Raw genomic sequence first — 235,411 nt, 5'->3', positions numbered from 1 at the left:
AAGAATACGGGGCCATTGATTTAAGTGGGGCATTGTCAGCTTTGTTATAAAAACTTGCGTTTGAAGCCGAAGGGCCATCTACTTACTAGAGCACTCGGACTCTTTATATGGAGATGGGTGGGATCTCACTTCATGGTACTTCGTTGGTAAGCTCTTCGGGCATGTCTCAATGACAGGTCAGATGATGTTTTAAGACGCACATTCTGGTTAATGAGAGCCTCCTATATTTATGTGCATTATTACATGATACATTGTGTTTAGAGATGAGCAAGCGTACTCGCTAAGGGCAAATACTCGAGCGAGTACTCTGATGAGAGAGACAGAGAGCGATCTTTCCCCCCCATCCCCCCGCCTGCACCCGAATCTTTTGCGACGACGGGGCAGGTACTCGCAAAAGGCAATACTCGCTCATCTCTAATTGTGTTCTTTGTATAGAGCACAGTGGGTTTCATGTATCAGGTTAACTCAAAGAACAAGTGGCAGATTTGTTGATCTCAACTAGAAAAATGGTTGAACTAGAGACAATTGTGATACGAGGGCAGGATTTTCTGGGTCTTCCATGTTTATTTTCTATGGAAAGATCCTTTTTTATGCTATTATAATGCACGTTTTTATTCCATTTGCCAAACTTTATGAAACAAATATTAGTTTGTCTTGCAATCTGCAGAGCAAATGTACTACTAATGAATAGAGCGAAGGTGCCAATGGCCTACTGATACATCAACAAGACGGAATGGTACATAGTCTTAAAGCGCCACTGGTAGCGTGTTTGTTGATTATACTGTTACAGGACTGGTTTAATGTGAATTAGTCATTTTGTATTTCTGCCTTTATCATGAATATTCATAAATGAAAGTCATATCACAAACCAAATCAAATCCATATGTGATGTGGCCTTTATTTTAAAGCATTGTCAAGTCTCTGTTTTGAAAAAAATGCGTTTGTAGGTTATTGAAAGCATGAACCCGCCATATTCTTCTCCAGACTCACTTTCTGCCTTGTTTCTTACAATCCCGAACAGCTTTGGGTATGCGTCTGGAAAAATTGATTTATTGCACACTGCATGTGCTTGCATTGTGTGAGGCATGAGAATCTGATTCTACTTCATAACATTGAGGAATCCATCTTCTTGAGATGTAACATACCCCAACTGTGAGCTGTTGACGACAAAGGACAGATCCCACCGTCAAGGATCAGTTGTTATAATTGGGGATTTCTAGCTCATTAATATTGCTGCAGAGAAAATGTTGCATTATGTAGCACCCATAGAAGTTATTCTTTCCAGACACTGCACTGATGCTAATAAGTGGAGGCCCTCTCTATAGTGTCCATACATCCTAATAACTTCTTCTTCAGCTTCTCATCTTCCTCTTCTGTCAAGAGGTCCCTAGACTGTAGAGTAGTGTTTGTTATTCCCAGGAGATGCTGCTGTAAGGGCAGTGCTGATAACAGTACTTCTTCAGTTGTTGAAGGAAGAGCAGTTTCATATATCAGTTATAATGCAGAACTATGTTTGATTAGAAAATGCAACTTAGCTTTTAGTTAACCCATTGCACCATGGTCAGTTCTTTCTGCTTCCTCCACTAACCATAGCAGCAGCGGGAATCAGGCAATCGGTGGGGATGCAAGAGTCAAGTCCCTACCAATCATCTGTTGATGACCTGTTAATAGTAAATTTAAAAATTTATCAGAATACTCCTTTAAGTCCTCAGATATCTTTTTCACCTTAAATATATAAAAAAGGAAGACTATGAATGGATAGAATGCCTGAGTTCAGACTTCTAATAAAGAAGTCTAAATTTTGCTTTATTAAGTAAAAAATAATAGAAAGCTTAAAATAGTCATGTATTCAACCTGCTCAAAAGCGAATGTCCACACTTAAATGCCTTTTCTAACCAAATGCCGTAGGTTCAAAATACTGGGCTAATTAATTTCATAACTCCAGTTTTCCAATAAACGGCTTCAAATCCTCCACACAGACAGGTCCACCTGATAAAACTCTGGCTTCAAAGACCCCACTAGAGGAAAAGTATTGTATACTGTGTCACAGAGTTAACATATTATGTTAGGCTGAAAAAGGACATGCGTACATCTAGTTCTGCCTATTAGGCCTCCTTCACACGGGCGACACCGCATCGCATCACGATATAGCTGCCATTTTCTCGCAGCAATACCGCGATTTTGTAGCGCTACAAAGTCGCATGTGACACTACAAAATCACACGACTTTGTAGCATCTGCCACTGTCAAAGTTGCATCACATCGCATGCAAACCACGTTTTCGTGCGATGCGATGCAACAGAGAGGAAGGCTCCATAGCGAAACATGGGCTACAAAACCTAGCGTGTCGCGGGCATATCGCCGGACCTGCGAGGTTTGTGTGTTGTTTTGTAGCATGCTACAAAACATCTCGTGTGAAGGAACCCATAGGAAACCATGGGCTTCTCATACATGCGATTTGTAGCATCATAGCAATGCTATAAAATCGTGCGACTTTGTCGCCCGTGTGAAGGAGGCCTTAATCCTCATTTGCCACTTTTTTTCCCCAATTCATCCGGATCCATTTTGCAACTGCATTCTGTCCTCTCGTGTTAATAATTTTGCATCTGCCAATATTGATATTTTATGCTGCAATCCTTCTGCGAAGTCATTATTATATTAAAAAGAATAGGGCCCATTTCTGACCCCTGTTGTAGCCCACTAGGAATAGTGACCCAATCAGAGTGTGTACTATTTATAACCACCCTCCATTTTCTGTCATTGAACCAATTGCTAAAGGTCCATTTACACACTGATGATCGCTCAAAATTCATCAGAAAGTGACAGTTTTGAGCGATCATTTTGCATTAGTAGCTAACTAGCTTCATTTGCACGTATTTAGAGAAAAGTGGGTGGTCTGTTCTCTAAATACACCACTATTATTCTCCAACAGGACAACTGCTGAAAGAATGTTATCAGCGCTGCCCGCGGAGAACTCATCCTGCGGTCCCTCTTATCAGGGACCATGGATTTTAAGCTGAGCTAAACTCAGCGATGGACAAAAAGTGCACAGTGGGCACACATTTACAAGCAATGATTATTGCTCAAAAGTCATCTTTTGAGCGATAATCGTTGTGTGTCAAAGAACCTTTCCCCTCTTACACACATTCTCATTTTACATAATCTTTTATGCGGCACGGTATGAAATGCTTTGAAAAAGTCAAGATTTTCAAGCTCCAATGAGTCTCCTCACTCTGGACTAGAATTTACTTCCTTGTCGAAACTAATCAGATTGGTTTGACAGGAGTGACCCCTTATAAACCCACGCTGATACAGGAGTGACCCCTTATAAACCCACGCTGATATGGAGTTAAACAGCTATTTTCCTTGATGTACTCCAGGATAGGATCTTTTAGAAACCCTTCAAATTTTTTACTCACATTAGAAATTAGACTTAGCAACCTGTAGTTTCCAGGCTCACTTTGACCCTTTTTTGAATATTGGCACCACATTGGCTATGCACCACTCCAGTGGAACAGACCCCGTCACTAGAGAGTCCTTAAATCTATGAAACCATGGCCTATTTATCACCTTACTTAATTCCTTTAGAACCTGGGGGTATATGCTATCAAGACCTGTCAATTTGTCCATTTTAATATTTGTAAGGTGGTTCTGCACTCCTTCCTGGGTTAAACTGGTGACATTTAGGGAAAGTTTACTTTATAACTCTGCATCTCATCTACTATTTCATTTTGCTCTGTGAATATACTGGAGGAAAAACAAAACTATTTAATAGATTTGCTTTCTCCTCATCACCCTACAATTTTCCTACATTATTTATTAAAGGGCCAACACTTTCAGGATCCATCTTTTTACTATTTATATAAATTGAAGAACAGTTTAGGGTTAGTTTTACTCTCTTTGGCAATGAGTGTCTCCGTTTATGTTGCCTTTATCTGCTTTTTGCACAGTTTATTTATTTTTTCTTATAGGTTTTTGGTGCTTCTTTGCTGCCTTCTTGTTTTCATAGTTTAAATGCTTTTTGTTTATTGCCCTCTTTACATAGTTATTGTTTTTCTCCTATTCCTAATTCCTTTATTCCTGTAAGGTATGAACTGCTCACTGTATATATTTAAGATGTTTTTAAACTTTTCCCATTTGTTTGTCGTACTCTTATTTTTAAGAACATTGTCCCGGTCAATAAGGTTAAGGGCATCATTAAGCCGATAAAACTGCTTTCTAGACTAAAGTTGAGTATTTTTGTAGCTCTTCTTATTGAAAGACAAAGTGGAAATTTATTATATATTATGGTCACTATTTCTCAGTCGCTCCCCAACCTGCACCTTTGTTATTCTCTCAGCTCTGTTGGTTAATAATAAGTCCAAAATGGCCCTCTCTAGTTGTGTACTTTACAAGTTGGGTAATGTAATTATCTTTAGTTTTCGGCAGAAATTTGTTACCTTTATGAGATCTGCAGATGTCAGCTTCCCAGTTTATATCCAGATAGTTAAAGTCTTTTATAACAATTATCTTATTGTGATTTGCCGCATCATCTATCTGTCTCAGTAATACATTTTCAGTGACTTGTTATATTTGGTGGCATACAGAAAACCCCTATGAGGATTTTATTTTTCGCTCCATCTAAACAGACTGTAACCCTATAAGTTCACCACCCAGTCACAACTTTCATCTAACGAGGTCTCAGTAATTCCCACTATGTCATAGTTTTCCTTAGACATTATTACCTCCAATTCATCAACCTTATTAGTCAGACTTGGTCACTATCAGTTTAGAAAGTTTTGGTAATTACAAAAAAAATTAATTTAATCCCTGATAACTAACCTCCATCACCGCTCCACCCGCATTTTCATTACTTAATCCCAGGTCACTTTCTATACTGTCTTCCTCTCCGTCTCTGCTGTTGTCCTCTTCCTAATCCCTAGTTTAAACATGTCTCCAAATTTCTATCCATCTTCTCCCCCAGCACACATGCACTCTCCCCATTGAGATGCAGCCCATCCGTATGGTCGAATCTGAATAGAAAAGTCAGACGAGTTCTCTAGGAACCCAAATCCCCCCTTACTACACCAACTCTTGAGCCACTTATTTACCTCCCTAATTTCCTTCTGCATTTCTAGTGTGGCAAGTAGTACAGGTAGCATTTCAGAAAATACTACTTTGGCAGTCCTTGCCTTAAGCTTACATCCAAGTTCCCTGAAATAGTTTTTATACAAACAAAAGAAAAAAACTTTTTCCGGCTGCGCTTCAATGCAGACCCTCAAAGGTATACAGGGAATGAGCTTCTAGAAACACTTGTTAATTAGTAAGCCAAGTTTTATTCCCAAAGGACATACATCAAAATAAAAATGGGTTCAAAATATGGATAAGCAACGCGTTTCTGCGTCAACTGATGCCTTTGTCAAGCATATAACACTCCTACCCAATAACATATATATATATATACTTATAAAACATACCTTAATCATAAAACTCGATGCGGTGCATCTGGTTCCCTCCCTGCACCACGCTGGACACACACACGAGGTTAGCGTCCAGCGTGGTGCAGGGAGGGAACCAGATGCACCGCATCGAGTTTTATGATTAAGGTATGTTTTATAAGTGTATATATATGTTATTGGGTAGGAGTGTTATATGCTTGACAAAGGCATCAGTTGACGCAGAAACGCGTTGCTTATCCATATTTTGAACCCATTTTTATTTTGATGTATGTCCTTTGGGAATAAAACTTGGCTTACTATTAACAAGTGTTTCTAGAAGCTCATTCCCTGTATACCTTTGAGGGTCTGCATTGAAGCGCAGCCGGAAAAAGTTTTTTTCTTTTGTTTGTATATTGCATCATCCCCATTTTTTGGAAGAATCTTGGGGCTCTTTTAGCTGCTGCTCTCCAAAAAGACATGGATGTGTAGCTATCAGATGCACATATATATATATGTTTTTTTGGATAATACGGAAGGTCCCTCACTAAAGAAACTCCTTAAAGGCTAACTTGGACTCCAGGTGTAGGCGGGACACAAAAACTTTTGTTGCTCCGCCTAACACCCGGTAAGTAGTATTACCAAAATTATCTACTATTTTCACCCATGAGCATGGCGCTCTCCCTAACTTGTGTTTCTGAAATAGTTTTTAAGGACCTTCCACCTAGCTCTAACTTTGTCATTGGTGCCAATGTGTACCATGACTGCTGGGTCCTCACCCGCCCCTCCCAGCAATCTGTCAACCTGATTTACGATGTGTCAGGCTTGAGCACCAACACACTGTCAGACAATCCTAATCTTTGGGGCAGATTGCGCTGTCTGTCCTCTTAATAATCAAGTCTTCCACTAACAGTACCTGTCTAGCCTGTGGTCCTATTCCCCTTCTAACTGGAGCAGTCATCCCCTTGGCGATCAGAGGCCATGCTGTGCTGCAGCAGTGCTAATCCTGTAATGGCATTTCTCTCATCTGCCAAATTTGAAACTTGTTGGGCTGTGCCAGTTCAAGACTAGCTTTCCTGGATCTCATCCCTCTAGCTCTCCTGTCACCCAGCTAGCTTCCTTATCCTGCACTCCATCATCCCACCATCCATCCCAACATCTGCCCCAGCGAGTGTCTGCTTAATGAGCAGTAAAGTCCTTTCCATATTGCCAATGGATCTCAGTGTTGCAAGCTGCACATTTAGATCCAGGATCTGGGCTTCCAAATGAACAACATGCTTACATGTTCATACAACAGTATGCACCATTGAACGGCTATTCAAGGACTGCATACATGGCACAAGATGTACACTGCATGTCATTGTCAATCATGGAGCATATTTTAAATGGGGATCGTACAAAAAAAAAATGAAATAAAATAAATGCAAAAATTAAAAAACGACAAACAGTAAATAAATACAAATGACTTCCAAAGCCCCTGAATCCCAAGTCACTAATTTCAAGTCACACCTGATCGGGTAACCCCACACTAAATCGCCTTTGCAAAGCAATGGAAACTGAAACCCACAAGCAGATGTGTTTTTAAATGTAACAAGATTTAACAATTAATACCCCAATATCCCCCTCAGCACTTTGTATTTAACCTCTAGGGGAAAAAAACCAATATAGTTACAATCTATAAGCTAATAGATAACTATAACCTGATATAGATTAGGGAAAGATGTACTCATTAATTCCACTAATCTCAAGTCACATACTTAAACAGCACACTTTTAGAAAACAGCACACTTAGAATGCACACTCGCTCAAGTTTGTTTTATATGGCTGTTATCTGTAACACTCCTGCTCCTTTTGGAAAGCCACCACTAGAGGAAAGTTATTGTGTGGCTCAGTGTATACATGTATGCTCTTCTCCCTTGTGGTATTTCAGTTGACTATCATTTTCCAATAAATAGTACATTCTAATTCTTGCCCTTGGGATTAGTTAGGAGGCTGAGCAATTTAAATATCAGGTACTACATGAGGCACCAATAAATTATTCCTAGTTATGTCCACAGATGAAATATATGCAAATAGGTTACATTTTGTACCCATCTTATACTGAACATTAATGCAAACTAATTGTTCACAGTGAAAAAAAAACAGACTGAAAAGATATAAGCACTCTTTACCAAAACCAGCTTCTTTATAATCAGGTTTACGACCATGCACAAATCTTCACTTTTTATATCATTGTGTATACAGTATGTTACTCTACTATAGTTTTATATGGTGTAAGTCACATTTTGTACAAAAAAGTCAAGTTGACACGGTTGTATAATTTCTAAGACTGAATACAGGTCACCTAAGTCTATTACTTTCATTTACTAATCGAAATGTATCTGCAAACATTTTTTGACGTAGGAGATGCCCTAGATCATTTCAGGGCCTGTCTTCACACCAAGTACTGGGGTAGGGGAAGGGACTTGTTATCTATAAAGCGCCAACTTATTCCGCAGCACTTTCGGGTAAAGCTGGGTACTCATTTTACCGACCTCGGAAGGATGGAAGGCTGAGTCAACCTTGAGCCGGCTACCTGAACCATGTGGAGATTGAACCCGCAACCTTCAGGTCATGAGTGAGAGCTTAGGACTGCATTTCTGCTGCTTTAAGACTCTGCGCCCTTGATGTTGAGGGGCTGATGACATTAACAAAATAGTAATCTTTAGTCGCGTAGCGCCAGTTTATGTCGCAGCACAAAATCCCCAAATCACCATTCACCTAATTGTTGATGCATATACAAGCCATTTCAGTTAGATGAGGATTTATACAGCAAGCCACATTTTTCAAAAACTAACACTGTATAAAAACTGTAGCTTAGAGCAACCATTGATAATTTCTCCAGAGCAGTTTAAAAACGGCGCACTGTGGTGGTTGCTGTTCTATTTTCAAGCCGGTGACATTATTCATTGAGATCAGCTTTGTCCCATTCAAGTGAATAGAGATAAAACAAACAGCGCTCCATAGTGCAAATCTGTGGCGCTAAATATGGGAGAGAAAAGAAATAATGGTACCAGATTGCTGAAAGGGAAATGGGGTGCGTTCAGCTAGCAACAGCCTTATCAAACCGGATAGACAAAGCTTCTGTATTAATGTATAGAAGAAGGAAACAAGGGCAATGGCGCGCTAGGACGGAGAAGTCAGGCAGAACACCTTGCGGGTATTGCGTTTCAGCATCGAACTGGCGCCCTTATTTGGGCTTTATGGCTCAATTCCTTCATTCTAGCACGCCATTGCCCTTGTTTCCTTCTTTTATAAATTCAAATAAATGGGACTAAGCTGCAATACCAGGCACAGCCGCTATGAAATGTACAGCAGTGTGCTTGGCATGCAGTGAAGTGGCAGCAGTGCTCATTAGAGCATCATGGCTACTTCAGACAGCTGATCGAGGGGACTGATATTGAAGACCTATGCTAAGGATACGTCAGCACTATTAAACCTTTCCAATCCACTGTCTGACGTCTAAAGACATTCTGATTGAAGGCTTTACAGCTTCTGATGTCAGTAAACGTCCGGCAGGGTTTTTTTTTTTACTGTATATTACTGGCCGCTCAGTTGTCGGGGGGCCTCTCCAGCATCCCCAATACTGCAGTACTGACTTTAGCCAGAAGGTGGCCTATTGTATAATGGCAAAAAGAGAAAAACCCCTAGGAAACCCTGAATCCAAAATTGGATTGCAGAGGGTTAAAGTTCCAAAAAAGCCTTTAATGTGTACTATAGGACATTGATGTTTTCTAGTAGTTGACCTTTAATTGTTGTAGCCAGAGTAGATTGTGGGAGTTCCTGTCCCTCAAGAAACAAACAGTACTCGCTTCCATTTACAGGAAGGTTTATACATGTGGCTAGTACATTGGGGTTATTACATACATCTGTGGTCTAACAACACTGTTTCTGATACTCTCTTTAGGCTATGACTTTATAGCACCATAGTCCGTTATACACTGTTACTGGATACAATGTGGCAAGCATAATGAGATAATTAACAATAAAAGCATGAAGTACAGTGAGATACCTGCAAGACATGTGCAAAATCAGTGTTACACTTGACAACTCATTAAAGTGCTTTAGGACCTCATTTCTATGCAAATGAAGCACTCTCTAATGTGAGGGCTACATTGGTGACTTTTTATGAAAACGTGGTGGGTTTTTACTCAACTTAGAACTGTTGGGTTGACCCAATATGACAGGGCAATGTTGCTACAAGAAGGTTCATGCAGCCATTACATAGAGAGTAAGGCGATAAGCTTGATAAATACCTCAGATGTCTGTCAATGCCAGATTTGGTAGCCTGTTGTAATTTGCTCTCTTGTCAATAATTTTGCAAAACTCTACTAAGGTGATTGAAAAATAAATAAAAGTTTAATCTTATTCTATTGTGTCTTGGACTCTCCTGAAAGGTTTAGTATACCAGTCTGGTTTAGGCATGCTGTACCTGTATGTTGTTCCCTTAGGCCTCATGCCAATGGCCGGGTCGGATTCTGCCTGTGAAATCGCAGCGGAATCAGAGCCGGCGCCCCCAGAGACCCTATACAGGGGAAGGATGGCGGGCAGGATGGCTTCCATTGACTACAATGGAAGCTGTCTGTGCAATTTTCTACACAGATTAGAACATGCTGCGATATTCCCCCACGAGTGGAAAATTGCAGCCGATTTCCACTCATGGGCAGGGGAAAATCTTTTATCATAGCATGTCTATGGACGGACATTGATGCAGAATTCACGGCGGGTGTCTGGCCGCGAATTCAGCAGCGATAATCTGTCCGTGGGCGTTGGGCCTTAGGTATGGGTAGAAACCAGATTTATACATGCAGAGAAGTAAAAAACAAAACACTGACTGGAGTTGGAAGACCCTGAGAATAAATAGGGCTGCAGCACTGCTCCAGTCAAGTGAATGGGGCTGACTGGGGGTATGGTACCTGAACAGCAGGAAGCAGCATGGCGCAAACCCTCCACCACCAAAAAAAAAACTGACAGGACGCTGAATTAGTACGCCAGAACCTTCATTCTTAAAGCGAAATGAGGTCCCTGAGTTCAGGCCCCCATCATATCGATATGCTATCACTTTATGAGATGGAAATAAAGGTAAATGCTATTTGTAGAAAACTGTCGAGTGAATGTAGAAGGTCACAGTTAAAGGGGTTGTACTGGATTAGAAAATGAAAATGAGTCTCACTGGTGGTAATTCAATTTCCTGAGTTCAGCATGGTAGAATCACTTGGAAGCTGATCCTTGACCTCTGTAGGTGGATTAAAAGAGAGAGATTTTAAAAAATACCCTGCCACCAGTGTTTTCCCAGTAACTATATTGGTATAAGTCTATTTCTTTTACTGGCCATTAAGATCATCACATGCTAAACAAGATAGCCAAGTTATTAGAGACTTATCTAGGAGCACTTTGGACACCCTTTGCCCTTCAAAACTGCTGCAATTCATTGCGGCTTCTACCCACAGGTATCAGAGGACCCAGGCTGTGCCAACAAGACATTACTCCCATTGTTACGCCACTCACACCAGCCTGAACCGTTAACTTCTGAGAGAAAGGTTCATCAATTCATTCTGCTGGCCCCAGATTTGGACTCTCATATAAGCATAGTGCAATAGAATTTTGGATTCCTCTGATTAGACAATGTTTTTACACCTTTTTCCTACTGGAGTCTGACCAGAGGTTGGAGCTCTAGGAAGGTAATTTACATATTCTCTGTGCATTCTGGGAAGAATGAAAAATCACTGTGAGCTGGAAGATTGCTGGGATTAGCCGGGTCTAGCGGCTTGCAGGTCATCACCAGACTGCTCGCCTAACAGTGCATGACGTTGTACACTTAGCATCATCTTATAGGTTATATATCTCTACTACAATTCTTGACTTTTAGAAGTGGACATCAACAGTATTATTGTATCTCGACACCATCGGAAGCTAAGGGTTTGACAGGGGAACACCCGTCACACCCCTAGCTTCCGATTGGCTACCTTCATGTAGGTCCTATTAGAAGCGTGTGGATTTCTTTTTGCTTGGCCTGGAGGGTTAGGCTTAGAGATTCGTGTTCGGCTTACTTTATTAGCAGTCAATGGTTTCATGTTACAGCATTACAAGCTAAGGCTAACAAGAAACCTAATCCCTAACCCTAACCCTCCAGGTTAGGCAAATATGAATGCACACTGTGGCCAGGGAACATACACCCCGGTGGCACTGCTGGCAAACTGCTCCACTGATTAAATCGCAGTGATCAGGTTATCCTTGGATTTTGGATAACAAGGGGAGGAAGACCTGGAAAATGCAGACCTCAAGGTTGGATTTCAGAAAGTCAGATTTTAAAGGACTCAGAAAGAGGGTAGGAAGGATCAAATGGCGGGATGTTCTTGAGGACAGAAATGTCCAAGGAGGTGGGGAAATATTGCAAAATGAGATTCTCAAAGCATAATCGTTAACAATCCCTGAAAGAAAGAAGCCAAATACGCACAATCTGATAAACTGCAGGGCAGGCTCAATAACCATATGCCCTAGTAGCATGCAGAAAGCCAGATTGCAATATGGAAAAGCATAATGTTCATGTGCAGACTAATCCAGATTGGGGTAGGGGTGACTGCTGACATAGTCTGCACATATGAACCAATACCAAGGATGCCAGCCATGGATCAGTGCAACCCCTACTGGTAAAGCAGTGGATTGCCCTGTATCACCACAGTGTGCCACACTGGCATGACATCCTGGGCTCCCCCAGAATCTATTGCACACTGCATGCAAAAAAGGAAAAAAAAAAAAAACACTCATAAATGTGGGTGTTAGTTCGCATTTTGGCCAAAACACGTAAGCCGACAGGCCGTGGCAAGGCCGCCACGTGTATGACAGAACATACACTATCTCACTAATAACTAAATTAAATCACAGAGGTGAGAGAAAAAATGGACAAAGACATAACTCACAGAAAAAGAGGCCAAATACGCACCACCGTTTTCTGCATGCTACCAGGGTACCGTATATAATAGAGTATAAGCCGACCAAAGTATATGCTGAGTCAATAAGTTTTACCACAAAAAAACTAGTAAAACTTATTGATTCAATATGAGCCTAGCTATACTCGAGTATATGCTAGGTTAAAAAAACAAAACACAATACATACCTCCCAGCCGACGTCTGTGGCCCTGGCGCAATGGTCTCCCCAGCGGTGCGGCAAGCTGTTTGAGAATTCACAGCCGACACTCGATAAACCAATCACAGCCAGTCAGTGATATCATTCACTGAATGGCTGTGAATGATCAAGCACCAGCGGTGATTGGCTGGCGCTCAATCCAATCACAGCGCTTACTTACACAGCGATGACAGCAGGGGAATTCAAAGCCAAGCAGGGAGAATTCTCAAGCAGCTTGCCGCATCGCCGGGGACACCGCCTGGGAGATGAGTATTGCGTGGTTTTTTTTTTAACCTCACTTGAGTATAAGCCGAGGGGGGCTTTTTCAGCATTAAAAAAAATGTGCTGAAAAACTCGGCTTATACTCGAGTATATACGGTATATGGTAATTGAGCCTGCCCTGCAGTTTATCAGGTGGCGCGTATTTGGCCTTTTTTCTGCAAGTTATGTCTTTGTACAATTTTTCTCTCACTTCTGTGATTTCAAATCCTAAAAGAAGGAAGAATCGGAAGCATTTAAAGAGACCAGGATGGATGAACTCAGAACTTGAACACACGTTAAAAAGGAAAAAAAAAATGTTTATTCAATGGAAAGAGGGGAAAATCTATTTAAAGAATATAATGCAGTCTGCAAAAATTGTAGGGCAAGTGTCAGAAGAGCTAAAAATTAATTGAGTCTTGCAACAGAGGCTAAAAGCAATAGAAAAGGATTTTTTTTGGGGGGGGGAGGGTATGTTAAAAGCAAAAGAAAAGTCAAAGATTCTATAGAACATTTACAGGATGAAAATGGTGAAATGGTTAAGAATGATGTTGGGAAGGCCAGACTTTTAAATTCCTATTCTGTATCAATTTTCCCTCAGAAAGTAGATGTAACATCAACTGATCTTCCCTGTGCTATTAGGGGAATAAAAGAATGCAGGCTATCTATAAGCCGAGAGATGGTGAGGGAACACTTAGCTAACTTAAATGAATTCAAGTCTCAAGGTCCAGATGAATTACATCCTAGGATACTAAAGGAAGCAGCACAGGTAATTGCTGAACCACTCGCCATAATCTTTGAAAATTCCTGGAAAACAGGAGAAGTCCTGGAAGATTGGAAACGGGCAAATATTGTCCTCATCTTCACATGAAAACACCTCACATCCACAAGGCTTTCATGGATGGCGAGAGCAATATTGGACCATAAATCACAGCCAGATATCGCCCACGCCAATGTGAATTAGCCCTAAGGGTGATCAATGAGTGTAACAGGTTGCCACAGTAGGTGGTGAATTCTCCTTCATTGAAAGTCTTCAAACAGAGGTTGGACAGACATCTGTCTGGGATGATTTAGTGAATCCTGCACTGAGCAGGGGGTTGGACCCAATGACCCTGGAGGTCCCTTCCAACTCTACCATTCTAGGATTCTGTTTCTCTTTGACAGCAATGGCACTTAAACTAGTTTGCCTGCTTTTATAGCCTGTTTGTGCTAAGGAATGATCAGCTATATGTGCAGGCATATTACTTAGAGGGCCTGCCAAAGCAAAAACAATTACGATCTTGGCATCTTTTTGTAAGAGCCGAGATTGCAGCACCTGGCGTCTGTCACAGGACAGTGAGGCGAGTCTTAACATTATTGGGCAGATAATGGCTACAGACAAAAGGCACCTATACAAGATCCAGTTGCCGCATCATCTCAATGAGGGCGATCCCGATTGCAGCGTTAAATTTGCAGAATGGATGTCACAGCAATTGCAATGGGACACACATTTCACAGAGACTGTAGTGTTCAATGACGAAGCAAACTTGTGAACAAGGAAGTGAACAAACAAAAACTTTGCTACTGGGTCCAACACAAACCCCTACTGGACAGATCTCAAAAAGGTGTCATGCGGTGTGTGGGGGACGAAGATAGTGGGCCCATTCTTCATTGACAGTAACCTTACTGCTGCCAAGTATCTGCAATTATGTGACAAGGTCTTTCTGTCATTGTGCAACATTCTCAGTGTTCTTCCAGCATGATGGAGACCCCCTCCCCCATGTACGGACAACAGACAGGGTTCAAATCCCCTTTCTTTTTACTATTTTAGGATACAAATCCCCAACACACAGAAGGGCTACAAGATCCCCAGGACATTCATATATTCCACGTTTGATGTTGTGCAACTGATCCTTTGCTGCAAATGCGCAGTTGCGGGCCTTTAAGCAGGATAAAAACTAGAGATACTCGAGCGAGTATTGTCTTTTTCGAGTACCTGCCCGCTCGTGAGAAAAGATTCGGGTGCCGGCGGGGGTGAGTGGTGTGTTGCGGGAGTGAGCAGGAGGGAGCGGGGGGTAAAGAGAGATATCCTCCGTTCCTCCCCGCCGCGCCCCCCCCCCCCCGAATCTTTTTTCACGAGTGGACAGGTACTCACTAAGGACAATACTCGCTCAGCTCTAATAAAAACTTAAAGCGAGCATGGGGTCTCAGCGCCACACACACAGAGAAAGAATTACCTGTGGCTGAACATTTCTCTAGTCACGGACACAACATAGAACACAAGCAAGTTACCATATTAAAACGCAATTTCAAATCTCTACGTCCCAGAAGAATTTGGGAGTACCAATTTTTTACTACCTTTAACACACACCAGAACGGCAGTGAATATCAGATGGGGCTCTCTACAACAGTGGAGAATATGAAAAATCTGTAGGAGAGATAACATGCTGGTGACCCCCTAACACAAATTTAGAGACCAGGAAACTTTCACATCCCTAATCAGTGGACTATTTACTCCTCTACCCATCGTGTACAGGTATTATTTTAAGCGCAAATTAATCACTCCTTGTTTGTGCGTTTTCATTCTGCTATGGCATTAAAGTGCAAATTAAATTACACCAGGTCTGTGCCTGTTCATATGTATGTATAAATCCATGTTTCTTCAGATCTACTTCACACGCCTCAGGAAGAACCCTGCGTAGGTTCGAAAGCTCGCGATAACATTGTGTATTTTTGTTAGCCATCAAAAGGCATCATATCTACAAGATTACTTGGTATCTCTTATTGAGAACAATCACATCTAATATGCAATACATCATCACAGTGAAGAAAGCCCTAGTTAGTCCAAGTATTTGAGTAGTTTTATCTCAAGCACGCCTGATGCAACTAATGAAGCTCTTGATTTCTTTCATCAGGTGTGCTTGAGACAACACATGATTTGCAAATGTGTGCTTATGATGGATTCTATTATTGGGTTGAGCAACAGACTGCAGTAGTCATTAAAAATGGCATTGACAGGCAAACACGTGGATCCGCCTTGTCACACACCAATTTCGCATTGGTCAGCACCTAGGGAATCCCGGTTTTCAGGCTTGACCCCTCCAACTGGGGCCTTGTCACAATGACTGTATGAGACCAATTGCTTGGGTAGCCACCCTAGGGTGTGGATACCTAATATAGCAGATGCCAACGGGTCACTGGTGGAGTCCAAAACAGGAAGATTTACTGTTAATTTACTAATGTAGCAGAACCATCTGGATTAAAACACTGCAAAGTGTGCAGAGTTCATGTCAGGCATTGTGTGTTGAATTTGGAGAAACCGCTTGTTAGATTTTTTTTTTTTTTGCGAACTGCTTAAATAGCTCAACACAACTAATATAACAAGAACAAGTTTATAAACTTTGTAAATTAGGTTTGATTGCATCTGTATGTTTATTTAAGCACTACTGCAGAGTAAATGGCCTGATTTATGGCTTTCATCTCCACACAGCTCTCAGATTTCTTGATCTAGGTTTGTATCAAGGGTGAACTTCCAAGGCTGAAATCTGTACTCCCAAGTATTTTATGTTTCAGACCCATTTCCAAATCTTGTTGTAGAGAGTCCAAAATTTGTTGCAGAACTTGTTTTGTTTGGTCTGGTGAACTCTCTCCATATAAACAGCAAAATGTTTTCCTGAAATTCTAGTTAAAAGGGTTTTCCTGTCACAAATACTACTGATGACCTACCTTGAGGATAGGTCATCAATAATTGAGCGACTGGGGTCTGCTGCTTGGGAATTCGACCGATCAACTGAGCAGATGCATGCTGTCACAGTACCACTATACACAGGGGTCAGAGCAGAAGCTCCTCAGGCAGCGGATGACACCTGCAATTACAATGGTGCTGACATTATGTGCTCGCTCATTTGATCGTCCGGGTTCCCAAGCGGTGGACCTGGGTCAATCAACTATTGATGACCTGAGGATAGGTTATCAGTAGTACTTATGCCTGGAAAACCCCTTTAATAAATTGCCAGTGTCACTTGTCATTCCTACTTGCCTCAGAGTACTGATCACCTTATAAAATAGGGTTTTATTTTTTTTTCTTTTTAAAAGTGACCTCTCAGGATCCAAGCAGAGAACTGAAATTTTTAAGGAGACTATTAATGATGGAGGCCATATCTATAAGGAAGGAACTAATAAATCTTCCAAGCTCAGATTTTTCAGAAGAGTGAATGCACTCCCTTCTTTGCTCAATATGAAACAATTAGAAGTGTGTTGATCACTGCTGGATCTTTTGTAGGACCATCAGGAATAGGGATGGGTGAGAGCAGATCTACTCTTCACTTCTGAGATAGGGCATCTATGTATAACGGGTTCTCTCTGGGATTCAGAGCATAAAAAGCTGCAGTTTTGGTATTTTCTCTAGATGAAAACAGATTGACTTGGAGAGTTCTCCCAACGATGAAAAAGGTCAGCATAGACTTCTGGGTTTATTGACCATTCCCTTGAATCTGGGTTTCGCATGCTTAGAAATTCTGCAACAGCAAATACGAGTTGGGGGCAGCCACTTACCCATTATGTAATATCAGGGAGGCATCTGATTGGCGTCAAATGTATTTATCAGCAGGACGACCCCAAACATACATTCATGGTCATTACGAGCCATCTTCAGTGTAAAGAAGAACAGAGTCCTAAAGTGATGATATGGCCCCCACAGAGCCCTGATTGCCACATAGAGTGTGTGGGATTACATGAAAAGACAGAAGGATCTGAAAAACCCTACATCCACAGATCTGTGGTTAGTTCTCCAAGATGTTTGGAACAACCTCCTTGCAGAGTTACTTCAAAAACTGTGTAGAAGTGTACCTAGAATTGTGGCAATTTTGAAGGCAAAGGGCAGTCACACCAAATATTAATTTGATTTAGAGTTCTATTTTGTTCATTCACTTTGCATTCTGTTAATTGACAAAAATAAACTAGTAACACTTCCATTTTTAAAGCATTTTTAGGGCTCCTGTTGATGGACGGACTCCATCTCCAGACTCTGCAGCAAATCCAGCCCCATAGCATGCAATGTAAAAACGCAATTTCCTGCGCACAAGCGGAAATAGATTGCGATTTTCCGATCGCAGAGAAATCATTGTATGCCGCGATTGTGTGGGGGCTACGCACAGACAGCTTCCATTGAAGTCAATGGAAGCCCTCCGTCCCACGGTCATTCTGCAATCATCATTCGGCGTGGCGTCCTCTGTACTGCGCATGCGTACCAGAGCGCAGGCAGATACATCCGCAGCACAGAGAAGAGATGCCGAACAGGTACGCAAGGGTCACCGGCCGGGCACCAGGTTGAACTCCGCTGCAGGAAACCTGCATGCGAGGTTCGACCCGCCCGTGGACAGGAGCCCTTACTTTGCAGCATATTTTCCACACTGGCCTAAAACTTTTGCAAAGTACTGTGTTAAAAATCCAACTTCGAATTAAAGTAAAGCACAGAGTCAGGATTTCAAGGCATTTTTATTGTCCTCTCAGAAGAACTGCAGCTGCCGCTGTGGAGAAATGTACAGGGAGGTAAAAGAGAACAGGGAACAAATCCATCATGGGATAGAGTTCAGAACATCCACAATCAATGTAGGCTGGAGTCACCACAAGGCAAGGGTAGGCCAGCCTTCAGCACTCTAGCTCTTTTGGGCTTGCTGGAGTGCCGAAGGAATTGTCAAAAGGTACGTGCACCTTGCAGGCAATGAGTAGAGCACTGCAGGCTTCACCTCAAGGCCAGCCAGCTAAAAGGACATAAAAATGGAGTAAAATAAACATTGTCACGAATGTTTACATAGCACACCACACGGTGCCTACAGACTCTACGCCTACAAAATAAATGCCTTAAATAAAACTATTACAGATGAGCTATAACTCTGCAGCTTTAACAAAATAGTCATCAATGCAGAAACTCCAAGCATGACTAACAGGATGCTAAAATGGACATCATTACAGTCAATGTACATATAAATATACCTCTCCTCCAGTGTCAAATCTTCCAGTCTGTAGTAAGAACGCCTCTCGCTTGTTAATAAATATAGTACAAGTATTTACAACAAATAGGACTTTCGCTTTTGTAAATGAGAACCTGATAAGAAATGCTGTAACTAACATACTCCGGGGTATCAGCCTGTAACTCCCACCTGCTCGCCCTCGGTGCGAGTTATAGGATGGATGACCCTTATCGAACGGACAAGAGTAACATATTTCCAAGAGATATCTGTAATATTGCTACAGTCCAAAAGAAAAAAAACTCATCTGTGGCAAACACTTTACAAGTACCAATTAAAAAAGTTAATTACTGTACATACATATTTTTCCAGCCCCCAAAAAGGAAAAATATATATAAAAAAGGTGATTAGCCATTTGGCAGCTGGTTCAGACCAGTACAGACTTCATTTGTACCAATACAGGTATCATACTTGCCACCATATTGCTATAACGTATCTGTATACTACGGAGTGTAAGCTAGTAGACGACTCGCTATGCTGAAGAAGCCAGCACAGAAAGCAACTGTCTTTTGATGTTCTTTTTTGCCAAAGGCAATAGATCCCCATTTTATGTATTTTCTACAACATCTTTCTATCCACTAAGTCAGCAGGGAAGAAAAACGGGTGTGAAGAATCTATTAGCTTTAACATATGAAGGGACAGAATGACACGTTTGGTCTGGGAAGACTTCATTTGGCACTGAGAAAGAAATAAAAGTGCAGTGGTTCTCCAGCTAGTTACTTCTGTTTCTAACAGAGAATGACTGGTTACTAGTACCCTCGTTACACATGAAAATACCTGAAGCTCCAATATCTCAGCAGAGGCCCTACTCTTCTCAAGTAGGTCTTCCGCGTGAAGACATCGTTCATTGTCATTTTGGCGACAGCTAAATCAGATTATGATTCGTAAAATATGAACATGAATGCAGACACAATGGAGTAAAGAAAACAATTACCCAACAAGCCTACTATATTAGTAGAAGTTTGGGATATGTACTAGTTTCTGTGAGGTAACAGTTATAGCTTTACCCTCATGGGCTTCTCTTGCAGGTCGAACATTTTGATCTCCAGCAGAGTCCATGCAATAATGTTTAATTACAAACCGACAAATTAATAAAGGCAATTGTTGCTTTTTTTATCCAGTGCAAACAAAAGGCTGCATCGGTTGTGTTGATGCAGAAGGTTGTGTGCTATTCTGCGGAATCCGAGCTTACTCAAGCCGTTTACTGAAAAGAAGGAAAACAAACAAACAAACAAACTTGGTCATTCATGAACACAAAAGCAAATGAAAATTAAATCTGATTAAAAAAGGCACGAGAGTCAGATCTCATTTATTGTTCTCTCTGTGGGGCGGAATTCAGAAGTCCCAGAAGACAAGTAAAAGGACTGAGTCTTCCGTTTTAAGCGGGCTCTCTTGTTTGCAAGCGTCAAGCTTCGGCGGCTGGAGCTAATGATATCAGAGATAAACTTTTTGCAGTCCACACAAACTTCCATGGTGCTCCAGTCCTCCATGAGCTCTTTTGGAAACTGAAGCTCGTCATCTGATTTGTCAACAGACTTTGACTTGGAGGGCAACCTATAATGCAAAAATAGTTGTAGTTACTGCATTGTGACTAATGAATACTAGTCTACGGATCAACAATACGCGTATCAATGGGTAACCGTACATTCATTGCTGACAGGTTTTTCATTAATTTCATGATAAAAGTTAAAGGCACCGTCTATCAAAGATAGCCTCATTTCAAATGCCCCGCTAACAGTGAGGGGATTCACACTCCCACCTCTCGACAAGTTGTGATCTGCATGCAGCTTGCTGAAAAACAATAAACAGGTCTGCAAGGAGGACTCCTCATTACAGATGTCATCATGTTTAAAAATGAGCCTTACATTGTATTCTGACGTGTTCTGCTGAGTTTGACAATTACACACAAGTATTGACAGCACGCTGGAAGTAATGACATGCCAGGCTCCTTTGTGTCTATTTTAACATCTTGATATTAGCACAGCAAAGGAAAGCACAGAACAGCACAGCATTTGGCGTCTATGGGCTGACTTGCTAAGATGCGATACCAGACACAGACAATAGGCAGGATGCCCAAATCATTGTATAGTGCTCATCTAAGCACAAGTTCTTGTACAACTACAGAATGTTACATCTATTGTCCAACTGCTTACTTGGGTAAAGAACGCAGGGAGCGGTGATGACTGGTGGAAGGCTTGTCAGGCCTCAGGAAGCTGTCCCCTCTCTGCAAGGCTGTAGGTCCCAGAGAGAAGATAGGGAGTGTAGAATATGGCTTAGAAGGTAATCTCATCTGTGATAACAAGCGATAAATTCACATGTAAGTACTGATTGTTGGAAACATTTTAAACAAACACATTCTTTCATATTCATACATATACATATATACATACACACTCACACGCAGCGGGACCCGACCAGCGCCCCTGCAGGGACCAGTGCTGGTCTCACCTGCTCCCGCGGTTCTGCTTCTGTGATGTGCACAGAAGTAGAACATGCCGCGATTTGTTTTCCGCATGTGATTTCACACGGACAAATCGCGTCCGTCTGCCTAGGATTGCGTTTTCTAATGCAATCCTATGGCAGCTTCCACGAGCGGAAATTCTGCAGGAAATCCTGCTGCGGAATTTTCGCCCGTGTGCCAAACACACACACAATTAAAAATTGATCACCTAGAAGAAGGTTGTCATTTTGCTGCAAAAACCCGGCATGCAGTTACATCTCAGGCATATATGTAAATGATTTGAGTTGTGGTGTGATTAGATGAACGGTCTTGCCACCTGAAGCCCTAAAAGCGCTTCCATCCTTGGCCTATAAAAAGGCTCTCAGAGGTTACTTGTGTGTAGTGACCTCTTTTTGCACTTGTGTAGAGTTATTGACCACTAGACGTCTCTACGACACAATCAAAGATTTGGCCAGTTAGAGTTTGAGAGGGATCGCATTATTGGAATGCAAGAAGCTGGATGGTCGTATCAACAAATTGCCTGTCACCTAGACCGTTCTGTTAGGAGGTGTTAGGACCAGTGGATGTGTGAGGGCATGCACACATGGTGACCGGGCTCAGGACGCCCTCGACAGACCACCAGTAGAGAGGATTGTCTGATCTAACAAGTGTGAGCAGCTGCATCTGTTTCGTTGTCCGCCATCCAGAGACAAGTGGCACCATCGGTACAGGCCCGTGTCTGTCAGAGCCATTTCCAGGCACTTGACTGAAGGACATTTGGACCACGGTTGTCTTAAACGACAAAACGGGTTTAGTATGGGTACTGATGGCCATGTTTGTGTCTGGAGATCTAGGGGTGAGCGCCTCAATTCTGCCTTCGCTGTGGTGTGACACACTGCCCCACTGCTGGTGTGATGGCCTGAGGGGTCATCGCATACAACAGTCGGTCACCCCCAGTAGTGGTATGAGGGACAATGACAGCTCAGAGATATGTTTAGGACATCCTGCAGCCACATGTGTTCCTCTCATTGCAGGGCTTCGAAGAAGCATTTTCTAGCCGGATAATACTCGACCGCACACAGCAAGGGGGGGGGGGGGGGGGGGGGTCACAGGAAGCCCCGACAACACTGTCACACTTCTATGGCCTGGCCGGTCGCCAGATTTATCACCAATAGAACATGTATGGGACCATCTGGAATGCCAACATTGACATTCTACAAGTTTTCACAATGTAGAAAGTCAGTTACAGCAAATGTGGACCGATATGCGCAAGATACTGTACAGAACTCGTATGCCTTCATGTCCGCCCGTATCACAAGGGTTCAAGTTTTCGCAATAAATTATCCTTTTGCTCAGATATTGTAATTGCTTATTGTAAACACATATCAACGTTAGAATCACACATAGAAAGTTTCATTTGATTTTGACAATGAGCGTATATGTGCGTACACACACACACACACACACACACAATAATGGTCCTCCGTATACAACCACAATGGATCTGGATATACTAATATGAAAACAGGATGCTAATACTTTTTCAGTCTGCCTGAAGTCTGGGACCCGTGGACATAACTGCATATTAAGTTTGCTAACCTTTACTTCCTGCTGCTACGTGGGTCTTTCTTCAATTTTATGAAGAGCACACTCAATCCACATGAGTTCAGGTCACTTCACCATTAACAAATATTGCATTGCTTTGTCTTAAGACACTCTTGGGTTACTACCACAGTATGTTTGTTTTAGGTCAATATCCATCTATACTGTAAAGCACCGTTTTATCAGTTCTGCAGCAGCTGACTGAGTTGAAAGTTTCTCTCTACAAATTGCAGAATTCATCCAGCTCCATCAATCTGCATCACATCATCAATAAACACCAGTAACCCAGTTCCATCGGTAAAACAAAAGTAGCGGGCATATGCAGAAAACTTAACTTTTATTGAAGTCGCTTAAAGTACCACCATCATTTAGACAATTCAAAGGAGGTGCATCTAACAGATATCGTAACCACATAGCATTGGTCTGTACCATTTGCCATAATGAAGAGCTGCCACAATGAAGAGCTGCCACAATGAAGAGCTGCCACAATGAAGAGCTGCCACAAACTACCAAATGCAAATTCAACTCCAGATCCTTATACTCCTCAATTTGCCATACAATAACAAGCCAACAGACCGCACTGGACCACGAAACTGCGCATCACTTAATTCTCCAATCACTTCTGACCTATAAAAATGGAGGGACTATGTAAATAAATGAATTATTAAACCCCTTAAAGACTTGACATTTTTGTTTTTTTTCACCATCACCACCTTTCCAGATCCATAAGGTTTTGTTTTTATTTTTCCACCAACACAACCGTACGAGGGCTTCTTTTCTGCAGTGCAAGTTGTATTTTTAATGGCACCATTTCATTTACCATAATAGTATTGCACAGCTTTAAAACATTTTTTTTAAAAAAGCAATTGCGCCATTGATTTTTTTGGTTTAGTCTTTACAGCCTGCAATGTGTGGTTAAAAAAAAAAGGATGTGTTAACTTTTATTCTGTGGGTCAGTGCGATTACGGCAATACCAATTGTAGCTTTTTTTGTTTTCCCACGACAAGATAGAAACCCTGCTTTAAAAAAAGAGGTAAATCAAAATTGCTTGTTGTCGCCATATTTTTTGGCATCAAAGGCAAGGGATTTTTTTTTGGCAGAGTAAGCAGCGATTTTTATTGGCATTTTTTTGGTATATACGACTGATCACTTTTTGGTGCGGGCGTGGATGACAGAAGTGCTCAAAAACAGCAATTCTGGCATTTGAGTACTTGTTTTTTTTTTTACTGATGTTGGATAATGCAATATTTTACGAGTTTGAACTTTTATGGCCTCACTTTGTGTACAATGGATGATGTACAGCTATGTCATAGGCTATGAAGGAGGGAGTGCAGTTTTTGGTTAAACCCCTTGAATTAAAGCTAAAAGACTAGACTTCAGCCACACATTGAGGACTTTGCTTCACTCTCATTGTGTTGGTGTACAGAGACTAATTTAAGAAGATTGTGTCACTGTCCAAATGCCTATGGATCCAACTATACCGTATATATAAGTTACTATCTACTCACAAACTTACCTTTTTACAACACTGAGAACATACAGGCCTGTAAAACACAAAATAAACGGGAGTTTAATTCTATTGACCTGACGAATCCCACCCTCCCATCACGTCAAGGCTCTAGTAACGATGTCCCCTCTAACCCGGGCTCCTTTATGAAAACACAGCACAAACTAACAACAAAGCTCTATATGAGGTATAGCTTGCATAGAACATTTTTATGCACCTATTTAAGACATCCCAGTATTGTAAGATATGAGCATAACTAAATATACATAAATCAGAAAAGGCAAAAACTATAATGTATACATACCTTTTACAGAACTGACAAGTGTACGACCACGTAAATAGGGAAAACCGCTTTGTTCGACAACATAAACAAAGCTAGGAAATAAAGGGAGAGAAAAAAAAGTTAAAAAGTGATGAAAAGGCAAAATTAAAAAAAAAAAATTCTTACCAGAGACTTGGCTAAAAGAAATGGGAAAGGCAGTTCAGGACCTTGAATTTTTGAAGGCAAGAAGAGCATTTCAAATGACCTCAGACCCCCAATGGACAATGCAACTAAAATGGGTTCAAGCAGCCAACCATGGAGAAAAGACCAGGTAATTCTGACCTGTAGGTGGCGACCTGAGTATAATTAAAGACCAGCACTGATGGACATCCGCTTTAATATATATCTGCAGGCTGTATTTCACATCAACAATAAGTCTTGTAATTTTTAACTTAAGACATTCCATAAACAACTTGTGATCTACACCATTGGTGGATGCCAAGAGCCAGATGGAAAGATGTGCCGCGGCTCTACTGAACACACAGGAGTTCTGTTTTCTCAGGCCAGTTACTATGTTGGCTGGTTTGTAGTAAACAATTAATTAGATATGCCCTGTGCGAAATGTTAATGAATACCCCAGTGAGTCAGAAGTATAAATATTTTAGTGCAACATTACAGCAAACAGTAAAGACACAACGCTAGGTAACATGTTAGGTTTATCAAAGTCTTACTCTCATAAAAGCGACTTTGAAGTATTCTGCACTATCTATATATATAAAATTGAATGTATGTGTCTGTCTGTTTGTCCTTTATGCATTACTACACCATTCATCCGATCGCCATGAAACTTTGGGAAGTTGTTGAGTACACTCCTGGGAAGATTATAGGCATATTACAACTATCCTACGATAAGTGGCGCGCATGCGTGCGTCGTCGACAGTTACGCCCCCCCCCCCCCCCCACGTAGATCATTCGATTTCCATCATTGCCACTAATTCTCTCACTTCCCGACGTCGTAGAAACTTGAAATTTGGCACGAGCATTGATTGGGTCATAAATAGGAAAAGTTAATGGGTCCAAACTCGATTATTCAATTCTATGCACAAAAGAATTAGCGTCCAAATTTTACGTACGGAATCTAATTCTCTCACTTTCTGATGTCACCTATATATATAAAAATGAATGTCTGTCTGTCCTTTATGCATTACTACACCATTCATCCAATCACCATGAAACTTTGGGAAGTTGCTGAGTACACTCCTGGGAAGATTACTGGTAGAGATGAGCGAGTATACTCGGTAAAGGCAATTGCTCGAGCGAGCATTGCCTTCATCGAGTACCTGCCCGCTCGAGACAAAAGGTTCGGGTGTCGGCGCGGGGGAACGGTGAGAAGCGGCTGTCAGCAGGAGGGAGCGGGGGTGGAAGAGAGAGATCTCCCCTCCGTTCCGCCCCGCTCTCCCCCGCAGCTCCCTGCCCGCCACCGGCACCCGAACCTTTCATCTCGAGCGGGCAGGTACTCGCTAAAGGCAATGCTCGCTCGAGCAATTGCCTTTAACGAGTATACTCACTCATCTTTAATTACTGGCATAGTAAATCTATCCTACGATATGTGGCGCGCGTTCGAGCATCGTCGACAGTTATGCCCCCCAGACAAAGATCGTTCAATTTCCATCTCAAGCACAAAAGCAAAAGGCATTACGAGCAACGGGATGAGTGTTCAACTACAAAATGATGCATCCGCCGAACGTTTCGCAAGACAATTGCTGGATATTGAGAATGCTGAGGTAACATGAAAGCTGCGCTGTGATTGGTTGCTATTTCTTATACTGCTGAGGTAACATGAAAGTTGTGCTGTGATTGGTTGCTACTTCTTATACTACTGAGGTTACATGAAAGCTGTGCTGTGATTGCTTGCTATATATAATACTGCTGAGGTAACATGAATGCTGCGCTGTGATTGGTTGCTATTTTTTATATTGCTGGGGCAGAATAAAGGTTGCGCTGTGATTGGTTGTTATTTTTCTTACTGCTGAGGTAACATGAAAGCTGTGCTGTGATTGGTTGTTATATATTATACCACTGAGGTAACATGAAAGCTGCGCTGCGATTGGTTGTTATATATTATACCACTGAGGTAACATGAAAGCTGCGCTGCGATTGGTTGTTATATATTATACCACTGAGGCAACATGAAAGCTGCGCTGTGATTGGTTGCTATTTCTTATACTGCTGAGGCAACATGAAAGCTGTGCTGTGATTGGTTGCTATTTCTTATACTGCTGAGGCAACATGAAAGCTGTGCTGTGATTGGTTGCTATTTCTTATACTGCTGAGGCAACATGAAAGCTGTGCTGTGATTGGTTGCTATTTCTTATACTGCTGAGGCAACATGAAAGCTGTGCTGTGATTGGTTGCTATTTCTTATACTGCTGAGGCAACATGAAAGCTGTGCTGTGATTGGTTGCTATTTCTTATACTGCTGAGGCAACATGAAAGCTGTGCTGTGATTGGTTGCTATTTCTTATACTGCTGAGGCAACATGAAAGCTGTGCTGTGATTGGTTGCTATTTCTTATACTGCTGAGGCAACATGAAAGCTGTGCTGTGATTGGTTGCTATTTCTTATACTGCTGAGGCAACATGAAAGCTGTGCTGTGATTGGTTGCTATTTCTTATACTGCTGAGGCAACATGAAAGCTGTGCTGTGATTGGTTGCTATTTCTTATACTGCTGAGGCAACATAAAAGCTGTGCTGTGATTGGTTGCTATTTCTTATACTGCTGAGGCAACATGAAAGCTGTGCTGTGATTGGATGCTATTTCTTATACTGCTGAGGCAACATGAAAGCTGTGCTGTGATTGGTTGCTATTTCTTATACTGCTGAGGCAACATGAAAGCTGTGCTGTGATTGGTTGCTATTTCTTATACTGCTGAGGCAACATGAAAGCTGTGCTGTGATTGGTTGCTATTTCTTATACTGCTGAGGCAACATGAAAGCTGTGCTGTGATTGGTTGCTATTTCTTATACTGCTGAGGCAACATGAAAGCTGTGCTGTGATTGGTTGCTATTTCTTATACTGCTGAGGCAACATAAAAGCTGTGCTGTGATTGGTTGCTATTTCTTATACTGCTGAGGCAACATGAAAGCTGTGCTGTGATTGGATGCTATTTCTTATACTGCTGAGGCAACATGAAAGTTGTGCTGTGATTGGTTGCTATTTCTTATACTGCTGAGGCAACATGAAAGTTGTGCTGTGATTGGTTGCTATATATTATACCGCTAAGGTAAAATGAATGCTGCGCTGTGATTGGTTGCTATTTTTTATATTGCTGAGGCAGAATAAAAGTTGCGCTATGATTGGTTGTTATTTCTCTTACTGCTGAGGTAACATGAAAGCTGCGCTGTGATTGGGTGTTATATATTATAAAGCTGAGGTAACATGTAAGCTGCGCTGCAATTGGTTGTTAGAGATGAGCGAGCACCAAAATGCTCGAGTGCTCGTTACTCGAGTCGAACTTTCAGTGATGCTCGAGAGTTCGTTTCGAGTAACGAACCCCATTGAAGTCAATGGGCGACTCGAACATTTTTGTACATGACTGGTGCTCCGCTAAGGTTTTCATTTGTGAAAATCTTAGCAAATCACCAAAGTCATGTAAAAAACACAGAAATGGATGGGGCAGGCGAGGAGCAACATGCAGGGCTGCATTTCGGGCTCCGAGGTCTCAGTATTAAGCCACAATAGTGGCAAGAGTGAGACCCCCCCCCCCCCGCACTGTCAGCATAACGATCGTTCTCCTCTGCCACAGCTGTATATATTTATTTTTTAAATTGGTGTCCCCTATGGCAAAATATAATTAACTTTTCCATACTCTTCTCTTAGGTCCCCACAGCTCCAGCACTGCATCTCCGGTCTACTCTGTTTACAGGCTGCAGTCAGCCTATATATGTGACGTCACAGGCTGCTGCAGCCAATCACAGAGCGCAATGTTTGAGTGCTGAAGTCTGTGACTGGCTATTGCAGTCTGTGATGATCTGTTCATAGACTGCCTGTGCAGTCTGGCCCATAAATAGACCCAAAGCAGAGTATGGAGGTGCGGCAATGGACATGTGGGGACCTGGAAGGTCTGGGTATTGGATGTTTGCGTTTTCCATAAGGAAAAAAAAAAAGTAACAATTCTGATGACCTATTTAAAGGCCTTTCTGCCCTTTTTGTACGGATGACCGATCCTCTGGATAGGTCATCAGTAGTTGATGGATTTGGCTCCTCTACACAAGACCCCAGTCCATCAACTGATTGTCCAGCCAGCTGTCAGCATAGCGAGACAGAAGTCATCATTGGTCAACACAAGAAGCGTTGCTCTTCCACGTCTTGCTTCTCTCATTGTCAAGACATCACATCCAGTCCTGACCAGAAGAAAAGTGAGAAAGTGAATAGCAGCACAGTACGACCATTTCCTCCTCTGACCAGTGATGATGAATGGCTCCGCAGACTCATGTCAATCAACTGATGAACTATCCAAAGATAAATTACCAGTTAAAAAAAAAAAAGCCCAGACAACCCCTTCAAGTCACTGCAAGTCTGCTAGTATACATAATACAATGAGTCTAAATGAGACAATAGAAATTGGATCTTTTTGTCATTATTCTGCAAACTTTTGGTATCTCAACACGATAATCTATGTAGAGTTCTTACATATTTACTAACATATACAGCCATTTCCCTCAAGTTACTTCTACTGGACTGCAGTCACCCTCATGAGAAAGGTCTGGGAGGTCCAAAATGAGAACTGTACACTTTAACTCCTCGTTAAAAACATAAAAGGGATTAGACACTCTAAATATACCATTTACAAAATGTGTGTTAAACATGAACCCCTTAACGACCAGCCCATAGTGTTTTTACGTCCTCCCGAAGTGGGCTTTATTCTCTGAGGACGCAAAAACATGTGTCCTGCAGAGAATAAAGACCCTCGGGCTATGGACGTGACAGCTCCATGCTGTCGGTGTCCGCAGGTAGCCGACAGCATGGAGCTGTCATCCGGGGCTGCGGGGACCGCCCTCCCCGGCATTACGATCGGCGCTATCCAATCGATAGCGCCGATCGCAAAAAAGTAAATAAAAGTTTGAAAAAAGTTTAAGATTCAGCTGCCCTGATGGATTGGATCCATCAGGGCAGCTGAAATTACTCACCGAGGTCCGCCGCACTGCTCCCTCTCCTGGTCCTCCGGGTCCCGAAGCCGGCGTTCTGCGTATGCGCGCCAGGCGGAATTACGTCAGCCGCATGCGCAGAAGGCCTGGTGGCCCGGGAATTTTAGTATCTCCTGGCTCCCGGCTCCTGTAGGTAGCCGGGAGGCAGGAGATGTCATCGGGGACCGCGATCGCCGTTATCCAATGGATAACGGCGATCGCGGAAAAGTGGAGAAAAAAGTAAAAAAAAGAAAAGCTTCACCTCCTCTCATGGATCGGATCCATGAGGGAAGGTGAAAATACTCACCCCCCTTCCTCCGTGTCCTCCGGCCGGTGTCGGGACCATCCGCTGGCTTCTGCGCATGCGCCGATGTGGCGCGCATGCGCAGAAGGCCGGCGAGCCCGGCAAATTCAAAATCTCCCTGCACCTGGCTGTCACAGATAGCCGAGTGCAGGGAGATATGACTGGGGACCGCTGTATGCGGTTTCCAGTCATATGATCACTGTTATCCATCGTAAAAAAAAAAGTTAAAAGTTAAAGTTTCATCTCCCCTTACGGATCGTATCCGTAAGAGGTAATGAAATTACGTACCCAAGGTCCTGGATTTGTTCCCTGGTGGGATGTTGATCCGTGGACCTTACCCCAGCTTCTGCACATGCGCCCGTCAGCATGATGGCGGACGCATGCACAAAAGTGAAAGATTGCCCAAGAAATTTAAAATCTCCCTGCTGCTGGCTACCAAAGGTAGCCAAGAGCCTGGAGACGTGACCAGTAACCGCATACCGCGGCTACCCGTGACGTGATCGCCGTTATCCAATGCATAATGGCGATCACGTAAAAGTTCTTTAAAAAGTGGCAGTTTCATCTCCCCTCACCGATGTGATCGGTGAGGGGAGGGTAGATGAAACATCTTCTCGGAGGCTTCCGCATTTAAATCCAGATGCTATTATCCTCCATGGACCCTTCCGGCTGCTGCGCATGCGCCCGCCGGCAAAATGCCGGACACATTCGCAGGAGCCGGGGAGCCCAGGAAATTTTAAATCTCCTTGCTGCCAGTGACCATCGGCCGCAGAATGCTTGGAGCAGTGACTGGTGGCCTCGCTGAGCGGTCCCCGGTCACGTGATAAATTAGCAATATAACATTAGGCCGGTCACGCATGACCGGAGAGGAATTATGGGTTCTGCATGCGCTTGATCAGCGGTAATCTACAGATCAATCGCATGCATTGGATTACACAATTCCCCCCAATTAGTGGATCGGAATTACGGAATCCACTCGCAGAAAACAGAACAAGGCATGTTATATTTTACCGCGGATATCCGCGACCTAGAGCCTATTGTGCTCTATGACCGCGGATATACTCGCAGCCCATATGCAAACACATTGTGTACGGGCTGCGGGTACCCGGGTCATCTCTAAGCGACGGCGCGGGAAATATAGACAAAAAACGGTGTACTGCGCATGACCGCCTGTGTGAGTAGGCAGTTATGGGCAGTACATTACGTGCCTGTACACAGGGTCACAGCTGGGATCCGCTGCGGGCCTCCGTAAGCGGATTCTGCATACGGCCGTGTGAGCCCGACGTTATTCAGACCGCTACCTGTAATCCGTAATTTACAAGAAGCCCCGGGAACGCTCACCTTCATGCAGTTCCAGGAGCAGCTTGTTGAGCGCCTTCTATGTGAGACTGCAGCACCTCAGCAAGATTACAAAAGCCTCACAGCGCCACTTTTTACACCCCATCCCCGCCGCTGAGGTCACGAAATACCCAAAAAAAAGCGAGAGGGGGGGGGGGATGCCCGGTTTTCTTGCCCCATGTGCCCATCCCAACCAGCCTCCGTAATTACCCCTGTCTTCGGACATAAAACGCAGTTTATATTATTACTTTTATCTAATATTTAGGGAATGCCAAAAAATGTGGATGGCGGGGGGGAGGGGGGTTGGGGAGATTATTTTTAGGAAGTCAATTCTTTTTCAGTATAAGTGGGCAATGGGGCCTAGAATTTATTCAGTTGTACCCTGAAATCCAGCGGGCATTCCCTCCATTATGGGCCTAGCCGTGTGTCCTGTAAGAAGATTAGGGCCACAATGGGTATGTTTCTGAACACGGGACAAACGGGGGTATCCATTTTGGGGTGAACGTCTTCATTCCTATGTACACTGTACAAAAAAAACAGTTTTTAAATTGACACAATTGCCAAAAAAATGAAAATCGTAATTTTTTTCCTTCTGCTTTGCTTAGATTCATTCAAATACTGTGGGGTCAAAATACGCAGTACACCCCTAGATGAATTTGTTAAGGGGTCTAGTTTTCAAAATGGGGTCATTTGTGGGGGTTCTATATCGTTTGGGCTGATCAATGGCTCTACAAGTGGGCAATGGGGCCTGGAATTTATTCCGTTGTACCCTGAAATCCAACGGGTGCTCCTTCCATTATAGGCCTAGCCATGTGTCCTTTAAGTAGATTAGGGCCACAATGGGTATGTTTTTAAACACGGGACAAACGGGGGTATCCATTTTGGGGTGAACGTTTTCATTCCTATGTACACCGTACAAAAAAACCTGTTTTTAAATTGACACAATTGCCAAAAAAATGAAAATCATAATTTTTTCCTTCTGCTTGGCTTAGATTCATTCAAAAACTATGAAGTCAAAAAAGTCATTGTACCCCTAGATAAATTTGTTAAGGGGTCTACTTTTCAAAATGGGGTCACTTGTGGGGGTTCTACATCGTTTTGGTCACTCAATGGCTCTACAAGTGGGCAATGGGGACTAAATCTCCTTCAAGCAAAATTTCTGTTCCGAAAGCCACCGGTTGCTCCTTTCATTTTGGGCCCCATTGTGCATCCAGACGTAAGATTAGGGCCACAATGGGTATGTCTCTGAGCACGGGACAAACAGGGGTATCCATTTTGGGGTGCAAGTCTTCATTCATATATGTGCGGTACAAAAAAAACTGCTTTTGAAATGACAATTACCGAAAAAATGAAAATCGTAATTTTTTTCCTTCGGCTTGGCTTAGATTCATTCAAAAACTGTGGGGTCAAAAAAGTCATCGTACCCCTAGATAAATTCGTTAAGGGGTCTACTTTTGAAAATGGGGTCACTTGTGGGCGTTCTCCATCGTTTTGGTCACTCAATGGTTCTACAAGTGTGCAATAGGGCCTAAATCTCCTTCAAGCAAAATTTCTGTTCCGAAAGCCACCGGTTGCTCCTTTCATTTTGAACCCCATTGTGCATCCAGATGTAAGATTAGGGCCAGAATGGGTATGTTTCTGAGCACGGGACAAACAGGGGTATCCATTTTGGGGTGCAAATCCTCATTTTCATGTGTACTATTAAAAAAAGTCCTGTCATTAAAATGACATATTTGCAAAAATATGAAATTTTTGTTTTTCTCTTCTAAATTGCATTGACTCCTAAAAAAAAACCTGTGGGGTTAAAATACTCATGACACCCCTCAGTGAATACGTTAAAGGGTGTAGTTTTTAAAATGGGGTCACTTGTGGGGGTATCTATCATTTTGACTCCTATGAGCCTTTCCAATCTTGGTTTGGTGTAGGAAAACAAAGTGTTCCTCAAAATGCTGAAAAGTAATGTTAAATTTGTACGTCTCCTAAATGGTTAAAAAAACCGAAAGTTTTTCCAATATGCACCCAAAATAAACGGATGGAAATATATATCTTAGCAAAAATTTCTATATTATGTTTGCACATATTCGAGATATTGCAGTTGGAAATGTGAAAAAATGACGATTTTTTCAAAATTTTCCCAATTTTGGCGCTTTTAATAAATAAACACAAATTCTATCGGTCTTTTTTTTCCGCATAAATGAAGTACAACATGTGGCGAAAAAAAATGTCAGAATCGCTTGGATATGCAAAACCTCTCTCGTGTTTTTCCATGTTAAAGTGACACATGTCAGATTTGCAAAATTTGGCCTGGTCATTAAGGCGCAAACAGGCTTGGTCACTAAGGGGTTAATATAAGTAACTTACTAATGAAGTCAACCGTTTCCCATTTTATCCTCCCTAACCCAACAATAGACTGCTCCGCCCATAGTATGGCTGCAGATGAAGTGACATGTGACGAAAGACTTCTGCCCTCAACCAACAGTTAAATTCATACTGCTAGTTTCCTGACTGTGCAATGACAGAGAAATGTAGCACATGTGCAACGGGCTTCATCGATAGTAGCAAGCAAACTTTTCTTGTCATAAATCCCTCAATCTCTGACTCTATAATAGAGTGGCACACTGGCAAGGGAAGGAGGGCATGAACTGGATGGTCTGTCTTCACAAATACCAGAAATGACACAGAACTTCTAAAAATACGTTCTAAGTGAATTGCCCAGAATTAAAAGGTTTGTGTTAGAAAAAAATAGCAGTTTTCTTCCCCCCAAAAAAAGTGCCAGACCATTCTATGGGTTGTATCTGGTATTGCAGCTCATCTCCATTGACATGAATGAGGATGAGCTGCAATACCACAAACACACGGACAGGTGTGGCGCTGTTGTTGAAACCTGTATAATCTCTTTTCATAGAGTGGTCAATCCTTTTAACGCGGGTAAGATCATCCTTCTGTCAATCACCATAATTTTTTATTGAACGTGCTGGCAACAGAGCCATTATGTAATACTACAGACAATTAGATAGTTCTATTAAAGGGGCATCCGGTTATCAGATGTTTCTTTTAAGTATAGCTACAGATGTGTTAAAACAACAAAAGCAGAAATGGAATCCTGGGATACAGACCCTGGTTTTAAGCGGGCATGGGAGCTGCAATATCCACTGGGAATTGGTAGGAGGCATGCCTGTTTACACATAAGCTGTCCTTTGCATGCGCCGCCCAAGAAAAAAGTTAACGATCTTGTCGAGGTGGTATAGATACCTGGCTCGTTTGCACCTTTTTATCCCGTTCAGTGTCAGACCGTTGTTGGCACTGTGGGACTGACAGGGGCACAATGATCCACGTATGGTGGAGCTGTGACCGGGTGAAACCCTTACGGGACAAGGTGTTATCAATATACAATTTGATGAGCAGGTAGACCATCCATAATACCCCACATATAGCGCTACTCTCTATCCTGCCAGGTTCGATAGGAGGTCAGAAAAGGGGACTGCTTAGATTTTGTCTGGCAGCTGTGAAAGTGGTGATCCCCCGACCCATACGCCGTCCATGAGTGCATGGCAGCAGGAAATGGCACAACTATGCTGCATGGAAGAACTCTTTGCTGAACGTAATAGGGAGACGGAGACATTTTTAATAATATGGCAGCCTTGGTTGGACTTTGTGTCCTCCGTGGAGTTCGAGACCCTGTATTCATAAACTTCCATGAACTTTGATAGCTACAAGGAGAGGGAAGCTAATACTGGGACCATTTATAAGTCTGTAAACATGTCGGACTGACCTTGGGATGCTTATACTTGTCGTCCCCCTCACCCTTCCGCCCAGCAACCCTTTTGCACCATCCCTTCCAACCCTTACCCAATTGTCTATCTTACTTTTCGTTATTTCATTCAATTAATATTTTATTTTTTCTCCAATCTGAAGCTATGGTTCTTTATAGGTTATTCCTCTCTCATTTTCCTATTTTCATCTCTGGTCGCTGTATTCTTGGTACCAGAGGGTTGGGATCTCTGTGATGGGATACTTTATACGTCCCCTTTTTTTTTTGTCTCTCTCATTCGTTTTGGTGCTTAGACCAACACAAGTTACCAATGAAGATAAGCCTGCGCTGACATGGTTAATTCTTATGAGACCATTTGATGTGCCAGAGACAAACCATGAGATAAGATAGGCAAAGGAAATTTTATTTTTGCGCAAATCTCGTCCACTTTGCTGGCTAATCCCGGGATTACGAGCAGTGTGCGGAAGACCTAAATCAGCTGTTAATGTGACAATATTGACATAACATTCTGAAAATCTGTCTTACCTTTCCTTTCTTTAGAGCATTGTAGACATCTTTATATTGCTGATACTTCTCCAGCTCGGCCTTCACCAGTACTTGCCGTATGTGCATTACTTCCTCTACGGTAAGAGCCAGGCATTCTACAGGATAGCAAAACTCCTCCTGAAATTGAACACCTTGGATTAAGAAGATGTACGCAACCGTGGCTAAAATGATAAATTCCATCAACCAAACACCTCTGTTAGTAGTAGGAAGATATAGAAGTGTACTGCCTGGATACACCTGGGTGTAATAGAAAAGGTACATGTAAAAAGTATGAAGTGAAATGGAACAGGACAATGTCCTACTGGCTGTAGCTCCTCTGCAACACAACAGAAGACAACAAGGTCGTTTTCCTCTTAATCTATCAATATCATCAATTTGTCTGAAATAAGTCATTACGTAATGAAGTGGGCAGAGTCGTTAGAGGGGAGTGTTAGTAATTACAGATGGAGACTCTTATGCTGTGGTGTGTGAGCAATGGCTGCCTACCATTATACCTTGGAATCATTTTCCAATCTAAGCCGCTTTGGTGATATCTTTAGTAACAAAAGCTTTTGTGTCCCTTCTAAACACCACAATGCACATCAAACCCACCACAGAATAAAACGTATCTCTTGCATGCAGACAAAATCATCATTCAGCGTCTATATTAAAGGCAGAATGTCAGTCAAGGGTTATTGTTGGGCTCTTCTAAGAAGCATTTGTCACTTATGACAAAAAAATAACAGTAAATCTAGATTAAAGAGTTCTGTCAAGTCCCCATTACACCTCCGATGGAGACAGTTACTGATCTCTTCCTTATTCCCAAAGAGTAAATCTGGCCCACTATGTGGTGATATTACCCCTCCCATATCACAGCATAAATAGGCAGATATGATATTCGGGAGCCAGGAAAAGCTTGGTGATAAGCCTTACGCTTTTAAGTGGTCGCGAAAAACAAGGACAAAAATTTACTGTATATTTTTGGTGCAAAGAGCTTTTCTTAAAGCCCATTTTATTTAATAATTCACAAAATATACATCTACTATTCTGCCTTTAAAATCAGACAATTGTATTTCATAAGTAACACCAGGAAAACATTAGCATTTACAATATTATTTAGTTCCAAAAAATTCCTCGTTTTTGGCCTCTAAGTATTAGTAATTAACTCTTACTGGCTGGAAATGTGGTGTGAACAACCTTAAACATGTCAACCAGCACCGTAGGAGTTAACAAGTAGAGAAATATCACCATGTTATCCTATACAGAACAAACATATATAAAAAACAAAAAACACCCCAACCAAGACATATGCCTTTGGGTATGGAGTTTAACCTGCTTTTAGGCAAAACCAGCTTTTTAAGGTGGTACACATGGGCAAAGTCATGTGGGTTATGTAAAATACTTGCAAATATTCTACAAAACTTTAATAACTACTATATATTTGTTTCACAGTTGAATGGAAAAACTAATTTCTTAAGATCTTGGCATGAAAATTCAATACGAAAGGGAAATAAATTAAAAATAGCAAATAGACGGATCAGCAAAACAAACAAAAAAAACAAAAAACGTTTCCTTGCTCCCTCTTGAAAGTATGCCTTAAACGTGAGGATTTGAGGGTGCTGAATCCGAATCTGGAAGCAGAACTGTTTTATCATGCTCCGTTTTTGAGAGATAGAGGGACTTCATGAAAAAAATCTCAGCCAACAAGTCAAATTTACATAAATTTGCTCTTTCCATTAAATGCTTTCAGAAAAACACTTTTTTCGTGTTACATAAAATGATATTCTTATATTCTCCAGCAATAGCCTCTAGCTAAAGGATCCAATAGAGGCTGCAAGCATCTTCTCATTTCATTAAAACTTTGATTAAAAAGTTGTTTTGTTTTTAAATGCTTTACTTGGCACGATTTTAATTTCCAATAAACCAAATTACAGCTTAAAACCTGCTCTATTTTAAAATCTTCCAGAAAAAAAAAAATTAAAAAAAAAGAATTTCTATTAAAATGTTATAGTTCAAAACATCATCACTTAAATAAACGGACATCACACTTAATAACTTTTGAAAATATGATTATTTGATAAAAATTCACAAAGTAAGAACCTCATTATTACTTTCAAAACCTATTAAGAAGGCGGCTCACAAACATTTTTTTGGGTATCTTACATGGAAACAGAGTTTTCAGAATTTTAAATATTACTGAAAAATGTTATTTCTCAAAAACTGTGGGTGCAGGAGGAATTTAGAGCCAAGATTTGTATTCGGCACCTCAAAATGTAGAAGCAAATTACATTTTTGTTGACGGGAGGATTTTGATTCGGATCAGTGTTATTAATATTAGTTACATGAGCTGAAAATTATATTCTAAGCCACTGTTTTCCTAAAGACAAAATGATTTAAAACACTGAGGACTATTTAGGATGGTCATACACATTAGACCTAAATGGCCTGAACCTGCCAATTTGACTCTTCCCCTAAAGCAGAGATCAGGGACATAAGCATCGGGCAGTTGCATTTCAACTCCCGGCTCCTTTCTTTCTCAGGAAACCTGTTGCTGGCAGGGCTTTCTCCCCTCTCCCCGCATAGCTGAGTTGGCCATGTGTGAATACGGGGGTTCTGGACGACATCTAATGTGTATGGCTGACAAACAGGAACCTCTGAATGCACTGATGCGCCATTTGTTCGGACATATCGGATGTCATTAAATACGTGACTTTCACATAAATTAATCATGTGGAAACATCCTAAAAAAAAAAGAAAAGAATCCTCATGCTTTTCCTAAACCTCCGACATGTCAGTGAATATTGGAAAGTGTTGTGATGTAGGGACATGTCCATCCATCTAAGGGTAATTTTACACGGCCGATAGTCGCCTGAGCAATTGTGGGCACCAGTCGTCCCGCACCGACATGGAACTCAAGAGGGCGAGGGAGCAAGAAATCGCTTACATGTCAGAGTTACTTAATTTTAGCTCACCTAAAAACCAAGCCTACTGTCGGCCCGTTTAAACAGGCAGTCCATCTATGAACTGCCTGTTTACCATGGAAACGGTCAGCCAGAAGACATTTCCGGAAGAGCAGAGGAAGCTTTGACATTCACCCCCAATAATAGTTTTATATATGGTACATTATTGTACAAATGTCATTCAATTGAAAACATTTAGTATGTTAGAGCAGTGAAATTTTTTGCATCCACTTGTGATAAAATGCTAATGTTTATCTGAAATGACAAAGACAAGACAAGAACAAGTAAGGACAGGGTCAAACTTTATGCATCATCACTTTCTACTGCATCTTTTTTAGCCATTTACACCTGAATGGGGTAGGGTCAGGTCACAATCCTGTGAGTATACTTTGCAGGCTCATAAAATATGCATGGTGATGTTGCTTTATCAGTTTGCTGTCCTTCTGAACAGGATTTCTAATTTCTCAGTGTAATGATTGAAAACAAGAAAAAATAAATAAATAAATAAATAAATAAAAAAAATCACATTTAGATTTATTCCCACTGCAAAATCATTAGGACGGGGGGTGCAGATGCTGCATCGAGTCAGGCAACACAACTCAAGTACAGCTCCTACGCAGGAGGAAGAGATCAATACAGATCCAAACTGAAGATGAAAGAGGCAAACCTGGGGGGCTCTCCACCTGCTGGCATAAGCTCTCTCAAACAGATAAAACATAGCCCCTGCTGCCCCAAAAATGGCGGCTTCAAAAGGATGAGAGCCCAACAAAGAAGCTGTGTGAATGGTGGAAAATGGTCGAAAAGCCATCCTTGGAAAGAAACTGCTTATCCTAGGAACCTGAATAATAAATAGGGAGGAGAGTGAAGGACACATTCCTGAATTACTTCTCGAGCTTGAGTTCATCCATCCTGGTATGTGAACAGAATCAACATTGCAAACACTAGAATAGAAGTGTGCGGTACATCTCCAAGACATCATGCTTCCACATATTATGCCCGGTTCACAAATATGTCCTGGCGTATATAAATGTATAGCCCAGATGTTGCCCTTCGAATTCCCACCTTCAAGCTAAAAAAGCAAATGCATGTCCATGTTTAATTTCATCAGCTACTTTGTTGATATTACACTTAATGTCATGCCATAACCACAACTAAATAGATTATATGTAAAATAATCCCAGAAGAAGAGAAGCTAACAAGGCCCTCATTTACCGTTAAGAGGTTGTTGGCTGCTAACATAGGCTGAAAAGAGACAATTGTCCATCGAGTTCAGCCTGTTTCCACCCCCACTATGTTGATCCAGAGAAAGGCCCAAAAAAAACAAAAAAAAAAACAAACTACGAGGCAGACGCCAATTTGCCTCATTTGGTGGAAAAAACTATTTCCCGGCTCCATAATGGCAGTCAGAATAATACCTGGATCAACAATACCTGGATCCAAGACCCGGATGCATAGTGCCTGGCCCACCAGAGAGTCATCTGCTTCCCTGGCCTTCACTGCACAACTGATATCTCATATAGCGGCAATAAGCTAATATACATATACACTGTGTCACTAGAGGGCAGCAAGGTATTTCACATCTAGTAAACAGAAAGGTTAGCATGCTTTTGCTACAGATCCTCCCATTGAAGTTCTAACATTAATCTATAGAGAACATATGTATGCAATATACTGTACTTTAAGTTAGAAGCGGGAATCTATAACAAATGCTTAGTCTACATGTTCATTTTTTGTCATTTAATTGCTGCTAAATGACATTGGAAAGGATTAAGGTTTAAGTCCAGGTTTCAATAACTTATTTATAAAGCTCTTTATGTGCAACTGTATCAAAAGCTTTACTGAAATCCGGATAGGCGATATCCACGGCACCACCTTCATCCACCACTCTTGTGACAGTCAAAGAAATCCATGAGATTAGTTTAACATGATCTGCCTTCAGTAAAGCCGTGCTGTTTAGGGCCCAACAGGCCCTTAACAGCACGCTGAAATATCCTCTTTTTCAGGAGAATCTCCATTAGGTTAACAGATATGTCAAACTAACTGGCCTTCAGTTCCCAGCTTCTTCTCTACTGTCCTTCTTATGGATGAGTACAACTTTGGCCATTCTCCACTCATCAGGAACACTGCCTGTTAGAAGGGACTGGTGAACAAATCAGTCAGAGGAACAGCAATCGCAGACTGGAATTCCTAAAGAACACAGGGGTGGATGCCATGTGGACCCATCGCCTTATTCAACTTTAGTTTATCTACCAGGCCCAGTCATATGATCATTCTGTAAAGCAGCTTCAGAAAGTGCTGACCAAAAAGTAGTTATTCAAATGGTCAGCAACAGCCAAAGCTCCTTTAAAATAGTAATTAACCCAATTTTTCCGTTAATTATACAGATTTTTTGCTCATTAATATACCTGAAAAAGGTTTTAGCCACCCCCTTAATATATTTGGCTATTTCTACTCTTTTTGCGGTTTAGCTGCATTGATATGTTTTGCCTCCTTCTGTCTCATTTCATACTATTCTCTGTTAGCTACACTTTATTTGTTTAAATCTTTTAGGCAGACTTCCTTTCTTTTACTATACTGTTTTCTATAGTCACCCAGAATGTGTTTTTTTTTTTTTTTTTTACACTTTTGTGAGTTCGACAAACTTTAATTGACTTTTTAATGGTATCCACTAGGCATACACTCCTGTTTCATTCCACCCTGTTAATTCATTTTTAAAACTCACCCATATCCTTGGAGCTAGTCTTCCTAAAATCTAATACTTTGGTTGTAGTAAGGGATTACTCAAAGTCTGTTCTTATGTCAAGCCATAAACAATGGTAGCCTCTGGAAAGCAAGTTCTCTTCCATCTTAACTTCACAACACTAGATCCCCATTTGTAAATGCTAATTCTAGAATGTTATCTCTTCCGGTTGATGACCTAACAAGCTGTTTTAGAGATGCATCTTTAAGTGCCTCTATCAAATTCATGCTCCTGCTTATAGGTGCACTAGGGATATTCCAAACACCATTAGGCATGTTGAAGTCAGCCATTATTACAATATCTCCCTTTAATGCCATTTAAGCAATTTCCTCAGGCAACTGGGTTATTATAATCCTTTAGTTTGCCCCTGAGGCTTATAAAACAAAAATTCTAATCACAGCTCCCTCTTTAGTTTCAATACCAACACAAAGTTTCTAGCTCTTTGTATTTTAAATCACCGTTCATTTAAGACTATCCTTGACATAAATAGCTACTCCACTGCACCTTCTTTCTATTCTGTCCTTCCTGTACAACATGTACCCAGGTACAGCCATTTCTCAGTCATTACAATCCTTAAACCATATCTGTGTTATGGCAAGCAGACCTAAAATATCAAGGACACATGTCCTCTTCATAAATTACTAGTCTGACTTGAGGATAGGACCATAATAGCTTAAAATTGGAAACCCCTTTAAAATATAGAACACACAAAATAATTCCTCCTTTATACTTCTCCCACTAATACCCTCCTTAAACTCCTCCCCTTTTTTGCTCCCATATTGCATCATACTGCAATTAAAGTTGAGAAATTCAGTAAATAGAGTTGGTCTCTAGGTCTCCCATATCAGCCATTCCCCTTCTACACGAACTTCTACCTGGCTATAAGACAACCACAGCAAGAGCACCTCCCCTTTCTAGTAGAACAGATTATCGGGCTCCGTCCCTCTGGCTAATTCCCACCCCTTCAGTTATTTGCCTGTAGAACATGAAATGAAAAAACAAGCAGAAAATGTAACATTGTTCTCTGCAGGATTTCTACAAGATCGATTAATTTACGAAGGCTGGTGACACACAAACGTATTCTGACCCCATTAATACAAGGGTATATGGGGCTAAGATGGCAAGCAGGCCTAGACGTGTGTCTCTAAGAGGATATGACAAACAGAACAGGAAAACAGACATGGGAGACTAATAGCCAGCTATCTAGTTTACATATCTTTATAAAGAGGGCGATTTCCTCAACAACATCTCAATAGAAGAAAACCTAGGGGGTACAGGGGTGGGGAAGAGAAAATCTTTAAAAACCTGTGTAAACCAGAAAACAATGAAGAGATTACAAAAGGAGTCTTCAATAGCCAAGGTAGTCAGAAGAATATAAAGTCTGCCTACCAACGATCTGGAGCTTTGCCGAGCTGGAGGAAGAAAATGGCGCACATTGGTAGGAGTCTCTTTCTCTATCGAGTGGCGCCTCTGTGGAGTTTGCCGTCTCTCAGGCTGAGGTGTAGAAGAGATGGGTAAGAATCTTGGAGGTGCTAAAGATGCAATAAAAAGGGGCATGTTAAGTAGGTTGATACTGACCAGTTATTTTAGAAGAAGTCGCTAACATTCTTATATTGAGCTTGCACAGTAGTGAAATCAATTAATCCTAGATGTCGGCGGAATTTTGTTTTTCTTTTATTTTTCTTCAGTAAAAAAGTTGCCTTTAGTCACTCACTTTTCTTCCTGGAAGCAGTTCCTGGAGATACATCTTCAGGCTGGGAAGTGGACACACTACTGCTGCTTGAAGACTTCTGCACTGTATCCTCCTGAGAGGAAAAATGGCAAATCATCAATAGCTGGAAGGATAATGGGAAGCTGAAAGACCGTACTCAAAACAGCAGTATGAGGGTACGTCTACAACACGTAGTGGAACCGCTGCCGAACCTCCACAGCGGAAAATGTGTGGCAAAATACGGACACTATTGGTGAGGGGTTTGGTGTAGATCCACAGCAGTCTTTGCCCCTTATATTGAAAGGGTGAAACCAGCTAGGGATCTGTTCCATAACAGATTTTGATGCAGAATTTGTTCCGAAAATGATGCAGATTTTCTGCTGTGAAAGCATTTACGCCATCTGTTAACATACCCTCAAGGTATGCTCAGACGGCAAATTCTTCAAAAACACCTCAATATGATCAGCTTTATGCTATGGCTTTTGCTGTGGATCCACACGAGGAGTGTGCACTGCCCATGAGCAAAATCCGTGTGCGGAATTCCCAACGCAGAAAATCGGGATTCTGCATCAAGTGACGTGTTACTTCTTGATGCGAAAACTCATGGAAACGCCGTTTTCCATGTCAGAATTCCGTACGTGGATTTTACCCATTGACATAACAAATTTCACATCCAGATTGCGCCAGAAACCGTGGCAAAATGCCATGGATTTTGACAGTTTGAGGCAGAATTCGCCATGGAAAATTACTTAACGAACTCTGCCGTGTAAACATACCCTCTTTTAACACTGTGTTCACACACTACCAATTTGCTGCAGATTTTGGTGCAAATCTGCAAAAGATTCGACAATTGAGAGGCTGAAATCTGTTGCAGATCTGCCCCAAAATCTGCGGCAAATCTGTAAGAGTGAACAACGTGGAATCCAACACACCCAAAAAACAGCTCTCAAGGTGTCATTTATTTTATATATATCATAATAATTTAATAAAAACAAATTAAGGAATATAAACTCATACCACTAGGCAAAGAAATAATCACAAACAAGCCAGTGCTGTGCATATCTTAGAGGCGCAGCATCTCTGCCGTGAGGGCCCCGTGGCATTTTTTTGCAATTACTTCTTTAACTTGCGAAGTAGGTGTCTTAATTATGTATATATGTTTTAATAAAAATTCAAACAAAAAATAAAATAAATTTGATAGCAAATTGTCGTTTTATGCTAAATCATCAATAGCTGCTTAAAAGGTGCGCATTTTTGCTCACAGCAGAATATACAACACACTGCAGTCTCAGACGTATTATTATTAGCATTTGACCTTAGTCCTGAGCGTATTGCCTGGCACAGACTCATGCCCATCATGTAGCATGGCTGTATGGACTGTAGCTATGGCCGCTATACAGCCTGACCTAGTAAATAGAAAATTAATAAAACACTAATCTCCTTTTAGCTAATCTATAATCCTGTTGCACGCCTCGCACACCAGCAAACCAAGCATTTATGGAAAGGAAATCTTTCCGATTAATCAAGCGTAATCATCGGGAAGAGTTAATCTGCCAGCACATGTATGACAAGTCCTTGCCTTCAAACATATAGTGTAAAGCGGGGACATGTAAAGAAAAGCTTCACCTCGGAGATACTGAACATCGTATTTAGATGTAACATAATCAGTAACTCCGAAAATCTATAAAATAGATACAAAATGTTATTTATAACTGGCCTAAAGCTTTGAGAACATTAGTGATTTGGGTAATAAATCAATACAGCAGCACCTGTATACTACTGAAGACTGCTGCCAGATAGCCAAGACGGATTTACTGCCACTAACCTGTTCTACATTATCATCTGCCACTGCTTGTAAAAGGCAGCACTTCTACTTCCTTTGCCATAAACCAGCTGCTCTGCAGATTATACCAGACACACCAATTTTTTTTACATCCAATAGCTGAGAAAGGGGGGTTGTTAAACTTTTAATATCTTTTAAGTTTACTTTTAAAAAAAGTTAATTGTTTTAGTCCCCATAGGGAGCTTGAATTAAAGAGTGTCAGTTCATATGTATAATATACTGCAATACTTCTGTATTCCAGTCCATTCTACTTTTGCAGGTATTCTATTAAGCTCTTCCACAAGCAGGGCTTAAAAGAAGGAAAACCACAAGAGGCCTAGAGGCCTTCACAAAACTCCAGGCAGCCATGGTAACCAAATGGCATGCCATGATCACGTTGTGGGGCCAGTTTAAGAGACAGAGGAAGCGCCCTCTCACTGGCCATTTAAATACCAATGACTATAAATGCCACAACAGTGTATAAGTCACAAAACTTCATACCATTGTGTCTACAGCTGCTATGCAGAGCTACATGTCTATGGGCTACGTCTAGAGAATGGCGAGCCTACTCGGCCACTCCCCTTTCTCGCCTGAGCGCCACGATTTTCGAGTACTTCCGTACTCGGGTAAAAAGATTCGGGGGGTGCCGTGGGTGAGTGGGGGGTTGCAGCAGGGAGTGGGAGAGGGCTCCCCCCCTGTTCCCCGCTGCTACCCCCCGCTCCGCCACGACTCCCCCGGCCCCCTGAATCTTTTCACTCGAGTACAGAAGTACTCAAAAATCGCGGTGCTCAATCGAGTAATTACTCGAAACGAGTATATTCGCTCATCTCTAGCTACGTCAGAAATGGTCTATTGAAGCAAATACAAGAATTGCACTGTTGGGGGAAAGAACACACACACACCCACCCACACCTATTTAGGACCTAATGAATGGTCGTACCGAATCTCAGGTTTGTTACACACCAGGAAGTTAAAGAATTAGTTGCGAGTCAGTCAACCTGGGCTTTTGTATGCATATGGATAGATCATTAAAAAAATTTTTATATACACATATATATATATACACACATGTATGCACACACTCATATATATACATATATATATATATATACACACACACACACACACACACACACACACAGTTAGTCCCTCAACCTCATGAAATGCTCCCAGAGACATCAGTGACATCACACTTACGAACCTGTTTTTTTGCGATGCGTTGTGCTAAAAAAACGCACATATCTGCACGTGATTTTTAAGCGTGTGAAAACATTGTTACAATATGAAATTGTTAAAAAAAAAAAAAATAGCACTAGCATAAAAAAGGGATATCCACATGCAAGTGCGAACAGTTTTTTTTGCTCCCATATATAAGCAAAACTAGGGCATGCTTTTTTTTTTTTTTTTTTAAATCTTGTGTCCCTGCAAGAGAAAACTCACCCATGTAAAAACACTTATTGTAAATAATGCGCTATTAGAACGCGCAAGTTCTGCGTGGCTCTCAATCACGCAGGGCTCGTACGCTTTTCTTGCACATGTAACTACGCCCTTATAAATTTGTAAGTGTCTGGCAGCACTTTAAATACACTATGACAGTATAAACCATTGCATGATTTCTAACAATTAACACTCTCCTAATAGCAAATATGGAAGCTCTTTAACAATATCATTTTGACCAAAAGACAGATTGACGATGGCAAATCTGATTAGATTCATTTCCCTTCTGTAAAAGGTACCTTTACATGGGGTGTTCATCACCCGAATTCGCTGTGTCCAGCGAGAATCATCCCGTGTACATGCAGCCGCCGGCAGGGCACTTACCAAGAAATCGCTCACCTGTCAGAGTTGTTTAGTTTTTAGCTGAACTAACGACCAAGTGACTATCGGGCCGTGTAAACAGGAGCTGCTCAACGTTTCCCCGGTTTACGGTGAATGGAGGTGAGCAGCCGGAATAATCCTCGGTTGCTACAACTCCATTCACTTCAACAGCTAATCTCTCTTGTGTTTAGCATAGCAGCCACTAGTCTGACAGTAGCCACAGGTGTTGTGCTCTTATGCATCCGACAGTCATCCAGTGTAAAGGCACCCCAAGATGCTATGCCAAGTCTGCAGAATCCGCCTGTTAGATAACACATCCTGTGTGTCACTCTAAGCATCCAAGAAATCCAAGCGTCAACAGAAGTCTAATGAGTCATAAGAACTGTGGAAGGAACAGAATACCCAAACCCTGAGCTACAGCTGGTGAAAATGAAATGCCAGGCCTGGGTGTGATGTGTAGCACTATTTATGTAATCCGGATAGAGATATTTCCATAAACCACAGCAAGCTTGTGGTGGGGCATATGATGACTTAACTGTACAGGCAGCAGGAAGAGGTGAGCACTGGAGGCACAACTACTTAAAAAATCTGGTGTGGGTACATCACAAAGATCATCATGACATCCATTTCTTAAAAAAAAAAAAAAAAAACTCTAGAAAAGCTCATTGAAGACGCCATGTACACGGCAAAATCATACGCAGAGAGGCTGACTGCAGCGCATGGAGGCCATATAGCGTCTTATTACAGAGCTATACAGCTACTAGTTGGCAGTCATACCGGCTCCACCAGGGGTCGTGTCTGTAAAGCTACTCTCCAGCTTTTAGCAAAGTTCTACTTGAAACAGGGTTCTACTGGTTTGGTTTGCTCAACAATAGCACTGAACATGGATGTATAACACTATCTAAAAGCCCTGTATAGCGTCATAAAGGGCTTTTATGGCTCTTCGACAGCATGATACACCAATTTTAGAGGGTTTTGTGAACATCCAATTTACTTCGCACTAATTTAGACCGAACCAAACTTTTTACAAAAATTTAACTAACCTAACTTTTCAAAAAGTTCACTCATCACTAGTAGGTACCCAGCAAAGTCATGTTCTGCAGAAGCAAAAAAAACAAAACAAAAAACATCTTCTTGCCGTTGCAGTAGTAGGACCACCATGACCAGTTGGCTCAAGGAGACCCTCCAGCTCATTTTCACATTTGTTATAATGACATGAATGTAACAAAAATGCATACAAAAGAAGAAATAGAAGTTGTAAGCTTTATCTCGCGATCGGAGGACTGCCTTTTGATTTAGGAAATCAGAAAGAATCTGGGATAGCTTCTGTCAAAGTCATTTAAATGGAACTACAAGGAAGTTTCCCTTATCTCTACCTGGATGTTCCACACACCACCTGGGTAGTTACCGTCCAGGACACAAAACAGCACACACACAGGTTGCGTGACGCAGGCAGGGACACGCACACAGGTTGCGTGACGTAGGGGCTGGCCCTACAATAGCAACAGTGGCAGCATCAGCGGTGTTTAAATAAAGTAGTAAATCTTTATTGCTCCATGTTAAAAACAGGCAACGCTTTGACTGCTATCGTCTTTCTCAAGCCTATAGAAGTCCAAACTTTGCCCGTTTTTAACATGGAGCAATAAAGATTTACTACTTTATTTAAACACCGCTGATGCTGCCACTTTTTGCTACTATGTGAACTTTGGAGGGGATTGGAGGTCCATGATCCATGTGGAACGTGGCTGTGCATGATATTAAAACACACATCTGCTGGAAACTGCATACTGACTGAGTGCTGCAGGGCTTGTGGACTATAAACGTAGGAACTGGCCCTATGACTCGAAGCACAGCTCCGAGTCAAACTTCAAAGTGCATCTAAAAATATATATATATTTCTTTTATTTATAACCCCCCAAGCAAGCAGGGCATTTATTTTACTGACCTCGGAAGGATGGATGGCTGACCTTGAGCCGGCTACCTGAACCATTAGGGGATTGAACTTGCAATCTTCAGGTCGTTAGTGAGAGCATTTCTGACCATATAACACTCTGCACCACGCGAGGCTCGGATTTAATCTGCAACACTGCAGCATTTAATATAACAAACCTTTCTCGGGTTCATGCTGTCCATTGTTCGGGCAGCAAGAACCCGGTGACTGAAACCCTTATAGAGCGCTCACAAAGCTAAATGGGAATGTAATGCCAAAATCACATGAGTGATAAAACTGACATTTACAATCACAATATTTTAAGTAACTTTAAATCAAAGCCTCTTACAGGAACAAAAAATGCAAAGTCAGTAACGAGCAGAGCAATTTAAAGCGACTGCTCCGCTTGTTGTCTAGTCCTGGGAAAGTGAACACACCCAACACTAATACTTAGGACACAACTGAAAGGCAGTTATTACTTTTCGTTATACAAGAATAACATTGTATGCCTGCAGCAGTAATGTAGCGATGCAGAACACAACCCGACCTAAAGAGACAAGGTGTGTTCAGGGTTGAGCACATCGTGGACAATAGGGGATGCTCTATGTCTGAAGATGGAACAACAGAACTGCTAAGAATAAAACAAACACTTGTGCTCATAACTTTTATCCCATTAGGAAGGATTAATATGGATAAGATTCTTCACTGTGCAAACTGAGCGAGTGGGATTTGTGAGAAAATCCCTTTAAGTACCTACAGCTTACCTACAGTTGGAAATTAGCACTTACCTCTGACTCTGAGCTGTCCAACTCGGCAAGGGTTGGAGCTTTTAACAGCCTCTTCTGTTGGACTACCAATGCCATGGGTCTTCCATTCACTCTGGACCGCTCCACTACACCTCCATTTAACACTGTGCGGTCCGGCTGCTTCTTTGAACTTTCTGGAGTTGAAACATCTGCATTTCCCAAGAAAAGTAAAGTAATGAATTTAGCACCAGAGATATGCTAGAATGACATCTTATGTGGCTTTGCAGTCACATGTGTTTTATGGCATGTCACTAAAATTTACAGTAATGTGGTTAAAGTAATGGGACTTGGCTGCCATATGTATAATTTTACATCTTACTTATACAGAAGAAGCGGTGCAACTCAGTAATAAGGAACCTCAAGCCAGAACTTTCTATAAACAGCGATATAATCTCAGGGCTGTAGTAATCTACAGTAATAAACTGTACCCAATATGGGACTTAAAAGGGACACGGTCAGCTACTTTGAGCTGTATAAACTAAGCCAGTAGGCCCAAAAGTAGTCGTCATGCTGAGTCCGGGTGTGCAAGCTTCATCCTCCTCTTCACCGCCATTCCCCTGCTGTCATCTCTGAGACCCAAAGCTCAATGCATTGAGTGGACTACACAGGCACACGTCCTCCGATTCTACGCGTGCAACCAATCAGACCGCCGGAAGCGATCAGTGGTGGATTTGACAGCTGACACCAAGGAAAGCTCTAGGAAGGCAAGTATAAAGCTTAAAAGCCTGAACTCAGTAGGTCAGCTACTTACAGCACATAAGCTTAGCTTATGTGACTCAAAATACCTGAAAAAGTCACTTTAAATTATGTAATTTTTTTTCATCTATATATATATAAAATTGAATGTATGCGTGTCTGTCTGCGTGCGTGTCTGTCTCTGTCTGTCTGTCTGTCCTTTATGCGCTACTACGCCATTCATCCGATCGCCATGAAACTTTGGGAAGTTGTTGAGTACACTCCTGGGAAGATTATAGGCATAGTACATTTATGCTACGATAAATGGCGCGCGTGCGAGCGTCGTCGACAGTTACGACCCCCCCCACGTAGATCGTTCGATTTCCATCATTGCCACTAATTCTCTCACTTCCCGATGTTTTAGAAACATGAAATTTGGCAGGAGCATTGATTATGTCATAAATAGGAAAAGCTAATGGGTCCCAACTCGATTATTCAATTCTAAGCGCCAAAAAATTAGCGTCCAAATTTTACGTACGGAATCTAACTTTCACGCTTCCCAATGTCATAGAAATGGGAAATTTGGCACGAGCATTGATTATGTCATAAATAGGAAAAGCTAATGGGTCCCAACTCGATTATTCAATTCTATACGCAAAAGAATTAGCATCCAAATTTTACTTACGGAATGTAATTTTCTCACATAGAAACCTGAAATTTGGCACGGGCATTGATTAGGTCATAAATAGGAAACGCTAATGGGTCCCAACTCGATTATTCAATTCTATGCGCAAAAGAATTAGCGTCCAAATTTTACGTACAGAATGTAATTTTCTCACATAGAAACATTATATTTGGCACGGGCATTGAATATGTCATAAATAGGAAAAGCTAATGGGTCCCAACTCGATTAAATTTTAAGCGCAAAACAATTAGCATCCAAATTTTACGTACGGAATCTAATTCTCTCACTTCCTGATATATATAAATGAATGTCTGTCTGTCTGTCCTTTATGCATTACTACACCATTCATCCAATTGCCATGAGACTTTGGGAAGTTGTTGAGTACACTCCTGGGAAGATTATAGGCATAGTACAAATATCCTACCATAGGTGCCGCGCGTACGAGCATCGTCGACAGTTATGCCCCCCAGACAAAGATCGTTTGATTTCCATCTCAAGCCTGAAAGCAAAAGGCATAACGAGCAACGGGATGCGTGTTCAACCAGAAAATGATGCATCCGCCGAACGTTTCGCAAGACAATTGCTGGATATTGAGAATGCTGAGGTAAAATGAAAGCTGTGCTGTGATTGGTTGCTATTTCTTATACTGCTGAGGTAACATGAAAGCTGTGCTGTGATTGGTGGCTACTTCTTATACTACTGAGGTTGCATGAAAGCTGTGCTGTGATTCGTTGTTATATGTTATACCACTGAGGTAACATGAAAGCTGCGCTGTGATTGGTTGTTATCTAGATATATAAAAACGAATGAATGTATGTATGTCTGTCTTCGCAGCAACGGGCAAGCTAGTAATTTATAAAATCATGTAGGAATAAAATAGTAAATCAAATAATACATAAGTATGAATAGTGTTCTAATATTCATGGGATGCAAATTAAAAAACAAATGCAGGCAAATCATGGTGCTAGCATGCATGTAGACAGAGTGCTCTCAGATAGAACAGGTTCTCCTTGCAGAGATCCAGCTGGTGGAGGGAGTCTTACAGACAATCTTCTCTGAATACAAGTATGCACATTCGCACTTTAGAAACAGCTTTCTTCCTTCTGAAGGAGAGTTCATTTGCATTACGGATAGTAGAGAAGTTATTTTTGTAGCATGTGTGTTAAGGCACAAATTCAAAATCTAAAACTTGAAGTATGTCTACAGTTAACCCTAACATTCCCAAAATGTCACTAATAGATCCAGGAAACTAAAGCTAGGGGGGAGCTTTTTGGCAGGATGCTTGGATTACAGAGTTAATGGTCATCAGCTTATTTTTACTTGCCCTAACAGACAGAATAGTAGCATGAAAAAAAATGTAGGTTTTAATCCCTGTAAAGCAAAGAATATCTCAGTAGGCCATTTCTGACCCAGAATATGAAGACCAAATCTCCACCTTCCCATTCCCTGGACCCCTGGATGTGGAGACCTTCACATATGAATTTTCCGGTTTGAGTGGGATTACGGTTTTGATATTTTTCTAAAGCACCTGCTAGACTTGTTATTAAGTGCCAACAGCAAACACTTTCTTAAAGCTTGCCACAAACTGACAGCCAAGTAGTTATTACAATATACATCTTGGCATGTGCGTACAGATCTACAACGTCACGCCTTTATACATTAACAAAACAGGCTGCTACACAGTGATAGACCTACACAATGTCAATCTGAAGCAATTTAGGTCGTTCTACCACATTCAGGTAAAAACCTGTCAATGTAGCATACAACAAAGAAAGAGGAAAGGAACTTTCTTCTAAGGATTATCTAAGCTTTCTAAACTTATTGCTTGGGAGAGAAATTCTATCATTAATCTAATTTCTAGATGCTTACCATATGCAAAGCATTGTAGCAAACTGGTCATAATGTGTGCCTTAATCCAAAAACCCTCTTATAATAATGACAGAGGATGATCTCACTGTCCTAATTCAAGCGGATCCCATTGATTTGCCAAGTGGTAGGACTTTATCTGGTCCTACTGAACAATATGCACTACAGTAGTGGATGCACAACCCAGCCCAGGGGCCAACGAGGCTTACAATACCATTCAGTACGGCCCCAAAACCCATTGATTTGCCAAGTGGTAGGACTTTATCTGGTCCTGCTGAACAATATGCACTACAGTAGTGGATGCACAACCCAGCCCAGGGGCCAACGTGGCTTACAATACCATTCAGTACGGCCCCAAAACCTTAGAACACACACTTGCTCATAAACTGGATATACCATAAAGGTCTGATAGATTCAGCACGCCAGAGAGCAAATGGACTATGCATTGTAGTTTATGGGAATTGAGAAAAGATCAGCTTTTTTCATAATGCCTATATACTACAATACAGCTATCCGGTCTCCTCCTCTCTGGAGTGGTCCATTCTCTCCATACGTGGGAGTCCAAAGTGTAATCCCAACTATTAGACATTTGTGGCATGTATTGTCAGTATGACTTAAATGTTGCAGATCTGAATATGCCTGTAAGTTCTGTTGCAGCTCTACGGAGTGGTACAAATAGGTAGAGTGACCCTTGAAACATAAACGTGTGTACCCCTGGTCTAGGAGTATTCAAGTGCATTTATGCAGTTTGCCTTTTTCATACAATATGCCCTGTTGGGTTTTGCAATCTACAGAACTATTTGACCATGCCTAAAGCAAGCTAGAACCTGCTTGAATGAGAGCAACCATGAAGATGTGCCCATTGTTTCATAGCAATTGTGTTTACAGAGACTGGAAATTAATGTTTCGTGAGAGGCTCTAACACAAAATATTTAGTTCAAAAAGTACCATGGGAAAACCGTATTGAGTTTCAAAAACCTTGTTGACACACAACTTCATCCTACCATTACTCTAATACCGTACATTTGGGAACATCAAAACAAAGACTCGTTCTCTTTCTGTAAAGGAAATTCATGGAACTCCATTTTAATGAGAAACATCTTTCATAATTCCACAATTTTATATCAGTTTTTGGGACATATCACAAGACACCGGGTAGTAGACGGAATGGTGAATGAGGATGAACAAACTGGTCAAAATAACTTCTCTCATGGTCAGGAACACCCATATAGCCAATAAATTACTGTGAACAGAATACCGGAACCAATGGATGAAGAAATATGTGGAAGCAGATGCATTTTAGCCAGCGTGTAAGGCTTAGCTAAAACATTTTCTATTTTAGTGAACTGGAAGGGCCAAACTGATCCATTTTATTAGGGTTATGTGCACATGGGGCTGAAGAGCAGAAACTGAAAATTGTGTTAAACACATGATTGTACAAACTTTTTAATTAAAAATAATGTCCTAGAGATACCTTTAAGAAAAAAACACATAATACTGCATGTCGAAATTTCTTTTAAACTCCCACTTCCTACATTGTGATATACAGGCATTTTAGTATCCTAACTATGGCACAAACACTTTATGTGAAAATGGTCAGAGGCAGAGTAAACAAAAAATGTCAGTAAAATTTGCACTTGTTCAGCTGATCCTTTCTGGCAAAATAAAGAGTATAAAAAAGTGTAAATGCAGCAGACGACCTTCTCACTTAAGGTGGCTATTAGAGATTAACGAGCACCCAAATCTTCAGGTCCTCTTTATTCGAGTCGAGCTTTTCATAAAATTCGAGAGCTCTACTCGAGTAACGAACCCCATTGACTACAATGGGAGACTCGAGCATTTTTGTATGTGGGCCGCCGGGTCCCGAGCATTTTTTTGGGGGGGGGGGGGGGTTGGGTTGGTCTCTCTCTCTCGTCACAGTGGGGAGGAGCCAAAAACAGGGTCGAACATGGCGTGATGCTCATTCGAGTAACGAGCACCATCGAGTACGCTAATACTCGAACGAGCATCAAGCTCGGCAGAGTACGTTCGCTCAACTCTAGTGGCTATACATAGACAAGTAAATTGACGATTGGATAATCATTGACCGATTGTTTCACCAACGCAGCCATACAGATTTTTAGCCCATATTGGCAGTTTAGAGGCATTAAAACTGGCCACACGTTTTCAATGAAACCGGGTGAAGAACAATGAATCTCTCACCATGGAACATTCTTTCAAGGAACAATTGTTGGTGGACTAAGGATCTTCCATAGGAAGGGCAGATCTTATACGCAGCTACCGGATAACAATTTCTCACATTGCTGACTTTTTTCAAATAAGTCTCATCAGTCAGTTAAAAGAATGATTAAAACGTTTAACACAATGAACAACAGTTTCCGCTGAAGTTGGCCATTTTCATCAACTTCAGACTAATGTGTAAGGTAAGTTTAATAAGGGAAAAGGCTCCAGTAATCACAGGCTTGGCTTGCCTTCTCATAGATCTAGGTGTATTTTTACTGTCTACTCTGAGGTTTTTAGGTATTCTGTGTTGGTTTCTAAAACTAAAACCAAATATTTGGCTAACAAACCTAAAAGCATCATCTTGCCCAATCTCTGAGCTTTCCCTCGTATGAAGTGCGTTGAGAGGGTTATATGAACAAAATCAACTATCCAAAGCCACAGATCCTTATATATTCATCTGTATGAGTGCCACTGAGGAGGATCAGTTATAGACCTTCAACAAACACTGGATCCAGATCATCACACAGAAATGCACCCTTTGATTTGTGGTAATTTGTGTGTTTTTTAAGCAGCTATTGTGAAAATTATGGCAAAAATGGCACCAAAAAGCCTCTGAAATAACGGCCTCCTATAAGCCCTACCTAACTATATCATGAAGAATGTATAGGAGTTGACTGTTGTAGCATCAGAAATGCTTTATCTACTGTGGATGGTTCTACCTTCAATTCTGTTTCAGTGCTTAAAAGGAGTTTTGTTTGCCTTTGGGATTTCTTTTTACTGAAAACTTATTTTATTTTACCTCCAAAAGGGCGGTTCCAAGCAGATAATCTACGGTCCTACTGTTTGGATTCACTGTGACCATTTATTACAGCTCCTAATTCCAGACTGTTTTTCAAGTACCAAGTACTGATGATTGCAACTATAGATTTCTTAGGGGTAACTTGTTTGAGAAGTCATGGATATATAACAAATCCCAAACCATCTAGAAAAAAAATTCTGTAATTTTTTATCTCGTGTTTGTATTTCTGACCATGACAGAACAAGACTATTCTGACAAATGACCACATGAAGAGAGACCACAACATCCAAGAAAATACGCCAGGCGCACATTTTACCTGACAAGTCAAAACTGTGAGACATGCTAAGGGGCCGCATGACTGAAAAAACAAAAATAGTCGGTTAGGACAAGGTCAAGTAAAATACAAGAACCGTTATACATTTCAGATGACAAGAGCCTGGATAACAGTATCTGAAATGTGGCAGAAAGTAAGTAAAGGAAAAGGAAAAACAAACATTGTATAAATAGACTAACATGAAACAAGTTTTTCTCGTAAGGAAAGGGGTGATATTCCAAAACCCAATTTAAGGAGCATTTCCTACTAATCTAGATCCTTTAGGCAAGTTGTTTTATTCCGTTGCTAAAAGTTCTGTTCAGCGGTTTCTTTCTTCGAATAACTAATATAGTTACTATTACGCCATCACAATACAAGCTTTCCTTGACTCAACTAGGCGGCTGTGTCTCTTTTTTTTTTTAACTCGTTTTATTGACAAGTAAACAGCTTACAAACACAACATTTGCAGTACATAGTCATTCACAAACTTTAAGGTCAGGCAGCTAAAGATTTTACAGTGTTTGTTCGGTACAGTACATTCTTCAGTGAGAGAAAGAGGAGGGAAGGGTAGAGGAGTAAAGGGGTAAGGAGAAAGTGACCGCTAGGAGGTTCGTGGGGGGAGAGATAGCAGTGTGGTGCCGGAAGGTTCTGTGCAACTGTTGTATGACTGTAGGTGTCCATGTGTGTGCCTTTGTAAAGTAAAGGGTAACATAGGGGAAGTTGTGTATATATGTGTTAAGAAACTTTTGGCATAGTAAGGATTATGATGATTCGGGTACTTAGAGGTGAGGTGTTTAGAATCGGTCAATCATTGTGGTTGCTGGGGAAATAGGGTTAGCGATGAGTCGCACCATTGACCCCATACCTTTTGAAATTTGTCCTGGCACTTGCGTGCCTTGTAGACCAGATTATTGTAGGGTATGGTTGAGTTGGTGATTTTTCTCCACATCGCTAAAGTTGGACCTCTTGGGTCCATCCAGCGCAGCGCAATGACTTTTCTAGCTAGGAATAGGACTTCCCGCAGGAAGATTCTGTTATAGTGTTGCCAATGTTCCTCGTCAAGGACACCAAATAGACAGATTTCAGGAGTGATGGGAACCGGGACGTCCAGAATTATGGATAGCAAGTTTGTGACCTCCTCCCATCGACCAGATCGATGGGCAGTCCCAGATCATATGTCAGAAGTCTGCATTTGTGCAGCTACATCGGTTGCATTGCGGAGATGGGTTTCTGCCCATCCTGTGTAGTCTCACTGGGATGAGGTAGCATTGATGGACTATATATAGTTGGGTCATTTTGTTGTTTGCTGAGAGAGAGACAAATAAAGGGGACTCAAACTTCTTGGAAGGTTTCCTCTGTTAGTGTTGGAATTAAAGGGGTTGTCCCGTGAAAGCAAGTGGGGTTATACACTTCTGTATGGCCATATTAATGCACTTTGTAATGTACATTGTGCATTAATTATGAGCCATACAGAAGTTATTCACTTACCTGTTCCGTTGCTAGCGTCCTCGTCTCCATGGTGCCGTCTAATTTTCAGCGTCTAATCGCCCGATTAGACGCGCTTGCGCAGTCCGGTCTTCTGCTTTTCTCAATGGGGCCGCTCGTGCCGGAGAGCAGCTCCTCGTAGCTCCGCCCCGTCACGTGCCGATTCCAGCCAATCAGGAGGCTGGAATCGGCAATGGACCGCACAGAAGAGCTGCGGTCCACCGAGGGAGAAGATCCCGGTGGCCATCTTCACCAGGTAAGTAAGAAGTCACCGGAGCGCGGGGATTCAGGTAAGCACTCTCCGGTTTTTATTTTTAACCCCTGCATCGGGTTTGTCTCGCGCCGAACGGGGGGGGGCTATTGAAAAAAAAAAAAACCTGTTTCGGCGTGGGACAACCCCTTTAAGGACTTCCATTTAGAGAGGGCTGGAGGAATCTCCCGAGTGGCTTTTGAAGTTGTTAGGTGAGTGTATAATGTTGAGATGAGGCCCCTAGGGCGCTGTGATTTTAATATGCCTATTAACGGATAGTGGGATATATTGCTATTGACCGGCGGGAATTGCGCCTGGAGTGCATGCCGAATCTGCAGGTATTTGTAGAAATGGGTTTGAGGTATTTGGTATTGGTTTTGTAGCTGCTCAAAGGATATCAAAGCATTTGAGTTGTATAGGTCACCTAGGTTTGTTATGCCATACTGTTCCCAGACTTCAAGTTCGGGTAGCAGCGTTACTTCCCGTAGCCCAGGGTTTCTCCATAATGGCATGTCTGCGATTATGTCGGAGAATCTGCTTACCTCCTTAGCCTGGCGCCAGACTTTCACCGCCAGCTTATGAATGGGTAGCATTTCTACGGCCGCGGTGGCGGGGAATTCCAGTACCGGCCAGAGGTTAGATATGCTCAGGGTTTGGGCTAAATGTGCTTCTGAGTTGGGTAACGGGCGGTCACTCAGCCAGGGTTTCAGGTGCGGCAATTGACCCGCTAAGTAGTATAGGAACAGGTCTGGGAGTGCCGACTCGGCAGCGCTTTTGGGTCTCTGGACGGTGGACAATTTAAGTTTTGGTCGGGAGCCCCAGCATATGCGGCTGTGTCCTTTATGTAGTACGCTATTCCCCATTACCATATCGTGACAAAGCAGGTAGATTTGCCATCCATCATTCTAGCAAAGCAGGGTGACCTAAAGAGGGGCTGCAGAAATAACCAAAGCTTTTCTAAAATTAAAAAAAATAATAAAAATTTTTCCAGGACGCAAATTTAATAGTGTTTTTATTTTAGGTGAAACTGTTCTATAAGTTAAGAAAACAAGTATATTTTCTCAGCAGCAGCTAAGCAGAAAAGCATACAGGCAATTTTAGGTACGGCTGTAGTATGGTTTCCTTTTTTAAGTTATTAACGGAATAAGAAATAAGCGAGTTCTGCAATTTTGTAATCTAATTTGTCACCAATTCTTCACTATTTTAAGAGAGGTCTTTCTTTCAGTGCATACAAACGTTGTTTTAGTGTATATCAAGAGGATACAAATCACACAGAACTAACTCTTTGTAGCAGTTTGCTTAGCTATTTAGGTCACGAGGAATGCCTTTAAAGGTGGTACAGGCGATTAGCCTCCGTGTGTACATGCGAACACTTCAATTCACTGACAGCAAAGAGAAATCTTAAAAATAGTGAGGTAATAAAACAAAATATATCAGAAGTAAAATTTACTTTTCTACTGTAAGCTTTATTTAAAGAAAACTGAATAAATTCTTCTCAAACCAAAAGAAAAAAAAAATTCCAAAAACCCCCACACCAATGGTGTGGACCTTGACATGGATTTTGTCACTAATCCGCACTCAAATCCACTACATGTAAACTAGTACAAAACCTTATGAGTTTAGAGGAGGAAAAGATACTTTTGTTTTTCTACCCTGTGCAATGCAGATCTATTACCTGTTTGCTGTACGTAAGGTGCAGCACTGTATAATAGTACCGGTGTCATCAACCAGCGAGCTGCTTTCTTCCTTTAACTTTGATTAAGCGGTGGTGGAGCTTCAACACTTAGGCTGAGTTCACACAGGGTCGGATATGCCGCAGATTTGCTGCTTTCCTTCCGCGCAGACCTGCGACACGGAAAATCTGCAGCACTTACAGTATAACCTAAGTCAATGTGGTTTTGTGAAATGCGGTTCTCACGTTGCGGAAAATTTACGCATTCACACTGAGCGGAAATATTGTTACAGTGCGGATTTAAGATCAGCAGCATGTCAATTCTGGCGTAATTTCCGCAGCATTTGTAGGTCCATAGGCCTCAGTAGAAATCGCGAAATCTGCACGCTCATTTCGGTTGTGAAAATTCTGTACGGAACAAACGCTTAAAATACTCATTAATAAATGCAGTACTTCGGCCCAACTTTGCCGCGGATTTTGATCGCAGAATGTGTGCATGGAAAATGGGCACAAAAGTCAGCGCTGGGGGGGGGGGGGGGGGAGGGCAAATCTGCGCCGTTTGAACTTAGCTTTAGTAATTTTGACTTACCAATTTGGTCTATGATCTAGATTTAATAAGTGACCTTTGCAAATCTGATCTATATTTAGTATATAACGTGTTTGCCAAGCATTTCGTTAAGAACTTGGCTTTGTTAATTGACTAAGTTTGGTTAAAGATTTTGAAAACCTTATTAAAAAATATTTTAAAATATACACATTTGAGTCTAATGTATAATAAGTGAATACGAAAAACAGAGCAAACAGCCACTGAGATTCCAGCTCTTATTGTAATAGCCAGTGTGGAAAAAGTGGTCAGAGTGATTGTTCCACTACTTGTCTACACCCGTCTTCAGGCAAAACACTATTTCCTTTTCGAAGCATTATATGGAGGCCACGAATGCTGCCCATTAAGTCATGGAGGCAGAGACAATACAAATATACGATGGAGATAAAACAGGAACTACGTCTCTTAATAATTTGTCTCTGCGGTATTTCCTTTACTATTTATCCACCACTTGGTCCACACCGCAGCATACAACACAAAGAGAAGATTAATCGATCTTACTGGGACCGGTCTTTAAGGCGACTATACACACCTGAGTATCAAAAGGGACGCACCGATTCTGATGTAAATGGCCTGCGTCGTCTCCGGACTTTTCTCTTATTGACCACATCTGGGACATTGGTCAGCAAAGTTAGCTGCCAGCAGTGCATCTTGAGAACTTGCGAGTCCAAGTGCATTCAGCGTGGCAGAAAATTCCTCAGAGAACTACTAATAATCTCATTGATAGCATGCCAAGGCGTTTAACACTTTCCAGTCCACTGTCTGACGACTTCCTATATTCTGATTGAAGCTTGTACAGCTCCAATGTCAGAAGACGTCCGACAGGGTATTCTTACCATCTATTGCCAGCCACTCCGCTGTCGGAGCCTCTTTGTCACACACACACTGGCTTTAGCCAGTAGATGGCACCGTTGTAAAACAGCAAAAAGAGAAATTCTTTAAAGGAAACCCTGAATCCAAAATTGGATTGGAAAGGGTTAAGCACGCGTCTTTCTGCATGTGACATTGATAGACAACACTGAATAAATAAAGAAGCTTTGAATATTTTGTTTCCATTTTTGAATCATTTGCATATTATTAAAATATCTACGGATCCTGTGATTTCCATACCTCCACGACTTTTCCTTCTCGGTGTTGCAATTTCAAATGTTGAAGAGTTGTACATAAAAGTCATTATTAACACTTGTACAATAAATAGTCGCCCAGCACCACCTTGGCTCATGTGCTGCTCATACATCGGAGACTTGCTTTTACAAGTATGTGTAAATATAAATATATATATATATATATATATATATATATATATATATATATATATATATATATATATATATATTCATATATATATATATATATTCATATATATATATATATTCAAAGGACAAGCTATTTGTATTCCTTGAAGCATGCAGTGTATGGAAGTCATCCATTATAAAGCAACCCCTGCTGTGAGCCATCAGTACATCACTTGTCCCATTTACAAGTACAATTAGACTCGGTATGAAGGATTTAATACTTCTAGCCAATATTTATACAGACCTCCCGTTGTATGAAGGAATCTTCACAAGAATCAATTCTCTCCCAGCACCTCGTTTATTTACTACAGCTACCTACAGTTAATCAATATATCTACCATCAAAGTGCGTGAAAAGTGCAGATGTTGCAGAAATTTACAGCTAATCCGGCAAAAAATACTCAGTTCTGCAGATGTAGAAGGAAGGAACCAAATAAGAACTGGACTGTATATAAGGCACACGTATAGGTTCATTATTTATAGGTCAGGAGGCAATAAGCACAGGACAGAGTTAAAGGCTTAAGTAGCAGTTTTTGGAAGATTTGAAAGAAAAAAATAGCATTCCGCACAGCACTATTTCTCCTGTCAAAGTGCCAAACGCAACAGAATCAGCAGAGTGTTATGGTTTAAATGGAAACCGCATCGCAAGTGTGAATACAGATTCCAGTGCACAACATTTGCACTTTGTAAGAAAACACACAAATTGGGCCTCATAGATAAAAACTGTACTAACAGCAACCAGAGGCCACTTTTTACTTTAAGTTGCACTTTAGAATATCAAAACCAAATCTTCTGGCAGATGTGAGTAACAGACCTTTTTTTAAAAATGATATTCATGCATGCGGTAAAGTTGGTAAATAGAGATGAGCGAGTATACTTGCTAAGGCACATTACTTGAGCGAGTAGTGCCTTAGCCGAGTATCTCCCCGCTCGTCTTTAAAAATTCGGGGGGTGGCGGGGGGCGGCGGTGGAGAGCGGAGGGGAGATCTCTCTCTCCCGCTCTCCCCCCCCGCTCCCCGCCGCAACTCACCTGTCACCCCTGTTGGCCCCCGAATCTTTAGAGACGAGTGGGGAGATACTCGGCTAAGGCACTACTCGCTCGAGTAATGTGCCTTAGTGAGTATACTCGCTCATCTTTATTCGTAAACCATTGAAAAACTAGCCCAAAAGAAGAAACCAGTCAGGTTCATTCTGTCATCTTGGATGTCATTTTGTAGTCTGGCTATACAGCCAATATATAAAAGAGACCAATGATGAAAAGAAAAAAGAGAAACAAAAAAAGAAGCATAGAAAGCTGGAAAACAACAAAAATGGAAAAAGCAAGTGCAACTCCTACTTTAGGCCGCAACCTTTATTAATGTCCAATCAGTAGTCTTTAAGACACAGAACCCTTTAGAAAGTACGTATAATAGATTGTGTATAATATATATTTAATTTTTTTTTTTTTAAGTTTAATACATTGGATTTCTACTACCCTGCACTTACCCAGCCGGCTATGCCTAACTTCATCAGGAGACACAGGGCGAAGCTTCCTCTCGGATTTAATCTCCTCTAGCATCCGCTCATGCAGACTTCGTGGACGGGGTTGGGTAGGTTTCAGCTTTCGAGCAGATACCTGCAGGGGAAGAAAAACCCAACTCACTGTATATGGGGTTTATCAATAAACCTAAAGTACAAATCTAGAGCTGAATGCAGTGCTGTTCAATGGGCATGTAGACAAGACGTCCAGAAAACTATGCACCCCTGTGATCAAGATTCTACCTCATATCTCCAGTATTGAGAGCTTTCAGACATATTTATGAAGGATATTGACAGATCTTTAGGATGTGCAACTTCTAAAGCTTTGTTGAAGAATGTGGCAACTGCTTAATACAATGGAAGACGGAGGATTGAACATAAAAAACGTGGCTGAGATGGTCAGTATCTAGCACTGGATTGAATTGGGGAATGACGAGCTTTTCCAGAAAAAGTAGAAAAGAAGGCTTGTCGAAAATGAATGGGCAAAATCAGCAACATTTTCTTTTTACATCTCTATCACAAATCTTATGGTTAAGACAACGTCCACTAGGAGTGGGTAGCAGGACCAAATTGTATATAGGTGGTGGCAATTTGTGTACTGTGGGAGACAACATTTATTGCGCTTTGAGTGGCGGCATTAATTGTGATGCGTGTGACCAGGTTGGCAACTAAATAGCCACATTAATAGCGCTGTGAATAGTGGCATTAATGGAGCACTGACATATGACATTAAATGGACACTCAACACTTGTACAACCTGTGCTCCATTCAGTCTCATCACTGCATCCTCGAGATCAGTGGGGGTCTCAGCGGTGAGACCCCTACCAATCAACAAGTTATCTCCTATCCTGAGGATAGAGGAGAACTTGTGATTCTGGCAGAACCCCTTTTAATTTTCTGGGAGAGTATTTAATTGAGCACTACGCTGGGACAGTATTATGCATTAGTAATTAGGGGAAACATGTGAACCTTCATATTGACCATGCAGCTAGGACATGTATATATAGTGGCTCTGCCAGTAAAGAGATTGGGCCAGTACTTTGTCAGTTCAACCCTAATAATTACCTTAATTACAATAATCCGCTCTCAGCAATGAACAGTAATAACCATAATGGTCAAAGCAAGCTTAATTACCAGCTTATTCCAGGAGTTAACAAAAAAAAAAAAATATGGGGACTATTGTTCCTGGTTATTCCCGTGAGGATTATTGAATTGGAGTACATATATTTGGTATGGTTATACACAGGAGTGCAAGAAGATTTTTTTCCTATAAATTAGTTTTTCTTTCAAATTCATTAGACTGAATTAGAAATATTTTTTGTTATAGAGAATTTGAATTTCAGACCATTTCTGATTTTTTTTCCTATAAAACACGTAAAACTAAAAAAAAAAAAATAAAATAAAAAAAAAAAGATTCTGACTCCATCCTGGTACATAAGAAAGCCCAATCTATGCCATAAAAAAACATAGGTATCCAATAAAAAATATTAACCATTAGAATATATCGTTTTGAAAGCATTAAATGTTGGTATGGACACGTAGGTATCAAAGGCCTTGCTCACGAAGGGCTTAAAGGGGTTGTCACGCGGCAGCAAGTGGGTCTATACACTTCTGTATGGCCATATTAATGCACTTTGTAATGTACATTGTGCATTAATTATGAGCCATACAGAAGTTATAAGAAGTTTTTCACTTACCTGCTCCGTTGCTAGTGTCCTCGTTTCCATGGAGCCGACTAATTTTCGCCGTCTAATGGCCAAATTAGCCGCGCTTGCGCAGTCCGGGTCTTCTTCTTATCTCAATGGGGCTCCGTGTAGCTCCGCCCCGTGCCGATTCCAGCCAATCAGGAGGCTGGAATCGGCAATGGACCGCACAGAAGCCCTGCGGTCCACCGAGGGGGAAGATGCCGGCGGCCATCTTCAGCCGGTAAGTAAGAAGTCACCGGAGCGCGGGGATTCAGGTAAGCGCTGTGCGGATTTTTCTTTAGGTCCCTGCATCGGGGTTGTCTCGCGCTGAACGGGGGGGGGTTGAAAAAAAAAAAACCCCGTTTCGGCGCGGGTCAACCCCTTTAAGATGATGATGAACCATAGCTCTGGGGATTCTTGGATAAGATTCATTCGACTAGACGATGCTTGGCTTAGAAAGACAGAGAATCACTGCCAGAAATAGTTTCTACACACAGTCTGGAAAATGTTTCCAGCATGTAAAAGTACAATATTAATATCAGCCAACATTACAAAACAGGTAAGAGATCAATTAGATATACTGTTTATAACTGCAAACAAGTGTTTCCACAATGCATCTGACCTGATTATTCCTGTGGGGAACCCACTGCCAGCTGTTTAGATGAATAATCTGCTCTTACAGTAAGAGGCTGCCGGCACAAATAGCGCTGCAGAGGGAGGCGAGCATGGAATTGGAAGGCATTTAATTCATCAAGTCAGATGAGCTGAAAACATGGGATACATGATTACTGCTTAGCGAGAATACATACAGGATTTAACGGGGGTCTGGAGCGTATGAAATCCAGGATTATTTCGTGAGCACTCTTCTTTAATCGTGGAGGGATGTCACCCTGAACCTACAACAAAATAAAGCGCACGCGAGGTTAGAAGACAACTTGACGAACGCATCATTAACCATATATACTAAAAGCATGGTAATTCAAGGAATAGTGCCACAGAGAACAATGCATACACTGAGAACTGTAAAAGGACAGATGCAAATAAGTAATATATAAGTCTGCACTGTCCAATAGGTCCAAAACCGACTCACCATCACCTTCCTCAAGGTGTAACGTTTAGCTCGGATGTCGTCCATCAGCATCTCGTATGGAGTCAGTTGGTACTCAATAGGCAACATGTTGTATTGACGCTCTTGTACTTTCCTTAGGTTGACTCCATTTCGTAGGTCGCGCATTACCTGGACCCAAAACCTGGCCTGAGAAGACATGTCGAAATCAGAGATAAAAAGGCATTCAAGCTGGATTTCAGGGCCAATACATGAACTCTATAAATACAGGGGGATTATAATAGGTTCAGTTCATTTTCTTTTAGATTACAGTATGATCTCATACTTTTAACCCTTTCCAATCCAATTTGTATTCTGGTTTTCCTAGTGGGTTTACTCTTTTACTGCCGTTATACAACGGCGTATATGTTGGCTAAAGCCAGTACTGCATGAGGTGACACGTTGGATAGGCTCCAACAGCAGAGAGGCAGGCAATATACAGTAAGAGAACCCCGACGGATGTCTTCCAACATCAGAGCTGTACAGCCTTAAATCATGTCTTTGGACACCAGACAGTGGATTGGAAAGGGTTAAAGGCACTAGGTCTCCATGGAGCCAGCAACAACCAATATGACTGACAATATACTAATAGATTGTTAAAGGGAACACGTCTTATTGAGAACACAGCAAATCCTGCTCTATGAAGATGGATCAGACTGAGTACACAGATATATAGTTTTGTGACACAGTATGTAGTAGAATGTGTAATTTACTCATTATAAAATTCCTATTCATTCTAGGCTTAGGAGTCCAGTGGGCGGTCTTACCTACTGATTGACAGCTATCCCTGTATGTACAAGTGTACAGACGAGGCTGTCAATCACAAATTAGCTCCACCCACTGGACTCCTAAGCCAGAATTGAGCAGTGATTTAAAATAAATTCATTCCAAGTTATACTGAATCTTTCTCCGCAAAACTATCCATCTTCTCAGCTCCTCCTGCTCTATAGCATGATGCCAGCAGCTCACATTCAGTGTGACAGGTTCCCTTCAAAAGTCCTAACTGAAACTCTCTTACAGTACATAAGCAAACAGAACTGTGCCCCCACAAAAAAGAATGTTTCCCTGTCTCCTACTACAATAAAGAACAGATATTTTCAAGGTGTATAAAATATCAGTATCATACCCAATCTGAATTTTGCAAATCATCAAGGTCAGCCCTGGATCTGTCAGTTGTGTCTTTTTCCATCTCTTGAATCTTCTTTAAACTCTGTATTTAAAAATATAATAAATAGTTAAATTGTAGCATTGTACCTACTGTAATGCAAATTACTGAGAAAGTTACTGCCCTCCATGACAGAAAAGTGTCAAAGCATACACTGCGTCACACCTTGCTGGTCAGAGAGTCCATGATGCCCCAGTCCACAACAAAAAGCACCTACAACGAGCATGCAACCATCAGAACTGAATCACGGAGCAATGGGATAAAATGGTCTGATGAATCAAGTCTTCTATTCCATCATATGGACGCCAGGTGTATGGGACACTTTCCTGGGGAAACGAGAGCACCAGAATGCACTATGGGAAGAAGGCAAGCTGGCAGAGGCAGTGTGATGCTCTGGGCAATGTTCTGCTAGGAAACCTTGGGTCCCGGCATCCATATAGAAACTACTTTGACACTCTTACCAAAGCACTTATGCCCCAATTATGAAGTTTAGTGGGTCGTCCAGTTGTTGGAATAGTCTTGGTTGTTCCAAACTTCTTTCGTTTAAGAGTTATGCAGGCCACTGTGCTCTGGGAACTTTCAGTAAAGCACTCATTTGTAGCCTTCTCCAGACCTGTGCCTCCACAAAATCCTGTCTGAGCTCTACAGGAAGTTCTTTCCTCCTCTTGGCTTGGTTTTGGCTCAGATATGTTTTGTGAGTTGTGAGACCTTTATATAGACAGGGGTGTGCAATTTAAAATTATGTCCAATAAAGTGAATTTACCACAGGTGACTCCAATCACGGTATAGAGACATCTCAGATACTACCAAGAAAAATGGTAAGCCCCCAGAGCTGCGTTTCAAGACTCATACCAAAAATGCTGAATATTTAAAATCAATGCAAAAAGTAAAATTTCATAGAAATGAAAGATTAAGAAAGATTTAGAACATTCTGCTTTCCCGTTGTCATTATGGGGTATTGAATGCAGAATGATGGGGAAACAGCTGCAACATAAACTTTAAAAATAAAGTGAATGTGTCTGTAGGTATATGTGTGTGTATATATTTACATTAGTGTGCCTGTACAGTGTATTTAGAAGGTCTCCAAACACACATACCTCTCTCTCTGGATTATAATCAACACCAAATTGGCCTTGAAGGTATAGTTCATGGAAAATCTCAGAAGCAAAAACACAAAGTTGGCCTTAAGACACCTACATTTTTAAAGAATTCCATCTGAGATTCTATAGAAGTTGTGACACTGTCTAGCATTTAGTTAGACGGTTTATCATCATTCAGTACTAAAGCAACTTCATGACTGTACATTAATCTAGTAATTACTTTAAACGCTAGAGATAAACTAGTTACAGGATTTCACAACTTGAGTTGTTTGCAACTCCTAAAAGAATATAAAGATGCACTCTGGAGGTGGATTTAATTTATTATGAGGTTTAACCTGGGGTCTGGAAGGTTCCCAGACTACTTTGTCAAGAAAAGTATTGCAGACTAAAAAAAAAAAAACGTCAACCGATTAGTGCCAACTGCATGGCTTTCACAAGAGTTTCTATAATACACTGGTGAAGAAACCAGTAGAATTGTGGATTTAGTTTTAAAACTGAACACAAAATAAGGATTTTATAATTTAAAGGGGTTGAACAGAATTGCAAAAACATGGCTGCTCTCTTCTAAAAACAGCGCCACCCCTGTCTACAGATTGTGTCTGATATTGCAGCTCAGCTGTATTGAAATGAATGAGGCTAAACTGCATCATCAGATACACATGCACCGGGGCAGAGCAGTTTCTGAAACAATGAAGTCACGTTTTTCCAATTCAGTCCAACTCTTTTAAAGTGCTCTGCAGTTTAGGTTCCATTAACACCAAACGATCTATCATTTGAATGCACTAACAATACCAGAGTTCGCTCATACACTCTGTCACTCTGTTTATACAGGCAGATACATCGTCGGCTCATTCAAAGGAGAAAGCATTTAGCGCTAACAATTGTTGTGCCTGCAAAATACTCTGAATGCAAAGTGAATGATTGCTCATTCGCCGTTGGCTGTGTAAACAGCGTACGATTATTGTTCATTTTTTGCTTGTTTAAACAATTTTTTTTTTTTTAACAATAATCGGTCCATGTAAAAGGGCCTTTAGGTAGATATGAAATGTTGGAATGTAAATAGTCCTCCGCTTGTCACGGCATCTTGCAACACAGTGAAAATGTTCTTTGCTCTGCCCAAGTAATGGCAAAGAGAGTAGAAGCTTTTCCTAAGGGCGGACACCCACTAGCGTTTTTTCCTCCACTGCGCTGCGAGAGTAAATGAAAAGTCTCACACGTGCATTACCTGCACACAAAAATAAATTGTGGCATGCACTATCTGGGGGCATTTTACACTCCAAGATAGTGTATGGGGATGGCCAGCACACGTCATTAAGTACTTGCTGTGACGGTACACGTTTGTGAGAGTTTGGCTCAAAGGACAGATTACAGATAGTCCCCGACTTGCGAACAGGTTCCGCTTCCGCAAGTCAAACAAATGCTTGTATGGAGCGGGATCGCAGGTGGATCCCGCTCCATACAACGTCGGGTGCAGGCTGTTTCTTACAGCAGGCACCCGGCAGCAGCAGTTCCGACGAGCCGCGCCGCTCGTCGGAACTGTTAACACTTTAAATACCGCTCTGACAGCGGTATTTAAAGTGTTAACGGTTCTGCCGAGCGGCGCGGCTCGTCGGAACTGCTGCCGCCGGGTGCCTGCTGTAAGAAACAGCCTGCACCCGACGTTCAGGGGGCCCGTACAGCGTCCCACGATGAGATCGCGGGACGCTGTGTGGTTGCTAGGCAGCCGGGGACCTCCTGAAAGGCCCTAGGGCTGCCTATGCAGAGTGCCCATCAAGCGCACGGCTTGCTAGGCGCTCTGCATAGAGAGCTCTAGGGCCTTTCAGAAGGCCCCCGGCTGCCTAGCAACCGTGATCTGACCGGACAGGCTTCTATCAGGCTTGATAGAAGCCTGCCCGGTCCCTGCACAGTATGATGTAATGCCATAGCATTACATCATACTGTGCAGGACAGATAGTTCGTATCTAGCGAAATTCGTAACTCGAATGTTCGCAAGTAGGGGACTATCTGTACTCCTTAACAGGAAGTACATATAAAAAAACCAAAAGCAACTCGGTATGTAGTGTTCATTGAAGTATCCTTCTGTTTTGTGCATTGATTGCAGACTGTAAACAAACCGACCCTCTATAGACTAATACTACACAGGGTTTGTATGAAAGCTATAACTATGTAGATAGGCGGTCCGGCACTAAGGCAGCACACACAAACACTTTAAGGGCTCCTGTCCATGGGCGGGTTGGATTCCGCATGCAGGAGCCTGCAGCAGAATCCGACCCTGCGTACCTGGCTGGGTCTGTACTGCGGACGTGTGTGGAAGCGCCAGCTGTGTATTATTTTTTTTTTAAAAACCTCCTGCTTTCCCGCAGTACTTCAATGGCAGCCGTCCGTGCGGGAATCACACTAAAATGGAGCATGCTGCGATTTGTTTTCCGCATGCAGGATCTGGAAAACAAATCTGCCTGTCAAAATTCATGTGCGGACGCCCATGGTCCCCTATGGGCGGCTTGAAGTGCGGACGCCCATGGTCCCCTATAGGCGGCTTGAAGTGCGGACGCCCATGGTCCCCTATAGGCGGCTTGAAGTGCGGACGCCCATGGTCCCCTATAGGCGGCTTGAAGTGCGGACGCCCATGGTCCCCTATAGGCGGCTTGAAGTGCGGACGCCCATGGTCCCCTATAGGCGGCTTGAAGTGCGGACGCCCATGGTCCCCTATAGGCGGCTTGAAGTGCGGACGCCCATGGTCCCCTATAGGCGGCTTGAAGTGCGGACGCCCATGGTCCCCTATAGGCGGCTTGAAGTGCGGACGCCCATGGCCCCCTATGGGCGGCTTGAAGTGCTGACGCCCATGGTTCCCTATAGGCGGCTTGAAGTGCGGACGCCCATGGTTACCTATGGGCGGCTTGAAGTGCGGACGCCCATGGTTCCCTATAGGCGGCTTGAAGTGCTGACGCCCGTGCAAATTTTCCAATTCAAATTCAAATGTGGACATTAACCTAAGGAAACAAGAGTTTTTCCTGACGCCCAGATAGATGAAGAGTAGAAGTGTCCTGGCTACGATGCCAGGAAATAATATACAGGATCATTGGTAGGTAGGGAATAGCAGGCACAATCTATCACCAGTTTTTCTATGTGATTGTTCGGACCACCACACCACACGTATGAAGACGTATCATTCAGCTTGTATATACAGCAGAATTGTAAGAAACAGAATGTGTGACAGTTCCGCAGCGAGCCCAGGTGTATCCCCAACTCCTAAGACAAGCTACATGTGGGTAAATGTCTGCTTCCACTATGGAGGCAGATCATACAGACCGCTCTTACTGAAGCATGTTTGTTTTCCTTGGACTCAGCACGCTCCCAGCAGGATCTATCCCTTTTAAGTCACTGTAATTGTCTGCCATTCTGTCTCACACAAGCTGGCATTTTCTTTTTTCATACACAAGCTTTTCTGAGAATCCTGCTTATTAGAGCCTTAAAGCAGAGTGTGCCCTTTCAAGAGATGCATGCTAAACGCAATCTTTGAAGATTTCTCTTCAGTTGTTTTAGTGGAAAGCCGAATGTAAAGGAGTGCCAAGATAATCGTTCATGAGCAGAATATCAATAAGGGAGCTCTTCTATAAGAACCTGCATATATAATCAAGTTCTAAGCTGCTAAGACTCATTCATAAATAAATTAATAGAATGTGAGGAATCAAAATGATTACATAGAACTACAAGGAAGGCAAAAATCAGCAAAAAGACTATACAGCCAACCAGTGCTAGGGCCTCCTGCAGAGGAAGGTACGCTTGCTACAAAGTGGGCCGAATTAGAAAATTGGGTTCTTAAATGAAAAGTTCTTATTTGTTTTAATGACATTCCTTTATATATTTTTTAAATAAAAATATTGACTTAATCAAAGTTTTAAAAAACAAAACCAGGACTAAGTTACAAGTTGAGCAAAAAAAGAAAAGAAAAAAAAAAAAAAAGACAAAACCCGAAATGAGAATTCTTGCATACAGAATGGCAAACAGGCTGTTACCTAGTAACAATTCTGTGCCCTCTGGAAACAAGCCATGGGGCCGGAAAGGTTAAATCATCATTACAAAAAGCCAGTCTAGGCATCATTCATTCCTACGTCTCTGAACAAGAGTGGCTCAAGTGATGGGTGTGCCGAGTCAACACCCAACTACTCTCAAAACTAAGAGGTAAAGATCACGTTAGAAAAACATAATTCTAAAAGATACATGAACCGTGTGCAGATCGTTGCTCACACACTGCGGACAAGAGTGAATGGCAAATCTGGAGCAAGCGGGCCTCTTGTCTGCTCATTATTCTGATAATTTACAAAAGAGCAAAAAGTAGAAAAAAAGTGATGCCTGAAATAGCAAATAAAAAAACCTTAGAAAGTAACAAAAAGAACTCATACTAATAGAGGCATTTAAAGGGGTTGTCTCGCGAAATCAAGTGGGGTTATACACTTCTGTATGGCCATATTAATGCACTTTGTAATGTACATCGTGCATTAAATATGAGCCATACAGAAGTTATTCACTTACCTGCTCCGTTGCTAGCGTCCCCGTCTCCATGGCTCCGTCTAATTCTGATGTCTTCTTGCTTTTTTAGACGCGCTTGCGCTGTGCGGTCTTCTCCCTTCGGCTCCGCTCGGCAGCATCGGCATTTTGGCTCCGCACCCTTGTATGCGTCATCGCGTAGCTCCGCCCCCGTCACATGCCGATTCCAGCCAATCAGAAGGCTGGAACCGGGCACGTCATGGGGCGGAGCTACGCGATGACGCGTACAAGGGGGCGGAGCCAAAACGCCGATGCTGCCGAGCGGAGCCGAAGGGAGAAGACAGCACAGCGCAAGCGCGTCTAAAAAAGCAAGAAGACATCAGAATTAGACGGAGCCATGGAGACGGGGACGCTAGCAACGGAGCAGGTAAGTGAATAACTTCTGTATGGCTCATATTTAATGCACGATGTACATTACAAAGTGCATTAATATGGCCATACAGAAGTGTATAACCCCACTTGATTTCGCGAGACAACCCCTTTAAGGTTGCTTAACATTCTGTATAACTCCTGCCTAGTCAAAGCATTTTGCAGCTCAGTGTATCATCTATGAGCGACCTATTCCATTGGAACAGACACATTAAATCAGTCTTATTTCTTCATGTTGGCCTTCCTGAGGTCAATATACAATGCTATTAACATTATACCATTAATGTATATTCAGAAGGGGTTCAGATTTCATGGACAGCCAATGGTTACTAAATCTATGCAGCGGCTGTGCGGCTTTGTCCCTACTGCCAATGAACTATGGTTGGCTTTCCTTAGGGATACCATATAGTCATTGGTCCATTAAGAAGCCAAAGTGATGTCTCTAGGGTCTTGTCCAAGCTAATGCTGATGGAGCTCCCAGAGTTCAAATAACATTACTGTCGCATTGGCCGCAGTCGGGGTGGCAGGCAGGCAAATGCAGCTGAGCCTTCTTTTCCCCCCCGCGGGGTGCAATTTTATAAATATTCAGTAAAGCTACAGAGTTCATGAGACATCAAAATCTTTTTAATTGCAAGCACTGTGCTAATTACATATAAACAAGCACGGCGACTGCCAACATTTCTCAGACATGACTATCCAGTGATTACATTTTCATCTGATCCAAAACAGTGGAAAAGACATGGTGGAAATCTACAACCTGCAAATTTAGGTGGCTGAAAAACAGGCGGATGCAATAAGTAGTCTGAATCATTTGCCTCGTGCGTACTCAAGTATACAAGAGCATCTTGAGAGCCACTGCTTGCCTCCTGTAACACTTCAGACAAACGACGGCATACATGACGTGATCCGAGTCGCCACAACATACCGTGATACTCAAGAAACGTGATACTCCGTGTAATTAATAATCAGCGTTATTACTGTAGAGCCAACATGAGTAGATCTTACTTAGATGCCATTAAAGGGCATCCGTCACCATCTTTTTGCAGCTCTTTAAGGCCAGCACAAGGTAGTGACAGGCATGCCGTTTACAGCGATATGTCTGCTTTATGCGTACGTGCAGTAGTTTGGAAGGAACTTTCATTGTATTAGTAGTATCCACACAGAGGACTACAGGAAGTAGTCCTTGATATTCATGAGATACAGCCAACACCGCCTTCCAGCCATTGATTAACAGCCATCTGCCTATCACTGAGTAGAGGGAAATAGACATCAGCTGGAACGCACGGCTAGCTGCAGCTCATGAATATGAAGGACTACTTCCTATAGTACCTCCTTGTTAGCCTGCTGGTAATAAAATGCAAGTTTCTCCCAAACTACTGCACAGATACATTAAGCAGACGTATCACTGTAATCAGCGTGTTTGTTACTACTTTATGCAGCTCTCAGAAAGGACTGCAAAACAATGGTGACAGATTCCCTATAAAGGAACACCGACAGGCCTACACTGTGTTATGCTTCGTGCCGGGACTAAGGGGTGAATGAGACTTATTATTTGAATTAGGAAAAAAAAGGGTGTAGAAAATTAAAAGCCTACATATCAGCAATATCCCTTTTTATTACCCTAACAGTCTATTTATTACAGTACAGCTCACCTCTTTCGCACTTCTAATTTTTGACAGGAACATGTGTAGCTCCATGGTTTCTGCAAACAGTGCCCGGCATACTGCCTGGTAGTGATTGGGAGCCTCTGATGGAGTTGGCAGATGGGACGCACACAGCTGTCAGGAGAAATGAGAACATGTGGTTAGCACATATACACGCTTCTAATAATGTAGACATACATGAACTGAGCTCACATTGTCCTGTAATGCCAACCAATGCGTTGGACCTACAAACGGTATAAAACCTCTCTAACAATTTAGTCTATTTTTCTTTTTTTTAATAAATACATTAAATTATGCCTGCAAAACTATTTTTTTTCTTGTAGTTAGAAAGAGGATCTGTCAGCTTAACGGATGTGTTTAGTACACAACTTGTTATTGCTCATGGATTGCTCATGCTCTGCAGCATCTTTCCTTAGAACTCTTTTTTGCTGCTCTTGCGCTATTTTTTCCCCTGGAAATCTATGAAGAAAAAGTACTATTTTATCGTTTCCACTGACACATGTAAGCAGAGGACAAGGCCAAAGTGTATCAGGACCAGAAATGTTAGAGCTAATGAACCCCATCAGGTGGCAATGCATTCTGGGTCTTAATTTAAAGGGCTCATTCCTCTATCAGTCACTCGCCTTGTTGGTGGAGATCCATAAGAAATAAGGACCTTAGTGTGTATATAGGATGGGATATACATGTTCAGTCATTACAAACAAGGCGAAAACACTGCATGGCACCTACCAAAATCAATGGGCTCCTACAGGCTACAATGACCATTGATAACCCTCCGAAACAAAGGGGAAAAAAAGGTTCATACAAGTTTTTAAAAACATTTTTCCATGACTTTTCCCATGTGACACTTGTGGAACTTGAAATGCACGCAATCAAAAGGTTTATTGTTTATTTTTTATTGGTTTATATACAAAAATAATCACACACCCTGCTAAGTCAAGGCATTTCCAGTTAAATTATTTTATTTTTCTGTTAAATATAAAAATAATCCCCAGCCATGAGAGGGCGGTTGATTTAAACCCCCCCCCCCCCCCGAAAGGGCTGTGCTGATTGGCTGAGCGCTCAGCCAATAGCTAAGCACTAGCTGTTATTGGCTGAGCACTCACATAATCAGCACAGCCCTTTAAGGAGGCGGGGATTTTTAAATCCCCGCCTGCTGAAAGTGCGGGTTAGCAGTGTCGGGGGGCCAGCCGGAGGACGCGTGTGAGCAGCCAAGAGGTGAGTACTTTTTTTTCTTCATCTTTTTAACCACTTATTGATGATCTTCAGGGAAGGGCTTATATTTCAAGCCCTTCCACGAAAAATCATACTGCAGGGTTTGCCAAAAACCACTGCTTTCAATGGGACCGGCAGCAGTGTCGATCCCATTGAAAGCAATGGGATAGCATGCTGCACTTCTGCCACAGCTATCACAGCTGTGATAGCTGTGGCAGAGGATTCCTTCATCCCCGCGGGGATAAAGGAAACTTCTGCCACCGCTGTTACAAAAGATTACAGTGTTCTCCATATCTTTTCAATGGGGCTAGCGCTGCTACTGCTGACGCCATTGAAAAGACTGACGATATCCCGGTCTCATTCGGGCGTCTTTCTTTCGCTGCGAGTGTTTTCACTGCTCTCACAGTGCAAGACAGAAAATATCGCCAGTGGGTGTCCGCCCTTAAGTACACGGTATATACACTTTGAAACAGAGTTTTACAAGGGACACTTTAAAAAATCTGTAATGTTTAAGTGAACTATTGTTCTGCCAGTTGTTAAAGGAGATGTCCCGCGCCGAAACGGGTTTTTTTTTTTTTCAACCCCCCCCCCCGTTCGGCGCGAGACAACCCCGATGCAGGGAAGTAAAGGAAGCTTACCGGAGCGCTTACCTTAATCCCCGCGCTCCGGTGACTTCAATACTTACCGCTGAAGATGGCCGCCGGGATCCTCTGTCTTCGTGGACCGCAGCTCTTCTGTGCGGTCCACTGCCGATTCCAGCCTCCTGATTGGCTGGAATCGGCACGTGACGGGGCGGAGCTACACGGAGCCGCTCTCTGGCACGAGCGGCTCCATAGAAGACTACAGAAGACCCGGACTGCGCAAGCGCGGCTAATTTGGCCATCGGAGGCCGAAAATTAGTCGGCACCATGGAGACGAGGACGCTAGCAACGGAGCAGGTAAGTATAAAACTTTTTATAACTTCTGTATGGCTCATAATTAATGCACAATGTATATTACAAAGTGCATTATTATGGCCATACAGAAGTGTATAGACCCACTTGCTGCCTCGGGACAACCCCTTTAACCTAAACATTACAGAATCTAGACCCCCGCTACAACAGAATCTAATTAAGCGAGTTTGCCACAAGTTTTTTTTCTTAACAGACTTAACTCTCAGAGAGAAAACAAACTTGGAATATTTTGACAAACTAGCTTTTTTGATTCTGTCGATCATCCAACCATCCTCCCATCTTTAGCGTATGAACTGCAGTCAATTATCTTAAATAAAAGAAAAAAAAGAAATCTCTCAGTGATGCGGGGAACAAGGCACTGATTCGACTCTTGGCAAGACTCAGAAAAAATTCCATGAGAAATCAGAAAATTTCATGACTTTTGTCAAATTCCACGTTTTCCATGACGCGTATGAACCCTGAAAAAACCACACCCACACCCCCACACACACACACCGCTAGCGGTTCTAGCAAATAGTTTTAATCAAGTGGCAACTGCAGTCCACAGCACTGCACCAACTTGGCATGCCACCAGTATTCCTCTTCAATTGCCACCGTACCTCGGAATGTTGCATGACTGCCTCTATAAGCCCGGGCCTTTTACACGGACACGACAGCATATGGCCGTGTACATGCACTATCATGTTGTGTTAAAGCGGTTTTGCATGAGTACACAAAAAAAGGATCTTGGCAACGAGTGAGCATTAAAAAAAAAACCAAAACTATGCTTATCTGTTAGACACCCCCATTACCCCGAGCCTGTGCAAAAGTCTCAGCCCCTGAAAATGCTATGACAGTCATGTCATTGAAGGCAATATCACTACTGAAGCCAGTGATCGGATGAGCAGTCACATGTACAATAAATGTCATGCGACTGCTGCAACTTCTAGTACCCCTGCGGCTGCACTGGATGGGGGGACATTTAACCAGTGAGCGATGCTCTTTTTCTTTAACACTTTTTTTCCCCAGATTTTATTTTTCCTTTTCTCTCTGAAAACCTATTTAAGAAAGAAGCATAAAGTTCTGAAGTGACATCTCAAGGGTCTTGTAGGAGCACAAGACACCCAAGTAGTAGGAACACGAGTGTCCACTAGAAGAGCAGTAGGACATGCCTAGGAGAGAGGGAAAATCTAAAGCTCAGTGTTCCCAGCGACTCGTGATTCAATTTAATCAGCAACACAGATGATCCCGACCTTGTGATATCTTTCTTCAGAGCCATCCCCTTTGTCATGTGAAAAACTCCGCTTTCTTGCTTCAGAGGATGAGAAAACTGGTCAAGAAACCCAGGACAGACTTTTTTCACAGCAGAATTCAAGGGGGAGGAATAGAAGCCGGCTGTAATAATTGTATCTTTGTGAGATTGCTTACCCATTATGCCATTTTCCTGATGAGTGTTCTTGCTATTGAACACATTAAAGGAAAGAGACAAGAGCTCCTCTGTGCAACACATTTTATCTGCGGCACTTGATCTGCTGCTCTCCAAATGCCAAGACTGCTAACAATATACTCTTATGACAGACCAGCAAATAAATAGGTTTCCTATTGCCTTTCATTTCAAAGAAAAACCCCAAAACAAAAACAATAAAAGTTACTTCTTCCAGATTATGTATACATTAGATTTCCTCTCCTTTCGTTTAACGGGACTTCCAGGACTACAATGCTAATGGGGTATCATGGGGATAGGCCAGCAATATCAGATTGGTAGGGGTGTGAATGCCAGAACTGCCACTGATCAGCTGACTAAAGGGGCAAGGATGTTCTAGTCTCCAGAATGAGGTCCCAGTGCAGATATGAAGATAATGTTACAATACAGCAAGAAAAAGGACAACCGCTTATTACTTTAAGGTTTGTAGAAGCACAAAAACAGGAAACTTAAAAAGTGTACCTAACTTTTCAGAACAAAGCTGCTGAGTGAGTACTTGTATTTCAGGCCATTATATGACTTGGATCCTGCATTTATCACCAGTTATTCCCCTGAATGCTCTTCTCCGGATCTGGAGAGGAGGTCACCAAGACCAGAGCCGTATGACCACTGCAATCAATCACCGGCTCACTTCAGTCAGGGATTAGCCGCGGCGGTCACATGACCTGGTGTCCTGGGTGCAGAGCGCTGATATTACGAAGTGAAGGCAAAATGAAAGCAGGTGCCAGCAAAACGGCAGCGGTGAAGAGCGGTACAAGTGTGTATATGCTTTTATTAGTACAGTAGGATGAACGTCTTTCCCAACACCAATGTTCCCAATCGCTCTGAGCCCTCAGTGACCGGCCACACAGCTGTAGGACGGCTTGTTTTTGGTAGGATGACTTGTGGTTTTCATGGATGTCATTTGGAGGTATAAACAACCTTTTGATTACTCTTTATTCCTGTTCCGAGAAAGCGAGACAAAACAGAAAAACAGCTATTTCGCCTTTTTTTTTTCTTTTAACATTTATTTCTACTGGATAATAATAAATAGGTTTTCAATATTTAAATAATTGTGTAAGGGGAGAAGAGAGTTTTATTATATTTTTTTTAATGCAAAAACGTTAAGATGCCACCGGCAGCAATGACTGCCACATCTGCAGGTTTAACCCCCATTCCGGTCATAAGGATGTGTCGATCTTTTTGGAATATTTAATCTCCAGTTTTTAAAAGCCACAAGTTTATTTTTCCATCAACATGCTCATATGAGGGAGCGTTTTTTGCGTAGTTTTTATTGGTACTATTTTTGGGTATGTATAACGCATTACGTTATTTTTTGGAGGGCAAGGAAAGGAAAAAACAAAAAACACATTCTGAGTTTTTTTTTTACAGTGTTAATCATGCAGCATAAATGACAGGATGCATTTTTTTCTGTGGGCTGGTATTATAACAATCCCAATTTTTGCTAATTTTTCACTTTTTTGGATTTTTTTTTTACATCATTGCATTCAAAGGCTCATAATTTTATTTATCTATCTTCACGTCAATGGAGCACTCTGAGGGTTTGTGTTTTACATTCGCTCTAGTTTTTGCTAACATTTTGGGGTACATACGGCTTTTTTTGTCACTTATTGTGGTTTTTGGGAGGCTAAATGAACAAAATAAGCATTTTGTCTACATTCTTTAGGGCTTTTTTAAAAATGTTTTTTGCCATGCAGAATAAATAGTGCGTTCAATTTATTGAAGAACAGGTTGTTAAAGATACGATGATACCCACTGTGTGGGATTTTTTTAATTTTATTTTATACAAAAACTAGGGAAAGTGAGCAAAAATGTTTTTTTTTTTTTTAACAGACTATTTTTGTATATCCCTATAGGGGACTTGAACCATAAAAGCTCTGATCACTAATGCATTGCAGAACTTCTGTACTGCAATGCTGTACCGCTTACAAGAGCGATCATAGGCCATAGCAAGCCGGGACACCAGTGTCTGGCGCCCAGTCACCATGGCAACACATCACTCTCCCTGATTAAACAACAGAGGGCCGATGAAGTCATAGAGGGATGTAGGGGACAGCATTTTACTTTGATCGTGGCATGTAAGGGGCTAACAGAATTTATCGCTGTTCTCATTGATCCCCGCTGTTGAAGCAGGAGACCGGCTATCAGTCACAGCCAGCAACAGATGTAGGATGGTGCAGACTCACTTCTGAGTCCACACCATTCACAGGACGCAAGTTAACGTCCAGTTGCGTTTAGTGCCGCCTAGCCAGGACGCAAATGTATGTACTGTTGCATTAGGGGGGTTAAACAGCACTTAGTAGTGATTAGATGATTAACTGTTCATTTTTTAACTCCTCATCAGGTAAAAAAATAAAAAATAAAAAAAGACCTCCATATACATCGCAGAGCAAAATTTGTTCTCTGATTGATAATGCGGAGTGATAACATTAAGAAGAGTCCACACTACCCTCCCCCTTAAAAAGGACAGGAGAAAAACAGATTCTCTGCTGCCCCTCTGCTCACAGACATGACAGTTGTGAAATTCAATATTGCTGACCCCACTTCAAATGGCTGTAGCTCAGATTCTGTAAGTGCTTTAGAACATACCAAAAGCATGTCAGTTGCACTAACATTCAAAGAGCTGTAGCTCTGGTTCTAACAAGTTTAGTTTCTCCAAAACTGTAACGTTCTTTTCCTGCAGAACCAGCTGTGTTCCAGGCAAACTGTAGAGGGGGGCAGGCGGGAGGGGGGAGGTAAATTGCCAAACTGGAAGTTTTAATAACTCCTGAAGTGATCAATGTAAATGACAGTCAGCTGAAATCAGCACGCCTGTCGCTAATGAAGTGCCCAGGCTCTCTTTAAATTCAAATCTATGTACATTTTTTAATAACCTTTAATAGGGCACTTCTCACAGAACTGAAAGGTGAATGCTGGTATTTGACTATTGAACACGGAAATAGAAAATAATGTCCTCCAGGCATAAAGTCATAGTGTGACAATTGTATTTGCTTGTGTTGCCCATGCGTAATGGTAGAATTAATGTGGCATGTACTAAAAAGATGTACATGCTATGCAAATAGGGAATATGGCTGCTCTGTCAGACACCAACTGAAGTGTAATTCACATTATATTTGATTTATGTTACAGGGATTTTCTGACCTAAAACTTCTCCACAGCCACTCTGTCCTTCCTGGTTGCTTGACCAGGACATGTGACTGCTGCAGCCAATCACTGGTTACAGGTGGTCACTGCCAGTGATTGGCTGCAGTAGTCACATGTCGTGCTCAAGCAACCAGGAAGCACAATGTGGCTGTGAAGCAAATCTATTTTAATGAGGTTCTCAAAACAAACCACAACAAGAAATCAGTACTAAAACAACTCTCAGAAAAAGTCCACATGGTCCATCCAGTCCGCCCTTCTCTTTACTTTTAGGCTTGAATTCATTTATTGTTGATTTTCCAACCATGTTTGCTGAAAGTTTGTTCCAAGCATCTGCTACGCTTTCAATAAAATACTCCCCCAACTAATCTCAGATTATGCGCCTTTCTTCTAGTATTTAGCTTCCTAATAACGCTTCCCTCCTGAACCTTACTTATACCGTCGCTATATCTAAAGGTTTCCATCATGTCCCCCCCCCTCTGCCTTCTTTCCTCAAAGTTATAAAAATTATGTTCTTTAAAAAGGGGTTGTCCAAATTCTAGCCATTTTGCTGCAGGAAGCAGACAGCTCTGTACAGTATGCAGTGGCCGAGGTTAGTACTACACATTGAATTCCATTCATTTCAATAGGACTCAGTCGGCAGTACCGACCTGAGCCATTGCACAATATAAGGAGCTGTCTGCGCCCTGGAAAAATAAGTGCACAATGCTCTGATATTATTTCTACACAAATGGAAGAATCAGCGATGAAGGCTCCAAGCGGAAACTCTGAAGTAGATATGAATGTAGCCTAATTGTAATGAGCTCAGGAGGTCTTCAGGCTGTTCCGAATGATCAGAAAATTACCCAAGCTTGCATTTAAAAAAAAATAAATAAAAAATTCTGAGTTTTAAGCAAATAAATAATCCACCTCTATTTAGCTCAAAAAAACTGCATCAAAAACTGAATATGTGAATTGAGCCTAAACCCTCCGGTGAACATCTCTGCAATGTGCATTAGGCTCTCTATTGTCCTTGGTCATGGCCTAGTGCAGAGTTCTTGATCCCAGTCTTTGAACCAGGGTATTCAAAAAATTTTAGAAAAAAAAAAGCAAGCAAAGATTCCAAGTTTTTGCGTGCATAGGTTGGTACACTGTAGCTTTGTTATGATGTCTGAACAGGCACTAAATATCTCTATATAGAGATCAGTCAACTGTAAAAGTGACATTTGTAACTCCACTGCCTCTACTTTCAATGATGGAAACTGTGCCATTAACTATTCTAAAATCTATGGCCAGCTCAGAAGACCAAATGTGTAGTATGGCAGCACTATTAAAGGGCCATTCATTTATTATGTAGACATCTCCAAGTATGTATGAATCCCCATTTACATGCAACGATTATCACTCAAAATTCGTTCAAAAGATGGGTGTGAGCGATAATCGTGTGTGAACGCTTCCATGTTTCACTCTTCGGCTAGACGATGATTTTTAGGTGAGCTTAAAATCCATCGTTCAGTCAGAGAGAGATAGCGTGTGGCCCCTGCTGTGTTCTCCATGGGAAGAGCTGATTACATTGTACTAAGCTGACAGCCCATGGCAGCCCTTGAGAAAACAATGCAGCTGAGTGCAAAGTCCAGACCACATGCTAGGATTTGCAAACAGCTGCTAGAAGCTCAGTTGCAAGCAAATGAAGATAATAAACTGCTAATGGACATTTGTGTCTGTTAGCAGTTTATGCAAAACGATCGCTAAAACGGTCAATCTTTTAATCATTTGAAAGCTTGTCTTTGCATGTAAATGGGCCTTATGCGAGCTAGTGTTACCTTGGTAGGTTATTTCTTTCTAACTGAAGCTTCCAGCTTCTTTTTCCTAGATGGGAATGTGATCTCAACTGTAACGAGCTCAGATTTTCTTAGGGTTATGAATTTACAAACTAAGGCAGTTTCTCTGTCTGTCTGAGGCTGTTACACAGGACCTGCCTGCAGAGGAGCATGGCCATTCATGTCACAGTTACAGATGATCACACAGCTCCTGTCACACAGCTATAAAAGAGGAGATCACAGCTCATCCCCCTAACTGTATACTAATGGTCTGTAGCTTATATAGATGATTATATTGTCCCCAGTGCAGGCAGAATGGCATATAACCTCTGTTAATGCTGTGCTGATGCATTATGGGATAGATGTGAAAGTAAAACTAAAATCTCTCACTCTCAATATGGTGCCTGATGAGCATCAGACAGGGAGCTACACTATAGGGAAGTGACCGGAATACATAAAGGAGGCCTCCAGAGTGTAACATGCAATGGGGGAAGAGGAATGGAGCAATAGGTTTTTGCCAGACTGGCCCTTTAATGAATACAGTGTAGACTTTTGTCATCGGCTCTATGGGAACCCCATCCTCATATCATACAGTGACTTTAACCCCCAAAGAAAATATACTAATTTCCTAGTTACATAAGTCAAGATCCAAGTCATTAACATTCCAAAGAGTCTTATTCCCATCAAGCTCAGAGAAGAGTATTAAAGCCCAGCAAAACTTGGCTTCCGTCTGCTTTTGTTAGCCCTCAGCTTGACAGAAGATTACAAAGTCACCACTAGTAAGCCCACCTATTTAAAAGCCCTCTGTCATTCTGTCACAGGAAGCTCAACCTTGTGCACTCATTTTCTTAATAGAAAGTTAATTCTCACCACAAGCCATTAACCCTCTGTATAACGACGGGCCTGACCTGTCTACATAACATGTAAATCCACATTTTTACAGTCTACATGACATTGGCTTCATGTATTGAAGACATAAGTGCGCTACGTGGACAGAAGGTGTGCTAAATCCTGGGGCGTTTTACAAGAAATTACCGTGGTATTTATGCAGTTTGTGTCAGTCCAGAAATAGCAGGCACAACTATTTAAAACACGGGTTTCACCCGTAATGAACATACAAAAAAAAATGCTGAAATTAGCTGTAAAAAATGAAGTTTGGCAGAACAGTTCTGGTGCTTTTTGGCACACAAGAACCCCTTTACACTTGGAGAATCATTGCCAAGTTTTACTAATTTCCAAGCCATAACTTTTTATTGTCCTTCTCGAATTGATAACGCCCACACAACTATCATCGGCATAATCAGTAATGGGAGACCCGTTATTAGCACGAATGGCACGCCTCGTCGGGCTACAAAAAAATATGTATTTCTCCCTCACTCGCTGCAAGACTTGATGGGATTGTCCATCTGCTCCTGAGAGGTCTTTACCTGTGCGAATGCCATGAGACCAGCTGCTTTATCAACTCTTGGGACTATTGTCCCAAAGACCAGTTATTGGACTCCCAACAATCTACTGATGGGTGCAAAGGCAGGGAATTTGGGAGATTTCCAATAGTGTCTACCAAGTATAAAGGGGAAGTTTCTAGTTACAAGTATATATTTGAGGAATTATAAAAAGGCACTGCACATACAGTCTTTTATTTCAAGAAAAAATGTCATTAAAAAAAAGCTCTCATCTTTGTCCTCAGCATCTCCAGGCGCACGGAGAAGCAGTTGAAAAAACTCAGCGCTCCAGCGATATTCTCATTGGAAAGATCACAACAGGGCAATCCACTTACTTCACGGGGCTGCCCAAGGCTCAGGCACCCCCAATCCCAGTAGGCGTATAAATCGTGGTCGGCAACAGGAATACGTTCCACAAGTTTATTCAGCACAAGGCGTTTCAGCCTTCACAAACATAGGCCTTTCTCAAGTACAATTTATAAAAAACACAGACATATATACACTTACATTGCATTACCTTTCAGCCCATAGCCACTAGCCGCCATGCCTACTTCTGGCATGTGGTAATGACGTGATGGGCAGTCAGGTCAGATCCGGTTGAGGGATGGAACGCTGTTTGCATTCCACCTCTATAGGCCTGATCCTCGTAGACTTGCGCTTCATATCACGGAGCACTTCCGTGTGTCGACGTCACCCGTTCGGGCACGTAACATGAACGTGATGACGTAGCATCACGTGACCTCAGCGCTGAAGCGTGCTGTCACATGACTCTGCGGCCATATCTATACTATATCTCAGGAGTTGTCATAGTAACAAATGGATACAGGCCCCTTACACAGTTTTAAAGTGGATTGCCCTGTTGCTATCTTTCCAATGAGAATATCGCTGGAGCGCTGAGAGTTTTTTCCTGTCATCAACTGCTGTTCTTTTCTCTGCCATATTCTATGACCAGAGCACACTCCGGACGCTCTCCCGCATTGCATGCGATATCAGCATGATCGGCGAATCTTCCATATGATTTATGGATACTCTGGATCACTCATCTATTGACGTTTCATATTCTGATCTGTATGATATATCGGGTGAATTCCACTTGATTACTAGTTTTGCCTTTTATTTACTTTCCTTTTTTCGTCTCCCCTCGGAGCGCGGCCTTAGAACTTTATTGTATAGTCAGGTACACAGCAGACTTCATGGTTCGTTCAGACGGTGTATAACATATATTTATTTCAGTCCAGTAAACACTCAGCATATTTACACGCCTGAAATATGGATATTCCCTGCACACCATGGGGTTTCCCCCCCCCCCCCATATATATACACACACGCCATAATAATCAAAAAAGACATTTCCCATTGATTTCAAATAAAACCCCAACTGATCAGCTGAGCAGGCGCATTCTGTCAGCGCCACAACAACAGAGGTCGGTGCGGAAGCCTCGACGACGACCTCCTTATAGTGGTCGGAGCTTGCAACTGCAGGCACGGCTCCCACTGATTTCAATAACAGCTGTTGCTGCCGTTACAAGCACTGGCTTCTGCTCCGAACTCTGTTATTGCAGCGTTGCCAGCATACGCACACTCAGCTGATCGGTCGGGGTCCCAAGTGGCGGACCTTGGAAGATCACCCATTGACCTATCCTGATGATAGGTCATCAATAGTATTTGACTAGAAAACTTTAATTCTATGCTACACTTCGGTCACGTGTCCAATCCTCATACAGGGCAGTTCCAATCACAAAAGTGTGTGCGTGTGCGCGTGCGTGTGTGTGTGTGTACGTACTAGCTGATATACCCGGCCTCAGAGTTAATTTGATACCAGTGTTTATGTGTTGTTTGCAGAGAGGTTTACTTTTAGGCAGAGAGAAGGCAAGGTGCAGAGCAGTCACGGGAAAAGGTGTATAGCTGGGTGTCGTCAGCGTGGATGTGGTATTGGAGGCCAAATCTCCTGATGGTTTTCCAATAGGGGTTGTGTAGCTAGAGAAAAGGAGAGGGCCGAAGACTGAGCCCTTGGGGACCCCAACAGCAAGGGGAAGAGGAGGGGAGGTGGGGCCAGCAAAGGAAACATTGAATGAGCGGTCAGGTAGGTAGGAGGAGAACCAGGAGAGGGCAGTGTCCTTAAGGCCAATGGAGTGAGGCATACTGAGGAGTTTGTGGTCAGTGTCAAATGCTGCGGAGAGGTCGAGAATCAGTAGGGAATAATCGCCCGTCGATTTGGCCGTCAGGAGGTCGTTTGACACCTTTGTAAGGGCAGTTTCTGTTGAGTGTAGGGGTCGGAAGCCGAACTGTAGGGGGTCTAGGAGAGAGTTCAGTAGGAATCACCTTCACAACAGTCTAGCATACCTATACCATTTAAAGTGCTACATTACAAAGTCAAAGCACTCACTTCAGACTTAGAGTTCGATGGCCATTCTTCAACTACAAAAAAAGGATTGCATTTCATGACCATCGGTAATCCGCTAATGAGCTTTCATTCTAGTAGGAGTGTGCCAAGCTGAGACATATCCAGAAGAAAACAATTTTCAGAATGTTAAGAAATTTTAAACAATACCATCAATAAATAGGTGAAGGGGATGGCTCCTACAGGAAAGGGATTCGTTATTTGTCTAGTGCCAACTTATTCCGCAGCACTTTCAGGTAATTTATTTATTACCCCCCACCAAGCTGGGTACTCATTTTACCGACCTCGAAAGGATGGAAGGCCGAGTCAACCTGGAGCCGGCTACCTGAACCATGCATAGTAGGGTTTTGGTTTTTTTCTCCAAACTCTTGCCTTTTTGGAAAATCCGCGGCCCATCCACAATATCAATTGCAGACGTGCCATGGATCGGACGGCTAGCAGTGACTTACATACAAGCTGTGAAGTCTATGAAGGCAGTCGCTGTGGAAGGACTGCAGATAACTGGAGCTCGGCATTATTTGCTCTCATATACAGCAGAGAGCCACCCGTCTGATATATCTGCTCGTCGGCTCCCAATCTGCAAACATTGAGACGCTATTAAAAGAGTCTGATTGTGGGAAGTTCTAAATAGAGCTTCTTACTCAGAGTTGGTCATTCTGTAAATTACTGTAATATTGGTTATCTACAGGGGCAGGTGATATTTACTCAGCGTTACAGTGCCGAGAAAACAACCCGTCTTCCTCACAGTACCGCATACTTGGAGTTAACAGAGCATTGGGGTGTGGAAGATATTAATTACATTACCATGGTAACAAAGAAAAAAGTTAGTTTAAAAGCAGAACACAGAACAAAGATGGGTAGAGGCTACTAAATCCTCAGGGAGCCGCACTTCCTGTAACATTGATTTTTGCAGGCGACGGTAACTAGAGCCCATTTACAATACGCTGCACATTTTTCTATTTATTCCTCCATTTCCAACTGTCCGTGCCCGTTTCCAGCACTATGGGATGCAATCCAAATCCGGTTTAACCAGTTCAGGGGACCAGCATGGTGAACTAATACATGCTAAAGCGGAATACTTTCTCATTTCACAGTCCACCAATATTTTTAATTTTCTTTTTCTGCAAGACGCTTTGATTTGTCTACATTTTATAGTGAAGAACAGAAGCAAACTGGAAAAAAGAAAAACCAGGGTTAATTTTCCCCGACTCTAGTCTAATCAATTATATTTATCTCATCGCCCTCTAATTCTCCTAGGTATAAAAATGACAAATGTGTCCATTACAATACTTATTGAATGATGCAGCCATTTCTGCTCAAGACAAGGATCTCCTTTAACCCCATCTCCACTGGCTGGCATCTGTATATGGTAAAGCAGTTGGGTAGTATATATATTTTTTTATGCTTAAAGGGAAAGAGTCATCAGAAAATGACCTGCTGTATGAAGCAAGCCTTAGACATTTAAATTTCTTTTTTTTACATTTTCAATATCAAGATCTGTATATTAAAAAAAAAAAAAAAATTCCACACCCTCCACTAAGTCTAAGGGCTCTTTCACGTTTCTTGTATGTGCCATGGGCATATGTCCCGCACCGGAGTATTCAATGCATTGCATACTGCGTGCCGATGATCCCCATACACTATCGTGGCATGCATGACTGCCCAACACGCACCAAGATATTGACTGCTGCAATTTTTCAGCGCATTTCACAAGCTGTGTAGGAGGCACAATTGAAAGTAATGTGAGGATAGGTACCACGCATTAATTGCGCAAAACCCATGTAAATAATAAAACACGATCATAATAGTAGGCCAAGATTTCATGTTCTGTAGAGGAAAAAAAAAAAACAGTTCCAGCTGCAGAAAGAGAGGCCAAAAAGCATAAGGCTGCCTGTCCACGGGCATTTTTGGAGCAGCAGCAATAATCCGGCCGCGGGCAACGCAATGCATACTTTACATAAAGTTGCTATGGAAAGCACAGCCCCCCTGTCCACGAGTGGAGAATCACAATATGCAGCATGCTGCATATTGCCGCGATTCTCCGCGGCCAGCCTTTCTGTAAGATAGGTCGCCTGCAGAAGGCCGGGTTGGATCCCACTGCGAGAGTTCTCACAGGGGGACCCGATCCGAGTCCCTGCAGGGACCAGCGCAGCGCTCACCTATCCCGCGGCTATGGCTCTTTGATGTGCCGGCTGCCGGCCAGCTGGCGCATGTGCAGAGTGGAGGCGGGGCGCCGGGAGAGACATTTCTACAGATCTGTCTACAGACTTCGGCTCCCGGACGGCGGACATCCGCCGTGGGCTACCGCAACGCCTGGGGACAGGCAGACTTAGGCTGCTCTCACACAGCCCACTTTTTACGACGATTAGTGTGGCATTTTAATAGCATGCTAACCGCAATACAATGCTCTATTTTTGTGCATTTTAATGCTGCTTGGTTGCATTAAAAAACACTGTCAAACACTGTGACATGCGTAAAACTGTGGTAAACCGATGCGGTTTTGAACACGTTTTGTGAACATGTGTGAGAATGCCCCAATACTACCGCCACTATTTTCACTGTGGGTATGGTGTTCTTTTGGTGATGCCCACTGTTGGCTTTGTGCCAAACATATCTTTAGGAATAATGGGCAAAAAGTTTAACCTTGGTCTCATTCTCTGACATACTTTTGGTAGACTGTAGGTTTTGACAAAGCAGAAAGGCTTGGATCTTTTCCTTTTCTTGCCCCCCGACCCAACAGCTCAGAAATATGAAGAATTTGGGAGACTGTTGTCACAAGCACTACACAACCAGTACTTGCCAGAAACTCCTGCAGCTCCTTTACTGTTAGTGTAGGCCTCTTGCCAGCTTCCTAGACCAATTTTTGAGGGACATCTAGTTCTTGGCAATGTCACTCTTATGCCAATGAAATGTGTGCCTGCACTAGGTTAGTTATCACCAGGGGACTCTGCAGCAGGTCCTGATCAATACTCTCTTCTAGAGATCTTGTGAACTAAAAAGATATAGGTGTAAGTAAAAGGACCGGATTATAGCACAAGGGAGAGAGGGAAACATGCTCTAATGGTACTTTATGTGCTCACACTTCCCATCTCATCTATAAGGATGTTCTATACTTAGGAAATATGCCAAATCCATACTTCTAGAAGGCAAACACTAAAACTACCCCGCAAAACTGGCTTGTCCAGAGAAAAAAAAAAAAGAACATATGAAAGAGCAATAATGGGCACAGTCGTGCCAGGGTGGCACTGACCACAATATTGGCCTGTATTGGACTGACAAGACATTAACAGCCACTATTTTCTCAGAAGCCAGGCACTGGCCCTGACCGATCGGTTCAGCTACTGATAACTTACGAGAAGTACAATAGATTGAACCCTGGGAAAGCAGAACAGTGCTGGGAATCTAGGACTGCCCCGAGAACCTCTTGGATTTGCTCATCATGCTACATTCTTGCATCAATGACTTAATAGAATGCAGATTTACTTTAAAAATTTTAATAACCCATATATAAAAGTTACAAAAATAATTTTTTGTACTTTTAGCAAAATAAACTAGTTAATTCTTCTGTGGAAGTGGCAAGATGTTTAATATCTTATATTGAGAAAGCAGCTAGTACCTCCATGTACACAGCTCAGACAATTGTATATATAGCCCCTGACACCTACATATCTATTACAGATGACATTCCGAGATTGACTCTGACTTTCTCTGGAATGGCGTTGCTTTCTTCATTAAGTCCTGCACATGACAAATACTTTAAATACCCCGGAAGACCGGCATGAGGATTAGAAGACAAAGAACATTCTGCCTTTTTAAATAAGTGGCTATGACAATCTGGACGGCTAGATGAATGACTCTCTAATGGTGCAGCTGCGCCAGCTCCCCTGTGGGATATTGGATAAATTGGCATCAGATTCTTGGTCATGAATAAAATAAATTATTTATTGGGGTAATTTATCTTTTGTATACTTATCATAACAAGAGCATGGGGCAAGAGCGCGGTGAACCGTCCCAGATGTCATCTCAAGCTTTCTCGCATCTGATGTGTCGCAAGCAATTTTATATATTTGCACAGATATTTCAGCCAAGATGTAATTATAAAGCATTGTCATACAGATGCTGAAATAGCATTAAATAAAGGACTGACACAGAATGTGTCACTTCACATGGAAAAACATTAGTGTGTACATAGAGAGAAGTAAGGCCGGCATGTGGCACGCATTTCATCCTACATGCCGCCTTGTGAGGATTACTTTATACTCCTGGAACTGTAACAAATCATACTGAAAGTCCAAAAGAAGTTTCCCAGTCAAAGTGGTCTTTATTAATATGACACAAAGTGGTTTACAGAACCATAGTGGGCCTAGCAAACATGGATCAACAATGATGGAGGGTTTTCTCAAGCGGTTGACTAAATTAGACACACATGAAGGGATACTACATGTTACCGAATTGGACTGACCCCTTCTGCTCAATAGAGTTCCCATTTCTTTTTACTAAACGGGGACGACTGGAACCTCATGGTGCAGAATTACCAGCCTTTGTAGGACAAGACTTGTGTTTTACCTTTACCCATGGTGGATCTGGACCTACTTTTAAAAAAAACAAAACAGTTTACCTTTTAAGGACAAAAACTTGGGTAAACATCTCATGGGCTCTAATTGGGATAACGGGCAGGAAACCATTTCAAAAGTTTAAGCAAAATAATAGGGAGCCATGACAGTTCTTATATTTCTCCCTGCTTTCTCTTCTATGCTGTGCTAGCAATTCCTTGGTATATCAGCACTGCATCACATGACCAGCTAAAGCCGGTACCATTTCTGCCTGCTGGAGAACACTATTACCTTCTATAGTCATCTAGAGAAGTTAAAAATACTACAAGTATAGAGGCAGGGAGAAAGAACTATCATCATCTTCATTATAACTGTATGACAGGAGCTGCTGACAATCAGCAGTAACTGATGAAAGTTTGTCCCTTCTTCCCCTGTGAAGAGCCTGTGTGGTTCAGTCCTGGCAGTTTCATCATACAGAAATTGTGCTGACTGAAAAAGTTACTTCTTGAGAGACCAAAAACCAAAGTAATTCCTGAGTGGTTACAATGAGATCACATGGCCCAGCTGAAGAGAAGGACTCCAGAAAGGTCTAGATAGAAAAGAATAAACTAAACAAAGTAATACTAGTTGACATACTCTTGGACTAATTACATAACGAACCAAAAATATCCATTAGTGGCCCTTTAAAGTTGTATCAAAACAGTAGACTGCATGAATATGGAATTTAAAGAGAGTGGCCCAGTAAAAGCTACTAAGTGGGGAATAGCAAGCAACCATAAAATAAAGACTGATCCAAATTGCTAGGTAATCACATGAGATCTTCTAGTCAATAATAGTGTCTAGGAACACAAAGTAGTGAAATCTTTAATGAGGAGTATATAAAAACTGAACCGCTAGTGAGAAGTACCTATAGCTACCCGTATATTATATACCGTATATACCGGCGTATAAGGCGACGGGGCGTATAAGACGACCCCCCAACTGTCACCTTATACGCCGGTATTCAGTGGAGAAAAAAAAAAAAATTAATTACTCACCTCCCCCGGCGTTCTGTCGCGCTCCGGCAGGATGTCGCTCGCTCCGGCAGGCTGTCGCTCGCTCCTCGTCCCGGCGCAGCATAGCTTTCTGAATGCGGGGCTTGAAATCCCCGCTTCCAGAAAGCTAATACACACGCCGGCAGCCATGACATCATTGAATGGCTGTGATTGGCTAAAGCACACGTGGCTTCAGCCAATCACACTATTCAATGACATCATTGAATGGGTGTGATTCAGCCAATCACAGCCATTCAATGCTGTCATGGCTGCCGGCGTGTGTATTAGCTTTCTGGAAGCGGGGATTTCAAGCCCCGCATTCAGAAAGCTATGCTGCGCCGGGACGAGGAGCGAGCGACAGCCTGCCGGAGCGAGCGACATCCTGCCGGAGCGCGACAGAACGCCGGGGGAGGTGAGTAATTAATTATTTTTTTTTACACTTTTTTTTTTTTTGAATTACCGGCGTATAAGACGACCCCCGACTGCAGAGCAGATTTTTCGGGGTTCAAAAGTCGTCTTATACGCCGGTATATACGGTACCTCTAGACCGTTCCTACTGTTCCTGTCTTTGCAATGGCAACTGATCAACATGTATTGTTGTGCATGGATCAGCCACCATAACGAAGCTGATACTTATCACCGCTGGCTCAATTCTGATAGGCTATTAGTTACAGATTTTACTTTGCTGCATTCATAGGCACAATTATGCATTTTATGACCCTGTGTGACTAGTTACAATTTGGGGCAATCTTGCCTTTATAGTTACATGCTTTTTCCTTCTCGGTAGCGCTCAAGTCTGGAGTTTGTTTCATTCGTATATTATATAAAATTTGTGCAGACTTGAAGGTACCACACACACTTATGGGTGCCTGCACACGAACGGAATTTCCAGCGCGTTATTTTAGGCACATTATCTGCCCCAGACCGCAGCCAATATACTCCTATGTGAATCCGCAGTTGTCCCCAGACGGACGGATTTGTATCGCGTTTTTTCACGCGCGTGAAAAAAATCTGCGACCTGTTCTAATTTGGGTCGGATTCTGCGCGTGAAGCCTCCAATACAAGTGAATGGGTGCGTTTTTTCACGCAGTACATCCGCAGTGCAGCTGCGGATGGAGTCACTGGTTGCTATGACTACAGGAAGTAGGCATGGTAGGAGGCGTCCCAACACACAGCAGAGCTTCACAGGCAAATTTGTAGAGGGAGATAGGTAGTATTTCTTGCCAATGCAGGATGTAAGAATGCAAAATCTGTAGTAATGAATTCCTCTTGTGAATTTTTTTGCAGTGACTGAAATAAAGTCACGCTGGAGAAGCGCCTGAAAAAAGTTACATGGATCAACCATGCCCACAAAGACATCTGCTCACCGGGTGAAAGCATGTTGCCAGAATAATTTAACGGTGCTCGCACAAGCAAGAGGGACAAAACAGAGTCTGGGTGTTGGTTTTTAAGCTGTTTTCCAAGGAATGGGCAGTTCTCTAGGGGTTGGGTTTACAATAAGGGGTGTCTGCTGGTTTTTCTGCGCGTTTTTTTACCCAACACATCCGCACGTGATTTTTCACGCATCCGCACCTATCCGCAGCACATTTAGGTACCATATGCGCGTGAAAATCCGCTAGCGGAATCCGGAACACTCGTGTGCAGGCGGCCTATGGCCGCCTGCACACAAGCGGGTCGGATCCGGCAGCGAGAATTCTCGCCGCGGGACCCGACCCGAGAGCCTGCAGGGACGAGCGCGTACTCACCCGCGCCTGGCGGCCCCGGCTCTTTCATGTGCCGGCTGCCGCGCAGCCGGCGCATGCGCAGACCGGAGCCGGTGGCCGGGTGAGTGCGTGCCCCGCACAAAAATAGGACATGGTCCGGTTTGTTTGCCGCGCGAGATTTCGCGCGGCCAAACCGCGGCCGTCTGCATAGGAGTGCGTATTGTAATGCACTCCTATGCAAACTTTCAGTGGCGGAAATCCCGCGGGAAATCCCGCCGCGGGATTTCCGCCCGTGTGCAGGCGGCCTAAGGCAGCAAAAATATTTGAATAGGAAGATGGGATTGGTGCAGGTATACTATATACCCATCTTGATATAGTGGCAACATATTTAGCAGGAAGGGTGGGGGGGGGGGGGGGGGGACCAACAACTTTACACAACACTCATTGTCAAAAAGATCCATCATCTAGAAGGAGTTGTTGGAATCGAATGAGACGTTATATGTGCGATTGTATTGCTGATATAAGCGATTAAAATGTAAGAGCAAATGGATAATTTATTGCAGAAAACTGACCCTTTAAAGGGAGGCTCTAGTACCCTGTTGTACCGCCTCTAGCTTGGATACAAGATGTGATATGGGCAGACATGGAGGCTGTAGTACCCTGTTGTACCGCCTCTAGCTTCGATGCAAGATGTGATACAGCCGGGCATGGAGACTCTAGTACCCTGTTGTACCGCCTCTAGCTTGGATACAAGATGTGATACGGGGAGGCACGGAGGCTCTAGTACCCTGTTGTACCGCCTCTAGCTTGGATACAAGATGTGATACAGGCAGGCATGGAGGCTCTAGTATCCTGCTGGGCCGCCTCTAGCTTCGATGCAAGATGTGCTACCGCCGGGCATGGAGGCTCTAGTACCCTGTTGTACCGCCTTAAGCTTCATAGCAAGATGTGATACGGGCAGGTATCGAGGCTCTAGTACCCTGTTGTACCGCCTCTAGCTTGGATACAAGATGTGATATGAGCCGACATGGTGGCATACAGGTTCCATATGGTATCCTGCGGCATATCGGTCCACATTTGCTCTAACTGTGCTTGTAGATCATACAAGCTTGTGGACTGTTGAAGTTGACGTCCCAGATGGTCCCATACATGTTCTATTGGCGATAAATCTGGCGATCAGACTGGCCATGAAAATGTTGCAATGTTGTGGAGACATTCCTGTGACCCCCTTACGGTGTCTAGCCGAGAATTATCCTGCTGGAAAATGCCTCTTGGAAGCCCTGCTAAGAGAGGAACACATGTGGCTGCAGGATGTCCTGAACATATCGCTGAGCTGTCATTGTCCCTCTTACCAATACTAGGAGGGTGAACAACTGTTGAAAGAGATGGCCCCAAGACCATCCCACCAGCAGTGGGGGCAGTGTGCAGCTCCAAAACAAAAGGTTGAATTAAGGTACTCACCCCTAGGTCTCCAGACACCAACACATCGGTGCCCAAACTAAACCTGGATTTTTTGCTGTAGACAACCAATTTCCACTCCGTAGCAGCCCAGTTTGGTCATTCACAACACCACAGCAAACTGAGGCGATGGTGGGTGGGTGTCAAAAGCAGTACAGATAATGGACACCGTGAGACCAAATGTCCTTCAGCCAAGTGCTTTGCTCTGACATACACAGGAGTGTAATGATGGTGCCACCAGCCGCTGGATGGTGGACAACAAAACAGTTGGAGCTACTCGTGCTTGTCGAGAGATGATCCTTTCTACTGGTGGTCTGACAAGGGCGTCCAGAGCCCGGCCATGGTGTGTGTCCTCACATATCTTAACAGTCTGGTCAGAATGGCCCAGGTGGCGATTCGTCGATATGACCATCCAGCTTCTCACATCCCAATATAGCGCCCCCTCTCAAACACAGTTTACTGGGGAAAATCTCTTGGATTGCATCGTAGAAGCATCTAGTGGTCAACAAGCTCTACACAAGTGGAAGAAGAGGTCACTACACACAAGTAGCCACTGAGAGCCTTTTATAGGCCAAGGGGAGGACCACTTTTAGGCCCTCTGGTGGAAGACTGTTCATTTAATCACACCACAACTCTGAACATTTACATATCTGCCTGCAACATAACTGTATGCCGAGTTATACAGCAAAATGGCAACACCTTCTAGGTGCCCGATTTTTTTTTACATGTATATGAAAACTATACCTTCAAAATTACCTTTGTTTTATTTAATCTATCTATCCATCTCAAACATTCTGCAGTGCAGTACATGACTTATGAGGTTATGTCCTCATGGTGGTTCACAATGTAAAGTCACTAGTTACCTGTTTTTTGGAGCGTGGGAGTAAACCTGACTACAGAGAGAAAACCTACACAAACGGGAATGGGGGGGGGGGGGGGGAATCATACAAACTTTGTACAGATGTTGTCCTTGGTTAGATCTGAGCCCAGGACTCCAGCGCTGTAAGATAACCGAACCAATATTAACCACTGAACCACCATGCCAAATCATTAAAGGGGTTGTCCCGCGAAAGCAAGTGGGGGTATACACTTCTGTATGGCCATATTAATGCACTTTATAATGTACATCGTGCATTAAATATGAGCCATACAGAAGTTATTCACTTACCTGCTCCGTTGCTAGCGTCCTCGTCTCCATGGTGCCGTCTAATTTCAGCGTCTAATCTCCTGATTAGACGCGCTTGCGCAGTCCGGTCTTCTCCCTTCTGAATGGGGCCGCTCGTGCTGGAGAGCTGCTCCTCGTAGCTCCGCCCCGTCACGTGTGCCAATTCCAGCCAATCAGGAGGCTGGAATCGGCAATGGAACGCACAGAGCCCACGGTGCACCATGGGAGAAGACCTGCGGTCCACCGTGGGTGAAGGTCCCGGCGGCCATCTTCGCAAGGTAAGTAAGAAGTCACCGGAGCGCGGGGATTCGGGTAAGTACTATGCGGGTTTTTTTTAAACCCCTGCATCGGGTTTGTCTCGCGCCGAACGGGGAGGCTATTGAAAAAAAAACAAAAAACGTTTCGGCGCGGGACAACCCCTTTAACTATAATTGCAATAATGCAAGCCTTTAAATGAAAGATTATATACGCTTTGACTAGGAGTCTCAATATTTGCTAGTAATGCACTGATTAATTTTGCCCAAAGACAGTGGTCACCAGAAGGAACTTCTTAAACACTCCGTGTCCGGAGACTTTGCCACTTTGACGTCACGCCATGTAAAATTCATGAGTCACTAATCATGCCACTATGGATACGGGCAAATGTTGATAACTACAAGATGACCCTGTGTCTGGTCTCCATGGCCACCACGAGTCCTAAATTAACACCAAGCCAAGATTTAAAGATTATACAGCATCGTGTAAAATGATAACTTCCCGTTCAGAAACCAGCAGTCCGGAACGACATGAACAACACAAACATTCCACACTCCAGTAACCTACTAAAGCAAGGGCCACTGGTCTAAGCGCAATCATGGCAGAACATCTCACATGGTGACAGCTAATAAACCTAATGGAATAAAATAAACCATATATAACCATACCAAAGTATTCTGCTGCTTTTTAAGTCATCTACTATGCATATTACACAATAAGCAATTATATCAAACAGAAGAAAAGCAAACTGGAGTGCAGGACTTATATGCCATATAGAAAAGTCATACAAAGAAAAAAAAAAAAAACACAGAAATACACAAATATAAAAACACATTAAATCTAAAAATTCCCAACATAATGATAGGAGTCCCAGAAAGCATAATACAAATCCAAAACAGATGTATATTACTAGAGAAGCCCAGGGTAATGCCAATCAATGCATCTCCAGTGTAACCCCCATCCGGGAGGAAAAAGAGTGCATGTTACTGATAATCCAGAGAGTTTTAAATACCTAATAAAAGTATAAGGGGTCTGAAGAAGGTTGGTCGGAAACGCGCGTCAGGGGTCTAGTCCCCACATTATGATGGACCTCTGTGGAGCCTTCTTTTAGGGGTCTAGTCCCCACATTATGATGGACCTCTGAGGAGCCTTCTTTTAGGGGTCTGGTCCCCATATTATGGTGGACCTCTGGGGAGCCTTTTTTTAGCGGTCTGGTCCCCACATTATGGTGGTCCTATGGAGAGCCTTCTATTAGGGGTCTAGTCTCCACATTCTCATGGACCTCTGAGGAGCCTTATAATAGGGGTCTAGTTCCCACATTATGGTGGACCTCTGGAGGACTTTATATTAACCTTCAAACCCACAGGGGATCTGCAAATGCATTTAAATGCACAGTAAAAATGGTGCTTGCTGCGATTTATTATCCGCGCATGTGGCATCCGCAAATCATTTAAAATCAAATCCGCAGGACTTAAATGAAGGGCAGATGCCCAATGCTTCTATATGGGCAGCTAGACCTGTGCAGATTCAATAAATAAAATCCGCCTGTGGACACTGGGCCCTAGAGGGTAAAAAAAAAAAAAGTTAGATAATTTTTCTTTTTAGAAACAATTTCTAAAGCTTTTGAATATAAGGACAGGCCCACGGGCAGGACAATGTGTTAGCTCCTGATATCCTGCATTTTGGACACTCTGTCATGTAAATTTGCATTGGGTAATCTCTATATGAGAAGACATACAATCTGTGTTCTATGCGATGTTCTTACCCAGTTTTATAGATTTACAACTTCCTGTTTCCTATACAGTAAATAAGGCACTTATCGCTCTTCCTTGACAAACTGCTAGCACCACCAGATATGGCCGTGGTCACTGCTAGTTGGTGATTCAGCCATCATAGGTTGTTCTCTAAGGTATAGATATATCTACGAGTGGCTAGATGAAACGCGTTTTACAAAAAGTAGCTGCATCATTGAAAAACAGCAGCAATGTCTACTATCCGTCTGTTGAGGAGCACCTGTTATTCCATACGTTTAGTAGCAGTACTAAGGGAGAACATAACTCACATCTGCTTGCATGCAGATATTACATATGGTTCAAGGTCACCAAAATGCTCAACCAACACATTTCATATCTGATGGACATGTCAGTCACAGCATTCGTTAGCATACAACATTTATCGATATTTCTCATGCATTATAAGGATATGTGGAGTAAAAAACAAAAAATATTACTAGTACATCTATAAAGCCTTACGTCACATTATCAAACGGATTTCTTGCCATTTCCAGTGACTTCTCCTTTTATAATACAATGTTGCAGGTAGAGGGGAATCACTAACACTTTTCTTACTCGGATATATTTACTGCAACGATGTTATATTAATTGCTAATATATTAGTTATGTAGTCACAATTGTTCTGATGTATACAAAGTAGTTGTCCACCTCTTAACAGTGGTCAGCAATATAGTTGATCGGTGGTTATCTGCCGTTTGGGACTCCCCAATCAGCTGTTCTGCAGGCAGCTGCCAGTGTGTATGGAGCAGGGAGCAGACAGCTCTGTACACATTGCAGTGGCTTTTGTTGGTAATGCAGGCACAGCTTGCACTGACGTCAATGGGAATTACAAACCCAAGCAGCAGACACCCACTTATCAGCTATTAAGAACTGTTCCCCAAAATAGGTTAAGAGGAGGACAATGCCGTTAACAGGAGATGTAGCCACAATAAATTCTTTAAAGGATTGTAATAGGAATGTAATAGATGGAAGTCACCACAAGGGGCTCTCATCTAGAACTAGAGATGGCTGCTCTCAGTCTCAGGGACTCATCTCACTGAGTTCAGGGTGGACTCACTAGCAGTTTTTCCTTGCAAAGTCAGTTGACCATTGGGCATGATGACAGAGGAACCAACCACAAACAGCTAATCATCAGAGGAACTTTTTTTAAGGTTTGTGGATTAAGGTACATGAAAGCTATGATTGATGCACTTATTCACTGATAGACCTATTAAAAGAGGTTGTCAGACCCCAAACCACTCTATTCCTTTGTTACAATGGCCATCTATGCAATTGACTTACTATCCACAAATATGTGCAATTTTGCCGATCCAGACTAGGGCCATGTTCCTCTGTTGTCAATGCCGTAAAATTTCCATTGGCATTACACACACAACCCATAAGCCTTTGTGGCTTGGTGTATGGATACGTCATCATCAGCCATGTCATTAGCGGTAGACTGTCTTTCCATTCACAAAAGCTGCACAAGCACCAATTTAGACTGAACATTGACCTATGTATAAATCTGGCCAACAACCCTTTGTACCCTGTACCCACACCACATAGGGCATACGGAGACTTCCCAATTGTATCTTGCATATATATGCCCCTTCAATATTTGAGGTTTGTATAACTGCAGGGCGAGTTCTTCTTTTTGGATGGGTAAGCATTCCTTGAAGAATATAAAAACATTGGCTATCAGTCTATGATAAAACAGAGCTGTTACCTTCATGACGTTCTTGTATGAATGTCGAAAAGCTGGAGTCTCCTTTTTATTGGCATCATCATCTTCTTCATCCAAAGCATCATACCCTTCATCATTGCTGCCATCCGTCTCATCCACATTAGTCATGTTATCTATGAGTTGCTCCAAGGGAGGATTAAGCTCCCTTTCCTCATTGTCTTTCAAGCCATAGTCAAGTGCCTTGTAAATTATAATTCCAAGTGATACAATAACCTGAAAGATAGAAGATAGTTAATTAACACCAGCAACAAAAGATGCTCAAATAATCATCTTCAATATGCTGGGCCTTAAGGGGCTTTAAAAGAGAACAGGGGTCAAGATTCAACATCTAAAGAAGAAACACACTCGGCCACCAATATGAACTAAATTATTGGGCGCCTTCAGAAATGTACCTTGAAGGACTGGACCTAAATGCAAAAACCGTAATAGGACTCCCACCAAACACATGCCATCTATAATCCTACCACCAGGGCCCAAGTGCTAAAATATATGGAACTGAAAGCCAGAGGCACTCGTCATGCCTCGGAATTCTAGGGAATACATAGAAAATGCCCCTTTCCTCAGTTCCAGTATGTATATTGTAGACTAATTAGGCTTACACTAAAAATATCATAAAAAGCGGTGATGAAATCCCATTTAGCACAGGAACATGTGAGGAACAATGTATGTGATAGGAGAGGAATAACTTGGTTCCTTGTTTAACTAGTGTGGTCTAAAATACAATAGGCAAAGTATTGTTTTTTTTCTTCAAATATAGGAGACCTAGAAAAAATGTAGTATGACAGATAAAAAAAAACAAAAAAAAAAAACTTTAATGACTAAAAAAAAAAAAAAAATGTCAAGCCATGAGAAAAGCAAAAAGGATTAATTTGCCAAAAGACAGACACTAGTCACAATCCTCATGAGCAGGTTTAGTTCCGCTGACTTATTGTCTGTTGCGTATAAAATATATATATTTTTTTAAAACAGCGCTATAAAAATCATCAAATCTGCCCCAATTCTAGATTCAGATAGGTCTAGAAGGCATCCTACTGGTAAAACAAAACCTTTAATCAACAACATAATTTAGACTTAGGCCTCACTCACAGGAGTTGCTGAAAAGCGCCGCAATTTAAATAGCAGCAATTTGCCGCATTTTACCTCAGTTTTTGGGTGGAGCGATGCTGCGGCCGATGCCCGCTTCAGTCAGCTAAACGCCCAACAATATAACAGACTCCGCTCAAAAATTAAGCGGCTGTCTGAGGCTGTGAGAGGGAGGCCTGAGACTAAGATTATTAAAGCAATTATCACAACAATCAGGGCTCTCCCACACAAGCTCATGTTACCGTGTACTACACACGTATGTTTTGCACGCTTAGTATGCAGTAACTAGCTTTTACAATGCAGTCAATGGTGGCTCGCGCACACACAGCATGTGAAATGCGTATTACACGCACATGCGCCAAGATGGTGTATGGGGATTTGCATACTGGCGCAGGAGATACGCATGCGCTAGCACGCTGGTGAGAGCGCCTGTAATGATAAAAAATGGTAAGGTACAAAAGTTATTTGCAACACAGTCCCACTTGTTTCTGAATGGAATATAGCACATGAAATTAAGATGGAGGTTTACTTCATGTGTTTAAGTTCATTCAGCGTTTATACACTGAAATGTATACAATATAAAATAAAATAACTACATGAAACGATGGAATTTAACGTAGTTCTAAAGTTAATCCCATGAAAGAATGAGATTTACTTCTTCTGAGGTTATCTTCATAAATGAGGGGTTAATACTACAGTAATATAAAGAGTTATTCTCAGCATGGGTCCTTATGGCATATCCACCCTCTAGGACCCGCACCCATCACCAGAATTGGGTCCTGAGGAGCGCCAGGCTGTAAAAGTCAAGCAAAAAATCCATGACTTTATTTGTGTGGTTGAAATGGAAAACCCATGTGGGCATTCTGGAGATAACTAGGACCTGTATGGTATGACCTGTCGATACGCCATAAGCCTTTATAATGGCAATACCTCTTTAATTCATGGAAATCATAATTTCCTCTTGTCGTTCCTCAGTCTAGTGGAAATTGTCCCTTACATTCAACTAATCTAAGGCTAGGTGCACACTAGTTACACTCATTCCTGTGGCGTCCGAAACTGCTGTATGGTTTGGATTCCTTTCCCATGACTATATCAATGCGTTTTGTATATAATTGTATGATGTGCAAAAAATAAAATAAAACAAACAAAAATCAGCAAGAAAAACATCAGAGGAGGTGGAAAATCAGTTTGGAAACAGCTATGCAATGTAAGTCGCATCTCAGTTATATTGAGTAACTCCTAATACATGTACCAAATTTGTGCTATTGTAAGAAAATGTATTAACTTCTAGAAAGCTAGAAGCAATTAAAAATTTTTTTATATTATAATATTATATATATATTCATATATATATTCAGGATACAACAGATGCTGATTGGAATGACTGAACATGTCCAACATACAGCCAAGTAAAACATTCATGAAGTGACACGTGTAAAAAAAAAAAGTAAATAAATAAAAATATTGCCAACATGTAGATTTTCAGCCATGTTTGAGATAATTTTGACATTTGTTTTGTCAGCTTCCAATTTCATAACACACTTATTTACCAGCTGGCGATGTGCGGATAAACTTACAAACATGCCCAATCAATTTGCTTCTTTGCCAACTGTCTTAATATGCTACGGCTATTGGGATCTGTATATCGTGGTAGAAAAAAAAATTGGTAGCAGACCTCATCTAGTTCACGTTATCCAATTAACCTATTCATATATAGACATTAATATTGCCAATAACGCAATGAGTATTGTTGAGAAGATCAAATTAAAAGTTAAACCCTGCCAATGTATCCTGGTTTTCTCTTCTCAATAACTTTCTAAATACCTTCCTGCAACTTCACTATGTGTGTTTTTCTACTATTTATTATCAAACCAAAGTGTCTTATTCCACATTCCTACCTAGCAATGAGCCATCAGTCACCCCTCTACCCCCAATAATGTTTCAATGGTGTTGGCAAGCACCATCCCAGGTTTACACAAGGAGACGTGCCGCCAAAAAACAAATTTTTGAGCCGCTTGAAGGAGGTGATCACACAACCACCACTTGCTGATTTGTCAAGTGGCACCTTCACACGGTCTGATGATTGGACAAATGAATGTTCATATTGCCATTCTTGCACGTTCATTGGCCCTTTTATCCTCTGGGATTTAATAGCTTTTCTCATTTTATTTAACTATAGTCTTATCACTGCATACATTAAAAGCTGTATGACTTTCTAATAAACTATGTTTCAATTCTTCCTGCTTCCCAAACATACTGGTTAGTAGAGACTGAATGAGAACAATCTGGGTTACACAGAGAGGCCTCTGAGATTACAATTACATCCTGTCTGCAGTTACTGCAAATACATCAGCTGAACAAATCCTTCAAGCTCGTTTGCTACAATGTATCATTCTTCAGAGCCTTGTCTACACTGGATACAATTGTACCTACTTCCCAGCCAAAAGCAGAACCAGATATGTAAAGATTTACAGGATGAACGTACAGAATTCTCATTCACCAACAGCAAATCAGTATCTGAAAGTGGTGAGACGTTTAAACGAGGTATTGGGAATTCAATGTAGATAAAAAGTTGATCAATTCTCTAAGCGATGTACAAAAAAAAACAAAAAAAAAAAAAACACTTAAAAGCTAAAAGTTTAAAAGAAAAAAAACCCCAAACTTCAGTATGGCTAAAGAATAAAAACATTAACTTAAACCACGCTGAAAAAGTAAGTGCACACCTGCAGATACTTGTGGGCTTCTTACTATGCAAGCCATTCCTACTTCCAGCTAGGAGTAAGGACCACTTGCCTGGTTTCTGCAGATGTCCACCTGCTTTGTCAACAATGTCCAAATGAATGTTGTCTTTATTCTGTCACAAGTGCTGGAAGGAAGCTTTTATTCTACCTGAATGCTATTTACTTGCTACAGACGCAAAATTAATCTTCCATGCACTATTATATATCCTGAGAACTTTGAACAAGCCCATTGAATAGGGAGAGCTGGATAACCCTTTTTGGTGGTGTTTTGTGGGTGCCCAAAAACAAAGCACTAAAGCAATGTGTATATGAGAAGTCAGCCTGCTCTGCCAAACCACATTCTTAAAACTGCATTCAAAGTTTTGTTTTTTCTTTTTAAGTACGGTACCAGAACCATGGTGAAATTGGCTTTACATGTGAACATATTCCTGAGAGGTTAGATTACAGCCTGTAGGGTGGAGTCCATCCAACACAGGTTTTGTTGCAATTCTGCAATGAAATGCTGGCATAAACCTGCATGTTGTACATACGCATTTGTCGTGGATTGCAAATCGTGAAATTCACAGCTTTACAACAAAATAAGGGCGCTTGCACATGGCGGAGCCAGATTCCGCAAGCGCGTTTCTGCAGATTATTGTGGCTCTGACCACGGCCGGTGACCCCGCATACCTGCTTTTGCTATGCTGCGGATCACCATGGACGCTGGCCGTCAGTTATGCACAGTTCAGTGTTTGGTTTTTTTTTAAAGGTTTGTATTTCCCGCGCCGTCGCTAGAGGACGACATGGGTACTCGCAGCCTATCTGCAATGTCAATTGTGGATGGCCTGCGGGTTGTGTGAAGGCGGTCTAACAAGCATGCTGCAAATTAGAAAATGCACAGCAAGCTCATGCTTCCAGTGATAAGCAATGTATTGTACTGTAAATTAGTGCAGACTGGGGTTGTGAAAGCCAAACCCACAGCAATTCCACCACGTCCTTAACGATCTAGGGGAAAGGGTGTAAAAAAAGATTCTTCAACCATTTACTATGTTTCTTTGTAAAATTCCTAACATTCTCATACTAGTCCATTAAAAGCAAAGGAGTATTAGTAACATAACTTACAAATGTTTGCATCAAGAAATCAATTTAAAGCCCAGTAGGAATCTGGGTTTCTGAACCTGTCCGTCTCCAACCTCAACGACATACCGTTGCACTTATTTTTGTCCATTGCTTATCCAGTCATTCTCTTAAAAAAAAAAAAATAAAATGATTGAAGTCCATTACTGGGTCAACAGAAAGCAAACTCAAGTGTTGGAAAACAACTTTCTGCGATATGCATATTTGAAGTACTCAATATTGTAATGTGTACGGCCACATTTATATAGTGGCTGAATATACAATTTGTCTGCCGAACGTCACAGACCAAAAACACGTCCCGCCGCCAGTCAACATGTGTTCCGATTCCAAGACATACGGCAGAAATAGTCTACAGGGCTCAATACCGAATGTGATATTATCCAGTATACGAGCATCTTCAGGCAAGAGCAGCCCTCGCAGTATTAACCCCTCAGAACCAGCACAGAAACTGCACTCTGATCCTATTCTAGCGATCCTCCAAACAGGAGTGCGTAGCCTGCAGTCTAGGACGCCCTTTTGTGCAGCCCTTTAACATGCGATGGTCAGGTGGCTGGACTGGAATCTGGGAAGTTAGCCTTTCATTTTACAAGGTTACTGTAAAAACGAGCTAACTTTACATGCACAATTGAATCGTTCAGAGATGCCTGGAAGAGGTCTACAGCGCACCCATGATTAGCTGTCATGTATCCGCTCGCAACTAGAAAACTGAATGCTGACAAAACGTCATCAGTTCCCCAGTCACAGCACAAAAGCATTGAATAAAACGTACTAGTGATACGCTAACCGAGCTCCAGGAAGGGAAGCATCATAAGCCATAAATGTCAGAGGGTTATCCCCTCCAACCAAATCTGGATTATGCACTGACTATGGAGAACATGGAAAGTTACAGACACTGTGCATCGTGTATGCGGAATCCAGTTCAAAAAGGCCCTGCATTAGTACTAACCTTTCAGCTTTATGGAAAATGACTGCACTTCCCGGGCATCGTTAATAGTAGATAAACACTCATTAAACTTGCCAAAGTTAGAAATCACTCACATGCCAACTGAGAGAAGGCAAGTTACTCAAAACCACTCAACAGAAAGCTCTGCAAAGCCCATAAGCAGTGTATCCGAACTATGTGTGTCTATCTATCCAAATACACCAATCTGAAAAATAGTAGACTCCGATACCAGGTCTAATCAAAGTACTGTATACAGGCTTATGTATACAGAGGTGGATGAGAGGCGAGATAACACGTAGCAGATAAGAAGTGCATTGCTAACTGAAAAAGTTATTTGCATCTAAAAATTTCCAAACACCCCATTTAGAGAATATTGAGTTAACTTGGGCGGACCGGGCACATGTGTTACACAGACAACCCATTGATATAAATGCAGAGGAACTAAAAAGTTGCTGCCAGGTTCCCTCACGGATTACAGCGGATCTTTGGGAGTTCCAGCAGTGGAAAGAAATGATCACCTGATCACTAGGACGTTGTATACAAAGATGTATAAAATTGGTGTAAATCGAATATTAAAAGGAAAAAAAAAAAAACACAAAATAAAAGGGGTCCCACCACTAGCAAATAGTCTCAGTGTTGGGAGCCCACGATCACACGGTTTGTGGTGGATTAGATGTAATTGTCAGCAACAAGCATAAAGAAATGTCATCAACTGCTTACAGCAGGACCTTGGCTATCACATGGAGCTGCTGCCCCAATGTTACGTTAACATGCCCCAAAGACACTATACATCCATGCAGATTACTTTTCCTGCTGTACATTACCATTTCTCATGGATCTTGCCAGGAAGCCACAAAGCTGAGAAACATTTAAGATTAACTAGAAGATCCTTAAATTACACTTGTGTGGTTACAGGTCAGAGAACTAAAAAGGTATATCCTAGGGCCAGACTATGAAACCATATCATTAGTGAGCGCACATCATCTGCTTTGTGAGCACGGAGGCCTTAATGAATGCCTATACTCAAGCCCTCAGCAATCAGCCAAAAGACAGTCATGAGAAGTTCTTGATGTTGGGTGGAGTCACCTTTATGAAAACTTAGTCAAAGGAGATGAAGTAAAGCTTTAAAAGTGGAAGAATTAAGGGTTTGGATTTAATTGATGTACATCAATTAATGGAGTTGTAAAGCTTCTGAAATGTAAAAGACATTGGTCCTTATTTATGACTATTGGCGTATATTGCGCTAATTATTTTTAGAACTTGATAGTCTCATGATTGTGTCAAATTTACACTGCACCAAAAAAAGGAGTAAGTGCACCAAATTGTATTCCGAAAGAGGTTTTGTGCCATAAATTAAATTCTGCTTTATGTACCAATATATAAAAAAAAAAAAAATTAATTAGTCAGTAGACTGATTACGAAACGTGCCGAATTCCACATAACACTACTATGTGCACCGAAATCCGGAAATCTGTTGCACTCCAAAAATGTTATTCTGCGGCATATACTAAACATAGAATAGTCAGTCAAAACTAGAACGAAACAAAAATCAGGGGCAACAATGAAGAGAAAACCCCACAAACCTACCCATGTAATTGGATTTGCGCCAGAACTAGGAAGTGCCCAAAACTTGGGCCAAATAACTGTTCATTTACACCAACTTTCATTAGGTTTTATTAGGGCCACTTGTACCAGCATTTTCTTGTAGCAACGCTTCCTAAAAAGGTCTTTGCAAGATAGACAAAGCTGGCCACCTCCACTTTCAGGGGGAAAAAAATGATGGGCTTGTCTGTTCTCTTTTTGGCTCAAACTATTTGTAAATTTATCTAAAATTCTGCGTGCCTTAATCCTGCAGCAGTTTTAGACACAAATCTGCCGGAAAGAGATTAATAAATAAAGGCCATTATAGCATGGAAGCAAGAAGGACTGAGGCGGTACGACGGGCAAAGCGGTCATACAACTTCTAGTTCAGCTGTATGAATCTAACATATGTTGCCTAAAGGCTTTTATTATAGATCAACATATGGTTAAAAGTACTGTGGACAGCTGGCAGCTCATAAAATGCTGTCATTTAAGTCAGGACACTGGACAATTATTTTCCCCTCAAGAACAGACCATGACCCTATTATAAGAATGGTGGAGACCCAGGCGGAGGTAGAACAGGTCGGGCTAACATTTCAGTTTGATCCACTTATGAGAAAACTGGTCAGAAACCAATATACAGCGGACAGTCAATCTAAGCTAGATGAGAGGCAGTAAAGCTCGCCATACACATGAAGCTGATCAGTCACAATGCAGTCCGGCGATCATCCATGGGATTATTTCTGCAAACCGATCCCAACTAACATGAGGGACTTAACTAGCCGATGGGGGAAACCGTTTACATGTAAAAAAAAAGACAATGTGCTTGTGCAAAATGGCCAAGGATTGGCCAAACGCAGCTGATTATGCCATACATTCTAATTTCGGAAGACGATAGGTTGCATTTTCCAAAGTGAACCACATCGTTGGCAGACTATTTGGTTTGCCAACGGCCATCATGAACGACCATGCGTGTTTTTTTTAGTTTAACAGTGGCCATGAAGGTTACAAGATGAAGATAAAAATTCTATTGTTTCCTAATTCTGAACAGGAGACAACTTGTGGTACATGGATCGCCACCCAAGTAAATCACTTGAAAGAGCGATTATGGGCGACTACCATCCCATGTAGACACAAGACCCAACAGGGCATGCGAGCAAGAATTGCTCACTTGCCAGAGTCACTTAGTTTCTAGCGCAACTAAAAGCCAAGTGATTGTCAACTTGTTTAAACAGGCAGTTGTTCATCTATGGCTGGCTGTTTATTCTGAATGGAGGCGGTCTGTCGGAAGAGATACTGGCACACGCCACCTCCATTCAGTGAGCAATTATCTTTGGGAGGGGGTGCTTAACGGGGTATTTCCATCATGGGAATCCTCTTTCAATGTGTTTGAAATCACAAAACAATGAGCTCACTCACTTATAAGATGTTCCGTTCTCCAGATACTGCATTTCTTGATTCCTCTGTCCTCTGGTTGTTTATTGCTCGTTGCCAGGGAAACAGACCGCCTGTTCAATGGAAAGAGTTAGCAGAGCACAACAGCAGCTGGTGGCCGGGCCAAAACCTAGTGTGCGTGCGCTCCCAAGATCCTGGCCATAAGATTTAGATGAAAGAAGTGGCCTCTTTCAATAGAAGTGTTCTATTTCCATGACAACAAACAGTTAAGAACCAGAGAACAGAGGAGTCAATATCTGCAATATCTGGAGGAGAACAAAGCATTTTGGAAATAAACATATTATGGGTGTTTTGCAATTTTGAACACATCGACGACATAGGACTCCCCAGATGGGAATACCTCTTTAAGCACCGGACAGGTGCCCTGTGTAAAAGTATTCTTAAAAGGAAACCTGACACCAAGCTCATGCTTCTTGAACCATGAGCAGCATAACCTTAAGATAGGTATACACAACGCAGTCATGTACGGTGTTATTCTGAAACACAATGACACTTCAGGAAAAAGAAAACTTTAAAAAGCTGTTATGAGTGATGATCGGAGCCCCTCGGCCTTCTCTTTCTAGGACTCTACCTATATACAGAGAGTGATTCGTCAGTCTAGTTGACCCTGGCGGGGAGAAGCCAGTGGGGCCACTCTCTCCCTTCGTTCCAATCTCCATTCGGAGTCACCTTTTAAGAGTATGCCTTTTCTGAAAAAATAAAACCTACATTACAGCAATGCATGTGCTTGGTCTGAGTTCATACTGCCTGTGGTTTGGACATCATGAACCCAATGGATTCTTAGGCTTTCGCAGCAACGACAACATTCTAATTTACTTTGTTTCAATTCCTCACTATTTTGAGGTTTTCCAGTTGTTGCCGAGAAGTAGAAATGTTCACATGCGGAGTCTGAAAAAGTAATTCAGACCAAATACGTATCACAGAGGAGAACCTATATAATACATCACTAAACAGAATACTGCCAAATCTGTAAAAAAAATAAAAGTTGCACAGCACTTAGCGGTACATTTTATAATAAGATGATGACTACCATGATGGAGTGTGAACCTTATTATAAGTCATGTTATAAGTTATGGGGTCTGTCGGCTGCTGATGAGGTTTATCTGGTCATGGATCTAGGACAGCCTGGTTTCATTTTTCAGCTCCAGATCAATGGGAGTGCATGCGCACAGCCTTCTGAAAAGAGTCAAGCTGGTGTGCATGCGCTGACATCACCAGGGGAAGCCGCAGGAATGTGGGACCGGGCGAGGATGAAAAGAAATGGTGACATGGAATCCGTAGAGCCTGACTTGGTGCTTATAGTTGATTCAAGGTTCCCTTTAAGACTCAAAATAGTATGAGAACATGTATATAGATCACATGACAGTGCAAATTTTACTGCTGAAATATTATTAAAAAATGCTATCCAGAAGAGCAGAATTTTATATATAGAATCTACGACAAGTCCCCGATTTGTAACAAGCCAGAATGAGACAGCATCATCGGGAAGAGACAAATCAGGACGGACAGCATAGCTGTCTGCTGATGGCCAAAAAGGCTGCACATTTTGTACCCTAGATATACCTGTAAAAAGAATATCTTCACACTAAAGAAAAAATGTGGACAGGCGTGTCCTGATGACAGCTGCTGCGCTGCCTTCAAGTAATCCTTCCTCAGACAGAACAAACAATTGAGACTAACCACCCATATCAGAACAAACAACGTGAGGACTACTAGGAAATGATTACCGCTCAGAAAAATGGGCTTGCTTGAAACAGAATCAAATAAAATCCTAAATGTGATGGCAGTTCCAAGAATAGTCTGGTGGAAACTATGGACTCCCTGAAACATTTGGAGGAACTTAGATGCTCTGACCTTGATTTAGAACTCACAGGTTATTTCATTTGGACTATATAAATAGACTCAACCTCCGTCTCTCGGTGGCTGATGGATGGGGCGCTCTCATCAAGGATATACCTACACCAAATTAAGAGCACAGCCTTAATCACATGCTGCGATTTGCCGGCCGCGAGCGGAGAACTGCAAGGTTTCTCCGCTCGTGGACAGGAATTAAGTGTTCCCAGCGGCCGGATTATTGTTGCGGGAAACGCAATTCAAACTTGCCTGTGGACAGGCAGCCTAAGCGGAGAATCGCAATGATTCTCCGCTTGTGGACAGGTGGTAAGCGTTCCCAGCGGCCGGATTATTGCCGCAGGGAACGCAATTCAAACTTGCCCATGGACAGGCAGCCTAAGTCTTCAATAAAAATCTTTTGAACATAAAACACTACACGTGGTCTACTTCATACCTAAAATGTTTCATAAATTTAACAAACATTGAAATACAGTAGACTTCTAATCTGACCCACATGGAGCCAGACCACTGGTAAGGTATCCATCAACCTCAGTGAATGGCCCAAGGGACTCAATCTCCCATAGGCTTTAGAGTACTTTCACACAGCTGTGGTGGTGTTAAAGCTACATGCATTTTTACAGTTTTCAATGCAGCTGCATTTCTAAAGCTGAAGCGTGTAACATGTGTATATCTGTTTCACTTGGGGACACTACAATCACATTGAAAGCCACAGTAAAGATGCATGTGGCGTTTCCAATGTAGTTCTAACAGCACATCAGTCGTGACAGAGAGAAAACATCCCTGCAGTTGCTCTTGGCTGAACAATAAGGCAATATCCAGGCAGTCCTGCATTTGGAAAAGCCAACAGATAGCGATTTTACCTGTAGTGACCCAAGATTTTAGGAAAAGCTTAGACCAAGGTAAATGTGACATAATATCCAACAACGCCAGAGTGCTGCAAGGAAGTTATCTGCTGCTTATTAAAGGGTGCACATAACTAAAAAAAATTGAAAAAATTAAAATGACATGTCAGAAGCTTAGATTGCCCGCGGTCCAGGTACGGAGAAGGATTAGGCTCTCCAGGAAAGCTTGATCTATTAATCCATCTGTGCAGTTTGCACAAATGAACCATTTTCCCAGCATCTCATATAAATGACCAATTGTTGGAATACATAAAATGAAGACTGCTTGCGGCAATGCAGCAATTAGATGCAAAGCAAGCAGCAACATCATTCTGTTTTGTATACATGTGTACACGCATGTAGTAGAATCCATATTCATAGTGTGCAAATTGTCTGCCCTCCGCAGGGAATTCCCACACTACATAGGCGTGTACCTGCATAATACAATATGATAGATCAGCCAACTAGGAGGTGAGATTAGACAGTAAACACTGTGGGCATGACGTGGCAAGAAGAACAGAAGACTTGGCTGACGTTTCCACCCATCCAGCTGTATTACACTGAACATCTTCAGAGTTGTTGCTCCCAGTCCGCTTAAGATAAAGAGATAGTTTCCGTACAATTACAGCAATAAATTTTTTTTTTTTTTTTTTTTAATTCCTACCCAGATTTTCACAAAACCTTAGAATCGCCTTTAACTGGTATGGATGGAGACTAAGGCTATTTCTACATCCCAGAATGATGCAGCACCCTCAAATTTATTTTTTTGTTTCATAATTCAATAGAAGTCAATTTCTTATTAAGCTGTTATGAGATTTACAATAAAGGGGGTCTGTCAGATGGAACATGCTGTCCAAACTGTTGGCATCATGGGTATTGGTGTATCTAGTCTCCACCTGAAAAATCGGTGGAGACATGGGTTAGCCGGGTTGACATTGAGGTGACACCCCTAGGTGTTGATTGGCTGATGCACACATGTAGCAGGTCCCGCTGTCAGTTTCCCCTCCGCCCTATCCCATGTCCCCTCTTGGATCCGCTGTCAGTGTTACCCTGGGCGCACTTGAAGGCCGGCTGTTACCGCTTTCACTGTTTTCCCCGTGTCTTTTCCCATGTCGGCTCCAGTGTTAGTCTCTCCGTCGGCCTAGCATGCGCGATCTTGTACCCGCTGACGTTGTCCTCGCGGCCGCACTCCCATCTCAGCTTCTGACTACGCCCTGCCTCTACCCATCGGCCTGCCTGTCACGCTCTGCTGGAGGATGTTGCTGCCAAGCACCAGAAGCATGAGCGGCGGCAGCGGGACAGCTGCTGCCGCTGGAAGTGCCATCTCTTCCTTGCTGGCGTATGTGGGTGGGGGCTGGAAGAGTGGGCAGCAGTGGGAGGCGGAGATGAAACGGCTGGCCCTAGGTCTTTCTTGCCAGCACTAAGAAGGGGAGCTCGATGGTAAGAAAATTAAACCGAAGGGAAGGTCCGCATCCTGTGTGGCCTCCAGCAGGATGTCAGCCAATCCGGAGCTTTTGGGGGCGTGAACAAGGCGTTATCTGTCACTGTGCAGGTCTCCACCCCTATTTCTGGTGGAGACAAGATGCACCAGTACTGGCATCATGCTATAGAGCTGAGCAGAATAATAGTTTTATGAGAAACTTGTGTTTCATTCATTTAAATCTCTGCACATTCTGAGCCTAGCTATTAATCACCAATAGGACCACCCATCGGACCTCCATCTACCATATGCAGTGTTCTACTGACTACCTTATCTACTGCTACCTGAAAAAAATGAATGCTAGCCTTCTGTTAGTCTGGTAAGGGAAGTTTCCCTACAAGTTAAAGGGGTTGTCTCGCGAAAGCAAGCGGGGTTAAGCACTTCTGTATGGCCATATTAATGCACTTTGTAATATACATCGTGCATTAAATATCACGTGTGCCGATGCGGAGCTACGCGATGACGCGTAGAAGGGGCGGAGCCAGAACGCCGCTGCTGCCGGACAGACCCGAAGGCAGAAGACCCTTCTGCGCAAGCGCGTCTAATTGGGCGATTAGACGCTGAAGTTAGACGGAGCCATGGAGACGGGGACGCCAGCGCAGGGAAGGTAAGTGAATAACTTCTGTATGGCTCATATTTAATGCACGATGTATATTACAAAGTGCATTAATATGGCCATACAGCAGTGTATAACCCCACTTGCTTTCGCGAGACAACCCCTTTAAGTCTTTGTGCATTACATTGATATCATTTAAGTAGCGCTGTCCTTAGGGATCTTTTTTCTATTTTGTACACAGTTATACACAGAGGTCCAGTGCCTGGTCTTATCAGTGACTGACCGCTAAACTCAGAACAAGCATGGGGTTTAAATGCATAAAATACAAGTTACACTGAATCTATTCCCATAACACCACCGTATACATCAACCTGCTGAGCTCCTCCTGCTGCTCCATAGCATGGTGCCTGCAGAATAAACTGCAGAAAAAAGATCTGCGTTCGTTATCAGTAAATTAGTGCTCATTGTGCTTTTGTTGACTCAGCCAATCTCAACAAGCAGCAGTACAGTGTAAGACATGGCGGGGAAGTAGCAGCAGCAATCTGGGCACCGCTTACATAATGCTATGGAGAAAAACTAAAACCAGTGAGGTTACTCTCCCTGATAGCAACACTCAAACCCGCATACCAATGCTTTTGAAATTTGACATTGTCACAACAGTGCCATACATGTACCCATCTAGTTTAATGGCACCATTAGGTGACTACATTGTATCACCTGAAACAGCCAACATATACTGAGCACTGGCATCTGCATGCTGTTCAGAACCAGGACACCAATCTTTTACACTGAAGATAATGTGAATTGGAAGGTAAAAGCTAAAAAGCATCTATTACGTGCCAAGGGTCCATTGGGATGAAAGTGATTATTGTTCTCAGGGCACTTAGATAAGAGGTCATATGATTATTATGACATTTCTCCTAGGATCATCTGAATGTGAGTCTGCTTTATAGGAGTGAAAACCCAGTCAAATGATAGAAAACAGAGTTCTTACATCTGAATTCTCTAAAGGTTTCGCCCAGCTTGTTAGCCTAAACAAATAATGTGCAACTCATGTAAATGTTTCTTCTGATCAGTCCATCCTAGACTAGGTTTTTTTCAGGGTTATACGCTGTAGGGGCATTTTAAAGGTGTACAAAACGCCCATTTATACGCAATGATTATCGCTCCAGATTCGTCCAAACAATCACAGATGAGCGATAATCATGCACTTTTCGTATCAACAATGATTTTAAGGGGAGCTTAAAATACATTGTTCAGCCGCAGATAGATAAAGTATCTCTCAACCGATCACATGCTGTGCTCTCAGTGGGAGATTACATTGTATTCTGCCAACAGCCTGTGCAAGAACAATGCAGCTGTTTGCAGAGCTCAGCCCATATGCTAAGCTCTGCAAACAGCTCCTGGGAGCCCTTTTACACGCAAATGAATATGATGGCATTAATGGACATTAGCGTCCATTAGCACTTTATGCAAAATGATAGCTAACTGACAAGCTTTCAATCCTTTGAAAGATTGTCTTTGCATGTAAATGAGCCTTTAGGAAAACATGCATTTCTTTCTACTTGATCCAACAAGCCAGTTCACAGCGTAATCAGTAAGACTGCTCCTTTTTCCATCACCTGGCACTAATTGCTTAGCATGTAATTACTGCTTTGACTTGCTGTCTGCTCTTCTATTTTATGAGGCTGCTTTTAGTATTTTGTATGATGTTATACTTTACAGGTTTATGTAGTAAAAAGGATTTATTATTAGTGACACTGTTTAAGTTGACCAAGACCCAATGTCCAAGGGTGGGTTTGAGTTGCGAACTCAAGCCACACATAGGGAAAGATCCGCAAATAAAGCCGCCTATAGCGAAACATGGGTGTCCGCAAATGAAATCTGCTGGTTTGATTAGCAGACCTTTCATCCGAGGAAGGGGAAACGCAACATGCTCCATTATAATGCAGATCCCGCACAGACAGCTTCCACTAAAGTCAATGGAAGCCATCCAATCTGCGGGCGGTCCGCAATTGAATTCCACAGGAAAAGCAGGAGTAAAAAACACTGCGCATATGAGACAGCGCGCTGGTCGGTGCTTCCGCACACATTTACAGTCAAGAAAACAAAGAGCTGGACAGGTAAGGGTCGGATTCCGCTGCAGGCTCCCGCATGCTGAATCCGATTCGCTCGTGGACATGAGGCCTTAGGCCTCAAGTCTACGGCAAAACAACATTTAAAATCCGCAGCTTTTCTCCCGCACGCGGATCCGTGCCCCATAGGGATGCATTGGACACCTGCAGGTAGTTAAATACGTGTGGATGTCATTTTCCCTGAGGCGCGGATTGCGTGTGCAGGAAAACAGCCGCAGCATGCTCCATTTTAGTGCGGGTCTCCCGCGGGGACGGCTCCCGCAGGCTTCCATTGAAGCCTATGGAAGCCGTCCGGATCCGCGGCACACCCGCACCTGAATTTCTGCTCTCCGGCAAGGGAGGGCAGGAGTTAAAAAAAAAAACAAACGAAAAATATACAGTGCACGGCGCATGCCGAGCACATCGGCCGGGCCAAAGAAAGAAGATCTGGCCGCGACGGAGGGCAGATCCACAGCGTCCGGACAGGTGAGTAATTCTTCTTTTTAGGCCCCATGTCCGCGGGAAAGGAGGGACCCGCTGCGGGATTCTGCATGAAGAATCTGTAGCGGGCCTGATTTTCCCCGTGGACATGAGGCCTTAAGATTCATTTGCATTTTCGGATTTTGGACATTGTTAGGCACAAACAGGTCTTAATTATGAAAACAAACACTCCTTTCATAAATATAAAAAGTTCCCCTTTAGGATTTAAAAACTATGGGATAAGTTTTTCAAGCCAAATGTGGCTTTTTTTTTTTTTAGCATAAAAAGTCACAAAATTTGGGTACACAAGCCATATTTACTCTAAAATAGGACTTTTTCTGAACATTCCACCATTCTCACCACTTTGCAAAAAAGTGTCCAAGGCTAAATTAAGTCAGGCATTGCTTTTGTGAACCAACAGATTTCGCACAAAATTTACACCATAGGCCTCATATCCACGGCGTTTTGGTAAAATGCAGCGGGTCTTCTCGCAGCGGTTTACCGATGTTTGCGAACAGCAGGTCTGCTGGCAGAGACCGCATATGACTGCGAGCGTACTGTGCATACCTGCCACACGTGGATTTAAAAAAAGCAAAGCTACTCTGTTTCATAGCGAGGTTACATATAAAAACACTGTCCATACATAATGTATTGCATACGCTGCCTATACCAATGTCTAGGGCTGCAACTACGTGGTACGCAGAAATCCATTTCTCAGCATCTACTCTTACATGCACATGTATCAAAGAAAGTCCATTGATTCCATTCACTGCATAGCACGTGGTTAACCCCTTAATGACGCGGCCATTTTTCGTTTTCCATTTTCGTTTTTTCCTCCCCCCTTTAAAAAAATCATAACTCCTTTATTTATCCATCCACGTCACTGTATGAGGGCTTGTTTTTTGCGGGATGAGTTGTATTTTTCAATGGTGCTATTTAAAGTACCATATAATGTACTGAAAAACTTTTAAAAAATTCTAAGTGGAGTAAAATGGAAAAAAAACGACATTTTGCCATCTTTTAGTACGTCTTGCTTCTACGGCGCACAAATGGCAACAAAAACGACATGATAACTTTATTCTATGGGTCGGTACGATTACTACGATGCCAAACTTGTTTAGGTTTTTTTTTACTATACTCCTCTTTTTTTTTTTTAAAGACATAAAATTTTTTTCAATTATTTTCTGTCGTCATTTTGTGCGCGCGATAACTTTTTTATTTTTCCGTCGACGTAGTTGAGCAAGGTCTCATTTTTTGCGGGATGTCCTGTAGTTTCTGATAGTACCATTTTGGAATACATATGACTTTTTGATCGCTTTTTATTGCGTTTTTTATTGGAGACAGGGTAACTAAAAAAGTGCATTTCTGGCGTTCTTCATTTTTTGTTTCGGACGACGTTCACCGTGCGGGAAAAATTATGTGCTACTTTGATAGATCGGACTTTTACGGACGCGGCGATACCAAATACATATTTTTAATTTATTATTTAGATTTTTTAATAATAGATATGGCAAAAGGGGGGTGATTTAAACTTTTACAACTTTTTTTTTTTTTCAATTAAAAAAAAACTTTATTGATTCTTTTTTTTACTTTACTTTGAAGTCCCCCTGGGGGACTTTAAGATGCGATGCTTTGATCGCTCCTGCAGTATGACGTAATGCTATAGCATTACGTCATACTGCTTTTTGACAGGCAGCCTATGAAGCCACCCCACGGGGACGGCTTGATAGGCAGTCTGCTAAGGCAGCCCTGGGGCCTTTCATTAGGCCCCCGGCTGCCATGATACGTGCAAGGCTCCCCCGATCTCACCGCGGGGGGGCCGCGCGGGACCCCCGAACATCGTTCGGGGGATTTAAATGCCGCTGTCAGAATTGACAGCGGCGTTTAAATGGTTAATAGCCGCGATCGGCCGCGCGGCCGCTCGCGGCTATTGCCCGCGGGTGTCAGCTGTTATAAACAGCTGATGCCCGCACTGTATGAAGAGAGGTTGCCACGCAACCTCTCTTCATACATACCCCGACGCTCCATGACGTACCAGGTACGTCATTGGTCGTTAAGGGGTTAAAATGCCCATGAACATGAGCCCTAAAATGAGATTAAAGTTATAGCACAAATCTATTCCTGCTCATGGTGGACATAGATTTAATTTTCGGGCACATGGACAGGAAAAGACGCTCCACGTTAAAAGGTTATTTAGGTTTAAAACTGTTGTATGAACTTCCATCTTATTTACTATAAATAACATGGGGACAATTTACTACGTCCCAAAATATATTGCTGCATGTCAAATTTGAAGAGAACACTTTAAAATCAGTTTTTACGAAGGTTGGAAAGTTAAATCCCATCTCTTATCTCATAGCTGCAGACCAGAATATGAACGAGCTATACCCTCATTGTTCGAGAGCCACGACTGCGCTTCAGGGCATATATTCTCAAATGTTACATGCTTTGGGAATTTTAATATATTTGAATATATTTATTTCATTTAGTTACAAGCATGAACTTAAAATAGGCCATGTAAAAACAAAAAATAATTTAGTAATCTTAGCTTTAAAAAAACACAACATCTTAAATTATGTAACTGAGGCTATCTTACCATATAATAATCAGGGCAATATTTTGATAATGTATAGAGATGAGCGAGCGTACTCGGAAAAGCACTACTCGCTCGAGTAATTTGCTTTATCCGAGTATCGCTGTGCTCGGCCCTGAAGATTCGGGTGCCGCTGCGGCTGACAGGTGAGTCGCAGCGGGGAGCAGGGGAGAGCGGGCGGGAGAGAGGGAGAGAAAGATCTCCCCTCCGTTCCTCCCCGCTCTCCCCTGCAGCTCCCCGCTCCGTGCTGGCACCCGAATCTTCAGGGACGAGCACAGCGATACTCGGATAAAGCAAATTACTCGAGCGAGTAGTGCTTTTCCGAGTACGCTCGCTCATCTCTAATAATGTACTGTGGTTCTTTTATTACATTTATTCTTTTAATCCAAGTCCAATGGAAGGGTCTCTCAGGAAATTTGTCACATAGCAAAATGTAAAGAGATGCAGGAAGAAAAGGAGGCATGCTGAACAGGAGCAGTAACCAGCGTCTCACGCCATTTACAATAGACAAACAAGATGTGGCGAGTGACATCATTCGGTCACATGATCACTCAGTGACAGTGACAAAACACAAACAAAACAAGTGGGCCTATACAGTGAAATATATATTAGTTAGTACATCAAAATAAGCAAAAACAAGAAAAAAAAAATTATATAAGTGGAGGCAGAGTGCAGAATCCTAGTACATAGTTTAGAAGGGGAAGAATGGAGGCATGCTCACAGGGTCAAGCATCATAAAGGTCAACAGGACTTCAAAAGATTTTCAGTCCATATACCACAACCAGTATATTAACTGAAATCAATTTTGCATTAAAGTTTTTAAAAACCCAGCTAATGCAGAGAAAATCAATCACACATATTTAAAAAGACTGTATTAGCAGTATATAAAACAATCACGAGATCAGCTGCCTACACATTAATTAAAAGCAATTAATCTAGATAAACGACAAAATTTATATGACCTAACAAATATAAAATTAAAGTCTTTAAATTCATATAAAGTCATATGCCTTAAGAAATGTACTAATCTGGAATGAACTAGGACACAAGTTCCAGCTAGTGCCGAGCAACTACCTGACCTTGACAATGCTACGGAACGGCACATTCCACTATAAAGCCAGGTGAAATGTTATCTGAAATTACTCCTACATTAATTCCAAACAAATGAATGCAATCTCTCAGCATGAAGGTCAGAGTAACATATTCAACCCTACGTACTTATAAACAGAAAGCAAAAGCTAAAATAAAAACAGTATATTAAAGGGGTTGTCCCGCGAAAGCAAGTGGGGTTAAGTACTTCTGTATGGCCATATTAATGCACTTTGTAATATACATCGTGCATTAAATATTGGCCATACAGAAGTTATACACTTACCCCCTCCGGTGTTGGCGTCCCTGTCTCCATGGCGCCGACCAAAGCTGCCTTCTGCCTGGATTAGACGCGCTTGCGCAGTCTGCCCTCTTCTGTCCGGCTCCGGCGTGCTCACGCCGCAGAGGTCTTCTGCGCATGCGCAGAAGACCTGTGCGGCGCGAGCACGCCGGAGCGGCCCCTTCAGCGCAAGCGCGTCTAATCCAGGCAGAAGGCAGCTTTGGTCGGCGCCATGGAGACGGGGACGCCAGCACCGGAGGGGGTAAGTATATAACTTCTGTATGGCCAATATTTAATGCACGATGTATATTACAAAGTGCATTAATATGGTCATACAGAAGTGCTTAACCCCACTTGCTATCGTGGGACAACCCCTTTAATAAACTCTGCGTAAGAAAAAATGTCATAAAACGTTTTCACATTGAATAGCCGGTATCATTCACACAGACCCTTAAAAAAATAAAGTTACGCTTTTTATAAAGAGGTGGCAATTTTCAGATTCCGTATGTCCAATTACCTGATTCCAGACACTTAATAGAAAATCCCCTCTTGAAAGGCTGCCCCTATCATATTCAGCTATGCAGTTGAAGACTGTTGCCTAGGAAAATCCTTCTTTAGCTGCATAGCCGAGTACTGCTACAGAGTATGGAAGGTTGCCCCTTTTCAATAGGGTTGTCAATAGTCTGTAAACTGCCAGATATTTCATTAAAATGGTGTATTTCTTTTTTCAAGCATCCCTCAGAAAAGCGTATTGTCTTGAGTACTAACTGAAGCAGTCTGCGCAGATTTTGATTGTAGCCATCACCATCTTACAGGTCAAAAGTAGATGCAGCTAGTGTGTTTTATTAGTTTTCTCTCCTATAATGCTAGTAGTTTAAGATTTATTATGGCTTCCCAATCTTTCCTTTTAGGAAAAAAAACTAAAAAATGCTGGGTGTCCGATTTTGGATAAGCTGTCCAAAAATAATAATAAAAAAAAAATGATGAGGTTGGTAAACTTTGCTGTCCAGTGTGCCTGCTGCCTACAACAGTATTCCTAGCACAGGTCTAGGTATAGAATCTCTGTATTTATTATGGCTTTTACATCTTTAAATAACCTTTTTTTGCTCTACGCTCTTCTGGCCAGCCGTGGGAGCACTTTCTCCATTGAGATGCTGAATCCAGCTTCTCTTCACAGCGTCCCCAAGTAGTCTGTGCTTTAGTGCATTGGGTATCAATTAACATCTGTCTCCGTGTTCTAGCAGATGCACGGAGACACACAAGTACTTGGGGAGCTGGCACACTGAAGCAAGCTACATGCAACTGTTGGATAGGTAGGGGGGGCAGATTCTCAACAGTGCTCCAGAGCTACAACTGGGCAAATAATCCACAAAGTCATCCATCCACTATCTGCAGGAAATTTAGGTACCGATCCACGCTGAGTCCCTGGAATGACTACAGGTCCAATGACCGCTCTACGCATGCATCGTAGAAGGACAGTTTTGCCTTAACCATAATATCTGCAGTGGATAAGGATAATATATGAACTGGCAAACAGCATCAGTTCAGCCGACAGTTTACAACATCTTGTATGAACAACGCCACTGACAGCGGGTTATTAGAATGCGATAAAAAGACAAAAAGGCGAAGAAAAAAAGGCTTCTTACAAATGGAAAGACCAAAGCCCTGCAGCCAAAGTCCAACAGCTGATCTCTGAAGAGAACATTCCTTTCATCACAGATATGTCAACGCCTAAATTACGAAACCCACAAATGATCATATTTGTACAACAGTTCATTTGTAGCATCTTATCTGGAGGGGACTCAGACCAACTCCCATGAGTTACTGAAATGTAAACCATGTGTTATCAAGAAACGAGTCACATGCATGTAAGGAAAGTCATCATTCAGTACGACTTGGCAGATACTGGTCATAAAATTATGTGGATAGGTTTCTTCAGAATTATTGTATCTCGCCGTCACCGGAAGCTAGGGGTTTGACAGGGCTTGGATGGAGGAATGCCCCCATCACACCGCTAGCTCTCGATTGGGTGAAGTCAGTAAGGTCCTAGCAGCAGCATGTGTAGTGATTTTTGGCAGCCATGGATCGTTAAGGTTAGGGATTAGTTTTCCTGTTGGGCTTACATTAGCAGCTGTGAATGCAGAAGCCTTTACAGCTATAAATGTAAGCCCCAATAGGAAAACCAACCCTAACCCTCCAGCACAGGCACAAAATCACTACAAGGTCCGTGTAGCCACTTTCTTGCAGCCACTGTGCCGGCTGTCAGTTCCAACCCAGACGGCAATTGCCCCAGTCACTCCCTGTTGGGGTCCGCTGCCCGTGTGCTTCAGCCACGGCTCCCACTGTGGCCGTGGTCCTCCTGCCGTGTCAGGACAGCACTTGGGGGATTCAACAGGCCGCCGCTCCCAGGCTCGCCGCGGTGTCTTTCTGCCATCTCAGAACGGCACTGGCCAGTCTCCTCCAGCGTCTCTGCGCTGTCGCTCCATGCCTCCCCTCTGTCCTTCTGCCCTGTCTAAATTTAGTAATGCCCCCGAGCCAATCAGAAGCTGGGGGCGTAACTAAATTGTTTGACAGCTGGTACCTTGTCACCACCCCCAACTTCCGGTGGTGACAAGATATAATAATACCGGTTTCTTCATGACAATCTTGTGCAGCAAGCAATGTTTCCTAAAGGTGCGCAACCAAAGCAGCATGTTCTGTACCCAGGGTTCTACTACAGGGTTCTAAACAGCCTAACCTGGGATTCTAGAGTCTAAAAACAATTTGACTAAACAAAAAGTATATTAAATTGACTCAATAAAGGAGATTTGTTTTTGTATGCATGAAATTTAAAGTTCTAAAAATTGTCCAAAATTGTACAAAAAAATCCCTTATCCAAACGGGGAAAAAAAAATGTGAATGGTGTTGTCACTTAGAATTAAACTGACTATTAGAGAAAATAAATAAATTTAAAAAAAAAACAGATATCAAGTACATGTAAAGGTATTAAAGGGGTTGTCCCGCGAAACAAAGTTGGGGTATACACTTCTGTATGGCCATAATAATGCACTTTGTAATGTACATTGTGCATTAATTATGAGCCATACAGAAGTTATTCACTTACCTGCTCCGTTGCTAGCGTCCCCGTCTCCATGGTGCCGTCTAATTTTCAGCTTAGACGCGCTTGCGCAGTCCGGTCTTCTTTCTTCTGAATGGGGCCGCTCCTCGTAGCTCCGCCCCGTCACGTGTGCCGATTCCAGCCAATCAGGAGGCTGGAATCGGCAATGGACTGCACAGAAGACCTGCGGTCCACCGAGGGTGAAGATCCCGGCGGCCATCTTCGCAAGCTAAGTAAGAAGTCACCGGAGAGCGGGGATTCAGGTAATCACTATCCGTTTTTTGTTTTTTTTTTAAACCCCTGCATCGGGTTTGTCTCGCGCCGAACGGGGGGGCTATTGAAAAAAAAAAAAACCCGTTTCGGCGCGGGACAACCCCTTTAAGTAATCGGTTACACAATATCGGCACCAGTAGCCTTTTTTATTGGCCATAGGTGCTTTCAGTGTGTTCGTGGGTCCACACTGCAAAAGAGCAACGGCATTCTGAAGACAGACTTGCTTTATTAAAAACTAAGGGTACTTTTACATGGGCCAATAGATGTCTGAATAAATCACTATAAAAGGGGTGATTATGGGTGACTGTCAGCCTGTGTAAACAGGCAACCAACACAGTACAGAGCAAGAAGTTGCTCAGTAGGTCGCCAGTCGTTCCGTTCAAAATGGAAGGACTAGTGAGCATCTTTTTGCTCAGAATAAACAGGCAGTCGTTGATCTTTTGAACGACTGCCTGTTTGCGGTAAATAGAGGTGGTCGGCTGGAAGAGATCTCCGACACTCTGCCTCCGTTCACTAATTGACTGTCGCTCCTGTGTGAATACACAGAAGCCAGGGCTGCGGAGTCGGAGTAACAGTCCCATTTTGGTGCAGTCAATAAAGGTACCGACTGACATATGTAAACATTTTTTTTAGAAATATGGTATTAATTCAATGCAGAATTTGTTGCATTGTTCCTTTAATAGGAATTTAGGAAAGTTTTGAAACATTCTATAAATATATGTTCTATTCATCAAACAGCCATTACAAAACCATACCCCCCCCCCCCCCAGACACCACCAGTCTGCAAAAAGATCAGCATCTATGTCAAATGCTATTGTTAGTCAAAACTAGCCTTCAGACACCAGTAAAGGCCCCCATACACATTAGTGTTTAGTCACCTAAACCTGCATAAAACAGAGGAGTCGGACTCTTCTAACGTGTACGGGGGACTGCTCAACATTCCCTCAACAGAGGAGGTCAGGAAAAAGGAGGAACAGTGTTACATCCATGCAGGACACTAGAACAGCACCCCTACCCCCATGAATGTCACCAACACGTCAGACCAAGACATGAATATCCACAAATGACTGACGGACTGATTACCCTGACCTCAGCTCTGTACTCGGTCCTTCAGGTATCACGCTTTGGCCCAGTGCAGCGTTAGCCGTCACATTACCAGGACTAGCTGTGTGTAACAGCTTGTGGGTCCCACCGCAAAGACCGAATCCCACTTAGGCCTCATGCACATGGCCGGATTTGCCTTGAGGAATACCTGCCATAGCAGGCCATGTAAAAATGTCTTTTCCTGCCCATGAGTGGAAATCAATTGCAATTTTCCACTCGCAGGGAGGAAAGATTTAAAAATCGCAGCACCCGACCTACGGCCATTCCACAATCATTGCGGAAAGGTTGCGGAATCCGCATCACTGCTTGCGACTACACAACAATCTGTACTGCGCATATGTGCCAGCCGGCACATACGCAATACAGAATATGAATAATCTAGACAGGTATGCTCCCCCCACCCCCACCACTGGGCACAGGGTCGGATTCCGCAGCGGAATCCGACCAGATCGTGTGCAGGCGGCCTTAGAGATGTCAAGGGTGAAAACCATGGTTCCACAGGTACTGCCTCCACAAACAGCCCAGTGTCAAAACTGTGTGTAACAATGCAGATCCACATTGACCTGTCTGACAAGCCATTGGGAACTGGCCAACACCATTCTGCTGGGTCTGGACTCTGTGCTATACCAATTTTTTAAACCAAAATTGTGCGAATGAGCACAAGGTAGAAGTGAGAAGGAAATATATATATCCTTGTAGGTAGAAAAGAAAACACTGGAATATATACATTTATATAGTTATGTGCCTTTCTTTTTATATGTATACTAACGTTATTCTTATATGTACTAACTATGAAAAACTTAATACTTAGCCTTATATCAGATATGCCAAGAGGCCTTGCAAGGCGAAGACCAAATGTATCTTGAACACAAGGAATAACCAGACACGAAGGCCGCGTGTACTTGGCCATTTTCCCAGAAGCGCCATATCTAGATGAAGACCGTTCAACTATGCATCTGAACTTTCACTGTCTCAGGCCGGAAATCCGGACTTCCCATATATGGTTATGCTGTGAATTTTAGCCAATGAGCCCATCACCCATTTCTAGTGATGAGACCAAAGGGTATAAGATCTCATGTAATCTGTAATAAAGGGCAGCGCAGTCATGTCCCCGTGTGAGGAACGATACCAGACCTCCGTGTGGTGTTTTCTTCTTTATCGCCGGCAACGGGGCAAGTGGGGTGGGCCTGATTGGTGCTGTACTTAGAATTACCCTGACAGAAGGAAAGCAAAGTAAACTGACTCAGAATACAGAATATGACTCCTAATATGTAGATTGTCAGTCTGTACTGGATATAAGTGAGTGTGACAAGATGCTCATTGATTGACCACCCTATCCGGAGGTGATCAAAGCTAAGTATGGGTACCGGTTTGAGTGCTTGGGCTATATGAGCACAAGTGACCAACTCTTGCTAGATTGCTCTCATCTCAGGGTCACTTTCCCCGTTAGACGGTGAGCGTACACTATATTTTAGGAGACTAAGAGCGAACATCACACCATAAGTTTTACTTGAGATAATATATTGGCCTTGATCTCTGAGTCTTGACACCCGCTCTAAAAAGTAGCTCGTACTATTCTCCTTAAGATCCACTCACACATGGTGATGAAACGCGTTGAGATCTGTTCTACTAGTCGAGAGAGCTGGCTTATTAAGCTCATTACTCCAGAGTTTTATCAAGAGCTCACTACTTGAGAGAGCTGCTCAACTGAGAGCTCACTACTCGAGCTTTCATATAAGAGCTGTCTACTCGAAAGTGTTGTCCCATTGGGAGCTCATTACCTGAGCTCTCAGATGTGAGAGCGATCTAGCAAGAGTTGGTCACTTGTGCTCATAAGCACTGACCATCTACATATTAGGAGTCGTATTCGAAACCGTTCATCTGCATTCTATGTCAGAGTACCATCAATTACTAAGTGTGAATGAAAATAAAGGTGGACCCACCAATCCATAGTCTCAATAGACGTGCAGCATTCCCCATTAGATCAGCCACTGCAGGATTAGTGACTACACCACAAGTCCAGCCAAATAAAGAGACCAAATTTACTATTGGTCTTGGGGACGTTATCTTCAGTTAAGTGTTCGTCTCTGACGTCTAGGGGTGTTCTCCCTAGGGTTACGCTAACCTTAAATGGTGCCGTTATACCCTTTACGTCACGTTAGGTGTCGTGCCCTTTGTGTTGCGTTTTTAGGAATAATTAATAAAGATTGTACAATTTTATAGAAAGTCTTCTCTGTGACAGGGCTTTATTCTTTAGTTAGACTTTAGCTGCCCCTTCTGTGAAGTTTTTAATTCATACAGAATAGATAGCATGATGTGTGTTTGGTTATGTGTTTTCAGTGTAGATACAATGCTGGCATATATAATACTGCAAAGACTTCCTTGCTGATGAATGACGCAGTTCCTTATCTACTTCATGTGACCCATCATGTGATTCTGTTACAGTCCCCAGCCATCTATGTGCCAGTAATAGTACAGTAGGGGTGACCCCATCATACACTATGTTCAGATCAAGGCATGAAGACCATCTCTGAAAACCAGAAACAGAGTTCTATGGATCCTGGCCATAAAACATCAGAAGGGCCACAACGATTACTTTACACTGTGCAGATATAACAATTACCACTCAGATTAAGAACTACAGGAGAAAGTCTGAATGAAAAGATAAGATTTGGGATTTAAATATCTATCCTGAGGCAAGTCATGTAGTCCTGGCTAAATGGACTCAGCTGAGAACGGCACGTACTCCCTGAGCGGAGCACCGGGATAATCTCATATCCTAATTTCCTTAGTTACAAAACAGAATAAAAGCAAGTCAAAACCAAAGATCGGGGGGAACTTCTGGAAGACAAACAATACTTAAAGGGGTTGTCCGAGCTGTAACATCTGGGGACCACCCCCTCTGCATGCAGTAAAATAACTCCCAGCTCCCGCTGTGTCCCGCACCAGGGCTCAGTCCTGAGTTCTGGTCTCTCCCACCCAATTTACAGGACTGATGACCCACATAACTATGACCCATTGGAGGGGGGCTGCTTAGTATTCTACTTGCACACAGATAAAGCTTGTCTAGGGTCCCATTGCCACAAGTACATGTAGAGCACCATGCAGGCTTACAGCACCATTAGTTACACCCAAACTATTGAATAAGGCGGGCTGCCCCACACTAAGCGCTGACACCCTGGGCTCACTCAGCATCTCATGGCCAAACTGCTTCAACAAATATGAGGTATTAGTTGATATTTTGGCCAAAATACACTAAGCTCACAGCCCTGTGGCGAGGGTCCTCATGTCTATCATTGAAAGAGATAAAATGTTTGTCCATCAGTCATAAATCCCCTACGTAGGGTGCAATGATGAAACCACCACCATGATCAGCTTAGGAGCTCACTGTATACTAGTCATACACTGAACCCGCTCACCTAGTGATGCCACAATTCTATCATTAAACCCCGTCTATGGGATTCGGAGATCTATAAAGAGATTAAAAACTAGTATAGAATTTTACATTTATAGATATTGTTAAACTTATTTTATCTCTAATAGAAGGTTTCTAAACTTATGTGAACCCAGTCAGGGGTGATACAGGATTTTGAAAAAAAATGTCCATGACAAAATCTTGATTTTCAAATGACACTCGCAGCACTCGAAATACACGCAAATCAATCAAAAGTTTTGGGTCACCGAGCGCCAGCTGTGGTTGGCTGCTGGCGCTCGATAAGCCAATCACAGCGCTCGCTTTGCTGGAGTCGGGGTATTCAAAGCCCCGTCACCAGAAAGAAGCAGAGATGGCAGAGGGGGAGGATACTGCAGTTTGCCGCAGCGCCGCAGGAGACCATCAGGACGCCGTGGACCAGGCGTGTATCGATTTTTATTATAATGAAAACAAAGATCTGGTACCGTGTTAGCCAGTAGAGCAAAATGTGATTGTTCTCAGCAAGAGTAATAATTACGTCGTTTCTCTTGCTGAGAACAATCACATTTCGATTTTTTTTTTAATGCAGGTTAGCTAGGTCTTATTTTTTTTGGGGGGGGGTCTTATATTTCAAGCCTCCCCTGAAAACGGGGTAGGTCCTATCATCAGACAAACACGGTACATTGCGAAAATCCAAAATTGCGTCATGCTCTACACAGCTAGGATTTGCTATGTTTTGTAGCTCATTTTACCCTATAAACCCTTCCTTTGTGTTGCATCACACAAAACCGCGGTCTTCGTGCGGTGCGATGCAACTTTTACAGTAGAAAAGTCTTCTGTAAAAGCCCTAAAAATTAGCCCTGGCTGCATAAAAAACACACACAAAAAAAACAATGCATCCCCTAAGAGCCAATGTCTGCTTTGCCGCGTGTCTCCTTGGCAGCTCCGGCAGACATACTTGTAATTTCCAGTCAGAGCTTCCTAGTTTGGAGGTTCAAAATCCCTGCCACCAGGAAGGGCTGGCTGTGATTGGTTCCCGAGCGCCACAGCTCAGCCAATCACTGCAGCGCTTGATGAACCAGTCATGGGCAACAGCAAAAAATTCCATGTCAAAAAACAAAAATCCATGACAAACCAGAAAATTCCATGACATTTCCAGGTATTCCATGACGTTCATCAAATTCCAGGTTTTCCATGACGCATATGAGCCCTGCCAGTGTAAAAATAAGTAAACCCTGTATAAATACACCTGGGATAATCCTATTTTACGCAACTGCTACAGATGTAGCCAAATTAAACTTGACTCTTTAGCCATTAACGTCCGTGTCCTAAGATAACACTGCAGAAAGTTATCACCGTCAGGTTACATTTGGATACATCTGTATGCAGTGCTCTCCCCCGGTTTATCATGAGTTTCACAGGTTTGGAAAGCAAGTGGGAGATGGTACAGGGCCTCTGCAGCGCCACTTGTAGGAAAGCAGCTTCCTTATAAGTCAATGTCTGACCTCCTACGTCACAGACCTTTCACCTAGCCAGCTATTGTACACGAAAACAGCCTGCCTGAATATGGTTCTCTTTTTCTTCTGGAGAAAACACAGAATAAGGGTGGATGCACATGGCGGATTTGAATTGCGAAATGCGGAGCGGGCGACTGTCTCCAGATTCCACAGCAAATACTGCCTATAGCCTGCTAAACCAAAGCGTTTCTTCATGCACACCAATTGCAGATTCCGCTCGCAGATGAAGAAAAAAAAAAAATAAAATAAAATTATTTTTTTTTAAAGTTGCAGCATGCTCCATCTTCCTGCAGTATCCGCACGGACTGCTTCCACTGAAGTCAATGGAAGCCGGACAGGCCGCAGATTGCGCAGGAAAAACAGGAGTTTAAAAAAAAAAGAAAAAAAAGAATCTGTACTGTGTATGTCCGACGGCGATAATGAAGAAAAACAAAGCAGGTACGCGTGGGAATCCGCATGCGGAATCCAACCTGCCCATGTCCATGCATCCCATGGCTTATATTCTCAGTCTCGTAATAAGACCTATTAAAAGGTCAGGCATTGACTTGTAGGAAAGTTACCTTGTAATAGATGGCACTACAGAGGCAGTGTAATATCTGCCATTTGCATATGAAGTTTTCCAGGAGCTGCACTGCACAGGCCAATAAAAAAGTCACCTCTTTGGCGGTATACACCAAAACAAAAAAACACCAAAAACACACACTTCACGACTCCCACCCAAGAGTTAGGCCGCCCTCATTCACAGCGCTAAACGCGGTCAGAGGCACCCACTGTTTTCAATGGACTCTCAGACAGTCTCTCGACCAGATTTTCAAGCAATCTGTTCCATTTTTGGCCATTTAGCACTCATCAATGAGGAGTACTAAAAGCCGGTGTTGGCTACAGCATCGCTGAGGCTGAGAAAAAAAGTAAAGCGCAGCAAAGCGCCGCAATTTAAACCGTGGCACTTTGCTGCGTTCATGCGTGAGAGAGGCCTTAGGAATCAAACTGTTGACTTGTGCGCAGCCTCGTGACTAGTCAGCAGAACATTCTCTTAAGAACATTATTCCTACAGGCCAATAATAGAAAGTAGGCTATAAAACGGGCTGCAATTAAACTGTAGGAGATGATTGAGGCCAACTTAATTACACCTTATAGGTTACCTGGCGATACCCTGGGGACGTTCATCTTAACAAGTGCCAGATTTTAATTATACTGAGGCAAAGAAAGGGATTCACAAATACGAGGGGCATTTGAGGGCAAATGTAAGTTCAACAAAAAAAAAAAGTTTTCAAAGTTTTTGGATCAAACTTTTGTTTGGCAGCACGCAGTCAATTTACACCTTGTTGTTCTGCTTGCATTGTAATGCAATATACAGTCTGCATTCACAACTACATTGGTTGTTAATGGAAACAGTCAAAAAGCTTGTTAGACACACCAATAGCTTAGCCGAACTCCTATAACGCAGTAGCGGGATAAGGTTTCATAGGTCGCTCTTCCTTGATGTACTTTGCAGTTTCCGTAACTTCCACTTACTCCCATAGAGGCCAACCGAACAGCGCAGAACAGTCCGACCGATTCTGTAATCCCAGTCACCTCTGGCCACGGCATACAGACGTCCACATCAAAACCATGATTGACTGAGATGGGAATACGTCAACTCAAAGAGACCCCTAAAAACTTTTCTACATCAGCCTGCTGTAAACAGTCCCAGCAGAAAGTGTGTTGGGCAGTGAGCCATCAGGGGAGTAAAGAGCATCCAGGAAGATAGTAGAATTGTGAACGTTAGGGTAGATGTGAATTAAAGGAAAGATAATCATGTACAACATAGTGGAGACCTGTCTAATTATACATTCTTTAAAGTTAAACAGTAAAAGTAACTTTTTTGCTAATATCGTATACAAAATTATTATTTATATCTATAAAGTCACTAAATGTTGTAAATTGTAAAAAAGATGACCGTGACGGATACAGAAAATTAAAAATAAAAATACTATATTGCCATACCGAACGGCATATAACACATGGAGAATTCTATACTGTATTATGAGCTGTATAGAGGGCAACGATCCTCTCCTCACAGGCGTAATCAAGGGAAGTGACCCGCTTAATGAACTTTACAGACTGTTCCACAGATTAATGCAGTCGCATGTACTGGTCAACCACGAACATAAACCTGAAGCCGAATCCTCATGTGCTCCCCCTCCACACCGGGACTAAGTCATGATAGCAGTCATCTATGACCAGGGCTTCTACGGACAACTTCTTAGAAGCATTACAATGTACTGAAAGAAGACGGAAGTTGTACTTTTCTACGAGTTATTACCAAACTTAACAAAATGGAATGGAACTTGGGGTGGCTTGACACCTGTATGCGCAATTGTGCACGCTTTCAGCACAACTTGTGTGTGCCACACATGTATCTGCACATAGTACTGCCCTTTTGGGACATGCAGGGCCAGTTCACCGGTGTGTGCGACACCCCGCTAAGGTCCAGATGGGTTATTTTCACTGAATTGCGCAGCAATTCTCCCATAGACTTCTATGGAGCCTTTGGTACGCAAAAACATTAGTCTGAAGAAGCCCTTAACCCTTTCCAATCCAATTTGTATCCTGGTTTTCCTAGGGGGCTTACTCTTTTTCTGCTGTTATACAATGGCGCTATATGCTGGTTAAAGCCAGTACTGCATGAGGTGACACGTTGGATAGGCTCCGACAGCAGAGAGGCTGGTAATATACAGTAAGAGAACCCTGACGGATGTCTTCCAACATTGGAGCTTTACAGCCTTAAATCATAATGTCTTCAGACGTCAGACAGTGGATTGGAAAGGGTTAAAAGCAAGTTCTAACAAACCAAAAAGCACCAGATTACTTGCAGGAACATGCACCTTTTAACCCCCTGCCACCGCAGCTCTTTTTTTGTTTTCATTTTACAATCCCACACTTTCAAAAAAAAAAAGCCATAGGTTTTTTCTTCATTTTTACAGCAATATAGCTACATGAAGGCTTGCTTTTTGCAGGATAAGCTGTAATTTTCAGTGGTACCCTCTAATGTGCCATACAATGCATTGAAAAACACAAACATTTCTAAGTGGGATAAGGCGGCAAAAAACAAACAAAAAAAAAACAATGCACCATTTTTTGAGAGGCCTGATTTTTTGTGTTCCCAGTGCAGTTAAGACATCTTTATTCTGTATGTCACCAGGATGCCGGCAGTACAACATTTAGATCGTTTACACTGTACTCTTTAGAAATAGTAGTTTTTTTTATTTGCATTCTGTCAAAATCTCTTCAACTCCATAACTTAACATTCTTTATTTTTCCATCAATGGGCAGGTGTGAGGGCTTGTTTTTTTGTGTGGCATGCAGGAGTTTGTTAGAGATGGGTGACCCAAAATATATAAAGGAAAAAACAAAACAAACACAGATTTTGGCACTATGGAGTATGCAAGGTCATGTAAACGTTTAATAAACTGAACTTTTATGGACATGGCAATATCATTTTTTTTTCCTTTTTGATGGGGCGACTGGGGGAAAAAAGGTTTTAAAAACTTTAAAATTTACTATTTAAAAAAAACCTACTAATCTTACTTTAACAATTTGTAGTCCCCATTAGGAACTTGAATTAACGATCATCTGATCACATGTAAATATACTGCAATACTTTAATACTGCAGTATATTGTACATTTATAGGCTTTGTATGTCATTGTGTACTTGCTGCGTGCCACATGTGCCTGACCACACACCGCTAATTACGGCCATCTAAAGCCCCATTTACACACAAAGATGATTGCTCAAAATTTGTCAGAAACAGACAATTTTGAGCTATCATTTTGCATTAGCTCCTAATTGCCCAATCAGCCCATTAGTAGCTAACTAGCTTAATTTGCATATATAGAGAACAGCAGGTGGTCAGTTCTCTGAATACATCTGATTTGTTTTGCTGCGGACCTATCAGGGACCATGGATTTTATGCTGACCTGAAGTCAGTAATGAACGAAGAGTGCACGGTAAGGGTTCAAGCAGCATTTTATTTGCAAACGCTGGCACAAGTGGTTGGTCCTTTAGACAAAAATCATTTTGCAATTGATGTCATTCCTTCCAAAAATGTTTATTTTTAAGCACTGAAGTGCAGTTTGCGCACATTTGGTTCTGCCGTCATGTGTTTATATATTTTTAATGTCACTCTATGGGATTATAGCTTCCCCAAGTAATAACACTGCAAAATCTATGTCCTAGGTCCCACAGGCGGATCTCAGTAGATCAATCACTAATGAAATTGCTAGCAATTAGTACCGTAATTTGGATCACATACATCCTTGTGGCTCTTATCAATAATCAGATCACTACGCTCACAACTGGCAAAAGTAGTGAACAGATAAAAGTAACAGGATATAAATGGGTTTTTCTGTAAAGAACTCTGAAACAGTCTTGTAGAAATCCTGCAAAGAAAATAAGTCGGTGCCCACACTGGCCGCTTTTTACTGCGATTAGCACGGTGTTCACAGCGCTGCGCTGATTGCGGTACAGCACTCCCATTGATTTCAATGCGGCCTCGTAGAGCTGCGCTCGAACGCGGCTTTTTTTAACACCGCAATTTGAGTGCTGTCTATCCTATTTTTCTACATTTTCAGTCTTTTTAAATGCACCCCATCACCTATCAGAAAGATGACGACCATTGAAAAGTGCCGGTCAAAATCACAGTAAACCACATTTGAAACGGGGCGTTTCACCGATGGTGTGAGAGTGGCCCAAGGATGAATATTCTTCTCATCTTTTCTATTTCTAATGGCTCACGTGCACAGCCGTGTTTTTACCACAAATTACGCCTGCATAGCACGTCTGCATGGTACACGTTGAATAGAGACAATGGAAGTCAATGGACTTGACTTAATCTACGCACACCAGCGTGAGGACACTGCGTATCGATACGCACAAGAAAAACAAGTCCAACTCTGTTCATGGGCTCCTACTCACGGAGTGATATTTGCTGCGGACTCCGTGGTCAGCATCCACATCGCGAATCTGCAGCAAATACCACCCATTACTTACTATGGAGATCACTGCTCCCTCCACACGAGCGGAAAACCAACTGCGATTTCCATTCGCGGAGGAAAAGTTGCAGCAAGCTCCATTCTTGTGTGGATTCCGCAGGGACGGCTTCTTTTGAAGTCAATGGAAGCCGTACGAACCACGTCCCCTCCGCAATGAACATTGCGTCGTCGTCTAGTGATGGCGCTGGAAAAGAAAAAAGATTGAACCGGCTGCTGGCAGAGCCAGATTCCGCTGCAGGATTCTTCATGTGGAATTCGGCTCTGCAGTGTGCAGGGGGCCTTAGAAGAAAACTGATGCTTTGATCTTACGTTTGGATGTCTATTGGGAACAGGTAGAGTCTTAAAGCAGACTACGTTGGTATAGAGATAACACATTTATGTGAAAGGACCAGAGAGTCGATAAAGCTGAATCTTAAGGCTCTGGTCACACTTATGTGCTTTGGAAAGTTGTCCTAGCTACAAACTTTAAAGATGTAAGGTTCCCAACAGTGCTACCCCCAACTCATCTGGTTACGGCTTTCGGAGCACTTCTGTAATACTTTTCTTCTTCCCCTTCTCCTCTGTTTCATTAAAGAATATCACCATAACAATTGAAAGCCGAAGTACAATAGGAACGCTGCCAGTTCCTCTCCAGTAGAAGAGCAAATTAAATAGAAGTTTAATGGCACAGAAAATTGATAAATGCCTTCAGCTTGTATCCAGATCAAGCAATAATCAGCAGCAACAGACCTAATCATGTAGTACACTACCGAGCACTGCGCAGAAAGCAGCTGGCAATTAGACCCTCTCCAATATGGTAAAGGGACAGGAGAGCTTCCCCAAATTTCCCAGTGACTGAAGGCACTAACTGGGTAAACTATTTCTAACTTTACTCATCAGCCCTTACCAAATGCTGTAAATTCATTAGCATATTGCGTTCTGTATTAGGCAGCAGAGAGATGTGAAAGTGCTTGCGTAAAATTAAAAAAAAACGGACATTCAGGAGTTCTACCAACGGGTCCATGTATGGGCCGAGAAGTTTTATAGTTTTTAAAAACTTAACAAGCATTTATAACACTAGAAAAAAAAACAAAAAAACTATACTTTACGTTTTGTTCCCTTGTCTGTTTTCTTTATATCTTGCAAACAATATGTTAACATTACCTTTATAAATTGTTAATTGCTTCATTAGGTGCGAGAATGGATTTCTAAGCACCTTTACATGATACAAGTGTCAGACGCATCAACGCCTGACAGCCGCCCAGCAACTACCGCTCCTGTGCTGTTAAAGTACCATGGAGCCACATGGACTTAGCATCACTGTTCACTGCTTTAGTTATGGAGCAATCCCCTCTTCCTGCAGATACAAGGCTTCTAGAGAGAATACCTCTACACATGATGCACCCAATGGAGCAGGCGACATTTTCTGTATGAAATTGGAGATATACTGAGGTATAGGAGATGTCCCATGACCTTCAATGGAAGCCCTATCCCCGCTTTATTCATGGAGCTGAAGGCTAAATATATAGAATATTTCTATGTTTAGAATGATTTTGAGTGGGACTTATCACAGAGTGTATATGAATGGAGGTGAAATCAGTCTAGCGCCAATTCTATGTAGTTGATAGAAAAAATATATAATTTTTAATTAATATATACCGATGGGGGAAAAACCTACCATACTAGATGCAAGCAGATTGAAGATAGACATCGCAACCAACCCTAGTTCAATAAATCTGCTGCAAATCATAGCACAACTTTTTTTTATACTTTAAAGGTGAATATTTGGATTAAAATGAAAAAGGTAGATTGCGCTCCCCTTGGATGAAAGTCCAGTGCAATACGAGACTTATTAGCTGTGCAGCGAGATGTTACATTACAGCGGAGATTTATTTAGTCCATTAGCGGGTATCAGGACTTTTCTCCTGCCAAGAGCGGCTTTCTGTGACTCGATTACCAGCTATTAGCAAACAGAAACTGTACACTACTATTCTTCACAACAAGCTGCTGCACTGTTATACGGTAGCTCTAAAGTGCCCCTGAAATATAGCGGAAAACCCACTCAATACTCCGACTGTGAGATACCATATCAGAAGAAATGGATCACTTTTTAAGCAGATCTTGTCTGTCAAGGACTGTTACTTAGCCACATGGGAAACTTGATTTGAGCTCGAGTGATCTTGAAAGACAATCCTAATAGCCTCTCTACTTGAAGAGGCTTGGAATATGGACTTGGCATGCCTTCTATCAGGTATGTCATCAGAAGCTTCACAATAGTGTCTAACTCTGTTCATAAAGGTGGCAGTAAATGCCACCAGAAACCGAGATTCTTCAAAATACATGGACAATGTTCTGAAAATTATGGCGGTGTACATGGCAACAGTCATACCATTCTCTATAAATCTATCTCGAAGTGTGTATCTCCAGCAGTATTCGATCGGGTATAAAGAACAGTCAACATAAATTGGGCATAGAAGAGCAGAGGGAATTTGTAAAATTGAGAAGAAAAGTAGGGTGTGAAGGCTTCAAAAAGCTTTAAAAACTTTGCATAACACTCAAAGTCAAAGCGGTTTTCGAGCAGTACAGTGTCCTCAGGATAGGTCATCAATAGTTGATCGGTGGGGGTTTGCCACTCAGGATTCCTGCCCATCAGCTGAAAGAAACATCAGCATTGCTTGGGTTTCGGAGGTCTTAATCATAAAAACCTTCCCTGGTGTGGAGTTTCATCATCATGTCACAAATATGTTTCTGAATCTGGAATTCAACTGAGAAATTCCAGTAGGGCAGGCACATCGCCCCTCCAAATAAGGAAGAGATCATTTATATACTTGCCGTATCAAGCACATATGGATTAGCATTAGAAAAAACAACCAGCTCCTCCCACCAAACCTTGGTGAGGTTTGTTAATGAGGACGAGTATTTCATCGTCATTGGCACGTGCCCAAGCTGTAAGAAGAAATCCCCATCAAAGCAAAAATAATTCTGGGTCATGAAAAAAAGGTAGTCACCGATTTACTACAATCCCTCAGAGCTACATCGTATAGACTGTAACGTTCCAAATTAAAGCTGCAACTGAGAAAGTGCATTACCAGTGTAATGTGTATATCTGGGTGCTCTCTGCCCAAGAGTTTGCAAGCGGCCATCAAGCCCCTCACACTGCCTTTTAGCAGAGACCCTTACATAATAGGACACAACACAGAGGCATGGAGAAGTTTATAGGTTTTGGGTAGACCAGGTAGCATAGGTACAACAGGATAGGACACACAAATGTAATCAACCAGTTTCAGTATAAGAACACCCAGTGAAAGACCTTCCTCCAACCGTTTTGAGGAACGATGCTTTAAGAAAACTGTTGAATCTGAGGGGTCTGCGGTAGGTGTCAGGACCCACCATCAGAATATTATATATCTTTATCCCTCTGACTTAAAGATTAGATGTATGAGGACTAGAGATGAGCGAGCACGCTCGGTAAGGTCAGTTACTCGAGCGAGCATCGCTCTTCTCGAGTAACTGCCTTCTCGTCCGAGCGTGCTGGGGGAAGGGGGGTGGGGCGGAGGAGAAAGAGAGCTCTCTCTTTTTTCAAGACATGCTCTATATGTTCCTGAAAAGTATCTAAAGTAGTACTTCTTGACTGTAATGGATAGAAGAAAGGCTTTTTGGTACTGAAGTCACCCAATAGTGACAGTTTGAATCCTCTCCCCAGTTTCAGATTGAAGATCCAATTATTGTTTAAGACTCATTTGAACCTAAAAGTTGGATCCATGAAAACAAATTTATATTCTCTTTAACACAGATTTCCCAACAACTTAACCATCATTGGAAAAATGTCTCCTGAAAGATCTTAGAAATTTGCTTACAATCAAAGATCGCTGAGAATAATTTGAAGTTACATGAGTGAACTAAGTACAAACACAAAGTAATTACTGAAGCTTGGGCTGGTATTAAATCAACAGATGGAACATTAACAGCATGTATTTGTTCCTGTGTGTCAGATGACTCCCGAGGCGTCGGCAATTCCCTTGATTTCCACTCCATGTGCAGCGTATAGAGACATCATAGCAACTAGTCTCCATCCAGCAGCTCAGGAACAACTGAAAATCACCGTGCAGAGGGGAAAAACTGGTGAAAAAAGGATAAAATAACAGCCAGAAATAGTGCTATTCCTTACACACATATGGCAGCTTATTCAGAAAAAGTCATCTGAAAGTACGGGTAAGGGCTCCTTCATACTGGCGAGCGCAATATCGGGCCGCGATTCACAGCCCAATATCGCACTTGTCACCATGTGAAATCCCTGTGAATGCGAGGCGGTTTTAGGTGAAAACAGCCATGCATCACTGTGGGGTTGAAGGGAGTCCCCACTGTGACGGGCACAGCCGCAGCAGAGGATCACAGAGTTCTCCCACTGCTTTCAAAGGGGCCGGCGCTGCCAAATAGAACATGCTGAGATAGGTTTCCCGGCATAGGATCGCGGTGCCTTGCAAGAAAACATTGCTCATGCCAATGAACCCATTCAAAAGAATGAAGTTCATATTTTTGCATCTCATGACGCACAATCATTGCGCGATTTTCACTCCAGTCTTTTAACGATTATATTTTCTGCATAAAGAAGATATTCCAACTAAACTGAGGTTCTGATGTGCAAATACATAAAATTATGGGCATATAATCTACGCAAGTGGTTTAATGCACAATGCTAATTCTCTTTGGTCCCGTGCCTCTGATACTTGGGGCGTACTGTGAGACAAGAGAAGGCATGCTGGGTCTGTAGGCACGATGCTGCTAGTGTGTGGAGAAATCATTACGGTGTATAAAATACATGTCTAACAACTCCACAATGTGATTGTTCCCAGCAAGAGAAACCACGTAATCTTGTAGATATGATACCTTTTAATGGCTAACAAAATTACATGATGTAATAATAGCGAGCTTCCGAACCAACGCAGGGTTCTTCTTCAGGCTTATGGATTGGATCTGAAGAGGCATGGATATTTATACACACTTATAACATACATACTTATGACAAGGCACAGATATGGTTGTGATTGGTTCGCACTTAAAAGGAATTCTGCAACAGCAAACAAACTTTTTTTTGTCTAGGCACTGATAGCGGAGTGAAAGTTTTATGGTCCCTAAATTACTGTTGGAGAGTGGGAGGTCAGCAGGCTTGAATTGCTACAAGAGGTACACAGACATTTTTAGCTAAACACTGTTAAGGGAGTGAAAGTTTATGGTCCCTGAATTACTGTTGATGGGGGTCTTATCTGTATAATAAATGTCTCACACTTCCCATTCACGCATAAATCCTGGGGAATAATTTAACCCAGTATTCAGCGTGTCAAAGGTTATTATCAATTTATATTCCCAAATTCTTCTGTGGTTTTGTGACTTGAAACCACCCTTCAATATCAAAACTCTCATATCTCCTATGTTATGTCCATGGTTAGAGAAGTGCTCGGACACAGGCAATTCTCTCTGTGTTCAATCGTGTGGCGATGAGATCTCATCCTGGCTTTCAGTTTCTGTCCTGTTTCTCCAACATAAAGACCCCCAACAGGACATTTACTGCACATGATCAGGTACACAACATTGGACGAGGAACATGTGAATGTCCCTGGGATCTTATAGTCCTGCTGTGTGTTGGGGATTTGTATCTTGTCCGCAGTCAGTACATGTCAGCAGGTCTTACAGCTCCTTACATTACAGGGATAAGTTCCTTTTTGTGTGTCAGAGGGCAATGAACTCCTGATTATAAAGTTCCTCAAGTTAGGAGGTTGCCTGTAACACAGAAGCGGAAGGTCCGAGAATAAGGTCTTCAGATGGTCATCCTTGTGTAGGGTATGGTGGAGCTTTCTTGCCGTTTTCCAGTAATTCAGGGACCATAAACTTTCACTCCCTTATCAGTGTTTAGCTAAAAATGCTTGTGTACCTCTTGTAGCATTTCTAGCCTGCTGACCCCCCCCCCCCCCCCTCCAACAGTAATTCAGGGACCATAAAACTTTCACTCTGCTATCAGTGCCTAGACAAAAAAAGTTTGTTTGCTGTTGCAGAATTCCTTTTAAGTGCGAACCAATCACATCCATATCTGTGCCTTGTCATAAGTATGTATGTTATATGTATGTATAAATATGCATGCCTCTTCAGATCCAATCCATAAGCCTGAAGAAGAACCCTGCGTTGGTTTGGAAGCTCGCTATTATTACATCATGTATTTTTGTTAGCCATTAAAAGGTATCATATCTACAAGATTACGTGGTTTCTCTTGCTGGGAACAATCACATTTTGCTCTACTGGCTAACACCGTACCAGATCTTTTTTTCATTATAACAACTCCAAAATGCTGGTCCTACATATGGGAGACTTATCGGCAAAGCCAGATGTCTCTTAGGCATTTCTTACTAGGCCTGTCCATACAATCACTCATTCCGAGCACTTCGCTCTGCTAACATACTGGACACCCCTCTAATATGAACCTCACACGCTCGCCTTCAGGACTTCACCAGAGCAGTACCAATACTCTGGAGCCATCTACCTACCCCAAGACATTCGGACAATCCCTGATGCATGGTATTTCAGACGTGCCCTGAAGACTCACCTCTTCAAAGCAGCATACCAAATCTCCTAATTTAGTCCTCAATTGGCACCCTCCTGTACACGCTCTGCGCCAGATCTCCTGTACCACCCCCACCTCACTCTTCTTGAGCTCCTCCATGCATCGAAGCGCTGCAGAATAAGTTGGCGCTATACAAAATAATATTACCAGGTAGAGAAACCCGGATATATAGACGATTGAAGGTTTCACAATGGCAGCAGACTTGTCTCTACAAGAGCAGGTGATGAGAATACACCAAAGACCACGTTATTATAATGTGCGCAGTTTTTAATTTTCCTATCAATGCAATAACCTGTGTAAATAAGCAAAATTATGGTTTCCACTGGGAGAACATGAATCTGACTAGCCCAATTTCTATCCTCTAAAGAACATGGTTCTTGATCCAAATGAGAATGCATTGTAAAAGCAACCAGACACATCCCAGAAACTAAGTTATGGTGCCATTAGGGGATGCGACAGGGAGATGGCTGACTTATATTTATACCCACCCGATCCGGCGCCGTCACCTGGTGAAGATCGTACAGTGTAAGAAAATCTGATCCTTTAGAGTCCTGAGCCCATGCTCCCCATAGACGGGTATTACTCTAGCTCTCCTATTCAGAATAAATGTCCGCTCTGCTGTGCCCATCATGTGTATGGGTGGGAGGGTTAGGGAGAGGAGATGTCGGCCCAATGAGCATTCTACCGATGGCCAAATAAACCGCTTTAGAGAAAACACCAAGAATATGCCCTCACACAGCCGATTAACAGAGGACTAAAATTACAGGCAGCATGGTGGCTCAGTGGTTAACACCATGGCCTTGCAGCACACTGCGCTCACATCTGACCAAGGACAACATATGTATGGAGTTTGTATGTTCTCACTAGGTCTAAAAAACATACTAATAGGTGAATTTAGAAGGTTGCGATGTGCAGCACTGTAGAACATTGATGCGCCATATAAATTAGTAAAATATAAAATAAATGGGTTTTAAAATGTGGCAATACATTTTATTTTTTGGACAGAAAAAAAAAAACTAAAAAATTTGTCATGAGTGTAATCCTACTGACCCACAGAATAAAGGGAACATGTTATTTGGTCATTTTTAGTGCACCATGTATGCCACAAAAGTAAAAAATAAATAAAAATATGGTGTGATCACTTCTCCCCCCCCCCCCCCATTTCACTCCACTTTAAAATATTTCAATATAACAATACAATTTAAAGAGTACTGTGCTATTTATCACTGAAAAACAACATTTGCCACATAAAAAACAAACCCTCATATCTATATGTTGGTGGGGAAAAAATGAAAAATTTTTTGAAAGTCTGGAGGAAAAATTGAACTAAATGACAAAAATTGGCAGGTCATTAAAGGGTTAACCTCCAGTAAGATTATTTTTTTCCAACACACATTTTTACATATTTACTGCATTTTCTTTTTATCCCCATTTCATGAACTTTCCTTCTGAAGGCAAATCTCACAAACGTAGACAAGTGCCAAGCATTGTCGGAGGAACATAAGTCTCCTGTGTATACTCTCTGGCAGTTCTTCCAGGTCACGGTGATACTGTATTGTTCGATCATGTGAATGGTCAGAGTGGACCAGCCTGGAAAGTAACCCAGCAGTATCAGCGTGGAGACAGTGTAAATACTTAAGATTGTAGCTTATTAACGTGTTGGACAGTCTCTGCCTTCATCTCAGTCAATATGGTCTGAGACGGATGATTTTCACTAAGGGTCCCAGTTAGAGGCAAATAACTGTGTCAATCTGTCAAAAGTTTATTACACCAACTTGGATTTTTCAATTAGCAGCTAGTTATAAGCTGAAGTTCATGCTTAGGCCAGCCGATCTACAGCTAACTGGATACTATAAAGCGTGTACATTTTTTAATCTGCTGGCATATGTAATTTGGGATAACCATCTTTGATACTATCAAGAGCAGAATGAATCTCAGAGGTGGCTTCTTCCATCAGTGGAGAATATGGGAAACCCAGAGCAGGGGTAACACGCTGGCCTGTTGACCCTCTAATCAATTTAGAGACCATAAAACTCTCATATCCCTTGTCACTGGACTAATTAAGAATTTACTCCTCTACTCATCCTGTTCTGGTATTTATCTAAGTACTAATTAAACAAACCATGTCTGTGCCCTCTTATCCGGTTCTGGAATTAAAGTGCAAATTAATCACATCATGTTTGTGCCCTCTCATGTGATCATGTGTATATGTAGTTATGTAAATGAGCCTTCCATTCTTTTTAATTATGCCTGATGAAGGACCCCCCCAGAGGTTCGAAAGCTCACTATAACATTATGTATTTTGTTAGCTATTAAAAGGTATCATATCTACAAGATGACTTGGCTTCTCTTGCTGGGAACAATCACATTGTGCACAATTATAAATGCCTGTAGTGGTAAAATCCAAAAGTATTCACAGTCAACTGATTTATTTTTGTTGTTGATTACACATCATTGTGTACGGCCATCTTAAAGGGAATGTATTGCCATTTCTTAAAACAAGACAAGATATTGAAGCTTTCAGTTTTTCTAATTTGTGATTTGGTTTTTGCATTCTATTTACTCTACATGATATCAGCATTTCACAATTGTTACATCACAGCATGTTTATTTTGTTGCTTTTATTCTTTAAAAAGGGTTTTGTACCATTAGGCTAGGTTTACATTAGGTAGATTTGCCGCGGTTTTTCCGTTGCGGTTTTGCTGCAGAAGAACCGCTCCTGCGACAAAACTGTTTCAAAGGTTTTTTTGGCTTGCGGATTTTGGCCGGTTTTCCGGCTTGGAAAAATTCCCAAGGGTTTTTTTTATGCTGTTTTTTTTGCAGTGGATTTACGAGCGGATTTTGCTGCGTTAATGGAGGCCATGGGCAAAAAAGTGCTACGGAAAATCCCAAAAAGTTGACATGCTGCATATTTTAAACCCGCGCCGCAGCTGCATTTCCAAGCTGGGGAAAAATTCCGCCCTGTGTGAACAGCTTTTTGGCCAAAACACATTTGCCCTGCACTGCAAACGCAGCGGTTTTGCCGCAGTGTGGATATGCAACAGCAATCCGCAGTAAATCCGCACTGTGTGAACCCAGCCTGAAAGACAATTATTCCCTACACACAGGGTAGAAGGATAAATGTCTTAGCGCTGGAGCTTCCACTGGCACACCCCAAATGCCCCATGTGAATGAATCAGCGGTACGCATGCTTGACACACCACTGCATTCATTTCTGAGACAGAGGGAGATCAGTGCACTTGGCCATCTTCCTCCGTCTCACAGAAGTGAATGCAGCAGTGGTCACATCCTGCACAGCCGCTTCATTCCCATGGGACACTCAGCGTGCGCCATTTTTGGAATTATTGAGGGTCTAAGCACTTGGATTCCCAGCGATAAGACGTTAATCATGGATCCTGTGGATGGGGATAAAGGTCTTTAGTAGTAACACCCCTATAAGTGCTCCTACATAATAAAAACTCGCAATCATACCTTTATATGAAACACAGTATTAAGGGATCAAGTCTAAAATTTCTTCCTTTCCAGATACATCGAGACGACCGTCCAAGATTGCTTTAAAAATGGTCATCTGACAGAAGACGGCCAGTATGCATAGTGCATGACTGCAGAAGAACTCTCCAGGGACATCAGGTCTGGATAAGACGATGGTCTTCTGGAGGGGTTCATAGTACATAAAAGTAGAGGCTTTACTGAACCTTCACTACATTAGTCACTTCAATTTACATTTTATTCCCTTTCATCTATTACAACTAGAGATCATTAATCATGGAACTACCAGAGTTCATCAATATATTTGGCGCTGCAGCCAGACAATTCTCCTTAACCCAAGCAGCAAACCTTTACGGTTTTGAGCCTTTACACTGGAACAGATGCATTAGTAGCTAACGGCAGGACCACCGGAAAAGCCTTCCGTGTTCTACGCTGTCGGTATAATCCTGACACTGTACGTGACTACCATGCAAAGTCCTAGTACAATTCTCCGAGGTAATTAGTATCACATAAGAATCGCTCCAAGGTGCCTCGAGGGCAGCGACATCCAAAAGAGATCCCGCGTTAGGATTAGCATCCTGGCTGCGGCTGGTGGAGGGCATTTACTTGCACCGATCTTTGCTCATCACTTCCCTCAATGCAATGCTACTGACAGCCGGGGAGTTGAACAGCAGTTCAATGTGTCAAAAACCATTAGACACACACACGAACACCTTCGGAAAAGTCACAGAACAGCAAACCTCAATACCTACACGTAGCGGAGCTGAATCTGTTACTTCGCTCTTCAGAGCTGTATTGTGCGCTTTCAGTGAAGGGTTAAAAATAAATAAGTACATTTTTATTCCTATATAATAGTTGTTGGCCAAATGATCAATAAATTGGTGGCTGTCAGCCCTGACAGGCAAGTCTGCTGGACAGAGAAATAAGAAATAAAAGAAAAAAGATAGCAAGTCTAGAAGAGCCTTGTGGTATACTTGGGTCACACAGAAGACTCACAGGCGCCCCCATCCTTCCCCCATACACAAAATTATCAGCGGGTTCAACCACCTTAAAAAGGTTTTCCAATTAATAAATACATTGGTTGCAGTGGGAGATGGATTATATATAGTAACACAACAGTACTTTCCTCTCCGCTACCTCGCTGTTCTGGTTGGCCTGCTGCCCTTTACCTTGGCTGCAGCGATCAATTGGCCATTTACTTACGTGACCGCTGACATGGGACTTCATCAGTGATGTCCGATCAACAAGCCAGGGCTTCTAGAAGCCCACATGACCAGTTTACGAAATGTCACCAGACCAGGACCTGGTGATGTCACACATCAGACGGAGTTGTGCCAAAATGGTACCCCTTTGAAAAAAAAAAAAAAAAGGAGGTCCCATGATCAAGCATTTGTACCCCCCACTGCAGTTCATTTCAATGGTAATGCCAGAGATAACTAAGTTCAAGAACTCGCCATCTCCGGCAGTCCTGTTGAAAAGAACTGAGCACCACGGCACATCCTTGACAGGCACTCGATGTATTGGGCGATCACTGGGACCCCGTTTTCAAGATTGGCGGGGGTCCGAGCGGACAAACTTCCACTGGTCAGCATAGGTGGATAACTTCTATTAATGGGATAACCCCTTTAATTTTTGGCGGGTGTTCAAGTGCATCAATATATAGTATAACTGCGCCAAAGATAGAACAGTAGTATTTTTTTTGGAGAATGTGGCTCACTTTTAGAGTACTTTTTGGCAAAGAAAAATTACTCTAGGGAAGTTTAACATCCAACAACCAACCAGCAATTTGAAGATAAAGGTATAAAAGGGCAAATAATACTTTTTAACCCCTAATGCTATAGGACGTACATTTATGTCCTGGAGGTTCAGGGTACGTATGGAGGAGGATCTGAAGTTGATCCTGCTACATACAAAACGGATGCCGGCTGCTCCTTACACCCGACCAGCGCCTACAACAGCTCAAATAAGCGGCCCCTTCCATCGGAGCTGTTAACACTTTAAATGCTGCCATCATTTCTGACATTTAAATGCCTCAATCGATGTTCGGGGGTCCAGCACAGTGGTATGGCTTGATAGACAGCATACCACGACAGGCAATTGCATTACATTTTACTGCAGGAATGATCAAATCATAGCAAGTTCTTGTCACCTATAGGGACTAAAAAAATAACAAAACAAAATAAAAAGTTAGTCTAAAAAGTTTTACTAGAAAAAATAAAATAAAAAAGGTCATGAAAGTTAAAGAACGAAAAACCCTTTTGCCACATTTCTAAAAAAAAATTCAAAAATGTATAGTTGTCGTAAGATGGCAGCAGAAAATTATTTTTAAAAATAAAGTATGTTTGGGGGGAAAAAAAAACATAACAGCAAAAGAAGAAAACAAAAACATAAACTTGGCATCATAGCATAAAGTTATGCCATTTTTATTGCAGTGCAACAAGACCCTGCCAAAGAGCGCAGAATGTCATTTTTTTCCATTTCACCCAACTTAGTTTTTTTTTTTAACATTTTTTTCAATACATTATATGATACATTAACTACAACGCGGCCAGCAAAAAACAACCTTAGGGTGAACACTCACTGGCGATCCGTTATCTTTGCGATGCGAGAGGGAGTGAAAAGCACGATAATGAAACCAATGATTTTCAATTGTTTCATTCTAATTAGCGATATTTTCATTGTAACCTCAAATCGCAAAGAAGATTCTGCGATATCGCCCATGGATATCACGTCGATGGATAAATAAAAGTAATGATTTTTTTTTTTTAAAGAGGGGGGGAGGAAAAAACAAAAATGGGGGAGGGAAAAATGACACGTCCTTAAGAAATTCTTGCACTCCTGGTCTTAACTTTGAAACCTGCATCAGAAAGCCTGACAAAGCCTGCATGTGTGACCGCAACCCTCGACTGGATTTCCTGCAGCCCATAAATCACATGTACATTTCTCCTGTACGCAGCATCAGTACAACAAAGGAACCACCAGAGACCCCCTTCACTAATTCACTTTCATTTGATCATTCTTCCACATAGTATTACTGAACAGAGGTTGTGGGAAAAGCTCTTAGACCAGTTAAACATTAATTTGTACATGCTTGGGAGTAAAAATGTGCCATGATCACTGGTGATTAAGAGCCGGGAGAAGTTACATTCCCAAATTTACACTGTTCATCCCAATCCTAGGAGCTGAGCAAGGGAAAAACTGAGCACCAGACAGTCCCCAATGGTTATAATGGGGTCCCAATCAAGCTTCTAGCAGGTCATCCAGCATTTCCTGGACTAAACTTTTGTCCATGGTTTGTGTATGCTACTAAAAAAAAGCACCTAAAGAAATGGGAGAAGTCTGAAATACCAGTCATAGCCCATGGACAAGCGTGGTACCATTTCTTGGTAGGAAGGGGAGGGGGTGGGGAAAGGTCCTGGGCAACCCTTTTAAGGCTTAAAGCCAAATGTGAAATGTATTCAGTATTTCTTGTAGTCCAGATATATGAGTAGCAGTTGACTTTACGGAGGCATTAACATGGTCCTCAAGTTCACAATCTAGAATGTGAATTATATGTTCACTCAAACCCATTATCCCCAAAGTAAGGCTATGTTCACATCCGTGCTCAGGGGCTCAGTCACGGATCTGGCTTTAAAGGGGTTGTCCCGCGATAGCAAGTGGGGGTATACACTTCTGTATGGCCATATTAATGCACTTTGTAATATACATCGTGCATTAATTATGAGCCATACAGAAGTTATTCACTTACCTGCTCCGTTGCTGGCATCCCCGTCGCCATGGTGCCGTCTAATTTCAGCGTCTAATCGCCCGATTAGACGCGCTTGCGCAGAAGGGTCTTTTTCCTTCGGCTCGGTCCGGCAGCAGCGGCATTCTGGCCCCGCCCCCTTCTACGTGTCATCGCGTAGCTCCGCCCCTCACGTGTGCCGATTCCAGCCTTTTGATTGTGTTAGATCCTAACACAGTCAATGTGATCTGTTCTGTACAGTCATAAGGCATTCCAGGTCATTCAACCTGGAGGCGCCTTCCCAAACTCAGCAGGAAAAGGGAACCACGAACAGAGATGTGAACAAGTTCTACAACTGGATGTATACATTATATAGCCAGTTGGCTGACAAGTGTAAACTTTGATTCCATTAAATGTATGACCTGCTTTACTTAACCAGGATTTGCCAGCTCTCCTAATAAGCCGCTTTGGGGATTAATAGTAGTATTGAACATAAAATAGCAAAAATGGACCATGTGGTGTTCGCTCGTTATTACTCTTAGAAAAATTATGAATACATTGACAACTGGGAGTTACCATTCTTATCAAGGGGGTGCGCCACAAATATTCTAATAAGACAGTACTGATCATCATTAAACTGATAACACACAGATGTCAACATAGTCATACATTTCTAGAAGGAAGAATTTTACAAAAGGAAGGTGATCCAAAATGGTTATATCTTGGTGAGACAATGGTTTGCTATAACAGTCATGGGTGGCAAGTTGACATGTCCTCCTTAATTGAAACGGGTCTGGGTGGGTATAAATTGAGGGTAGGCTGAAAACCAATAAAACTTCTCCAAGTTTAACAGTAGGATTGGAAAAACAGATTTTAACTCATTTAGTAGCAGATTTATTGTAAAACACTCTGAACACATGTATAAGCCCTGTAGCCTTTACGGGTCTGTTTCGCAAGACAATACCACTGTATTGTGAAAAACATTGGATGGTTGGCAGGTAAGTATTTGGCAGCCCCAGAGATTAGACCGTCAGTGGGATTGGCACACTACAACCTAATTACTATGGCTTAATGCAAAGTAGGGCAGATTTACATAAGTTTTGGGAAGCAAAACTGAAGCTGTTGCCTATAGCAACAAGACTTCAGCTGTTCTCTTTGTACGGTAGTTCGGAAAAATAAAGCAACACCCTGACTGCATTTCTGTTGCACTCTAGTGTTACCTCAAAAACACCTAAAAAGTACTAATAACTGTATCTCACAGAAAACAAAAACACACAGTCTGGCCCAGAAGACACGGATGAGGTCTCCATTTATGTAACGCTACCCTTTATCACATTCTCCTACACAGAGACGTCAATAGCCTCTTTGTCTTCAGCTGTTTATAAGTCAACTAACTCCGTTTCCTAGTAAAAGCCGAATAAATATGTAAACATATCTTTATGTAACCCGTAAAGGCAGTTTGATAACCGAATTCTGAATAGCACAAAGTAATTAAGCCTCAATTCCTTTTTCATTCCATTAAAAGGGTTTCTTACACGGATGAGGAGACTGCGATCCCCTAGAAGTGAAGTTGTGCCGGTGACACACCTCATGCCTAGCAGCAGCTGCCCAGCGTGATATTCTTCTTATGTACATAATGGCAGGTAAGTCCTGATACCACATCCTGACAATACACATACAAGGTTTTCCTCGTGGAATGCTAACAGTACAGGAGATTCTCACGCACCGTGTGCAATTGGCCAAGAGGTCTATCCCGGCTCCCAGATGCCCCACGGCACCAGACTTCGGCGGGCACTACAAAATCAGCTTTATTTCATGACCAATTTTTAAAAAAAGCGACACAGTGAAGACGACACTTCAGCTATAGTGTGGCTTTTCTCAAGCACTCTGTTCTACAAAGTTCCCGTTCCTATCAGTTTTTACACCGGACAGAAAAGTGCTAAGGACGGCATTAAAATCCGACAGGGACGGAAACCACGTGAGATGGAGATGAGTGGTCGCATGATCCATTTAGCCCTATTCTGGCATCGCTGTGTGCTATAATAACCTTCTTCTACGACTTTAGCCTTTACCATGACCGGTAACATCACTTAGTACAGGATACCTGTGTACTACTATATATGTGCCATTACGTCAGGTTGGTTAGAAGTATGTTGTGACATAACTCTCTTCATTACCCCTCTGCAGTTCTCTAGATCACTGTTTAATTATAATAGTAAGGGCTCATTTACACTTTCATTAACGTTGGTTCTGCATTTCCGTTTGAGGAGCAAAAAAAAATGGAACTCAAGATGGAATTAAACTGAAATATTTCCATTCTTAATGAAACCCCATTGAAATCAACCGGACCAAAACACAACCATTTAGTTCAGGTTTTATTTCAGTTTCTCTGTTCCCCAAACGAAAATGCATAAGTGAGACTAAAGCAAAAATACGGTTGGATTCCCATGACCATATTAGCGCAATACGTTGTACCCTCCCATTTCAATGTATACCTTGACAAGCACATATTTTGCGTACGCAAATCTATCGCTCAAGAAAATATATAGCATGTTCCATTTTCCTGCGCATTTGCATTTTTTTTTTTTACATTTTCTGCACTTTAGTTTTACTATGACTTGTACAACTCTTTTCACAGGAGTCAGGAATTTCAAGTTACAGCCTGGCATGCAAGAAACCACAATTTATATAAAAACAGAAATATGGTCACAAAAAAAGAAAGAAAAAAAAAGTTTCTGTCCAGGTTCATTTTTGAGGTCTTATATTGTCCTGAGGTGGATTATACAGGTATAAAATTATACTTTTCATACAAACTAGTTGAATTGGTGTCGGGGGGGGGGGGGGGGGGGGGGGGGGGGAGAGATTTAAAAAAACTGTGCCCAGCCTCCTCCGTACTGTAAGTTTAGTAATGTTTATAACTCTCTTCCTGCAAGGATCTGAGTGGGCATTATTGTATGACGAGTGTGGCATGCTACCGGGACAATGTTGCCCCTGTGGTCCCAGACGTACGCAATTACTTGAATATGAAAAAGGAGCTGTGTTCATATATTGCCGATTTGCTGCAAATTTTGTTGCTGGTTTCACCCTTTCAACTGAAATCAAATTGAAAGTGTTAAATATGCTGCAGATCTGCCCCAAAACCTACAGCAAATCAGCAACGTATGAATGTATCTAGGGAGCGTTTGTAAATCAGTACAAATTGTGTACAAACCAAAACACGGTCCCTGAAATGTGGGGACTGTTCTAGAAAAACCTGAAGCTATTTGCACAGCATATTACATTATTTACACACAGTGCAATAATCACATTAGTACATCAGAAGGCGCTTGCATCGTAAGACATCTCAATGGCAGGTATTGCTGACCATGGAGAATGATCATGGCTTACCTCTGTCTCTGTACATGGTGCATCACTCGAACCATCTGAAACAGAAAACACATATTTAGAAATAGGACACAGTCAATATTAAACAAAAAGATCACGCTATAGAGTCTGTGACAATCCTACATATGTGTACTGAACATGTCAGACTATGTTAAATCCAGAGGAGGGTGATGTGCATCAAAGTAGTTACTAGACTAATGCTACAGCCCGCATGCAATAATCTGTGCGGATCCGTAGTGGCTGACCTGCATTGCATGACCACCCATGTCAGAAAGAAGTGGAGTGAAGGGACATTAAACAAAATTCGGTACTGTGTTAGCCAGTAGAGAGTCAGTAATGCTACCTTTTCTCCTTAGGGAGAGCACCTTGAAGATACGTGAGTGAGGAGACTTAAGGCCATTCATGCTCCTCTGGGTAATATGCAAATACGGGAGATTGTGATTGTTCTCAGTAAGAGAAACCAAGTCATCTTATAGACATGATATATTTTATTGGCTAACAAAAATACATGATGTTCTAGCGAGCTTTCGAACCTACTTCATGCTTGATAAAGCAAGCTTTTGAACCTAGGCATAAAGTAGCTTTGAAAGCTTGCTGGAACATCTTTTTGTTAGCCGCTAAAAAGGTATCCCATCTACAAGATTATTTTGTTTCTCTTAAGCCTCGTTTAGACGGAAGGATTATCATTCAGAAAGTCGTTCAAACGAGCGAAACTGAACAACAGTAGTTCAGTTTAAACACGGGCAAATGACTGAACAACAAATGAGAGTTGCGAGGTTCTCGCTCGTCATTCAGCTTCCGCCGGCTCGGGCAGTTTAAACACATATCGTTCAACGTTTTACATAGGAATGTGTAACACTGAATGACTTGCGCAGGAGAACAACATGGTTCTAATGAGAATTGTACAGTTTAAACAGGCTGAACGAGCAGACGATGACATTACTAATTTGTACGCTCAGGCAAACAAGATTCGTGAGATTCCCAGCCCGGCATGATTCCAACTTCCATTACAAGGGTAACATGCACATGAGTCATTAAAAAGTTGAGTTTGAGAGTCTAAGGCCGAACTCATATTGGGCAGCACACAGACATCCCGCCTGATGCGCTGAATACGGCACATTGACATGTGACATTAGCATCTCAAAATTAGAAGTGGACTATTCATCCGAGTAAGAAAGAAAAAAACAAACACAAGTACATCCATCTATTCAGATGAACAGATGCCATTTCTATCCTATTCTCAGCCACATTTATTGGTCCAAAAATTGAACACAAACATCGAGTATGTATCTTAACTGTGAAATCGGTTTTAGCCTCACCCCGTGGGCAGGGCTAATATTGGACCAAGAGGAAGCCGGGTTGTGCAGCATGCTTACCAGGGTAAGGGTGCGTTCACACGTCAGAAACGAAACATCAAGTGGAAACGTTTACCATCAAAGTGAATAGGATTTAGGCTGGATTCAGAAGAACGTATATCGGCTCGGTTTTCACGCCAAGCCGATATATGGTGTCCTCATCTGCAGGGGGGCGGGGGAGCCTGGAAGAGCCAGGAGCAGGAACTGAGCTCCCGCCCCCTCTCTGCCTCCTCTCCACCCCTCTGCACTATTTGCAATGAAAGGAGGCGGGGCTAAGTTCCGAGAATTAGCCCCACCCTCGTCCCGCCTCTCCTCATAGCAAATAGTGCAGAGGGGCGGAGAGGAGGCAGAGAGGGGGTGGGGGCTCAGTTCCTGCTCCTGGCTCTTCCATCCTCCCCGCCCTGCAGATGAGGACATTGTATATCGGCTCGGCGTGAAAACCGAGCCGATATACAGTCGTGTGAATCCAGCCTAAAGCAAATCCAGCTCACATGTAGGTGGAAAAAAAGTTTGAGGTTTTCTACTTTAACTGTACTGTAACACTAAGCTTCAGATTTGCTGCGAATCCGCTACGTAAATTGTTCTCCGCTTTACATACAGTTACCTTTTTTGTATTGATATTGTGCATCTGATTTTGCATCTATTTTATTGATGCATTTATAAATGTTTTGGTCAATATGGATATTCGCATTAAATGTGTGGACAGCCTGCTGAGAATCTGCCTGCTTTTGCGGTCAGACAATCTGCTGTTAATTCGCCAATAGGTAGTAATCCCTCCCTTTTGGGATATGTATGGATTGTCTTTGAGCTTGTGAATTTAGTATGTTGTCTGTAATGGAGGAAAAAGCAATCCACTCCCAAACATGTCTTTTTTTACTTTATTAAAATTTGGTTGTTAGATAATTTTGAGATTTATTGCAAATTCTCTTTTTGTCTCAAAGGAGCGCAATTCCTGTCTTTGATGTATTTCTCCCTCTTGTCTCAGGAGGGGGCTTGGTTTTTCTGGTATTGCTGCAGACTTGAGCACAAGATTTCTACATTACTGGTTGTGCACTGGGCATAACTAATCAAAGTTTCTGCCTGACCAACTTCGCCAATTGTCAGTGGGCCTATCCAAGAAAATACTCTGCCCTCGTGTTTTCTATAGATACATCACAAGATGGGCCCTTCAATCAATCACCGGCTGAGGTTCAACGACAAGGGTTTCACAAAGTGGCAAAACTGTGGTTTAACAAATCTTAAACTGAAGTCCTGTGAAATCAAGGCACATCCCCAAACATAATAGCAAAGAGGAGAGCCGAACAAGCCAAGCGAATGTCACTACTAGTCGCTTATAAAGGACTTGACTTTCAGATGAGGGTTACACGCTCCAATCATTGTGATGAAAAACTAAGTAATTAACACAAGAAAGAATAGAATGTGGTTGTAAATGGAACTGGATAAATTGGGGGATTGGATGGAAATGTGGCAAATGAGATTTAACACTGATAAATATAAGGTTCTGTACATGGGCAGAGAAATACATGTCACCATTACACACTAAATAGGAAACCACCGGGCAAAACTAATTTGGAGAAGTACTTGGGGATCTTCGTCAACTTAACTGGAGCAACCAATGTCAGGCAGCTGCTGCCAAGGCAAATGAAGTCATTGGGTGAATCAAAAGAGTTATAGGAGAACATGATGAGAACATTGTTCTTCCTCTTAAAAGTCACTGGTCAGACCACACATGGAATATTGTATACAGTTTGGGGCGCCGGTACTCAAGGACATATCAATGCTTGAGTAGGTACAAAGGCGCACAACTAAAGTAATAAATAGAATGGGCGAACTACAATACCCAGAGAGGTTATTAAAGCCAGGGTTATTCACTTTAGAAAAAAAAAAAAAGAAGACTGCTGAGGAGCAACTTAATAAATATAAATCTATTAGGGAACAATACAGAGATCTCTCCCATCATCTGTTTATACCCAGGACTGTGACTAACAAGGGGGCGACACCTACATCTAGAGGAAAGAAGGTTTCTGCACCAACATGGAAGGGGGTTATTTACTGTAAGAGCAGTGGGACTATGGAACTCCGACTGGTGATGGCAAACTCATTAAAAGAGTTTAAGAGGGGCTTGGATGCCTTTCTTGAGTATTAAAATTCTAGGCTATAGTAACTAATTACTTCAGAAGGTTCTATGATCTAGGGATTATTCAGATTGCCAGATTGGAGTTGGGAAGGAGTCACAGGGGAATCCCATATAAAACAGTGAGTTTGTGACGGACCTACATTGCACTCGCCCGTGTAAATGCAGCCCAATTATATCCAGCCCTCCACAGTATATTGGTGGAACGGCAACACCCAGGCGTCACATCAGGGACATATTTCTAGCAGGTGTAACAAAGCAACTGCACGTTGCAGAGTTCTAAGAAAGTATGCAACAGACATATCAAGAAAGTGAACAGGTGATCTTTAATCATTTTCTAAATACCTGGCAGTCACCTACGGAAATTAATGTCTTCCTCCTCTCACATGTCAAAGCAATTACAAGTCATCCTCATCATCATATCAGGTAAACATTGATTACTCACATAACAGGAATTCGGTGTACACAAGAGCAAACCATCTGCCACGCAAAGAATAAGATTACCGTAGTCACACCGATCCCTATAGCTAAAGGTATAAGAGGTTTTATAAAAGGCTTTACATCAGTTTTCTGGTGGGGTAAAAAAAAAAAAAAAAAAAAATCACTAATCTCATCTGTGCACTATAATAATAATATTTATATCGCACCAACATATTCTTAATGTCACTTTTTGGCCATTTTGCGCTTTTCTTGCCACTTTTGTGTTTGTCTATGAAGGCATGTACTCATGTAGGTCATATTTAGTAGTGGAAATGTTCAATATGACCCAAGTTATGCGCCATTCTGTCATCAAACCACCACTCCTACCGACACTGGTGTGGATAGACTGCCGGCTCCCGTGCCATGCATTTATCGTCTCTCCAGTCTCATCGCCCAATAGACCCCATTCCATATACCAAAGCCGCTCGCTTGTGTGGATACCTTGGTGTATATGTAAACGTCTACTGCGTTAGATGCAATTTCTCTAGTTTTTCCCAGACACACCAATCACTTCTGCTACAAGTATACTTGTCCGCTCTGCTTTGTTGGTCTGTTATTTCACTCTGCATTAGTTTAACAATGGCCCATTCTCAAGAACGAGAGTCTTTTGAAACTCTTGTGAAATGTGTGCATCCTTTGTCCACAGCTGTTGCGTTGGGCGTTTCACTCTCGGGGTGGTTTACAGCTCCGATAACCATCGCTTGTTACTTAGCGAATGAGGACAGCTAAAATGCTCGGTAGAAGTATATTTTCTGCAGACTAACAAGGTCTATAACTGCGCACTCTGTACTTAAAAAAAACATAACAGAAATATCCTGATGGTCCAATAATGAGCCCAGCAGAAGCACCTGCGGCCATCAACGCTGCCCTCTTGCAGTGGACAATTAAAGAATGGGTGGTCAAATTCGCAGCCAAGGATTTTTTTCTGGGTCATGGTTTAGAGAAGGGCTCATGAAGGCAACCCCTGCCAATATGGCCTACTAGGGCACACGGATATCATAGAGGGGGCGTCCCACTCTGCACCCCTCATGAGCTAGAACAGAGAGCCGCTCTCTACAAGCATCTTGTCTCTTCTAGTGGACTCAAGACACTCTTCTTTGTAGAGGCTGCAGGGAAAATGCCCGATTGTGGCTTTAAAGATCTCTATACTATAAACCCCTTTAAGTACCAATCTGATATCTTGGCACATATTGGATTACTAACAAAGAATCCAAAATCAGCCATTACCAATGATATCACATTTTCTAATGCAAGATGCCTTTTCAAAGACAGGTGGTCCATGGGAGAACGTAAAGGGATTTTCTGGTTCTTTAAAACACAGATGGCCTTATCCCACGTATAAAGCCATCAATATTAGATCGTCCGGGTTCCGACTCACGGCAACCATGAAAATCAGTGATTTTAAGGAGCCGCGACGCTCCAGCGAATGCCGCATCCACAGTGTTTACCAGGCACAGCTTCATCCCATCCAAGTGACTTACTATATATGGGGCAGCACAAGGGGGCTATTCTAACTATCCCCAATTGTAGTACAAGGGGTGTGGTTATTACTGTTTATTGGGGCTATATATTGGGGAGAGCATTATTACTATTTATGGGAGTTGCACAAGGGGGCATTATTACTATCCATGGGGATGGCGGGGGGGAGGCGGGACATTACCACTATGTGAACACAAAAATGTGTAAACCATCACCGTGAAGGTCATGTGGTTTGGTATTAATACGGTCTACGGCACTATAGATGGAGTGTTTGTGTACATGGGAGAAAGGTAAAGCAAAAGCTGGAAAAGTGAGTAGCCAACAGATATCTGTGTTTAAATTCTTTAGAAATGAATTCTGACTGGAAGAATTCTGCATGGTGGTCTGGACCCACTGGAGAAGAAAAGGGCAAGTGAACTACTCTAGTCAGATAAGACATCACTTGATAAAGCAAATCAAACTTGATCATCATAACGTAATCACTTGTGGGACCTGGAAATAGAGAATCGGAAGGATGGCAGAGAAGAAAAACTGCGGATAATATACCCTCCATCTACTCTGGTCCTGGACAGCATTCTGTTCCAAAATTGGAGGGTCACTTTAATCAACATAATTTAGCCCCGGTTTAAGAAAGATGGTGTTCAATGGACACATTTTAAGGTATAGTTTATCTTGCTTGAAAGCCAATTTGAACTAAATACACCCTTGTAAATATAAGCCTTTGGGTGGTGAAAACCAACATTTATGTCATTTACTTCACTCTAATATGATTTGTCAAACCTCTGAATACAAAATTTCCTTAATTATGCAGCAATAGAAGGCAGAGATACACCAACCTATCTAGACTGTGGCTCCAAGGGTGCATTTACACTGCAAAGATGATCGCTCAAAAGACGGCTTTTAAACTATCATTTTGCATAAACTACTACTTGGTACTAATTCCTATTAGTACCAAGTAGCAGCGTGTGAGCTGCTAGGAGCTGTAATCAGGAAACAGACATCCAACTGTTTCCTGATTACTTTCGCTTTGATCTGCCGGTGGGGCTGACAGCTGAGAACAGCTGATACAATGTAATCAGCTTTCCGTGGGCAGAGCACAGCGTGTGGTCCTGCTTATATTAGCTGTTCTGCCCAAGGATGGTTTTTAAGCAGAACTGAAAACAGTCATTCGGCAGAAAACTGAAAGATGCGCACATTTAGACAATTTTCACTCAAATGACGGCTTTTGAGCTATAATCGTTGCGTCTAGATGGGCCTTAAGAGAGCTGGGTGACATGTAATATATTACTTCCCTTATTCTTGAAGAACATCCAAAACTGCTTGCTAGTATTCCGTCAGTGATTGAGGAGAGGTCTCATTAACATACCCTTCATTATGGACAGAAGCTCTCTAGCCATCAGCTCTTCGCAGCTTATAATCATGACTGGAGGAGAGCGTTTCCAAGCAAAAAAAAAAAAAAGGGGGGGGGGGGGGGGGGGTTCAACTTGTTTTACTAATTAAGTAATTTCAACCAAGTCTGCAGACGTGTTTACAATCCACGACTTACTAATGAGATTCTACAACACTGACGAAGAAAACCAGATCCATATCTCATAATTGCAAATACTGCATGCTAAAGTCATCCATACCTGACCGCCAGCAAATGACCCAGCAGAAAAATCAATGCAAACAGCGTGGGTTTTTAGCCATTCTGCCAGTTGAGGTTGAAGTAGATTTTTAACCTCTTCTCTGTATGTTAAATCCCACTTCAGATAATGCTAACCCTAAAATATGTCTATTACGGTTATGGCTGACATATCCACAGACCTTGCAAAACTCCACTAAATCCAGTTTAAATCGCCATGCAAGCCTAAGTGATGCAAGTTCGGTTCCATAAAACCACAAAGGATGCAGGCGTTCTGCGTCACCTACGGGAAGGCAGCATTCCTGCATTGTTGAAAGGTCTGACATTGACTTGCAGGAATGCTGCCTTCCTATAGGTGGCACTGTAGAGTCATTGTTCCATATTCCCATTTGCATATTTCCCAGAGGACTACCCATGGCCCTATAAGTCTCCTCACACCTTCTAGGTGCTCTCCTTAATTAGAAAGGATACCCTTCCTGATCCATATCTATAGGACTCTTAGTAGCCAAGCCAGAAATCTACTGTACACCGATGAGGGGCAATCGCCTCAAAACAGCTGTCTGTGCATGGTTATGTTCTTCTGGAGAAGATTCTTGCTTTGGCTTATAATCCCCGGTCATTGTTACAAGGCTTGTAAAAAGTCTGATATTGACTTGCAGAAATGTTGACTTCCAATAGATGGCGATGTAGAGGCATTGCCCCATATTCCCATTTGCATATTACCCAGAGGAGCATGGTTGGCCTTATAAAAGTCTCCTCAAAGCTAGATGTTCTCCCTGAAAAGAAACTATAGCCTTCCCGACTCGGTTTTATGCCTTTATATAAATTAGACACAGAGATTTAACCTTTTACACCAAATACAGTAAATGCCTAATAGCTATTCTTTGAATGGAGAGAGGAGATGTGCTTTCATGAAGTGCTAATGGTTCCTCTTCAGATGACCGACATAGTGGCAAGAAAAGAGATTTCATTGATTAAAAAAAGTAAATGGTTTTCCGGACATTTACCGAGCTGATTGGGGGTTATCCACCACTCGGGATCCCTGATGATCCAACGGCTCGCCGTCAGTGCAGCGGAGCCAGACATCCGCATCTATGGCCAGGGCCAAAAGTGTAAGATAGCTTCACTTCCACTCAAATAAACTGGACCGATATCTCCCATCATACCTCTGGCTCCTCATCACAGTAGTGTAGTAGCGTGTAAGAACACTTCTGGACCCAACCAATGATGCAGATGTCTACCCTCAATGCACAAATAGCAGGATCAGCAGGTCTCCCCACCGATCACCTATTCATGACCAACCCTGAGGATAGGTCAGCAATAGGAAATGGCTGGAATACCCCTTTAAATCAACTAGAATAGCTATATGAACTCAATGCACAGAGGTCTGTCATTACAGGCCAGTCAAGGTGAAAGTTATGGATATTGAGAGTTCATAGGGGTTTAAGGGACAAGCAGCGACAGTCACATGCCCGCCGGCAGGCTTTAGTGGTCACAAAAGAATTGGGGCTGAAGCCAGAGCGGTCACGCAAAACATTGACATGTGACCGCCCGCCGCTTCTTCCAGGATCCTTGCGGTGGCCACCGTGGCTGCAGCGCTGGACAGGAAGCAGCCAGAATAGGCATGCATTCCATCTTAGTTCGTTTTAATCCTTTTAACTTTTTTTTTAGCTCCCAGAAAACCCCAATTAAAAAAAAAATCTGCTTGAAGAATACTACTTTTTAACACTTCATGCACACCTGTATTTCAGCTCTGGACTGTAAGTAGTCGAACGTAATATGGCACGTATAAAGGTTTATTGTGTCCACACACGCTTGCGGTTCCATACTGAAGGATACGGAAGGCTTTTTATGCCAAACTCATACGTAATCTGATGGAAAATATTCTGGTGACGGTTTCAAAAATGAATTTACCATATTTTTCCCTTAAACAGCCATACTGAGGATCTGCACTTCTGTCCCCCAGCAGTCAGTACTTCCACGGACAATCCTGGCTATTTGTTCCCTTCTTCCAGTCACTGCACAAAGCTGACAGCGGCCCTCTCCATCCGTGCACACAGCCCCCATTGTGCGCGCCGGCGAAAACAAACTCCGCTGGATCTGCTGATCCCAGAAAATAAATAAATGCGTCCAAGTGCTGCTATGTTACCAAAACAGACGACCGCTGTACCACTAAATATACTCCACATGCACAGAAGGAGCTTTCATGTTTAACCCCCGACGCTGCGGTACATAACAGACGCCAATCACGCGATGAAATGCAAAGTGGAGGAGTTTCCGCCAACACTGGGCAGCAACCAAACAAACCAACTGGCCAAAACCATAGTGTGCCAGCAGTCATGTACCAACTAACATGGACCTGCAAGCCCAAGAGATGAAGGATCATCACCATATAAAACACTTAGTCTGATGCTGGCAGCAGCGCCCCTCAATAGGATTACCCCCCTATGAGCGAGATCAGTGGCTCTCAATCCGGTGAGCCCGGCCACGCATTACACTCTGCGCCACACAAGGCCCTGAAACATTATGGTTGTAAAATGGGAGGAAACGCAAAAGTTTTTATATAGAAAAAGTTTTATAGCCATACAGACCTCGTTTAAGACCCTAGAAAACCCTTGAGATTGCAAAAGAAAAAAAAAAAAAAAGTTTCATAGTCTAGTTCTAGGAACTTTGGACAAGAAACACAGCACAGGATTTGGTTACTAGTTATAAAACAAAATTCAAAATGGATTTTAATAACGTCTACAACTTAGCAACAAATTAGTATTAGCTGTAAAAGACAGCGCTGCAGATAAAAGCCACTAAAACAGCCAAAAAGTGTTCAAGTGTCCAAACATGTCAAAGAGAACTGTAGTAGAAGCTCAGTCATAACCCATGAGAATTCTGAAGGGTTTTCTGTGCAGATCATGGAAAACTCAAGATTTCATGCAAGACCAGTATAGAACAACATGAGTCTTGTAATATCTGCTGGAAAGAAAGAGGAACGGAAACCACGGTTCACCCTAAATCATGTAAACCTTCCATGACAATTGATATTTAGTGAACCTAAAACAAAAGTATCAAAGAAATTCCCAAAAAAAGGCAATGAACCGAATGAAGATAACAGAAACATGGAGCTGTGTGATCACTACTCACCATAAAGGGAGTCTGTCAGCTGGAACACGCTGTCCGAATTGCAGGCATGATGTTATAGAGCCGGAGGAGCTGAGCAGATGGATATATAGTTTATGGGGAAAGATACAGCATAACATGTATTTTCTACATTTACATCTCTGCTCCTCCTGGGGTTAGAGGTCCAATGGGCGGTCCTATCAATGACCGACAACATAACTGATAGGACCGCCCACTGGACCTCTAAGCTCAGAATGAGCAGAGATAAAAAAATAAATAAATTATAAATTAATCATTTCCCCATAAAACTATATATCAATCTGCTCAGCTCCTCCCGCTCTATAACATGGTGCCTGCAGATTGGACAGTATGTCTCCTACTTTAGATATCAACAATGATGTCTTGGGTAGCAAAAGCGATGGACTTAAGCCCAACCAGGGCAATGGCAACATCCAGTTTGTATGTTGTCCACATGCATGGGTGGGTTTATTTCGGGTACTAAGGTATCCACCAATAACACCATCATCAGCATAAGCTAAAGCAGCTACAAAACGAGAAGAGCCGGCTCCTTGAAAACACTTATTTTATTCTTCTCTAATTACAACGCCCCCCCATAAAACTATAAACGATGGGTACCGGGTGATACCATATCAGCACTCAGATGCGTTTCGAAAGCCACATCTTTCTTGATCACAGCTAGCAGACCGACATGGTACTTCCCCTTAAAGGTAAAGCAGCTACCCCATCAGGACAACAGCCTGTTAGCAGCTCCCTCACAGATGAACTGATCACTTACATTCAGCTGGAGACCCATGGAAGTCGGCTCCTACCACCAAGGCAAGCGCTGAATGGAAAATGTACCGGTGCACAGTGCCCACTGAATTCAACCAGGGACCATATGGTTGTGCCAAATCTTCCCAAACATGAGGTCTCTGATCTAATAGTTAGAGGACGGATATTCCCCTTCTATCTTCCCAAAGGGTACCATATATCAGGAGCAGATCCCAATAAGAGGTCACTTTCCTTAGGATGGCATTACATGGGTGAACCTTACTGTTTGACTAGTCGCTCAAGCCTACCGTTTGTGTGCTTTTACACAAAGCAAATATCGTTTGCTTGCTGCTTAACAACTGCTGAACAAATCGTTGGAGGCCTTCACCCGGGGCGAAATATCGCTCGTTGACTAGTTAGGAGTAAAAGGTTCTTTGGCAGATGTGTATTTGACATTTCAACCCCTCCCAACACACCAATTGATTGCTGGATCTACTGAAGGCGCATACATATGTGCTAGAGGTCTTCGAGTGAACTTTCGCTGCGGTGGTCTCACTGGTTTGACTGAACAATTCTTCTTGTACTTCTTGCAGGTGAGACCTTGTTTGAGCCAATTGATACATTAAAAGAACCAAAGATTCTTGCAGGCAATTACAGCGAGAAGTGGCACCAGCACAGAGGGCTCCGCCGCAGGCGGCACCAGCGCAGAGGGCTCCGCCGCAGGCCGGGCCGGCGAGAGGCGGCGCCAGCACAGAGGGCTCCGCCGCTGGCCGCGCCGGCGAGAGGCGGCGCCAGCACAGAGGGCTCCGCCGCTGGCCGCGCCGGCGAGAGGCGGCGCCAGCACAGAGGGCTCCGCCGCTGGCCGCGCCGGCGAGAGGCGGCGCCAGCTCAGAGGGCTCCGCCGCTGGCCGGGCCGGCGAGAGGCGGCGCCAGCACAGAGGGCTCCGCCGCAGGCCGGGCCGGCGAGAGGCGGCCCCAGCACAGAGGGCTCCGCCGCAGGCCGGGCCGGCGAGACTGCAGCATTGAGTGAATCTTCAAAAGCCGAAACCAGCCATGGACTGTAGCAGCGAGTTTTCTTTCGAGGACCGGCAGGAACTGATCAGTCCAGGATCACTCGCACGTATTTATGCGCTTTCGGAAACCAATGCGTGTTATGTGGGAAGGCAAAATGTTCATATACAAAAGGCAGAAGCCAATCAGCATTCGGTGGCAGATGCACACGGAACGAGTGCTCGCCTCCCTGCAATGTTATGGTCTAGTCGTTGAGAAAAAAGCCTGTTTACACCAGATGATAATCAACCAGTAACTATCTTTAGGCGAGACGAAACTAAGCAACTAGTGAACGAATTCTCGCTCGTCACCCAATTGTGAGCCGTGTTTACATGAAACTACTGTTCTTACATTTGCTCCATCAAGCGACTATTGGGATGAATGTTGCCCCGTGTGACGCCACCCCAAGGCCCCAATCACACAGGAGTACGCAAGATTTGGGCCTGTGAAAAACGCACGGTTTTCTATGCACAATTTTTACATTTGTATTCATTTCTTCACATGCACAGAAAAACAAAAATAAAACCGCAAGAAGGCCCAATTGATGTCGCTCTTTTCTCCACTGCCTCTGTCAAATAGGACATGCTGCAATTTATTTTTTAAAGCATATAAAAAAAACACATCTGAATGCACCAATTCAATGGGTCCATATGCAGCCAGTAAGGAATAGACTGCATATACACCCGTGTGAATGGGCCCTTATCCTCTCTCCTAGGACCAGTTCCTTAAAGGAGTATTCACATCTCGGCTTTTCATGGCTAAAATGGGAAAACCCAGCCTCCTGTTCTTGACCACCACGCTACCCTATTTCCGTAGCTCCCATTTACTTCAATGAGAGCTGCTGGAACAATGCCAGCCTGAAGCGCTCGGCTGTGCTCGCAATTAGCAGCTGGGTGGCCGAGAACTATAACAGCGGATTCCCATTTTGGCTATGAAAAACTGAGAAGGAAAAACCCCTTTAAGGATCTGCATCCAATCTTGGAAGAAAACGAATACATGAAATGCGTTTGCGTGAATGATCTCTGAAGACCACCTTGGTGGCCCCTCTGGTTACCCCTGTGTGAAGTCGCAGTATATAAATGATTCTCCAAGTAACCTTATTACTGTAACATAACGAGTTTTATTGTAGCCGGCAGATTCTCTACCCTGCGGGCAGTCAGGCCATGCTCCCATCAGTGACGGGGTTGTCGGGAACCCCATCGCTGTACTAATCCGTCTTATGACAACAGCAGACCCCATAGACTATAATAGTGTCCGCTTGGTCTCAATTCAGCCGTCCAGCATTTTACTGGACAAAAAAGTCCTTCATTCAGGACTCCCCCCCCCCCCCCTTCCCCCAGCATTCTGCGCCGCATCTCCGAAGGAACATCAGAACGGAGGTCCCCAAGGCAGATGTGAACATAACCTTACAGTATATTGTGCAGTGATATGGTAACTGCACCCGCCGTCTACACAGCGGCATTAGAGGGATATTTCAGAGCTTCTTAAAAAATATTTTCTATTGATGACCGACACTGTCACTGCGATCAGCGCAGGAGGGCATCGATCATACCGCAGCAGCCGGGGATTGGCATGGCAAGCGCATATCCCATTGCATTCAATGCTTCCTGTGCTGCAGCACCAACCTGGGCGCTATGATATGATCAGCGCTTTGTGCACCGACAGCGGGCACAAGAATTACCTGACTTGAGGCGACCTGAGCATAGAGAAAATATAACGTCCCAGAATACCCCTTTAATCACCTCCCTCAGGGGGTTCTACGCACCCCAGGGGTCCTATAGAACTCACCCTCCCCCCCAGTCACAGGGTCCTATAGATCCTCCCCCCCCAGTCACAGGGTCCTATAGATCCCCCCCCCAGTCACAGGGTCCTATAGATCCCCCCCCCCAGTCACAGGGTCCTATAGATCCCCCCCCCAGTCACAGGGTCCTATAGATCCCCCCCCCAGTCACAGGGTCCTATAGATCCCCCCCCAGTCACAGGGTCCTATAGATCCCCCCCCCCAGTCACAGGGTCCTATAGATCCCCCCCCCCAGTCACAGGGTCCTATAGATCCCCCCCCCAGTCACAGGGTCCTATAGATCCCCCCCCCAGTCACAGGGTCCTATAGATCCCCCCCCCCAGTCACAGGGTCCTATAGATCCCCCCCCAGTCACAGGGTCCTATAGATCCCCCCCCAGTCACAGGGTCCTATAGATCCCCCCCCAGTCACAGGGTCCTATAGATCCCCCCCCAGTCACAGGGTCCTATAGATCCCCCCCCAGTCACAGGGTCCTATAGATCCCCCCCCAGTCACAGGGTCCTATAGATCCCCCCCCAGTCACAGGGTCCTATAGATCCCCCCCCAGTCACAGGGTCCTATAGATCCCCCCCCAGTCACAGGGTCCTATAGATCCCCCCCCAGTCACAGGGTCCTATAGATCCCCCCCCCAGTCACAGGGTCCTATAGATCCCCCCCCAGTCACAGGGTCCTATAGATCCCCCCCCAGTCACAGGGTCCTATAGATCCCCCCCCCAGTCACAGGGTCCTATAGATCCCCCCCCCAGTCACAGGGTCCTATAGATCCCCCCCCCAGTCACAGGGTCCTATAGATCCCCCCCCCAGTCACAGGGTCCTATAGATCCCCCCCCCAGTCACAGGGTCCTATAGATCCCCCCCCCAGTCACAGGGTCCTATAGATCCCCCCCCCCAGTCACAGGGTCCTATAGATCCCCCCCCCAGTCACAGGGTCCTATAGATCCCCCCCCCCCAGTCACAGGGTCCTATAGATCCCCCCCCCAGTCACAGGGTCCTATAGATCCCCCCCCCAGTCACAGGGTCCTATAGATCCCCCCCCCAGTCACAGGGTCCTATAGATCCCCCCCCCCAGTCACAGGGTCCTATAGATCCCCCCCCCCCAGTCACAGGGTCCTATAGATCCCCCCCCCCCAGTCACAGGGTCCTATAGATCCCCCCCCCAGTCACAGGGTCCTATAGATCCCCCCCCCCAGTCACAGGGTCCTATAGATCCCCCCCCAGTCACAGGGTCCTATAGATCCCCCCCCCAGTCACAGGGTCCTATAGATCCCCCCCCCCAGTCACAGGGTCCTATAGATCCCCCCCCCAGTCACAGGGTCCTATAGATCCCCCCCCCAGTCACAGGGTCCTATAGATCCCCCCCCCAGTCACAGGGTCCTATAGATCCCCCCCCAGTCACAGGGTCCTATAGATCCCCCCCCCCAGTCACAGGGTCCTATAGATCCCCCCCCCAGTCACAGGGTCCTATAGATCCCCCCCCCAGTCACAGGGTCCTATAGATCCCCCCCCAGTCACAGGGTCCTATAGATCCCCCCCCAGTCACAGGGTCCTATAGATCCCCCCCCAGTCACAGGGTCCTATAGATCCCCCCCCAGTCACAGGGTCCTATAGATCCCCCCCCAGTCACAGGGTCCTATAGATCCCCCCCAGTCACAGGGTCCTATAGATCCCCCCCCAGTCACAGGGTCCTATAGATCCCCCCCCAGTCACAGGGTCCTATAGATCCCCCCCCAGTCACAGGGTCCTATAGATCCCCCCCCAGTCACAGGGTCCTATAGATCCCCCCCCAGTCACAGGGTCCTATAGATCCCCCCCCAGTCACAGGGTCCTATAGATCCCCCCCCAGTCACAGGGTCCTATAGATCCCCCCCCAGTCACAGGGTCCTATAGATCCCCCCCCAGTCACAGGGTCCTATAGATCCCCCCCCAGTCACAGGGTCCTATAGATCCCCCCCCAGTCACAGGGTCCTATAGATCCCCCTCCAGTCACAGGGTCCCATAGATCCCCCCCCAGTCACAGGGTCCCATAGATCCCCCCCCAGTCACAGGGTCCTATAGATCCCCCCCCAGTCACAGGGTCCTATAGATCCCCCCCCAGTCACAGGGTCCTATAGATCCCCCCCCAGTCACAGGGTCCTATAGATCCCCCCCCAGTCACAGGGTCCTATAGATCCCCCCCCAGTCACAGGGTCCTATAGATCCCCCCCCAGTCACAGGGTCCTATAGATCCCCCCCCAGTCACAGGGTCCTATAGATCCCCCCCCAGTCACAGGGTCCTATAGATCCCCCCCCAGTCACAGGGTCCTATAGATCCCCCCCCAGTCACAGGGTCCTATAGATCCCCCCCCAGTCACAGGGTCCTATAGATCCCCCCCCAGTCACAGGGTCCTATAGATCCCCCCCCAGTCACAGGGTCCTATAGATCCCCCCCCAGTCACAGGGTCCTATAGATCCCCCCCCAGTCACAGGGTCCTATAGATCCCCCCCCAGTCACAGGGTCCTATAGATCCCCCCCCAGTCACAGGGTCCTATAGATCCCCCCCCAGTCACAGGGTCCTATAGATCCCCCCCCAGTCACAGGGTCCTATAGATCCCCCCCCAGTCACAGGGTCCTATAGACCCCCCCCCAGTCACAGGGTCCTATAGATCCCCCCCAGTCACAGGGTCCTATAGATCCCCCCCAGTCACAGGGTCCTATAGACCCCCCCCCAGTCACAGGGTCCTATAGATCCCCCCCCAGTCACAGGGTCCTATAGATCCCCCCCCAGTCACAGGGTCCTATAGATCCCCCCCCAGTCACAGGGTCCTATAGATCCCCCCCCAGTCACAGGGTCCTATAGATCCCCCCCCAGTCACAGGGTCCTATAGATCCCCCCCCAGTCACAGGGTCCTATAGATCCCCCCCCAGTCACAGGGTCCTATAGATCCCCCCCCAGTCACAGGGTCCTATAGATCCCCCCCAGTCACAGGGTCCTATAGATCCCCCCCCAGTCACAGGGTCCTATAGATCCCCCCCCAGTCACAGGGTCCTATAGATCCCCCCCCAGTCACAGGGTCCTATAGATCCCCCCCCAGTCACAGGGTCCTATAGATCCCCCCCCAGTCACAGGGTCCTATAGATCCCCCCCCAGTCACAGGGTCCTATAGATCCCCCCCCAGTCACAGGGTCCTATAGATCCCCCCCCAGTCACAGGGTCCTATAGATCCCCCCCCAGTCACAGGGTCCTATAGATCCCCCCCCAGTCACAGGGTCCTATAGATCCCCCCCCAGTCACAGGGTCCTATAGATCCCCCCCCAGTCACAGGGTCCTATAGATCCCCCCCCAGTCACAGGGTCCTATAGATCCCCCCCCAGTCACAGGGTCCTATAGATCCCCCCCCAGTCACAGGGTCCTATAGATCCCCCCCCAGTCACAGGGTCCTATAGATCCCCCCCCAGTCACAGGGTCCTATAGATCCCCCCCCAGTCACAGGGTCCTATAGATCCCCCCCCAGTCACAGGGTCCTATAGATCCCCCCCCAGTCACAGGGTCCTATAGATCCCCCCCCAGTCACAGGGTCCTATAGATCCCCCCCCAGTCACAGGGTCCTATAGATCCCCCCCCAGTCACAGGGTCCTATAGATCCCCCCCAGTCACAGGGTCCTATAGATCCCCCCCAGTCACAGGGTCCTATAGATCCCCCCCCCAGTCACAGGGTCCTATAGATCCCCCCCCCAGTCACAGGGTCCTATAGATCCCCCCCCCAGTCACAGGGTCCTATAGATCCCCCCCCCAGTCACAGGGTCCTATAGATCCCCCCCCAGTCACAGGGTCCTATAGATCCCCCCCCAGTCACAGGGTCCTATAGATCCCCCCCCAGTCACAGGGTCCTATAGATCCCCCCCCAGTCACAGGGTCCTATAGATCCCCCCCCAGTCACAGGGTCCTATAGATCCCCCCCCAGTCACAGGGTCCTATAGATCCCCCCCCAGTCACAGGGTCCTATAGATCCCCCCCCAGTCACAGGGTCCTATAGATCCCCCCCCAGTCACAGGGTCCTATAGATCCCCCCCCAGTCACAGGGTCCTATAGATCCCCCCCCAGTCACAGGGTCCTATAGATCCCCCCCCAGTCACAGGGTCCTATAGATCCCCCCCCAGTCACAGGGTCCTATAGATCCCCCCCAGTCACAGGGTCCTATAGATCCCCCCCAGTCACAGGGTCCTATAGATCCCCCCCAGTCACAGGGTCCTATAGATCCCCCCCAGTCACAGGGTCCTATAGATCCCCCCCAGTCACAGGGTCCTATAGATCCCCCCCAGTCACAGGGTCCTATAGATCCCCCCCAGTCACAGGGTCCTATAGATCCCCCCCAGTCACAGGGTCCTATAGATCCCATCTCTCCCTTCCCAGTCACAGGGTCCTATGGATACAAGCAGGAGGAGGGTTTTCCCCAATGACTGGCACATCTGCCGGACATGTTGGCATTGCGCCCATCCAGCGGGGACCTGTGTCACTAATGATCGGTCCGTGGCACGTAGGGTCAGACATGACACCGCTGCCCTGGCATTAACCCCTGCCTACCCGACAGTGCTTGTGTGGTTTGGCTAGGGGTGATGGAGACTATGACAGCTGATCAGGGACGGCTGCCGGGGGTATGCACACTGACAGTCCCCGCCCGCACCTACCTGCACCCGGCGCGGGGCTGATGGTGACGGCTCCGTCCCTTCGGATGCGGATCTCGGCGTCCTTTATCTTCGCCCGCTTGTCGCTCCCCGCCCGCAGCGCGGCGCAGCACTGGTAGCACACCGCCCACGCCTGCTCCTCGTTGATGGGCTGGTTATACAGAGCCAGTATCTCCTCCAGAGACAACGACTCCCGCTCTTGCCCGTTGGCTGCCGCAATGCTCCCCGCTCCGCAGCTCCCACCCGCCGCCGGAGCTTCAGCCATCCCCGGCTCCGTGCTCAGTGAGTGGCGCTGCACCTCCCGCGCCGCCGGACTACCATCTTCCCGCTCGTCCAGTGCGGGGAATGCGGCAGCATCAACATCCCCAGCAGCCCGACCAGTACAGCCTGGAAGCCCCTGCTCCGTGGCGTCACGCAGCCCTGGCCCGCCCACAACATGTGACATCACGGAGGCGGGGCCTCACCGTCGGCATCTGTCAACCCCGCGGTCATGTGCTGCAACCGGGAGACTAGAATGTGTTACCTCCTGAGAGGTCCTCGCGGCAGCACATACACTCTACGCAGTAATAGAGGGGGGCTGCTGTGTACTGTTGTCTTCCTCTCAGCAGCTCTTCTCTTCTGTGCAGTTCAATCAGGGAATATTCTCAGGAAACACATGGATCTGCCTGGGTCACATGGGGGTTTCCAATAGTCCAAGTACCGAAAAAAAGGCAGCATGGCCTATTCTTGTGCGAATTTCTGACGAAAATTGCCCATTCAAGTTAGTGGGTACGTTAAAAAATAAAAAAAACATGGCATTCGCATGAAAATATACCTCGTGTATGTATAGCGTCTGCTATACGATTTTACATCAAAAATGTACAACTTGCATCAGATTTATATCAGTTTTCACACGAGGTAAAAACACTGTATGTGCACATTTGCACGGGCAAATAAACCCGCAGCCGCGGTCCGGTACCATGATACAAAATACAATACTGTAGATGATACGGTGCACATATCTATTTGTTTCCTATTTAAAAAATTACTTTTGTCACCATCTTTACACCGGTATTATTGTATCTTGTCACCACCAGAAGCTAGGGGTTTGACAGGGCTTGGATGGGGTAATGCCCCTGTCACACCCCTAGCTCCTGATTGGCTGTATAGCAGAAGGTCCTAGCAGCAACATGTGTTTAGATTGCTGCCTGGCCTGCATTTACAGTGAATAATCTAAGCCTAACATGATAACTCACCGTAACCCTAACCATGCAGCCTAGGCAACAATCTATACACATGCTGCTGCTAGGAGTTTCCCCAAAGCAGCCATCCACTTTGCATGTCCCCTGTAGCTGGCACCTCCGCACTGCAGCAATCCCCCTGCACTAAGGCAGTGCCTCTGCTGCCTCACTGCTCCAGGGTCTACTGATGGCGAGGCAGCGCTCCGACTCTTGCCGCTGCACTAGGGGGATTAGAGATGGCTGTGCATCTCCTGCCGCCGCTGGCTCTGCATGTCCTGGCGCTGCCACCACTCCCAGGTTTGCTGATGTCCTCCCTTGCCAACGCTGCCTGTGGATCCTCTGCATGTGCTGCCCCCACCGGAACCTTAGTGCCGTGCCAGGACCTGCACGCCAGCCAGCTCTGCAGCCAATCAGCTATAGGGGGCGTCAGCTGTCTGTCACTCTTGTCTCCACGAATACTTCCTGGTGGTGACAAGATACAATAAAACCTTTTCCCCATTGATGCGGCTGTGAGAGGTTTTATTATTTGTGGGGTGAGCTGTACTTTTTATTGGTACCATTTTGGGTTACATATTAGTTTTTGAACATAAGTTTATTTAAACGGGTGGTCCGAGTTATTCTACCCACCCCCCATCCTGCCTGCAGTGCTTTTGCAATACACTCACTGCCCCCAAAATTATCCTGTTGGCCAGTGGGGAATCCTCGCCATGACTTGTGACACCCCCTCAGGTGCAGGGGCTGTCACGTCCTGTAAACATATCACATGGGGTAACTTGAAGCTCCTGGGCCCCAATGCAAAACCTGTAATAAGACCCCTAACTATAATGCTTTATTCATAGTACTAGGCTCCCTGTGTGGAGAAGAGAGGACTTAAGGCCCCCCTAAGGCTTCTGGGCCCGGGTGCAACTACATCCCCTATAGTTACGCCCCTGCATGAGGTCGCAAACTGTAGTGCCACCCTATAGTAACGCCCCTGCATGAGGTCGCAAACTGTAGTGCCACCCCTGTTTACGGACATCGACATTTTCGGTATGTCTCATCCCGCCGTCCTGACCACACACACTCGCGTTCCTCCCATCCAGCCAGCAGCAACCGCGGTTTTCCTGACCTGCTACAGAGACTGTGCATGCGCGTGCATATCTTCTCGTGTGTCAGCTCACAGGGTGAGCACAAGTGCCGCCACAGAGTGCCGAGGATGAGGGGATGTCTATCTATTATTCATAAACAGCTGTTACAGCACAATTTTCGGTAAGGTTACTTACAGTTGTCGGTGAGGTCTCTTAGGCCACTCTTACACAGACGTTTTTTTAATGCGATTACTATGGGGTTTTGAACGCCGTGGTAATCGCAATATAACGCTCCCATTGATTTCTATAGAGCTTTGCAGACATGCGCTCGAACGTGGCGCTTTCCAGATCCGCAATTTTCGAGTGCTGTCTGTTCTATTTTTTGCGTTTAGCTCACTTTATCAATGATGAGCTGTGAACAGTCCCTGGGGGAGGAGCTGTGAGCAGGGCCTGGAGAAGGAGCTGTGAGCAGGGCCTGGGGGAGGAGCTGTGAGCAGGGCCTGGGGGAGGAGCTGTGAGCAGGGCCTGGGGGAGGAGCTGTGAGTAGGGCCTGGGGGAGGAGCTGTGAGCAGGGCCTGGGGGTGAGCAATGCCTGAAAGAGAAGCTGTGAGCAGTGCCTGGGAGAGGAGCTGTGAGCAGTGCCTGGGAGAGGAGCTGTGAGAAGTGCCTGGAAGAGGAGCTGTGAGCAGGGCCTGGGGGAGGAGCTGTGAACAGTCCCTGGGGGAGGAGCTGTGAGCAGGGCCTGGAGAAGGAGCTGTGAGCAGGGCCTGGGGGAGGAGCTGTGAGCAGGGCCTGGGGGAGGAGCTGTGAGCAGGGCCTGGGGGAGGAGCTGTGAGCAGGGCCTGGAGAAGGAGCTGTGAGCAGGGCCTGGGGAGGAGCTGTGAGCAGGGCCTGGGGGAGGAGCTGTGAGCAGGGCCTGGGGGAGGAGCTGTGAGCAGGGCCTGGGGGTGAGCAATGCCTGAAAGAGAAGCTGTGAGCAGTGCCTGGGAGAGGAGCTGTGAGAAGTGCCTGGGAGAGGAGCTGTGAGAAGTGCCTGGAAGAGGAGCTGTGAGCAGGGCCTGGGGGTTAGCAATGCCTGGAGGAGGAACTGTGAGCAGTGACTGAGAGAGGAGCTGTGAGCAGTGCCTGGAGGAGGAGCTGTGAGCAGGTCCTGGGGGTGAGCAATGCCTGGAGGAGCTGTGAGCAGTGCCTGGGAGAGGAGATGATGTGAGCAGTGCCTGGAGGAGGAGGAGCTGTTAGCAGGGCCTGGGGGTGAGCAGTGCCTGGAGGAGGAGGAGCTGTTAGCAGGGCCTGGGGGTGAGCAGTGCCTGGAAGAGGACCTGTAAGCAGGGCCTGGGGGTGAGCAGTGCCTGAAGGAGGACCTGTAAGCAGGGCCTGAGGGAGGAGCTGTGAGCAGTGCCTAGGGGTGAGCAATGCCTGGAGGAGGAGCTGTAAACAGGGCCTGGGGGAGGAGCTGTGAGCAGTGCCTGGAGGAGGAGGAGCTGTGAGCAGGTCCTGGGGGTGAGCAATGCCTGGAGGAGGAGGAGCTGTTAGCAGGGCCTGGGGGTGAGCAGTGCCTGGAAGAGGACCTGTAAGCAGGGCCTGGGGGTGAGCAGTGCCTGAAGGAGGACCTGTAAGCAGGGCCTGAGGGAGGAGCTGTGAGCAGTGCCTGGGGGTGAGCAATGCCTGGAGGAGGAGCTGTAAACAGGGCCTGGGGGAGGAGCTGCAGGCACAACCTGAACAGCTAATCTGCATAGGAGTGTAAACAGACACGCCCCTCAGATCAAGGATGTAAAGTTTTCTCCACAGAAAAGAATTTGCTTATTATTATGCATTATAGTTAGTGTGAAAAATGCAAGATTTTGGAATTTTTTAAAATACAAATCAATTTTTTAAACATTCTTAAAGGGAACCTGTCATTATCTATAAGAACCATAAACAAAGTTATGTGAGCTAAATTTTTTATACTTACCTGCCTGCTCATGCTGTAAGTCCTGAATTCAGTGTGGGCACTGCATCCTTCTCAAAGCTCCAGACTGTGCATGCGCACTCCCATTGAGTCCGCTGCACGGTTCGCACACTGACTTCCAGGGCTGATAGCATGGACATCAGGAGGCACACACGTATAAAGAATACCTCTCCAGGCTCCTGGGAACCTGCCCTATGAGCACCATAACTTAGATTATGGTGCTCATGGATGGTGACAGGTTCCCTTTAAATATGTTTAACATAAAAATCTGATTCATATAATACGTCCCTTTATGATCAAGGAGGTCTGATTTCTATATATAACATGTTGAGGCCACATCTTGTAATTATTCACTATAGCAGTGATCAGGCCACAGGCTGTCAGCGCATGGTGGGAGTCGTAATTCCTCAACAGCTGGAGAGCAAACACTGCCACGTTTCAGAATGATCTTCCACCAAGGCTGATAGTTCACTTTGGTAACTGATAGCGAGGACTATGGAGGCTGTAGAGGAAGTCCCAAGCTTGGTTCTATCACTTATTCCCCATATGAAGTCTGAAACTTTATGGGGTCCCTATAGTACAAAGAATAGTTGAAAATATTGACGGGTTCCAATGTAAGTTTCAGACCCCCCCCCCCCCCCCCCCCCCCCTGTCCAGCAGCAAAATAGGGAGTGCAGCTCTGAAGTATAATGTAGGATGTAATTTAGAATCAGTACAGGATAAGTAATGTATGAACATTGTGACTCCACCAGCAAAATAGTGAACTAGTTATGTAACTTAGGATCAGCACAGGATATGTAATGTATCTACACTACATCTAAACTGTAAGATGGGTTTTAAATGTAACATTGCCATTTCTATAGGAAGCCATATGTGTCTTTCCTTTGTAAGTCATGTATAATATTTGCTGTGCAGCTAACAACTCCTAATACCAGTAGTAAAAATGGTTACATGTTCAGTAACTATGATAACATCAAATTTATTTTTAAAAAGGCAAATTTCTCTTTTTGGTTAGGTAAAAGGGGAAGCAAAATTTTATTTATTGCCATTCTTAAACATGGCTGCCGGCAGGTTCTACATCATGTTATGGGTACTGTTGTATCTTGTCTCCACAAGAAGAATGGGTGGAGAATGGGTGCCCATTACCTCCCCTCCCGCCTGGTGTCACTCACCCCTCCAAAACTGTCCCTTGTCTCCTTCCCGGCTCCAGCGTCACTCACCCCTCCATCGCTGTCCCTTGTCTCCTTCCCGGCTCCAGCACTGCGAGTCTCCTCGCTGCTGTCACATATTGCAACCATTATGTGAGGCCAGCGAGGAGACTGACAGTGGGTGACCGACTGCAGCGGAGCAGGGATGGGAGAAGGCAGAACACCGTGGGTAGTGACAGCGGGGGAATGTAGTGGAGGGGGAGAAGTGACAGCGCCAACGCCGGCAGGGGAGAAAATCGCCAGGGGATGTATGAAAGTGGAGCAAGGGGAGCAAAGTGGTGCCAGCTTGAGGGGTTGCCGGGCGGGGAGCACTGACGCCTGCAGGGGAGAAGGTTGCCGACGGGTGGGGGGGGGGGGTGGTATGAGAGTGGAGCTAGGAGGCCAGAGTGATGAAGCCTTCAGGGGTTGCTGGGTGGGGATATTCACAGCGGGGGAATGCAGTGGAGGGGGGGAGGGAACTCACAGCGCCGAAGCTGCAAGGGAAGAAGGTCGCCGGGGGAAATATGACAGTGGAGCACACATGTGACATCGGCAGGGTACCAGTGGAGACAGCCTTGACCCATTCTCTGGCCCAGCCAGTCAAATTGTGGGCGTTGGTTGTGGGAGTGCAGCTTGTCTCCACCCATTCTTCTGGTGGAGACAAGATACCCATGTTATCTAGTCATGTTATGAGACAAGATATTAGTTAAGTACCCATGTTATGTAGTCATTTCTTAATGGTAGGCAGCTTTTCTGGTGTTACATTCTTCTTCACCATTTCCATCCATTATGCTATACATACTGCCAGATCGAAGGTTCCTCAAGACACTCCTAGGTTGGATGTCTATTATCCCTTCTTCATCTAGGAACTGGCCTATACTGGACCAGCTGCTCTCCCGGCTGGAGGAAGACATGCTGGACGTTGGACCACAGAGCTACCAGCAGAGCTCTCTTTACTGATGGGACATTCAGAGAGCAGTAAAAAAAATCTCAATTGCAGTGCTGTTCTCCCAGCTGAAGGAAGTCAGGCTGATGCTGGACCCCCACAGGTACTGGCGGAACTCTCTTCATTGATGGGACATTCAGAGAGCAGTAAAGACTTTTGGAGATTTGTGAAAATCATAGTCAAATGGTTGATAAATTCCAGTCCAGACAGCAGTAAATATCTCTAATGCATTACTGTTCCCCCAGCCGGAGAAAGACAGGCTGGACGCACGACCTGCAGAGGTGCTAGCAGAGTCCTGTTCAGAAGGTCCACAAAGAAAATCTGTGGCAAATCCATCCTGTGTGAACATTGCCTAAACCACAAGTGCTTTGTCTTAGAGCTTCTCCAGACGACTGTATTTGCGCATGTTTTCACATGTGTAAAATGTATACATGCAATACACAGAGAACAGAACCCAATGATGACAATGGATTAGTTCTCAAGAGCTTCCTGCTGTATTTTTATGCATATTTGTACACTAAGGGCCCCATAGGAGTCTATAGGGGGTGCGCAAATACTCAATATGCGCAACGCGCTGCACAATGCCACAGGAAAAAGAACACATCTGGCCCTCATTGGGCTAAATATCCTTTTAAATCACAGAAGGGAGGTGTTTCCTGAGCATGTCAAGTTCCCAGTCCCAAGCAGGGACCAGAAGTACCTGGGCGGTCCATTAAAATAGAGGACTTTTTTCCAGTGTCTGTGAGAAAAAAACATGTGTCTGTGATTTTTTGTTGAGGCTGCTGGTACTTGAGCAGGTTATTATAAGTGAAGTGATCATGGTTTACAGCTCACAGTAAATGCGGCAATGAGTTCATATCAGAATCTGACCTATAAACATGTATCACCTATATATACTCTTTAGCATTCTGTTTTCCAATGTATCTCTATAAGGGATCCCTCACACAGCGTATTAGCGTGTGTAAGGTTCACATGCGTAATACGCAGAGAATAGAGCCCATTGATTTCAATGTGTTCAGTCACATGCGCAAATTTTGCACACGCATTTCGGTCGGGCAAAGCCAAAGGTCCCCATAGAAGTCAATGGGGGTTACACAAATGTGCGTGTAATACGCAAGGCAATCCGTGATATGCTGGACAATTGTGCTAGAAAAAGAACACATTTGGAACTCATTAGATGAATTATCCATTTCAAGCGATTTGTCTTTGTTTGCTGAGCGCACAAACGAACATGCCCTGTCGGCAATAAAACTACAGCATACACTCCGATACGTGTGCTAAAAAGCCTCGGCTAGAGCATCAAAATGTTGCTCTGAAGCGCGCACAAATGTGCATACGCTTATGTGAAAAGGGCCTAAAATATTGGTTGTACGTTATAGTTGGAGAAGTTGTCCAAAAAAAAGAAAAATTCAGGTTGGCAGCCCTGGTCCCAAGTCTCACACAATGAAAATAATAATTTAATGCTTTCTGCATTACACAAAACTACCATAAATGACACATTCTCACAGTTCTGTGGATTTCAGCAGATCGTCTAAATCTTGTAGCCTAATGGTCAGAAAGAAATATAACTGGGCAGTATATAGTGCCCTCTGCTGTCTGCAAGTGATTGTGCAGCACCAAGATTTCTAGATATTACGGTATATACGGTATTAAAGGGGTTTCCTGTGCAAATTCTATTGATGGCCTATCTTCAGGACAGGCCATCAATACTTAATTGTCACCGACCCACCACTCAGGATCCTCAGCAATAGGTCATCAATAGAATTTGCCCAGAAAATCCATTTTAAAAGAAACTGTTGCTTCTCCTGACATATCTGATTTAGCAAATACTTGTAATCCCCATAAAATAACAACTCTGGAGGATATTTTCTTAGATCTCTTGGTTGTGCCATTCTCCTGTTATTCCTCCTAGAAATTTTTAAGCAAATGGACAACTGGGTGTCAGCATTCACCTGGTCGAGGGCATGGCTGGGCATGGCTAGCCTTAACTATGTGCGATCCGTGCGGTCGCACAGGGCGACGTCCACCAGCTTTTAGAGGGGGCAGCAGGTGGTTGTAGGCAGGAAACTATCGCATTGCTTAGGTCCACCTGGCTAGATGACCTTCTGTCCCCATGTGGCAGCGTCTTGTGGAGCTACATCAATCATCTGATGCTATCATCCCATCAGTGCCCACCCAACACAATCGCTTAGTTCTACTACGTGGTATGAGTTTGGTTCTGATTCTGTGCTTATGTACTGAACTTGGTTCTGGTATTGTTTTTATGCACTGAGTTTAGTTTTGGTGCTGTAATTATGTTATGAGCTTGGTTCTAGTACAGTATTTATTCACTGAGCTGTTCTGGTCTGAATATGCTGCTATCTTGCTACTCCCTGCACAAGCAGAATATAATATAGGCAGTCTGCCTATCAGTGCAATATCTATCTTTTTTTCTTATAACTGGGGGTGCCTAAAAAGATTCTGACAGTGTCATCTAACTTAAAGGGGTGGTCTCGCGAAACCAAGTGGGGTTATACACTTCCGTATGGCCATATTAATGCACTTTGTAATATACATTGTGCATTAAATATGAGCCATACAGAAGTTATTCCACTTACCTGCTCCGTTGCTAGCGTCCTCGTCTCCATGGTTCCGTCTAAATTCGCTGGCAGCTTGCTTTTTTAGACGCGCTTGCGCAGTCCGGTCTTCTCCATTCAGCACGAGCCGCTTCAGTGTGCTCCCCGCTACAGCTCTTCTGCGCATGCGCAGACGAGCTGTCACTGCTCGGGAGCGCGCTGAAGCGGCCATTCTGCACCATCCTCTGTTAGAGGAAGGTGCAGAAACTGGAGCTGCCCAGCGGAGAAGCCCAGCCCAGCAGCCCCGAGAAGCCTCCCAGGTAAGTGATGGGTCGGGGGGGGGCTGCCGCTGCGCCGGGCTGCGCCGGGGGGGGGCTGTCGCTGCGCCGGGGGGGGGCTGTCGCTGCGCCGGGGGGGCTGTCGCTAGGCCGGGGGGGGCTGCCGCTGTGATGGGGGGGGGCTGTCGCTAGGCCGGGGGGGGCTGCCGCTGTGATGGGGGGGGCTGTCGCTAGGCCGGGGGGGGCTGCCGCTGTGATGGGGGGGGCTGTCGCTAGGCCGGGGGGGGCTGCCGCTGTGATGGGGGGGCTGTCGCTAGGCCGGGGGGGGCTGCCGCTGTGATGGGGGGGCTGTCGCTAGGCCGGGGGGGCTGCCGCTGTGATGGGGGGGGCTGTCGCTAGGCCGGGGGGGGCTGCCGCTGTGATGGGGGGGCTGTCGCTAGGCCGGGGGGGGCTGCCGCTGTGATGGGGGGGCTGTCGCTAGGCCGGGGGGGGCTGCCGCTGTGATGGGGGGGCTGTCGCTAGGCCGGGGGGGGGCTGCCGCTGCGCCGGGCTGCGCCGGGGGGGCTGTCGCTAGGCCGGGGGGGGCTGCCGCTAGGCCGGGGGAACTAGCGCTGGGCTCCGGAACCTAGCGCTGGGCTCCGGGGCCTTCACCTGGGCTGAGGGTCTAGCGCTGGGGAGCCGGGGGCTAGCGCCGGTTACCTGCTGTCTGGTCGGCGGCTGCGGGGCGTCTGGTCGGCGGCTGCGATGCGTCCGGTTGCCATGGAGACACAGCTGGCGGCGTCTCGGGAGCGCGCACGTCGGGCTGCAGCGAGCGACGGGGAAAGAGCCGGCGGCCATCTTGAGGAAACTTTTATAAGTTGCTGAAACGCTGGAACGGTAAGTACAAACCAGCTAGAAATGTCATTTACAGGGGGGCTTTGTAATGTATGTTTAATGGGGGGGACTGGGCAAAAAAAAAAATTAACTGCTTCCTCGAGACATCTCCTTTAAAGCTGGCACTGCTCAAAATGTTAATAAATCTAAAATTTGTACATTTCCTAAATGGTTTTAAAAAAACCTAAAGTTTTTCTAATGTGCTTCCAGAATGAAGTAAACAGATGGAAATATCTTATAAAAAAAATGTACAGTATGTTTGCACATTGTTGACAGGTTGCACTTGCAAATATGAAAAATGCCAATTTTGTAATATTTTCCCAATAGTAGCCAGGACCAAAGATATTTTACATTTCCTGGACCCTCACCAGCTTCTGCACTTACGTCCACCATTTTGGCGACAGGTGCATGCACCAAAGTTGGGAAGAGGTCCGTGGATAAAGATGCCGTCGGGGGACATTAGGTAAGTAATTTCACCTCCCCTCACAGTTAACATCTAGGACAGGAGGTGAAATTTTAACTTTTTAAAAACTTTTTACATGATCGCCGTTATCCATTGGATAGTGGTGATCACGTGCCCAGGGACCGCGTACAGCAGCCACCCGAGAAATCTCCAGGCCCTTGGCTACGTTTGGTAGCCACGAGCAGGGAGATTTTAAATTACCCTGGCAATCGCCGGCTTTTGCGCATATGTCCGCCATTTTGGTCAAGGGAACGTGCGCACAAGACGGAATAAGGTCTATGGATAAATCCGGGGGCCTTAGGTATGTAATTTTTATCTTCCCTCACAGATATGACCGTTAGAGATGAGCGAGCACCAAAATGCTTGGGTGCTCGTTACTCGGGACGAAATTATCGCGATGCTCGAGGGTTCGTTTCGAGTAACGAACCCCATTGAAGTCAATGGGCGACCCGAGCATTTTTGTATATCGCCGATGCTCGCCAAGGTTTTCATTTGTGAAAATCTTGGCAATTCAAGAAAGTGATGGGAACGACACAGCAACGGATAGGGCAGGCGAGGGGCTACATGTTGGGCTGCATCTCAAGTTCCCAGGTCCCACTATTAAGCCACAATAGCGGCAAGAGTGGGCCCCCCCCCCCTCCCAACAACTTTTACTTCTGAAAAGCCCTCATTAGCAATGCATACCTTAGCTAAGCACCACACTACCTCCAACAAAGCACAATCACTGCCTGCATGACACTCCGCTGCCACTTCTCCTGGGTTACATGCTGCCCAACCCCCCCGCACGACCCAGTGTCCACAGCGCACACCAAAGTGTCACTGCGCAGCCTTCAGCTGCACTCATGCCACACCACCCTCATGTCTATTTATAAGTGCGTCTGCCATGAGGAGGAACAGCAGGCACACACTGCAGAGGGTTGGCACGGCTAGCCAGCGACCCTCTTTAAAAGGGGCGGGGCGATAGCCCACAATGCTGTACAGAAGCAATGAGAAATATAATCCTGTGCCACCGCCATCAGGAGCTGCACACGTGGGCATAGCAATGGGGAACCTATGTGCCACACACTATTCATTCTGTTAAGGTGTCTGCATGCCCCAGTCAGACCGCGGTTTTTTATAAATAGTCACAGGCAGGTACAACTCCGCAATGGGAATTCCGTGTGCACCCACAGCATGGGTGGCTCCCTGGAACCCACCGGCTGTACATAAATGTATCCCATTGCAGTGCCCATCACAGCTGAGGTAACGTCTGATTAAATGCAGGTGGGCTTCGGCCCACACTGCATGCCCCAGTCAGACTGGGGTTCTTTAGAAGTGGACACATGCAGTTACAACTCCCTGTGGACCCACAGCATGGGTGGGGGCCAGGAAGCCACCGGCGGTACATAAATATATCCCATTGCAGTGCCCATCACAGCTGATGTAACGTCAGCTTTAATGCAGGTGGGCAAAAAATTAATTGGGCCCAAAAAAATTGGTGTACCAACAGTACTAATGTACCTCAGAAAAATTGCCCATGCCCAACCAAGAGGGCAGGTGAAACCCATTAATCGCTTTGGTTAATGTGGCTTAATTGGTAACTAGGCCTGGAGGCAGCCCAGTTAAAATAAAAATTGGTTCAGGTGCAAGTTTGAACGCTTTAATGAGCATTGAAACGTATAACAATTGTTTACAAAAATTATATGACTGAGCCTTGTGGGCCTAAGAAAAATTGCCCGTTCGGCGTGATTACGTCAGGTTTCAGGAGGAGGAGCAGGAGGAGGAGGATGAATAGAATACACAGATTGATGAAGCTAAAAGGTCCCCGTTTTTGATGGTGATAGAGAACGATGCTTCCATCCGCGGGTGCAGCCTACGTATTGCTTAGGTATCGCTGCTGTCCGCTGGTGGAGAAGAGAAGTCTGGGGAAATCCAGGCTTTGTTCATCTTGATGAGTGTAAGCCTGTCGGCACTGTCGGTTGACAGGCGGGTACGCTTATCTGTGATGATTCCCCCAGCCGCACTAAACACCCTCTCTGACAAGACGCTAGCCGCAGGACAAGCAAGCACCTCCAGGGCATACAGCGCGAGTTCAGGCCACGTCTCCAGCTTCGACACCCAGTAGTTGTAGGGGGCAGAGGCGTCACGGAGGACGGTTGTGCGATCGGCTACGTACTCCCTCACCATCCTTTTACAGTGCTCCCGCCGACTCAGCCTTGACTGGGGAGCGGTGACACAGTCTTGTTGGGGAGCCATAAAGCTGGCAAAGGCCTTGGAGAATGTTCCCCTGCCTGCGCTGTACATGCTGCCTGATCTCTGTGCCTCCCCTGCTACCTGGCCCTCGGAACTGCACCTTCTGCCACTAGCGCTGTCGGATGGGAAAGTTACCATCAGTTTGTCCGCCAGGGTCCTGTGGTATAGCATCACTCTCGAACCCCTTTCCTCTTCGGGTATGAGAGTGGAAAGGTTCTCCTTATACCGTGGGTCGAGCAGTGTGTACACCCAGTAATCCGTAGTGGCCAGAATGCGTGTAACGCGAGGGTCTCGAGAAAGGCATCCTAACATGAAGTCAGCCATGTGTGCCAGGGTACCTGTACGCAACACATGGCTGTCATCACTAGGAAGATCACTTTCAGGATCCTCCTCCTCCTCCTCCTCCGGCCATACACGCTGAAAGGATGACAGGCAAGCAGCATGGGTACCCTCAGCAGTGGGCCAAGCTGTCTCTTCCCCCTCCTCCTCATGCTCCTCCGCCTCCTCCTCAACGCGCTGAGATATAGACATGAGGGTGCTCTGACTATCCAGCGACATACTGTCTTCCCCAGCCTCTGTTTCCAAGCGCAAAGCATCTGCCTTTATGCTTTGCAGGGAACTTCTCAAGAGGCATAGCAGAGGAATGGTGACGCTAATGATTGCAGCATCCCTGCTCACCATCTGGGTAGACTCCTCAAAGTTTCCAAGGATCTGGCAGATGGCTGCCAACCAGGCCCACTCTTCTGTAAAGAATTGAGGAGGCTGACTCCCACTACGCCGCCCATGTTGGAGTTGGTATTCCACTATAGCTCTACACTGCTCATAGAGTCTGGCCAACATGTGGAGCGTAGAGTTCCACCGTGTGGGCATGTCACACAGCAGTCGGTGCACTGGCAGATTAAACCGATGTTGCAGGGTCCGCAGGGTGGCAGCGTCCGTCTTGGACTTGCGGAAATGTGCGCTGACCCGGCGCACCTTTCCGAGCAGGTATGACAAGTGTGGGTAGCTTTTCAGAAAGCGCTGGACCACCAAATTAAAGACATGGGCCAGGCATGGCACGTGCGTGAGGCTGCCGAGCTGCAGAGCCGCCACCAGGTTACGGCTGTTGTCACACACGACCATGCCCGGTTGGAGGCTCAGCGGCGAAAGCCAGCGGTCGGTCTGCTCTGTCAGACCCTGCAGCAGTTCTTGGGTCGTGTGCCTCTTCTCTCCTAAGCTGAGTAGTTTCAGCACAGCCTGCTGACGCTTGCCCACCGCTGTGCTGCCACGCCGCGCGACACCGACTGCTGGCGACGTGCTGCTGCTGCTGACACATCTTGATTGCGAGACAGAGGTTGCGTTGGAGGAGGAGAAGGAGGAGGGTGGTTTAGTGGAGGAAGCATACACCGCCGCAGATACCAGCACCGAGCTGGGGCCCGCAATTCTGGGGGTGGGTAGGACGTGAGCGGTCCCAGGCTCTGACTCTGTCCCAGCCTCCACTAAATTCACCCAATGTGCCGTCAGGGAGATATAGTGGCCCTGCCCGCCTGTGCTTGTCCACGTGTCCGTTGTTAAGTGGACCTTGGCAGTAACCACGTTGGTGAAGGCGCGTTCAATGTTGCGGGAGACGTGGTCGTGCAGGGCTGGGACGGCACATCGGGAAAAGTAGTGGCGACTGGGAACCGAGTACTGCGGGGCCGCCGCCATCATGCTTTTGAAAGCCTCCGTTTCCACAAGCCTATACGGCAGCATCTCCAGGCTGATCAATTTGGCTATGTGCACGTTTAACGCTTGAGCGTGCGGGTGCGTGGCGGCGTACTTGCGCTTGCGCTCAAACAGTTGCGCTAGCGACGTCTGGACGCTGCGCTGAGAGACATTGCTGGATGGGGCCGAGGACAGCGGAGGTGAGGGTGTGGGTGCAGGCCGGTAGGCACTCGTGCCTGTGTCCTCAGAGGGGAGTTGGATCTCAGTGGCAGGTTGGGGCACAGGGGGAGAGGCAGTGGTGCAAACTGGAGCCGGTGAATGGCCTTCGTCCCACCTTGTGGGGTGCTTGGCCATCATATGCCTGCGCATGCTGGTGGTGGTGGCTCCCCAGCTGATCTTGGCGCGACAAAGGTTGCACACCACTGTTCGCCGGTCGTCAGGTGTCTCTGTGAAAAACTGCCACAGCTTAGAGCACCTTGGCCTCTGCAGGGTGGCATGGCGCGAGGGGGCACTTTGGGAAACAGTTGGTGGATTATTCAGTCTGGCCCTGCCTCTACCCCTGGCCACCGCACTGGCTCGGCCTGTGCCCACACCCTGACTTGGGCCTCCGCGTCCTCGCCCGCGTCCACGTCCTCTAGGCCTACCCCTACCCCTCAGCATGCTGTATTACCAGTAGTGCAGAAACAGAACGCTGTAATTAAATGTGCCACTTATTGGCCTGTGGTTGGAGGCTGACTTCACTTACGGAACGCACAGCAGAGGCAGGAAAGAATTTTGCGCAAGCCTGCTGTAACACTTAGCTGGCTGCGTATGAATTAGGACAACTACCCCCAGCAGAGACCCAGTACACTTGTGGACAGGAATACAGCAGTGATGTAAGAGGCAACACAGAGGCAGGAAAGAATTTTGCGCAAGCCTGCTGTAACACTTAGCTGGCTGCGTATGAATTAGGACAACTACCCCCAGCAGAGACCCAGTACACTTGTGGACAGGAATACAGCGGTGATGTAAGAGGCAACACAGAGGCAGGAAAGAATTTTGCGCAAGCCTGCTGTAACACTTAGCTGGCTGCGTATGAATTAGGACAACTACCCCCAGCAGAGACCCAGTACACTTGTGGACAGGAATACAGCGGTGATGTAAGAGGCAACACAGAGGCAGGAAAGAATTTTGAGCAAGCCTGCTGTAACACTTAGCTGGCTGCGTATGAATTAGGACAACTACCCCCAGCAGAGACCCAGTACACTTGTGGACAGGAATACAGCGGTGATGTAAGAGGCAACACAGAGGCAGGAAAGAATTTTGCGCAAGCCTGCTGTAACACTTAGCTGGCTGCGTATGAATTAGGACAACTACCCCCAGCAGAGACCCAGTACACTTGTGGACAGGAATACAGCGGTGATGTAAGAGGCAACACAGAGGCAGGAAAGAATTTTGAGCAAGCCTGCTGTAACACTTAGCTGGCTGCGTATGAATTAGGAAACTACCCCCAGCAGAGACCCAGTACACTTGTGGACAGGAATACAGCGGTGATGTAAGAGGCAACACAGAGAGGCAGGAAAGAATTTTGCGCAAGCCTGCTGTAACACTTAGCTGGCTGCGTATGAATTAGGACAACTACCCCCAGCAGAGACCCAGTACACTGAGGACGGTCACAGGCAGCCCAAATAGATTTTTTTCCCCAAATGTTTTTGGAAAGGCCCACTGCCTATATACACTAAATATGTCTTCTGTCCCTGCCTCACCACTACTGGCCCTGGACAATGTAAAATTACTGCAGGACGCAATGCTCTGCACGGCCGATATACCAAAAAAAAAAAAAGTGCAACACTGCAAAAAGCAGCCTCCACACTACTGCACACGGTTAGATGTGGCCCTAAGAAGGACTGTTGGGGTTCTTGAAGCCTAAAATAACTCCTAACGCTCTCCCTATAGCAGCTCCGGCACCAGCAGCACTGTTCCTGATCTCTGTCAGAATGCATCTGTGGCGAGCCGCGGGAGGAGCCGATTTATATACTCGGGTGACACCTGATCTCGCCAGCCACTCACTGCAGGGGGGTGGTATAGGGCTTGAACGTCGCAGGGGGAAGTTGTAATGCCTTCCCTGTCTTTCTATTGGCCAGAAAAGCGCGCTAACGTCTCAGAGATGAAAGTGAAAGTAACTCGAACATCGAGTGGTACTCGTCTCGAGTAACGAGCATCTCGAACACGCTAATACTCGAACGAGTATCAAGCTCGGACGAGTACGTTCGCTCATCTCTAATGACTGTCTTAACCTTTTTTTCAACTTTATATGATCGTCGTAATACATTGGATAACGGCGATAATGTGACCTGGAACCGCATACAGCAGCTCCTGGTGGTATCTCTCTGCTCTTGGCTAGACATGGTAGCCAGAGAGATTTTAAATTTCCTGGGCCGAGAGCCCTTCTGCGCATGCACCTGACAATTACGTCTGGCACACATGCGCAGAAGGTGACATCAGGTCCTGGAAGGACCAGAACGTTAGGTGGGTACTTTCTGCTCATTCATGCTCATTCTTTTTACGATATCGCCCATTGTTTTAAATGGGGCCGGCGGCAGCTATATGTGTGGCTTTCATCCTTGGGATCAGTTCACATCTAAGGGGTCATGTCCACGGGCAGGATTGAATTCTGGGATCCGCATGGTGTACCCACGCGCATGATCTGAAGTTCAAGCTGCCCATAGGCAATTCATGAGTGCCCGCAGCTTACTTAAAGCATGCGGGTTTGTTTTCCGGACAAAATTGCGGCATGCTGCGTTTTACCACGGGACCCGCGGGGATGGCTTTTATTGAAGTCAATGGAAGCCATCTGCTCTGCGGCACACCCGGAACTGTCATTCCGGGTGTGCTGCGGGTCCAGTGGACAAGCAGGAGATTAAAAAAAAAGTCCACTGCGCATGTGCGTCCGCCCACATGCCGGTGTACCCGCCCACACGCACGGAGAAGACGCCGGACGACCCATATATGTCCGGAATGTCCTCATGCCGCGGGCAGGGTGAGATCCACGCCGATCCCGGAATTCACACTCACCCGTGGACATGAGCCTTAAGTTTGTTAGCAGTCACTCCTCCCCCAATCTGGGCTGGATTGAATTGAGTGACTGCACATTAGTTTGCACAGAACAAGTAGCTTCTCCATATTAACGTCTGGCTCTCTGCCTTCTACTAGGGTTTATGGCAATTGTGCCTGTCCTGCAGTCTATCAGGTGGTGCAATATTGGCTCCTTCTTCAGTGAGTAATGTCTTTGTGTTTTCTCTCCCCTCAGTGATTCAGATCTGGATTCCCAGTCACTCAATCCAAATATCAGGAATATCAATCTGAATGTTAACAACGAATATGTAAATACTAAAAAAATACCAATCACATACCTCATGCTAAAACCAATAGATATGTATGTGCATGTATTGTATATTAAAAATAAGACTGAGACTTTGTATGAAAGACAGTGGAAGTGGATCCATGCAATGCCATTACATTTTCAATATACCCCCCTTATAAAATCCCCCCCCCCCCCAAAAAAAAACCAAATAAGCTCAAAAATTGCATTTTTTGTTTGTTTTGTTTGGATTTTACATATTTGGTATTTTTTTGTATATACATGTGGTGTTAACATTTCGATGGATATTTTAAAAATTTGTTATAAAAGCAATACAAACATTAAAACAAGCAGTGAAGGTGAACGCCATCACCGGAGAGTTCACACATCTGATGTAACTGATTTATCTCATCTCCCATGATGCTTTACTCATATTATTAGGAATCTGCAGATGATTTTATAATTTTTCCTAATCTTCAGTGTATCGGCCTCTACGTTATAAAATGAAGCACCGGGTGGTTGTTATTTGATGACTAGAGCATTGAGTTCCCTAACTAAAAGACCCCATAGATAAAGAGGGACATGATGCAATTATGTGTTAGCAGCAACCACTTAGGGGAGCTCATTGTGAGTTTATTGGGAGCAGTTTAAATCCATATGCAGTGAGCTCCCCCTAGTGGTAGTTGCAGGTAGATAACATTACATCATGTATCTCTATGTCTATGCAGCTGGTTTGGAACTGTATAACAAAAAAGGCCCATTGGGGTTTATTAGCTTCACAATCTTACTCGTTTTCCTATCCTGTGACGGACATGTAACAGCAGACTTAAATCGGGCACAAAAGGCCAACGTGACGATCCGTCCACTGAGAAAAGTAAAGGTGTGTAAGCCCCATGAACAGGTAACAAGTGTGCTTATCACCCGCTGGTCAGTGGTAAAACTGACCTCTTGTCTTATTGTTCCTGGTCCATTCCTGATGAGTGGTAAGTGGACATTTACTGTATTCTGTTTTCTCTAGGACATCCATCACTATCAGCTCTGCAATTTTGGGCTTGGAGTTTTTTTTGTAATAAGGGTTAACTTTAAAAAAAAAATATCCAAACTATAAAAAAAATATTGATGGCTTATCATCAGGATAGGTCATCAATAGTAGATAGGTAGTACTCTGTCGCCTCGGAGTCCAGCTATTTTAGTTGATTTTAGAATGAAGCAGACAGCTCCATTCTCACTGCAGAGGCCGTACTTTGTATTACAGGCCAATCACTTCAATGGGTTTGTGTCCTGCAATACCAATCGAGGCCACTACAGAAAGAATGGAGCTGTCTGCTTCTGGAGGAAATGGGCTCCACAAACGAGTGCATCGACCCAGAGAATAGCTGATAGGTTCTGTTCTCTGGGACCTCCACCAATCTACTATTGATGACCTATCCTGAGGATAGGCTATCAATTATTTACAACTGGACAACCCCTTTAATATAATCTCACAACACTGAGATTCTGTTAATCCAGCATGTGATAATCCAGAAACTGTGATATTCCAGATCTTACTGATGCAGATTACAGGAATGTTGCTGTATTTGCGTGTGTATTGTTATTTTACCAATTAGTGGTGATCTGTTGAAGAGCCTAGCAGCAATTATTTAATTTTCCATAGCGCCCTCACAGGAGAACTTAAGCATTACACATTTCTCATTGGTTATTCCTGTATATTTATAACAATGAGTGTTGTGCCGGTTTCTTTGCTTTTCTGAGGCATCTTATTTTGGTTGTGTTCTCTCTACAGTTTATCCCAGCCATACCTGAGAAGTGATATCTTTAGCACCTCTTCTATTACACCTTATTCCTCCTGTCACTGCTTTTCAAGATGAAGGTTAGTAATCATACTGCACACTATGTGGTCTTTATAACAGATTCATCCATGTTTTATAGATATAAAGATTTTATACACAATTAATTGAACATTTTATGTTCTTAGCGCTTAATGCCGACCAACTGCAAGGCCTTAGAGGAAATACTTGCCTACTGGATGAAGAAAAGTTTGAGCCAACGCCATTAATTGTAGCCAAGCTGTGTGAAGAGCTGAAGAAGACAGAGGAGTACTGAGAGGAACAAGACTAAGGCCTCATGTCCACGGGGAAAATCAGATCCGCTGCAGATTCTCCATGTAGAATCTGCAGCGGGTCCCTCCTGCCCCGCGGACGTGAGCGCTGAAAATAAGAATTTATAAGCATTTACCTATCCGGCGCGGGCGGGGAATGTCAGCTGTTCCTCACGGCCGGATCTTCATTTTCGGCCGGCGGATGAATTCCTGACGCCGGCGGCACGTCGCCGGCACGTCGTCGACGTGCCGCGCGCATGCGCCGGGCACATCCGCCGAGCCGAAGCAAGGAAGATGCGGCCGTGAGGAAGAGGAGACCTTCCCGGTCCGCTACGGATGGTAAATACTTTAAATTCCTATTTTAGGTCTCCCGCGGATCCGGACGGCTTCCATAGGCTTCAATAGAAGCCCGCGGGAGCCGTCCCCGCGGGAGACCCACACGAAAATGGAGCATGGTCCAGATTTTTCCATGCTCCATTTTTTTTAAATCCCTTTTATTGACGATCCGCGGGTATTTATCTACCCGCGGGTGGTCAATGCATCCCTATGGGATGCGGATCCGCATGCGGGAGATCCGCTGCGGATCTTAAATCATATTTTGCCCGTGGACATGAGCCCTAAGAAGATATAAGGAGGAAGATGAGACAGTTAAAGAAGCATCCAACTACTGGTAGGAGAAAGGAGAATAGAGTGTGGAGAATGACACTGAAGAGGAGGAGGATGAAGACACTGAGAAGGAATTGTAGAAGAGGTCGGAAAAACTATGGAAGAAATCAGCACCATGAGAAGAGTTCAACAACAGACAGGAAGAAGATACAAGATTCACTAATAATCCATCCTCCATTATGTCCACAGCTACCTCAGAGGAAAGAGGAACATCATCTGGACCCTCCTCGTCAGACCAACATGTCATTCACAAATTGTCCATCAATATCCAAGTGTACTACCAACAACAGTAAATAAAAAAACATGGACAGTAGTTAAAAGTGAACATTAATACTTGGACTGTAATAGTAACATCAGTTGTAGTGATATAGCGAATAAGTCTATAATACAAGTAATAAAATGATATATTAATGATAGTTCTTGATACATATTAGTAGAAATATAAGTAATAATATTAATATAGCTATAATTAGCTATAGAATATTAGTAATATAATGTAAATGCTGAAATAGTAATCTAAGAATAAAAAATAAATATAATAGTATTTAGGTTAATAACTTAATAATTAGTGAATTGTTACTAGGAATCAGCAGGTTCAATCCAAAGTTCCAGGACTGATTGCCTTTTGAGTTATTGGGGTCAAGAAGGATTTTTTTCACCCTGTGGCATGAATTGGCTGAATGTGTTGAGAAATTTTTGCTTTCTTTGCAGTCAACAGCTTTAGGCATAGGGCCCTAATTTACAGTGATAATAATCAATAGAAATATTAGTAGTACTAATAATATAATACATTAATACTTATATTCTTAAGAATAGTAACAGTATAATAATGATATAATAGTAATAACAATCATAATAGTAAAATACTTTTATAAATAGCTTAATACCAGTGTCTAAAATTATAATAGACATTAGTGGTTTTGACTTTCCCTAGGTTCAAAATAGAATTTTTCCCTGTGACTCTAATTGGCTGCAAGTGTCCAGGTTTTCCGCCTTCAGTTTAACTCGTAGGAATGTCATAGGACTAGAGTAATATTAGTGTAATTACAGTAAAAATTTGTGTCTGCGCCTGTATCAATAAATATTTAACTAGATTTGATAGTCATTTCTTTTATTTATAGGTAAGATTAATGTAGGGACTCGCAAGACAATGAGGACCCTTGACATGGGTTGTGAGCTTACATATTTTGGCCAAATAATAGTTAATAGCTTACATTTATGACTTTTACAGGAAGTTGCCTGACTCAGATGTTAGCAGAAGATAGGGTGTCAGTATTTTATGTTGTACACTTAGAAGGTGTAGGAAAGCTTGCCTGATCTAATAGTTTGGGTGTAATTAATAGGTTGCATTGTGCACTACAAGTGTGACTGGCACGTTATATAATTCTTGTCTGTGTACAAGTATAATACTAAAAGTTGCAAGCTTATGTATTTTGGCCAAAGTTTCAACTAATGCCTAATTTACTATTTTTGCAGGTTGCAGTTTGGCCTATAGATTTGGGGCCTTTTTCTGTGACTTTAGTAGATTTGATCCAATTTCCTATGATTTGTAATATATTAGCAATGATCATTGTTGTACAGAGAAGAGAGGGGGCCCATAGCAAAGATAAAAAATGGGCCCTTTTTAAGATGTTGGATTTTGGCACCCAGGACAGAAGGGTCTGATGTTTATTTTCCCCTTTACTCCATTTCCATAATCCTTAAGACATTTTCCAACTCCCCCTGTTTTAGAGAACTTAAAGGGGTTGTCCCGCGGCAGCAAGTGGGTCTATACACTTCTGTATGGCCATATTAATGCACTTTGTAATGTACATTGTGCATTAATTATGAGCCATACAGAAGTTATTCACTTACCTGCTCCGTTGCTAGCGTCCTCGTTCCCATGGAGCCGACTAATTTTCGCCCTCCGATGGCCAAATTAGCCGCGCTTGCGCAGTCCGGGTCTTCTGCTGTTCTCTATGGGGCTCCGTGTAGCTCCGTGTAGCTCCGCCCCGTCACGTGCCGATTCCAGCCAATCAGGAGGCTGGAATCGGCAATGGACCGCACAGAAGCCCTGCGGTCCACGGAGACAGAGGATCCCGGCGGCCATCTTCAGCAGGTAAGTATGAAGACGCCGGACCGCCGGGATTCAGGTAAGCGCTGTGCGGGTTGTTTTTTTAACCCCTGCATCGGGGTTGTCTCGCGCCGAACGGTGGGGGGGTTAAAAAAAAACAAAAACCCGTTTCGGCACGGGACAACCCCTTTAATTTCCTCTGAGGAAGGGAGTACTTCACTGGTTCCAGAAGCACAGTAGAAAAAAAGGGTGGGTCCAAATTTCACTGGGCTCATTTCCCCATGAGCCCTATACTCTGCCTCTATGGTACATACACCCTTGCAGTCAGTGAAATGCTAAATTTTTGTTGACCTTACAATTTCATGCACATGACCATATTACATGTATAAGCTATATACAGTATTTAGCAACAAGGAAAGCGTTGACTGTGTCCAGTGAGATGAGGAACACCTATTGTTTTTGTGACTATGCACATGGGCCATCGTCTTTGAGAATTTTGGGTGGTCAGCTCAGAGGTTTCACTGCAGTTTTTCTTTTGCTTGAAGCCAGTACAATCCTGTGAGGTTTTAGGAATTCAGCAGTCATTTAATATATTAGATGAATCTAAGCACTGTCTTTTACAGCTGCTGAGGAGGAAGGCACTTGTTTCTTGGATTTGGCTTGGGTGACAAAATAATGTTAGTCTTTATGTTAAAAATCCAAGAGTGAAATTATAGTAACATGGACAAGGGTGCCATTTGTCAGATTTTAAGTATCAGTAAACACAAAAATCTAAAAAAGCCAAGAGAGTAGAGATGAGCGAACGTACTCATCCGAGCTTGATACTCGTTCGAGTATTAGCGTGTTCGAGATGCTCGTTACTAGAGGCGAGCACCACGCGATGTTCGAGTTACTTTCACTTTCATCTCTGAGACGTTAGCGCGCTTTTCTGGCCAATAGAAAGACAGGGAAGGCATTACAACTTCCCCCTGCGACGTTCAAGCCCTATACCACCCCCCTGCAGTGAGTGGCTGGCGGGATCAGGTGTCACCCGAGTATATAAATCGGCCCCTCCAGCGGCTCGCCACAGATGCATTCTGACAGAGATCAGGGAAAGTGCTGCTTGTGCCGGAGCTGCTATAGGGAGAGCGTTAGGAGTGATTTTAGGCTTCAAGAACCCCAACAGTCCTTCTTAGGGCCACATCTGACCGTGTGCAGTACTGTTGAGGCTGCTTTTAGCAGTGTTGCACAATTTTTTTTTTTTTGTATATCGGCCGTGCAGAGCATTGCGTCCACAGTCTGCAGTCATTGTACAGAGTATAGGGCCAGCACTGGTGAGGCAGGGAAAGAGATATTCAGGCTATATAGGCAGTGGGCTTTTTCCAAAAAATTGAGGAAAAATACTATATTTGGGCTGCCTGTGACCGTCTTCAGTTTACTGCGTGTCTGCTGGGGGTAGTAGTCCTAATTAATACGCAACTAAGCGTTACAGCAGGCTTGCGCAAAATTGTTTCCTGGATCTGCTGTCTCTGTTACATCAGCGCCGTCATTCTGCCAGAGGGAAACAGTATACATAATATTATACGCTGCCTACAGTATCTATCTGCTGGGGGTAGTAGTCCTAATTAATACGCAGCTAAGCGTTACAGCAGGCTTGCGCAAAATTGTTTCCTGGATCTGCTGTCTCTGTTACATCAGCGCCGTCATCCCGCCAGAGGGAAACAGTATACATAATATTATACGCTGCCTACAGTATCTATCTACTGGGGGTAGTAGTCCTAATTAATATGCAGCTAAGCGTTACAGCAGCCTTGCGCAAAATTGTTTCCTGGATCTGCTGTGTGTTCCGTAAGGGAAGTCAGCCTCCAACCACAGGCCAATAAGCGGCACATTTAATTATAGCGTTCTGTTTCTGCACTACTGGTAATACAGCATGCTGAGGGATAGGGGTAGGCCTAGAGGACGTGGACGCGGGCGAGGACGCGGAGGCCCAAGTCAGGGTGTGGGCACAGGCCGAGCTCCTGATCCAGGTGTATCGCAGCCGACTGCTGCGGGATTAGGAGAGAGGCACGTTTCTGGCGTCCCCACATTCATCTCACAATTAATGGGTCCACGCGGTAGACCTTTATTAGAAAATGAGCAGTGTGAGCAGGTCCTGTCGTGGATGGCAGAAAGTGTATCCAGCAATCTATCGACCACCCAGAATTCTGCGCCGTCCACTGCTGCAACTCTGAATCCTCTGGCTGCTGCTCCTCCTTCCTCCCAGCCTCCTCACTCCATTACAATGACACATTCTGAGGAGCAGGCAGACTCCCAGGAACTGTTCCCGGGCCCCTGCCTAGAATGGCCAGCAATGGTTCCTCTCCCACCGGAGGAGTTTGTCGTGACCGATGCCCAACCTTTGGAAAGTTCCCGGGGTCCTGGGGATGAGGCTGGGGACTTCCAGCAACTGTCTCAAGAGCTTTCAGTGGGTGAGGAGGACGATGACGATGAGACACAGTTGTCTATCACTCAGGTAGTAGTAATTGGAGTAAGTCCGAGGGAGGAGCGCACAGAGGATTCGGAGGAAGAGCAGCAGGACGATGAGGTGACTGACCCTGTGATAGAGAGGTTTTGGTCATTGAAAATAATCGTCAGTCTCTGTGTATAGCTAAATGTCCTGTCTAGATCGTGTACAAGGAGTGCTCTTGGGGATTACTAGACGGTGGGTTGTTAAAAAAGGTAGATGAGATATATACCTTGGGTTGATATAAAGGTGGATAGATATATATATACCTTGAGCCGTTGTGGGTATTCTCCAGTAATCCCGTCTGTTTGGTACTATAGAAAGAATGTGCAGTGTTGATTATTGGGGGAGGGGTGCTGGTAAGAGAGTGAACTGAAAGCTTTTTCAATTAACCCTTTCTGTTTCCTTTGTCTTTTCTGAGTGGGAAAGAGGGGTTATATGGGAAGGATTTGAAGAAAGCAGATTTTACAAGAGAAACACTATTGTGTCCAGAAACTTTGAATAGAATAGAATAAGCAGGTAGCATAGAGTTGAGCAAAGTGAGCAAGGACAAAGGTCATAGAGCTTGTGATTTGGTTACTGAACAATGGGAAAGGACCAGGAAAAGTTGCAGAAAGAAATGCCAGGTTATAGACAGATAAGATAGACTGTAGAAAGTTTTCAGAAGATGAGTAGGAAGCCCAGCAGAAAGAAAGGTGTTTTTTAGATTGCTAGGAGGAGGTATAACGTAGTTAAGAGATTGAAGAGGGGAAAGCATGTAGGGGGGTATGTGTATTGCTAATGAACAATGTAATGCCTTTGTGTTGACTACAGCCCCTCCCTGTAATGGCGGCCGTGCTTGCAATGTTTACAATCCAACATAGTGTGACTCTGCAGTAAATGTAGTGAGGCCTGCCCCCACCCTGAAGTTACTTCCCCCCTATGTGTTCAATTTCAGGGTGTGTGATGTTACTTCCGGTCCCTCCCCATCCGGGACAGGACCTGGCCCCGCCCCTTCCTCCTCCAGCGGCCATCTTGCCTCACCTGGAAGTGCTGCTGCCCCTGGCCCCGCCCGGTCCTCCAGCGGCCATTTTGCCTCACCTGGGAGATCTGTAGCCCCGCCCCTTTCTGCCTCTGGCGGCCATTTTGCTGCACTTGGGAGGCCTATATTTCCCAATGCCACTGTATCCAGTGCTAACATCATGATTGTCTGAAGTAAGGTTTTGTTTGACCAGACTTTGTTACGCTCCAAGATGTGGCCACTTTGGATGTGTGATAAGTTCAGGGAAACAAACCTTTGTGGAGATGCAGCTTGGGACATAGTAGATGACTAAGCTGGTTTATAGTGCATGGAAGATTGGAGTTGATGCATGGGGGGCAGAGACCAGGAATACATGACAGGGGACGCTCTCTCATGTTTCCAGGGGCTCTGTTTTCCACTGCCCGCTTCTTCAATGGATGCTCAGACAGATGATGTTATGGAAGGCTCCTACAGATGGAATAATTTCCCTATAGTCACCCAGCAAACTTTTTCATGCAATTTGGTGAAGTAATTTTACTTTTTATGTGAAGAAAGAGGGACTGAATTGCCCAGAGTAGGATGTTAATTCATCCGTATTCTTTAGTTTTTCTTTAAGTCTTTTGTATATTCTAGTGTCAGTCTACACTGAAGCTATAATTATATTCCGACAGGAGAGTAAAAGCTAAACGCTGGCCATACCCTGAAATACTATTACACTGGGTGACGTAAAATTTGAATTGTGTGGCGCCCCCTTGTGTTAAAAAAATACTAACTGCGACCTGAAAGGGAAAAAAAAAAAAAGAAAAAAATTTTTTTTTTAAGGAGATTTTCGCTCAGACTTCGCTGCATACAATGTCACCTTGACCTACAAAGTGCTTGTTTTTGTGCCTCTTGGTTTACTAGTTTGAACGCAATGACTCTTTTTCCATTGAGTATTGCGGTTCAAAAGGGGGGAGGCATAGGTGATCTGGGTCATAGATGATCTAGGTGTTGTAGATCAGCTATTGGGTTTGAAAAAAAAAAAAATAAATGATTTTGTGCTACAAGATTCCGAGCCATGTGAAATAGAACATCAGCACGATTATTTAGTACTAATTCAGTAAGAAACTGCAGATATGCAAACAGTTACCAGAACCCCTGTTGATAATGCATATGTTGAGCTTTTTGCAGATGGTACCAGGGTGAGGATTGATGACTCCACATCGGATATGCAGTGGTCACACAACAAGATGTCCTAGAAGCAGAAGCTCTGCCTCCGCATGTCACAGTACAATAAGCGGAATGGAAGGCCCTCACTGAGGCGTGTAGAGTGGCGAGAGGTAAGACCGGCAATCCTTTACACTGACTCCTGGTATGCATTTGGCATAGCTCATGATTACGGCCCAATATGGAAGGCCAGACAGTTTTTTTACCTTAGCAGGACAACCAATTGAGAATGGTGCAACGGTACAGAGTCGCATGGAGGCCCTACTTCTACCTGACAAAGTTGAGAGTTCGCACCGATTCCTACACTGGAGAGGCGAGAGACGACACCCTCGCTGACAGCGCAGCAAAGGCAGCGGCCCTCAAGCCGTGGAAGAAAGAAGAAAGATACTGACAGCATGAGTCAGTGGTAAAAAAAACTTTGGACATTGACAAAAATTTGGACTTTGATATGCTAAAGACTTTTACAGTTACAAGCCAGCAAGGAAGAAAAGAATAAATGGACTAATATGGGAGCAGCAGAAACAGGACAGTGTGTGGTGAACGGTCAACAGCACTTGCCCACCACAGTTCCTGTATCCCATGATGGCCCAGCTGATGGACGGAAAGACCCACCTAGTAAAGCAGTAATGACGACGACGCTTGAAAGAGGTTGGGCGACTTCTAGGTTCTCTGTAGCTGCTGCATCATTTGTCCGGTTTAGCATGATCTATGCCATAGGTGAGTCAGGGCAGAAGTAAATTTGCCACATCACACTTGCCGGGACCACTCTACCCATTTCAGGGATTGCAAATTGACTACGTTCAGCTCCCCACTTGTTGGGAAGTATGACTACGTGCTTGTTGTTGTTGATGTCTTTGCAGGTTGGAGGCCGACCCTGTTACCAACGTAAACAAGTAGGTAACTGCAAAGAAGCTCATGAACGAGGTAAACTGTGAATATGGGGTACCAGAGGTGATTCAGAGTCAGACAGAGGTATAAACTTCGCAGGTGAATGTAACATGTCATGTCTGCTCTGGGTGTATCCCAGGCCTTTTACATACTCTACCATCTTTAGAGTAGTGGAAAGGTGGAGAGACGTAGTGGCACGCTAAAAGTAAGATACTTAAAAATGACGCCACTTTGGAAAGACTGCCATCCAATAGCCTTATACAGTGTTAGATATGAACCCAGGGGGGATTATACATTATCTCCCTACGAGATTGTTTGGGCTAGCCCCAAGGCTAGGTTGTTACTATCCTCAGTGGTTACAATTACAATCTGATGTGTTGACTGAGTATGTGATTTCCGTTGTTAAAGAACTAACCAAAGCCTATGCACAGGTGTTCTCTTCCAGACTCAGAGGCAGACACTGGGACACATATCTTGCAGCCTGGGGATTGGGTGTGCGTCAAGAAGTTCCTCAGGAAGCACCCTCCTGAGCCCCGATTTGATGGCCCCTACCAGGTGCTTCTGACTACTGCCACAGCTGTGAAACTAGCCGAAAGACTTACATGGATCCACGCTTCATACTGTAAGAAAGCTTCAGATCCGGGAGACCAATCTTAGTTGTGCCAAAGACATTACTCTGGTTAGGGCTAGTGAGAGAGGAGGGTGGCAACTGGAATCCTTAGTCGGAAGAATATGGGGGTATGGTTACCTTCTAGTATAACTCGTCCAATGCTCAAGTAGCTGCATATTCCTTCGACTATTGTACTGTGGTCCCGTGTCTAGGCGCAAGATCCCACCGCAGGCCAGATTTAGCTCAGTCCAGCTGGTTATATGACTTATATCCCCGGGGAATACAATATGTTTGCGCCACTGATAACGTCTGGGGAGAAGACTGCCGTTATTGGGGATTAGTGGGATGGAACACAGGAATAGACTAGTCCTATAAACCGCGAAGTGCCTTAAATAAGAAAGATAAGAGCGGGAAATCCCTAATTAGTCGTATAACCCTCCTTGAGAATAATAAGGACAGCAGGTATTGGAAGGCTGAACTTAGTATGTTGCTTGGTTTTAATACGGTTTTTACATTAACCATGGGAGATCCAAGCCCGGGGGACGGGGAGACTTATAGTCTGGGGACATACCGATACGGGAGGACAGATCCCTTAGGGAAGTTTAAAATAAGGGATATGGTAGATGCAGCCGAATGGAAGCCTTCACTTAGTCCCGTGCCCATAATTAACCCCCTCCGCCGTAAGATAAAGACCTTGACGAACATGATGATCATAGCCGACCCTACCTTTGAGGACACCTTGACAGTAGCGACTGGCTACTCTGACCAGAATCTCTGGTTGGAGTTGATGAGGTACAATGCTAACAGGAGCAACAAGTCTAACTGTTGCGTGTGCGGTAGTGCCCGACTACACTCGGGGATGGTCCCCCTAAATCTCCCTGTAGATGCTGAAGAGTGGTTTATTAGTCTCTTCACGAACATTTCCGCTAATTTCACTGTCCGTGAGAAATGGAAGAAGGAATACTCTATAACTACTTAAGTGTTTTGCACCGGAGAGAGTATTACTGACTACCCTGGAAACTACACCTGCCAGGCAAATAGGCAGGGTGGAGGGAGATTTTTGGGGAACTCACCAACGGGTATTGCTCCTCCTACAGTATGATAGGAGGGGAATAGATGCAGAATCAGGTCCAGTCCTTAGGAGACGTTTACTGGCTTTGTGGAGACATGAGGTAGAGGACCCGCCTGGAGGGTAATTGGACAGGGGAGTGTGCCTTAGTAAAGCCCTTATGCTCCTCCACATCCTGTCAGACACCAACGTTTCCCTTGTTTGAAAAAGATGAAGAGCCAGTTCTGATAATGCCAACCACGTACGCTACCAAAGAAAAGGAGAAATGTACTAGTACTGCGCCTGCCCCGATCTCCTAAGATGGATTGTCAGTGGAATTCCCATTTGCCAAGGGATAGTGCAGAAGACCTTAGGTTCCGGCGAGGGCACACCCTGTGGGGTGTTAACTTGTACAGATAGAGGGTATGGATGCCCGGAAATGATCCCAGGGAATCCATGGCCTCCCTCTGAGGTGAGGTAGGGATCCCCCCCTCCTAGGAGTAGGGACTTACGGGCAGTGGGAAAACCCTGACGCAAGGGTGAGGCGACTTGGACGTGTTCACCATTAGGACTATCTCCAGGAGGGACATTGGTGTGGGTGAAGATTAGGGAGTCCCACGCCGTGCGTACCGGTGCACGCTACTAGTATTGTAACATTATGCTAGAGCGAGAAGAGAGACCCCTGGTGGTAGTTTTGATCTACACGTATACATTGATATCATAGGATAGCCAAGGGGGGTACCTGACGAGTTTTAAAAATTAGAGACCAAGTTAAAACTAGATTCGAGTCCATTTTCCTGATCATTATGGTAAATAAACGTTGACTGGATTAATTATGTTTATTATAATTAGCAGTGGTTTATAAATTATACTAGAGACGCCTTATAGGGACTAGTCGACCAATAGGACCTACCTCGACTATGACTTTTTTAAAAATAGAATGGCCTTAGAGACGACTTTAGCTAAAAAGGGGAGTGTCTGAAAGATGATAGGGGAGACTTGTCATACCTACATCCTAGACGACACGTGACCCGCGGATAAAGACGCAGTTGCTATTAAGAAGCTGACCACACTAACTAAAAAGAGCTAACTTTTGGGACCAGCACTCGCCATGGATGAGCGGGTGGTAAAGGATCCTGGCACAGACGGGCGTCGCTGTTGTATGTGAACTGATGGTTACCTTTTCTGTTCTAGTCTGCTGTGTTATCCCCTGTGTCAGAGAGACCTGTGAAACTGATGCTGGAAAAGCCGCTCCCACCATGAGTTTGCTGAATGCATCCCCAGAAGGAGTGGACAAGTCCTACAACCCCTTGAAGACCCTAAAACGAACCTTCAACGCGCTCCGGTTATAGGCTCATGCGCAGAAGACTGTGAAAATTAGATAAAGAATTAGAGGATAGACATTTTAAGGGGGGATTGTGATAGACATGATAATTATTTAGTATAAAATGTCTATCGCTATTTGTATATAACCCAAATGTATTTTGCTATTGTAATGACTTTCAGCTCTGAGGAGTTCAAAGGACACACACACAATCTAATCATAGTATTTGCTCTAAGTACATAGAAGTTGCTCAACCAGTTTCTAAGAGTTAAAAGGCCATAGTGTCGTGTATATCCTGTGTTTAATACTGAGTGTTTGTCTAGCCCCCTTCCACTCCTCATCCTGAAGCTAGGTAAACAATGATTCATCACTACACGGAGATGACTTCAGCTAGAGGACGAAGTCCATACCACCTCAACACTTGGAGGGGGTGGGCAGAGAGGTGGGGGATTCTATATGAACCGACAAATGAGAATCTTATATGTTACTGATGTAATCTGTTGCACGCCCATTGAAGGGCGGTTGTCATGTGTTATAATAAAAGGCTTGAGCCTCTACACATTGTAGAGACTCTCCCAGTTTTAGACTAACATTGGTGTCTGATTCTGGTTCGATGATGTGTGCACACGATACTCAATTCGGAAAGCGACAAAATACCCCAAAGCCTGCTGGAGAAATCATAATCCAGATCAACCCCACCTGGTTTGCTACGCCTACTGAGGACAGGTCTTCAGAGGGGGAGGCAAGTGCAGCAGCAGGGCAGGTTGGAAGAGGCAGTGCGGTGGCCAGGGGTAGAGGCAGGGCCAGACCGAATAATCCACCAACTGTTTCCCAAAGCGCCCCCTCGCGCCATGCCACCCTGCAGAGGCCGAGGTGCTCAAAGGTCTGGCAGTTTTTCACTGAGAGTGCAGACGACCGACGAACAGTGGTGTGCAACATTTGTCATGCCAAGATCAGCCGGGGAGCCACCACCACCAGCCTCACCACCACCAGCATGCGCAGACATATGATGGCCAAGCACCCCACAAGGTGGGACGAAGGCCGTTCACCGCCTCCGGTTTGCACCGCTGCCTCTCCCCCTGTGCCCCAACCTGCCACTGAGATCCAACCCCCCTCTCAGGACACAGGCACTACCGTCTCCTGGCCTGCACCCACACCCTCACCTCCGCTGTGCTCGGCCCCATCCAGCAATGTCTCTCAGCGCACCGTCCAGCCGTCACCAGCGCAAGTACGCCGCCACGCACCCGCACGCTCAAGCGTTAAACGTGCACATAGCCAAATTTATCAGCCTGGAGATGCTGTCGTATAGGGTTGTGGAAACGGAGGCTTTCAAAGGTATGATGGCGGCGGCGGCCCCGCGGTACTCAGTTCCCAGTCGCCACTACTTTTCCCGATGTGCCGTCCCAGCCCTGCACGACCATGTCTCCCGCAACATTGTACGCACCCTCACCAACGCGGTTACTGGCAAGGTCCACTTAACAACGGACACGTGGACAAGCACAGGCGGGCAGGGCCACTATATCTCCCTGACGGCACATTGGGTGAATTTAGTGGAGGCTGGGACAGAGTCAGAGCCTGGGACCGCTCACGTCCTACCCACCCCCAGAATTGCGGGCCCCAGCTCGGTGGTGGTATCTGCGGCGGTGTATGCTTCCTCCACTAAACCACCCTCCTCCTCCTCCTACGCAACCTCTGTCTCGCAATCAAGATGTGTCAGCAGCAGCACATCATGAAATTTTAGAGAAGTTATAATGAACATAAATTATGGGTTATAAATATAACAATAATAGTAACAAAAATATTTTTATGAATTTTTTACACTATTTTATATATTTTTTATTATTATTATTAATGTATAATATTGTTTATACCTATTCGAATCAATTATATTTATTGTAGGCTTTTATGAGAAAAATACTGATAGTGTTATTAGACCTAAGAATAATTTTATGATATATTTATAATAATGATATTTATACATATATAATATAATCCAATTGAAATATGAGGATAACTAGTTATGGTAGAAAGAATAAGAAAATGAATTGCCATGAAATATTTTCTTCCTCCTGTTTTATAAAGAATAGATAAATGTTTTTATTATAAATAATGTTTTATGAACCAATGAATCATGAGAGATATGGATGGATGCCAGTAACACTCATATTTCTCATGCATCCCATTAGCTGCAGTTCTGCCCGTCTAGACTCTCTCTCACAGAAAGAGCAGCTCCCGGCTATGTGACGTCACGGCACCATGTGATGCAGGTCACATGACACGCACGGGGGGCGTGACGCCGCAGGACGCTGGAGGAGACACGGGACGGAGCAGACCGCACGGGAGAAAGGTATGTGTATTTTACTATAAATAGAATGTATTTAAATGTATTTGTGTACTTGAAAAAGTCCTCTTGGAAGGACGAAACGCGTAGTGTGTAAAGAAATAAATTGACTTAAAAGGAAGATAGAAGTGTCAGTTTCTCGGAGCGCGGATCTATATTCATTTTAAACGGACCATCTGCAAAGCATAAAGGCAGACGCTTTGCGCTTGGAAACAGAGGCGGGGGAAGACAGTATGTCGCTGGATAGTTAGAGCACCCTCCTGTCTATATCTCAGCACGTTGAGGAGGAGGAGGAGGGGGAGGAGGATGAGGAGGAGGGGGAAGAGACAGCTTGGCCCACTGCTGAGGGTACCCATGCTGCTTGCCTGTCATCCTTTCAGCGTGTATGGCCTGAGGAGGAGGAGGAGGAGGAGGATCCTGAAAGTGATCTTCCTAGTGAGGACAGCCATGTGTTGCGTACAGGTACCCTGGCACACATGGCTGACTTCATGTTAGGATGCCTTTCTCGTGACCCTCGCGTTACACGCATTCTGGTAAAATTCCCATCCGACAGCGCTAGTGGCCGAAGGCGCAGTTCCGAGGGCCAGGTAGCAGGGGAGGCGCGGAGATCAGGCAGCATGTACAGCACAGGCAGGGGAACGCTCTCTAAGGCCTTTGACAGCTTTCTGGCTCCCCAGCAAGACTGTGTCACCGCTCCCCAGTCAAGGCTGATTCGGCGGAAGCACTGTAAAAGGATGGTGAGGGAGTACGTAGCCGATTGCACGACCGTCCTCCGTGATGCCTCTGCCCCCTACAACTACTGGGTGTCGAAGCTGGACACGTGGCCTGAACTCGCGCTGTATGCCCTGGAGGTGCTTGCTTGTCCTGCGGCTAGCGTCTTGTCAGAGAGGGTGTTTAGTGCGGCTGGGGGAATCGTCACAGATAAGCGTACCCACCTGTCAACCGACAGTGCCGACAGGCTTACACTCATCAAGATGAACAAAGCCTGGATTTCCCCAGACTTCTCTTCTCCACCAGCGGACAGCTGCGATACCTAAACAATACGTAGGCTGCACCCACAGATGGAAGCATTGTTCTCTATCACCATCAAAAACGTGGACCTTTTAGCTTCATCAATCTGTGTATAATATTCATCCTCCTCCTCCTCCTGAAACCTGACGTAATCACGCCGAACGGGCAATTTTTCTTAGGCCCACAAGGCTCAGTCATATAATTTTTGTAAACAATTTTTATACGTTTCAATGCTCATTAAAGCGTTGAAACTTGCACCTGAACCAATTTTTATTTTAACTGGGCTGCCTCCAGGCCTAGTTACAAATTAAGCCACATTAACCAAAGCGATTAATGGGTTTCACCTGCCCTCTTGGTTGGGCATGGGCAATTTTTCTGACGTACATTAGTACTGTTGGTACACCAATTTTTTGGGGCCCTCGCCTACAGTGTAATCCAATTAATTTTTTGCCCACCTGCATTAAAGCTGACGTTACATCAGCTGTGTTGGGCACTGCAATGGGATATATTTATGTACCGCCGGTGGGTTCCAGGGAGCCACCCATGCTGTGGGTCCACACGGAGTTGTAACTGCACGTGTCCACTTCTAAAGAACCCCAGTCTGACTGGGGCATGCAGTGTGGGCCGAAGCCCACCTGCATTAAACATGACATTACTACCTCAGCTGTGATGGGCAATGCAAAGGGATATATTTATGTACCACCGGTGGCTTCCTGGCACCCACCCATGCTGTCGGTCCACACGGAGTTGTAACTGCATGTGTCCACTTCTAAAGAACCCCAGTCTGACTGGGGCATGCAGTGTGGGCTGAAGCCCACCTGCATTAAACATGACATTATCTCAGCTGTACTGGGCACTGCAATGGGATATATTTATGTACCGTCGGTGGGTTCCAGGGAGCCACCCATGCTGTCGGTCCACACGGAGTTGTAACTGCATGTGTCCACTTCTAAAGAACCCCAGTCTGACTGGGGCATGCAGTGTGGGCCGAAGCCCACCTGCATTAAACATGACATTACGTCAGCTGTGATGGGCAATGCAAAGGGATATATTTATGTACCACCAGTGGCTTCCTGGCACCCACCCATGCTGTCGGTCCACACGGAGTTGTAACTGCATGTGTCCACTTCTAAAGAACCCCAGTCTGACTGGGGCATGCAGTGTGGGCCGAAGCCCACCTGCATTAAACATGACATTACCTCAGCTGTGATGGGCAATGCAATGGGATATATTTATGTACCGCCGGTGGGTTCCAGGGAGCCACCCATGCTGTCGGTCCACAGGGACTTCACAATAGGGAGTTGTACCTGCCTGTGTCTATGAATTAAAAACCCCGGTCAGGTTGGGGCACGCAGTGTGGGCCGAAGCCCACCTGCATTTAATCGGACGTTACCTCAGCTGTGATGGGCACTGCAATGGGATACATTTATGTACAGCCGGTGGGTTCCAGGAAGCCACCCATGCTGTGGGTGCACACGGAATTCCCATTGCGGAGTTGTACCTGCCTGTGACTATTTATAAAAAACCACGGTCTGACTGGGGCATGCAGACACCTTGACAGAATGAATAGTGTGTGGCACATAGGTTCCCCATTGCTATGCCCACGTGTGCAGCTCCTGATGGCGGTGGCACAGGATTATATTTCTCATTGCTTCTGTACAGCATTGTGGGCTATCGCCCCGCCCCTTTTAAAGAGGGTAGCTGCCTAGCCGTGCCAACCCTCTGCAGTGTGTGCCTGCGGTTCCTCCTCATGGCAGACGCACTTATAAATAGACATGAGGGTGGTGTGGCTATGAGGCCAGCGTGTGGCATGAGTGCAGCTGAAGGCTGCGTAGGGACACTTTGGTGTGCGCTGTGGACCCAGGGAAGAAACTGGACATTGTGCTATTGTGTGGTTTTTCGTGTGGCTGCAGCATGCCGTACATATAGTCAGGGAAGAACTGTGTGTTTGTTAGTTAGTGCTGGATAAGAGGATTTTGTTTATGCCTGACGTTAAGGCTCTGTTTTGTTTATTTTGGTGCGTTTTAAATAAAAGCAGGCCAAGCCTGTATGGACTCTTAACTGCTGTCTTGGTCTCTGACTGCTGTTCACACTGCAACCCCCACGCTCTACCTGAGCTGACTCTCCCACACTACATCTATCTAATTATTCTCCACTGATGAGTGCCTATTGTTTTTGTACTATTGATTTCCACAGAGAACAGAAAACAGAAATTCATTTTTACACTCTTTGTTAAAAAAAAAAAAAAAAAAATGCAAGCACCTACAAGTTGTTCTTTTGCTGCAAAACATGGCATGCTGATACATCTCAGATAGATATGCAAATGAATAGAGTTGTGGTGATTAGATGAACAGTTTTGCCACCTGAGGCCCTAAAAGTGGTCCCACCCTTGTCCTATAAAAAGGCTCTCGGAGGCTCCTTGTGTGTACTGACCTCTATTTCCACTTGTGTAGAGCTTGTTGACCACTAGACACCTCTATGACACAATCAAAGTGATTTTGCCCAGATACTATAGATCAGGGATGTCTAACTCATTTTCACCAAGGGCCACATCAACTTTATAGTGGACAGATAGAGGACAGATTGTAATGATAAAACTGTATAACTGTAACTAATCCTTAAAGGGGTGGTCTCGCGAAAGCAAGTGGGTCTATACACTTCTGTATGGCCATATTAATGCACTTTGTAATATACATCGTGCATTAAATATGAGCCATACAGAAGTTATTCACTTACCTGCTCCGTTGCTAGCGTCCCCGTTGCCATGGTTCCGTCTAACTTCGGTGTCTTCTTGCCTTTTTAGACGCGCTTGCGCAGATCCGTCTTCTCCCTTCTTCTCCCTTCGGCTCCGCTCGGCAGCATCGGCATTTTGGCTCCGCCCCCTTGTACGCATCATCGCGTAGCTCCGCCCCATGACGTGTGCCGGTTCCAGCCTCCTGATTGGCTGGAATCGGCACATGACGGGGGCGGAGCTACGCGATGACGCGAAAAGGGGGCGGAGCCAAACTCCGATGCTTCCAAGACCAGCCGAAGGGAGAAGATGCATCTGCGCAAGCGCGTCTAAAAAAGCAAGAAGACACCGAAGTTAGACGGAACCATGGCAACGGGGACGCTAGCAACGGAGCAGGTAAGTGAATAACTTCTGTATGGCTCATATTTAATGCACGATGTATATTACAAAGTGCATTAATATGGCCATACAGAAGTGTATAGACCCACTTGCTTTCGCGAGACCACCCCTTTAACATCTCTTTAGCACTAAGATGTGTCCAAGTAATTGCTCACTTTGGTGCCCTGCATAGTAAGAATTGGTTGGGGGAAGGAATAGACGGATGGGGTGGGGGTAGGTCAGTAGTCACTCCATTGGGTAATTTCTCCCCTGTTTTAGGGCTCACTCACAGAACCGCTGTTTGTAAATGCCACCAGAAAGCAGTCAGAGGCCTGTATGGCTAACGATTGTATTGAACTGTACAAGCCTTGGGCATCCATGACCTTTTCCTCTTCTCCTTCCTTGGACCACTTTTGGCTGGTACTACGCACTGCATTGGGAATATGCTCACAAGATCTGCTGGTTTTACAGATAAACTGACCCAATAATTTAGCCATCACAAATTGGCCTTTGCTAAAGTCAGAGATAGTTGAACTTGCACCCATTCTTCCTGCTTCCAACACATCAACTTTAAGAACTGACTGTTCACTCACTGTCCCATAACTGAAATCATTGGTAATAAGATAATGTTATTCCCTTCACCTGTCATGTTACCGCTGATTGGTTGAAGTCAAACTACATATTTGGAATATACAGTATATCAAGAAGGTTTTACAATGTAAATGCCACACAATAAATAAGAGCCTAAGAGTGCCGAAAGTGTTCCTTACCTGTGAACTGAAAACACTGTTCAACAATTGAAAATGCAGACACAATGGGGCAGAATGAAATATTTAACATGAACTGTAATTGGTAGTTAGGGGATACAAAATGTTTATTTTAGATAGTTTTATAAGAGGTCACCAAATGTTTTCACAGTCATATTTTTACACGTGTGCAGCACACATCTGGTATGTGCCGAAAACAGTACTGAACCTGGCTCTGGAATTTTTCTGCATTTTAAGCCATCTTTATACTTATATATGTAGACCTAGCAAGAAAACTAAAAGAAAATTATTTTTTTTAAATATTATATATATATATATATATATATATATATATATATATATATATATATATATATATATATATATATATACACACACACACACATATACACACACACATACACACACACAATTTTAAAAATGTGATCTTTAAACCTCAGTCAAGTGGGCAGAGTAGGAGGGAATTCGTAATCTCATTATGACATAACCCTTGTTGGTTTATTCACTGTTACAAGATCCCTTGTTCGTTCTGATGTAGTGATGACTCAAAGACTTGCTGTGCCAAAATACAGTTTATTGTATGAAAAATTTCCAATGTAAGAAAATAAACACTTCATGATTAAAATTAAATATATAATAAAATACAGAATATGATTTATTGCACAGAGTTTTTGAGAGGGACTTAGCCAGACATTAGACAGGTGCAATTGTATGCGTTATAGCACAGATCGATATTTACAAGCGAACATAATCCACACGGCACATGCCGATTCAGGGTATGTGAAAACTCGCACTCGAACAGCAAGTCGCATCTGATCTCCACGACAGCCCACAATCTCATCACAGAAAGGGGACCTATGCAAAAAACAAGAAGACGAAATAAGCATGTACAGTAGACACAACACACGCTGATGTGTCCAAATAATGGCTTCTGTGTATTAGCACACACTGTCTTTGTAGTCTATGAGGTAGTAAAGTACTATAGCCGATTGCAGACGACTGGGTCGGATCCCCTGTGGGAATTCTCGCAGCGGGATCCGACCCGCGTCTCTGCAGGGACGAGTGCGGCTCCGGCTCCGTGATGCGCCGACCAGCCGGCGCAGAGCAGAGCTGGGGTGCTGGGAGTGACCTTTCTGTGCAGGCACCTGCGAGACCCGCACAGAAATAGAACATGCCGCAATTTGGTTTCCGTGTGTATTTGCACGTGGACAAATAGCGGCCATCTGCCTAGGGTTGCATTTTGTAATGCAATCCTATGCAGGCGGGCACGGGCGGGAATTCTGCAGGAAATCCCGCTGCGGAATTTCCACCCGTGTACAGGGGACCTATCTCATTTAAGCCACTAGTCAGAAATGGATTATCAGGCAACTGCTAAATATGTCCGCATCCAGATGAGCGTCAGTAAGAGAGAGCATGACATTGTGCACTATAGAAGACCTATCAGAAATAATGTATAAAATGCTTACACTTATATATATATATATATATATAGAAAAGGTGGGTTAGAATTGTACCAAATTTCTATTCATCTCACAACATACATTGGAACACCAGACCCATCCACTGGTGATCTTATGGTCCACACGTATCCAAGTTATGTTATGTAACGCTAAAAGAAACTTTTAAAAAGTTATTGAAAACTGGTGTAAATTCAGTGGAAATATGCCAGCGTACAGCTCTTGTATATTTCCTTTTGTGGTGCGTGGGCAGTCAGAGGTGCACCTTATTTATTAAGAGATGGGCGCTGTGCCTCTTAGTAAATTAGGCATAGTTCACTCTGGGACACTTAACATTTAAATCTGCCCCTATGAGTGAAGACACAATGCTGCATATTCAGGTCGCTTTGTACCCCAGTTTTCTCGTGTGCAACAGTCGCAATATTGGTGCATGTGCCAAAATTGTGACAAAGTTTTTATGCCAGAACTCGACACGAAGAATTATAATGTGTGCCAAAAAATTGCATACATTACAGCAGAAATCTACGCCGGCTTGTAGCTAGTGTAGCTTTGCATCTGCGCATGGAGGTGCCACAAAAGAAGAAAAATGTATTAAAAAAGTTTTGCGCATCTTGCTACATTTAATCGCTCTTTGTGGAGCTGCTGCTGTGTGGATCTCTGGTCTAAGTAAATATGCTCCAATATATTTTATATGGGGTTAAATTGTCTTAACTAAATATCTGACATTCTCCCCCAGCAGGAGATTAGAAATGCTGCACAGTGTAATGTGACGGTGTCATTGACAACCAGTACAAAGGGGCGAACATTACCGCAAACAAGTAGCAAATATCCTTCTTGCATTCCGATGAACAAAGTGAATAGGAAATCCTTTGAAAGTATGACCATCGGGCACTGCTCTCTTTATGGCATCCTGAAACTCCTCATTTCCTGCAGAGATTCCTGTGGTACGCTCTATTTCATATGCGGCCAGGGCAGGAGACAGTAGATAAGACAGCTGATCATCCCAAACTGTGGTGAGACCGAGATCCTAAATGGGAAAGATTAAGAATGAGATCATTTACAAGGGTAAATAGAAACATGGCAGAAGAAATCAGCATGTATGTGTTAATGCAAAGTGTGAAGTAGTAGACAAACCTGCTAAATATTAATGGGGGGGGGGGGGGGGGGGGTAAAATTCCATGCACATGCATTGTATTCTACTTTGCTCCAGATTGTCCACGCAGAGTTTGCACCACAACTACCAGCTTGGAATGTGGCCTAAAAGGGGTAGCCTGAAAATTGCTTGGCTGCCCACCCGTATTTTTAGACTACTGTTATAGCCCACAATTAACAAGAAAAATTAAAACATCAAAAAAGTAGATCAAATGTAAAAACTAAACACTTTAATGCTAGGCCAATCTGCTCTGACATGTTTGTTTTAGTAACTACTTGTATTCCCCATGAAGCATTTCCAGAGCATCCATTCTTACAACTTTTCACGATGTGTTCCTAGGTCTTCCCAGAAATGTATGAATTAATCGACAACAGGGCATTGCTATTGCCCTCGTCAATAAGGCGTGTCTCTGCATGCAATGCAAATAAGGAAGATGGAACAATACCTCTGCAGCACCACCTACTGGATGGCAGTATTTCTGCAAGTCAATGTCCGACCCTTTATACAGCTCTTTAGAACAATGATTGGGAATTGAAAACCAAGCCAGAATCCATACACAGACAGCTGTTTCGGGATATTTGCCCCTCATCAGTGTGTAGTAGGATCATGACTTGGCTAGTGAGAGGCCTAGGACGTGGGTCTGGAAAGGAGGTTATCCCTCTAGATCTGCATGCACTGAATACAACATGCCCTATTGATAAGATGAATGGCAATGCCCAGTTGTCAATTCCTAAATTGCCAATAGGAATGACAGAGGAAATGCACACTACAGTGCTAAGAACGGATGCTCCATAACTGTAGATTTTATGGGAGCATGCAAGTACTTACTAAAACGGACAGGTTAGTAGAGCCAACATTTACGCTTTAAAATGGGGGCTTTCTTGCAAAGACCACCCTTTGTCTTTATGCTTTATTAGGGCATATGCACATCAGAGGGGCATCTCTTTGGCTTACTCCAGCATCACACACATTCCTAACTAAAGCCTATTAATTTCCTAAATTAGGAGTCTTTGCTTTGTACCAATTCAGGACTGGTACACAGGTATTCACAGAGTCAAGAAAAGCTCTACAAAAAAAGGAGCTGGCCACTGGGAAAGGGGTAGTAAAACTGTTCTTTGCAGAGTCTCTAAATCTCTGCTAGACTAATGGTCTATTCATAATCCATGAATGTAATAATCTATTCCCATTAACTATAATATAGAGAGAATGCAGGCGTCACATTTAAACCTGAGAGCCAAGTTCATGACCCAATGGCCCCTCTGTTAGAGCTATTGCCTCCCATCACATCCACCATATACTTCAACTATCTGGATACTAGAACCGGATTTATACAGCATTAGATTTTTCTAAATACCATTTTACTTTGGCTCAATAGTCTGGTTAGATCGCCAGATTCTAGACACATCTACAATGTTATTTTCTCCCAGATCTTCAAAAATGCTGTGTGTAAACTAGTCTACCACGGTACATGTTTCTCTTTACAGGCATCCAAGGGTGCATTACACCCTTTTTCCGACTCCCCATAGCCAGTTTCGCTCTGCTCTCATGCATTTGTATATCATGTTGTACAAAAATTCAGCGCTAACAAGCTATATCCCCATCTTCTAGTAATCTGTCCGAGAAGCTAAACAAACATTTTTTATGCAAACCAAAGCATATTTTTCATTTTGTGATAAAAGGACTATTACCTTCCTGTGCTCCGTTATCAGGACTCGCAGCTGTAATTCTATCTCATTACTTTCTGCAGCTCCATCAAGCAGTGAGCTGCAGAGCGGAGGTAATGGAGGAAGGGATGTAGTAGATCCCGGGGAACATATGGATTTAATAGCTTCTTCACTCATTGGTTTCCACCTGGATTCATCATTTAGATCAAATACACAGAGATCAACCGAATCGGACGGCTGGCAGTTGGCCAAGAACTGCTGGTGGTTAAAAATGCATCCAATGCTTTTATATGGGTAGAGAGGCTTTGGCTGTTCCACCAAGGGAGGGTCATCCGGGTTGACAGGCTTATGGACATATCTGTATAGTTAGATTGGTGAGACACAACATCAGAACTGCGTGCTATCACATAATGTAGTATTAGGCAAACAACTTACGTTTTATTGGGCTATGCAATAGAAATACAACCTACATCTTAGAACTATTTTTGGTTTTCAACCATCCAAGTCAAGTTCAAGTGTTTTATAGTTACCTTTGTCCTGTCAAACTCTCCCAGAAGGTAACTGTCCCATCGGCCCCATACGTCATCACCCATGTGTGGGCTATTGCTCTTCCTTTTGTACCAACACACACATAGGCAGCTAACCCAAAACCAAGAAGAAGGCTGCAAAGAAGGGTGCAGTGATCTTCACAATCGCCCTAAAATACACAAGACATTCAAGCTTGCAAACTATTGTGCGTTGTAGAAACATTTCATAGAAGTGTTTAATATAGGACAGCTCTAATCAAGGTCATTATTACCCTGATATTCCAAATATACACAAAAGAGAAGACAAGACAGATGAAAGCGACGTTAAATCCGCCTTTCCATTTATGGGACAGAGGGTCTTAAAACAGAACGAACATCGATAATATACCCATAAGGGTTTTAACTAGTGGGCTTAATGTGCCTGGCATCCAGCCGAAAAAGACATATAGTAGGTGATCTAGGAGCTGTAGGGCGCCCGGCAGACAAGGCTCTCCTGTTGTGTCCTGTCCAGTTTACATCCCCGCATACTCTGGTTATGGAAGGAGTCTCTCAAGACACACAGCTGCTGTTAATGGAGTCGGAAGACCCCTACAGAATAAGTAGACGTCCTGTCGAAACCGGCAAGTTCAGATGATTTATCTAATGTGTACGGCCAGCTTTAGTATAGCTCTAAGGCCTGGTTCACACAGGGCGGATTTGCCGCAGCAGATCCGCCAGCGGCAAATCCGCCCGCGGCCGCTAATCTCGGGATTAGCCAGCCATGTGGATGAGATTTCTCAGAAATCTCGTCCACACGGGACAGCTAATCCGCTGCGGTAAATCTGGTTGAAACCGCGGCTACGGCCGCCGCAGCCGCGGTTTCAGAAGATGCAGCATGTCTATTTCCTTTTTTTTTGTTGGTTATTTTCGTCGCGGCCGCGCTCTCCTCTATGGGAGCGCCGGCCGCAACGGAAAAGCAAGCGGCCGGGCCGCTTCAAAGCCGCCGCGGCTTAAAGCGCGGCGGTTCTCCCGGCGGAAATCTCGCGTTTTTTGCTGCGGCCAAACCGCGAGATTTCCGATGGGAATCCGCCCTGTGTGAACCCAGCCTAAGGATGCAATTCAATACAAACTATTAAAGCATACCTTATTTCTACAAAGAAATGCTAGCATAGTGCACCACTGTTCTTGTTTACCCCCTCCACCAACTACAGGGGCCTTTTCATAGCCTAGAACATTTACAAAGCGTGCCGCTTGTCGGGGTGTATCCAAGAGACGTCCTGCTCTAAATGGACGCACATAACAGCAGACAGGTCGATTGAGTCCATTTTCATCCTAAGAGGATAAAAAGTTAAAAAAAAAAAAAAGTCAAGACTACTTCTGTAAATCCAGTCACAAGTTAATGTCCAGGCTATTGACTTAAGATTCGAGTTACACAAGAAAAAAAAAAACAAAAAAAAAAAACACAACAGAAATCAAACTTTGAGATCTGGGTACACAGATGTGATCCCCATTCCCCGGAGTGACATACATACATTTGTAGGCAGACTGCTCATTCTAAGAGGTGCTATACCATGGCCGTACATCTACAGACAGTACAATGGAATAGAATATATATTTTATAGCACATTTTAGTCAGGGCTGCCATATATAAAAGGTTAGCCATTCATTGTGCATTATTACTGTCTGATGATAACCAGAGACAGATTCACCGAGCACTACTATAGCAAATGAAATCCTATGCTGCTGCCAAACCTGCGCAAAGATCTTCACAAGTCTAGAGTTGTGGGACGGGCGAATTTGAAGATATTCCCTCCACCACTGCTTTGCATAAACCAAAAACAAACGTTCCTTCTCTGCGGTCTTCTGTCGCTCTAGCGTCAGCTGAAATATGGAAGGCAAACCATTAGCTAATGAGCAGATCTATATTCATGAACACAGACACAAAAGGTTGGTTCATCGGAAGCCAACGAATTAGGTCATCATTTCTGAACATACGTAATGGCACGTATCACTGCACACAACACATCTCAGATCTCACCTGCGTGCTGACAATTTCTGGAGATAGCGCTTGAGTCAGAGGCGGATAAAGCTCGAGCTTGACATTTAAAACCCCAACAGGAATTTTACATTCTGCACCTGAAGAGTAAATAGTACGTGGAATAGGTCAAGATGCAGCTTAGCCAATATGCCTAGACAGACATCGCTAGGGCCTAATCTTCAAGACAAATGATTTGAAGGGCAATGGAACTTAAAGGGGTGTTCTGTGGAAATACTATTGATAACTTATCCTCAGGATAGGTCATCAATAGTTGATTGGTCGGGGTCCACCGCTCGGGACCCCGACCAATCAGCTGTGCGGGCACATACTGTCAGCGCCGCAATAGCAGAGCCATACCAGCAGTTACAAGCGCCGGCCACTACACTAAGGTCGGTGCAGATGCTTCCACTCTGACCTCTGTTATTGTGGCACTGAAAGCATGCGCCCACTCAGCTGATCGGTGAGGGTCCTGGGTGGCGGACCCCAGCCAATCAACTACTGCTGACCTGTTCTGATGATAGGGCATCAATAGTATTTCCATGGAAAACCCCTTTAATAAAGAAGAAGGTCAACAAATGACCAGTGCCTGACACACTGGTGCTGAAAAACAGAGGGATAATGTAATGAAAAGAGACAAGTGAAGACCTACAAGTGAAGTCAAAGAGAAAACATCAAGCACCATCTTATGGAAGGGCAAGTGCAGTGAATAAGTGAGGAACGAGGGGAGTGAAAAGGAGTGGTGTGCGGGGGTGGGCAAGGTAAAAAGATTTGTTATCATAGCTGTATTTCATCATATGAAATTTTAATGTAATAATGTTTAATAAAGATTAATATTTTAATTGATGAGGTGGTTTTTTGTTTGTTTTTTATGAACTTGGGTCTATAAACTGTGGGGATATTTCTTTGTGACGAGTTTTCTCTTCCATCCTGTGATCAAGCTCCACGTAGACAATAATACAATGTTTTAAACTTTCGGTGATCGTTCCAGCCTGGCTGCTATGTCTAGATTTTTAGAGTCTTGACTATAAGCCCCAGAGACATGTAAAACACATTCACAATGTGCTAATAGTGATACATAATGACATGCAAATCTAAATTACATCTTTGGTTACAATTAGAGATGAGTGAGTATACTCGCTAAAGGCAATTGCTCGAGCGAGCATTGCCTTTAGCGAGTATCTCCCCCGCTGGAGACTGCAGGTTCGGGTGCTGACGCGGGGGAGCGGTGAGTAGCGGCAGTCAGCAGGGAGGAGCGGAGGGGGAGAGAGGGAGAGAGAGATCTCCCCTCCGTTCCTCCCCGCTCTTCCCCGCAGCTCCGTGCCCACCGCCGGCACCAGAACCTTCAGTCTCGAGCAGGGGAGATGCTCGCTAAAGGCAATGCTCGCTCGAGCAATTGCCTTTAGCGAGTATACTCGCTCATCTATAGTTACAATATTCCCAACAAAGATCTCTTGAAAATGACAATGAACTCACCTACTCCCTGGAGCTCAACAGCAATACTTGTCACTCCTCGATCAACTCCTAGTACAGAGCGCCACTCTAAGAAGTGGGATGCCACTAAAGTAGTTTCTCCAGATGTGTCCATCTTGATCAGTACCAGCTGTATAGGATCACAGATAGACAACATGGTAGTGGCATCTGCCATTCTGCTGCCATCACCTAGATAAAGGATTGTGCTTAGTGTGGTCTTCTATATGAAGACATTCTATAAAATAGCTGATAAGTCCATAGAATCATAGAATGGTACAGTTGGAAGGGACCTCCAGGGTCATCGGGTCCAACCCCCTGCTCAGTGCAGGATCACTAAATCATCCCAGACAGATATCTGTCCAGCCTTTGTTTGAACACTTCCATTGAAGGAGAATTCACCACCTCTCGTGGTAACCTGTTCCACTCATTGATCACCCTCACGCTCAGAAAGTTTTTTCTACTATCTAATCTGTGTCTCCTCCCTTTCAGTTTCATCCCATAATGAGTTAACAGAGGTACAGCATAGAACACAATGAGACTGTTATTACCGATACTACATTATTTTAAATTTTACGTTTCAGATATCTTGAGACTGTGTTTTATTTAATACTCTGTTGGTTGCTCCATAGCAGTAGACTATAGATGTGGACTTTACCATTTACTACTATTTATAAATTGACCATGTACTACTCATAATAAGGTGTCACATTGTAGTCTGTTTCTAGGGTAGAAGAGAGCAGGAAATTACAAAAATTTAATTTTCAATGTTCAAATCTCAACAAGCCTGAATGTAGACTTCATAATATTACATAAAAATTGCCATATTATCACATAAAGCAGTAAAAGGAAATCCACAAAACCCTGGCTGAACTAACCCGAGCTGTCCTTCTGCACTTCCAGCAAAAAGCCATCTTGGAAGTCTGGTTCGCAGGCACAAGGGACAGGTTTAGATCGAAAGCGTTGGTTCCGGAAGTGCAGGCTAAGAGTAAACGTGGAGCACACCTGACCAGGGAGAGGGTCCGATTCTTGAAGATGTTCCAAGAATGCTTTTCCACCCAAGACTTGGAGATGAAGATATCTCCGTGATGGGTCAATATTAGCTGTGGACAGAAACAAGGAATTAATGGAGAAATGCATGACACTTCAAGCCACTGATAAACCATTTGACTTGTATTACAAAGTCAACATACTAGGTAATAGGATTATACTCCATTTCCTGTGCAAAGGCCCTTTCTATGGAAGTGGTCCTCCGGGACTCCTTACACTGTCTCTGCTGGTCTGATGTCGAGAGTGGAGAAACAGTAGTGGACACTGTGCAGTACAATTGCCGAGTTAATACTACAACATCTAGAAAGTCATGTTTGTGGGACCGCCCAGATCATGAGTGCGGCACAATTAAGAATTTATAGGATATTTGTACTGCGTATTACATGAGCAAAAACATCTTGCATAACACGCAGTAGCATACGCTCATGTGAGAGCGGCCATACACCGCTATGATAAAGCTACATTGTTGTTGCATTCCGATCAGTGGTTATAGTTTTCACTTACTTCTTTTCAGTGTCCTTGGCTCTTTGTCTTCAGAACGCACTGCTGGTTTTGGTGTGGAGGCGAGTTCTTGTGGGAAACCATCCTATCAGTGATAAAAAGAAGGGCACGTTATTTCCCAAACTCTATAAATAAAACTTCTTGTGATGCAATATGACCGCATACGGCAACCATTATACATGGACAGAAGGAGCCGTATTTCCTTGTACTGCACTGTAATGTTGATGCCTTTTACATTGGAATTGTATGCTAAAATATAGGATTTGGTCACTACACCGAAAAACGGGCTCACACCTATGTAAACCAGGTTCATAGCAACCAATCACAGAGCAGCTTTCATTTTGAAGAGCAGATTATGGGCAGGAAAGACAGTTTTCCTTAATGACAGTTAACATAAAGCTGCTCCATAACTGCAGGACACGGAGTGTTGTCAGAGTGCTGGTCATGTGACCTGGAGGGCAGAAGGAAAAAGTGCAGAATACACATCCTGTAGGGGACGAGCTACAGAACCGGATTCTTCATAGCAGAAGTCACCAATATTGTGGTGGATTTCCCCAAAATAAAAACCCGGGGTGCTTCTTTAACTGACATACGATGAACATTAAAATATTGCTACGTTTTTACTCTACAATGAAAAGGCTTTCTATACATCCAGATGCAAGAAGCCCTTTTACCTCCAGCAAATGCAGTTCTTTCATAAAATCATCAAGAATTCCTCTCCTCCTTAAGGCTTTCATCAAGTCGTCTTCGGAGAGATTAGGACTTTCATCCCCTATTTCATCCTTCAGCGTCTCCGCCAGCACCTCGCGGATTTTGCTATGAACATTTACCTAAAACACGAAAATGTTAAAGTTTGAATTCTACTGTAGTTACTGGAACAGGCGGTGCAGACACGAAAAACGGAAGCCCTACTGGAACATTATCAGCGTCAAGGGGTTCTCTTAGGGTACCTGTACATGAGACTGCGGGGCACACAGCTGTCCAATGACTACCACTCTGCTGCTTGCAGTGTTGGCTGCTGTGTGTACACGGGACAACAGTTGCCCGTAGTTGCTCTTTTGAGCGATTATTCAGGGGGCGGCTATCGGCCAGTGGAAGACCACCCTTAGGATTTCACACGTTTGACACAAATGTTGCATTATAGCAGGTTACTTGATGAGGATTGAATTCGAGTGCGGTTTTGCCCTTCTTGTTCGTACTGTCAAGCAGCCCATAGTGAAGTCTTTTGTTTCTTTTAATGATTACAGCTGCCATTCATTTAACACCTTAACGCAGTATTTTTTTCGTTTTTTCATCTCCGCATTTCAAAAAGCCATCATTTTTTTTCTTCCCTTTTTCTGTTGACAGTCATGTAGGCAGGCTCTTTACAGGAAAAGTTGCATTTTTAAAAGAAAACAAACACACTGTTTTGGGGTACATATAGAAGTACAGCATAACTTTTATACATTTTTATTAACCCTTTCCAATCCAATTTGTATCCTGGTTTTCCTAGGGGGCTTACTCTTTTCCTGCGGTTATATAACGGCGCTATCTGCTGGCTAAAGCCAGTACTGCATGAGCTGACACATTGGATAGGCTCCGACAGCAGAGAGGCTGGCAATATACAGTAAGAGAACTCCGACGGATGTCTTCTAACATCGGAGCTGTACAGCCTTAAATTATAATGTCTTAAGACGTCAGACAGTGGATTGGAAAGGGTTAAGGGATGAGGGGGGGGGGGAGCATCACACCAACTCCGCCACTGTTTTTTGGGTTTTAATTTTACTAAGCGAACTGTGCACTATAAATGATCCTGTGCATTAAGGCCGCCTGCAGACAGCCGGGTCGGGTCGCAATGGGACTAGTGCGGCGCTCACCTCTCCCCTCCCGCGGCTCCCGCTCTTTGATGTGCCGGCTGCCGGCGCATGCCCAGCGCAGAGCCGGCGGCCCGGGAATGACATTTCTGTGCGGGCCTCTGCGAGACCCGCACAAAAATAGAACATGCCGCGATTTGTTTTCCACGTGTGATTTCACGCAGACAAATCACAGCCGTCTGCATAGGATTGCGTACTGTAATACAATCCCATGCAGGCGTCCAGGGGCGTAGATTCTGCAGGAAATCCCACCGCAGAATTTCCGCCCGTGTGCAGGGAGCCTTAATGACCTGTTGGGGCCCTTTATGAGAGCCAGGATGAGATCTCATCACCACACAGTTAAAGAGAGAAAGACAGAATTACTTGTCGCGGAGCATTTTTTTTAGTCATGGACATAACATGGAACATATGAAAGTTATTATACTTAAAGGCAATTACAGGTTGCAGCATCACAGAAGAATTTGGGAGTACAAGTTTATAACAATCTTCAATGCTCTCAGAAAACAGAATGAACCTCGGAGGGGGCTTCTTGCATCATTGGAAAATATGAGAAATCTGGGGCAGAGATAACACGCTGGCCTGGTGACCCCCTAACACCAATTTAGGGACCATAAAACTGTCACATCCATTATCAGCGGATTAATTATTTACTCCTCTACTCATCCTGTTCGAGTATTATCTTAAGTGCAAATTAATCACACCATGTCTGTGCCTTTTTACATGTATGTGTGTACAAATATCCATGCCTCTTTAGATCTATTCCATTTTGCCTGAAGAAGGACCCAGTGTTGGTTCGGAAGCTTGCATTAACATCATGTATTTTTGTTAGCCATTAAAAAGCTATCATATCTACAAGATTACTTGGTTTCTCTAACTGAGAACAATCACATTTAGCTCTACTGGCTAACACCGTACCAAAGTTTTGTTTTTTTATTTATTTAGTTTTATAAATGATGTTAATGTTATTTCAGTTATTGCTATATGAAACTTGCGTTTTTTTCTGTTTTACGCTTTTGTTTGCCCAGTGAACACATTTCCTTTTGTGTTGCTGCATTTCAAGACCTCTAACATTTCAACTGTCTCATCAATATGGCGATTCTGTCTCTGAATGGCTGAATTGTCCCAGTTAGGCAGAGCGGAGGCGTTCAGATACTGCTGATTGGACCAAAGACAGAGCAATGCAGCATGGAAAGTGAGAAAGGAAGTCCAGGGCAGTGAACTACTGGCAGAAGGCTAGGCTTGCTACAGGCTCTCTTCTAGAAAGTGAAATGCAAACAGAAAAATGGGGAGAATAACCTGAAAACCTAGTACAGAGAAGGTGCCAGCACTGGCCACCTGTAGTACACAGCGGGCGCCAGCACTGCCCCCCTGTAGTACACAGCGGGCGCCAGCACTGCCCCCCTGTAGTACACAGCGGGCGCCAGCACTGCCCCCCTGTAGTACACAGCCGGCGCCAGCGCTGCCCCCCTGTAGTACACAGCCGGCGCTAGATCTGCCCCCTGTAGTACATAGCAGGCACAGTGCTGCCCCCTGTAGTACATAGCCGGCGTTAGATCTGCCCCCTGTAGTACATAGCCGGCGTTAGATCTGCCCCCTGTAGTACATAGCCGGCGTTAGATCTGCCCCCTGTAGTACATAGCCGGCGTTAGATCTGCCCCCTGTAGTACATAGCAGGCACAGTGCTGCCCCCTGTAGTACATAGCCGGCGTTAGATCTGCCCCCTGTAGCACACAGCAGGCACAGTGCTGCCCCCTGTAGCACACAGCAGGCACTGGCACTCACCCATTCCAGCTGCTGGTGGATGATGTGCTTGAGCTCGGTGACCTTTTCTGGCGGTAGAGCCATCCTACAGGGATGTCGGCTGTACAGGAGGCTACAGGGCGGACATGATGTGTGTGAGAACCCTGACCGGCAGTCTGCCCTCACACATCACTACGGCGGCGGGATACACGGCGGGAGGCTGCCCGCGGCGCCTGACTGCATCTCATAACGTTCCTACAGCGGCCTGTCTCTATGCAGGCACCCATGAGGACAGCTATCTCCATGACAGCGGGGGCTTAGCGGATGCGGCTCTGTGTGACGTGTATTGTGTGCGCCGCTGGTGCTGCAGAGCGCAGTCATGTTCGTGCCGGCTGCAGGTGGATGGAGCCCCCCGGACGGCTGCGCCCTACTGCTGGTAACCGCTCACCACCTACAGCCTTCAGGGCTCCATCTGTCCTTCCTGCTCAGAGGCGCAGCTCTCCCCCTGCTGGTAACACCGCGTTATGCACTGGGGGTACGGGGCGTCCGGTGAGCCGCCGTACTCCCCCTGCTGGTGACAGCGCGTTATACACTGGGAGTAAAAGACGTCGGGGCACCAGTGAGTTACCGTACTCCCCGCTGCAGGCTCAGCTCCTCAGCCTGTGCCATCCACATGATGTAAATGTATGGCATTCTGCTGGAATCCCTTTTCCACCCCAAGCGTACATATATGTCCTGGGGAGGGAAGGGGTTAAAGAGGCTTTCCTAGACCAAGACTAAAATACTGATTATCCATCCTCAGGTTAGGTCATCAGTATCAGATTTTGGGGGATCCGGCTCTTGACAATCCTACAGATCATTCTGGTGAGCTCTGCAGCTTCTTAATTGTATACTGGGCACAGCGCCATACAACGTGTGGTGTCTGTGCCTGGTATTGCAGCTTAATCACATAGGCTGTGTGACCAACAAATTTAGGAGGCCCCTTCGAACAGCTGACTCAGACCCCCAGTAATTTCCTTTTGCCACCTATCCTGAGGACAGCTCATCAGTATTTTAGTCCCGGATTAAGGAACTGATTGCTAATGATCTGAATGGTTTCCTGCATGCTGATTTCCTATTGGCCAGCCGCTGCTGCGAGATGTTCCTTCAGAAAAACCCAACACTGAACTTTTCAAAAGTTTTTAAACTCTCTTCTTCATCACGTCTGTGGAGTACCCTCTGCCTTACCTCCCCGTCACATGACTGCTGTAATGACCTCTTCTGTGTGTGTATACATAAGACCGTAGACGCTGAGGCATGTCTGCGTGTTCTCTATGATGTGTGTTTAGTGCACACAGGTAGATGGTTTTTGGATGTTTTATCTTCTAATTTCTCACCTTTCTTTCAGCCCGCGGTCTCTGTAGGGAATGTTGGACAACTTGCTGTTGACCTGATAATCTCCTCTCTGAATATACCGAAGGTCGGGTATTTTTACACAGACTGTCTCGTGCCTATGGTGGGTAATAACCCGTATGCTACCAGTGAAGAACATGCGAAGGAACTGTGCATAAATGCAGAAGGTGAGGACGTGTTACGGTGCTTCTAGATGGAAACGGTCAAACATGAGCGGTAATCGTTCGGTCTTAAAGCGTGCCAGCTGTTCACTTTTTGTTTGTCCACTTTACGGCAGGCGTAAAAATCCTCGTTGACTCGCTCACTAATCGTTCCGTTTAAACGGCGGTCGTTCAGTCTTTCACCTTCACTTATGTAGGGACTAAACAATTCTCATTTGAACGAGATAAAGATGCTTCTGCCTGTCTAAACGGGCTGAACGAGTTAGCGGTCATGTTACTCGCTCGTTCTAGCGACGACAGGAGCATTAGAAGCAGAGAAGTTATAGAATCCTCTCACTTCTTTCTCTAAGTAGCAACAGAATTGCTAACCAAAATACTAACTATAACCTGTCCGTTTGTGCGTGAGTGGGTTTGTGAGTGACTTACATGCTCTGCTCCTGATCACATGATGGTGATGTCATCAAAGGTCCTTCATCTCCAGTGAGGGAGTTACATGCTCCGCCCCTGATCACATGACGGTGACATTATCACAGCTCCTGTATGCGCACTCCTACTATTTAGCTAGGTGTTCGTTAGTATTCCATAGCAACTGAGGCCGCAGGAAGTTTGTAGTCCATCCATAATCTGCACAAAGATGCAGGTCTTGTGATGACATCACTGTCATGTGATAAAGGGCGGAGCATGTAAGTCATTCCCTCAGGATGAGCATTAATCTCATGTGATCAGGGGCGGAGCATGTAAGTCATTCCCTTAGGATGAGCATTACTCATGTGATCAGGGGCGGAGCATGACGGTGGCATCATCACAGGTCTTCCGTCTCCTGTGCTGTTTCTGATCCCTGCTGTATGGGATGAACAATGTATGTAGCAGTGCTGTGTGTGGTGCATTGCGCCACCTGGTACTATAATTTCCTAATAATTACTAGTTCTTCATATGCCTGTACTGGAGTCAATGCTCTAACATTGCATCCTGAATTAATTATGATGTATGATGCCTGTATCTTGTTTATTACTTGCTTGTAGACTTGATTTAAAAAAACACAACAAAATGACTTAATTAGGTCAAGTTCAGATGCAGCAGATTTGCTGTGGATTCTGTGCAGGATATCTGCAGCCGTTGGCTGTACAATACAAGCGGATGGTTTTTGAATCCCCCCCCCCCCCCCCCCACTCCCGTGATCCACATGAACCGGAAACTTTCCTTACAAACATGGGAGCTTGCTGCGAACCTTCTACTCCTCGGGGTCATTCTGGTGTGGAATTACAACAGATTTCACCCTTTGCCATGCATCTAGCACATGTGGGGTTTACGGTGTCCATGTCCATGGTCTCTTTATTTAAGGTCTTCTGGGCCGAAATGTATTAATGTATTGTTCCGTCTTCTAATCTTATGTCCTGTTACATTCTACACGTCTCTCTATACTCCGATTTGCTTTGTTCTCTACAGTATATGCATCGTCTGACAAGAAGCTTGCAGTCCTGCAGATCAGATCTCCATTAATAAAGGTAGAGGTGATGTTGGGCATGAGATACGATGGATCTCGTGGTCCTTCGTGTGACTCACTACTTTCTCTGTCTTTTGAAGAACAAATCCAGAGCCTTCTGTCAAGCTTTAACCTGCTGGATTAAGAAATGTGCATTCACTCGAGTCGTTCTCCTTTCCAGCAGCCATGCCTACCAACGAGATGACAGCCAGCTTTTTGGGTATGTTTGAAGTAATTTGGGTATTGTAGTAATTTGGGTAATAAAACCATCAGTGGTGCTAGAATTAATCTGTCTTCCATAGGACTCCCTTCCGTTACTTAGTCACTCCGGCTTTGCAGACATTGGTAGCGGACACGTTAAAAGCTTTAGAGTGGAAGGAAATGGAGAAGATGTCTTCATATCCCGGCATAAATGATGAAGAGAAAAAGATTTCCATCCCCGGTGGAGGTTTTACAAAGCGATTGTTTGAGGACTGGTATGTGTGCCTTGTGTTCCTCTGCTGTCAGTATCCTTTATTAAAGGGGTTGTCTCGCGGCAGCAAGTGGGGTTCAGCACTTCTGTATGGCCATATTAATGCACTTTGTAATATACATCGTGCATTAATTATGAGCCATACAGAAGTTATTCACTTACCTGCTCCGTTGCTGGCATCCCCGTCTACATGGCTCCGTCTAATTTCGGGGTCTTGCTTTTTTAGACGCGCTTGCGCAGAAGGGTCTTCTCCCTTCTGGACGGTCCGGGCACAAGCGGCGTTCTGGCTCCGCCCCCTTCTACGCGTCACCGCGTAGCTTCGCCCCCTCACGTGTGCCGATTCCAGCCAACCAGGAGGCTGGAATCGGCAATGGAACGCACAGAGCCCATGGTGCACCATGGGAGAAGACCCGCGGTGCACCATGGGACAAAACCGCAGTGCATCCCTGGGAAAGGACCGGCGGCCATCTTGGGAGAAGAATTTTATAAATTCATCTTTCATCACATCGGTGAGTAGCAAGCGGTTTAAAAACCGCTTTAAAATGCTATTTTATGCCAGGGGGGTGACAGGGGGAATGGGCTAATGTAAAATGTTGATGTTTGCCGCGAGACAACCCCTTTAAGGCCCATTTACACGCAACGACTATTGCTCAAAATTTGTTCAAACAACCGAAAATGAGCGATTAATCTTTACATGTAAACGCCGGCATCGTGCACTTTTCAGGTTAACTTAAGATCCATCGGTCAGCAATAGAGATGAGCGAACGTACTCGGTAAGGCCGATTTCGCAATCGAGCACCACGATTTTCGAGTACTTCACTACTCGGGTGAAAAGTACTCGGGGGCGCTGTGGAGCGGGGGGTAGCAGCGTGGAACAGGGGGGAGCTCTCTCTTTCCCCCCCCCCCCCCCTCCCCTCTGCAACTCCCCGCTCACCCACAGCGCCCCCGAGTACTTTTCACCCGAGTAGTGAAGTACTTGAAAATCGCGGTGCACGATTGCGAAATCGCCCTTACCGAGTACATTCGCTCATCTCTAGTCAGCAAACATCCTTGTCTCTCAATAGACCCCAAGCTGTTATCTTCTGGCATGTATTTACACTAGCCACAAGAAAACAGTAATGTTTTCTGTTTACACAACTGGATATGTGTTTAATCACGTGCTCTGCACTGCAAACTCCTAGAGGTCCTTTTACATGCAAATGAAGATGATAAACTGTTGAGGCCCATTCACACAGAGCGATGATGGTCTGAGTGACAGGTTTGAGCGATCATTTTGCATAAACTATAAAGTACCATAGCTACTCAGCTCTTATCTGCATTCAGCTCCTATGTTCTTCGGCAGGTTAAGTAGCTGAAACAATAGTATCAGCACTATCCACGGAGAATTCAGCATGCGGTCCTGATAAGACTGAATTGAACGATCGAGGAGCAGTGCATGAAAAGTGCACGATGGCCGTGCTTTAAGATGCAACGATTATCGCGCAAAAGATGGCTTTAGAGCGAATCTTGAGCAATCGTCGCTCCTTGTAAATGGGCCTTTAAGTCGTTTGAAAGATTACCTGTGCGTGTAAATAGTCCTTTAGGTCTCTTTCACATGAGCGTCATTTTGACGCAAAGTAGGTGAGTCAAAAAATCTCATCCCAAAGAACCTATGCTTTCTTTCAGATGAACGACTTTTTGACGCGCCTAAAAAAGTTATGCGTCAAAAGATAGGAAACAGGCGGAATTTCCCTCCCTCAAATGATAGGACTTGTCCTATCTTTTGACGGCACAACGCCGCCGGCTCCATAGAATCCTACAGGCGACTATTCAAGCCGGACGACAAAGTGAGGGGGAGGGAGTTTAACATCCCCACAGGGCTAAACGGAATCCCTGCGGAGACTCCCTTCATTTCGGGCTTTAGCGTCAGTGCACTGTAAGATGCCGCAGTCAGCCGTGTAAAAATCACGAAGAATAGCTGCGACTTGGTTCACACGATTTAACGCTTCGATAGCTGTTTTTTGGGGTTTTTTTTATTTATTTTTTTTAGTTAAAACTTCCTGACTTTGGTCTTCAAATTGGCAACATACAGGCTGCCACTTGTAAATGCGTATTTTAAATCTATTTTCTTGGTCTTTCGAAATCTCCCTGTCATGCCTATATGCGGGTTGCAGAGGGTTTGATAATCAGCTGTCATTTCTGAGGAAAGTTGCACCAAGCCATATGTTTCCTTTGATTTGTCAAAGCGAGAGTCCTCTCTGATGTCTACCTGCCCTAATAAGCCATATAGAGAAAGGGGTTACCTTAGTGGACAACCTGTAAAGTTGTGCAACTACTACAAATCTGCCTATTGGGCTGACTGCCTCTAGTCTGGACCCGCACATGGCCTGCTGTGGGCTTATATAGCACCTCGGTGTCCCTAATTCTACACATAGTTCTGTTTCTCACTGATTCTTTACAAGTAGAGATGAGCGAACTTACTCGGTTCGGGTGTTTTTGCACTTGACAGTCGCTTCCGAGGAATGGCTCGTTAATATTTCTTTAAGTATAATTAAGCAAAAGTGGCATTTCCACTTTTTTCCCCTTTAAAGGTGTTGTAGGGTATATAGATAATATTTCCAGTTCCAAGTACTTAGGACCCCCTTTCGCCAGAGAGCTGCTGCAAAGAGTTGGTCTGTCTCTGACTCAGCCCTGCCATATATTACATGGCTATTGAATAACTAATTAGAATAAGCCCCATGTAATGTGCTGCAGACACTAGTGCTATGAATATGTACATGTAACCAGCATTCTGCTTCTCTCCCTCCAGCTGCTCTGAGGACATACACATGGCTGTGGTTCTGAAGTTCTGCTCTGAAGGTGACAACATCCCTGACGCTTTTGCTCTTCTCAATCACGTCAACAGATGGCTTCATTTGCTTGATTCTCCAGTAAGTAAATGGTGTCAACAAAGTCAAGTTCTCTGTAGGGCTACTATTCATCATGGATCTACAGTGTGAAAAGAATGCAGGTGCCTTATGGTCCTTTTACATGGCCCGACTATCCTTCACCTGACTATTGGGCCATGTAACGGGATCAATGATCAGCCGACAAACGAGGAAACACTTGTTCCATTGCTAATCGGGTCGTTTTTGAGAGCGTAACAATGATCACTGATTGGTGGTACATCTCTATGTGTGAACAGTGAGATATATAGCCGGCTTATGGGGACGGACGATTGTATGGGAGATCGTTTGGCCCCATAAGCAGTTGCTTGACTTGTGTAAAAGAAAATTAAAGGAGTGCTGACTGACGTGTGTTGATCGGCACTTGTTACATCAGGCCAAGAATTCGGCCTGTATACAAGCACCATTACTGCTGTCTCAAATTGTCAGGAGGCTGTGATATCAGCTGCTAAGAGACGGTTGTGCCTTTCCCACATACTCCTAGCTGATGTTCTTCCACTCTTTTAACTGCACTATAAAAGTGATTTCTTATATTGTGCTAGTATTCCCTGTCACCTACAAGAACAGGGTAGGAAGTGTTGTCATGGGGGCACTGGCAGAGTTCACATCAGGTTGTAACATCAAGTGCTCATGACTCAACACGAGATATACATTTATCTTTCCACCATTTAAAAGCAAATTAAAGAGGCCTGAGCATATTTTACATTATTTTAATTGGCTTAAGATTCGATATGCATAATTGATGAGATTTCTGTAAGGAATCCACAGTTGCCGCCAGTTGGCACAGCAGCAGAGCTGAATTTACTGGAGCTATATCAACTCTTTTTTGAGACAGGAAAATCCCGCAGCCTCGCCTGCAGTCAGCAGCACCTCCTCCCTTGGGCACAAGTAGCTTGTAAGGTCTGTGGGTGGCCATGGAAGAGAAGGCGACCAGTTCCCAGGGTCGTGGCTGGACTATAGCACATATAGAGGCAGTTGGTGCAGTAGTGTCTATTCAGTAACTATAGAGAGTGTTCCATACATCTGGGTGAAATTTATGTAAATCTATGACAATGCTGCAGGGACGACCTCTTTCAGATGCATAGATGGGTTTTCAGTTAAGACAATTTCAGTAAAAAAAAGAAATTGTTTGACTTTAACCCAGAGCACACAATGGACTTCTGGGCTGTCAGCACTAATGGAAGAATACTAGATATACTGCACTTAAGCCCCATTTACACGCAACAATTATCACTCAAAATTTGCTCAAACGATGTCTTTTGAGCAATAATATTTGCATGTACATGCTACCATTGTTTGCTTTTCGGCCAAATGATGATTTTTAGTTCAGCTTAAAATCCATTGTTCGCCGAAGAGCTGATAAGCAGGGACCACACGCTGTGATTCTCCACGGGAGCGCTGCTAACATTGTATTCAGCTGCAGTCTCAGGAGTTGAATGCAGATAACAGACCACCTGCTGTTACCTGCATACAGCGCATGGAGGCTCATTTACATGCAAATGAAACTAATAAGCTACTAATGGGTGTTACTTGTTAGGAGCTTATGCAAAATGATCGCTCAAATGGTCAATCATTTTATCTTTTGAACGAATTTTGCGCGATCATCTTTGCGTGTAAATGGGGCTATACTCATCTCTGGTAAATGTTATCCTACCTATGAGAGAGCTGGTCCTTGTGTGTTACAATTACACTGACTGATCATAATATTAAGAGTGAGGGTATGTGCTCAATAGTTTGCAGAGATATAAATGTGGTAATGCTTCTAGTGCTATATAAACTCTGCGATACTATATTGTAACGTTACAATGAACGGAAATGGGGTACATTCATTTAAATGGGTGCATGTAGATGGGCTTGTACCCTTAGGCCTCCTTCATACAACCGACAGCGATATCGCAGCCATGTTCTGTGTGACATGGCTGCGATTTGTCACGGCGATATTGCGATTTTGTGGCACTCTTTTGCTGGGATTTTCGGGAGGGGAGATGGGGCTTGAAATATAAGCCCTAGTTACGTTTAAAAAAAGTATGCAAAAAAATAAAACATTACCTAAAGGGCGCTGTGCGTTCCTCCAGCAGTTCCTCTGCCCTTGTTTCTTGTCTTGAGCTGCCACTTCCTGGTCAGGGGTTAATAAATCCCACTTCCAGAAAACACTAGCCCTAAATGGTTCTCGAGTGCTCTGGCTCAACTAATCACTGCAGTGCTTTATGAACTAATTACAGCCATCGCATTGAAAGGCTGTGATTGATTCATCAGCACTGCAGTGATTGGCTGAGTCACAGCGCTCGAGAACCAGTCAGAGCCAGTGCTTCCTGGAGGTGGGATTTATGAACCACTGACCATGCAGGTGCAGCGGAACTCCTGGAGAAGTGCGGCAGAGCGGACAGCGCCTGTTAACTAATGTATTAGGTTTTTTATGTAGCTAGGGCTTATTTTAGGGACAAACAGTAGGATGTCCTATTGTAAAAGGTGCGCTGCACGAAAATAGCCATTTTTATGCGACGCAACACAAAAGAAGGCTCCATAGAGAAACATGGGCTAAAAAACATCGCAGATCGTGGCTGTATAGAGCATGCCGCAAACCTCCCTAATGTGAAGGCACCCATAGGAAAGCATGGGCTCCACATACATGCGATTTTTGTCGCCTGTGTGAAAGCGGCCTTATACTGAAGTAAAAGGGCATGTGTACGGATACAACAAATGTCTTGAGAACAGACCGTTTGGGGTATCGGTCAGATTTTGTAGCAACATCTGCACTTGTAATGTTGATTTTGGTGCAGATTTTACCCCTCTATATTAGGACACAACCTCTCATCATACAGTGAAGAAACTCTTGTTGCTGAAGCTTCACAATGCAGGTCAGTTCAGTTTGTAAGACCTCATTTATCTCTCCACAAGTAAGACGGATGAACTAAGTGACACTTGTACTTCTTGCATCTGACATAAGCTCATTGCCTGTTTTTAGGACAGCGTTGGCCCGGCGGACTGGAAGGTACCAAGCTCCTGGAGATTACTATTTGGCAGCGGTCTTCCATCTGCATTGTTCTAACCAAGCTGGTGAACGCTGGACGTATCAAGCACATCTCCAATGCTCTGGAAAGACCGTCGCAATGAGGAATCTGTTTTATATCCTGTTATAAAGAATGAGTGTTTTCTAAGCGTTTGTCAAGGTTACCTCATTATCCTGTACGACTCCTTGTTACTACAGCATGGCACTGGCATGTTCTATACATGGTTTTGGTTTGTCTACGCAACAGAAAACATGACTGGTTATACCTAGCCACTGGACAAGTCTCCGTAGTAGTAGTAACTAGTATTAGGATTGATTTACACAAAGTAGTTGTCTTTTTTATACCCTCCGCCCCCCCCCCCCCCAAAAAAAAAGCAAACATTAACTTTAATAACTATACAGAATTACAAAAGTCTATATATACAGTGTTTTTGGCCTTCAGGACTTATTTTTTGTACTGCAGCATGGAATTTTCTTACCTAACATTTCTGATAGGCCTCTAGATGTGACATGGAAAAAAAATGCCACAGCTCCACAATGTGATTGGCTAAGCAGAATTTGAAGAACCAATCAATGCAGAGCTGCATGAACTAATCACAGTCCTCGCATTGGTTCATCAACTGCTGCATTGATTGGCTGATTAGTGCTTGAAGAACCAATCACAGCCATCGCTTCCTGGAGGCAGGATTTATGAATCCAGCGAGCAGGAAGTGATCTTCTGTGGGCAAATGAGGACTGCAGAACGTGCAGCGGAGCTTCAGCGAGCAGCATGAGGACCTGCACCGAGACTGCTATGTAAGCATGCCTTTTTTTTCAGTGAATGCAGCTAGGGCTTATTTTAGAGGTAGGGAAATGTTATTGCATTGCACGAAAATCGCTAGTGCGTGAGATGCGATTAAACAAGGAGGCACCACTGAGAGACATGGACAGCAAAAAAATAATCACAAATGGCTCAATTATAGAGCATGCCACAATTTTTTGTTCTTGCAAGATAGCATCAGAAAAAACATTGCGAATGTGAAGGAACCCATAAGAAAGCATTGGCTTCACATCCATGTGATTCATAGTACTGCCGCATCGCAGGAAAATTGTGTGATTTTTGTGACCTGTGTGTAAGCGGCTTTAAACCGACTACATTTAAGGACACTGAAAAAAGTTTGTGACGCAGCCCTGAGGGTGCAATTAACAGGCTGCTGATTGGGTGCTGATTTGTTTTACAGATTTACCTCTTCAATTTGAATTGTCAAAAGGTTGAAATCTGCTGCAAATCAGCGACTTGTGAACGCACCCTAACACCAGAATTGCGCGTGCCGTTTTTATATTCTTTTAAAGGCTAGATTCACCTGGTTTGCACCTTTTCTGTTGGTGTTCTTAATATCTTTTTGGTCAAAAGACTGGCCAGATAACCTGTGAAGTCATCAGGCGAATGTTTCACGTGCGCTAAAGAATCGCATCTCCCATAGATTTTAATGGGACACATCACATTGCAGGGCATGCACATGAAAAAAAAAGTCACTTCCAAAAGAATGGAGTTCATATATGTGAGTTTTGTGCGTCTCCTAGCGCGCATGTAGCCTCCCTGTGATAAATCTAGTGAATACAAAGACTGTCTAATTAAATGTGCACTGTCCAACTATTAAGCTAGGTTCACACGGGGCGTATTTTCGTCGGAAATCTCGCGGTTTGGCCGCAGCAAAAACCGCAAGATTTCCGCAGGGAGAACCGCCGCGGTTTAAGCCATGGCGGCTTTGAAGCGGTCCGACCGCATGCTTTTCCGTTGCGGCCGGCTCTCCCATAGAGGAGAGCGCGGCCGCGACGTAAATAAACAAAAAACCGAAAGTAAACAGACATGCTGCTTCTTTTGAGGCCGCAGCCGCGGTTCCAGCCGGACTTACCGCAGCAGATTAGACGTCCCGTGTGGACGAGATTTCTGAGAAATCTCATCCACATGGCTGGCTAATCCCGAGATTAGCGGCCGCGGGCGGATCTGCTGCGGCAAATCCGCCCTGTGTGAATCCAGCCTTAGGTATATTCCCACATGGCAGCAAATCGGCAGTATTTACAGTTCATATTTTTCATGTGTTTGTTAAGCTGCAGTATTTCTGCCCTATGGGAGACAATCGTACAAACCTTCCTCCATCAATGAGTTCTCTGAAAGGGAACATGTCAATAGGATAAGAACTTGTTGCCTAGTTTTTAGAGCAATCGTTACTAAGAGTTTTCAAATGTCACACTGTTTCTACAGCTAAGTATTCTAGAACACCTTGTACCTGTACTATGATGGATAAACCTGCCCCATGGTGTCCAATACCCCTGAATGTAACAGACAAGTCATTCCACTGTCGGCAGTGCAGGCTCGGGCTTCAGGGCTGTGACGTCTAACGTTCCGAAGGGCTCCTGTACACCTGCATTTTCTCTTGCGTGTGTTTTTTTTTTTTAACGCAAGAGTTAATATGACTTTCTAATGTTACAAACGCATTGCGATTTCCATACGATGCAAAGCATTTTTAACATTAGAAAATCTAATTGATTTTCGTGTGAAAAAAAAACCAGAAGTGTGCGGGAACCCCGATAGTGTAAAAAAAACTCAAGCAGGTTTTATTGAAAAGTCTTTTCTACATTCCTTCTGAAATGTCGTCGTGGCTGTGCATTTGCATGCACTCTATAATGGCTGCTCCCAGAGAACACTAACCTGTGGAGGAGGAGTGTTCAAGTATAAGGCCAGCTTCACAGGGGTGTATTTGCACATGCAATAGGCAGAGACTAGAAAACATTGATCTCAATAGGTTTGTTCACATAAGCGTATTTTGGTTGCGCAAAAAAAAAAAACAATGCCGCAGCGGGCTGTACTTTTCTGTACATTTGCACACCAAAAGTGCAAAAGCGCACACAATACGCTAGAGGGGTTGACACACTTCGTAATTCTCCTGTAAAAAGAACACTACTAGAATTAAGACTAGCCCTTTCATTCAATGAATCTGTCGCACGCAAATAAACAGGCCATGTGAGCGAGAAAAGTACATTAAACTACGCAGATACGCGTGCAAAATGGCATATTTCATTCTGCAAATACGCATATGTTCGTGTGAAGGGGCCTAAATGTCTGCCCGTTATGTATC

The 235,411-nt window shown here is 44.0% G+C and overlaps 3 protein-coding genes across 4 annotated transcripts; 1 reads left to right on the top strand and 2 right to left on the bottom strand.

The window, feature by feature from the left end:
* Nucleotides 1-18,292: 18,292 nt before the first annotated feature.
* Nucleotides 18,293-171,442, bottom strand: SPIRE1 (spire type actin nucleation factor 1). 2 transcript variants are annotated; one of them, XM_066579522.1, is made up of 17 exons: nt 171,027-171,442; nt 152,559-152,593; nt 100,665-100,895; nt 74,574-74,699; nt 66,866-66,949; nt 65,725-65,889; nt 65,444-65,530; nt 62,917-63,046; nt 49,548-49,714; nt 43,193-43,283; nt 42,868-43,010; nt 39,406-39,576; nt 35,779-35,916; nt 24,698-24,768; nt 24,403-24,430; nt 20,998-21,134; nt 18,293-20,398 (listed from the first exon to the last, which is right to left on the bottom strand). In XM_066579522.1, the coding sequence occupies exons 1-17, from the start codon at nt 171,286-171,288 to the stop codon at nt 20,143-20,145; spliced, it is 2,322 nt and encodes a 773-aa protein (XP_066435619.1). In that variant the 5' UTR covers nt 171,289-171,442; the 3' UTR covers nt 18,293-20,142. The 2 variants fall into 2 exon arrangements, with proteins under 2 accessions (XP_066435619.1, XP_066435620.1); XM_066579523.1 differs by lacking the exon at nt 39,406-39,576.
* A 38,532-nt stretch (nt 171,443-209,974) lies between these two features.
* On the bottom strand, nt 209,975-223,098 carry CEP76 (centrosomal protein 76). Its single transcript, XM_066579520.1, has 12 exons — nt 222,893-223,098; nt 219,932-220,087; nt 219,261-219,342; nt 218,585-218,809; nt 217,713-217,898; nt 216,240-216,337; nt 215,954-216,082; nt 215,345-215,533; nt 214,226-214,392; nt 213,720-214,053; nt 211,688-211,905; nt 209,975-210,276 (listed from the first exon to the last, which is right to left on the bottom strand). The coding sequence occupies exons 1-12, from the start codon at nt 222,953-222,955 to the stop codon at nt 210,138-210,140; spliced, it is 1,986 nt and encodes a 661-aa protein (XP_066435617.1). The 5' UTR covers nt 222,956-223,098; the 3' UTR covers nt 209,975-210,137.
* A 63-nt stretch (nt 223,099-223,161) lies between these two features.
* Nucleotides 223,162-232,440, top strand: PSMG2 (proteasome assembly chaperone 2). Its single transcript, XM_066579521.1, has 7 exons — nt 223,162-223,286; nt 224,238-224,409; nt 225,850-225,908; nt 225,988-226,106; nt 226,189-226,362; nt 229,147-229,267; nt 232,248-232,440. Exons 1-7 carry the CDS (start codon nt 223,230-223,232, stop codon nt 232,329-232,331), a joined length of 786 nt encoding a protein of 261 aa, XP_066435618.1. The 5' UTR covers nt 223,162-223,229; the 3' UTR covers nt 232,332-232,440.
* Nucleotides 232,441-235,411: the final 2,971 nt, after the last annotated feature.

Source organism: Eleutherodactylus coqui, chromosome 9, assembly GCF_035609145.1.
Source record: "Eleutherodactylus coqui strain aEleCoq1 chromosome 9, aEleCoq1.hap1, whole genome shotgun sequence".
Lineage (NCBI taxonomy): Eukaryota > Metazoa > Chordata > Amphibia > Anura > Eleutherodactylidae > Eleutherodactylus > Eleutherodactylus coqui.
Note: the sequence above shows the minus strand (reverse complement) of the source record. Positions and strands in the feature narration are given on the sequence as shown.

Excerpts from the sequence above, each read along its gene's own strand:
- SPIRE1 (XM_066579522.1), bottom strand. The coding sequence starts at position 171,288 with ATGGCTGAAGCTCCGGCGGCGGGTGGGAGCTGCGGAGCGGGGAGCATT. Across the intron at positions 65,890-66,865 it reads ATTTGCAAAATTCAGATTGG|GCCAGGTTTTGGGTCCAGGT; the intron begins GTATGATACTGA and ends ATGTCTTCTCAG. Across the intron at positions 39,577-42,867 it reads GGCAAAGCTCCAGATCGTTG|GTTCCTAGGATAAGCAGTTT; the intron begins GTAGGCAGACTT and ends TTTATTATTCAG.
- CEP76 (XM_066579520.1), bottom strand. The coding sequence starts at position 222,955 with ATGGCTCTACCGCCAGAAAAGGTCACCGAGCTCAAGCACATCATCCAC. Across the intron at positions 217,899-218,584 it reads AGTGCAGAAGGACAGCTCGG|GTGATGGCAGCAGAATGGCA; the intron begins GTTAGTTCAGCC and ends TCCTTTATCTAG. Across the intron at positions 214,393-215,344 it reads CATTTCTTTGTAGAAATAAG|GGCGATTGTGAAGATCACTG; the intron begins GTATGCTTTAAT and ends TGTGTATTTTAG.
- PSMG2 (XM_066579521.1), top strand. The coding sequence starts at position 223,230 with ATGTTCGTGCCGGCTGCAGGTGGATGGAGCCCCCCGGACGGCTGCGCC. Across the intron at positions 224,410-225,849 it reads ACTGTGCATAAATGCAGAAG|TATATGCATCGTCTGACAAG; the intron begins GTGAGGACGTGT and ends TGTTCTCTACAG. Across the intron at positions 226,107-226,188 it reads GATGACAGCCAGCTTTTTGG|GACTCCCTTCCGTTACTTAG; the intron begins GTATGTTTGAAG and ends TGTCTTCCATAG.